The sequence below is a fragment of the Pseudorca crassidens genome, chromosome 4, assembly GCF_039906515.1.
Source record: "Pseudorca crassidens isolate mPseCra1 chromosome 4, mPseCra1.hap1, whole genome shotgun sequence".
In the NCBI taxonomy this organism is placed as follows: Eukaryota; Metazoa; Chordata; class Mammalia; order Artiodactyla; family Delphinidae; genus Pseudorca; species Pseudorca crassidens.
In genome coordinates, this window is record NC_090299.1 from 37,217,161 (window position 1) to 37,505,518 (window position 288,358).

The following is a 288,358-nucleotide window of genomic DNA, read 5'->3' on the forward strand; positions in this document are numbered from 1 at the left end:
GTCCAGAGGTGCGCCCACTCGTACCTGCTCATCAGAAGATCCATAAACAAACATTTTGAACCAGCTCAACAGTAAACAACACACCTGTAGATGACTACATCTCTTAATCCTTCCCCAAGGTCCCAAAGGAAAAAAGGAACAGGCACCCCGAAAATCTTGTTTTCATTTCAGGATTTTAATTCATAATTCAGAGCTCTACCTAACAGCCTAAAAGCTACCTCTCATTGATTTCTACGCCGTGGTGAGATCTGATTAGGGCAACAACGTAGATCTTTACACACATTCAATGTCTAGAAAAACAAAGTCACAAGGAAAAGCAATTTAATAGTGTCTGGGTCAGGGCAGTAACCCCACCCTCATCCTCAACCAGGTAAGCCTCTGTCCTTCCCACCTGCCCACTCTAACCTGCATGACCTCAGCAGGGGCACGTCCGGGGGAGGGGATGCCAGCAACGAGGCAGCCATTTAAAATGTCCATAGTATAACTGAGTCACTTTGCTGTACACCAGAAAGGAACACAACATTGTAAATCAACTCTACTTCAATGAAAAAAAATAATAAAATGTCCATATCAGCTCATAATGATAGCTGTGGAAAGATGTACACAGTGTTATGAAGTGAAGAAGCAGCTTATAAAATGGTATGTACAGTGCACATCATTCTTAAAAAATGTAAATGCAGGGAGTTCCCTGGTGGCCTAGTGGTTAGGATTCCGGGCTTTCACTGCCATGACCTGTGCTCAATTCCTGGTCAGAGAACTGAGATCCCTCAAGCCGAGTGGCGAGTGGTGCAGCCAAACAAATAAATAAATAAAATAAAATGTAAATCAAACATATAAACAGAGAAAAAGGGTGTGTGTGTATCTGTCCATAAACACACAAGTAAGAATGGAGAAGAGTTGACACAATGTTAATAATGGTTCAGTAGGAAGATATTAAGGGTCCTTTTTGCCACGTTTTGCTGCGTTATACTTTTACTTATTGTCTGAATTGTTTTCAATGAATATGCATGTATTTTATAATTAGAAAAAGATAACAAAACTCTTTACACTCAGGGAGGGCCAGGAAGCCTGCAAACTGCAGTGAATTGTGTGCGACCTCTCCTGCAGGACGGGCACCAGAAACCCCCCAGGTCACAGGGTCTCACCCAGCAGTGCCCCAGTGGAAGAAAGGCTTCGTTGAGTCAGCAGCCCAGAAGGATTGGATTTCAGCTCCCCTGTCAGCTCCCCCTGCAGCCATCCCACGTAAGCCGGCCTTTCTTATCTAAAATGCAAATGAATTCCTCAGAGTTAATCTGAACCTCCTGGCCCAGTAAGCAACAGGGAAATGAAAAAGTAAGAGGGCCTACCAAAGCCCAATGGGGCCTGAGCATTTACAGCTAAGGGGACAGGTCCATCAGAGGGGATTTGAGTGTTCCAGAAAGAGGAGCAGTGCCAGGCAATAAGCCTTGAGAGGCAGAAAGACCCAGTGGCTGCTTATTCAAGACAGACTGTGTTAGTTTCCTGTGGCTGCCAAAACAAATTACCATAAACCACGTGGATTAAAACAACAGACATTTATTATCTCAGAGTTCAGATGGCCAGAAGTACAAAATCAAGGTGTCTCAGAGCCATGCTCCCTTCAAAGGCTCAAGGGGAAATCCTTCCCTGCCTCTTCCAACTTCTGGTGGCTCCTGGCATTCCAGTGGCTGCATCGCTCCAGCCTGTCTCTGGATTCACATGGCCTTCTTCTTTCTGCATATCTGTGCATCTTCTTCTCACAAGGACTGTTGCTGGATTTAGACCCACCCTAACCCAGTATGATCTTAATTTAGTTACCTCTGCCAAGATCCTATTTCCAAATAAGGCCACATCCTTAGGTCTGGGAGGACATGAATTTTTAGGGTACACTATTCAAATCAGTACAGAGACAGACCAGCTCCTGGGACCAGGTCTACCCCCAGCCTACCCCGAGGTTGTCTGTCCCAAATCCCACATCCTAACAGTATCTGGTGACTGACACAACTGCCCCTTGGAGCAACTGGTCATCCATCCAACAGTCAACAGCTATTTACTCAGCAACAGAAGAAGGACCCAGACACATTAGGGTTAGACATTTGCATGCACATTTGCTCGCTGTGATGGTTGATTTTGCGTGTCAACTTGACTGGGTCACAGGTGCCCAGTTAAACGTTATTTCTGGATGTATCGGGTCAGGGGGGTGGTGTTTCTGGATGAGCTTAAACTCAAATGTAGACCGAGTAAAGCACATTCCCTCCCCAATGTGGGTGGGCCTCGTCCGATCAGTTGAAGGTCTAACTAGACTAAAAAGCTGAGTAACAAAAATTTCTCTCTGTCTGTCTTCAGCCTGGGACATCAGTTTTCTCTTGCCTTCAGACTTGAACTGGAACCAATGGCTCTCCTGCTTCTCAGACCTTCAGACTTGGACTGGAATGACACCATCAGCTCTTTTGGGTCTGGACTTAGCCTCTATAATCATGTGAGCCAATTCCTTATAACCAATCAATCATATTGGTTTTATTCCTCTGGAGAACCCAGACTAATACACTCCAACATGAGGCAGATAGCCATAGACCATCGTCAAGGAACAACAGTGTAAGCAGGATTTAAAATAGGAGAGAAGGGGAAAAAAATAAAAACCTATGAAACTCTGAGGATGGGCAGTCTTGTTTATACACTTTTAGCATAAACTAATAGGCTGGTTTCTAACCAGGAAGTCAGTCCTGGCAACCTGGGTCTAAGCAGACAGACTAGGGGTACACAGAAAACCGGTTCAGCTGTTTTGTGGATCCTCCAGAAAACCTTGGCAACTGGGCTGTGAAGCACAGGAGACAGACTGTCCTGCGTGAGGTTCCTGCTCCTTCCTTCCCCTTCCCATGGGCCGAGTCACCTTATGCATGTGTCCCAGCCTCACTCTACAACAGGCCATGAGCTCAGATACCGGGACAAGCAACACAGCACAGCCCCGGCCTCACTGCGCTTTAATTTTCTCATGTCTTAATGACTCTCACCTTTACCACTTAAAGAATTGAGTCTTGTCCCAAGTTAGCAATAAGGAGTGAAGGAGACTCAGCCCTCATTCCTGACATTCTCCTTCCACACTTTCTTTGATGCAAAACAGCCTGGCCCCCGGCACCAGCCTGAGCTGGCTTTGAACCCCAGTCTTAGGAGGGTTCCCTAGATGCAGCCTCAGGTGGGCTCTAGCACACAAAGGTCACCAGCTCATCCCAGCTAGACATCCCCGGTTTTAGCACTGAAAGTCCTGTGTCCCCAGGAAATCTGTCAGACAGGAAAGCTGTCAGTCCAGGCTTATGACAGAGGGAGGGGAGGGACTCAGGATCAGATTGCGGGGGGAGGAGAGTGAGAAGTTAAAGGCAATACAACCCCGACCCCCAAGGGCTGCTTCTGGAGCTGGGCTGGCCCTTCAGCATGGACACCCTGATCAGTCAGAGGCAGGCTGCCCTCAGAAGGGCTGTCACCATAGGCGAGGTGGCCCCCTTCTCTGGAGGGGCTGACAGCGGGCTAACAGCAGCTGGGGCCACAGGCCTCTGCTGAGTTGGAGGAGGGTCTGGATGGCACATTCCATCCTGCTTTCAGATCCTGCTGTGGATCTCGGGCAGGTTACCCCACCGCTCTGAGCCCAGTCTCCTCAAACAACACCGTTTTTCCTACCTGAAAAGGGTGTGGGGAGGAGAAATCTAAAAAATATAAGGAAAGTGACTAGAACATAATAGGACCTCGCCAATGGGGTCGTTTCCCTCACTTCCACCTGGCTTTAGGACCTGAAATGAAGGTGATAATGAACATGGTCGTACTAGTTTATCATAGTAATGATAATAATAGCAATAGCCAGTCTTTATGGGGCCCTTACCTTGCATGCTTGGTATTATTCTAAGCACTTTGCATATATGAGCTCATTTGATCTTCAAAACGACCCTGGGAAGCAGGTACTATTATTATCCCCATTTCATAGATAAGGAAACTGAGGCTCAGAGGCACTCAGTAAGTCGTTGATGTTTGCAAGAGTAAGAGGGAAAGGGATGGTATTTATGTTGTGTATTCCTTTTTCTTTCAAATGACGGAACTTAGGCTAAAGCACCTTTGACTTAGAAGAATAAAAGTTAGGCAGCATCCAGGATATATAAGGAATTCTTACAACTCAATAACAAAAAGACACACAACCCAATTTAAAAATAAGCAAATGACTTGAGTAGATATTTCTCCAAAGAAGATATAGAAATGGCCAAGAAGCACATGAAATATGTCATCAGGGAAATGCAAATCAAAACCACAGTGAGAGTTGGTGGGAATGTAAATTGGTGCAGCCATTATGGAAAACAGTATGGAGGTTCCCAAAAAAACTAAAAATAGAGTTGCCATATGATCCAGCAATCCCACTCCTGGGCATATATCCAGCCAAAACTATAATTCTAGAAGATACGTGCACCCCAATGTTCATAGCACCACTATTCAGAATAGCCAAGACATGGAAACAACCTAAATGTCCATCGGCAGAGGAACAGATAAAGAAGATGTGGAGGGCTTCCCTGGTGGCGCAATGGTTGAGAGTCCACCTGCCGATGCAGGGGACACGGGTTCATGCCCCGGTCCGGGAAGATCCCACATGCCGTGGAGCGGCTGGGCCCGTGAGCCATGGCCGCTGAGCCTGCGCGTCCGGAGCCTGTGGTCCGCAACGGGAGAGGCCACAACAGTGAGAAGCCCACGTACTGCAAAAAAAAAAAAAAAAAAGAAAAAGAAGATGTGGTACACATATATAATGGAATATTACTCAGCCATAAAAAAGAATGAAATAATGCCATTTGCAGCAACATGGATGGACCTACAGATTATCATATTAAGTGAAGTAAGTCAGACAGAGAAAGACAAATATCATATGATATCACTTATATGTGGAATCTAAAATATGACACAAATTAACTTATCTACAAAACCAAAACAGACTCACAGACATAGAGAACAGATTTATGGTTGCCAAGGGGGCGGGTGGCAGAGGGATGGATTGGAAGTTTGGGATTCGCAGATGTAAACTATTATATATAGAATAGAAAACAATGTCCCACTGTATAGCACAGGGAAATATATTCAATATCCTGTGATAAACCATAATGAAAAAGAGTGTGCATATATATGCATAACTGAATCACTTTGTTGTAGAAATTAACAGTAGAAATTAACACATTGTAAATCAACAATACTTCAGTAAAATTAAAAAAAAATGAAGTGTACAATCCAATGGTTTTTAGTATTTTCACCACAATCAATTTTAGAACATTCCTATCCTCCCTACAAAGAAACCCAATACCTTTTGCCTGTTACCCCTAATTCCCCACCTTTCCCAACCCAAGGCAACCACTAATCTACTTTCTGTATCTATAGATTTCCCATAGATAGAATCATACAATAGGTGGCCCTTTGTGATTGGCTTCTTTCGCTCAGCATGTTCTCACGGTTCATCCGTGTTGTAGCATAAATCAGTGCTTCACTCACTTTTATAGCTGAATAATATTGCATTGTATGGATGGACCACATTTTGTTTATCCTTTCATCAGCCATGGATGTTTGGGTTGTTTCCACTTTTTGCTATTATGAAAAATGCTGCTATGAGCATTCGTGTGTAAGTTTTTGTGTAGACATCTTTTTTCCACCCTTTTGGGTAGATAGGAGTGGCATTGTTGGGTCCTGTGATAATTCTATGTTTCACTTTTTGAGGAGCTTTTGGACTGTTTTCCAAAGTGGCCGCACCATTTTGCATTGCCAGCAGCCGTGTGGGAGGGTTCCAACTTCTCTACATCCTCACCAACCCTTGTCATTATCTGTCTTTTTTTTTTTTTTTTTTTTTTTTTTGCGGTACGTGGGCCTTTCACCGTTGTGGCCTCCCCCGTTGCGGACCACAGGCTCTGGACGCGCAGGCTCAGCGGCCATGGCTCACGGGCCCAGCCTCTCCGCGGCATGTGGGATCTTCCCGGACCGGGGCACAGGACCCGTGTCCCCTGCATCGGCAGGCGGACTCTCAACCACTGCGCCACCAGGGAAGCCCGAAGCAATTACTTTTATTCTCCCTCTTTTACAACAAATACTAAGACTGAGAGAGTGAACAGGTGTGTCCATGATCACTCATCTTAAGCACGCAGGTCAATTGCTACAGCTGTCTGCCTCCCAGTTACCAGCTGTAAAATGGGTGTAATAAAGAACACTAGACACTCAGTGTGATGTGAAAATGGGATAAAATAATATGCGCAAGTGCCTGGTGTTCCCTCACTCACTCATGCATTATGCATCCAACAAGCATTTCTTGAGCACCTGCTATGAGGCAGGTGGTGTATTGGGAACTGTGTAAACTAGAAATGTATTCCTCAAAGTGTGGTCTGCGGACCAGCATTATCAGCAGCACAGGACACTTGTTAGAAACACAGCATCCTCCCTCCTGAATCAGAGCCTGCATTTTGCCAAGGTCTCAAGGTAATTCATCTGCTCACTTAAGTTTGAAAAGCACTTCATGACAGCAGTGGGTCTCAACCCAGGCTGCTGCCCATCCAAATCATTTGTACAATTTTTATTTTTTATTTTTTTAATTTAATTTTTATTTTATATTGGAGTATAGTGGATTTACAATGTTAGTCTCGGGTGTACAGCAAGGTGATTCAGTTATACATATACATATATCCATTATTTTTCAGATTCTTTTCCCATATAAGTTATTACAGAATATTGAGTAGAGTTCCATGTGCTGTACAGTAGGTCCTTGTTCATTATCTGTTTTAAACATATTGAAAGTAGTGTGTATATGTTAATCCCAACGTCCTAATTTATCCCTCCCCCCACCTTTCCCCTTTGGTAACCATAAGTTTGCGCAACTTTTAAAACTAGAAATGCCAGTCTCTCTTCCCCTCACACTCCGCTCTCCGATTCTGATTCAGCTGATCCAAACTTCTTCTCCTGGTGCAGGGATCTAGTTGTGTGTCAGAGTCGGGAACCTGTGCTGGAGACTAGGTCATGCATGGCTCCTCCTCAGACCTTTCTGTACGTGAGCAACCTGGCTTTGTACCTGGAAAAGTGGGGGTCAGGAGACTGGTGAAATAATCTGAGCAAGAGTGATGGGGTCTGGACGGAAAAGAAACAACAGACCCCAGAAATGTCTAGGAGACGACCCCGGCAAAACCTCACCAAGGGGCAGTGATGACAGTGATGGTGACCGGGTGACTGTGGAGGAGCTGGTGATACCATTCCAGGAAGGGGGCAGTGGTCACGAAGATAAAGAATATGGCATATGGACAAGCAGAGTTGGAGCAGCCTTTGGAATAGCCAAGGGGTGATGTGTTGCAGGTAACAGGATAGGCAGGTCTGATGCTCAGCAAAGAGTTGAGGGATAGAGACACGAACTTGGCGTGTGAGGACAAGACCTTTCAGACCATGCAATGATAGCCTTTTTTTTTTTAGGATGTTGGGATGCCGCATTAGGCTATGTTCTGCAGATGGACCTGTAAGGGTGTACTCTTACCCTTGTGTGGGCCACAGCTCATCTGGTTTCCTGGAGAAGCAGTACATTTCTCAAACAAAACCTTGGACCTGGGCAGGAATGCCTGAAGAAGGGAGATAAGAAGACATCCTTTCTCTCTGGTCTAGAGTCTGGGAGATTAAAGGGTGCCCTGGAGAGCTACCTGCTCACATGTAGTCACATTAAATATATATATATATGAACCAGGAACCTGCACCTGCTTAGAGACCCCAGGGAAATTCTCACTCAGGACTGAAGGGAAAAGGGTTTCTTTGAAGCATCATTTGTGGTGAAGGGGTTGGAAGTGATCTGGGTGTCCCCATCATCAGGAGGATGGATAAATGAAATGGGGCAGAAACCCACCTCTGAGGACATAAGTTCTAAGTGAACCAAATGACTTACAGAACAAATTCTTCAATCTAATAACATCCATGGAGATTAAAAATCCATGACCAGATAAAACTCTACCTATTTTCCAAGTATGCATAAAAATACAAGGATACCCATTGTTACAGACTAAATGTTTATGCGCTCCCCAAATTCATATGTTGAATTCCTAACTCCCAATGTGATGGTATTTGGAGGTGGGTCCTTTGGGAAGTAACTAGGTTTAGATGAGGTCCTGAGGGTGAGTTCGCATGATGGGATTAGCATCCTTACAAGATGAGGGAGAGAAACCAGCCTCTCTCACTCTCCACCATGTACGGACACAGTGAAAAGGTAGCCATTTTTAAGCCAGGAAGAAGGCCCTCACCAAGGACTAAAACTTGGTCTTGGACTTCCCAACCTCCAGAACTGTAAGAAAGAAATGTCTATTGTTTAAGCCACTAGTCCATGGCATTTTGTGATAGCAGCCCAACCAGACTAAGACATTCATCAAACATTTTAAAGTGATTGCCTGTGGTGGTCATGAGGAAGGGGTGTAGAGGAGAGAGTGCAAGTGTGAGATGGAGATAAAAAGAGAATAAATAAATAAAGCAAAAAAGCAGCCTCCCGTAGAACAATGATGAAAGTATACCATGAATTGTGGAGTAGGATTCATTAAATTCTCCACTTTTGATGTCTAAAGATAAAACTGGAAGAGGGGTGGCCCTGCATGCTCTTGCCCAATTGGTCCTTGATCTGTGACAATGGCTGAAGCCAAAAAGTGAAGGCACCTAAAACCCTCTCTTCATAGGGATCCTCATGGCATGGGACAGTCCCACAGATCCTGGAGAGCAAGTTGGTTCTTGTGGTAGCCAGCTTCCAAGATGGTCCCCAGTGATCCATGCCTCCTGGCATTCATGTGCCTGTGTACTCATCCCCCATACTGAATCAGGGCTGGCCCTTTGTGACCAATAGAATATTACGGAATTGGACGTGTGTGACTTCTGAGGTTAGATAAGAGGCATTACAGTTCCTGCAATGACCACTTGCTCTAGGGAAAGCCAGCCACCATGCCATGAAGACACTCAGGCAGCCCTATGGAGAGGCCCACTGGCAGAGAAGCCGAGGTTCCCCAACCAATAGACAGAAAGAGCTCACCAGCCATGTGAGTGATCCACTTTGGAAGTGGAATCTCCAGCCCCAGCCAAGCCTTCAGATGATGCAGCCCCAGCGGATATGTGAGTGCAACCACAGGAGAGCTCTCAAGTGAGACTGTCCATGAGATGTCTTTCTCTCTTCCCACCCAATGGAAACCAGGAATATAATAAATGATGGTGTCACGTCACTACATCTTGAGTTGATTTGTTACTTAGCATTAGATAACTCACACAGCTCTGTTGGTTCAGACCTTGTAAGCCAAGCTGTTTAACTTCTTTGGTCTTGCTCTGCTTATTCCCCTTGAGTTTTTCCTTTGTATGTAGCCACATATTAAGAAAGCTTCTCTTGTCAACTGTGCTTTAGGAAAGCCAAGGGGAAGGGATTGTTCACTCTTATGTCAGAGATTTGCAGGAAAGCAGGCCCTTCCTGACATGCCCAGAGGAAGGGTGAGCAAGAATTGCAAAGAAAAGAAAACTCAGACAGGGACCAGGTGGCTAGATACCCCTTCCCATCAGAAAATTCTCCTCTCGACAAAAGACTTGTATGCAGAAAACTACAAGACACTGATGAAAGAAATTAAAGATGATACAAACAGATGGAGAGATATACCATGTTCTTGGATTGGAAGAATCAACATTGTGAAATTGACTATACTACCTGAAGCAATCTACAGATTCAATGCAATCCCCATCAAACTACCAATGGCATTTTTCACAGAACTAGAACAAAAAATTCCACAATTTGTATGGAAACACAAAAGACCCCCAATAGCCAAAGCAATCTCAAGAAAGAAAAACGGACCTGGAGGAATCAGGCTCCCTGACTTCAGAGTATACTACAAAGCTACAGTAGTCGAGACAGTATGGTACTGACACAAAAACAGAAATATATATAAATAGAACAGGATAGAAAGCCCAGAGATAAACCCACACACATATTGTCACCTTATCTTTGATAAAGGAGGCAAGAATATACAATGGAGAAAAGACAGCCTCTTCAATAAGTGGTGCTGGGAAAACTGGACAGCTACACGTAAAAGAATGAAATTAGAACACACCCTAACACCATACACAAAAATAAACTCAAAATGGATTAAAGACTTAAATGTAAGGCCACATACTATAAAACTCTTAGAGGAAAACATAGGCACAACATTCTATGTGACATAAATCACAGCAAGATCCTTTTTGACCCATCTCTTAGAGAAATGGAAATAAAAACAAAAATAAACAAATGGGACCTAATGAAACTTAAAAGCTTTTGCACAGCAAAGGAAACCATAAACAAGATGAAAAGACAACCCTCAGAAAGGGAGAAAATATTTTCAAACAAAGCAAATGACAAAGGATGAATCTCCAAAATATACAAACAGCTCATGCAGTTCAATATCAAAAAACAAACAACCCAATCCCAAAATGGGCAGAAGACCTAAACAGACATTTCTCCAAAGAAGATATATAGATTGCCAACAACCACATGAAAGAATGCTCAACATCACTAATCATTAAAGAAATGCAAATCAAAACTACAATGAGGTATCACCTCACACCGGTCACAATGGGCATCATCAAAAAATCTACAAACAGTAAATGCTGGAGAGGGTGTGGAGAAAAGGGAACCCTCTTGCACTATTGGTGGGAATGTAAATTAATACAGCCACTGTAGAGAACAGAATGGAGGTTCTTTAAAAAACTAAAAATAGAACTACCATATGACCCAGCAATCCCACTACTGGGCATATACTCTGAGAAAACCATCATTCAAAAAGAGTCAGGTACCACAATGTTCATTGCTGCACTCTTTACAATAGCCAGGACATGGAAGCAACCTAAGTGTCCATCGACAGATGAATGGATAAAGAAGATATGGCACATAGATATAATGCAATATTACTCAGCCATAAAAAGAAACAAAATTGAGTTACTTGTAGTGAGGTGGATGGACCTAGAGTCTGTCATACAGAGTGAAATAAATCAGAAAGATAAAAACAAATACCATATGCTAACACATATATATGGAATCTAAAAAAAAAAAAATGATTCTGAAGAACCTAGGGGCAGGACAGGAATAAAGACGCAGACGTAGAGAATGGACTTGAGGACGTGGGGAGGGGGAAGGAGAAGCTGGGATGAAGTGAGAGAGTGGCATTGACATATATACACTACCAAATGTAAAATAGATAGCTAGTGGGAAGCAGCTGCATAGCACAGGGAGATCAGCTCTGTGCTTTGTGACCACCTAGAGGGGTGGGATAGGGAGGGTGGGAGGGAGATGCAAGCGGGAAGAGATATGGGGATATATGTATACGTATAGCTGATTCACTTTGTTATACAGCAGAAACTAACACAACATTATAAAGCCATTATACTCCAATAAAGACTTTTTTTTTAAAAAAAAAAAGAGGGCTTCCCTGGTGGCGCAGTGGTTGAGAGTCCGCCTGCAGATGCAGGAGACGCGGGTTCGTGCCCCTGTCCAGGAAGATCCCACATGCCGCGGAGAGGCTGGGCCCGTGAGCCATGGCCGCTGAGCCTGCGCGTCCGGAGCCTGTGCTCCGCAATGGGAGAGGCCACAACAGGGAGAGGCCCGCGTACCGCAAAAAAAAAAAAAAAAAAAAAGAGAATTCTCCTCTCAGGGCTAATCTGGGAGACTCTGGGTTTTACTTTATTAAGTCAGGTAGCATTGCCTTTCTGGTAACTCTAGGCTTAAAGTAACCATTTAAAACACAGGGCTGGATGAACTAACTCTGGGAAGGGAATGTTTCCAGTGAGTAGAAGCAGAGACCTGAACCCTGGGGAAAAGCAACATTCAAGGAATTACCTTTGGAAGAGGAGGCAGGGAAGGGAACAGGAGAGGATGAGAGGTAGGGTCAGAGCTAGGGCTCCAGAGGGTCTTGGAAGCAAAGGGAAAAGATCTTTAAAAAGGGACATTTCTGTAACAAACAGACAAACAAGAGGAATGGATCTTATATGCTTAAAAAAGAAAGGAAAAAGGCTCGAGATGATGACAGCTCTGCAGTAGTCCGGAAGGAAGGTTAGAGTCTTCAAGGATCCAATAAATGTGATCCTTGCCAGTCACGCTTCTCAGAGTTCCTCCTCTGGGCCCAAATGACCCGGACAGTCACCACGACCCATCATCACACAAGCGTCTACTACCTCTCAAGAAGGTGACGTCATTTCCCCATGTCTGTTTCTTGTCTTCAGACAAGGCACAACTCTAGAAATTGCTGAATGCACAGTTTTAGCAGAAAGATGGGCTCTGTCTTCAGCCCCTATTTTCCCAGATGCTGTTCTCTTTTGTTTCTGTGCACCCTGTCTCTGTGTGAACACTGAGATCTCATTGAGCATCCCCAAAAGAGGGATTGCACTCGACGTGCTGAACCGTCCCTGGAGGAATACACAATCATCTTCAGTGAGCAGAGGACAATAAGGAGGTGTCCTGTTACATAATTGAGGAGACAATGTCTTTTAGACTCAGTCTGGTTCACTTTTCACACTAAATTAATCTTAATAAGCATCTGCTTTGAGTAAAGGAAGTTTTGTGATAATTCAACCGTGACCTCTGTAAAAGTCCAAATGATTTCACTTTAGTCTCCCAGCCCCGAGTATCCTATTGAAATGGTCGTCTTTATTTCATGATCATCAGCATGTTAACATGAGCTGATTAATCCCATCAACCTAACTACACAGATCGGACGCAGCCCAGGGCTATGACATCATTAGCTTTGGGATGCGAGCACGGAGAATGGCAGACGGGGCCAGTCAGCTGGTCCCACAGGTCATTTGATCCAGGCTCCTTGTTTCTAAGAATTAAAAGCAGATTCTCCCTCCAGCTTGTTCTCTGGCTCCAAGATCCAGGTAAAATTGTCCCTACAAGGGCATCACTGGGACATATGTAACAGGGGTCCACTGAGCCTTCATTCTCCCATGGGACCATTTGCGACCAAGCAACTGAACACTCAGCCAGGACTTAGGACCCAGCACCCCGTGGGTCTCAGTGGCCAGCATGATCTCTGCCAGCCTCTCTTTATCCTCCTCCATCATTTCTGAGCACGCCTTCCTCATGACTGCATCACATACTTTCTCCAAAGCAGGAGCCCCTAACAACCTGGACATTCGTGTCCCTGCCATCTGGCGGCCATTGCTCCCAGCTTCTGCATTGTAATGACCTTTCAGGAAGTTTCTCTTCCCACCATATATAGGCTGGGTGAGAATGTCTGTCAAGGAGTTCTGCCTCCTCTCAGCTTGAAGCGTGATTCTGGGACGAGCAGCGTCAGCATCACCTGGGAATTTGTAACAAATGCACATTCTCAGGGCCCTCCCCAAACCTGCTGAGTCAGAAAGTCTGGGACTGGGGCCCAGCAAGCTGTAAGCCCCTGCAGTGGCTCCATCGTATGCCGTTGCCAGAGGTAGGCACGTGAGCCAAATTACTCTGTTGGCCATAAGTCCATAGTTTACATTTGGGTCCCTCTCCGTGTTGCACGTTCTATGGGTTTTGACAAGTGTATAATGACACGTATCCACCATTACAGTATCATATAGAAGAGTTTCTCTGCCCTAAAATCCTCTGTGCTCCACCTATTCGTCCCTCCACGTGCTCTGATTTAAGCCACTTGTTTGCGATAATGTTTGTGATAATTTGTTACAGCAGCTACTTTCTCCCTCCCCCGGACTTTGGTCTGGAACAGAGTGAGGTACCTCAGAAGACGGCTGGGGCCAGTTGCCCAACATTGGCTTGGCCTCACCTTCTGTCGCTCACATGCCCTGCACCCTCACAGGTGCCCTGATTCCTGTCCTTCCAGAGCCTGCCTTGGCCTTTTTGTGGATTCCAAGAGCTATGATGATCGATCATCCTAGAGGTGGCCTTTCAGCTTAAGTGAACCAGAGTTGGTGCTTGTTGCTTATAACCATAGGGCCTTGTCTCCAAAGCGCAGATTTGAACGACAGTAGAAGTAGTGCCCATAGCTTACACTGAATTCAGTGCTTAGAATGTTAAGAAAAATCTATTTCTGTTTCTAGGATAGAGTTTAAAACAACACTGCCATGAAGCTAACAACTTTCCATGGAAGGGAGCAGATCTCTAAATGGTGGTTCAAGTTGCTGAGCAAGTTTCCTGAGACTACTGGGTCGGGCTGAGAACACACCAAGCACCATCAGAGCTTCATTTACTCACTCCTCATGGCAACCCTCTAGAGTGGACACAATTATGGTTCCCTTTACAGAGAGGAAACAGGTACAGAGAGGTTGGCTGACTTGCCCAAGGTCACACAGCCCTGCTTACTCAAAGAATGCAAAGAGCACCATGCAGTCTAAAGCGCTGGTATTGTTTCCCAGCTTTGTCACTCACAGCTGAGTGCCTTTCTGTATCTGCTTCCTTTCCTATTAAATGGGGGTCACAATACTCACATGACAAGTGGGCGCAGAGATGATGTGCTGGAATGAGAAGAGGGGCCTCCCAACAAATGGTAATCTTTCCACATGAACAAACCAGTGCAGATGAGAAAACCACAGCCCAGAGAGGACAAGTGACATGCCAAATGCCAGCCAGTCAGTGGGTAGCAAGATCAGAAAAGGCATTCTTAGCCGGATCTGGAAGGTTCCGGAAGCTTTTTCAGCAACTTTCACCAGCAGTAAGAAATCTGCTCCTTTCCACAGAAAGTTCTTAGCTCCGTGGCGGTATTGTTTTCAACTCTATCCTGGAAACTGAAATCGTTTTTTCTTAACATTTTAAGGAACATTTCACTTTCATTTACTATTTTAAATGATAACTTGGATATGAAGACATGACCTAGTTTGGCCTGCTTTTCAATTGGGATTTGGGGCTGAAACACTTTACTGTTAGATATACAGACCCAGTCCAACTCTTTCAAGATTTCTGCACACACACAGACACACACACAGATGCACACACCAGTATCACAAAATGAAGTCAGGGTTGGAGGTAGGAAAATCAGGAAGCCAAGCAAACCAGGCCTCCCCCGTGTGACCTGTCTTGAGGCCTCAGCCCACTACCTACCCAGCCCTTTCAGAGCCCGTGCACACACATGGCTTAGATTTCTCTTCCTTGGCCTGGCATAGAGATTTAAACACAAATATCCTGTGAGAGGAAAGAGTCGGTGCCAACTCCCTGACTCACAGATTTGCTCCCTTTTCTCTGATTTTAGCAAGGACTGCAGGAGTGGAAGAGGCCTACCCCAGGTAGGCACTGAGTTTGGAGGCAGGACACCTGGGTGCTAGCCCATCCTCTGCTACTAACTCACTGTGTGGTTGTGGGTCAACCATCTACTCTCTCTGGGCTAGTTTTGACATTAGGAAAGGGAAAAATGATATCTTGTACCAAGAAGAGATCCCACTTAGAACCCCTAGGTTCACTCAGTTCCATAAAATACTCGCTGAGCAGCTATTATGTGAGGCACAGAAGCCATAAATATGAGAAGACGCATCCTTCTGATGAGAAGAAGCTCATCACTGGGGATCAGGGAGGTACCAGGTGATGTCCCATCTTCAGCCTCAGTTCTACCATTAACCGTAATTTGGATAGCCCTGATCTTACAGACTGAAGTATCCGCCCCCCGCAAATTCATATGTTGAAGTCCTAACACCCAGAACCTCAGAATGTGACTGTATGTGGTGATAGGGTCTTTAAGGAGATAATTAAGGTTAAATGAGGTTCTAAGGGTGAGGCCCTAATCTGATAGAAATCATGTCCTTATAAGAAGAGATACCAAAGAGTTTGCTCTCTCTCTCCAAGCCCTTAGAGGGCCACATGAGGACACAGTGAGAAGGCAGCCATCTGCAAGCTGGGAAGAGAGGCCTCACCAGAAACCAACCTTAATGGCACTTTGATCTTGGATTTCCAGCTTCCAGAACTTTGAGAAAATATATTTCTGTCCCGTAAGCCACCCAGTCCACAGTATTTTGTTATGGTAGCCGGAGCGGACTAATACACCTCTTCTCAGGCTGCCTCGGTCCTCCAATTAGGTTACTGGATCTTTGCCTTTTTTATCCCCGGGACCCTTTAGGAACCTGGTGAAAGCACAAATGCTGGAAAACACCATTTCAGAGGTCTCTCCTGCCCACTAAAGAACATCCACGAGAGGACCCTGAACCCCAGCTGGTCTCTGTAGTTCGTGCCAGTCTCAAGCTTCCCCACCTGGTCTTCTGCACTGATATAGGACAGAGAGACTGCCCCTTCTTCACTCTCAAATGTGGACCCCTTTCAGTGCAATTAGAACAACTGCATGTCTTGAATAAGCAAAGAACACTGGGGTTTCTCCCTCACTGTCCAGACAAACCACTAACCTTTTTCTCATTAGGGAAGAGAACCCACACTGAGTTAGCAACTTTCTTTATGCAAATCCTATACAAAACTTAATTCAAATTTCCTCTGCTTCTGGCTATACACAGTAGCTACACAAAAGTATTCGGAGTAAACTTCTCACTGAGAACAACTATAAAGGCTGAATTTTTTTTAAAGAAAGAGTTGTTTGGGGTTTCCCTGGTGGTGCAGTGGTTGAGAGTCCGCCTGCCAATGCAGGGGACACGGGTTCGTGCCCTGGTCTGGGAAGATCCCACATGCCGCGGAGCGGCTGGGCCCGTGAGCCATGGCCGCTGAGCCTGCGCGTCTGGAGCCTGTGCTCTGCAACAGGAGAGGCCACAACAGTGAGAGGCCCGTGTACCGCAAAAAAAAAAAAAACACACACACACACACACACAAGAAAGAGTTGTTTGAAGTCATCCAAAAATATCCCAGTCAGGTCAGACTAGAGGGATTAAGACCCCACAAAAACACACTGAAATAAGTGTTACATCCTCTGCTGATTAGCTCTTGGGGTATTTTTCACAATGTGGGTCATAGAGGCCGAATCAAAAGCAGCGATCCAGAACATAAGGCAGCATCTTACTGAGATTAGAAGGATAAAGAAAAAATTAGATACCAGGGGTAACAAGCACCTGGTGGAGGGGACAAGATACCAGAGGATGGAGAGCCATGAAGAAGTGAGTGCTATAATCTGCACTCTATTTCTCTACAAGAAATGTACCAAATCCTAAACTATGCAGTCACAGGAAGAGAGACACAGAGAACCCAACTAGAAAGTATCTGCTAGGAGGCTAAGCACAGAATTTGGCAGTCTCGTGGGCTTGGGGAAACAAAATATGGAGTTCAGGGTAAATCAAGAGTACATGTTCCTAATAAACACCTCAGGCTTTCAGTTGAAACCCTAAAGGGCTACACTCTAAGAATATGATGAATGGGACATAGGCCAGACGTGACTGAATGAGGATGACGTAGCCATACTTTATCCATCAATAAGAAGAAAATTAAACCTGTTCTGGAAGAATATGATATCATCCAAAAGCTCTACAATTTTTCATACACAATTTCCAGCATGCAATAAAAAATTACCAGGTGGGATAGAAACAGGGTTGAATACCAACAGTAAAGAGAAAAATAGAGTGAAAACAGATTACAGAGGAACCAGATATTGGAGTTCTCAGATATAAACTTTAAAACAAGTATGCTTAATATGCCTAAGAAAATAGAAGAAATGATGGAGAAAATCACCGGAAACTGGCATCTATTAAAAAAGAATCAAAGCCTGCTAGTTTGCCCTACAAATTTTGGACTTGCCAACCCTCACAATCACGTGAGTTAATTCCTTTAAAAAATCTCTCTAAATAAATCTGATATCCATAGATATATATCTATATAGAGAGAATGTATATATATAATATACATATCTTATTGGTTCTGTTTCTCTGTAGAACCCTAGTGCAGGCAAGATCAATCATTGAAGAGAAAATGGCTCAGCATTTTTCCAAGTTTTATTAGAGATATCAACCCACAGATTCAAGAAACTTGACAAATGCCAAGCAGGATAAACACAAAGAAAAGAGATTAAGAGAGCCCGGAAAAAAAGACTGGCTTCAGTTTTTATGGTGATTAGAGGACAGAGCTGGGATTTGGCTTCCCACGCAAGGTTCAGACTTGTGGGGTTCAAATTTCCCACTGGCACAAAGGGAAGTTGCACCCAGGCTTTCTGAACTTGCCCAGATGTGGGACAAAGGGGGAAGAGGGAGAGGTGGGCTTGAAGGCTGTCACCGTCCAACATCAAATGAAAGAGTCAGGCTTTCTGACAGCAAATCATAGTCAAACTACTGAAAACTAACAGCAAAGAGAATAATCTTTAAAAGATACTTTATCTTAAAAAGAGCAATAAGACTGACAATAGACTTCTCAACAGAAATGATGGAAGACAGCCAATGGAATGGCATCTTTTGAGCAGCCGAGTAGAATTCCACACCCAGTGAAAATATCACTTTTTAAATGGAGGTAAAGTATAGATATTTTAGACAAATAAAAACTTAGAAAGTTCACTGTCAGAAAAGCAGCACTAAAAGAATATATTAAAGGAAAATAATCTGAAATAGAAGCACAAATAAGGTAGAAAGAAATGAGGAGCAATGGGGATGGTAAATATATTGGTAAATATAAGTAAATACTGACTACTTAAAGCAAAAATAACAATGTATTTGGGGAATTAATATATATGTAGAACTAAATACATGACAGTATAGCACAAAAGGCAGAAAGGATGAATAAGCTGAAAGTATTGTCAGGCCCTTGCCTTATGGAGGAAATACAAATACAAAAGTATTATCTAGGAAATGGTAACATCCAAAAGTAGATGCAATAGGTCAAGGGTGGGTGTTTTATTCTCTAGGGTAACCAGTACAGGAATAATAACAGGATGTATAACTGACAAGTTAGCAGAGCAGAGAAAACGGAATAAATTTAAAAATTTTTATATTAATGCAAAATTTGTCAGATATATAAAAAAGCACAACTCAATTGTATTGTGACTATAAGAAAAAGGTACCTTAAATATAGGAGTCTGAAAAGTTAAAATTAGAAGGATAGAAAAGCTGATTACGTTAAGAGTATAGTTATTGCTATTAACCATAGTAACATATAGACATAGAGATAGCTACATGTCTTTAACAACATATAGTTAAAAAGACAATATATTCTTTAAAGCAAGATTCATTACTAGAGATATTTCATAATATTAAAGAGCCAATTTAGCAAAACAATATAAAAATTTTATAGCTGTACACAGCTAATAACATAGCCTCAAGATAATAAAACATAAACTGAAAAAAAAGAGAAATAATCAAATCCATACTCATAGTGGAAAATATAACATACCTCTTTCAGTTACTGAAAGAAAAAACAGGCAAAAATTCAGTAGATATAAAAGACCTGAACAACATAATTAATGAACTTGAGCCAACAAAAATATATAGAGCACTGTAGCCAACAACTTCCGGGTACATACTCTTTTTTTTTTTTTTTTTTTGCGGTACGCGGGCCTCTCACCGCTGCGGTCTCTCCCGTTGCAGAGTACAGGCTCCGGATGCGCAAGCCCAGCGGCCATGGCCCACGGGCCCAGCCGCTCCGCGGCATGTGGGATCCTCCCGGACTCGGGGCACGAACCCGCATCCCCTGCATCGGCAGGCGGACTTTCAACCACTGCGCCACCAGGGAAGCCCACGGGAAGCCCACCGGGTACATATTCTTTTCAAGAGCACAAGGAATGATTACAGAAATAAACCATGTGCTGTGCAGTAAAGCAAGTCTCAACAAATTTGAAAGGACTATCATTGTACAGATATATTCTTTGACCATGACGAAATAAGCTAGAAATCAATAACAACATAACTAAGAAATCAGCTAAATGTTTAGAAATTAAGATATAGCTTTCTAAAACTATGCTTGGTTACTAATCATTGCTCCTGGGAGATCATTTGGGGCCTCCTTTGGTTCCCTCTTGTGATACCAGAACTGTTAATAGATAAACTGAGACATATTAAACATTTTAAGAGGTTATTTGAGCAAAAATCGATTTGAATCAGGTAGCACCAAACCAGGAGTGTTTAGGAATGCTCCTGGTATCAGGTGTTATGTTTAAGTCTTTAATCCACTTCGAGTTAATTTTTGTGAGTTGTGTAAGATAGGACCTAATTTAAAAAAAAAAAAAAGATATAGCTTTCTAAATAATTCATGGGACAAAAAAAGGAAATTTAAAAATATTTTTAGCCGAATGATAATTTAGAAACAACATATTAAAAACTTGTAGGATGCAATGAACTGCAATGAACACAGAGTTTATAGGAAAATATAAACTTAAATATAAATATTAAAAAGAAAAAAAAATCACTTATGTAAACCAGGAGTTAGCAAACTACAGTCCATCAGCCAAATCTAACCCACCATCTGGTTTTATAAATAAAGTTTTATTGGCACAGCGCCACTGCAATTTGTTACTATATTAATCATGGCTGCTTTTTACTATAACACAAGAATTGAATAATTGTAACAGAGATTGTAGAGCCTGTAAAGCCTAAAAGATTTACTATCTGGTAAATATTTCATTGACCTCTGATCTAAGTTTTCAGTCTCAAAACCTGGAAAAGGAACAGAAAACTAAACCCAAAGAAAGTAAAAGAAAACAATAAAGATAGGAGTAGAAACCAGTGAAATAAAAAATAAACTTGCAGAAGAAATAAACAAAGTCCAAAGGCAATTTTTTTAAGATTAATAATACTGATAGGGACTTTTCTGGTGGCACAGTGGTTAAGAATCCGCCTGCCAATGCAGGGGACATGGGTTCGATCCCTGGTCCGGAAAGATCGCACATGCCGTGGAGCAACTAAGCCCGTGCACCACAACTACTGAGCCTGCGCTCTACAGCCCGCGAGCCACAACTACTGAAGCCTGCGTGCCTAGAGCCTGTGCTCCGCAACAAGAGAAGCCACTGCAATGAGAAGCCCGCGCACCTCAACGAAGAGTAGCCCCTGTTCGATGCCACTAGAGAAAGTCTGCGGGCAGCAGCAAAGACCCAACACGGCCAAGAATAAATTAATTAATTTAAAAAATAATAATAATAATACTGATAAACTTCTGACAGGATTGTTGTGGAAACTGACAAGTTCTAAAACTCATATGGAACTGCAATCAACCGATAACAGTGAAGATAATCTTGAAAAGTAAGTACAAAATTGGGTGATTTACACTACCAGGTAGCAAGTCTTTTTGTTACTGTAATTAAAACATTTTGGTAATTATGTGACAATAAAGAAGTAAACAGAACAGAGTCCAGAAATCGACCCACATATATCGGGGCCAATATAATGCTGCTGGCAAAAATAAAAAAAGTCTTTCAATAATGGTATTGATGAACTGAAAAGCCATAGGAAAAAAAAATGAACTTTGACCCCTACCTCACATCATATGCAAAATTTCATTCCAGATGGATCATAGACCAAAACAGGAAAACCAAAACAATAAAGCTTTTAGAACATAGAAAGAAAAGGATTTTTATGAACTCGGGATATGTAGTAATTTATCAATAGTACACAGAAAACACTAACCATACAGGAAGAGATTGATAAATTAAACTTCATCAAAAACTTCTATTAATCAAAAGACACCATTATAAGAGTACAAGGCTAACCACAGAATGGGAAAACATATTTTTTACATATACCCACAAAATATTCATCTTCAAAATATATAAAGAACTCTTATAAATCATTTAGGAAAAGACAGATAGCTCCATTTCTTTTAAATTGGAATTGAATAGGCATTTAAGAAGTCATCCAAATGGCCAGTATATAAATGCTGCGGAGGGTGAGGAGAAAAAGGAACCCTCCTACGCTGTTGGTGGGAATGTAAATTGGTACAACCACTATGGAGAACAGTATGGAGCTTCCTTTAAAAACTACAAATAGAGCTACCATATGACCCAGCAATCCCACTCCTGGGCATATATATGAAGCAAACCATAATTTGAAAAGATACATGCACCCCAGTGTTCACTGCAGCACTATTTACAATAGCCAGGACAGGGAGGCAACCTGAATGTCCACTTCCAACCTGTGTGTCCTTAGACTATCTAGCCTCTCTGTACCTCAGTTTCCTCATCTGTAAAACAGGGATCATACTAGTACCTAAGTCTAAGGTTGTTTTGAGGACTCATAAGTTGATTCATGCAAATTTTTTACAGTAGTGCCAAATACGTAGTAAAATATCACTAATTGTTTCTTTTTATTTTTTGGTTGGTGTTATTATCTTTGCATTCAACCTGGAGGGTCACAAAAGTTGGGGTAAAAAGCAAAGACCTTACACTCTCAGGCATTCATCCCAGAAAAATGAAAATTTGTGTTCACACCAACATCTCTACACAAACGTTCATTGCAGCTTTATTCACAATAGACAGGAACTGGAAACTCAAACGTCCTTCAGCAGGTGAATGGTTCCATACCACGGAACACCACTCAGCAGGGCGGCGGAATGAACCATTAGTCCATGAAACAACTTGGGTGGGTCTCAAGGGAATGATGCTGGGTGAAAAAAGTCAACCCTAAAATCATATAAATGTATGCTTCCATTTATAAAACATTCTTGAAATCACAAAATTATAGATCTGGAGAACAGATTTAGTGGTTGCAGGGTTAGGGATTCAGGGTTAGGGAAGAGAAGTAGGTATGGTTATACATGGGCACCATGAAGGGTCCTTGTGGTGATGGGGTTGTTCTGTGTCTTGACTGTAGTGGTAAATGCATGGACCTACAAACACGCTAAAATTGCACAGAACTAAATATATATGTGTGTGTGTATAGACACACACACATAAGGACATGTAAAACTGAGGAAATCTAAGTTTGGTGGATTCCATCAATATCAATATCTTGATTGATATCATAGGATAGCTTTGCAAGACGTTTTCACAAGGGAAGACCGCACAGAGGTTGCACTAGCTCTCTCAGTATGATTTCTTACAACTGAATGTGAATCTACAGTGATCTTTGATGTCAGTCAGCCATGGTTTGATGTCCTGACTCCATCACTGACCAGCTGGTGACTTTGGGCCGGTAAACTCCCTAAATCCTCAGTTTCCTCGTCCACTAAATGGAGACAGTCATAGTTCCTACTCCCCAGGGTTATGGTAAGGATGGAGTCACTGAGCATAGTGTCAACAAATGCCACTTTAAGGAAAATTACCATTGTTACAAATAAGAAGAGGGACATTAAGGAGGTGAAGTGATTTGCCCCAGGTTGCCCTGAAATGAGCCAAGATTCCAATCCCTGAGGCTGGGTTCTACTTGCTCAGAGGGGAGAGAGGATCAAAAGTGGGAAATCTGGGGGTGGATGCACTGATTTTCTCCCCCTGACATTGTGTATGAGTATGTTGGGGGAGGGGAGAATTAGGAACCGGGAAGAGGAGCATTAGGAGACAAAGGAAGACGGGGTCAGAGAGCAGACACCAAAAAAATGCTAAGAAAATCAAAGGGCCGAAGGGAAACAATAGTTTAGGGGGCTATTGTGCTCTTGCCCAGATCCTCTGGCTAGGTCTGAATAGAGTCCCCAGCCATGTCCTCCTCTCCCACCAGGGTGCATGCAGAGGTCATCTGGGTTCAAGGATGTGACAGCTGCTCTGGACAGCGAAATGCACTGCACAAATGTTTGTTGTTGTTGATGATGATGATGATGATAATGACAATGATGATTTTTGTAACTGTTGGTTGAAAGGACCCTTGGCATCATTTCACATTTTTTACTGCCCTCGCTGGCCCAAATCCGGGCAGCTGTTCGTCAGTCTCCACGTGCCTGATGCCAAGGCTCAAAGTCAGAGCCAGAAGTGGCATCATCACCAGTGAGTTTGTTAGAAAAGCCCCACCCAGACCACCGGAATCAGACTGCATTTTAACAACATCCTCAGATGATGTGCTTGAGCAGCACGGCTCTAGTCCAGCCTACTGGTTTATTGCCAAGGAAACAAAGGTGTAGAGAGAGTGAGGGACTGCTCTGAATCCCAAAGCATGTTTGCACCAGAGCCAGAGTCAGTGCCAGAACCCGGGCTCCGGGGCTCCCAGACAGCTGCCTTTACCCAGAAGCCTCTGGTTAAGATGGTTAGAGGAAGGCTTCCTTGGTGGTGCAGTGGTTGGGAACCCGCCTGCCAGTGCAGGGGACAAGGGTTCGAGCCCTGGTCAGGGAAGATCCCACATGCCACAGAGCAACCTAGCCTGTGCGCCATAGCTGCTGAGCCTGCGCTCTACAGTCTGCGAGCCACGGCTGCTGGGCCCGCGTGCCACAGCTACTGAGGCCCACACACCTAGAGCCAATGCTCCACAACGGAAGAGGCCACTGCAGTGAGAAGCCCACGCACCGCAGCGAAGAGTAGCCCCCGCTTGCCACAACTAGAGAAGGCCCGCGCACAGCATCGAAGACCCAATGCAACCCAAAGTGAATAATACATAAATTAATTAATAATAATAATAAAAAAGATGGTTAGAGGAGGAATGGGGCTGAGCTTCCTAAGTGAGGAAAGTTCTCTGTCTTTTCTCCTGAAAGCTGTCCTGGTAGGAAAGCAATGCCCCTCAGTGAGCTCACTCAGCTTGTGCTTTGGGTGCAGGTAACAAAGTCCACCAGTTTGCAAACATATAAAATCCTCCTCTTCCAGGGAAGGTTGTGCAGAAACATCACGGGAGCTGGATTGTTTCCGAGGTAGACCACTTCCTCTCTTTGTACCTTGGTTTCCTCATCTGGAAAAGGTGCTCTTCCCTGACAACCATGATTAAGCACCTGAACGCATCAGGCCTGGTGCCGGGCCCTCGGTAAAGATGCACGTGTGCTTACAGCCTGGTGGTCACAAACACAGGAAGGTCATTCGGTATCTGCTAAGGATACAAAGAAAAGTGGGAGGCAGCGGGGAGACTGCACCCAGAAAAAATGCAGAGAATCACAAGCCACTACTGTTGGAAACATTTATTTGACCCCACTTGCCAAAGCCAACCTTGGCATCTTCCCTTCCCATAATGCTCATTTGGGTGAAACCAAACTGTCTCCTCCATGAACCATATCAGTTGAAGAATGGTAGCACTGAAAGAAGCATCATATTAGAAATCTCCTGGTCCATCTTCATTTCCCAGAAGGGGAAACTGAGACCCAGCGAGGGGCAGAGGCATCCCTGGGGACACCGAGCATTAGTGGCAGCACCAGGACTCTCCGCTCCTTTTCTGGAACACTTTCTATCTCACATCCTGCCCCCCACTTCCATGATAAAGTCACAATTCAATCAATATTGACAAGCGTCCTCCCTCTATCGGCGGTAGGAGGGTTGTTGACACTTGGTTACAGTTAGTTCCTGCCCTGAGTAAACTCATTGCTTAGCAGTTGGTTAATCCTGGCTACTTATTAGTCGTAACACTGGAAGGATGGGAAGCGTCCCCCAGAGTGCGGAGGCGGGACTGGCATAGGCGGGACCTTTCTGGGGGTGGGGGGGAACCTTGGGAAGAGCCTGCAACTCACAAGCTGTGAGGAGGGCTTTCCAACAAAAATGTGGGAGACCTGGGTAAGTAATTTTTGGCTCCACCACGATAAAAGCAAGCTGCAAAGGCAAAACTAATAAATGTCTAATTAAAGATCTACAGAAGGTAGCACCGTGTCAACATCATTAAAGTTGCTAAATTAATTATTCCTAAAAGTTTCATTACATGTGAAAACGATTTCGATTTTCTCACTTTGCAAGAACTTCCCAGTTCGCCCAGTCAATCCTAAGAAATTGCAGCCATTATAAATTAGGGCCTTGTAACCAAGTAAAGCAAAATTAAAATCATGAAAAAATCCTTTCAAAAATTTTATCATAAAGTTCTATGTAATGTGTGGGATGTTGCTCTTTTTAAGAGTTCGCTATGATGAGAGCTGGGACCTCCAAAACAGAGGTACCTAAGGGCCTGCAAGTTACCATAACTTGGTATGCTAACTAGCTCAGGGCTGGTGGCTGACTAGCCTGGCAGAAATCCTTGGGCAAGTCACTTACCAACTCTGAGCTTCGGTTTTTCCCCTTCTGAAATATCCAGGGGAGTCACTAATCCCAACTGCGGGAGCCTGCTGTAAGAATCCATGCCAGGCAGTAGAGGGGAGTGGAGACCACCTGGGTAGTACTTCCCTCACTTGTCTGCGAAGCAAAATTTAATGGGCGCCAAAACCTGGGTATCCACGATAACATTTTAATGCAATATATTTTTTTAAAACAAAATTAATGCACACACCAAAAAAGGCAGATGAGCAAAATACCAAATATGAAGATACGATCTGTCGGGGACTCAGGCCAGCCAGTCTGGCAGCACCATTTCCAGTTCCGCAGACTGGTGGTGCAGTTCCTTCGTGCCTCGTTTCCTTTATCTGTAGAACGGAGCTAAGCACCCTCCCAGCTCGAGGAGTTTGGGGGAGGAGGAAACGGGTTAATAAACGCTAAAGGATTTAGAGGAGTGCCTGGCAGGTAGGCGCTTTAAGTCTTTACTATTACGGTGCAAAGAAAGCACTGCACTCAGTGGGAATTTCACACGCCGTAAGAGAAACCGAAGGTCACACCGTCACCAAAATTTGGTTCGGGCCAGGTCTGGGTAGAGGCGAGTCCTGGCTGCGGTTGGACCGGCTGGCGCTGCAGCTCCCGCGCCCGGGAGGCGCTTGGGGGAACTCGGGGACGGCGAACGGGCGCCGGGGAGCCGGGCGGGGGCGCGCGGGGCAGGCGCGGCCACCCGCTGGCCCCTGCCGCGTGCTCGTCTCCACCTTTGTCCCGCTCCGCGCCGCGAGGCAGCCGAGCGCCCTTTGTCCGCCCAGCTGCGTCTCGCGGCGGCGCTGACACTTGATCCCGCGGCCCAGCAAGCCCTTCATTAGGCCCGGCCGCACTTCAAAGTGTGCGCAACAGTCCAGCTCCGAAGGCGATCCCCGCGGGGCCGTGCCCGTCGAGCTACAGGGCCAGACTGTCCGACAGGGCGCGGTGGCCATCCCTGCCCCGCCGCGCCCGGGACACCGAGGGGGTGCCGGTGTTGGGGCTCGCAGTGAACATCAGCTCCTTCGGTGGGAGGTGGGAGGACGCCTTACCCCAAGGGGGCCAATAATGACACGCTTTTTGTCCATTTCAGAGTCAAGTAGAGTGCGTAATTATCTTCAAGATTTTCTTTTTGTAAATAAAACAGCCCCTCCACACACACACACACCTTTTGCCCATTTCTGAGACCAAAGGAATCTTTGTGGCTGCCCAGAAATCCTTGAGGCTGCCCAGAAGAATTACGCGCTGGGAGTAAATTAGCGCACTGGGCCTCGCTGGATGGGCAGGGATAAGCACAGTTTCAGGACAGCTGGTGTGTGTGTGTGTTTGTGCGTGTTGGGGGCCTGGGGAGGTGATCACTCTCAAACGGAGACGTGGTGGAGACGGGGAGACCAAGCCAGCACTCACACACTTCACCTACTTCAGTCTTTTCCCACCCACTGACCACCTCCCAGCTCCTTGGTCTTTTCCATCAACCCACGTGCTGTTCCTTGTCCTTGGAAGGCTCTTCTCTCCATTTTCTACTTAATGAACCCCCCACCCCACCCCCGAGGCCCTGCTCAACTCATCCTCATGAGAAGTCTCTTCCCCTGCCTTCAGAGTTTTCCTGGTTTAGCACAGGAGCTCTGGAACAAGAGAGTGGCTGCTTGGAATCCTGACTGGACCACATATCTCCCCCTGTGAGAGAGGCAGGAGGGAGGATAAGTATTGGGTAGGTGAATCCTGGACCAGGTTTCCCAGATGCTGACCTTGAGGTGAGAATTAGTGGTCAAGGGATTTATTAAGGAAGTGCTCCTAGGAAAAAGCAGTAGGGGAGTGGGGGAAGCAGAACAGGGCAGGGAAAGAAAGGATGCCAGGTTAGGCAAAGTCCCAGTCTTACTTAATCTTGCAGGGAGCTCTTGAGGATTAATTCCACCTCCATAAACTCCCTGACATCGGTTTTGGTGATGAGTTTTTGAATCTGACACCAAAAGCAACAAAAGCAAAAGTAAACAATTGGGACTACATCAAACTAAAAAGCATTTGCACAACAAAAAGCTGAATGGGAGAAATGTTTGCAAGTCATACCTGATAATGGATTAATATCCAAAATATACAAAGAACTCATACAACTCAATAGCAAAAAATCAAACAATCCAATTAAAAAATGGGTAGATGTTCTGAATAGACACTTTTCCAAAGAAGACAGACAGATGGCCAACAGGTACCTGAAAAGATGCTCCACATCACTAATCATTAGGGACATGCAAATCAAAACCACAATAAGATGTCACCTCACACCTGTCAGAATGGTTATTATCAAAAAGACAAGCAGTAACAAGTGTTGGTGAGGCTGCGAGAAAAGGGAGCCCTCATGCATTATTGGTGGAGATGTAAATTGGTGCAGCCACTGTGGAAAACAGCAGGGAGATTTCTGAAAATATTAAAAATAGGATTATTATACAATCCAGCAATTCCATTCCTGGGCATTTATCTGAAGAAAATGAAAACACTAATTCGAAAAGATATATGCACTCCCATGTTCATTGCAGCACAATTCACAATAGCCAAGACAACCTAAATGTCCATTAATGAATGGATGGATAAAGAAGATATAGTACATACATAACAATGGAACATTATTCAGCCATAAAAACAATGAAATATGGCATTTATGACAACATGGATGGACCTCCAGAGCATTATGCTAAGCGAAATAAGTCAGACAGAGACAGACAAATACTCTATGGTCTCACTTATATGTGAAATCTAAAATAAGTAAATAAATGAAGCTCGTAAAAAATTAGTTAAATAAATAAACAAATTACACCTCTCAATTGATTCTGCCTGCAAAGTAAGGAACATGGACTCTCCTACCTGTCAGTCTTTGGCTACTGGGGATGGGGGGAGGCAGGGCTCGGAGAGACACACTTACAGGAACTGTTCGTTGGCCATCGCTGCCAGTGCAGAAGACACTTCTAGCATCCCAGGGTAGTTCCTTGAAGAAGGCTGCAGGTGTCAGTCTTTAAGAGCAGAGCACACAGAAGCTTGGGGGATGGGCAGGCAGAGCCAGTAAAGGGCATCTGTGTTGTCTGGGGGCTCAAGGTGTAGGGGGTCTCTGGGAAGAGCGCTGACAGCATTGGCTACAGTAGCTCACAGAGGGGTGCCACGTCCTGGCCCAGAAGACACTCTATTGTTCTTCTCACTTATGTGCCTGCCGCACCCAGTAAACAACCAGCTCCTTTGGGCCACAACAAACCTAGATGAGGTATGTTCTATAAAATGTCTGGCCTGTAATCTTCAAAACAGTAAAGGTCATGAAGATCAAGGGAAGACTGAAAGAGACGAAAAGGGGCTTGACATCTAAAGGTAAGGTGTGACTCTAAATGGGAGCCTTTTGCCATAAAGGACATTATTGGGACAAAGGGTGAAACTTGAGTGTGGTCTGAGGACTAGATGCAGAAATGCATGATATGAACTTCATGAATCTGGTGGTTGGTCTCTGGAAATACACACTGAAGTATTCAGGGGTGACCAGGGATCATACTGACAACTTTCAGATGGCTGAGGAAAAAAAATTCTTTGTACTATACTTTCAACTTTTCTGTAAACTTGAGAATTCTTTTGTGTGCATGTATATATACATGTGTGAGTGTGAGTATGTGTGTGTGTAATATATCAGGTCATGTCACTTCACTGCTCAGACCATTTATTGCTTCCATATCACCTTTGGAATAAACAAAGTTCTGACCCTGGTCTGTTTGTCCTACACATCCTTTACCATGTCCTCATGCCTCACTGTGTTTCAGCCACACTGGCTTCCTGGATGTTTCTACAGTGTGCCAAGGACTCTCCTGCCTCTGGGCCTTTGCACTAGCTGTTCCCTTTGCTTGGAGTGTGGCTCTCCAGATTTCCATACAGCCCTCTCCTCGCTGTATCCAAGGTCTCTGCTCACAGGTGCCCCATCCGAGAGACCTATGAAAATAGCTCCTCATTCAGGTCAGTCACCTGTATCCCTTTACCTGGTTATCTTTTCTCACAGTACTTTTCACTCCTTGACATTTTAACATGGGTTTCCCTGTCTATGGCTCATTTCCTCACTAGCACATAAGCTCCCTGTGGGCGGGGACTCTTTTGTTTTTCCTTCTACCCCCAAGGCCTAGAAAAGTCCTGGCACAATGTGGTTGGTCAGTGTGGAGTGCTCTGTAAGTCCCTAGCACGGTGTGTGGCCACAGTTAGTACTCGGGAAGATAAACAAAAAATACAACACTGACCAAGTTATGAAGTCGTTCGCTCAAGTCTTGGAACTGGAGATGTCAAGAGGTGAAAGATCAGGAAGAAAGAACACAGGCTCTGCCTGAAGCCTGGAGAGGTAAGCCCCTGAGGACAGAGGCTGGATTCCAAATCGTTTCCTCTTTGCTCTGGGTACAGGTCGCTTTAGTGCTTTGTATCTGGGATTTCTGTCCGCCTATGGGGACTGGGCCATGCCCACGGGGGTGGGACTTCTCTCTCCCGCTTGGGCTCAGCCTTTGCTTCAAATGCCTTCCTGGAGACAGGTTTCTCATTTGGCCAAGGTGGCCAGTTCCACTTGAGTATGATCCAGTCCACAGGCCGTTTGCTCAAGGCTGAGAAACAGTCTTGAAATGCCACATTTCCAGATTTGCTTTTGCTCGTTTATAAATGTATACTGTAAGCAAGTTTCTGTCCCTGACAATCCAATCCCTCCTTTGGCACTGAATTACCTTCAGAGCACTAACATCAACATGGAGAGGATGCCCTTTCCCCAGCCCCAGAGCAACTGGAAATACTGGATATCCTTTTAGCCATTAAGGATGGATAGGATGGGAAGTTTATAAAATAAGTACCTATCACACTTTTGATAATCTCTGCACCTTGCTAGGAAATAGAATGCTATTTTGCCAGGTCCTGCCAAGTTACCACTCATTCATTCAATAAATATTCATTGAGCTCTTCCTCTGTGGCAGGCAGAACTCTAGATACTTGAGACATACATCAGTGGACACATCAGACAATGATCCTGACAAAGACACCTTTGTACAGGTGTGATACACCTGATACACACATTTCTTCTCGCTTTACCTGGTGAATTTCTACTTACCCTTCAAGATTCTGTTCAGACCAAATCCACCTCCTCTGGAAAGGTTTCTCAGTGTGCCCTCGGAAAGTTAATTACTGCTTTCTCTATACCATCACAATACTTTGTTCAGACCTCTCTTATAGCACTTTATTATCTCTTTTTTTTTCTAATTAGGTATTATTGGGGGGGGTAGTTTTGGGTTTACAGAAAAATTGAGCATAAAGTACAGAGAGTTCCCGTATACTCCCTCCATCATCCCTGCCCCCACTGATTTTCCCCATTAGTACATTTTGCATTAGTGTGGTACATTTTTTATAATTGATTACTATGTGAGGAAAATAACTCCCCTTCCTATTTAAACTGCTATTAGGAGGATTTTGGGTATTGTGTTCTGTATTAGCTTTCCAAAGTAATACAATACCTACAAACACTTACTACAAGCCTGGCACTGTGCTAAGCCTTTTATAGCCATCATGCCATTTAATCTTTGTACTAACCCTATGAGAAAGTGGCATTATTACCACATAAGAATTTTTTCCAGAGCTGGATCTGCTAAGGCTCTGCTTCTCCAATTCTACCCAGACTCCTGAGAAGCAGACCCCAGTCAATCTGCACTTACCCCAGCACAGTAAGTTGGAGTTTTACTTATCCAGGTGTGGTCTTGGCAAGAAATTGCTTTGAGAAACAGAGATTTGAGCCAAAGTCTGCCACCTCCATCCAATAACAACAGAGAAATTTGTGAGTTGAGGCTGGAAAAAGATATGAGAATCTTAGGGTTCTGGGGTCACCACAGTGTTTCTGAACTCAATGCAGTTTACTGGTGGACAATGGGGATGAACAGAATGCAACGCGGAGGATTCTCTGAACATTTCTGGATCCTGGGGGTAGCCAGCCTCCTTTTCTAGAAGCTCCAACAGAGGAGAGGGTTGAGTGGTACCCTGAAAGTTCCCCATCACAGTTAGCCGAACGATACAATTTAAAACAAACCTCCACTTGCTCCTGATAGTACCGTCTGCTTTTTCACCAATAAGGTTTGCATTTGGGTTAACAAGCAAACACCCTGGGTGGTGAAGAAGAGTGTAAACTATCAACTATTTACTCCTTAGTATGAATTACTTTGCTTCCATTTTCTCTGTAATACCTAGTTTCATTAGGGGATGTTTCATTAGGGGAAGTTTCATTAGGGGATGTTGAATAAATGTGGCAGAATGAAACATTTGCCTATGAATGAACCGCATTCACAAAGGAGTGTTCAGAAACTCACAGGTGGTCTCAGAGCTGAACCCTAGTGTGTATATGCACACACACGCACACACTCTAACAGGAGATGCAGAGCTTCTGAGGTCTTCTTGGGTAACAGGAGCAAGATTCGAAAGTTCAAGAAGCTACAACAAGGGTACTAATGTAATAAGACTAAGTGTAACAAGGGCAGGTGTCCAGAATTGCCCCACACAGCGGGGAGATGGGGAAGGCAAGGCTTAATTGCCTAGAGGACAAACAGGAGGATGGGGATGGGGGATGGGGGAGGGAGAGCAAGCAGGGGAGGGCTGGTAGCCAGCAGCTCCTGTGAGTCAGCAGTAGGAGCTGTCTGCCAAAACATTAATGAGCTTCTGAGCCGCTCTAATACAAGCACAGTTTTCAGAACGGGAGACAACAGAGGCATGAGAGTCAGACCACACCTGAAGTCTAGGGCTCAATTCTGGGAAGAAACACGGGCAAATGGTGACCGAAGGAAAAGCCACATGACAGGAGAGGGAACGGGGAAAGCAGGGCAGAAGATGTGGCCTCAAAAAAAAAGCAGGAACGGGGCTTCCCTGGTGGCGCAGTGGTTAAGAATCCGCCTGCCAATGCAGGGGACACGGGTTCGAGCCCTGGTCTGGGAAGATCCCACATGCGGCGGAGCAACTAAGCCCGTGTGCCACAGCTACTGAGCTACTGAGCCTGCGCTCTAGAGCCCGCGAGCCACAGCTACTGAGCCCACGTGCCACAACTACTGAAGCCCGCGGGCCTAGAGCCCGTGCTCTGCAACAAGAAAAGCCACCGCAATGAGAAGACTGCGCACCGCAGCAACTAGAGAAAAACCCGCACACAGCAACGAAGACCTAACACAGCCAAAAATAAAAATTAAATTAAAAAAAAAAGCAGGAAGGATGGGGGCGGCTGGAGAGCAGGGATTGTGTCTGATTCACTTTGATGTTCCCAGTACCTGTTGCCGAGCCAGGCAAATACGTTTGCGGCTCCGTAAATATTTGCTGAATGAACAAATTGGAGAAAAACAGAAAGAGCTTTCCGGTAGAGTTCCCCATCCATGAGAGTATTTTGATGCAGAATAGATGGCCCCTTGCTGGAGTTTTCCGGGAGAGATCCAAGCATCCAATGAAGGCTTGGGAATAGATGCTAAGATCGACGTCCTGAGAATCTTATTCTCTAAGTCTAGGTAGTAAAGCCCTCACCATCTCCACCTCTCAGACTTTATTTCTCTTTCATCAGTGATTCCCCAAGAGAAGGGAAGAGTGGCCAGTGTAAGGGCTGTTCGCTCCCGGAAGGTGTACTCCCCTCTCCCAACAGCCAAGAAGAAACACCACACCACCCCCCTGCCCCCTCTCCCCGTGCACCACTTCATTAAGAGCATTCATTGTGCTGTGTTTTTCCTGTCTCTGCCTGGTGTATGTGTAACAGCCTCTCTTCCCTGAAGCCTGGCTTCATTTGTTTCATACCATTTTGCCCCGAACACTTACACAGTATTGATTGAACAGTACCTGTTAAACATTTGTCCAAGGAATGAGTGAATGAATCCTGCACTCTTTAGACTTTGTTAGGAATGTGTTTTCTACGCTGGCCTGTCTTTCATACAATATTCTTAAGTAAAGTTTGTGTATATTATTCCACTGGAGGAAAAAGGAAGGCAGACAGGGGTAGGGGGTAGGGAGACATTCTGGAGAAGTAAAAACAACCCTCTGTGGGTTTCAGAAATGTCTGGAATATTATGCCTGAAGCTGAAACATCAGGTTGTATTTACTTTTGCTGTTCTATAAACAGTTGTAAGTTTCCTAAAAAACAAACAACAAATAGAAAAACCTCTTGTTACTTTTTTGTAAAGAAATCACATGAGCATGTGTCTCTCAGATTCTGGGTCTTGGTAATCTTACTTGATTTGTTCTCCAAGGTTTAGAAAAATTATGTATTGATCTTATGCCTTGTGTAAGGGTTTTTAATGAGCAAAAGGCAAAAAAGTGCTTGAAGAAATTTCAATGAGAGCAGGGCTATCCATCCCCTATCATAGTTCCTGCAGCTAAAGCAGTGCCTGACCCATAGTAGGTGCTCAGTAAATACTCAGAGGAGTAAAATAGTTGTTTCCTCAATGACAGGTGTCACATAAGGAGCACATTATTAACAGTACTAGTTAATCTACCAACATCTCAATGGTTAAGTATGATTCTGATGTCCAAAAACAAAGAAATAAGATGAAAGAACTAGTCAATGGTGGTAACTGAATGAGTTAGGATTCAAAACCTGCCGTGCCTGACTCCAAAGCCACCGATCTCTCGTGTCACACGCTACTCAGGGGACAGTGGCCTTTGGTCCGAGCAAAGCTCATCTTGGGCTTTACCTGCTACCTGCCCAACCCCTTCTTCCCCTAGTTGTTCTTGGGTCCAAATCTCTGGCTACCTTTTTCAAATGCTTTTGAAAACAAGGTAGGATATAAGTATTAAGTGGGTGGATGGTTAGAGAGTGAGCTAACTGATGGATAGTGAGTGAAATTGATGGGTCGATAGTTAGTTGCACACATAGGCTCCTTCTCTGTCTGTACCTACAGTATCAGCCTGGCAATTTCAGTCTGGCAACACATCCTAACAAAACAAATTGGTCTCTATAACTCTTCCCTGCCAGTTCTGTATCAGCTGCCTGCCCCACCCGGGATGGTAAACCCCGAAGTCTTGAAAAGTGGAGCACACTTCTGCACTACAGTTTTTGCCAGACCTCATTAATTCAGGAAGATGATACTTCAGTCAGTGGAAAGACTGAATGTGTGCAAAAACTCCTTAATTGCGGGTTTTCTTTTGCTGTCTGCTCCCTTAATAAAGTTGGAAACTATTTCATGTAAATTCTATTCTTTGAATGGGGCCCTCATGCTTTCCAGCTCCATGAGCTGGAGCAGAGATGGAGCAGAGCAGGATAGAGAAGAACAACCCGCCTGGTGAAAACGCTCCTTCCCAAGGAGATGGCTATTGTCACTACATCTACTTTTTAACTGTAAATCAAATTCCTCTTAGGGATGCTGTATGTGAATGTGAACTTTGGGGATGCCGATGTGAAAGGGAGCCAGAAGTTTGATGTGCAGGCAACAGAGTAGCGGTGCAGCAGAACGCTTGGCACCCGTAGTAACTCCAAGGGCAGGAAATATACACTAAGCCTGGAGATGCCTGGGGTGGGATTGGGTGGCTTAATGAGAAGGATGCATGGGTGAGAGTCAGTGAAATGGACAAAAGAGAGGATGTTGGTCCAGCCAGCAAGGCAGAGCTGGAAGGGTGGCCCAGTGGAGAGATCTGGCCAGGCCAGGAGCCCAGGGGTATAGATGGCCCCTAAATCTGTTTGAGTCCACCTCTGGTCTCAAAGCCAGAGTTCCTGCAGCTACTCTGCACTTCTGCCTGTCTGGCCCACAAGCACTTCTGGCATGACTGATCTCTCCATGGGAGGCATTTCAGACTTTGGAGCTGGGCTGCTTGGGCTCCACTTCTGCTCTTTACTTACTAGCTGTGTGACTTTAGGCAAGTGTCTTAACCATTCTGTACCTTGGTTTTTCACATCTACAAAATGGGAATGATAAGATGACCTCCCTCATAGGATTGTGTGACTTATTGCCCATAAAACACTTAAAATAGTGCTTGTAAGTAAGTAAGCTAGTAAGTAGTATGTAAGGATTTACCATCATCAGCGCCATCATCCTTCTCCTTTATCTCTGTTAATGGCAATGAGTCACCCAAGCCAGAAATTTCCATTCATCTACTTGTGGGGAATGGATGTCCATCTTCATGCCCATCCTGCATTTCCTGGAACCTACACTCCCCAAGGCTAAGACAAATAAAGGGACTACAACTCAAGGTGGAGGAGGAGGAAGACACGACCTAGAGAAAGAGGTGGCAGAGCTCACACTGGAAGCATGAATGAAACATCTGACCATTGTTTACACCATCCCGCCAGTGGGGCAGAGGAGACCTCCCTTAAGTCCTTGCATGAGCCCCACTAGCAAAGATGAATGACAGCCCAAGAAAAGGGAGGAGCCAAGGGGACCTCCAGGGCTTCAATAGACCAAGGAGTCAGGGAGGGAAGGACAGAAAGAAGGTCTGAGGGGAAGTCTCTCTGCAGACCCAGGAGGGTGGCCATCGGGCTGCCATAGAAATGAGAGCTAAGGTCTGGCTGGCTACGGGGGCTGGGCCGACCATGGGTAAAGCAGCTGCCTCTGCCTTTCCTCCCTTTGTCGGCCATGTGTGGGTAAGAACCTGAAGTAGAGGACGATGAGAATATTTTTCTAGTCTGTTCAGTTATGGAAACCATGACTCCTCCTTCGACAACAGGGGAGGGAGGGCCAGCCTGGGCTCCTTCGTAACCAACAGAGTCCTGTGGGTCTGACAGGAGGCATCCAACACGTGAAAGTCCTTTGGTTACAATTAGGGACTTTGTAAATTAAATTAGTGGATTATTATAATGAATTCGACATTTCCAACAAAACACTTTGGGGGAGTGTTAACTACTGAATGATTGAATGATACAGGTTCTTTCTTAAAAACCTCTTCCAGATTATAGCCACTCGACTTTAAATCACTTAAAACACAAACCTAACCCACCAAGCCTACTTTTGGGGGGAAATAACTCAAAATTATTCCAACACTGAAGCTCACAGTGAGACTTTTATGTTCAAATTTTAACTTAGAGCTGTAATTTGCCTGCCTTTTTGATGAACTATTATTAAAACCGGTGGCTGGCTTAAAGTCTTCCTAAATTAGTAGTGAGAAACTTGGCTTTCATGAGAGGGTTGGGGAGAACTCCAGCAGTGTGGTCAATTCCTGGTTATTGATAACTTTTGGAATCCTGCTGGGCTGGCCTGCCTTATGCCTACAAGGCAAAGAAAGGTGAAGACAAGTGATAATGGAGACCTAAAAATACATCAACAGGAATAAATGTGTTGTGAGGAAATTCCAAACTTTATTAAACGTACTTTTGTTGAAAGAAGCCCTACAGAGAATTTCTTAATAAATTTCAGAGAGGGGAGGTGTTTGGTCACTGGAGTAGCCTACATAAGCAATCGTGGTATTTGTGGAATGTCGAACGGCAGATTGCTGGAGGTTAGTAGCACAATTGTTTCTTACAACAGGCCAAGGTCTAGGACAGTGGTTTGGGGTTGGCTGAGACTCGTGTTCTCCTGTTAAAGGATTCCGTGAGTGACATGGGATTCCTCGGTTTGGAAAGAGCTTGAGAGTGTAGCCATCCCTACGTGTAGCCAATGCTCCCACACGTAAAGGTCCGTGGCCTGAAGAGCCATTGTCCTGATATTAAACACCTTTTGGTAAATCATTCCCAAGTTCAATGACACCCACATCCAGGAAATACTTCTTGATGTTTAGCCTCAATCCCTCCTGCTTCACTGTAAGCTCGTTTCCTCTCATTCTGTCCAAAACAGAAATAGGGAACAGCTGGTCTCCATCCACTGGTTCATACACTCGAGGACCTTTATTTCATCCATCCCCTAAGTCTTCTCTTTTCCAGAATAAATACTCCAACTCCCAGAAACATTCTCTGAGACTGACCCAAACCACGGTGTCCAATTACTTTCTAAGTTCTTCCTTTAACCCCTACTCTGATCCAAGGTAACGTCTCAGCCTTTATTCACCCTTGCACAGCACACATTAGTTGGGTGATGCAGAGACCAGAAAGTGAACCAAGTCTCCTTCCGATACTTGAAGAAGACTCTCCACCACCTTCAGATGCCCCGACACCACCAGCCATGAAGTTTAATCCTCAACGACCTATTGCCACAATGGCTGTACTTCCATTCTTAGCTCTGTGCCAGATGCTGCCTTATACACTTTATATAGATCAGCTCATCTCACGCTTCCAAAGTCCTGTTGGATAGATATTTTTTATGTTTAATTCACACTGGGATTTGAACGTGAGACTGTCAGACTCAGAGCCCAGGCTGTTGCCACAATAACAGGCTAAGACCTCATTCCAGCTTTGTACAGTCCCATCAAGACTGGGATGACTGAAATGGCCAGGAAGGACCACCAGAACATACTCTCTACAGTTCTATTCCTGTAGTTGTGTCCCCTTTCTCATTCATGCTGATCTTTTCCTATCCCTGGAGAGTGGGCTAGTGATACATAAAGCTTCTTAAAAATTTCACTCTTCAGAGATGTCATTTAAAAAAAACCAAACTCTGTTATTGTGCTTAACTGTCTATATATACACTTATCTGCCCCATTAGTTTTTTACCTTTTCCAAGGTGGGGATTTCACCTTTGTTTTTATCTTTTCAGCACCTAGCACAGTGCCACTTATTGAGTAGACACTGAAAATGTGTTTGGAATCTACCTGCCTGGATGGATGGATGGATGGATGGATGGATATAACACACACGAATCCACACTTACTAGTCAGCCCAATTCTCTAATCAAAAGTTCTTATATGATACATATAAACATAGAAACACATGGGTCCCTTTGTATAAATGCCTCTCCCCCACTCCCGTCTCCACCTCCACTCCCACCAAAAAGCTGGTCTGGGGGGGCACTGAACAGTTTAGGGATAAAGAATAAAATCTCATTTTTTTCCCACTAACTCAGTGTGTGATCTTGGACAAGTCACTTGTTTTCTCACCTGAAATACGAGGGGAATGGCCTGGATGATATTTGAGGACCTTTCCCATCTTAAATTTCCATAATTCTATGACTGTCTATGTACCTTAATCAGACTTATCTAAATAATCACAAAAAACACCACTTCATGCTGGAGAAACACAGTCATAAGAAACTAAGCAAAACCAAATACCCTTCAATATCCTGTTGTGAACTATAAAACGTCCCCTAAAATCACACTTTCCCCTTGAAACAGGATGTAAGAAAATATTTTCCCATTAAATCCTTTTAAAGTGCGAGGGAAAGCATTTATTCTGTGATTTGCTGTCCAACTCAATAAAAAGTGGAGGATTCGGCCACGTTCATCACAGAAGATACTGTCAGAAAAGCAAAGGTGGTGGAAATTCAGGTTGGAAACCAAGATGCCATGCCAACAAAGTGAAGCACGAGTTTTCTGGAGGAAGCTTCCAAGTGTGTACTGAGCAGTTTATATCTACCATTACATTGGGGAAACCACTAAATGAGTTTTAATGAAGTGATTTACCAAACGTCTGGGGTGGACGGAGTGAGTGCTGGGAGGAAGTGGCACTAACCTTGCAAAGCTGTGGGGTGAGGGGAGAGAGAGGACTTGAACTCTGGTAACTGTTGATTGCATTGTTGCAAGTTGAGTCCTCTGAAATGGGTTCAACAAAGTAGGATACTTTCCTTAAGAGAGGTGGAAGGGGCTAGAAGATTTCAGAGGAAATCTTGGTACTTTGGATATCTGAAAGCCTCCTGCTAGATTAAATCCTTTAAGGGATTTAAATCCTCTGTTTTTTTAAGATTTAAATTTAAATTTAAATCCTCCATTTCCTTATTTCTCTAGACCCTTGGAATGTTTCAAGGAGCAGGGCTGGAAACATTGTTTGAGAAATGGGAAAAGAATAGATGGATCTCTCTGTTCATCCAGGAAGACAAGGCAAGAGGTGTCTGCCCAGCTCATAATCAGTCCTCCTTTCTGTTGGAGCTACCCCGCTGGGGTAGGCAGAATAATAGCCCCCCAAAGATGTCCAAGCCTTAATCCCTGGAAAGTGTGAATATGTAACTTGGCAAGGGGGAACTGAGGTTGCAGCTGAAATTAATCCTCCAGGGATTATCCCAGACTTCCCGGGTGAGCCCAGTATAATCACAAGGGTCCTTACATGTGGAAGAGGGAGGAGCAGAGTTGATTTCAGAGTGATAGGTTGTAAGAAGATTGTTATTTGTAGGCAGAATGTTGTACAGCTGGTCTCAAAAGCCTATTTATCGTGTGTAACTGAAATGATATACCTTTTAATTAGCAACTCCCCATTTCCCCCTCCCCCAGCCCCTGGCAACCACTATTCTTCTCTCTCCTTCTATGAGTTTGACTATTTTAGATACTTCATATAAGTGGAATCATGCAGTACTTATCCTTCTGTGAATGGCCTCGTTCACTTAGCATAATGTCCTCATGTTTAATCTGTGTTGTTGTATATTGCAGGATTTCCTTCAAAAAAAAAGAAGGCTGAATAATATTCCACTTTATGTGCTTTTTTTTTTTGATCTGTTCATCCATCAATGGACATTTAGGATGTTTCTATGTCTGAACTCTTGTGAATACTGCTATTATGAACATGGAAGTGTAACTATCTCTTTGAGATCCCAATTTTGATTCTTTTGGATAAATACCAGGAAGCAGAATTGTTGGATTATGTGGTAGTTCTATCTCTAATTTTGTGAGGAAACTCCATATTGTTTTCCATAGTGACTGCGCCATTCTGCATGCCGACCAATAGTGTACAAGGGTTTCAATTTCTCCATCACCCTGATTTCTTTAGCTAGGTTCCTCCTTAGGAACAAGTTTATTCTTTGAGCTTCCCATCCCTAGAGTCATGGTCCTTTTTAGAACCCCTGAGAAAAAAAATTGTTTTATGAATTTCTTTAGGTCCACTTTCTAAAGTGAAAACACATGCTCTCCAAGTCCTCTCCTCTTGCATTGTGAATTCTACCATGGCATGGCCGGCCTTCCAGGGTTTCTGTCACTCTAACGCTCCTAGCCAGGTCTTTTCTATTGGTTAGATCTAGGTGTAATCTAGTAGTTCCTTCCTCTCTATCCTTTACCTACTCAGAGATAACACTGTAATGTTGGTAATTGGTGAATGTACCCAATAGTCTGTTTTGGCAGATTTCTGGTTACGTGGTGTATCAGTCAGGATAAGATAATTATGCTGCAGTAACAAACAACCCCAAATCTCCATGGACAAGTAGAGCGAAGGTTTACTTCTCACTGCCAGCACACGTCCTTAGTTGGCTGTGCTCCATGTCATCTTTACTCAGGGAACCCAGGTTGATGACCCAATGGAACATTACAGGTTGCCAGGGCAGAAGGAGAAGAGAGCACAGTGAACCACATGTTAGCTCTTAAATTTGCTGCCCAGAACCAAAACGTCACTTTTCACGGTTAAAAGGAATCACCTGGTCAAGTAGCTGTCAATAGGTCAAGGAACTATAATCCTCCCCTAGGAGAAGCCGTGAATATGAGTGAACAATGAAACAGACCACCAAGGAGGGTCTCCAGTTACTATATTATTGTGGCAAGTCCATGATTTCATGAACCCAGAAAACTGGTCTCCCCATGCTGCCTGCAGGAATTCACACTTCCAGGCATTGGGCACCCTCCTCCATACAGCAAATACCAGCTTACACCAACTTTCCCCAGGTAGTAGGGCTAGAAAACCAACATCTCTAAAGGAGGGATGATGACAAAACCTCGGTGGCTGACAACTACATGTCTATTTCTAACTGACAGCACAGTTCTGTCATGGCTTGGGTACCCGGTTGGGCAATATAGCCTCTTTTTGGCGGAGGCTGCATTTAATGACTTCCATGAGACTCCCCAAATGATTCTAAGCTGCCTACATCTATCCTGATTGTAAGGAGGGCGCTGTTATAGGGAACTCTATTCCGTAATTCCAATATGCCCTACTGTTTTTCAAGAGTAGAGAGCCTAGCCTAATGAATGAAACATTGTTACTAATGAAATGTAGTTTATGTACCACTTCAAACTTGGAAGTTTGTAATACACTCCCACCATGCTTCTGTTCTTCCTTTTTATCCACATCCCCTCTCAGCTTTATGGGGTTTCCCGTTAGTCCATGGTCAACTGAAGTGACCTTGCTCTTTGAGGTTAGAAGAGTAAAATAAAATAATACAAATGCAACAGCTCATATCCCATGGTCTGTGGGACATCCAAGGGCCTCCTCAAGATCTTTGTAACTTTTCTAGGAGTTTTAGGTGTTTGTGGTCACTTGTGGTTTTAGAGCCTGATGTTTTGAGCTCACGTGGGTCTCATCTCCATAATCTTCTTTGCTCTTTGTAGAGGCAGACAGAAGATTTAGACCTTTCTCCCAAACTTTTTACCCAAAAAACCCAACCGCACCAAACACACTACTCACTGAAGCTTTGGTGTAGCTCAGCCCCCTCCCACTCAAAAACCCTACCCAGTGAGCTACTGTCTCCTTTCCTGGCCCCTTCCCTGGGTTCTGGTTCCTCCCTCTTACCCTTAATTCAGTCCCATTCATTTTATTATGCAGGGTGATTTAGCTCTCCTTCTACTCTGCCCCAGACTTATCTTCGCATAAGCCAAAGACTCATTAATGTCTCGGTAAGACAAAGGGCCACTTATGCAAGGCAGAATCATTGGCAGAGGTTTAGTAATTTCTGTCTTATTCTCTCTCCCTTACTCTGTTGGTGGAAGAAAGCGGTATGAAAATTTATTTTCCTCATAAGGAAAGGCTGAAGTGGCTACAGTGTGGGTTTTAAATACCATTTTCCTTCTTCCTTCCAGGTACCTATGTAGTTTCTTAACATCTATTTCTGATAAACATATTTAACACAGCGGGCGTCAAACTTTTGGTGTCAGAACTCCTTTACACTCTTAAAAATTACTGAGGGCCCTAAAATAACTTTCGTTTATATGGGTTTTAGCTATGGATATTTACTGTATTAGAAATTTAAACAAAAATTTGAAATATTCATTCAGTTAAAAGTAAAGATAAACCCATTACATATTAACATAAGTGGTATATTTTTGTGAAAAAAAAAAAAGCATTTCCAAAACAACTTAGTGAGAATGGCACTGTTTTACATTCGTGCAAATCTTTTTAAAGTTTGACCTAATAGAAGACAGCTGTTTTGCATTCAGTGTTTTGCAATATCACAAGTCACCCAGCCTCTGGGAAACCCAATTGTGCACAACTTATGAGAGAATAAGTGTGAAAAGATAAATAACATCTTGCTATGAAAATCATTTTTTATTTTGCCTACCACTCTTTGACAACCACATTTTAATACATATTCTAATTGTGCATCCTCTTTAGAAAAAAAGAAAACAAATGATGAAATCAAAGATCTTGAATTAGATCTGAACCTCGAACCAAAATGTAGAAAGAATTCACTGGCTAACTTTCAGTCGACTTAAATAACTATGACTTAAGATGGTATATTTAAAAACCATACATGAGGAAGAACGGAAACCAGTGAAACTCTTCCGTCCTTGTCTCGATCTGATAAATTCCTAGTCATTCTTCAAATCTGCCTTCTCTACAGTGTGATGCCTTCTCTATAGAGCTTTCCCCACCATAATTAATAACAAGAATGTTAACAATAATGTTATTATTAACAACGGTAACTAACTTTCATTGGTCTCTAGGAGCCAAGCAACGCCAAAACACTTCGCACGTGTTATCTCGCTGAGGAAGGTGCTGGCTTCATTTTACAGATCAGGTGGGTGACGGTTGGAAAAGAAAGGCCTCTGGCCTCTAGCTCTCTGCCGTGCACACCTGCTCTGCCCTAGCACTTACTGCACCCAGGTGGTCACCGCCCACGTGCTTCGGTCCCGCACAAGGTGGGTTCATGAGGTCTGGGTCAGGTTGGGTCGCTTCCTGTCCCCTCGCAACCCGCGCAACAGGGAGCCAAGAGAATGGAGCCAGCCTTCCGGCTTCCTGATCCCCTCGGTCCCGGGGCCTACACGCCCTAAGCGAGCTCGCGAGGGCTCGGGACTCCGGGACCTCCCCGCGCGGCTAAGTCAGCCAAATTTTGCCGGGAGGAGAAACGGGCGCGGGTGTGAGCGTCGCTGGGTCCGGGTCGCCGAGGGGATGGGCACGCGCGCCGGGGGAGACCGGAACCTTTCTCCTCTCGCCGCCGTAGCCCCGGGCGGGCCGGAACCTTTCTTCTCGTGTCGCCGTTGGTGAGCGGAGGCGTGCGGAAACGGAACGGTCCTCCAGCTGCCCAGCTCGCGCCGCGGTCGCCGGCTGCTGACGTGGGCGGCCCTGGTGGGGGCCGTGGGTGTGGGTCGCCATGGCGGTGGACATCACACTGCTGTTCCGGGCCAGCGTCAAGACCGTGAAGACGCGCAACAAAGCGCTGGGAGTGGCGGTGGGCGGCGGGGTCGAGGGCAGCCGCGACGAGCTGTTCCGCCGGAGCCCCCGGCCTAAGGGCGACTTCTCCAGCCGGGCGCGCGAAGTGGTGAGCTGGTTGCTATGGAAACGGCGGGCTGGAGAGGGGGGGCGGATCCGCGGCAGGGACCCCAGACCCCAAACCGGACTCTGTCCCGTAAGCAGTGGGTGAGGGAAGCGCCTGGAGAAGGTGGTGTCAAGGGCGGTCAGGAGAGTTGGTCCCAGAGAGTCGACGGCTGTCTTTGGAAAGGAACAGCCTTAGGTCGAGGAATGGGAACGCATGTTGGGGAGATCGGAACTATGTCTGCAACGTACATGGGCTGCTTTGTGAGGTAATGAGCTTGCCGTCACTACAGACCTGAACGCAGGCGAAGCTTCCCCCACTGTCCTTTGCTTTCCTGTCGCAGCACTGACTACAGTCACAGTGTATTTATCTCTTCTGTTTACTTGTCTCAGCCCCCTCCCCTCCCCTGCCCCGCACTGAGATCCAAGATCGCATTCGGCCGACCTGGCCCTTCTCCTTGCCTCCTGCAATAGGTTAGGGTTCGTGCCAGAGACCGGTCTGTCTTGAGACTGGTTTAGGATAATCTTTCACAAACACTTTCTATTACAGCCATCTAAACTACTTTCTGTTCCCTAAACACAGCAGGCTTTCGTTCGGGAGAGCTGGGACCTACTCCTTCAAGGCAGTAACAGTGTTGGCTTCACTTCAGAATCCCCGAAGCCTGACTCAGAGCATTGCTTAGTAAATGTTTGTTGGATCAATGAATGAACAAATGGTTGTCTCCTTCCCCACTACACAGGAAACTCTGTAAGGGGAGAGATAAAGTTTGCCAGGTTCACTTTTGGATCCTTGGCAGCAAGGGTGGATCTAGTTTTTGTGGAGCTTGAAGCTTATACAGTTCTGTCTGTCCTCTTTAAGAAATAAAAATACAAAGTCACAAAAAAAAAAAGGTTCAGAGCTTTGGGGGGGTGCAGAGGAGGGGCCCTGACGCTCAAACTTCATGGTAAACCCACTTCTGTTTGATACACAGTGCAGTGCCTGGTACTTTGTAGACACTCAGATATTTTTTAATATATGTATGCATGAATTAGTGAGTGGCAGTTTGCAGAGGATATTCAAGCCTGGGAAGGGAAATTGGTCCAGATGAATATATTCAGTCCATCAATAAGCATACACTAAGCGCCTACCTTCTGAGCATTGTGTTAGAATAACGCAATTTAAAAGGAATGGTGGGGGAGACAGACATATTACCAAAAGAAGTGCCACAACACCTTGAAGACGTTGTGTAGAACACAAAGGAGAGTGTTCAATTGTGCGTCAGGGCCAAGAACGGCTTTACAGAGGCGATGATGCCTGAAACAAATCTTGAAAGAACAGTAGTTGGTTCCAGTGCGCATAGGGTGGAGAAGGGCATCTCAGGCTAAGAGAAGAGTATGCACAAAGGTGTGGAGATGGGTAACTTTATGCTCAGTTTATTTATACTCAATGCGTGTCTACCCGTTAAATTACAAACAAATTAGTAATGGCATTTCAGATTTGGGGGCGGGGAGGAACTTTTCGTAGCTGAACAACTCCTAACAGTGATAACTATGCCACTTTGCATTGGGAGCTTGATTAGTTAACTCATTTGGGCTGTGGGATGAATGGGGACCTTGGGAGTAGAAACTGGGTCTTGGATTTAGAAGACTTAGATTCCAATCTGGGTTCTGCTACTTAGATGTGGGTGACTTGGGTAAGTCCTGTTACCCAAGTCTCATTTCCCTTTTCTATAAAATGGGCATGATAATACCCTCCTTGACTGGTAAGCTGATTATTAGGATCTTATGAGACTTTGTATATATCGTAAAGAGCCATAATGATTATTATTGTTCCCCTTCACTCCTACGCTAACTCTGTGTAGGCCATTTAGATGTATTTTCATCAGTGGCACAAAACTTTATTCCCTACACCACTTTGCTTTCTTGTACTTTCATTCTTCACTTGCAAAGGGGAACCAAGGAAGTTCATGAGGGAATCTGAAAATTCTGTGTAGGTACTAATAGCATCGATAGTGGAGGCAGTGACACTCCTCTGTCAAGGTGAAGCTATCAGCGATGGCATATGTGTGGCAAACATGCAGTTATTCCTCTTTCTCCTTCCCTGGGACCATGGAAGCCAGTGTTAATGTCCCAGTACATCTGTGTTGCTCAGAATCCTTTGGAACTTTGTGCCCCAGGCAACCATTACCTATTGTTGGACCTGACATTCAAGTTGAAATTTGCTGATATCCTACATAACATATAGTAAAAATAGAGTCTGTATGCCTGAAGCAGAACCATGGACTTTTTTCTTTTAGTACTTAAAAGGATCTTAAGTTCATGTTGTTCAGTCTTTTCATTTTATAGGTGGGAAAACTAACACTCAGGTAAGTGAAATGTCTTGCCCAGAGTCATAATAGATGAGGTCACAGGACAGAGCCAGAGGAAGAAGGCAGGTCCTTTGACTCCAGTTTAATGTTGCTTATTTCCCACCCTGCCCCATACATATACTTCCACTATAATTTTAAACCAAAAATTCTTCAGCTGAGTTTCTTCTTCCTGAGTTAATACTATATTCATAATTGCATACTGAATAAGATTTGGAGCATAAAGACCTTGCATAAAGACCAAAGCATAAAGACCAAAGAATTTGAACGCCTTTTACTTACTGCATGAACTTGGGCAAGTTACTTAACCGCAGTTTCCTCACTCCTAAAATAGAGTGAATAATAGCAACCTTATAAGGTGGTTATGCAGATGAAATGAGGAAAGGTGTGCAGGTACTTGCATGAGTGTGAATTCTTTTGATTGCTAGTAAGGGTAACCTAGTTTAAACTAACCTGAGCAAAATAGGAATGTGTTGGCTGGTAAAACTGGGAAACACAGGAAGGAGCTTCTTTCTCCAGATCTTATCCATAAAACCCCAGGAAAGGACTCTAGTTGGTTCTGCTTGGGTCCTGAGCCCTTGTTATGGCCTCAGACGGATAAGGTTCTTCACATGGCCAGGTCAGATGCCCACTCCAATAGGTGGGTTGGGTGCTGTGATTGCTGCCCCACCAGAACCTTGGAAAAGGGAGTGCTGTGTCTGACACTAGGGAGTAAGGGATGCTGGGCAGGCAAAACTGACAAAAATGTTCCTTCTATTCCCTAGCACAGTGCCTGACCTGTCTTCACTTTACCTGCCTGGTGGTCTTCAACTCTGTGAGGAATAAAAAACTAGAATTGTGGGAGCTTGTATGTCAGGCTTTGGTGTGGGAATGTGTCTGGAGGTGCCTCATAGGGGCAGCTCTTTCATTTTCTTACTAATTTATAAAGGTTACAGAGTCCAGGAGAAGCAGTTCACAGTAAACCAAGACCCCTCTGAGTAGCCAAACTGAGTATGCAGGGGCAACAGGAGCCAGTGAACAGAACATCAGGGAACCTGTGTTCTAGACCAAGTTGAGCCATGAAGTGGACAGACCACCTAATCTTTCTGCACCTCAGTGTCCACATTGGTAAAGCCGACAGCTTAGACCATAACTGTAGCAAGTTCTTGTAAAACAAAGATGTCTCATTTATAAGATAAACAGCGACTCTGTGTTGTTGGGAATTCTATTTTCAGATTAGGCATGCAGATGAATTTTTCTTTGTTTATTATACATTGCTTTTGTGAAAGCTAAGTGCCATTTACTTTTATCTTTTTTATGAGTTAATTATCTTTAGTTCCTGGCTTAAATTCAGACTTCTTACAGCAACCCAACCCCAAAGTCCCTGCTACCTTCCTCGAGCTCCCCTCCTCTCACCTTCCTCTTACTCTACTCCAGCTGCCCTAGCCTCCTTGCTTTCCTCACATGTACCAGGCACATTTCTACCTCAGGACCTTTGCGCTTGTTGTTACCTCGACCTGGAACACTTTTCTCTCAGATTCCATGTGGTTTGATCTTTAGGCCTCTGCTCATTCGTTGTTTCAGTGAGCCCTTCCTCCACTGCCCTGTATAAAGTAGCATCCTTTTTCTGTTCTTTACTCCGCTTTATTCCTGTCATTATCTAACATATCATGTATCCATTGACTTGTTGTTTATCCACTAGACTATATGCTTCATGAAAACAAAGACTCTTTAGGTTCTATAATAGTGCAGGATAGGTTCTCAGTAAATGTTTCTTGAATTAAAGAATGAGTGTTATCTACTGTGTCACTTTGCTTTTAATTTTGGAGCTGGTTGATCTCTGTCCAAGCCTCCTTCCAGTTCTAGAAATGTGTGATCCTAACATGATTCCTTAATATTATACAGTATATATGTACACTTAATCCAGTATCTGGAATAAACCTTGAATAAATAGTAGCTTTTATTTTATTAGTAAGATTTAGTTCCTACATCAAAGAGTTTATAGTCAAGTGGAGAAGCAGACCCATAAATAATACAACGACTCAGGTAGAAGTGACAACCGTAATGCTCAGCATTGATCCCCCAGGTCCTCCTCGATTTTCTTCTCAGTTGTAGTGTTGAACTTGTGTGCCAGTGTTTGGAGCCAAAGGTTAAGCTGGGACCACCTGGATTATTATCCATAGTAGCTGGAAATAGACTTTATCCAAGGATTGAGTATAATTCTACTTAAACTGGGTTTCAGTTGAGGGAGCATTGTTCAAAGAAGCAGTATCAGACAACAGGTGCCAAGGGTCAGTGAGAAGCTGGAGACAGGCCCACACAAGACAGGAATAGATCAGGAAACAGTGTAGGTTTAGGATGTAGGATTCAAACAGAACGTGGGTCTGTTGAATCATGTAGATTTAAAAAAAAATTAATGGAGAGTTCTTTTTGCAAATGAAATAAGGAGCAGCTTTTGCTAAGGCTGGGATGAGGGGGCTGGGAAGAGAGAGGTTCATTAGCCAGCTTGCCCCTCTACCGCCATTCCCCCTTCTCCTTGAGGAGCCCCTTTGGAACCAGCCATAGGGCTGAGAGAGACACAGTTTCTCGCTCCATTAATGTTCTCCAAGTCTTCTCTTAACTTCATGGTGCTGTATTTTTATGGATCATAATAACTGAGTGTGTACTGTAAGCAGAACTCAGTGCTAGTGACTTTCCATGGTATAAAGAGTGAGCCCTTTGTATGAACTGCACTCTGAAATTTTCCAGGATTTATGAAGACTATAGCTTTTGAAATTATATTTATTCAATACTAATTGATTTATTCCATCTCCTGTAAGCATTGGACTCTTGATAGGTGTCAGTCATTGTGAGGACACAAAAAACTATGAGACATACGTCTCGGCTCTTTGAAAATAGAAATAAAGGATAACTAAAGCTCCTTGAGGGAGAATTGGTAGAAAATCAAACTGGACCTTGAAGGATGAGAACCATTCTACCAGACAAAGGAAGGGAGTTAAATCGCATTCCTGGCAGAGGGAGGAGTGTTAGCAAAGGCACCGGTGTACAACAGCAGGGTGATGGGGGGAGCAGAGGCAAGGCTGGAGTGATTGGAGCCCTTTTCTGGAGGAGGCCTGGGTGAGGGGCAGAGAGGCAGGAGATGCGGCTGTGCTGGATTAGGTTAGAGCAGGGGTCAGCCAACTTTGGCCCATAGGCCAAATCCAGCTGCTGCTGATTTTTGTAAATGAGGTTTCAGTGGAATGAGACCACGGTCATTTGTTTCCATGTAGGCTATGGATGCTTTTGTGCTATAGTGGTAGAGTTGTAGCTGGCAAAGGCTGGCAGAGTCTGAAGTATTTCCTGTTTGGCTCTTTAGAGGAAAAGTTGACCAGACCTTGGGTGAGAGCATTGTCAGCAGTGCTGAGGAGTTTGGACTTTATGCTCTAAGCTATGTGAGCAGAGGCCTGAAAAGTTCATATTTGTCTTTTAAAATAAGCAGCAATATTGCAGATGGGTTTGGAGTGTAACACGACTGACATAGAGGAGCTAATTGGAAGGTTATTGCAGTAATCCAGGTGAGAGCTGATGAGCTAGTGACAGAGGAGTGAATGGATGAAGTAGATATTTAGGAGGTGGATTTTAAAAAAATGTAGCCATTGGTGGGGGTAGAAAGAGGGAGAGGTAGAATAATTCCCAGCTTTCTAGTTGGCAAGTTTCATGGTGGTAGATATCACAACAACATTTTTTTCAAAGTTTGAGTAGGATGCCAATTAATCATGCCTTCCCTTTCTCAGTTCTAAACAGTGGAGCATAGATTCACGGGGCCCAACAGACATTAGAGTTTTATTAAGACAACAAGTGGTGGGTAACTCCCCAGTGGCAGTGCTTCTTGGTGAATCTGGATTGGAGAGCATAGCTGGAACCCAGTGGGTTCCTCTAGGTTTGTCGTATTTAGATCTTGGAGATGGTTGAGTCTTTAAAATAGACACATAGTTCATATACCCAGCCAACCACCTCACAAAGCCAGCGAACACTGGGCTGGGCCTTATTATGGTGAGAGCTACAAGGCAAGTCAACCGCACCAGACTGCAGATGGGGATACTGAGTAGGGCCATTTAGATACCAGGTTCTTATATAGACTTTTATTCTCAGTTGTGCATTCTTTATTCTTGAAAGAAAGTCATCTGGGTGGTAATGATTGTATCACATACTGTAGAAGCATGGTTCTCAGGGATAGTCAATTGACTTTCTCCTTCATTCCAAGAAAAGTCTGGAATGGGTCAAAGAGTTCCCTCTTTTCTCAGTTTCTAGTTGGCAGGTAGCCAATAGTTCAGTGTATCACCTACTAAGGATAGGGCTGCCAAAACAGGTCCTCTCAGGATGACATTTTTAATGAACTCTTCCTGTCCATGGTCTGATACTATCTTGCAGGCTTGAGAACCAGGTTTGTCAACATACCAAGGATAGAACCATCTATCAGGGCAGATATCAACTGAGCTCACACCAACTTGTGTACAAGTTAGAATACCAGATTATTTTCTTTGAGTGCCATAACTAATACTCAGGAGGATCTAAATTTTGGAAAGTCAGTTATTTTTGAGCTTCTGCTATAGGTCAGTAACTCTGTTGAGGGCTTTACATACCTGATCTCAATTAATTTTTCTCTATTTGGGGGATAGAAATATAATATTATCAAGTGATTTTACAATATTGATCATATTATGAATAATATGATTCTAGAATTTATACAAACTTGATGTTTGAGGTTTCTTGTTGTGTGAAAAATCTATATGGGCTCCCCCTGGTGGGCAAAGTATCAGTGACGTTTACAATGGTTAATTATGGCTTGTGTTACGAAAAACTTGTGCTTAAAACATATTAAGTTTAAAATTGACTTAAAAAGAGGCCCCTTCCGAACCCTCTAAGAGAAAGTGAATAAACCAGAGAAGTGAAAAGTATGGTGGGTTGAATGAACTCATATATCATATAGCTCACATATGAAAAGTTTGCAGCACAGTTGTAATTTTAAGCTCGGTAGTACTTTTTTCTTCCTGACTTTCAGGTTCTCAAAGTCTGTAAATACTAGAATTTGCCTTCTACTTGTTACAGTCTAACATAATGCCTAATTGTCAAAACTTTCTTATGGAGCTCAGAAGCTATATTTAACCAAGAGAAGTGAGTCTTTTCATTTCACAATATTGTATACATTCCTGTTCACTTTTTGGACAGATGATAAGAAAACCATAGTAAAATCAACATTTGTCTTTTATAGTCTAAGTAGAAATGACAGACTGCAGCATATCTTGACTGGGAGAAATTGAGAAAGGAATTAAAAAGCATAAGTTTTGAATTATAAATACTTTTGGACTATGCCAGTAATTAACTGTATGATCTTGGAGAACTCACCTAACCTCTATTTTTGTTTTTCGTTTGCTTTTTGTTTTTTTCATTTTTCTTGTTTAATGAGGAGCTTTGACTAGATAATCGTTTAAGGACCTTTTCAACAGGGTGTTTCCATGATTCAGTACTCTTTTTTCTGAAAGTCTCAGACTATATTTTAAAATGCTTTTTGCAGTAGTAACTGCCCCAGCGCCTTATGATACTTCCCCCGAGTTCCTATGTACTCAGAATTTTTCACCTAGATAAAAAAAAATGATTTTGTTTTTCAAAGTTGTTGTTTGATATGTTTCCACAAGTATATTTGATTTAATAGTGATTATGTACTCTTATAATGGGCTGTTATCAGTGGGGCATGTTTTTGAAGTTGGCTAGTTATAAAATCTGATTATAAAAACAGTAAGTGCTCATTAAACAGAATAAAAAAGTGAAGTTCACATATAGTACTACTTGCCAGAAATAGCCACTGTTTTAATTTTTGTATATATTTTTTCAGACATTTTTCCTATTAAACAAAAACAATTTTTCTACAGTGCTGTTTTCTAGCCCCTCTTTTTTTTTTTTGTCTTGTCTTGGTTTTTTCACTTAATAACATATTGTGAACATTTTTCTATGTCAATACGTATTGTTCTTGTCATCAATTTATTTGGCTGCATAACCATTAAAAATAATATTACAGAATAAAAATCTCTTACCTAAAAAAAAAAAAATATTACATAACTTATTCACCTGAACCTCTATTGAAAGATATTTAGGCTGCTTTCAGTTTATCACTATTTTAAACAAACAGTACATTTTTTACCAAATTTGTTTCAGATTTATAATCTCTTAAGATAAAAGGCAAAATGTATATAAATTCACGTTACTTGTTTTCTGTTGAATCTTTTCTCAAATATAAAAAATTGGATGCCCTAATTTGATAAAAAGAAAATTATTCCTAACTTTGGGGAAAGTGTTAAATGTATGAGAACTTATTTCAGTGCTGGAGGAGAATAGAAAGGGGTAGGTGATAACTGGGAGCAGGCTAGTCAGGAAAACTTTTACGTGGGAGCAGAGCCTTGAAGAGCAAGTAAAATTGGGTAGGTGGCGAGCCTGAGCAGAATGTATTTCAGTGACGGTAAGGAAACTGGCTGACTAGGCCAGTGGGTTCTTCTTTGTCAGTGGCGTGAAACAAACTTGGGGAGGTACTTTATGGTCTGCAGATTATAGAAGGCCTCCTGAGCTTTTGTACAAAACAAGTGTACAAAAATCAGTGGCCATCCAAATCTAATTAATGACCACTTAAAATCTAAAGAAATCATTTACAGTAGTAACAAAAAGCATTTCTAGAAATAACCTTAATAAGAAATGTAAATGCCCCATTTGAAGAAAACTTCCCAGTTTTGTAGAGAGTTATAGAAAACTTGAATAAATAGAAACACATATTGTGTATGTGGAAGGGAAGAAGTGTTAGAAAGACATCAGTTATTCCTAAATTAATTTGTAGATTTAGTGCAGCTTTATTCCAAATTCCAGCAGAAAGTAGTTCTGAAATTTATCTAGAAAAGAAGATGAGTGAAAATAGCTAATTAATTTTTGAAGAAAAGTGGAAGGGTGTGTGTTGGGGTGGGTGTACTAGCCTTACCAAATATTAAAACATTTTGAACCCAAAAAATAATATATGTGTATATGGATCAATCAGTGAAGCCTGTTAGGCCAGGTGTGTATGTGTGTGTAACTCTTGTTTAGGGAGGTATTGTAAATCAGTCAGAAAAAGAAGGTTTATTCAGTGATTTGGGGATAATTGGTTAGCACTTTGGAAAGAAAGGCTTTTTTTTTTTTTTTAGGTCCTTGTCTTTTACTGTACATACATTAAAGTAAATTTTTACATGGACTAAAGATTTAATTGTAAAAGCAAAACTGAAGAAAATGAAAATGTATATGAAATATTGACCTATCTTCTAGAAGTGGGAGGTCTTTCTGAGTTTAAAAATTAGCAGCAGTAATCTTAATAATGGTGTTGATTTTGATGATAGCAGCTATCACAAGTACTTTACATAGAGACACTATAGCATTATTCCCAAGTACAAGAAATTATTAGGTAAATATGGCATAGTGAAGAGTTTGTCATGACATGAGAAGAATTGCTCATATTAAAAAATACTACCAAAACCAGTTACAATTAAAACTATATATACAAAATCAAAAAACTGTAGGCATGGACATAGTGATTAGAAGGAAACTGGCTGACTAGGCCAGTGGGTTCTGGCCTACATTTTAGTGTATGTAAAATGCTAACAATGGCTATATCTGGCTGATGAGACTATGGGTGATTTATTTTTCTGCTTCTATCTTCCTGAATTTCTCTAATGAACACATATTACTCTTGAAATGAGAAGCAAAACAGAATAAGTAAAACTCTAGGCAGATGAGTTTTTATTTGCTGTGGGAGGAATGGAAAAGAATATCTTTTGATTGGAAAAATGTCATGAATAAGCAGTATCTAATTATATATTAAATGTACAATGGAGGGGGCCCCTCTTTAAAGGAAGTCTGTGGTAAATCTTTTGTAAAGGGAGTAATTTTCCTGTAACTCAGCTGGATTTTCAATTCAGACTTTCTTAACCTGTACAGGAAAATCATCCACAAGTGTTTCATTGATGTCTTAGCTTTCTGGTTGTCATTCTAAAAAATAATAAATGGTAATAATAGCTACCACTCGTAGAGCACCTACTCTACCTGGCACTCTGCTAAAAGCTTTGTAATTTGGTTGACTATCCTTGCAAGTTAGGTTCCTTTACTCATAAAGAAGCCAAGGTGTCCTGCCCAAGATGATGTAACATTGATGAGCTTGTGCCGTATTCCTGGGATCGCCTGCCACCTCTCCAGGTTCTGTGGATGCAGGGGTATGTGCATGCGGAGTGCTGTCCTGGGACTTTGGAGCTGGACTTCACTTTGTGTGGCACAGGTCAGATCTCTGGTGATTTTCTCCTTGGCATGTTGTCATATCATCTACTGTCTTTAGGAGCATATTTTGCTACATAAATCACAGGTATTTGAAAATGCCTGACTAGCTTTTGGGGAAATACAGCTGCCTCCAAATCAAACTCTTTTTTTAGTCAACAATTACTAGTAACTGTGTATTTTTTAGAGGTAGTGTTGAGGTATGTTTTTGGGAAAATGGAAAAAGGGTTGTAGTTTTAGTTAGTAAAATCATTGAGAAGGAAGGAGACCCAATTTATACATTATATCCATCTGAAAAAGTATAATTCCCTTTTCTGTCATTGGGACACTAGTTTGTTATTTATTTGTTCATTCAACAGTCAGTCCCATGAAGAACTCGAGCTGAGATGATTTTTCAGAATTGCTCAGGTGAGGCAAGGGGCCAGGCCTTTAAAAACATTGGTCAGTCATCAGAAGAGGGCTTCACCAGGGAAAGGCCTTTGAGTTGGGTGACATAGCTTCCTTCTGCTGAGGACAGGGCCTGAGAGAGACTCAGCTGTGAGCCATCAGCAGGCAATTCTTCTGGATGTTGGGGGAATGAGGGCCTTCATCCTGAAGGCACAGCTCTGCCATACTACCCTTTAGGGTTGTTGTGAGGACTGAATGAGGTATTTCATGTAAAGCTGCCAGCATTGTATCTGGTACATTAGAGATACTCATTAAATGGCGACTGCTTTATTTCAGCTTATATTTTTTGAGTATCTGCCCATAAGTATAAGGAAGGCACTTAGATTGCTCTTTGGGCTGGAAAGATGAATGAGACTTTCATTTTGGTCATTAATATGCTAACAGTCTAGAAGAAGGCATTCATTCATTCAACAAATATTTATTGAGCATCTGCTATACGCTATGTACTATTTTTGACCCTGGGGATAGAGCAAAGGTAAGACAGACCAAAATCTCTGCTTTCATGGAGAGTATATTCTAATGGGAAACTTATAGTAAACAAGTAAACGGATTCAAAAATACTTGTGTCAGGTAGTGATAAGTAAACTCATAAGGCATACTCATAATTATAGAAGTTTTCACAAGAGGAACTTTGATCATTTAGATAGCAGAGAGATTACTTCAGGGTAAGGTTGAGGGGAGGCTTCATGGAAGAGGTGACATTTAGGTGGGCCTCCCAGATTTTCCACATGTGGAATGGAGAGAGGAGATGCAGGACTGAACACATGACGAAGGCTCTAGGAGTGGGAAAGCACAGGATGGTAAAATCTGAGGAAAGCTGAGTTTAACTGGAAGGAGTGTGAAAAGTAGGTAATGGGGTGTGCCAGGTATTACCCCTCGGCCCCTACAGATCTGCTCTCTATCCTTTCCACTCTGCTCCTGCGTCAGCAGGCCGATCTTTATGGAGTGCGTGACTGGCTTGTTCTCTGGCTTCTGATTGGGTGCAGCCAGTTCGAGGCTCCAGCAGGAGACTGGAGGGCTGGAAGAGGCAGGAGTTGGTTGGGGAACTGGGTAAAGGCTTTGCATCCACAATCTATTACTTAGATTACGTGTCTTCCCACCAGCCCTAGAATTTTTTACCTGTGTATGTCAGGCATCCCATGGGTTAGGATGGCTTTAGCCAGTAGGCTGGTACCAGCCATCAATAGACAGGATTGTACTGTAGCCCCACTCAGTGGTGACCCTGAAAGATAGTGACAAAGGGAATTCCTCCCCGTGGATAGAACTTTGGACATTTCATCTTTGCCTTTTTATTTAAGGTGGCTTTTAAAGGCGATATGTTTCTCTCTGTCTCTCTCTCAACTTTACAATGGGGTAATGTCAAGAATTTTAGGCTCAAACAGATTTTCTCTTAGTGATGTGGCAGTTCATACTTTTCTTCCAAATATGACCTGAAGGATTAGAGGTGGTAAATGGTCTTGTGGCACTTTGACTATAAATCTGAACTGGAATGGAATCTGTAACCCATTATCAGATTCTGAATCAGGCTGCCTTGTCTTTCTCCTGTTTTTGTTTCAGTGAAAATGTGTGTTTTTATTCTGTCAGTGGATGGTTTACACACCTAATATACCTAATATTAAAAGGGAGTTATATAATGAATACTTGATGTGAAAGGGACTAGTTAAATACTTCAACTCCAAAGGATTCCATTAAAGTAATAAGGAAATTACAGTTAATTTTAAATGGTAGAAAGATTTTTTTAATGTTATTGCTATTAAGCATGTATCACACACACTCAAGCCATTTTCTGCAAATGAATTTCCAAAGCACAATTCATCTTTTTACAGGTGGAGAGGAAATATTCTTGCAAAATATAGTTTGATGTTGTCTTCTTAACTGCAGAGAGAAGCATACTTTTCCAAAGAATAGAATGTGATGGTTGATTGGAAACTTTTGGAGTTATGGGCTTTTAGCTCTACCTCTTGAAATAAGAAAATATATATAAATGGGTCCCCAGATGAAGGCGTGGTGGGGTACTTTATAGCCCTAATTGACTCCAGACATAGAGGCCGTGATTTGCAAGCAAGCAGTGACAAGAGGAAGTTAAATCAAAATTAAATTAAGGGAAGGAAGAAAAAAAAGAGAGATATTAAGGAAAGGTGATGAATCTTCTGAAGGCGTCTAAATACTTATCTGTAGGTAAGTGAGAAATCTGTGAATATATCTCAGTTATGTCAAAGGATGAAATCTGGAAACATTTCAGTCCTAAAAACGACCTTGTCTCTTTTATAAAGTCTTTTTTGTATTCATTGCTTGGTACAGTTCAGTCAGTACACGCATATTTGCTTCTATACTTTTCCATGACTCAACTGGCAGTAAAATCAGCATCTCCCATGATACACATCAGGTGATATTTTGGGAGAATTGGTTTTTCTGTTTATATTTTGACTATTTGATTTTGTTCAGCTCATGTAAATACAATTCTGGGAGTCAGAATTGATTCCGGCCACTCAGCCACGCTGACCGCCATTTCTGCACTTGTCTCAGTTTCCCTTTTGCTGGCCTCCCCTGTCCAGTGAGTTCTCAGGCCCAAGAGGACAGGGACTGTGTCCCACTCCCCATCACAGCACAGATGAAGTGCAGCATTCAGCACGTATTTGTGAAGTTAATCTGTGCCTTGTGCTTCCTCTCTTTCTCATCCGGCCCACTGCTACCGTGTGTGCTCATCCCTCACCATCTTGAGCCTGAGTTGATTAAACAGCACTGAGCACTCCCCGCCCTGCCCCCCGCTCAGAGCCAAGCCACTGTGCCGAAAATGCGGCTTTCCTTATGTTCCTGTGCTCAGAAATGTTCAGTACTGCCCATTCCTCACACAGTGAATTCTGTTATTTGGCTGGTCTTCAAAGGTCTTTATAAAGGTAGCCCTACCCACTTTTCCAGTGTTGCATCCCACACTTCCCTGGATCATCCTACCAGCTTTAACCAAGCTGCTCTTTTCACAAACTCCTCTGCTTTCTTGTCTCCTTGTTTGGCTCTTGCTATTTCTCTTGCCTGGACAGCTCGCTCCCCTTCACTTACTCAAATTCTATCCATCCTTAAAGGGTAGAAGTTTAATCTCTTCTGAATTCAAAGCACTTGCTGTCTGTATTACTCATTAAGCCAGCAACTATGTGTGGCTTATGACAGCCTTTGCGTTATTGTTTGGTGGTGTTATTATTCTTACTTTTTGAAGATCTGATTGGCTTTATTCAGTGATTTATGAATCAAGCAGTATCCCATCTAGCAAAGAGATAGGCACTCACATGTTGTTATTTAATGATTGCATTGTTGCTTAGCTTTCCAAGTGCTGTTATCTTCCAAACTATATTATATATCTTTGAGCATGGGAGATGGAAAAGGAAAGGGCGCGAGTGATTTGATGTTTTTTACATATTTCCCTCACTGGCTTTGGTAGCTAGTGCTGCAGCCGTTAACACAGGACAGTCACCACGTCTTACTCATGTTTCCCTTCCCAGTGCCCAGCCCCGCGCCTGGTCCATAGTGGCGATTCAGTACATGGTATGTGACTAAATAAATAGAAGGCGTTCTCAAATATTTGTTTACTAGTTTGACCCAAAGCTAAAAGAATCAACATGGGTGATTTTCCAACTTCTAAAAGCCATAAAAATCCAGTTTCTCATTTAGCTTTTTTTCACCATTAACAGTTCTCCCTCGAGCACTTCTTCCTTTTGCCTGCCTTCAGCTTCATGCTGAAATATAAATCAATTTCCTCTAATTCTTTTCCCTGTGAAATTGGAGAACAGCTGTTTAGTCACCTCCTTATAAATAACCCTTCAACAAGTTAAATTGCCTCTAGGATTTGCTTTCTCCAGATTAAATTATCCCAAAGCCCTTTCTTTTTCTCATAAAGGCCTTTTCAGAAAGAAGTGTTAGTTGTTTTTTTAATTTCTTTTTCTAGCTCTTTATAAAACTTTATTCTTTTCATAAATGTACCATAGAATACCCCTATAAAGGCCTGATTAATGCTGTCTGGAAAGGAAGGCATCTTGAATCTCCTCATTTGTGTTTTGGAGTATCCTGTTAACCTTTTTTACCTGTTGCCTGTCGGATTTAACTTGTGGTCTACTCTCACCCTCTCCTTGTTTTGTTTCCTTTTTCTGTGCATTTCTTCAAATGAGTAGCTTGATTTTCTTCCCACAAAACACTAACTTGCTGTATCAGGAGTCTTACAATTACAAGTTACAGAGACCCAATGTGAATTAGCTTAAATGATTAAGGGAATTTATTGATTTATGTCACTGAAAAGTCTAGTAATAGGACTTAACCTCCAGCACGGCTGGACCCAGGGGACAAAACACTGTCACCAAAAGCCTTTTTTCTCACTCCCTGTGATCTGCCTTCGTGGTATTAGCATCTCCCTTAAGGTACCTCCAAGGTCTGCTTCATGGTAGCTGTAGAGCTGCAGCACGTGCAGACCTTACTTGCCATACTACCCCATCCAGAGGAAGAGAGAGGTGCTTTCCTCAGAGTACCCACCAGCATCTTGGAACTGAGGCAGATGCCTCTCCTTAAACCCAACTCCAGAGGTCTGCTTAGGACCCAGCTCTTCAAATAGAACAGTGTCACACATGGCTGAGAATAGGGAAGGAATGATTTCCAAAGGAAATTTGGGGAGCTGTTCCCAGGAGGAGGGCAATGGATGTGAGTGGCCAACAATAGATGTATGTTACACTCAAAATTGTGCTTCTTCATTCTGCCTTAGACAGATTATTGATATTGCTTTGCACTGAGGGTATCTCTGCGAATGAATTCTTCACTCAGTCACTCACTCAGTCACTCACTCTCTCATTCTTCATTGAACACTCTGGATAGAGTATGCCAGGCACGCAACTAGGTATTGGGTATACAAACGTGAGTGAGGCAATATCCCTGACCAGGAGAAACTCATAGTCTAGTGAAAAGACAGACTAATAGGCAGATAGTTAAAGCATGTTGTAATAAGTGCTGTTATCAAAGTATATATGGACACAGAGGTAGAAGTGAAGAACTCAGTGGGAGGGGCTTGAAGCAGGGAGGGCTTCACAGGAGAGCTAAGCCTTGACGAGTAGAAGGGATTTCCCTAGATTGGGGAAGGAAGGGCATTATCCTCAAAGCCATGGTGAACCATAAAACGTTTTCAGCAGGGGACTGGCAGGATCAGGTATGGATTTTAGAAAGATCATTCTGCTGGCCATTGGTAAACCTAGTGGAGGTGAGAAGGACTGGCGGTGAGGAGGAGGATCCATCGACTGTTTCAGTAAATGACATCTGAGTGAAGACCCCGTGCACTGAGCCAGGGGCCATAGAGACAGAGGGCAGATTTAAGATATATTGACAGGATTTGGGACTTGTTAGATGTAGGAGATGAAAATCAATTGTTCTAGATGAATTCAAGGTTTCAGTTGTGGGTGACTAGATGAGTCTGGTTCAGTTCAAGATGAGTTCATCTTTGTGGTTATTTGAGGTGCCTGTTGAACACCCACCCAAGGGATTCATGTTTATCAGGCCGTGGTAGATACAGAAGTGGACCTCAGGAAAGGTTTCTGAGCCAGAGACATAGACAGGGAGACATCGGAGTATAGGTTGAAGCCTTGAGGAAGGAGTGAGGTTACCCAAGGGGAATTTCAAATGAGAAGAAAAGAGGGCCTGGGAATGGGGAATGGCAACATTTGAGAGGCTGGTAGAGGAGAAGGAGAAGGAGGCTGTGGAGGAGTTAGGCAGGCATCTGGGTCCCTCCAGATAATAGACCTCTTCTCATCTTGATAAAGGCAGTGTCACCTGGGAGGTTGGTGGCATGGTGGTTAATTAAGAGCATGGACTCTGGGCTTTACTACCTACTGGTGTGTGACTTGTGGGCAAATTACTTAACTTCATTTCCTGATCTATAGGATGGGAATTAGGTAGTACCTAATTTTGGAGGATTAAATGAGCAAAGCGCTTTGAAAGTGCTTGGCACATAGGAAATGTTATAAAGTGTTTGATAAATAAACATGGAAACCAATAAATGCATGTGCCCTGCATTTGTGCATCTGTCCGTCTCTCTGAGCTTACGTATCCACTGGCCAGTTAATCTGAAATCCAAAATTAGTTTGTTTGGACTTAAATAATTTATTCTTCTGAAAACTCTAGTGATTCCAGTGTAACAGTTTAAGTGTCTGACTTCCTGAAGATTTTCTGGATTATTTATTGGATTATTTTTTCTACTGGCTATTAATTTTACCTCTGACTTTGATGTACTTTTCTTTGTTTCTTCCATACTTCATATATTTTAAAATTGTTCTTAATAACCTCACAGCGTACAGCTTTCTCTTCTCTTTTTTTTTTTTTTTTTAAGATTTTCTTCCTCGGAATCATTCTTAAAGTTCTGGAATGCTCTGTCAGTTGCTCCCCCGCATTTTGGTCAGTTTCTGGCATGTTACTTTTAATCAGGCTACTTTTTTCATCCATCTGTAGGAATTGGCAATATTTTCAATTCCTCTCCATTATGGTCAGGAATATGAACTTGCTGTCTTTTCTTCTTCCTTTTGCATTTTCCCAAGTATGTGTCTTGAACCACTGATTAGATCTACGTGCCCACAATAACATAAGCAGGCACAAAGCTTAAATCTGATTTAAAGGAGTGTTGTACAGTTTGTTCCTCCATTAAAGTCTAGATTAAAATAGAACAGTATTCAGGGTGTGAGTTTGTCATGGAATCTCTAACACTCGTTGAATCAGACATCGTGTGTGTTCGTTTTTAAATAACTGGGTGGGTCACTTTTTTATTTATTATGAACACAAACACTGATGCTAACAACTGACATGTGAAAGGAAAACAGGGAATAGTGATGAAAACCATTTAATGATTAGTGAGGAAACAAATATTGTTTAATGAAAATAAAAACCATGTCTAAAGGGCCTAATGCTGACTTTTGGAAATATAACCATGTTGCGGTCTGTTGTGTACCCTCTGTCCTGTACAGTAGATATTGTTTAAAATTGCTTGGGAACTGGAGCTTGCAATTGTGAGCCTGGAATGTCCTGCAGATAATTAAGTTGTGGTCAGGCTTTGGAAAAATAAAAAGTTCTCGAACTATGATTTTATAAACATGCTACAATAACATTTCTTTATATTTAACAGTTTCTTATAGAAAGCTGATACTCTCATGAGGCATTGATTAAAGGTAAAACATCAAGAAAGAAAAAATATTAAATTAAAACTTCACTTAGGATGTTGACAGTTGGCTTGTAATATTAAACAGATGTGTATGTTTCTCGGGATATTCTTCTTTCTGAACTGAATTGCTAAGTTGTATTTTTTTAAATGACAACTACAAATTTTTGATCAGTTAATAATTTTAAATGCCCTTTCTACAATCTTCTGTATTCTAACTTCATCTGTAGTTTGAGCCCTCTCAATGATATAATGATTGGTGAAACCTTTGCTGCCTCTTCTAAAGTCTTTCATTTTCTTTCTTTCTTCACTCCCCCCCCCACCCCCGGTCTTAAAGCTTAACTGGGCTCTTCTGATTTCATGATGCATTCTTGGAGATTGATTCCTTGAAATAATTTTAGGATCACTGAGTGGAATTCTACCCTTTTAGATTTATGTCTGTAGTTTACTTCTATATAAGTTTCACGTTGGCATCTCAGTGCACAAGTTGACCTACATTGTGGTATTGTGTTTGTGTGGTCAATTGTAAAAGCTTCGTGATACGTGTGTAGAGCCAGCCATGCAGATCGGCCCATACCCCCGTGCTGTGGGCCCAAAGAAACGTCAGTGAGGGACCTCAAGGAAAGAGATTCAGTAAACTCTTCTTTTTGCTCACAGGGTTTGCCATATTAGGCAAATAACAGAGTCCAGTAAGGGCAGTGGAAGGGGTGGATTGGGCGGGTGGGTAGCCTTTGGTAAATGGAGGAGGAGTCAGGTCAGATTTTGTAGGATGAGGGGAAGATATTTTGCATCTGCAAAGATTCTTCGTATCTATTCGCAAGACTAGATAAATTGTTCATTGCGTTTATGCTGATGAAATTTTTTAGTTCTGAAGATCATTTTAATTGTAAGTCTGACATGTGGACATCTTAAGTTTTCTGAGAGATATATTTTATGAGGCAGGAGTCTCTGATCAACCTGGAAGAACAGTTTAGTTGGTTTGGGTAGATTTATTTATCTTGGAACTATGTATTGTTTGCACAGTCTTCTTTTTGGAATCAGTGTTTTTTTCTCTGCAGATTCTATTTGGGAAGCTCTGATTTGGGGCCTAGTATTTGGAAGGCATTTCCAATAAACACAAACAAAGACCCGCTAGACTGTCTGAACAAATACAATGACATACTTTAGCATACAAAGCTTTATTTAACCTCAAGAGTAATGAATTTAGTTTTAATAGCAAACTATTTAAACATTACTATTTGTTCTTTATATCTAATATTGTAAATCGTTTTTAAATGTCCTCTTTCTTAAAGTTTGATTTAGAAGCCAAAAATTTTCTTCTTATAAAAAAGTGCATTTTTATATGAAAGGATTTGACAAGTATGCATTTCAGGTGTTCAGCTTTTGTTCTCCAGCTCGCTGTTTTAGAATTATTCTATTACGTTTTGTGTGTGGGAGGAAGGAGAGCAAATTTCTGTGTTCGATGTCTTAGCAGATTTAATTGAATCATTGCCATATTCTCCTAGAAGTTTGCAATGCTAATTAACAGTACTTTTTCGGAAGGAGTTGGGAACTTGAGCTATGTGCAAAAATACTATATAAGTTTAGCATAATTTGTTACTCTAGAAAGAGCCATCCATTTTAGCGTAAGAATCTGAAAAGCAGTAGAACATGTCTGTTAAGGTTTCTATCAGTTAGCTTGTTTCAGAGCTTTGTATTATTTCATTCCAATTCTCTTCCAATATTTTGCTGTGAAGGAGTGTTGTAAATATTTTAAATAGTTCTCTCTGACCAGAATTAATAATACCAGATATAAGTAGAAAATGCTGTTTCATTTTACCATTCTTACTGCATCATAAGCTAACTCTCTGTAAATGATATTCTTGTATAGATATTTTGGCCTGGCTCACTGATCCTAATTTCAGTATTATGCCTGACTTAGCAATACGCTGCTGTGATCAGCAACAGTAAATTGTATTAGGCAGGCTTTATTTTCTGTGGCAGTGTGGTATTGTAGTTTCTCCCACCCCTGAGGTAGAAAACCATGGTCTTAGTATTGTTTTTCAGTTTTAATGTTTAATAACTCTGTCTTGGGGAAAGGGAAAGTGGGAAGTTTTTCAAAGTAGATGATGATTAAAGAGTTACACCATTTGAATTACTTTCATCTTTTAAAAATTTCATTTGATCATCATTTTTTCTCTGTACAGTGTTTGGATCTTCTCAGCTATTTCACAGATAATGAATTTGGTTCTGTTCGGGAGAAGGGAGTACATTGCCAGTGTTTGCAACGTTCATTCTCTTAACCGCGAAGTTACTGATTTGGGAATGGAAGACACTCGTTGGTCCCTAGTGGTCTGAAATGGAAAATGCATCTCCGGAAAATTTCATTTGAACTTTCCATAAAGTTTAACATTTGATTAGAAACAAAAATGTTAATAATTTTAGGTAGGTTGATTGGCTTATTTATAGTGTTCTTTGAGCTACAGTTGTAGTTACTTATTTTCTTAATCTCTTATTGAAAGTAGATGAACTACATATAAAAACTTGGGAACTAGATTAGCACCTGTATTTCAAGCCACTTAGGAAATGGAGGAAAACTCTGTAAATGCTTGTGTAAGTGCTAAGTAGACTGAGAAAAATCTGTCAGAAGTTTTCTCTTTGTCATTTCTTTGTTAGCTTTATCATGCTTAATTTTCATGAAAATAATGTGTTTGTTACTGTGGTCGCACCGTGATTTAGCTTTGGCTTGTGTATGATATTTTATTGTCCCTGTCCTGGAAAATTATAGCAGTTTTTATGAGGAGTGGTTTGTGGGTTCACACAACCCACTTGGAGTGCCATTTACCATAATTCTCTTCTAAAAGGACCATAAAACATCATGTAAATTGTTTAAAAAGGGAAAGGCCTTCTTTGAGAAAGGCTAAGAAGAAATCTTTCCAGGCTTTCTTTTGTTTCTTATAGTTTCATGATTTTAAGCTCTATTTAAAGTATTAATGTTAAAGAAATAAAGTGCACATGTATGTGAGTAAAGATTGTTGTGAGCCAGAGCTGGGCTAAAACCGGGTATTGATGCAGAATAATATGTATCAAATTCATTATAATATTTTAAAATGTGTTTCCTGTGACTTTGGAAATGAAATTAAGGAAGAAAGGAAGAGAGAGAGGGAGGAAGGAAGGACGGAAGGAGGGAAGGAAGGATGGAATTAATTCATAGCATGTATATCTTTTTAAGAAAACCCTTGTGTTCTCTTAACTAGTTGTTGTGTGTCTGTAGTCGACATTAAGGCACAATTTTTGGTAACCAGTCTTGTGAAACGCATATTTAATTTCACAAACAGATTTACCTAGAGAAACTTCCCCCCTTGGCCGTTTTACCATTTCGGTTGGCTTGTGGCACTCAGTTTATGTACACCCTTACGAAGAAAGCATAGAATAGCACAGTAACAAGGCCAAAGTTCTGTCATGGTTTTCTGTACAAATGCTTTATTCCGATATTATCTTGGTTTTGTGCATGAGCTCGATGGAGAGCAAGGACGGAAATTGTTAATAATTTTCTACAGCATTTACGTGGTACTCTGAGCTTCTAGTCACTTAATACAGATATATCTTATGTTTAGGAAATTTTAATAAGAAAATCCATACATATGCAAAATATAAAATAGAGGCCCCTGTTCGTTTTGCATAAAGATATAACAAATATATAATAGATTTAATTTAAAAAACCACTTCCTTAGTACATGTGAGGCTATTATAGTTGGAACAACATTTATGGGAACACTTACAAATGAAATGATGATAGCTCTGTTCATGTAAATAGTGATATAAACATTTGTCTCTGCAAAATTTTCTATTCAAATTAGTGTGTTTTAAAAAACCCAAGATTATCTGTGTGGTTTAGAAACTCCTTGGTTTTGTGACAATAGGAGGTTACAAGTAGATTATATTTATGCATCTTGAAGAGAGTGTCAGTAAAATTGCTAAATTTTCTTGAACATGGCTGTAAATCTTTGTCTATAAATACTTCCTATTTGCATGTGTAATTTCATGAAGAATATCAACTTAGGTTTTATTAGGTGACTGTAAATTCTCCTTTTCCATGTGTGTTGAAACACACACATGCACACAAAACCAACTTCCTAAAACATATCAAAACTTTTTAGAATTATTTCTTACTCTACACTCTTTTTTTTTTTTCTCCTGTTGAGGTGTTTCTATACTATCAGGATCACAGAGTAGCCAACCGAAGTGAACTTGGGGAATAGAAAATGAAGGAGATTTTAAAAATAAACAGACGAGTCTAATGTGACGTTGTGAAAGGTGGGAACGAGGTGAAGGCTGTCCTGCTGGGCCTGGAGCCTCTGTGCCGCTGGTACAGAACCGCCCTTGGCCTGAACCAGCTCTTCTCGGGGCTCGTTTGGTGGAGTTGGGAGCCCCTTTGACCAAGTCTTTAGCCTGAGAATCTACTTTCTGTGGTTAAGTGTACTAAGCAGAGAAGACTTTTTGTGGTATTTTAACTGAAGCTATTGGTTATGCCACAAATTCTATAATTAAAAATTTTGTGTCTAGCTCTATTGACTAAATTGTTTTAACATGAGATGTTTGGAAATAGGATAGGCAGGACACTGAAGGGACCAAATACCAAATTCTCCAAGTTAGATATTATTTTCCACCATGAATTTATAATACACTGCTATATAATGACATCATTATTATTGTAAGTGATATAGAATGCTATGTTTAGGGGTTTTCTTTTTTTAGATTAGGAAATAATTTTTCATTTTTTGTGTTTACACAGATAACGTATTTCCTAGTCATTTACAGTTATTAAATAAAAATGCATAAGGTGAGTCAAGTGTGTGTTATCTTGTTTTATAAATTACTCAGTTGGAAGGAATCTAAACTTACTTTGCTTACAGCTTTTGTCCCAAATGTTGATGTTTCCTTGTTTCTGTTTTTCACTTGAGTCAGAAAATATTTTTCGTGGACTTTAGATGACAGTAAGTCATTTGTTATTAAATAGCTATATTTTTTCTCTTATGTGAAAATCCTCATCAATATGACCAATTCCTGTCGGAGAAGGGGCACAATTTTTCAATTTTTCCCCCCAAAACTGCAACTTCAGAAAATATGTAAGAGATGTAGCAATTAACCTACATGCACATTTATAATACTAGAAAATGGGCAGCTAGTTACATTCAAAGACAGGATCTGATAGACCCAAATTGCTTAAAACATCACAGTTATTGAAGATCTACCCCAGGGAATTTGAGAAACCATTTAACAGATGAAAGTACATTTTGAAAAGTCTGACCTTACAGGCAATCATAAAATGAATCAAAACAGTGCTTTTTTCCCCCCTGAAATGTACAGAGCCCATCTGTGTCTAATCCAGTAATTATAGACTGTGTTCAATTACCTTTTCAAACTTGGAGCAGACTGGAGACTAGGCAGTGAACAAACATAGGGTTTTGTCTAGACCTCAATTGACCACAGTCTAAAACTTGAATTTATATCTAATTTTATTTTTTGTTTGGTTTGATGGTTCTTAAAGGATTCATTTTTGCTACTTGGTGTTTTCCCTTCTTAGATTTGAGATATTGCCTTTTCTCATCACAAAAGCTTTTGTGTCATTGATAGCTTATGCTATAATCAGATGTGTGTTTTCTGAATACTTTTGTCTGCAAATCAATAATTTGCACTGGAGAAAAGACTGCATGGGGTGGGGGAGGGGATTATACCTGTGAGTAGTATTTTTTTAAAGTAGCCTTTAAAATGTTGCTGCTGACTATAACTCTTTTTTATGTGCTAGGAAAAAATAATTTATTTGCCCTTAAACTTAGAAAACTATAGTTAAGGTAATTTTCAGTTGCTTTGTACACTTAATAAGATGTTTTTAAAAATACATGTAAACTGCTAAAACAAATCTGTCTCTTTTATCAAATATATTTTACAGTTGTTTTTCTCTTTGCACATTTTTTATTGCATTTGCTCATCAGGCTGGTATCCATTATAAGATACAGTGTATAGTGTTCAAAATCCACTTCAAACCATTTCTCTTCAAGTCAGTTTATGATTTGATGAATCTTTGTGTGAGAATTAACCACTGCTCTGACGGTTCAAAATATTTAAATTTTATCCAGGAATCTTGGAACTTCAGGTTTTTCTTAAAATACAAGACAAACAAAAGGTGACTACGGTTTGTTTTTTGTTTTTTTTGTGGTACACGGGCCTCTCACTGCTGTGGCCTCTTCCGTTAAGGAGCACAGGCTCCGGACGCTCAGGCCCAGCGGGCATGGCTCATGGGCCCAGCTGCTCCGCGGCACGTGGGATCTTCCTGGTCCAGGGCACGAACCCGTGTCGCCTGCATCGGCAGGCGGATTCTCAACCACTGCGCCACCAGGGAAGCCCCGATGACTACAGTTTTTAGAATGCTTATGCAATAACCAAAGCTCTTTTTTCCCCATTATTTAGTATTCATGTCATTCACATTCTAATTAGCATTGGAAACCAATGTTTTGAGGTATTTATTGGATGTCATCATTGCATATTGAACCATGAATTTTTCTAGAAACTTTATGACCATTCCCAGAATGGTGTTTTGGGTTTTTTGTTGTTGTTTGTTTTGTTTTAAGTTCATTTAGGTCTCACCATTCTAGGGAAGTTTTAAAGTTTCTGTCATAGGGGAGGGTATTTGGTTGCATGAATGAACTTTCTGAGAGTTATATGGGGAAAATGAAACCTAAAGAGAGTTACAAGTACCTTATGCTTAATATATCCGTGAGACATTTGCTCAGTTAGACTAGAATAGTATGATATCTTTACCTCTTTCCTGTCCCCATGCTTCTTAGGATCTTCACAGAGAAAGTGAAATATTAGTCTAAGTAGGAACTTGAGAGACCCTTTGGATCCTGTCTCATTCCCTCCCTTATCTAATCCATTTAAAATGTTCTTATTTCTATCTCCACCCAGTTTTTCCTAGGCCAGCGCGCCCCCCTAGTTCCTACTTCATTATGCGATGTTTGGGCCACTGAAGCTACCTCCTTCATGGCACTTAGCCTGGTTTGGATTTTTATATTTGTTTATTAACCTGTTTAATGCCACTCCCACTGGACTGTAAGCTCTTTCAGATCAAAGGCTGGATGTGTGCTATGTTCTGTTGTATTCCACCATTAAACACAATGTTGCTTGTGGCAGGCATTCGCTCCTTGTTGGCTGAATGATGGATGAATGCACTGTCTGCCTTACTTTCATCCCATTCTCCCTGGCTTAGTCACCATATCCATATTCTTTCTCAGATCATCCAAGCCCCTCTTAACCCAATGCTAGTCTTTCTCTCCTTTTCTTTTTGTGCCATTTCCTCATATAGATCTTATTTCTCTCACCAAATGACTCTGGCCATGCTGGTACCCTGCCCTGAATACCCCCCACCATTTTCCTTTCAGCCAGCCAATTTCTCTCCTCTTTACAAAGTGATACACTCCTCAGAAACACTGTTGCTCTAAGCTACATCTCCTCTTGTATACTTGTACTTACCCGATATTTGCACTTAATTGAACATAACCTTGGAAAAGTTGTTTCTATGGTTGAGGACGTTGCTTTATGATCTGTTGATATAGAGCAGTTAGTCTTTCAGGCTGTGTTGTTATAGGGCTCACATGAGGTCTAAGTGTGTGAATAATAGCTAGTATTTCTTTAAAGCGTTCCAGTCTGCCAGTCGTTTTCGCTCAATTCTCACAATCCTTTTAGGAAGGCCTCCCTGTTTTAGAGATAAGAGACAGTGAGCTTCAGAGAACCCAAGTTGACTTGACTGAGTCATGAACCCCAAAGCAGCAGGACAAGAATTCAGATCAGGGTTTTGGCACTCTAAACTCTTATGTTCTTTCTGGCACATCAAGATTGTTTGAAAATATAAGTTTTATCTTTATAGACATTCTGGACACATAGAAAACTATTGGTTTGTTCATTGATTAAAACGATGCAGCCCATAGTTTTGTTATATCACTTATTGGACTCACCGCAGCTGTTGGCTGTTTGTCTTCCCCATTTTTGCTTTTTAAAGGCACTGGCCACATCCTGTTTGATTTTCAGTCCACAGTGTGTGGTCATAGTAGAAATGCAATTGTTGAATGAATATAGTGAATCAAATGAAAGTATAAAAAAATGCAATCAAAGATAAATCCTTAACTGACATAGATAATATCTAAAACATTGGGCTGATATAAAGGCAGTACGGTCCGGTGGTTAAGACCAGAGAGGCTGGAATCCAGTCTACCCAGGTTTTAAGCCCCAGCTGTGGCACTTTCTAGCTGTGCGACCAAGCAAGTTACTTTACCTCTGTGTGAATCAGTTTTCTCATCTGTGAAATGGGGATTATAATCGTACCTGTCTCATAGGGTTGTCTCTGTGTGTGTGTGTGTGTGTGTGTGTGTGTGTGTGTGTGTGTGTGCGTGTAAAAACTTAGAATAGCATCTGGCTCATAATAATGCTCAGTAAATATTAGCTTTTATTAAATAGACCACATAGGGCCACTGGGCCATAAAGATAGGCATTCATAAACAAATATACTTGATTGTGTGTATCAGTAAAAATAATGGAAAATATTAAGGAGTTGCTGGAGTAATTTGGGTGGCTCACGCTGTGTGAGGGCAGCATGAGAACGCCAAGTGGAGGAGGGAACACTGAGCATTGAGTGTGGGAGAAGAACGTTCACTCTGCAAAACACATGCAACATTTCCTGCGTACTCTGCCATATATGATGTATGTATATTCCACAGATCAAGTTCAGAGGAGAAAGGTGCTACGGGGTGCTCCTTTAGTCAGGAGCTAAGGATAATTCCTGAGACGTGCCCTCAGAGAGTAGAGGATACAGATCGGAATATCCTGGATCCCAAGGAAGAGAGAATTTTGATTAAATAAATAATTGGTTAAGTATCATGCAACAGAGGAAAACCAGGAGGTTTGACCATGTTAATTGGTTATCATGTAGAGAATAATTTCATTGAAGAGTTAGTTAAGAGAAGGCAGGTTGGAAGGGCTTAAGATTAAATATATGAATGTCTTGAAAAATCGGGACAAAGTGGACCATCCATTCAGGGTTTTTAGTATTGAAAGACAGGAGTGAAAGATCTTTAAAAGGTAGTAGAAATCACATCTAAATAACATTGAAGCTCTCTCTTTCTGCCATAACCAAATAGCTGAAAGAACTTTATTTCTCACTCTAAATTTTTTTAAATGACAACAATGATAGAATGAATTTCATTCATGAGATCTGTTTTCCATTCACGCTGCACTGTCTGTTGCTGTGCTTGACAAATTGATTGCTTTACTTACGATAATATTTATGCAACTGCTTTCCCCATCTGCAGTGAAAAGATTGAGAAACATTTCTTTGATTTGTGTATCTACAAGTCTTCCTGATTTATAGAGAAGTCTTGCAGCAATGACCACTCAGTAAACAGTTTTTGAGCACTTTCAGGGTGCTGCTTGATGCAGAGACATCATAACGTACAAGTCCTGGCCTCGTGTATTTTGAAGGCTGAGGGTTGATCATCATGTCTCCTTTAGGCTGGATTCTCTCCCTCAGTGGAAGCTGGAATCGTACAGTCCTTCCTCCAGTAGTGCCTCATGCATGGGTTCCTTCCAGATCCTCAATGTCTTTATCACAGCCCTGCCCTCAGGTTGAAATAAAAAGAAATTATGGCATTTATAAAAGCAATGATTGAACATCAGTCTTTTATAAGAAAAGATAGAAGTTTATGGTTGTCTAATCGCAGCCAACTAGCACGTTATTACTGCATTAGCACAGAGACACCGCAGACCTCTGGCTTTGCAGTGAGGATGTGAGTGCTGGGGTACTTTTTCCTCATTAGAGGATTAAGAATCTCATTGGTTATTCCTTTTTGTTGGGTGTCTGTTTAAAATGTAGAAATGTGATTTTTACTAAGCTTGGAATTTTAGAGATTTCCAAGGTGTCATATTTAAGTAATCTACTGATGAACTTTGAAAATATTAGCATTACTGTGTGTTGCTGGTGAATGTAGCCCCTAAAACTGACACTAACACAGTAAGATTCAAGAACAGAGGAGAGAGGCCCCAACCTCCGTGACGCTGACGGAGATGACTCTGCAGGTTGAAACCCCCTGCACTTTCCTCTACTGCTTCAAGCCTTTTTCTCTGTCCTTCCCTTGATTATGACTGGCTCCTGGCTCTGCAAAGGGGTGCTTCTTCTGGGATAAGTTGCAGTCAAGTGTTTGAGCCGACTTCTGTGGGATAACAGATGAATGGAAATCCTGAGAGCTCTGGTGTGCCTAAAGCTGAGATTTGGGAGCTAGGCTCTTTCTGATCTTACTCTCAAGGTGCAGGTGCTTCTAAATTAACATGGAATATAATTTCTGGGATTTGCTAATGGGAGAACCAGGGAAAGATTTCCTGTCTCCTGTCTCCTCTTAGTATTTGGGAAAATTTTTAAAAATTTTAAACTTAGACTGCTTCCTTCCTTAAAATTTGAATTGAATGCACTCATGCCCATTTGATGTGTGTATTATCATATTCCTGGATTTTATTCTCGAACCCAGTTGGAAAGTTTCAAGGCAAACATTTGGTTTTCTGTTAGCCCACAAATTGGGCAATGGTTGTTCAATTATGGTCTTCCGCTGACTTAGGCAGAGTCACATGTTAAAAGTATATTTTGCTAGTAGCCCACAAAGCATACCAACTGTCAGTCCTTTGTCATGTCTGCCTGTGGACAGTAATATTACAGTAATAGTAATATTCCAAAATTTCATCTGTGGATTACTTAAATGTATCATCCAGAAATTCACTTTAAAATACATCAGAGACAAAACAGCCAAGCATAGATGTTATGTACTCTGCCTGCCCACTTACCTAAAAATTATAATGGTCTCTCAGTGGACTCAGATGCTGCCCGGAATACCTAACTCACAGACGTGCCTCAAATGTAGAAAATCAAGTTCAATATTATGAAGAAATATTATTTTCCTGACTATTTGCTCTGTGTTATGCTTATTATTCCATATTAAATGGTTGTGGTGGATGCCTATTATATTTTTTGTCCCAAACCACCCTTCTGTCAACAGTAAGCACCTTCCTCCTTTTGGGAACTGATACCGTCTCTGACTTCAAACTGGTATTTTCAGCAGAAGCTGCTGTGTTTCCATGTAACATCCTCCAGGTCACACACAAAGGGTAGGTATCAGACTCAAATCAGGACAATAAGAATCCTTCCCTAAGATTTCTTAAAAATTGCAATTTGAGAAAAGAGTGATTCTTTGTCCAGTGGCCTGGATTTTAACAAATAAAAGGAGCTGTTGGTGGCCATGTTCCCATTGCTGAGCTGCAGTGAGAGAATTAAAGCTGAAAATCAGAGAAGAAAAGGGATTAGAAATCAAGGGAGCTCTATAATTTAAAAATTAATTTATTTTTAATTCAAGTATAGTTTACTTATACTATTAGTTTCAGGTATACAACACAGTGATTTGATATCGTTAGAGATTTCGCACCATACAAAGTTATTATAATATTATTGACTATATTCCCTGTGTTGTACATTATATCCCCGTGACTTCTTTATTTTATAACCAGTAGTTTGTACCTCTTAATTCCCTTCACCTATTTCACCCCTCCCGCCACCTTCCTGCCCTCTGGCAGCCACTAGTTTGTTCTCTGTATCTGTGAGTTTGTTTCTGTTTTGTTATATTTGTTCATTTGTTTTTTAGATTCCACATGTAAGTGAAAACATACAGTATTTGTTTTTCTCTGTTTGACTTAATTTCACTTAGCATGAGATACCCTTTAGGTCCATCTATATTGTCGCAGATGGCAAGATTTCTTTCTCTTTTACAGCTGAGTAGCATTCCGTTGTGTGTGAGTGTGTGTGTGTGTGTGTGTGTGTATCACATCTTTATCCATTCATCTGTCAATGGGCACTTAGGTTGCTTCCATGTCTTAGCTATTATAAATAATGCTGCAGTGAACATTGGGGTGCATGTATCTTTTGTTTTTGCATATATATTTTTGATTTAGTGTTTTTGGTTTTTTGGATAAATACCCAGAAATGAAATTGCTGGATCGTATGGTAGTTCTATTTTTAATTTTTTGAGGAACCTCCATACTGTTTTCCACAGTGGCTGCACCAGTTTACATCCCTACCAGTAGTGCACGAGGGCTCCCTTTTCTCCGCATCCTTACAGACACTTGTTATTTCCTATCTTTTTGATGATAGTCATTCTGACAGGTATGAGGTGACATCTGATTGGGGTTTTGATTTGCATTTCCCTGATGGTGAGCATCATTCCATCCACAAACAGAAGAATACCCATTCTTTTCAAGTGCATGTGAAACACTCCCCAGGATAGATCACATGTTAGGCCACAAAAAACAGGTCTTAACAAATTTAAGAAGAATGAAATCATATCAAGCATGTTTCTGACCACAACGATATAAAACTAGAAATCAATTACAGGAAGAAAATTGGAATAAACACAAATACATGGAGACTAAACAACATGCTACTAAAAAACCAATGAGTCAATGAAGAAATCAAAGAGGAAATCAGAGAACAGCTTGAGACAAATGAAAATAGAAACACAGCTTTCCAAAATCTATAGGATGCAGCAAAAGCAGTTCTAAGAGGGAAGTTTATAGCGATACAGACCTACTTCAAGAAACAAAGGGCTTCCCTGGTGGCGCAGTGGTTGAGAATCTGCCTGCCAGTGTAGGGGACACGGGTTCGAGCCCTGGTCTGGGAAGATCCCACATGCCGCGGAGCAACTGAGCCCGTGAGCCACAGTTACTGAGCCTGCGCGTCTGGAGCCTGTGCTTTGCAATGAGAGAGGCCGTGATAGTGAGAGACCCACGCACCGCGATGAAGAGTGGCCCTCGCTTGCCACAACTAGAGAAAGCCCTCGCACAGAAACGAAGACCCAACACAGCCATAAATAAATAAATAAAAATTTTAAAAAAAGAAACAAGAAAAATCTCAAATGAACAACCTAACTTTACACTTAAAGGAACTAGAAAAAGAACAGAACAAGCCCCGAGTCAGCAGAAGGAAGGAAATAATAAAGATCAGAGAGGCAGTAAAGGAAATAGAGACGAAAACAAACAATAGAAAAGATGGATGAAACTATGAGCTGGTTTTCTGAAAACATAAACAAAATTGATAAACCTTTAGGCAGACTCACAGAGGAGTTTTAAATACCCACTTCCAATTGTTTCAGAGGTCCAGCTGGATCTTTGCCCTTCCCATGTTTTGGCATTAAACCAGTGGCTCTCAACTGGTGGCAGTTTTGCCTCCAGGGGATTTTGGCAATGTCTGGAGACCTTTTTGCTTGTCACTGCTAGGGGCCTGCCCTGGCATCTAGTACGTAGGGGCCAGGGATGCTGCTAAGCCATCCTGCAATGTACAGGACAGCTCCCATTCCCAGAATAATGCCCCTACAACAAAGAGTTATCTGGCTCAAAATTTCAATAGGGCTTAGTGTGATAAACCCTGAATTTTAACCCCTTTTTCAAACTTGTTGGGGATACCTTAGTATCCCCTTTTTTGGAATGCTAGCTAGAAGCAGTTGCTGTTCAAGAGAACCTTAACTAATCTAGGGGTGCACATGAGCTAATTGTGAGTGTTGTTTGCTTATTGGTACACATTTTAGTTCCATATTTAAGATTTTTCAGCACAAAGCTGACCTAATGAACAGATATCCCATCACTCAGGTTTAGAGGGACTATTGAATTCACCTACCACACCTACACACATTGTTCAAATGGACCTTTGGAGCCTTTCTTGGGTACCTAAGCAACATATATTCTGAACTTGAGAACTTTTGAAGCAAAATCTGTTCATAAATTGCTACTAGGATTGCATCAAAATTATGCTGTCCTCCCTAAGATTTCTTTTGAGATTTACATTCAGCTCCTATATAAGGGATGAAATATATCCATTTTTAGGAATAACTATGTGGAATAATAACACACTGTCTTACAGTGGTCTTGATCAAGCATGGCTACCACAAGGAACTGCCAGCATCTGTGTTAACATGGGCTGGGCAAGCAAAATTCCTCTTTGAAACTATCAGAAAGCAAGGTACCTCTGATTCATCTTCAGACTCATATACATGAATTTCTCAATGAAAAATTGATGAAAAGAATGTTAGTGATGACTTAACAACGAGAATTTGAGGTGTTGAGCACGGTCCTGCAGTTAATCTCCTAGATTAAGAATCAGATTTAATGTTTCTTACATTTTTCACTAAATCTTTTTTTTTTTTGTAACTTTCTTTGACTAATGTTTTTTAAAAACTGTGATGGGGAATTCTCTCTCAGTTTCTTTCCCCCTGGCCTCCCCCATTGCTCTGGTTAAAACTACAGATGAACTGCAGAGCATTTTGTGAGGCTAAATTTCTCTCGCTCCTTTGTTTTGTCTTTCTCTCTGTCTCTCTCTTTTCCACTCTCCCTGCCCTGGTTGACACATAGGCACTCATTAAGTGTTTGTTCAAAGAACAATGAATGGTTGTCTCATCTAACCGCACAGCTCTATTTGAATTCCATTAACTCCTAAATTTTTATTTCCAGCTCCAACTTCTCTTTCAAACTCTACGTTGGATTACCTACCTGACATCTGTGCTCAGAGGTCTAGTAGACCTTTGCTGTCCTTGCTTTTCATCACATATGCTAGGTCTACTCCTGTCTTAGGGCCTTTGTACTTGTTCCCTGGACTTGTAATGCTTTCCCCCAGATATCTGTCTGGATGACTCTTACCTCCGCTCCTTTAAGCATGTCCTTACGTGTCATCTTCTCAATAAGGCCATCCTGACCACTCTATTTAAAATTATAATTCATCTCTTCCTCCACATTCTACCTAGATTTCCCTTTCCTTACTCTACTTTTTCTTTTTTTTCCCCCATAACATTTATCACCATCAAATATACTTTATTAACAGACTTACTACTGTTTATTATTATATGTTTTTAACATATTTATTATATTTATTGTTTATCTGTCTAGAATCTGGCTAGATTGTAAGCAGAGCCAGGATCATTCAAATTGGGATCTTTTGACTCCCAAGTTTAATTCAGTTTTTGTTACAAACCAGCTTCTTCTTCTTGACTTCAGAATGGCCCTGGTATTTTGGGATCTACTACTTCTGGTCTCCTGAAGTGTCGGGCTCAGTCTTTGCTTCAAAATAACAAATTTCATATATACAACCTACATAATTAAAGTGATGTTTCTTTCTGTTTCTGACTGCAACACCAAAACTTCTTGGATTTTCACCAAATTCAGAGCTTATGTTTGGGATGACGTAAGTAAAATATAGGCTCCGTAGCATAAATGAGAGATGAGAAAGGGCAGTCAAAAGAGGCAGGTTTCTTCTGGAGCAGCTTCAGCAGGGAATGGAGAGGCCCAAGTGACAGGCTCTTAAGACACCATGAGCACACAAAAAACAAAAGCAAAACAACAGTGGTTTGGGATACGAGCCCCAAGTTAAAAGTCCTAAAAGCAGGTGTTTTTCACCTGGGCATTTCTATAATGCATCTTACGCTCTAGAAGGAGTATCAGCCATGATACATTTATTTGATGATAATTCATAATTCTCCTAAGCAGTCGTGGGAGGCCAGCTAGTATTTAAATTAAAAGACACCCTATATTTGGACTTTTACATCTGTGTTAGGATGGCCAAAGTCATTTGTTCTGTGGTCAGCTCACTGGCACAGTAGCTGCTAGACGATAAGCACACAGTAGATACGGAATGCTTACTTTCCAGGCTGGAGCATAAGGTGCTAGGAGAGTCAGTGTATATCTTTCTAGTTGGCTTCTTTTTTTTCTTAATTTTAATTAAAAATTAACATACAATAAGATTGACCTTTCTGCTGTACAGTTCAATGAATTGTAATACATATGTGTATATATATACATATATGCCAACATATATGTATATATATATATACATATATATATTCTCTTTTGGTGTAACCATTTTATAGTCAGGATGCAGAACAGTTACATCACCTACAAAATCTCCCTCATGTTATCCTTTTGTAGCCACCCCCCACCCCCCTCCCCCTACACAACTAGTTCTTCCTTGCTATAGTTTTGTTTTTTTGAGAATTTTATGTAAATGGAATCATGTTGTATGTAACCCTTTGAAACTGACTTCTTTTAGTGAATATAATGCCCTTGAGATTCATTTAAGATGTGTGTTTATTAATAGTTCCTTCCTTCTTTGTTGCTGAGTAGTAGTTTATTATATGCAGGTACCATGGTTATCTGTCACTTGTTGAAGGACATTTGGGTTATTTCCAGTTTTTGACACTTATGAAAAGAGCTGCTACAAATATTTGTGTACAGGTTTTTGTGTGAGCATAAAGTTTCATTTCTCTAGGGCAGATAGCCAGGAGTGGGATTGCTAGGTCGTATGATAACTATATGTTTAATGTTATTAAAAAAAACTGCCTGTGCACAAATGTTCTTAGCAGCATTATTCGTAATGATCAAGAAGTGAAAATAGGGCTTCCCTGGTGGTGCAGTGGTTGAGAGTCCACCTGCCGATGCAGGGGACACGGGTTCGTGCCCCGGTCCGGGAGGATCCCACATGCCGCGGAGCGGCTGGGCCCGTGAGCCATGGCCGCTGAGCCTGCACGTCCGGAGCCTGTGCTCCGCAACGGGAGAGGCCACAACAGTGAGAGGCCCACGTACAGAAAAAAAAAAAAAAAAAGTGAAAATAATCCAAATGTCCATCAACTTGAGGAATGGGTAAATAAAATATGCTATATCTGTACAGTGGATATTATTTGGCAATAAAAAGTAATGAAGTACTGATACTTATTACAACATGGATAAGCCTTGAGAACATGCTAAATGAAAGAAGCCAGTCACAGAGGGCCACATATTGTATGATTCTATTTGTATGAAATGTCCAGAAGAGAGAAATCGGTAGAGACAGAAAGTACGTTGGTTGCCTAGGGCTGGGAGGGTTGGGGAGATACAGGAAGTGACTGTCAATGAATATGGGATCTTTGGGGTGATGAAAATATTCGAAAATTGATTGACGTGATGGTTGCACAACTTGTGAATATACTAGATACCACTGAATAGCACACTCTGAGTGAATTGTATGCTATATGAATTATATCTCAATAAGGCTGTTTAAAAAAACAGCAACGGCTAACTTGTTTTTCACAGTGGCTGTACATTTTGTATTCTCGCCAGCAATACGTGAGAGGTCTAGGTGCTCCACATCCTCACCAGCACTTGGTATTGTCAGTATTTTTTATTTTAGCTGTTTTAGCTAATGGGTGTGTGTGTAGTGATATTTCATTATTAATTTGAATTTCCCTAATGGCTAATGATGTAGAACAGCTTTCACGTGTCTGTTTGCCTTCTTTAGTGAGGAGTCTGTACAAGTCTTTAGCCCATTTTAAAACTGAGTTGTTTGTTTTCTTAGCGTGAAGTTTGAGAGTTCTTGACATGTTCTGAATACAAGTCCTTTGTCAGATGTGTGATTTGCAAGTATTTTCTCTTAGTCTCCCAGTTAGTTTGTCTTTTCACTCTCTTAAACACTTCTTGATGGGTTACAGGTTCTCAGGGTTTCATTGTTTGATTACTTCTGTACCCTCAGTGCCTAATATAGTACCTGGCATAAAACAGATAATCAGTTAATATTTGATGGATGAATGAATGAGTTCCCTCTTCTTACTGATTAGCAGCAGGTTTTTGTTTTTGTTTTTGTTTTCTGAGAGATAATATAGTAAAAGTAAACCTAATTAGGTCACTTCCCTGATTAAAATATTTCCTTCCAGTTACCTCTTTAGGAAAAAAAAATCTCTAATATAGATTGTAAAGCCTGGAATGATACAGCTTGGTTCCTTGAACATTTCATGCTGTCCTCTGCCTCATAGTCTTTATACATGCTGTCCCCTCTGTCTGAAACACTTTTCCTCCCACTCTCTTTGCCAGGCTAATTTATTTATTTCTTAGTTCAAGCATCACCTTCGCTCATTCATTCTAGACTCTGGGAATATAAGAATGAATAAGACAGATACAATCCTTATCCTCTTGAGGCTTACCTTTCATGGCAGAAACCCTCTCTGCCCCTCACCCCAGAGTAGGTTGGGTGCCTCTATTTTATGCTTTTATAGTATCCCTATGTTTTTACTTCACAGAACTTTGTGTAATTATTTACAGTTATGTATGTTCAGTGTTTTTCACCCTACCAGCCCATAAACCAGTGACTTTTAAATATTTTTGTTTATTTGTCCTTTAAAAGAATTTTGAAAAAAACTAAGTAACCTCATACATATATTTCAAGCTGACATCTATAATTTTTCATTTTAAGTTTAAATAGTTGCAAAGGATATCATTTCCAGCATACTATAAAACTTGACATTTTAAAGTTAAACTTTTGATCATTCTTTTAAATGTATCCCATGGAATCTAAATACTATATTTGATACCATCATTTGTTGAAAAAAAAACAAAACCCTTAAAACATCTTTTTTATAGTCATAAATTTTACAGTCTTCCTTTTTCTCCGTAAACTCCATTTCACTTCCCCCACATAATATTATCCTATCCCTCATTATTGTTGAAAATCTTTTATTGCTCATTCTCTTATACTTCTTTGCAACAAAAATAGGTATGCAAGTAGAAATTTAATTTTTAAGGTATTTCCAGTGATGAACAAAAGGCTGTAATTGTTCTCTGTTGAATTATTCTGTGTTGAGTTACCTTTGCAACTATTACCAATATACATGGATTAAAACAAAAAATATGTTATTTGAGGTGAAAAGTCTCTTAAGGCAACAGATTTTTTTAACTAGATCGTATGCAAGTGGATGAATGTTACTTTTTTCTAGACTATGACAGTGTTCAATATCAACTACATTCTTAATTTGCATTTCTTATGACGTAAGAGCCAAGAAACCTTGGAAACCTTGTTTGCATACATAAGCGGACAAAAGTGGAAGGAGTTTTGTTATAGCGCTGGCACTCCACTCTGTTCTTTGAACTTCCTCTGAGTTACGTGCCCAAACTGTCATCAAAACTTTTTAAAGTGATCTGTCAGCTGACAACTCAGATCCTCCATTAATTGTGTTGAGTGGAAAAAATTGTAACCCCCCCCCCCGCCACCAGACTTGTGAAAGGGTTTGTTGTCCAGTCATTAGAGTCATTCCCAGAATTTATAATTGTCCCTTTGTTAGAGGTTTTTATGTCCAGGACAGTGCACCATAGGAAGATTCAGGTATGGTGGAGCTCTGACTTTCTTTAAGAAGTGGGAGAGGGGTGCTTGTGAAGGGTTTGTGAGAAAGTAGAACCAGCAGGATGTGGGTCACAGCAGATTCACAGGCAGATCTGCTTCAGAAAAGAGTTATACATAGATGTTGAGGCTCTAGAAATAGACTTCCTTAAAACTATGTGTGCCAGATACGCCACAGCAGTCCCTCCTGTGCTTCCAGGGATACCCATCCCTCCGTTGTGTGGACTACTGCTTCAGGACACATGAGGGCAAAGAGCTATGATTTTTTTTTTTTTTCCAACCACAATTTCCTCAACTCAGGGCATCTAGTAAGAACTCAATAAATATTTTTTCACTGATGCAGGAAAAAATTTTTCATGTAAAATTTGACTCTAAATCTATTAACTCTTTCAGTTTTCTTTGAAAAGATATAAAAGGGAAAATGTTTTTATTCCAGAGTAGTGTTGTATGCTATGAAGTTCATTTTTAATTTTCAAGAATAAAATGTTCTTTTACAAGTAAATTTTTTAACTCAGTAGCTTATAATAATGCCACTTTCCCTAAATCCTTTTTCTTTGTTTTCCCAATTACAGTGTTTAAGGTAACTTTTACTGTTTTTCAAGTAATAAGGTTCTGCTTAAATTCGCCACTGAAATAATGTTTTTTTGGTACTTTTTATCCTAATGTAATTTTCAAAGATTTAAAAAAATGTTGTCATTTGTTTTCTTTTTACCTGCAAGTGGTTTTGAGGTATCTGGTAGGTACTTTTAGGCATATTACACCTATAGGGTAATAAAGGTCTGTGTGCGTGCATCACGTAAATAGGTTATATTGCTGCTAAGAAATAAGAACTGTAGATTGGCAGCTTCATCTTTCTGTTAATGTGCAGATTCTTAATGCTTAATATCCTGGAGGTTTCTGTTTTTCTGCAGAAAATCTAATACAGATTTTCTGTTGCCTCTTAAAATGCTGCACTTCTCCAGGAAACCTTATCTTCAATATAGCATCTGGTTTTCTGTGAAGTCAAAATTCTGAATCAGAATTTCCAGCTGTTGCATCTAGTTTTATGGAGCCTGAATTGAAAATCAAAAACTAGGTTATGTACTTAAATACCAGAAGTGAATATAATCTTTCTTTTTATAAAACAGGATGGCAATTGTATTTAAGTATTTCCAATTTGCAGAGTTATTGTTCATGATTTGCTCCAAGAGAAACAAGATTGAATAACAGCTGAACAGCTTTAAGTGAATAGGTTAAGTTTTATTCTCCTGTCAGTGTCCTGTGAACCTACACATGTGGTGTCTGCACAAGGACAGATAAGAATTGTAAAATGTTAGTACTCACAAGCGCCTTACAGACCATTTAGTCTGACTCTCCTCATTTTCTAGATGAGGAAACTGAAGCCTTATTTTGCCCTGTATATAGAAAATGATCACTAACTTGAGGCAGAAGAAATCGGGTTTAATGGTATTAAGATAATTGTGTTGTTTACTGTTCTAAAAAGCAGTCATTCTGAACAGGCAAACAAAGGGAGGGGAGCCTTGGCAGTACTGCTCATGGACTGCTGCTGTGTGCCTGGGACTGGGATGCCGTATGAGGCAAATAGTTCCTTTCCTGTGTGGGAAACCATTTGGCAATATATGTCAAGATTTAAACATGTTTGTAACTTTTTAGCTTGTAATTCCTCTTTTAAGACTTTGTCTTAAGGAATTACAAAATCAGATAAAGGTTTAGTATACAAAAATACTCTGGTATGGTTTAGCACAAAGATGTTCATTACAGCATAATTTATCCTGTGGAAAATCAGAAGAAACAACTTAGTTATCCAGCGGTAGGAAAATAGTCAAATTATGGTAAATTTAAACAGTGAAATGTTATATAGCCATCAAAGTAGTTTTCTAGAAGATTTTTTAATTATGTGAGAAAGTGCTCATTATGGTGTCAATTAAAATAAGTAGAATATAAAATTGTACATATAATATGGTTCCAATTATATAAAGGATATATATACGTAAAATGGAAAATACATCAAAGTGATAAAAGAGTTTATTTCTAGGTGATCTTATGGGTTGGTTTTATTTTCTTTATATTGTGCTTATTTCACAAATTCTCCCTGATTAGCAGAAAATAAGGTTATTAAAAAAGAAATTTAAAATGTAGTTGAAGAGGCAAAATTTTTTCTAATACCAAGTGATGGAAAACCCACTTTAAAATCCCACTGAGGACAGGCTTATTGATACACAGTCTCTGATGCTTGTGCTCTGTTAAGTCTCACACAGCTGCCCTACCTTCACCCCCATGGCTGGGATCCTAACGGTGGGAGTAGTGACCCATCTGGACTGTGGGCAGTGGGGTGAAATACACGAGTAACTGCTGTATTAATCAACAGTGATTTTATTTGGCAAAAAATAAATTTGAAAAGCCATTTCCCCCTGTTGAATGAACATTCCTTTATTCTTTCATTTAGCATACGTTTTTAGTGCCTACTAGTTAATTCTTCTGACTTGAAGGTAACATTCTGCTACTAGTGATTCTTTGCCCAGTGATTGTTGAAATTTTCATAAATCTGCTTGCCAGAGTATTCTGGTATACAGGTAACTCGACACAGTTCCTGTTCTCACCTGGTTCAGGTTTAATAATTAAATTGGGTTAGCAATTAAATAATGAATGTTTGTGTAGAAACCAGTCAGTGTAATATCTGTGAACCTGAAAAGACAACTTTATAATCAGTGCAGGGCTTGGTGGGATCCATGTGGCTGTGGCTTTGCAGTGCAACATGGTCGAGCAGCTGGGCAAATTAAATGCTGTTTTTCTAAAAGGTAAGCTTTCCAGAGCATGATATGGTTTTCTTGCTTTCAAAATTCTTTGAAAAATCTGTGAATATTTTGAATATTCCAGTTTATAATTTATAATTCCACTTTATAATTCCACTTTATAATTTAAAATTAATAACTTCTTACTACTGTAATTTCATACGTTTTATACTAACCCCCTAGGAAAAAAAAAGTATTTACTTACTTCAAATTTCTTATATTGATTTCAGTTGGTCTCATTCCACATTACAATTACGGCTTTCCAGTCCACAAGGTATGGCTTAGAGTTGTGTTTCAAATTTGAAATGGGTTGTGCATTAATAAAGCTACTGTTTTTAGTTTAATAAGAAAAGATCTTCGAAGAAAGTTTGTTAGGCACTGGGATAAATTTTGTAAATGTTTGTTATATGTAAGTTCATGATAGCCTCAAATTGCTATCCCTCTGCTAAGAAGTGGCACCTTTTTTCTTCATTTGCCTGTGCGGCCTAGTTGTCCATTTTGTCTCATAGGCTATAGCCAAGGAATTCTAGAGCTGGAAAATGCTGCCTAGGTGAGCTTTCTGTCTTCTTGCAAAAATAACCTGAAGCCCTATGACGAGTATCTTATTCTTAAAGGCCTTCAGAGAAGGCCACAGTCTTTCCAGTGCTTAGCATTTCTCATTGACCACATCTTTTTCTCTTTTTTCTTTTTTATCTGATATGAAACCTAGATCTTTTTCTTAAAATTTAAGATGTTTTGCTATTTGCCTAATACTTTGGAGTACTAAGTTATACCCTTATGGATATAAACTAATTGTTCTTATTATCCGTCCTAAATGTCCTGCTTATGTATTACCTGATTGTTTTGTCCTAACAATAGTGTTATGTACCAGTGAACTGGTATCACAAAACTGTTTTTCTTAGAAAGATTGTGAAGTCTTTGATGTTGAATTGGGCCAGTGATTTAAATAGTCCAAACACACGTTCTTAGGTTTATTTAGCAATTCAGTAGATGTTTATGGGATACCGGGACTATGTGCCAGTCATTGTATTGAGGATTGAAGATACCAAAAAAAAAAAAAAAAGGATGAGATTAAGTGTTTCAAAGTACAGCAAGTCTAGTAGGGAGACCTTTCTGATATATTGGCAGTAATATTATAGTTATTTGGGGTTTATTATTATTAATGGGTTTATTATCCAGTATTATTTTGCAGAGAAGTAGAAAAGTGACTTCAAATCTGTTTTCTTTTTGCCCACCCCCCCACCTCCCCGCTGCTCCTGGGAGTGTTTCCCTCCAGAGAAAAATTGTTCTAAAAAGAAAAATAAAACTTCCAAATTTAGGGAAGACATATATAAACGAGTTATAATTTATGTGGTGAAAACAATATGCAATGAGGTTCTATGGAACAAGAATTCCCCTTTTATAGAAAAGAGTGATAAAGTTTGATTTTCCCAGTTAGTATTGTTACAAAAGTTTTATGTGACTAATTTTAATGAGTATAAAAATACAACATCTGTTCATTTACAGTAACTAGTAATCATACCTTTCTTTGACATATACCATATACCCTCAGATGTAAATACCCAGGAGTACATTATCTCTGACCATAGCATATTGTCTCCTTATATTCTTAGAAGATAAAGTTAATCTTCGTTTAACTCATCAGGTGCAATGCACATTTTGTTCTAGGCCTAGCAGATGTATCTCAGGAGGATATGGCAGGGTGACTCTGAGGACCAGTGAACACATTTTTAATTTACAGATCTTATAAATTCTAGTGCAATAGGCAGTATAGACATTAGGTAAGAGCAGAGATTCTGGAGCCACATTAACTGGGTTTTAATCTAGTTATGCTCTGCATTAGCTGAGTGACAGTGGGCACAGTATATAACCTTTCTGTGCCTCAATTTCCTCATATGTAAAATAGGGATAATAGTACTATTCACCTCATAGGTTAAGGAGAATTAAGTGAGTTAGTGTCTGTAAGACAGAATAAAACTGTGCCCGGTGCAGAGTGTTATATGGGTGCTAGTGAGTGTGTGAATAGACGTTTTGTTATCTGTTGATGTTTTTGGTATTAATCACAGAATAACAAGGTGCCATTTGTAGTTCTGGGGCCTGCTCGGGGATTGATGCTGAACAAGTTGGGTGGTGATATAGCTTTTTCTAGTTTTCCTTAGTTCCCCCCTGCCGCCACCCCCCAGTTTTTCTGCAACTCATGGTTCATCATAAACATCTTAGAAATTGGAAGTCTGTGATCTTTATTGGCATATTGTGCAGTAATCCTGGGAATTCAGCCTGAGCCCCTGAGAACTAAATCAGAGGTCATGCTCTCCTAAAGCCATACCAGACAGGCCTTCTGGTACAGATACTGGGGGGCGGGGGTTGGAGGAGTCTTGTGGTCTTCACGGCTCCCTTTGCGCTGTGGAGCCTGAGGGGGCGTCTGGGCGATGGTACACTTGCATGTCTGTGATCGTCCGCTCCCATCGCCAACCTAGGTCCTGGATCTGGGATGGCAGACGCAACCACAGTCCTCAGAAACCAACACAGTCCTTCACTGGTTCAAATGCTGTTTTTATGGAATTCATTTCTGTGTAGAACATTAAGAAGCCAATTCTTCCACTGGCTATTAAGTCCTCTCAGATACAGGCTAATTTGCCTTGGCAGTATGAAGGAATCTTCTCCCTGCCTCCCACAAAAGGCATGTAAGTCACTGCTTCCCACACCCTTCATCTACCTCTTTCAAACAGCTGTTCTTTGCACACCCTAAGTGCTAAGACTTACAGAATTTGAGTCTCCTGCATGACACAGTGGTTTAATGTGGCTGGTGGTAGGTTTTTTTCCTTTTCTTTCTTTTAACTCCAAACTTGTGGTACTATAGTTATTTAACATGGAAAGGGTTTTAGGTAAAATGTCAGTCTTTCTACCCACAGTTGTGTAGGCAGCATCAGTCTGGTGAGGCTTTTAATGACACTCCAAAGCTGCTGCTTTTAAACAGCACAGGTAACCCAGGCCTCAGCTCCTCCCCCCATTACTGTGGCTTGGGCCAGCTGGGTGGGTGGGGTGGGAGTGTGGGTGGTGGATCAGAGAGAGGAGAGCCTGCAAAGTAGGGACAGCAGTGAGGCATCTCCACGGTTAAGGCTGACGGGTGAGCAGAAGGGGGTGGATTCAGGAGCCATTTCAGACAGAGTCTGTAGGGCTCGCTGATGGATTGGCCAGAGTAGTTCAATGGGAGGCAGTGATCAGCTGTGAGGGCTCTGCCTAAGAGGACACTGACGTTCTCGTAATCTCATAACTGACTCAGAGCATAGTAGCTGACACAGGACCTGCGGCCACGGTCCTGTGACGGGGGGTTATCAGGACGTGAGAGGCCTCACAGCTCTCGGATGCTGTTTCATTTTGCTGCCCAGGCCTCTCCTTTCCCCCTTAGCTCACCACTGGGGTTGCTATTTAAGAAATCAGAGTTTGGGACTTCCCTGGCGGCGCAGTGGTTAAGAATGCACCTGCCAGTGCAGGGGACACGGGTTCAAGCCCTGGTCTGGGAAGATCCCACGCGCCGTGAAGCAACTAAGCCCGTGCGCCACAAATACTGAGCCCGCAAGCCACAACTACTGAAACCCGCACACCTAGAGATCATGCTCGGCAACAAGAGAAGACACCACAGTGAGAAGCCTGTGCACCGCAATGAAAAGTAGCCCCCGCTCACTGCAACTAGAGGAAGCCTGCGCGCAGCAACAAAGACCCAACGCAGCCAAAAATAAATTAATTAATTAATTAAAAAAAAAACCCAAACTCATCATTAGATGTTTAAAAAGGAAATCAGAGTTTATCTCACTTAATGGTGGTGTTGGGCAGTGCTCTGACTCGGTTTCTTCATCTTGATATTGAAGATCTTATATTATTTGCTTTACCTTTCTCTTGGGAATGTAAAGAATAAATGAAAAAAAAGAGAGAAATCTTGGTTTTGAAAGTGTATATGACAAAGAGATCTTGATGAAGGTACACTTACTTAATGAAATATAATTCAACTGTAGGATAAAAATATCACATGATCTGATAATCATAGATGTTCTCATTTACCATCCCAATATTTCAGACGTGGACAGTTTTTAGAGCCCGTAGTGTGTAGTTGACAGGCCCACTGTACTATGTCATTTTATTTTAACTCTCATATCCATTTTAACTCGTTCCATCTCCTTATACTAGGATACTGTGAGATCCTCCTTTTTTAAAAAATTTTGTTGCAGTTAACTCAACAGATTATTTTACCTGAAAATGAATGTTATTATGTGTTTTTTTTTTCCTGTTTAAAAATTCAGACATGGGGTTGGGGAGCTGGACCTGGACCTGGACTAACATAAGGCTACCATTTATTTTTTGTATTTAAATGTACAATTTTAATATGAAAGAAAAGAGAAAGAAAGAAAGTCGTCTTCTTCTGTCAGCACCATCTGTAAAAGAACACTTAACACCGTTGGCTTACAGAAATTCCTTCACTGGGCATTCAAGGCCTTCCAGTCTTTGCATAGTACTTGTTGTATGCCAGGTATTTTTCTGAGCAGAAAATAACCCATTTCACCCTCATATATGTGTGGTATGTCCCCATTTTTACAAAAGAAGAAACTGAGGCAAAGATAGGTTAAGTAATCTGGGCACACCCCCACAGCTAGTGACTGTCAGAGCCTGTGTTGGATCCAGGCAGTCTGAGTGCAGAGTCCGCTTTACTGTCCCCCACCCTGCCCCCATCAGTGGTTCTCAGCCTGCTTGTCCATTAGACCCATCTGGAGAGCTTGCCAAGAGTGCCAAGGGATAAAGAGAGACGTTTTACCTGGCCCTACTTGAAACCAATCAAATCTTCCTTCTTCTCACTTTTCAAGGTCACTGTCTCCCTGTTTTTCTAGTCCACCAGACCCTTTTCTTCCCCTGATTTCATGACATATGTAGGGTTTTTAATGGCCTTTTGCAATTAATGGCATACAGCTTTATGGGTTGGCTCTCTAACGCAGGGCCCTTGGGGACAGGGACATCCTTCCTCCCTGTGTGTAGCCTTCCCTGTGCCCAGCACAGCATTGTACGCATACACAGCACTTGATTGTTAATCCCTCTGTGGACGCCTCAGTGTACTGTTGTCGCTTTGAATCAGGGGAGATCCCATGATGTATGGAAAGAGCATGGATAGTTAATTGGGCAGATCTAATTTGACCAACTCTAGCATATCTGAGCCTCAGTTTTCTTAGCTGTAAAATTGTAAAGGTGATAATATTAGAGGATTAATAGGAAGATTAAATGAGATATGTAAAAATATGGGCTATGCTCTGTCCTGTAGTAGGTAATCAAAAATAAACGCTGAATTCTTTCTTTGTAAAGTAAGCACAGTTTTGAATATGAAAAATCGCTGGAAAATGTGCTGTTCAGCTTTCAGGCAAATGCAAGAAGTCATGGAATTTTTGGAGCTCAAATAGACCTTCAGGATCAGCGAATGCAGTCCCTTCATTTTGCAAGCGAGGAAACTGAAGCATAAAGAAGCGACTTGACCAAGGGCACGCTGTGAGCCCAGATGCAGTCTGTGTGTGGATTACTCTTTCTGTACTGGTGTACAGTTAGGTGGTTAATAAATGCTTTCTTACTACTGTGATTATTATTACCTTCTGCTTCGTAGCGTTTGCACTGTCACCTCAGTGTACTCTTATATGCATTATGGAACTCTCAAAGCAACTTTGCAGGCCTCCAGTGTCTGACCCCAGTGTAAAGCTTTGCCTGTTGGATACAGTCCTAAAGGAGCCACCATCGGATACGGAGTTAAGGAGGTACAAGGAAAGAGTATATATTTACCTTGATTTTTTTGCACAAGAGGGAGTAGAGTTAAAAATATACAATGAGGTTGAAAGCCCATGAAGCTCTTTCCAGTTCCTGTGTTTTCTGTGAGAATGGGGCTCTTTTATCTTTCATAAGTTCTTGCATGTATAAGGTTAAAAGCAGACGGGAAATGAAGTTATTCCAACTATGCTTCTAATAGAACGTTGATATTTTGTTTTTACTAAACATCATATTGTAGAAGCTTCAAAATAGCATCATGCGTTGAGATTGTTTAAACCATTATAAGCGTCATTTTCTATTGATGCTTTAGAATAGATTTTTTAGATTTCTATTAAGGTTGGTTATTATAATTTGAAATAAAAGTGAAAAACAATTCATAGACACATAATATGTATTATTTATTTGGGGGCCTAATTGCTAGGGAAGTGTGCAGCCAGTAGTGAAGATAGGAAGATAGTAAGATGCGTCATTTTCTGATCTCTGAACCCAAATTCTTGACTCCTGTCATCTCCCCTCCACCCCCTGCAGAAACCCTTTTTTTTTTCATAGTGGGATAGTTTTTGGAACAACCAAGGTGAACACACTCTGGTGTCAAATCATTTACAGTTCCTCATCATTTTCTGACCCATTTTGCAGCTTACTACATATGCTAAGATGTCTTGATTCTCTTAAATGCTTGGGAAGGTTTTCCTTTGCAGGACTGTGAAATTAGCCATGAACAGTGGGGGGAGGAAAATGCCTGTGTCTTTTCCAAAAAGTGGGTTTGCTTACAGAAGATGATGATAAATGTTTAGCATTCTTAGCAGCGCCTAAAGTCATGCGGAGAAATACCTATTTCAGGCCTCTCCAAGGACTTTGTCTAAAAGCAGAAACATTTGTAGTTTGGACTTTACTTGGGGTTTACAATACACTGTATGAGCACGTTACAAATATTTAACATTTATTTTTTGACATGATCATTGGTATCTTTGTTTCCTGATTCTACACTAAGCTCTTAACCTTTTTTTGTTTTTATCTTCTTTTTCAGAAAAGTCTAAATGGGTGGGTTTTTAAAAATATAATGGAAACAATGTGGCTTAACTTCTAAAATTATTCATTATGCAGAGAAAAACCTGAAGCTATAAAATTTAAATCTCATGAAAGTTAATCAAATTTGGTAGTGCACAGATTTCATCAAAACCTGAATTTCATAAGCCTTGAAAACTTTGATGTTTTAAAAATGTTTGAGGAGTTTGTCTTTACCATTCCTCAAATACACACATTCTTTCAGACCACTCGGGAAGAAAGTGCACAGAAGAGTGTTGCCAACTCCCTGAGGCATCCCCAACTGGTTTCTAAAGCTGAAAGAAACTTCTTAGTCATATGGTGATAAGCAGAATTCAGAACATGTCTCTATTTTATTTTAGCACGTGTGAAATAGAAAGTGATAGTGATCACAAGAATGCAATTTGAGTTATGACATATTGATGGAGCTTCATACTAAGGCACTGTAAATGATATTTTTGGTTTCCTTATGAAAACAAAGTGAGTTCTGCTCTGAGTGATTCTCCTAATTGTTATTGTTAAGTTCTTTGCTCTGCTCTCTCTTTTTCTGCTCACGCTTACATAATCTACAAATACTGTTTGGATCCTGTGTGTTTCACTTTCTTTTCTTAACGAAAAGTTTTCAGTGGGTGTAGTCCCTGAGCAAATCTTTTTCTTTCCAACAAAGTATTTAGCTTTCTATGCACACAAATTCACGAGTCAGTTAAAAGTGTTTGATTAATTTATCACAAAGAGTGCCACCTTGAGTAAAAACAATTCTACTGTGTGGAAAGTTCTTTCTTTTTAAAAGAGGGTCCTTATTTCTAAGAGCAGAGCTCTGATTTTAATTAAAGAGCATTTTATGCAATTTTTTTCTAAAGCTTAAGATTAATTTCTATGGTTACTAGGGGTATAAATCTCTAGATTGCTTTAAAACAGAGATTTTTGTTCAGGAGAGAGTTGACAGCTCCCTTTAAGAGAAGCAATTACTTAATTTTACTTTCCTAAGTTTAAACACATAAAAATATTTGTAATGATACCCCAAAGGCATCATAAAAATGTAAAATAATTATACTCTAAAATATCTAAAATTACAGGAAATAGATCTCATTTTAAAAAAAGAACTGGGATTCATGGCTGGGGAACTGGGGTGTGACATACTTCAAAATCAGAATCTCTTGTCTGGAGCCTTTTTTTTAATGGTAAAAAAAAAAAATCTTTTCTATTGCCAATCATACAGACTTTAAAATATGTTCATTCTATTAGGAAATATTTCTTTATAGTTTCATTACCTTTAACATGTACCACTTTACGAATGTCTTAGATCCCCCTTGAGAGACAAACTGCTGTCTCTAGAATTAAATGGCATCAGTTGGCTGGTGGATTAACTGTATCGCAGTTACCCTTTAGGCTCTTTTTAATGATTATTTTTAAACCTACATAGCCCAGTTTTCTAAGCAGCTTTGAACAAGGGCAGCATAAATAGTTTCCAGTGTTTTACTTACCCAAAGTATACTTCCTTTTTCAGTAGATAATGTTAACTGGTAAATTGTTCCCAGGTTAAAGGTTTGTCATATTTTAATAAATATAGTGCAAGATCTATAGTAGGGACGCTTAAAGAAAACCCCCCACCTTTCCAAGTAAATGAATTAATACTTATCTTCTTTCCCACGTTGGTATTGTAGTATCAGTTCTTTTGCTGTTTTCAGTTACTAAAATTTTAAGTGGGTCTTATATAGTAAAATGTCGTCGTTTTATTAGGAAAAGTGAAATTAGATAGTTTTGAAAGAAAGGGTGTTTCTTACGTAATATGAATGCTGTTGGGACTAGATATGCTTTTAGTTTAAAACGTGCCTGATTCAGGAATGCTTTGCCTTAAATGAGTTTATATTTTGAGAGCAAAATGGGGGGAAAGAAAACTACTTTCCCTCCCTTTTTTTTTAAGAGACAAAAAAATTAAGTTGAATGCAGATATTGAAAGTGCTGTGAGCTGAATGTTTGAGCAACAAATGTAAACACTGATTATTGCAAATGTACATTTGGACCAATTTACTTTTATCTTTCAAGCGAAACATTTCCCACGGTTTTTGTGGGCTTTTATTTAAGTTGGGAAAGCTTTGGAAGTTTGTGTGAAAGTATAAATAAGTTTGGGAAAATCATGATTAGAGTTTGATAATAAACATGCAAAAGCAAATTGGGAAACTATTAAAGTCAGATGTAATATTTAATAATGTTTTCTCTAAAAACTCATTTTCAGGGAGAAGAATGGTGGTTTATGTGGCTCTGGAATAAAGACTTTGGCTGTAATTGAAAATAAGGGCTAAATATGAATTCTTCAACATGTATGAAATTTTGCTTGTTTTTTTTTTTTTTTAAGAACCTTAATGATTGTTTGGGAGTTCCCATAATGTCCCCCTCCAATTATGGGCACAAAAACTACATATGGATTTCCATTTAAAAAACAAAATACATACTTAGTTGCCAGGAAAATTTAAACTACTTTTTAGGAAAGAAGCTTTTTAATGTATATATTTTTAATGTATATATTTTAATGTATAGGGAGATTCCTAATTTTGCAGGGCGGAAAAAAATTTTAATTCATTTAATTATTGAGATATATCATAATATAGAGTATAAATAAAAATAAAATTTAAAAACCTTAGTAGTCTGAAATTTGTTATAAACCTCATTGTCATTACATCAACCTCACAATTGCAAATTGGCATTTTATTTTTAGTTTAAACAAATTCTTGGGGAAATTTGTCCATTTTTTACTGTAATACCGGAAGTGTAAAATGATACTACATTTAGGTACTTTTGAAATAGTAGTCATGCCAACATTTGATCAGATACAGAATTTTTGAAAGCTTTCTTGAACATTTATAAAGTTTTACTTTCCTTTCTTTGACACACTACTGTATATGTCCCTGAAAAGTGTATGTGTTTGGGATGGGGGGGCGGTTAGTGTTACATTTTGATGACATTTTTTTGTTTGTTTGTTTTTTGTTTTTTGTGGTACGCGGGCCTCTCACTGTTGTGGCCTTTCCCGTTGCGGAGCACAGGCTCCGGACGCGCAGGCTCGGCGGCCATGGCTCACGGGCCACTCCGCGGCATGTGGGATCCTCCCGGACCGGGGCACAAACCCATGTCCCCTGCATCGGTAGGCGGACTCTCAACCACTGCGCCACCAGGGAAGACCCTTGATGACAGTTTTATTGCTTACAAATTGATATGTGATTTTAACTGAAACTTGTTGCTGGGATAAGAATGGAAAATTTTATATGCATGATGTTTCAGATGCTTTACCTAATGATCTGAAAAACTGTTAAAAGGAATTTAAATTATATACACTGGTTTTACTTTTAAAGCTTTCAACTGAGTTCTCAATATAAAATTCAAATATAGGACTTAAAGTATTTAGGTGTCTAAATATAAAACAGTAAATCTTAAAAGTAGGCTGAAAAGATATAATTTGATTCTCAAAATCAAGATCTCTATATATACAGCTCAGGATCTAACCATTATTTTTCTAGCTATTATTATACACAGATTGAAAAATATATTAGGAACTAATTATTTTCTGCTATTTTGAACACTTAAGTAAGAATCAGTTTTTATCAGTTTAGTCCCCATTTTATAAAAACTAGCAGTTAGCAATTTGCTATAGTCTCTTTAAATCCTAGAAACTCCTAACTTTTATTTTCATTTTTTCAAGCAAAGAGATTGTTAGAATGTTCTGTAACTTACTCCTTGAAGTAGTATTTTTGCCTTATTTTCACTTTCAGTTTTATGCCTTATTTACTCCAAAGAAGACCACAATGAGGGAACGCAATCTTTATTTTTTAGAGGACAGGGAATGATGAAACAAGGCCCGGATTTTGCTTGGAATTTGAACATTTGTATTATTGTTTGAGGCTGGCATGCTCTGCATTTTATTCCCACTCACTCAGTTGAAAGATGACTTCGGAGGCAAGGCTGTGTATCTTGTTACCAAGCCCTCTTTCTCAGAGCTTCATGATAAAACGCACATTGGTTCCTTTGCTTTTGTTTTCACTAATAAAGAAAAAATATATGTTTTAATAGAGCAAAGCACTTACACTTTGGGGGTTCGAATGTTATCTAAGCGTTTTCTGTTGAATGTAAATTATTGGCATCTATCAAGCAGTATGGAAGTTGAATGTATGTTTTCCCTTTGTACCACCCTCAGTTGATTTCGCTCTTCTCTTTGCTGATGTGAAGCAGAAACTGGACAAGGTAACAGTTTTGATGATGAGATTAGAGGTAGCCAGGCTGACTGTCTCCTGGCTTTTAGAGAACCTTATAAGCTCAGGGCCACCCCTTCCCCTTGTTTAGATATTACTTGCTCTTTTGAGTTTCAGATTACAGGAGCAATTGATCTGCATGACCTATCTTAAGAACTTTAACTTTGCAGTGGAAACTTAAACCAAATGTATATCCTCAAGAGACAAATCATCTTAAAACCAGGCTGTTGTCATTTTGATATACTGTACTGTTCTCTGAGGAACAGTGTGGTAGAGGGCAGCACCTAGTGGATGGGACGTGCACTTGCTGCTCTTGGGTACAAGGTTTAGAGAGCCAGTCTATATTGATGTGACTCTTGCCCTTCCTTGGCTTGCAAAAAGGTGAGGTTTTATGTTGTTCCCAGCTCATAATTTCTACCCAGGGCTAGGATCCCAGGAGAATGAGATTGGGAGAAGTTGTGACATGTCAGTTTTATTTGTGGTTTTCCCACTTGCGTAGGTGTGTGTGTTGGTCCTTGCCATCTTCACAAACATTTTCTCCTCATAGTTGATATTATAATTAAAACAAAAAGATCGTTTTTAAAATAATTTTAACACTCCTTTTTTAAAATTTTATTTATTTATGTATTTATTTTTTTGGCTCTGTTGGGTCTTTGTTGCTGAGTGCAGGCTTTCTCTAGTTGCGGCGAGCCGGGGCTACTCTTCATTGTGGTGTGCAGGCTTCTCATTGCGGTGGCTTCTCTTGTTGCAGAGCACGAGCCCCTAGAGCGTGTGGGCTTCAGTAGTTATGGCACACGGGCTCTAGGGTGTGCGGGTTCAGTAGCTGTGGCTCACGGGCTCTACAGCGCAGGCTCAGTAGTTGTGGCGCACGGGCTTAGTCGCTCCGCGGCACGTGGGATCTCCCCAGACCAAGGATCAAACCTGTGTCCCCTGCATTGGCAGGCAGATTCTTAACCATTGTGCCACCAGAGAAGTCCCCCAAAAGGTCATTTTTTAAAATGTCAATAGGGCAACATTCAGTCTTTGGGGATTTTATGTTTTTGAGTGTATGTGTTTAACCTTAGTAATAAGACACTACCTTTGGATAGAACTGCTTGTTGCCACAGCCTTTATACTCTGTTGCTAATCTGTTCTCTTTTTGAGAAGAGGAGTTGCTGCTGATTTATCAACTGGATCATAAATTGTTGGCTGCCCGTTAACAGAGAGTTGTGTGCCTTTGGAGTAAACTAACAAATTTGCAAAAACAGTGTGAGAAAATTCCATATTAAAAAAAACTTTTAATGCATCACAACCACCAGTTTTAGGTTTAGCTATTCCTTAATGTTTATTTTAGAATGAGAGATTCTTAATAAAATATATCACTCTTTCAACAGACACTTATTGAGTTAGGAACCTTGCCAGATTTGGGAATCTGAAACGAACATGACATAGTTCTTTCTTGGACGTGCCATTTTTTTTTTAAGTCTTTTAATTCTTTACCACAAAAGGAGTGAACACATTCCTGAGAAGTGGAATGTACTACAGTGGGGTATAAATGTGTTTATTTGCATGGTGTTTTCTGCTACAACTGGAAGAATTTAGAAGACATTTAGCAAGTACTTTTGGAGGAACTGATAAATAAAATTGATGGCTTTCTCTTAATAAGTTTGGTGTGTGGGAAGTTGTAGAAGCCTGCATGATAACTCTTCCTCAGTTGGGTTCTTCAGCTCGAGTTTTATGCTGAAAGAGCCCAAGCTTGGAGATGCAGCGTGAAGAATTTAAGAGCACAGGCTCTGGAATCTGTTTTGAGTGTGGACCTTGGCTTTTCAACTTGCTAGCTGTGTGACCTTGGGCAAGTTACTTAACAGCTCTGCGCTTCAGTTTCCATTTTCTCATTTGTTATGAGAATTAAATGAGATCATCTATGCAGTGGCATATTCAACACTAAACATTGATGATGATGATGATGGTGACGACGCTCGGTTAGTGCTTCTCTTCCATCTTCCCTTTTCTCCATGCTATAAGGCAGGAGTGTGAGTAGTTGTGACAGTGTGCTCAGTCTTTCCCCCACACCTGCAGGCTTCGCACCCCTGCCGCCTCCACCTCTCCCTGGTTACTGTTACCGCTGTGCAGATAGACTGTGCCGATGGACGGCCAGCAGCTGCTTCCAGGTGCTGAGCTGGAAGTGCTTCCTTAGGCACATGAGGTTTACAAAAAAGTTGTGCTCTCCTGTGTTTGTCTATTTGTTTGCTTGTTTGTTGAATTGTGTTTTGTGATCAGAGGGTCTTAACATGAACTCCAGTGAGCCAAGAGCCTCTGAAGCTCAGTATGGTGGACAGGAAGTTTTTTGTATCTTTGGGAATATTCATTTTCTTAAAGGAATAGATCAGACACGTAGCTTTGGTTAGTGTCTCAAAGGATCTGTGCCCCCTAAAAGGGTCAAGAACTATACGTTTGAAGTTCACAGTTCTTTCTGGAAAGCCACTCATGAAATTAAAGATACCATAACCCCCCCTAGAAAATGAAACTCAAATTTGACTTTTACACTATTTGTTTCGTAAGATATGCAGACATAATTTTAAGGGTAGAGTTGAGAAGTTAATTTAATTTGAGAAACTCAAATATAAATGGAACATTTTTCCTCTTACCCCCTCTTGTCAAAGTTCTGAAGAATCATAAGAACAAGGAAAAGTCAGGAATACAGGCTCTGGAGTAGACCCCCTGATTTCAAATCCAGCTCTGTCACGTGCTAGTGGGACCTTGAGCCAGTAAGTTAGCCTCTCCCACTGTAAAGGGGGAATAATAACGGTACCTATCTCATAGGATCGTACCAAGGGTGAAATGGAGTCATCTGGACAAAGCCCTTGTGGCTCTTCTTGGTGTGTAGTAAGTACTCTGTGTTTGCCGTTATCATTTTGTTGCACATTTTTGTTTACCCAACAACATTTGTAATATGTACAAATTTGTTGCCTATTACAAATGGTCTTTGTCTGTTTTACCTCTACTTTATTGTTGTGTGAACGTTTACAAATATTTCTAGTTTCTTTCTTCTGACCAGACTTTCCAAGGTTCTATAGCTGAGTTGCCTAAGTTAGAAAAACCTTAATAAAGGAGTATCCCAAGTACTTGGATCCTTAAAATCACGCTTGAAACTTTGGAGAGCATAAAAGGAGTGAAAAGAAACCAGTAGGGTTTGGTCAGAAGGAACGTTCTAATGGATTGAACGCCAAAAATTATCATGGAGTTTCTGAGGCGAAAGGACCTCTGCGGCCTGCAGGTGAGGAGTCCAGGCCCAGAGCAGAGAGTCTGAGGCCCTAGGGCCGGCTTGGGTCCCGGTGTGCCCGGGGGGCAGGGGGGGCCTCTCCCTGCCTGGAGCTGGCCGCCCACCATACCTCCTGCTTGAAGCGCGGTGTGAGAGCAGGGTGGATGCGGCGGGCTGGCGGTGGAGTGCCAGTGTGAGCGGTGGACCTCAAGAGAGGGGGCGCTAAATGCAGAGACTGCCTGGGAGGAGAGCACCTGTGCTGAGAGAAAGGAAGTCCTTGTGAGCCGAGAGAAGATGCGGAGGAGGGGGGACGGGGTAGGGGGAGCCAGCTGCACCCGCGAGACGCACCTCACAGACACTGAGCCAGCAGGGGTCGGCTGCTCCGCGTGCTTCGCCAGGGCCCCTTGTCCAGTCCGCATGTGCGGCCCTGGGTGAGTGTGGGATGGAGCTTGGGCGCTGCTGTGCCTTCCTCGGTTGTTTGCCTAAGACCTCTTCAGTAAGAGTACCTTGCCTCGCTGCCTGTGAGTCTAGCATGTAAGAATAAGCATTTTTGCTCTCACTGTGGCTCTTAAAACTCTAACCAGCCACTCCTTCTGATGCACAACTGAAGAAATGGCAACCGTTACAGCTCTGGGGGAGTGAGCTGTCTTGGACGTACCTAGGAGCGTAAGTCAGAATCCGGAGCAACCTGTGTAAGCGCCGGCTGGGTCCTGTGCCGTATTTCACCTCGTGCCTGGAAGTTAGCCTGATGGTGAGGGGCGGCTCTGCTGTGGAAGCAGCTCGAGGACAGCAGGCAGCAGAGCTGTCATCCAGCCAGCTCTTTTCAGGAGCTGGTCGTGCCCACGTGAGTTGTTCCCAAGCTGCTTTCAAGAAGGGCTTTTCCAGGTGCCCTGCCGCTGTGGCGTTGAGCCTGCATCAGGGCGCCTCTGCCCCTCCTACCTCTGCTCTTTGCTCCTGACCTTGGTACCCGTGGGGGCCACCTGTTGCCGCTGAGGCAGTTAAAGTTGGACTCCGCAGCCAGACCCTCTGGGGCCAATTGTGATAAGTCGCGGACTCGCTGTGGGGCCTTGGGCAGTGTGTTAACCTCTCTGGGCTTCAGCTTCCTTCTGTTCCATGGGGATAGTAACAGTGCCTATCTCATAGGGTTGTCATGAGAGTTAAATAAGTTAAATATACATAAAGCTCCTAGAATAGTGCCTGGCCTGGAGTAAGCAGTCAATCAATGTTAGCTACTAGTGTTAACCACCACCTGTCCTCCACTTGTGCTGTATTTGTGCCAAATCCAGTTTATTTCCTTCCCCTGACTCCATAGCTCTCTGTTCCCCTCAGTGCTACGACTTTGTGAATGACCTTCTAGGTCACAGCTCTTTCACGTGACCTGGGTCCCTCCACCTCCCTTTCCATCCGCTGCCCCAGGGCAGCCCCCACCCCCATCCAGGCAGACCTGGCCTCGTGGGTAAGGCCCAGACAGCAACGAGGAGGTGGCGGAGGGAACCTTAATATGCTTGAGCACCTGCTTTGTACCAGACACGGTACCGACATTTTCACTGACAGCTTGTAGTCACCTTCAGTTACTGTCTCCAGTTTATAGGTCAGAGTGTTAAAGCTCAAAGAAGTTAAATATCAGTAAGTTGCAGAAGGCACTATCACTAGTCAGTGGCGGAGCTGGGATCTGAACCCAGGTCTGTGTGACTCTGGAGTTCATGCTTTGCATTACCCAGAGTGGACAGAGAGCAGGATGCGTGCGCACTCTGCACACACACTCTACACACAGCCTCCGGACCAGACAGGATTTGGATTGGGTCTGAAAAGCGATGTGAAGCCATGTCAGCCCTGGGTTGGAACTCCCTGTCTGTCCTCCCTCCTCCCTTCCTCTCTTCTGCCTTATTATCTCCCTCCTTAATGTGTTTGCCCCATACTGGGTCTTAATCTGTTTGTCAAGAGAACAAATGAAAGGAAGGTGGGTTTTTTTTGCACACAGAAAAGAAAGTAATGATGATTAACTAGCATACATTTGCAAAGCACGAGCCCTGTCCCCCCAGCCTCATTGTGCACTTTTGGATCAGGTTGTAGGTGAGGAGAAGATCTGATTTCAGAGTGCGGTTAGCAGATCTCACCGTGATATTTTTGTGGAGGAAACATTTTTTTTAGTGGACTGAATATTTGGATTTCAAGTGTGTCTGTGGTTCGTTGATCTGACTGTCCACCGGGAGGGGTCTATAACTCCATGCTTCTTTTTCAGCCCTGTTTTCATTCCAGTTTTTAAAATGATAATTTTTACTTAGAGATGTCTTTAGTGGCAGAATGATCAGAATGGCAAATGACAAGGAGCCAGGGGGAAATATGGATATAGTGAAGACATAGTTCTTCATGGAAAACGTGATTTTAGTTGATGGAAAAAATTATTTTAGTCGATGTTAAGTCAGCTTGACTCTAACTTGACAGTGAACATCCTCTTAGGCGGCATTAATAGAAGCACAGAGGCTGGAACAGGGAGGTAATGGTCCTGCCTCCTCTCCACCTCCTGTTGACGCCGAGTATTGAGTCCATTCTCGGAACCACATTTGACTTTTGAGGCCAATAAATTCCTGCATTCAGAGACTAATAAGTAAGACCAGCAGCCACAAGTGTATTTCACGTAAAGAATTCCTTAAGGGATTGAGAACATTTAGCTTACAGAAGAGAGAAGACTTGCGTGGGGGGCACACAATAGCTGAACTCGATTCAGAGTGAGAAAGAACTGTGAGCTGTGATGGAGCGGATGGCCCGGAAGAAGCAGGGGCTCCCTGCATGCAAGCAGAGCAGGGTGTTACTTCCTGGAGTTATACTCTATGTCAGCTAGCAAATTGCAGATTCAGATAGGCCAGGAGTGGACCGAGCTTTGGAAGTGGAGGGTATGTGCCAGCAATGCCAAACCCATGCAGTTTGGGGAGCCAGTAGAATGGGAATTAAAATGTTTAATGAGATTAAAGTGTGAACCTGAAGACAATGAGATGTAAAGAGAAAGCTGGGGCAGAGAGATTGAGGAGGAAGAGGTTGAGAACATGATATGCTTTTACTTTTTCTTGAGGTTAAGAGTCCTAGACCTGTTTTAAAATGGAATTGCATTGAGCTTCATGGGTCATTAAGCCCTACGGTGCTACTCAGCTTTTGAAAATTGTCATGAGTTCGTTCATTATGTCATTAGCACTAAGAATCTAAGATTTTACTTTTTTAATTTCTTAAAAGGAGATAGGGGCTTAGTATTAGAAAATAATACCTTTCAGGTTGCTTGAAGGTTAGTTGCTAATATCAGAAATTAGACCACTAAATTCATCTCAACTCCTGTTAATTGTCCTTGTCCCTTCCGTGTGACCCTCCCTATCGTCTGCTCCTCAGGATCTATGAAGCTGGCGTAGAAGGCTGGAACTAGAAGAATCACTCTCTCTCCTCTTTCAAGTACACATTTCTCTCTCTCTCTCTCTCTCTCTCTCTCTCTCTCTCTCCCCCCCCCTCCCTCCCTCCCTCTCCCCCCTCCCCGCCCCTCTATTAGAAAACATACGCTGAATTCTGGAAACTACAAACCAGTAAGGTTGGCACTGGTTCTCAGCAAAATTCCAGAACAGGTTATTTAACCACTGATGACAGTTTCCTTAGATCAAGAATATTTGTGTCTTCTTTTCTAGTGAGGTTTCCAGACTGATGGGGTAGAGCACTTTATATATTCAACTAACATTTATGTTATATATATGAACACATATATATGCATGTATATATGTAATGTGTATAACATATATACATGCAGCGAACATTTATAACATTCAGCTAACAGACACTTACAGCATGCCTCCCAAAGGCATCATACAGAGAAAGTGGGAAGTGAACCCAGAATGCCATATTTTAAAACCTCCTAGGGCCCAGCACATTTGAGTGCTTGGTGGGTGAGAAATAAGATGTTCCAGGCAAAACAGCAGTGCCAAAGGGCAGAGGTGGAGGGAGGAGGCTGGATCAGGGAAGGGCTCTGAGGGTCTGGGCTCTGGGGTGGGTGTGGGAAAGCAGGCAGAGAAGCTGGTTTGTGGGTGCCCATTCCTTTGGCAGATTTTCAGCCAGTGGTGTGGACAGGCCTGGCTGACCAGTTTACTTTGTGGGGTGAAAAAGAGGGAAGAGTCAAAATGTCCTGAGATTTTCTAACTTGGGGAATCGAGAGAGAGAGAGAGAGAGAGAGAGAGAGAGAGAGAGAGGGGCTCTTTCTCTTTGTGGGGACAAGGAGGGGCTGAGAGTAAGTCAGGAGGATCGAGCGTGAGTGGTTGGATGACTAAGGCTTTGGGACATGTAGCTTTTGAGGCACCAGTGGGACACACAGTAGATGGTTGAATACGCTCCTGGAACACAGGAGGGAGGCAGGGGCTGGGTGGGCATTTTCTGTAGATGGTAAATTAAGCTATGGGTGGAAGGGGTGGGTTTAGCAAGAATGTGTCAGTGCTGAGCTTCATTAAGTTTCTGAGGTGTGCAAAGGCGGAAGAGGCAAGGAAAGAAGGTGAAGCAAAGTTGTCAGAGGTTTAGGAAGAGAACCTGGGGAGAGTGGGGTCCTGGAAGCCGAGGGAGTATGGTGCTTCAGGAGGGGCTTGTGCAAGGACTGGGAGAGTGGCTGCCACCCCTCCAGGGCCCTGTACGCGCTGAAGGGTGGCCTCGTGCAGTAGAAATTAGGGCGGAAGTGATAGGAGGAGGCTCAGACTCCTTGCTTATTACTTGCTTATTACTAAACAATTGCTGAAAGGAAAGAAGTGAAGAAGAACAGTTCATACATGTAATCCCTTAACACACTCACTGCTGTGACCCCAGCACCGAAGGAATGTCTGTGGCCATGCCAGGCTCTTTTGTGGGTGACCAGTCACTGGGAGCTTCTCTAGCACGGGACTCAGACAACCCTCACTGTGACTTCAGCAGAGTCGTCGCGCTCCAGAGCTGTGACGGTTCTGAACTTTTAGCTATAATTGGTATTGATGCATTTTTCAATTATGACTGAAGGGAGGTGGATTTGGAATTTAGTTAGTGGGCCTCCAGATTAGACTTGGGAACATGATCCTTGTGAAAAGTCGTTTTAGCTTATCAGTAGTTGGCAAACATTTGTACAACAGTGGTTGTTCTGACTGTCCTTTGGCTGCCTACTAAACTGGACAGCAAGCTGTGTCCACTGATTGAATGAAAAAAATAACGATTTTGTGTTACAGGGAACTTTTTACAATAAGCCAGAGGGCCTTACCGGAGTCTCTTTAATCTTTAACAATGGCTGTCTCTTGCGGAGGCAAATTATGCAAATCAGTACTTAGTGTTTCATAATCAATCAGGTCTTTGTTGGAAGTGTTATGAGCGCCAGAACAGAATTCCTGTGGCGGGGGAGAGTAGTTAGGGGAGTTGCAAGTCAGGCCACTGCTGTGATCTGCAGAGGACACTGGTGGCTGCTTTGAACCCCCCTGCAGTGAAAATGCAGTCGTGCTTTGAGAAGAATCCCTCAGTTTTGTAGCAGGGTTTTTGTTTTACAGTTTATCTTGCTTTGGGTAATTTACAAAACACCCACGAAGGAGCAGCTAGCAGGTCTGTGCTGTGGATGACACACATAAACAAAGCTGGGCCCGCTGCCTGGGACGGCAGATGGCAGCCATGCTCCAGAGCTGCCTTTGTGTTGAACCTGCCAGGAGTGCAGTGTTTTAAAACCTTGGACTCATCCAAGTGCACGTGTCTGTTTCAAAACAGTGTCATTTCAGCTTCAGCCTGCACAGCACAATTAACCTTTAATAATCCTGTGATTCTAGATCAAAAATACAGAACCAGAGAAAATTTTAAAGCCTTTGGGAAAAAACTGATATTTTTGAGAGTTCCTGTTACTACTCCTGCTATAATACATGTGTTGCCATCTAGTGGATAATGTAAAGTATATAGCAGACTTACTGTGTTTGGAGTTTATTTTACCCTGCTAGTAATTCTTGAAGCGGATAGAAAGTCAGTTCAGTTCGGAGCATTAAATCATTTTTGGAGAGCCGCTTTGGGCTAGGCATATGCCTGAGCAGATTATGTCCGATAGACATGAAAACATTTCAAAACAAGATGGTGACATCCCTGAAAAAGAGATGCTTGAGAGGGGTCCTTAACCTGGCCTGGAAATGGCAGAGAAGACTTCCGGGAGGTGTATCCCCTGAGCAGAGTAGGAGTAAGTCAGGAGACCGGGATTGGGAGATGGGGGAGGGCTCTGAACCCGGAGAAGTCAGCAGGGCCAGGAACACTAGGGGGTCCCAGGCTCAAGGAATTGGATTTGACCCTGCGGGGCCTGGGGAGTCAGTCAGTATACACTCTTAGTTAGGCAAGATTTACCATTTTGTTTAAAAACATTTTTTTGTCTGGTTGCAAAGATTACACATACGAAGTGTAGAAAAATTTTAAGGTACGAAAAGGTATTAGGAAAAAGCAAAGTCTTCAAATCTTAACCACCCAGACAGCCATCAGTGTTTTGATGAGCAGTCTTTTAGATTCCTCTCTCTCTCTGTGGGTTCAGCTTCAGGTCTGTATTTCATATAGTTTACCTAAGTACATGCTGTGCGCAACCTTGGTTTTCCCTCCATTCAGCAACATGCTTGTGGGCAGCCATCCATGGGGTTGAGTCCCTGGGGCTGAGTCCATGTCAAGCAGTGCACATATTGGGATGTCTTTGTTTGGTCTCTCCTAGTAAAAGCTTTATGTGTAACAACAGGTGATGTGAGAATCTGTTTTTCCCTGTCAAATGCATCTACTATAGGGACAACTGCTACTGTTTTTTATAATCAGTCTGCTTATACGGTAGGTGTGTTTTGTGGGGAAGTTCAGTGTCTTGATGATTTTTGAAATTAGCCTTATTAGAATACAGTCACTTAAAAGTGAACTTGATTTATCTTCAGAGAAAGAAAAGGATGAGTCACATGAATGCCTGTCATTTTAGAATGGAGTTTAAACAACTGTTTAGTTGAGTATCAGCTTTGTGGAGAAGCCAGATCCTGGCTGACCCTGGAGTGTGGCTCTTGGCTTTGCGCTGACCCATAGCTGTTGACATTGCATTTGACCTGAACAAGGCATCTCAGCATTGGGTACTTTTGATCTTAAAACGTTCTGTGTGCACTGTGGTGAGAGCAGCCCTCAGAGACCCACTGCACTCGGATGGGATGATAGGTTTGTCTTCGTGGGCAGACTTGCAGAGGCTGAAAGCACACAGGTACTTGGTTTGGGAGTCACAGTCCCCTGTTTATTTTGAACCATTTATATGAAATGTGTTACTTCAGTGTCTTCTTATCTGTAAAGTGGGATTATAGTGGAACCTATCCCACAGGGTTATTAGGAGAAGTAAATGAGCTAATTGATGCACAGTGTTTAGACTGATGCCGGCCACACAGCATGTGCTCGATAAAAGTTAGCTATTAACTCGTGCTATTTCTATTTTTAAAGAATCATTTTTACTGCCCTCCCGTTGTAGTGAAGCTCAGGGAGATTAAGCAACTTGCTCAAAATTTCAGTTGGCAAAGGTTAAGAGTTTAGGGAGTTTATTAAAAACACCTCTTTTTCCCCAGCACAATTTTGGAACTACCTGAAAGAAATACAGGAGTCAGAACGTGAAAAAGCCAAACGGAGAACCTGGCTTTAGATTTGTGGCCAAATATGGGTGGAGCGCTGGCCAGAACAGACCCTCTCTGCCTGTTGCCGAGTGTGCTCACTGCTGTCTCCAAACCCTACACCAGTAAGTCCTCTTCCCTCAGACGCGTGAGTGAAGCATTGGGAGACAGAAGAGGAAGTTTGTCCAGCTGGGGTCCCTCCACACGAAGCCTGAAGGGGTGGGGGGGAATCAAGGTCCCTTTCAGAGTAAGTGGTGGAGATTGAGCAGAGATTAGAACCAAGAAGCTCAACCAACTCCCTGGATTCCGTACCTGTTTCTCTCGTCTGCCCTGCTCCACCCAAACCCCTCAGTCTTTTGCCCGGAGTCTGCTCCTCTGCTCATACCCCGCCCCGCACTAGGCGAGGAGGTAGAGGAACTCAGACACGGGGAAGAGACCCAGTCCTGGAAGTTGCCTTCATTACTTGTTTAAACTGTGTTTTGAGGCAGTTTGATGATTGATACTCAGGGTGAACGGGTCGCCATTGCACCGCCAGTCTTTCTGACCATACTGGTTCCTTGCTCACAGCTGTGGGCCTTCCTCCCAGCATCCCTATGGTACTTGCGAATTCCAAGCCTCCCGTGTCACAAACACAAGGAATAACAGCCGAGCTTGGAGGAGGAGACTTCAGTGGTAAAAACAGGCACTTTGGATATGGGCACGTTCCTACTTTGAGTGACTTATAAAACGAGCGCTCTACGTGGAAACATTCAAAAAACCTTTCTTGCAGATCTTTCTGTATCCACTGTAGTTGAAAACATTTTAAAAATCAATATATACAAATGCTGTCACATGAAACCCAGTTTATATTTCTGTGAAGAAAAGCCTCAAACTTAAATAAGCTAAATAGTAATAGTTTATTAGTCTTTTGACCATATAATGTGGAATAAATAACTTAGCCTTTGAGTCATACAGACCCGTGATCCATGCCACTTCTTCCCCTTATTATCCTGTGGCCGACCTCACGTGGGCCTCAGTTTCCATGTTTATCAAACGGGAATGGGGGTAACGTCTAACTCAACTGATTGTTATAGGGGAGCCGATGACGGCACATAGTGAGCAGTTCACACGCTTCCTGGCACACACATGCCTGGTGTGTCACTCCTGGGTAACATCAGGTGTGTAGTGCACTGCTGAATCCAGACACAAGACAAAACAGCTTGCTGTTGCTCACTGGATGCTTTTCTCGGTTCCCAGTCATCCCTCTTTGTGATTACTGTACTGGGAAACTGCACTTGCCACCTGCCAAGAATCTGTGCTTAAATCTGGGCATTAAGAACTCAAGCCTGATAGAATGCTGGGTTCCATTCAGGCTTCACCCCATGTGTTCCTGAGCAAATTACTTACCCTGTCTCTGACTTAGTTTCCTCATCTGTAAAATAGGTGTGATGATGTTACCCATCTTGTGTAGCTGGGAGAATTTGATGAGCTAATGTGTGGGGAGATCTTGGAACAGAGCCTGGCACGTAGTAAACTCAATGAAGGTTTTGTTGGTGGTGGTTTTTTTTAAATGGCATTGATCCACTTAAATGGAACTTTAAGCAAGGCTTGCAAGTACTTAGAAATAAAATAGCTAGAGATTTTGCGTGGGGTTGAGGTGTTGGTTCAAATGTGGGTTATTACTAGTTTGGCAGCAGAAAATCTGTACTTCAGAATCACCAAACATGTTAAAAGAGAGTGCAAAATGGGAGATTTTTAAAAAAAATCATGTTTTGTTAAGAAAACATGTCAAGTATGTACTAAAGTAGGCCGAGAGTGTAAGGAGCCCGCCTGTGCGCACGCGCCCACCTTCAGCTGTCAGCGCAGGACTGACCCTCTTTCCTGTGTTCCTCCCCACCTCCATATTATTTTGAAGCAAATCTCAGGTATCATGTCATAAGAAATTGGGATCACATCTGTTGTACTTTAAGGGAAACTTCTTGTAAGCATGTTTTCTGAGATGCCTGCGGGGCCTTCTTGTTCCTGGCACTTATCCCCTTGCACCATTCTACCCTGGTGGACTGAAATTAGCTAAAGCTGGGGGGTGCTGCTGGGTCTAGCCTACGTAGTAGATTCCTTTGGGCCCATTCAAACTTTTCATTGAAAACTATGACTCCTTTTTTTTAAAAAAAAAAAAAAACTGTTTTGGATAAGGCTTTAAACAGGTATGCTATGACTGAGTGTTTGTGTCACCCCAAAATTCATATGTTGAAGCCCTACTACCCAATGGGATGGTATTTAGTGGTGAGGCCTTTGGGACCTAATTAGGTCATGAGGGTGGAGCCCTCCTGAATGGGATCGGTACCCTTAGAGGAAGAGACACAAGACCACCATGTGAGGATTCAGCAAGAAGGCAACTCTCTACAAATCAGGAAGAGGGCCCTCACCAGGCACCAGATATGCTGGCACCTTGACCAGGACTTTCCAGCCTCCAGAACTGTGAGAAATAAGTGTTTGTTGTTAAAGTCACCCAGCCTGTGATATTTTGTTATAGCACCCCAAACTGAGACAAAGTGTATTAGTTTCTTATTGCTGCTGTAACAAATTACCACAAGTTTAGTGGCTTAAAACAAGAAAAACTTACTATCTTCTAGTTCTGTAGGTCAGAAGTCTAAAATGGGACTCCCTAGACTGAAATCAGGGTGCTGGCAGAGCTCTGTTCTTTTCTGGAGATGCTAGGGGAGAATCCATTACTTTGCCTTTTCAAGCTTCCAGACGTTGCCTTCATCCTCTGGCTCCCTTCCTCCATCTTGAAAGCCAGCAATGTTGGATTGAGCTGTTCTCCCGTTGCATCGCTTTGACTCTCTCTTCTGCCTCCCTCTTCTCCATTTAAGGACGCTGTGATTACGTAGGGGCCTACCTACCTGGATACTCCAGTATTAATCCAGGGTATTCTCCCTATTTTAAGGTCAACTGATGAGCACCGTAATTCCATCTGTCACGATAATTCCCCTTTGTCATGTAACATAATATAGTCACAGGTTCCAGGGGTTAGGACTTGGACATCTTTGGGTGGAGGTAATGGCATTACCCTGACTACCACAGTAGGTATAATCCTTTGGGGATTATTCAGTACCCACTATCTATTCAACATTTAGTAAAAGTTTCTGAGGCTCTGCTTTGCACCAGGAACTGTGCCTGACAGGTTCTGGGGAAAGAGAGAGGACCCTTTAACCTCTAGGAGCTTGCACTCTGGTGAAGAGAAACCAGTCGGTAATGAGTCATTGTGGTCTGTGGGGAGCGCGGCAGGACTGAGGCCGCTCAGGACTTTTGGAGCTGAATTGTGAAGGGCCTTGAGTGCTGCATTTGGGGTTTGGACTCAATCCCATTGGTTAGGCCCAGAGATGACAATTAGCTGCCCTTTGGCAAGTCGGCCGGCAGAGATGCTTCCTTTGGCTGCAGTGGGTTTTAAAACCAGAATTCATCCCTGCCCAATGCACTGCACCCTCCATTCCTCTTGCTTTACTGCTTACCTGGCCCCTTGCAGGCAGGGGTTGGGGAAGGGAATGGAAACCACTGAAATGTATTAAACTTAACTTGATTAAATCTTGTATGTGGTACAGTAAATACCTTATTTGCACATCTCTTAAATTTTTTTCCCAACAATCTTAAAAGTCAGATTTTAAAATGCAGCGTCAGTGGAAAATAGGAGTAAGAGTGTGAGGAAGGCAGCTGTGGCTTAGTGGTGGAAGACGGGACAAATTTGAACTCAGAGTCCCAGGCTTACCTCTGAGCCCCACCAGGCACTAACCATGTGACTGGGAACGAGTCACTTAGCTTCTGCAAGATTCACTTTCCCAACCTGGTTAATGAGCGTGGTGACGTCAGTGCCCACAATGGGCTGCTGGGAAAGAACAAGGTCGTGTGTGGGGAAGTTCCTCACGGAGCCAGGGATGCTGGACAGACTCTGGCTGTCTCAGTTGTTGTTTGTAATCTGATAAATAAATGAATATTGTGGCCATAGTTCAGTTTTTCTTCGATTCATGCTCTTATAGATGCCTAAGGGTGCTTTTCTGAACCATATTTGCTTTTAGTCTAGACTCTGTGAGAAATTTAACTGAACCCTTACTGACCTATCTCCAGACAAATGCTGAATGTTTCTTTAGTGGTAAATACTATTTTTGCATTTAAACATTTACTCATTCCACAAATACTGACTGACACCTTCTGGGCTTCATGTTGTGCTTAGAGCCATGCGGGAAGCTGTGCAGCCTCTCCTTGCGTGGTTCCTAACCCCCAAGAAAGAGGCGTGCATGCAAAAGTGAAGCCAGGGGACGTGGCTGTGTGTAGCTGAGTGCCCAGTGGGTGGGATGCAGAAGTGCTTTTAAGTTCAGAGCAAAGTGAAAATTAGCCTGAGTTGGCCTTGACAGAAAAACTTTCATGAAAAAGATGAAAGTTCAGCACATCCTTCAAGGATGGGGCTCCGTATGTTTGGAATAAGTACAAAGGACATTAGGAGGAAACTAGTGTGAGCTGTGGTCAAAGGACAGAGCAGGCCACCAACTTAGTTAATCATTCTCTCCTTCTGGAAACACTTTTGTCCATGTTGACCATGATCCTAGGTTTCTTCCTACCTCTTTTTATTTTATTTGTTTCTTAATCCCTCATTCCACACACATTACCTGACACATGCTTTAGTACTAGAAATGAGCCGTCACAAATTCCGTCCTCTGTACTTTTGTGTCTGTTTTGTTCATCCGTGGAAGTAGGGAAAATGGAGACTTGCTGTGTAGGGATAAATCGTTGCTCCTGCACCTTTTCTTTAATTCTGCTGCTCTGCATGGGCCCTATTTATACACTTGATAGCTCCAGCCTTAGAATCCATCCCCTAGAACACTTGGAAGAAGGAATATTTTTCTATAAAATTTTGGATATAAGACATATAAGGAAGGGAATTGGCCTTTATTGAGCACATGCTCTGTAGTTACTAGACATGTACTATCTCATTGAATCTCGAAGTTCCTTAGAGATCATCTCTTCGTTATGTCACAGATCACAACAATTACAGGAAGAAGGAACCATCGGTAAGAGACCAAGACCCAGGAATGTGGGTGACTTTCCCAAAGCCACCCAACAAGTCAGTGATTATACAGGAGTCTAAAACCAGAGATATCCAGTTTGTAGCTTCAAAATCTTTTTACTACCTGCATTCCATTCTCTACTAATTTAAAATTTGTTGCATATGAGCGTAACATATTTATCCATATAAATCGTTTGCTTTCTTTTCATTATAGATTTCACACATTGGCAAACTGAGAGATTTTCTTCTCGAACACAGGAAAGATTATATTAATGCTTATAGGTAAGTGTCTATTTCTTACCGTGATTTTAGTGACTGTTCTTTTCCATACCTATATTCCTTTTGAGCTTTTTGTCCTCACTTTTTACTAACTTAGGGTTGTAATGGGGAAGGTCAGTTTGGCAGTGGAAGAATATCTGCAGAGCAAAAAGGGGCTCCCCCCAGCCAAGGTAAGCTCAGCCATACCCCATGTCCTCAAAGTCACCATATCCTCACAGCAATGTCCCCTATTCTGATGTTCCCATGTGTCTGTAGCTCTTTGTGTGCCATATATGTTGTGAAACATGCGGAGAGAAATGGGGCAGTTTCTCATTGAATGCATATTGCTGAGCAAATGAAGAGATAATGCAGGTCATGTAAAAATGCCATTTGGAAAGACAAGAGCTCTTGCCTCTAGTGAAGAAACTTTTGGTTAGGTTGATTTTTAAAAAGAAAAAGCATTTTGATCAAGCCTTCCAAAGTGGCTTCTGGAATAGACTCCAGCTCTCAGTAGACACAGGAACACCGCCGTGCAGATATCATGCCTCCTGCTCTTCCCTGACCTACATTTGCACCTGGCTTTAGTGTGGCATTTCTACCATAGGAGTCAGCTTCAAGTGTATTACCTAAATTAATGGAAAAGTTGGATTAGACATACGAAGTGACATCATTAGAAGCATCTTTTTAGGAGTTCATCATTATAAAGCAAGGGATTTTGCCCTTCAGAAGCCTTCCTATCACAGTTAGAAAATACAGAAAAAATCTGATTTTTAAAAAAACTTTGTCAATATATGCAAAAATGAAAATGTTTCATATAAATTCTTTAACAGAGAAAATAATTATGCCCCAGGTGAATTTTAAATAATCTCTACCAGTTTGTCTACTTCATACTTTTAACTGTATTTCATTTGCATAATTTTGGAATATACTAAATTATTCTAATGCTTAGTACCAAGAAAACCTTATTTTAAAGTTCTCAGTTAAAATAGTTGGTCACCACTAGATGGCAGTGTAAATTTTATTTCTAAAGGTGTATGTACATCAGATGCTAATTTTATAGTACATAAAAATGGAAGCGACAGTCATTTTGGAAAGCTTAATAAAACTGGTATAAGCCTGTCAGTTCCAGCTCCTTTCTTTAGTACTTTACAACTTAGGTTAAATAAGTGGTTGTAGAGATCTCTCATGGAAATCCATTATTAACTCCCCTTTTCCTTGAAAAGGCATCCAGCCAGGTGAATGCTTTAAAGGTTGGTTTAGTTCAGGCCACCCTGTCCCCTTATTAACCGTGCAAACCTGAGAAAGTCACTTAATCTGTAAAATGCAGTGTCTTCCTCTAAACCAGGGGTCAGCAAACCACAGCCTATAGGCCAAGTCCAGTCCGCTACCTATTTTTGTACAGCCTGTGAGCTGAGAATAGTCCTTATGTTTTTAAATTGCTGGAGGGAAAATAATAACAATAGGGACTTCCCTGGTGCCTCTGGTTAAGACTCCTCCCTCCCAATGCAGGGAGCCCGGGGTCCATCCCTGTTCGGGGAACTAGATCCCACATGCATGCCGCAACTAAGACCTGGTGCAACCAAAATAAAGAAAGAAAGAAATATTAAAAAAAAAAAAAAGAAGATGAAATTAAGGGAAGATGCTGGGCCAGTGCCCCACCTCCTCTTCCCTGGTTAATCAAATACACTGTCCCTCCTAACAGTATACTTGTAATACATAAGAAATAAAACCAGGTTTTAAAAATAATAATAATAATTATAATAATATTTTACCACATAAGAAAATTATATGAAATTAAATTTTTGGTGTCTGTAAATAAAGCTTATTGGAACAGCGCCACACCCATTCATTTGAATGTTATCGCTGGCAGCTTTTACACTATGACAGCAGAGCTGAGTGGCTGTGACAGGCTGTGTGGCCCTCAAAGTCTAATATGTCTACTATGTGGCCCTTTCCAGAAAAGGTTTAAGGAGCCCTGCTGTAAATAATGAGAGTGATGATCACTTGCCACTTGTCAGGAGATTCAAATAAGACAGTACAATTGAAATGCAGTGCAAAAGGAAAAAGCAATGAGGGGACTTCCCTGGTGGCGCAGTGGTTAAGAATCTGCCTGCCAGTGCAGGGGACACGGGTTCGAGCCCCGGTCCGGGAAGATCCCACATGCCGCAGAGCAACTAAGCCCGTGCGCCACAACTACTGAGCCTGCGCGCCACAACTACTGAAGCCCGCGTGCCTAGAGCCCGTGCTCTGCAGCAAGAGAAGCAACCGCAGTGAGCAGCATGCGTACCGCAACGAAGAGTAGCCGCCGCTCGCCGCAACCAGAGAAAGCCCGAGCGCAGCAACGAAGACCCAATGCAGCCAAAAATGAATTAAATAAATAAAATTTTTTTAAAAAGCAGTGGATTTAAAAAAAGATTATAAGGCTGCTGTTCTGTAACTTTGCAGTAGTTTTATACTTTTGATTATAATGGTGGGATTAAGGCATTTCTCCTCGAACAGCACAGCTCAGCTCCACACAGTGTGTCAGTGTTTCCAGAGCAGGTGTGGACTTAACTCCGAGTCCTCATGCCCCTGCTCAGGACAGTGGGCAGCTGGCCTCGGCCTCCCCCTTTCCCGGCTACCATGGCAGCACACTCTGGGGTGGAGGACCAGGCTCCCTGGAGCCCATCTCACCCTGCCACTTACTGGTTGTGTGGCTGCAGCGTCAGCAGAACTAGAGCTCCTGAGGCTTTCTTAGTCTTGACCAGTCATTACCCCATTATAGAAACTAAGTCTTTAATTCCTTTTCCCAATTGCAGTTCATGGCCAGCCAGTGCAGTCTGAGTTTCACTCCTACCCCTGTTTTGGTCCCTTTGAAAGATCAGGGACTTGGAGGGTCAATCACACCTAGGTTCTAGTCCCAGTTCTGCCATGTATTAATCACGTAAGTGTATACAGCTCACTTCACATCTTTGTGCTTGCTTTTTTTGTTTGTTTTTAAATAAAGTGTGGATAATGTTCTTGTGAGGATTAAAAGAGATGTGTGAGAGTTCCTGGCACATAGAAGTCCCTTGGTGAATGGTACCTGAATTGGAATCCCATTTGACCTGTGATGAGGTTGCAGCAGTGGTCAGTTGATAAAGCAAGCACCTCTAATTTCCTGCCAGAAGGGGGAGGGAGGGAGAGAAAGAGAGAGAGAGGATGCCAGAGTCAAGTCGACCTGACAGAGATGGACGTGTTCTCAGCGTGATCACTAGTGAAACCTAGGGTGGCGGCAGAGGTTAGGTCTGCAGGAGGGTGACCTTGCTGAAGGCTCCTGAATTAGACGCACTCAGCCATTAGTGCCACTGAACGGTCACAGCCCCGGAGCACAGAGAGCACAGAGGCCCCTGATAGCATATGAGAGAGAGGGCAGGCAGATCCCAGAGGAGAGGACAGAGAGGAGCTGTGGCTCCATGTGTGTTCACGCCCATGCCCAGGTCCTTCTGCCAGGCTGCCAATCAGAGAAGTCCCTGCCCCCAAGGGAGGGGCAGGAGGGAGGATGCTGAGGTTAGGTGTCACGCTAGAGGAGTGGATTCATGTAGAAACAGGAGGACTAGGGAATAAGCATTCCCCTCCATGCCCTACATTCTCTCCAGATGGAGAAAGGCCATCCTTATCTTCTCCCATCAAGCTCTCCCTCCCAAAGGTGGTAGACTGTTTAAAGCCTTTCTTTTTTTACTGCTCTGCCTCCCAATGCAATGTGCTGGCCTTGGCTTGTTACTGAGAAGATTTTGGATGGAGTGTGATCATGGAATGGAGAGAAATATTACCTTCAGACCCATAAAGCTATGTTAGCTTGGCATAATTAGGAAGCTGTAATCTTTTCCACAATGTAGAGCTCAGACTTTATTGACCCATTTAATTTTTTTTAAATAATGACATTTTACTAGAACAGCATGCAACCTAGGTAGCCTCTGGCTGGATCTCTTGAATGATTTTAATTAAAACTGATTCCTCCACTTCTGGTAGATGTACCTTTTCCTCAATATCCTGGCAACGAAACAATACCACCTGGGGGAGAAACTTGGTTTTTGTTGTTGTTACTAATAGAATAACCATACTGTCAATTTCCAGTTTAAAAGGTTAATATATAATGTCTCCTAAAGGAACATCACCTTTTAATTGAGTAATCAGTTTTATCAAATTAACCTTTAGACCTTTTCAATTTCACTGAGCTGAGTTTCCATTAAGTCAAAATAGAGTAGGAGGATGTTAATCTAATGTTTTTGGAATTAGTCCTTTATAGGTCTGCTCCGTCCACAAGGTACATAGCCACTTGGAAGTGGGTACCTGTCTTATTTATTTGTTCCTGACCCCGTTAGCCTCCGTTTCCGGAGAGGTGGTTTCTATTAGGGGCGGCACAGGACTCGCCACCCCTCTGCTCACTGCTCTCACTCCGCCCGCCTTGACCTGACCGGGGAGTTGGGAGGAGGGTGGAGCGTGCTTGCCCAGCCCCTTCCCCTGTCTCTTGGGTCTTCTGCCTCAGGTAGAGTACATTCTGTCTGGGGTTACCATGTTAAGCCGAACTAGTTAAGAAAACAGAATATTGGGGAGGGTTGGGATAGGGAAATAGGTCTCTGTTGCTTTTCAGGTTCTGCTGAGGGGAGGACCATCCATTCCCCAGGAACCTGTGGGCTTCCTTCTCTCCTTCCAACGACCCCCTGCCCCCGAAAATGTGGACCCTGGGGTTGGGGCGTGGGAAGGTGCCACAATGAGGGAGGAGAGGAGCCTGGCCTCCTGGTTGGCCCTGGGGAGAGCCTCAGGCTTACTCCTCCCTCTTCTCTTGGGGTCCTGTCATCAGGATGGACACATTCCCTGCCCCTCTGTGCCTCCACTTTTCCAGGGAAGGCTCTGGAAGGGGGGGTGCCCGCAGGTCTCAGGGTGGGAGTGAAATAAATCCGGGAGGGACCTATTAAGGAGCACAGTTGTGTAGCTGTGCGTCAGGCCTCTTCAGGTCGGCCTCATGCATTAAGTGAGGTCATTCAGAAAGTATTTGGCTCTTGAGATATTGATTTATCAGCCTACTAAATCCTAGGTATTGCTCGTGATGATGGGATGCAGTAATGAACAGACAGACAAATGTCCCTGCCTTTATGCAACTTATATTTTGGAGAGGACGATAGAAAAGAAACAAAATAAATGAGTAAAACATAATAGTGTTAGAGCAGGATAAATGCTTTTAGGGGGAGGGGAGAAGGGAAAATAGAAAACGTCAGGGAGGGTACAAGTTTATAAACGTAGCTTAGGGAAGGACTTTTTAAGATGGGGGGGACATTGAGTAAACACCTAAAAGAAGTAAGCAGTCAGTTGTTTATATAGATATCATCCAGGGAAAGGACATTCCAGAAGGAGAAGATGGCAGCAAGTGTAAGGTCCTAATGCAGGAGGATGTCTGGAGGGTTCACGGAACAGCAGGGAGGCCAGGGTGGCTAGAGCAGGAGGGACTGGGGAGTGTGGGGGGTGGTAGTTGAAGATGAGCTCAGAGGGGGCAGCAGCCAGATCTCGTGAGCCGTCTTAACGGCTCATGTAGCTCTTGTGAGGACCTCGGCTTTTACTCTTAGGGGGGAAGCACTAGAAGGTCCGTACAGAGGGTTGATAGGATCTGAGTAACTTTCTAACAGATCAGTAAGGCTAGTGTGTTAGAATAATCTGTGGAGGGACACGACAAGCAGCAGACCAGCTGGGAGGCTACGGTTACGTTACAGTCCAGGCGAGAGATGCCGATGGCATGGCCCAGAGGGGTTAGCAGTGGATGTGATAACGAGGTCACATTCTGGAATTATTTTGAAGGTACAGCCAACGAGATTTGTTAATGGATTAGCTGTGAGCTGGGAGAGAAAAAGAGGTGCAAGGATGACTCCAGGTTTGGGGCCTGAGCAGCTAGAAGGAATGGAATTGCCATCAACCCAGATGGGGGAGCATGTTTGAAGAGAGCGGGCAGGAGCTCAGTTTGGGGCATATTTGCAACACAGGTTAAACATCTGAATAGAGACGTTGAGCCGGCAGTTAGATATACGTGTCTCAGGTTCAAGGAGAGGTTCAAGCTGAGGACATAAATTTGGACTTGTCATTGTAGAACTGGTATATACGCCGACCAAAAAAAAGCCACGAGCCTAGCTGAACTCACCAAGGGAGCAACGTAGACAGTGGAGAGGTTGAGGGACTGAGGGTAAAAGGTATCAACAAAAAGCCTGAAAACGAGCAGCAGCCGGGGAGATAGGAGGGAAACGGGAGAGTGTGTTGTCGGGGAAGACAGAGGAGAAAGCAAATCAGGGGAAGGGGAGCCATTAGCTCCATCCAATCTGTGGAAAGTAACTGAGGGGAGGGATGACCCAGGGGTGACCCTGGGGAGTGAGGAGCACAGTGGGGGGATGAGGGCAAAAGGCCCTTTGGATGGGGTCGAGAGAGAATAGTCAGGAAGATGGAGACAGGGTTGTAAGCGTCTCAGAGGAGTTTTACTGAAAAAAGCGGGGAAATTGGACAGTAACTGGTAGGAGACATGGATTTGAGAGGTTTCCTTTTGTTTTTTAAGTTGGGAGAAATAACAGCATGTTTGTATGTGGCTAGGAAAGATCCAGTAGACGGGGAAAATTGATTTTATTAGGAACTAACACGTGTAGTGTTCACTGTGTGCCAGACACTGCCTGAGCACCGTGTCTGCGCAGTAATTCTTTTACGGTTGATGGTGCACGAGAGAGAAACTGGGGCCAACCTGGTGCCCAGGTGGAGGGGCAGAGCTAGGAGATGGACACCTCATCCTTAGTAGCTGGGGAGAAGGCACAGTGTGCCGGCCCATGGGAAGCGAGGTGGGGAGAGCTTGGAGGAGCTCTCAGAAACCAGGAAGCACAGTTATTACTGATGCTGCAGATGGGGACGGAGGTGTTGGAGGTTTGAGCTGTGAGGAGAAGATACGAAACAGGCACCTGGGAGAGTGGGAAAGCAGACACAGTGAGAACATACCGCATAATTGCCAGGCACCATTAGGGGGCCATGTGTGGTTAGTAATCATATAAAGCCAATATTTTGATCTCTGTCTGATTCCCACTTGATCCTAAACTCAGCTGCTGGTGAGCTAGTAACTCTCCGTTCTCCGTACAGCGCCGGTCTCCGGACTCTTAACTCCAAATGGCCCTTCTCTCATTGCTTCCCACTCCTGGCATTCTTCCAGGAGCCAGACTCTTCCTATAGCCCTCAGAAGTTTAGGATGGAAAGAGTCAGATCAATTAAACAAAATCCAGGCAACCAAATATTTTTTGAGTCCGTCATGTGAAAGCAGTCTGTTATTAGTTTGTGGACTGCACCAGTGTTCTGTTCTCTTGATCAGGCTGCGGTGAGCGTCAGTAACCTCAGTCCTGTGTCAGCTTTGTGGCCACTGTGCTGTATGTCACAGTGACTTTTCCCTTTCTCCTTCATAAATTATAGAACTTCAGAACTTTACTTTGTCTAGATTTTATCACAAAGTGTTTAGAAGACCATTTGCCCTGGCTTCGCTTTTGAAAACAAAGTATCAGTCGTAGACCATCTGGTCTCAAGAGCATTACTTCTGTCCTTTTGAGTTGCATTATAGGGACAAGTGTTGTTAGCAGCTTCTTTCTTTCATACTTCCAGTTCTTTCTCCTCTTCCTTCTGTGCTCTTTGTTTCTACTGCTGTCTCTTGCTCACCCAGGCCCCAGATCTCAGGGTCTGCTGATGCTTTGCCTCCAACATCTACTCTGTTCCTGACGATTTTTACATCTCAGATCCATCACCCCTTTTCAGTCTTGCCACCCACGCTCTACCATGGCTCCTGTCTTCAGTTCGACAGAAATTTACTAGCCCCTACCTGTGCCAGGGATATAAAGATGAATAAGGCAGGATTCTCTGCCTGATTTCCATAACCCATCACCTGATTTTCCCCCTCTCTTCCAGCTAAATGTGGAATTGCCACATTTATCTTCATCAAGCTCTGCCTTTCCACTGGCTACAGAATAAAACTCCTCAAGTCATACTGGAGGCCCAGCAAGAACTCATTGCTTCTACCTAGCCTGTGCTCCAGCCAAACTGAACCACTGACTGTTCTCCAGACAGGCTCCCTCTCTCCCGATTCCGTTCTATTGCTCAGAGTGTCTGCTCTTGTCTCCCACGGCTACATCCTGCCTTTCAAGATTTAGTTCGTAGATCACCTTCCTTCTGATTAGCTAATAGGGAATAAGCGTCCCCTCTTCTGAACTCTTCTACCTTTTATGACTCAAGAAGTGCTTTGAGCAGTGGTTAAGAGTATGGAGGCAGGATGCCTTGGTTCAAATCCCAACTCTGCTAATTCCTAGCTGTGTGACCTTGTCAAGTTACTTAACCTCTCTGTGCCTCAGTTGCTTCATGCGTAAAATGGGAATTATAATAGTACCCACCTCATAGAATTTTGATAATTAAGTGGGTAAATATATGTGAAGTGCTTAGAACAGTGAATTAGTGTTAATGCATGGACAGTGTTATATGGCTGTTAACCTTTGTTTATGATGTATAGTTGTGTACATAAGCCTGTGGACATTACCTGTTGTGATGAAGCTTATTGAGAGCAGGGTCTATGTTTTGTTCATGTAGCCCAGACATTAACAGTTTCATTTCATAACGTATATTGGGCATATACCATGGGCAAGGTACTACACTTGCTCATAATTAATATTTATAGCAAAAATGAGATCGTGATCTTTAACTTTTGTCCAAACCTTTTCAGTAACCTTTGGAACAGAGTCTAAAATAACTTACGTTATCCTCTCTCCTTCTCTGTCTTCAGGAAGTATCTAATTGCATATTAAATTAATAGGCAGAATGTCCGTGGTATTTTGTAATTTTGAACTCGCCCTTTCTTAACATAGTAACCAACCAGATAATTTTTAAAAGCCTATTCCTTTAAATTTCTGAACCAGTGAATAAACTTACTTCTCTGGTTTTTTCCTTGTTTCTCCCTGAAATAAGTTGACTAATCCAAACCTATACCTAACGTAATCTCCTTAAACTGAATCTAAAATTTAGATAAATTGAAGTCTGTAATAAAATTATTCCTCTGCACATCATAAAGGAAATAAAATCAAAGTTTGAAAAAGTTAGGTGTGCATGTCCCGTGAGAATATATCTTTTGGAATTATTGGCCAGATGGTTAACCTTTTCCAAATAGTAGTCATTTTGTTATGGTGATTCTTAATTTGGGGCTATGTCACTGCCAAGCCAAGCGTTCGTTACTTTTGATGAGTGTTTCAAACACCGATTATATAGCTAGTGCTGTTCTTACAACATCACAGCAGAATCAGAGTTTGAACCCTCTCTCAAGTTGCTCCATCTCCTCATCTGTCACGTCCTGAACTTTCCGTGCCGTCTTTGGCCCTGCATCTTACCATCTTTCCTTCCACACCTGTTCTTTCTTCTGTGCTCTGTGTCCTAGGCGTCTCCTCGTTTACCTCCACACCCAGTCAGCCCAGTCTTGTAGACCCGGTCTGTGAGATCTCTCTCAGATCTGTTATGCTTCCTCTCCCCCACTGACATGGCGTTGCCCAGGCTCTGTTCATCTCTTCCTGGATGCTCAGTGCCCTCTTAACTGGGGTCTGATTTCATCCACCTCCAGGCCAGCGACCACAGAAGACCCCATGCAAAATGCAGATTCCTCTGTTTAAAATCCTCCAATGACTAAGCCAGCCGGCAGTCCCCACCTTCTGTACCGCAGGGACTCCTTTCCGGTTGATAGTGGCATATTTGTATTTTGTATGATTGTTGTATTTGGGGGAACCTGTTGATACTGAAGAAACAGCTAATGCAGATTTGGTAACTTTAAATAAATGTGTACTTATCATAATCTCGTCTGCATTCCTTTGGAAAATTGTGTAGACGTATGCTAGGCACATTCAGCGTGGAGACACTGACCAGGTGCATGTGATGTGCTGCCCCTTGAAATAAATTAGGGGGTCCCAGAGGTCCATAGCTAGGATGCTTGGTTTACAGGGACCACCTGGTATACTTCTGTTTTCCCTTTCATTCTCAGATGTGTCCTGTTGTAGATCATACGTTATGTGGTCATTCCAACCATGACCCACAGGCTGGGGATTTGGAGCAGGCCTTCTCCCGCTGTCTCCTGTGTGGAGACTCTTCCTCTCCACCTGCCCAGCACCTCCCCTGCATGAACTTACCACTCCCCGCATGGGTCCCACAGTCCACTTCCAGACCAGTGCCATCCACCGCAGTTCCTGTGCCCCCCGTGTCTGTGCCAGTCTCCCCTGTGGTGTGGTACCCTCTGTGGGAATCAGAAATGAGCCTTACTTAATTAACTTTGAACCTCCAGCCCTGCCACAGTGACATATGGGGGGCTAGTATACAAGTGAGTGAATGAATGAATTGCAAGGATTAAAAAGTAAATAAAATACATGTTAGGCACCGAGAATAGTGTCTGGCACATCCTAAGTGCTCAGCTAATGTTAGCACACTTACTGTGTGGGGGACAGCATTTTTAGGTATTGGGGAAACAGAAGTAAACAAGACAAAGTCCCTGCTTTCGTGAAGCTTGCATTCTCCTGGGAGGAGATGGATGTTACTATTTCAGAGTGCTGTAGAGGAAAACAAGCCAGGTAAGGAACGTATAGTCGGAGAGGAGTAGTGTGATTTGGGGAGCTGCAGCCCTCACATCACAAAGCAGAGTGTGGGAGGGCGGCTTTGGAGCTGAGAGACAGTGACTTAATAACCAGCACAGACTATTTACAACAGCTGAGACATGGAAGCAACCTAAATGCCCGTCAACAGATGAATGGATAAAGAAGATATGGTGTGTGTGTGTGTGTGTGTGTGTGTGTGTGTGTGTATATATATATATATATATATATATATATATATATATATACACACAATGGAATGTTACTCAACCATAAATTAGAATGAAATAATGCCATTTGCAACCACATGGATGGACCTAGAGGTTATCATACGAAGTGTAGTAGGTCAGACAGAGAAAGACAAATACCATATGATGTCACTTATATGTGGAATCTAAAAAATTGTTACAAATAAACTTATTTACTAAACAGAAACAGACTTAGAAAACAAAGGGGTTACCAAAGGGGAAAGGGGTAGGGAGGGATAAATTAGGAGTTTGGGGATTAGCAGATACATACTGCTATATATAAAATAAACAACAGGGCTTCCCTGGTGGCTCAGTGGTTGAGGGTCTGCCTGCCGATGCAGGGGACATGGGTTCGTGCGCCGGTCCAGGAAGATCCCACATGCCACAGAGCGGCTGGGCCTGTGAGCCATGGCCGCTGAGCCTGCGCGTCCGGAGCCTGTGCTCCGCAACGGGAGAGGCCACAGCGGTGAGAGGCCCGCGTACCGCAAAAAAAAATTAAATAAATAAATAATAAACAACAAGGACCTACTGTACAACACAGGGAGCTATATTCAACATCTTGCAGTAATCGATGATGGAAAAGAATCTGTATAACTGAAGAATCTGTATAACTGCATCACTTTGATGTACACTTCAAACTAACACATTATAAATCAACTGTACTTCAATTTAAAACAAAAGAATTAGGGAGACTAAAGAAAATAAAAACTAAAAATAACCAACACAGGCAGTGACCACCACTGAGGGCAAGTGCTGGGTGTGGCACAGGGGGTGGTCGGTGGGGCTGGTTCTGGTCAGGCCGTGTGCGCAGAGATGCGAGGGCAGAGAGAGGGCAGGCATCTGCTGGGAGAGAGCCCAGGCTGCCGAAGGTTGTGTGTCTGATTGGGGGATAGCAAGGAGGCCAGTGTGACTGGAGCAAAGTGAATGGGAACGAGAGGCAGGAAGTATGGTCACAGGTGGAGGTTGGGAATATCAGGACTTTGTATTTTATTCTCAGTGAGGATGGGAACGGGGGCTAGTGCGGCTGGTGGGTGGAAGTGGAATGATTATCTAAGGTCCCTTTTAACTTGACATTTTGTGATTCTGAATTTCAGCTGTAGTGTCCAGGGTGTCTCATCACTGTTCATAATAATGCTGCAGCACCCACCCATGTCTTACAGAAATGAGCACAGAGATATAGCTACAACAGCTTCAGGGTGCGGCATTACTGAAAGTAGGCACCCTTACTTGTTCAGTAACTTTAGAGTTTTAACTGATTATCAGGGGAAGTGAAATGGTTCTAAAACTCTTTCATGGTGAGTTTTGAAGACCACTTGTCAACATGGGAGAAATGCCAGCCTGAAACAGCTCTTCACAAATGGTGTCCCCACAGCGCTCTCCGTGCAGCCCCAGGGGTTCCTCTGGGGGACTCCAACTCTGTCAGTGTGCTTTGTGACAGCCGTCAGTAGCTGCCCCGCTGTTCTCAAAGTCAAAGCCCACACTCGTAACAAGGCCTGTGTGCTCCGGCCCTGATTCCACTCCAGGCCCGCCACACTCTCGCTGGCGTGGCCTGCTCCAGTTTGGTCTTCAGGAAGCTTTTCCTGACGGCCTTCGTAAGTGTTGGTTCTACTGTCTAGAGCGTTCTCCCACCTCTTAGCCTGGCCAGTTCCTCCTCATTCTTCAAGTCGCAGCTTAAACGTCACGGCAGCAGGGAACTTTGTTCTTCCTTTCACACCCCGTGACTCCACGTGTGGTCATTTGCTGCTGCCCTTTAATTTTGTCCCTCTCTCTCTCTTTGTTAGCCATGTCATGTCTGAATATGGGAGAATGACGGACACAGAACGAGACCAGATAGACCAGGATGCTCAGACATTCATGAGGACCTGCTCAGAAGCGATCCAGCAGCTGAGAACACAAGGTGCCGTGCCCCACAAGATGCAGCCAGCCAGCTGTGACTCAATTCAGTACTTACATCATGCACGTGGCACAGCCGCGTAAAGCTCTCTTTTGTGTTCTTATTTCGATTTAGGTTTCAGAACTTTAAAATTCTTTTTTCCTGATTAGTGTTTTAACCTAAGCTGTTAACAATAATGAAAAGGCCATGAATTCGGGTGAAACAGATGGGAAGAGGGAGGTGGAAAGGACCTCTCCACACAGAACCAAAAATTTACCAAGGGACCAGGGTCAGAGAAGATGAATCGTGTGTGGAGGTGTGTGCGTGTGTGCCTGTGTTCTGGGTGGCACTGAGAGGGGCAGCAGTTGATGGCATGTGGACAAGGATACAAGGTCTCTGAACTCTCTACTTAGAGTATTAAAGTAAACTGCAGTATCAGACTCTCATCGTTAAGAGGAAGACTCTGGAGCCTTGGCTGCTTACGTACCCACCCCAGCCCCACCATGTTCTGGCCATATGGCCTTTGGCAAGTCACTTAGTCGCCCTGGGTCTCAGTTTCTTCATCTATAAAATGGAGATATTTCTCAGCGTATATCTCTTAGGTATATTGCTTAGGGTTTTTATGAGAATTCTCATGGCATCCTTAGAACAATAGCTAGCATTAGGGTTACTATTATCATCTCACTTTCACTGATGTTTAGATCTTACTGAGAGGCTGAGGTGGCTTCCTTGATTCTTTTTTAATTTGCTTAGGCAGATACAGATTCCATTAACACAGCATAGAGTTCAACTGGCCAGATGCTGTTGTGCTTGACACAGACTTTGTTTGGGAAGCTTCCATGGACAGCCTGGAGAGTCTGTTGAAAGCTATAGACATTCCTGCCAGAAAAAAATATACATATGCACAAAATTTTGTGTCTAATTTCATGGATCAGCTAAATTCCTCATGTGAATCTCAGATGACGCGGCCCTATGGTAGAAAGAGATCATGCCCCCTGCCCTTAAGGACGTTCATTGAGATAACCTAGAAAATATACATGAACATTAATAAACTGAGGAATTAAGTGACCTTGGCCTCCTTATTGACTCTGAGCCTTAGTTTCTTCATGTGTAAAACAGGCCTAATTAGAATTGCCTTTTGCATTGTTTGGGTCAATAGCAGTGATTTACGTGAAGTACTAACAGGGTGCCTGCACATGGTAGGTACTCAGTCTCTCATAAACCGGAGCTGTCTTAGCAAAGTAACTGGCACAGACTCTAAGAAGAAGTGATGGTTCACAGAAGAAAGGCATCCTTGTGGCTCAGAGAATCAAGGTTTCCTGCTGAAGGAAGGTTTGACTCGGTGTCTAAAGGAAATGTGAATGGCTGAGGGAAGAGGATGGAGCATTCCAGGCTGAAAAACAGGCAGGCACAGGGGGCATGTGTGCTCTGAGTTTGATTTAAACATGTTACTTGAAGGTCAGCTTGAACGTTGGGTGCTGTTAATACGAACAGGGTCAGCACTCAAGAAGAGGGCTGTGTCAGATGCCATCCCTATGTGCTGTAATAACCCATAAATTATTTGACTAGTTTTTCTGCAGGTTGAATCTTTTACTCTCACAAAGCCTAATAAATCTTACTCTTTTAAAAATGTAATGTCACTTGACACAAGACTTGTTTTATAGCTGTATTTTTAAGAATACTTCTAATAAAGAAACTGTTGTGAGGAAGCTGAAGATGAATTGTTCTTCTGTATAATTGAATACAGAGCCCTGAATATTGTCCTTTTCTGTTACAGCCCACAAGGAGATACATTCCCAGCAAGTGAAGGAGCACAGGAGTGCTGTTTTGGATTTCATTGAAGATTACTTAAAAAGTATTTCATTTTATCTTAAAGGGCAAATGTGGCATTTCACAATAGATGGGATGCAACATTTAGCTTTGCTAGCTGAAGACTGTCCTGTCTCATTGTATTTAATGATACCTTTGCCCGAGAAGCAGTTTTAAGTGGTCTCTGCTATTTTCCCCTGAACAGGAGTATGTAAACTTTACTCAGAACAAAGAGCCATCCGAGTTAAGCGAGTGGTGGACAAGAAAAGATTGTAAGTATTGTCTCCATTGGTGTTCTTTAATTAATAATAGCAAATAAAGTTTGTAGAGCACTATGCTTTAGAGTCAGACTGGGTTGCTATATAAACATGAAAAACAAGCTAACTTAATCAGGATATGTCATAATTAGTGAGATCTGTAGCAAGTTCAGGGTGGGACTGGTACCATTGAGTAGCAAAGCCTAGGACCTAAGAGCTCCAGCTTGCAGGCAGGCAGCCTGTGTTTAAATCGTGGCTTTGCTGTGTGACCGTGGGAAGATTGCTTAACTTCTCTGTGCCTTAGTTTCCTCACTTGTAAAATGGAAAGGTTTATAACACCTACCTTGTTGGGTTGTTGTGAGAATAAAATGAGTTGATGTAGGTAAAACACTTGCCGTTGAGTGGTTAATATACGTTAACTTATACTATTATCTGCTCTGAAGCATTTACCATGTGTCAGGCACTATGTTTATTTCATTTAGTCCTCACAGCCACTCTATTAAAAAGTATTAGTACCCCATATTGTAGAGGAAGTTGAGGCTCAGGGAATTTGGGTTACTTGCACAGTGTCACATTGCTGAACTCAGATTTGAACGTCAGGTTAACCAGGGCAGATTTCTCAAACAATGGGCTTTGTGTTGGATGCTGAAAGAAAATAATCTGGGTAAGGGATTAGAGAGGAAGAAAGCAGGCCAGGCTCAGGCAGGAGGGCAGGCAGAGTATTTGCCCAAAGCAAGTCCTGGAGGAGAAGTTAGGGCCTTGATGGTGTGTGATTTGTCATCGCGAGGTGGTGCGTGGTCACTGGGTCTCACACCCACCAGAGCGAGAGATGCCAATTCTGCTTCCTTATCTCAGGCGGACCTTGACACTTGAGACTTAACAGGTACCTTGAGTAAAGTAAGAAGAGGCTTTGGCAGCTGCCTCCTCAGTTCCTGGTTCTCAGCAGAGGTTTGGACAAATTAAGATCAGATGGGAATTGTTCTCATTTAGGCAGTGAAGTTCATTCTCGTCTCCTGTCAGATAGCTGCCCTGTGCCAATTACTTTGAGCAGAGGACCTTGAGGGAAATAACTGTGTGACCCTTCACAATGTAGTCCAGCCCTCCCTTCTAGTTCTTTCCTCACCTTACCCCAGAAGGCATCTGCCTAAAACATACGTATACTTTTATCACTCCCTTGCTCCAGTGTCTTTACAAAGCTAAACTTCACAGCATGACATTCCAGGCCCGTAATGATTTGTTTCTTAGTTGGTCTCCATGGATTTATGCTCTGACTATACCTGACTACTTTGTGTTCTAAAGAGGCCTTGTTCTTTGAAATTTTTATGCCTTAATCCTTGCTGAGGTCTCTGCCCAGAATGCCCTTCACATATATATTTATATTCCCTGCCCCTGTCCCCTATATTCACGTGGCAAGCCAATTCCTATTTATACTTCCAGCCCCAGTTAAGATGTTGCTTGCTCTTTAAGGCCTTTCGCAGTTCCCATGGGCCCTATTAGTAGCTCCTTCCGATGTAGGTTCCCTGCGCGTTGTCATGGTCAGGTGTGACACTTCCACTCTTAGAAAGCTGCTAGTACGCCCCCTTAGCCCAGTGTGCGGCATGATGCCTGTCCCAGTCTAGGGAAGCCACTCAGTGAGGACTGTGGAATGAATGAATGAATGAATGAATGGCAAGTTTCCTGAAGATAATTTGGCTGTTAAGTAGAGTTGTTTTCACTGTCAAGTTGGATTGGTGGGTTCTTTGTTTTTGTATTATTTTGTTTTCATTGGTGATGGTTATGTTAAAAATCATTCTTATAAAATAGATTTGCGAAACCCAAGTTCTCATGTTTTATGGCATTGTTGCTACTCTCATGTTTGTTTTTTTCTTGGTGAAAGAAGAGCATATTTGTTAGTAAAGGGGCAGTCTGATTGTTTTGTATTTTAAACTTTTCACAGTGTAAGAGAAAAGTTATTCTCTGATGGTGTTTATTTTCATAGAAGGGTAATATCGCACTAATCTCTCACACCAAAGGGCTCTTATTCCAGACGGGGTGAAAATGTTTTGCCCGTGAAGGCAGACGTAGTCTCAGCCGAGCTTTCTGGGGTTTTCCCTCCATGCTGCTCCATTTCTTAGAAGGATGCACCATTGTCAAATGTAGCTCTCTTCACCCATCCCTAGGCACTGTGCTACCTGAGTTGACAGTTGCACCTGCTGTTAGTTGCCTTAAGCTGAGCATGCAGATGGTGATAACTCTTGCTGGGGTCTCACCTCTGTTCTTCCTCCTGCTATGAGACTGAGAGTCCTTTGAAGACAGGGACCATTGTGTCTTTTCTCTCTGTGGTCCCAGTGCCTTAATCAGACCCTAGCACAAGATAGGTGCTCAGTTAAGGGTTCTTGAGTGAAGTAAGGAATGGGGCACAGGCACTCATTACAGGATCCTCAGGTCTATGTATTGAGAGCTTATAAAATGGAAAGGTTGTGGGCAGTATAGACACAGCATTGGCACAGGTGACCTTGTCATCCCCAAAGGGTTTGACGTACACCCATATCCTCCTGATCACCTGAAAGCACTAATATTTTGGTTAAGATTTAAGTTGAAATAGCCAACAGATGCCCTCCTGGGTATGTGCTCTAATTTAAAACATCAGAAACGTTTCCCCTTTCCAGAAAGCAATCAGGTTGAATATCAATCGCCTTTCTTTTTCCTGGGAAGAGGTTTGAGGTGGCGATCTGGAAATTAAAACTAACCTCTGATATTGTTTTTCACGAGTTCAGAGCATTTTCTCTGTTTAGGTGTAATAAACTATACAAAAATCCAGGAACACATCCAAACTTAAAATAGTAGGGCTTCTCTTCAAATTGCTATTTCTTTCTTATTCAGTGGTGAGTCGGCTGATCCTGAATCTGCCCATGGCTAACCTCACTTTAAAGTTTGCTGGGTTTGGGTGCATCATTTGAACACATCACTTTTCGCTAGTACAGTGATATTCTTAGAGTAGGAACTCCTGGCTATTTTTTCTGCTTCAAGGGAGACTTGAGATTGATAAAACATATTGCCTGAAAGATGATGTTTCTTCTAACATTGCACAGGTTATGAAACAACAGATAGGAAGTCTAGACAAGTTTACAGCACCTTCTGAATTTATCATTGTAGCTTGAAGTTAACTATCAGAATATTGTCACATCCTACTATTAATTCTAAAGGATAATGTGAGAATTTCCTATGATATTCTGAGGAAATCCTGGCAACCTAAATAAAATAAGTGTTACTCTGTAAGCAGGTTCCATGGTCAAACAAGTTTGAGAAACGCTTAGTGTATAGAGTTCCCTGAGTCTTTACACTGACCCTGTGCCTTGATTCCATCTTTCTAAGTGAAAGCCCTGCTCACTGTGGAGCCCTTTACTCTTGAAACACCTGGCAAACACACTTTAGAAATAGTGCCCGATCCCATGGCCAGGTGTAAGACCTTGAGTTATTTATTATTTACTCCCTTAGGTTGGTTACAAAAGATAAAAATTTTGCTGCATTCCATTTTTCCTTCTTTAAAGAAAAACTGGTATACTTACAACACATGCTCTCACCATACTTATTTGGTACTTAAAGAACGTACTCACAGTATTATCTATGATTTGGTCCTCTCATTCCAACTAGATTGGAAGCTTGGTGAAGGCAGAATTTTGTCTTTTACCTCTTCATATCCACAGCCCCTAACCCGGTATCCTACACGTCGTAACAGCTCAATAAATTTTGCCAGTGTTGGGGATGATAATGATGATAGAGATGAAGAAAACAAGAAGTGATACGATGTGATACTAAGTCCATAGCAAGGATTTTGTGGGGTTTTTTTTTTAATTTTGGCTTTTTTTGTATTTGACGTACAAAATTTTAAAATATTTAAAGAGTACACTGTAGTGATTTGATATATGTATGCATTATGAAAGGATTCCTGCCCATCGAGTTAATTAAAACATTCATAACCTCATATATTTATCTTTTTTTTACCTATTTATTTTTTGAATTTTTGTATTTTATTTTATTTATTTTTTATATAGCAGTTTCTTTTTCCTTTTTTTTTTTGCTGAGAACATTTAAGTTCTTTTCTCTTAGCAAATTTCAGTTATACAATACAGTGTTATAAGCTATAGTCATCATGTTGTACATCAGATCCTTAGACCTTGTTCATCTTATAATTGAAAGTTTGTACCCTTTTACCAACCTCTCCATATTGCCCCCACCTGTGATTTTGTCTTAGTCACCACCTAGAACAGGGGATCAGCAAACTATGGCCTGCAAGCCAAATCTAGCCTGTTTCTGTACAGCCCTCAAGGAGAACATGGTTTTTATATTTTTAGATGTTTGTAAAACAAGAAGCAAAAGAAAAAAAGAAGAATATGGGGTTAGAGACCATATATGTTCTTTCACAAAGCCTACAGTATTTCTCATCTGGCCCTTTACAGGAAAAGCATGCTGACCCCTGGCTTAGACCAAAGTCTCTGAGGTGAAGGACCACATTGTTGCTGTTTGTTCTTTGCAGTCCATCATGGACTGATGTGTCAAGTTCCACTGCGCAGGTCAAGTTCGTAGCTTATGCTGCTGGTGAGCCACCACAGTAGTTTGATAACACCTGAAGTGGTCTATACCCTGTTCAGAGACAGGAGTCCCCTGATTAAATGGCAGTATCAAATTGCTATAAATGTTTCTAAATGCTTATTCTTCATTTTTGTACTTATTCATAGCAGACCGGTAACAAACAGTTCATAGTCTCATTCTGGTCTGCGGACCATACTTTGAGTAGCACTGGGCTGAAAATCACCCAGTATGGAGTAGATGCCCAGTAAATATCTGTAAGTGTGAAGATGGCTTAAGGTAGTTTGAGATATTCCTGCTCTGTGGGAGTACAGGGTACCTGTGCCAGAGTGGATACCTTAGACTGAAAGCCATCTTTGAAATGAGAGTGCTATAATATTAGGTATCAAAAATATCTCCTTTCTACCAGAGTCTTTGTTGGGGGCATAAAAGAAGTATAAGAGCTATGCCTGACTCTAGAATATTAATCATTTTTCTCAAATATTTGTACAGGGCTTTATTTAAGGTTTGCAAAGAACTTCTTCCACATATTTTCTTGTTTTGAAACTGGAAAATCTGTTTCTCTCCCTCTCTTCTATCTCTTCCTGTTCTTAAATTTTAAATAAAATCCCAAAGTCTTTCAAATAAGGGACCTGGAAACAGATGTTGGCCAGGTGGAAACTGTTTGGATTGCTGTTATGAAATGCTCAGCTTTCAGTTAGAGAAATCAGTTTAAGTAAATCATGGAGCATAAACTGATCTTTCTGATGACTTTTTAAAAATTGCTTTTCTCAAATTGCCTTCAACTAGTTAATCTGTAATTTCCCTGAGGATCTCAGTAGACATTCTGTGTATAATTAGATCTGTTTTTATCACTTAAAAAAAAAAAAAGCACTCAACTTCATCTGTGTCTGCTGCATTGCAGTCCTTTATTCATTTTAAATTAAAAACTGGAACATTAGCATACCCTGGACACAAAGGGCAACAGACATTAATGGAACCCTTTATTTAAAAGTCAGTTAAGCCCCTCTCCTTCCTGAACAATTCAGTCCTGCAGCCATGGAGTGGGGCAGCGTAAGACGCGTGTCTGCAGCTTCGGGGAGCTGTCGTTTCCCAGGGCAGGTCAGAGTGTGAGCAAGCTGAGGAGGGGTGGCTCAGCATGGGCAGTGAGAGCCTGAGCAAGGACAGAGGCGTGTCCACATGGGGGAGGAGTGGCAGTGGAGGTGGCAAGTTGGTGATATACAAGGGGGACTGATCAAATAGTAAGTATATACGGATAATGGGAGCCAGGTTTCACACTCAGGGGAGTGAAAGGGAAATTGGATTGGAATGAAAAGTACTGGTGTGAACTCATGGTTTTCATTTTACATAAGTAGATATAGAAATGAAATATGGTTGTAAATGTGTATGCGTGTCTAGGTCTGCAAACACATACACATTTTTCCTGGTTCTGTCCACTGAGAGGGCCTGGACGCACCGATATCCCAGTAGCAATAAGAATACTTAGCACTCAGATCTTGGCTTCTTAATAGCAATTTCAGCTTCCAGGAACCAGCGCTCCTTGGAGAAATGGCTGATTCTGGGGCTGGGTCAGGGAAGGTATAAAATGAGCCTGGAACATTTTGTTGTGCCAGAAAGCAAGGAACGAACGGCTCAGAGAGTGATGGGGACATGCAAAAAGGACATAAGCCAGTTTGAAGGGGCTTCTGCTGACCACATTAGAGACAATTGGACCGTCAAAATACATGGTAGCAGATTATAACCCATTGAATAAAGTAGGGCATCATGAGCCCATCTAGAGAGGAATAAATAAATGAGTAAATTGAAAGTTTGAAATTGATAATTGCATAGTATCTAAGCAGTCCCTCCCCCCAGACTTATTAATTACAAAGAGGAAAGAGTAACTTTACGGTTACAGCCACTACCTTAATCAAGTGATCAAAGTGAAATCATGTACAGCCTGATAGGATGAAATGAGAAGTATGGAAATAGAATATCACTTCTATCATATCATATTGTTTTTATACCAGAGATGCATAACCTGAATCCAACCACGAGGAAAGGTCAGACAAACTCAGATTGAGGGACGTCTTACAGAATAACTGGCGTGTATCAAGGATTTGAAACTCAAGGAAAGGCTAAGATCTGTTTAATCCAAAGGAGACTAAAGAGAAACGACAACTAGATGCAGTCAGTGTGTGACTCTGAACTGAATTTTTTTCTTATAAAGGATATTATTGAGATCTGGTCAAATTAGAATGGGGTCTAGGGAGAGGATGGGAGAAATGTATCAATGTGAATTTCCTGATACAGATGGTTGTATTCTGACTGTATCAAAGAATGTTCTTGTTTTTAGGAAGTACTAAAATATTCAGAGTTGAAGGGGCATCAGGTTGGCAACTTACTCTCCAATGGTTCAGGAAAAAGCATTCTTCGAACTGCAGACTTCTCTGCATGTGATTATTTCACAATAAAATAAAACCCTGCAAGATCCCATTTCACACATGTTAGAATGGCTAAAATAAAAGTGATAAATGTTAGGGAGGATATGCAGCAACTGGAACTCTCATTTATGGCTGGTTAATAATTGGAACTCTGATTTATGGCTACTTACTTCTAATAAAGTAACTCTTTATTAGAACCAGCCAGGGACTTCCCTGGTGGTGCAGTGGTAAGACTCCACGCTCCCAATGCAGGGGGCCCGGGTTCGATCCCTAGTCAGGGAACTAGATCCCACATGCCACAACTAAGGAGCTGGTGAGCCACAACTAAGGAGCCCACCTGCCGCAACTAAGACCCGGCGCAACCAAATAAATAAATAATAAGAAATTTAAGAAAAAGAAAAGAAAAGTGTGTATTAACAACCAATTTATTAAAAAAAAAAAAAAAGAACCAGCCAAATATTTCTCCAAAGTTAAATGACCACCCAATGACCCAGCAATTCCACACCTAGGTTCTTTATGCCTAGAACGTCCTTTCTGCTTTTCTGTGCCTGGCAAAACTTTACTCCTCTTTCAAGAGTTTGCCTAAGTGACACTTCCCCTGAGAAGCCCCCAGTTATTTCCACTCTCTGAATTAGTAGCAGTAAGAATTTATAAAGTACTTACCTTTTCCATAGTACTTTTTTTTTTTGGTCTGCTGTGTTATTTAGTCTTTGCAATGACTTTGAGTGTTAATATTGGAAGGATACCAGAAGCCAGGTTTCTCATTATCAAAGAAGTGAAACGAAAAAAGGTAGAAGGAACCTTGTTTTATTGGTTGGAACAGAAGATACTGGAAGCTGCTCTACAGATATGGAAACTGAGGCCCAGTGCTTACAAGGTGAGCCAGGGCAGCACCTACTGCGTGCCAACCTCTGTGCTAGGTCGGTTGTCACAGGTGATCTCATTCAATGTTTACAAGAACCTTTTTAGAAAAGCGCTATTTAATTCATTTTGCAGATAAAGAAAATTCAGCAAAGAGGATTTAAAAAACAAAACAAAACAAAATACCTGTCACATTGCAGATAAGTGGCAGACTAGAGGCTACTCTGCAGATAAGCTGCAGACTAGGATCCAAGCCCACTTTTGTCTCCAAACATATTTCTAAACATATTTGTCTGTCTCAGGCAGTCAATCAGCCAGTGGTTTAAGGACCCAGTCTCCAACCGCCATGGATGTGTGGAATTACTGGAGTAACCTGTCAGCCAAGACAGTCTAGGAGGACATCAGACCAGTCCTACTGAGGAACATGGCTGAGGTCAAGGCTGTGCACACTCAAGCAGTTTGTGGCTGCCCCCCGCCCCGAGACCTCTCCCCTGCTGATCTACCAAGACTCCTCAAATCCTTCCCCCTCCACAGCACCAACCCAGAAGATGAGCACTAGTTGGCCCCTAATTGGAAGACCCTGCTGAGTCCCTTGCAAAGATTACAGCAGTGTTCTCCCTTCTCTGATTTTTTTGATTTTTTTTTTTTTTTTTTTTTTTTAGATTTTTGGCCACACCACGCAGCATGTGGGATCTTAGTTCCCAAACCAGGGATCGAACCCGTGCCCCTTGCAGTGGACGTGTGGGGTCTTAACCACTGGACCACCAGGGAAGTCCCTGAATTTTTTGAATTACTAATGGATTTTGTCAGCTGTTTTCTTCTGTTCCTCCATTGGTCTGCATCTTGTCAGAATAAAAAATGTGTATTTCTTTAGGATTTCACAAGACTATCCCACCCCTCTGCCTTTTCTTATTACCCAGTGATAGTAGCGGCAGTAGTAAGAGTGGTAGTAATAGCTCATTTTTTTAGCTCTTGCTCTAGACTGTGGTCTAGAGCACCTTTTCCTCTGCTTATTGACTACTCGTATATTTGCTTCTTTGAGATGTCTGTTCAAGTCTTTAACCCATTTCTTTACCAGATTGTTTGTCTTTTTATTGTTGACTTGTAATGGAGTTATTTTTGTATAGCCTGCATACAAGTTCCTTGTTCGATATGTGCTACAAATATGTTTCCCTGTTCTGTGGCTTGTCTGTTCATTTTCTTAAAGGTGTCCTTTGATGAGCAGAAACTCTTAATTTTGAGGAAGTCCAATTTATCTGTTTTTATATTGTCTACCGAGTTAGTCTTTCATGTTTTCTTCTGGGATCTTTGTGAGTCTAGGTTTTATGTTTAGGCCCATCATCTATCTCAGATTAATTTTTTGATATAGTGAGATGAGGTTGAGGTTCATTTTATTCCATATAAATATCCACTTATTCCAGCAATATTTCAGCTTTCTTTTCCTCATTGAGTTGACCTGGCACCTTTGTCAAAAATCAATTGACCATACATATATATCTGTTTCTGGACTCTTTATTCAGTGTTATTAATCAGAATTTTTTATTCTGGTACCTCACTATCTTGATTACTGTGGCTTTGTAGTAAATCTTGAAGTCAGCTGATGTTAGTCCTCCAAATTTCTGCTTTTTCAATATTATTTTTGCTATTCTAGATCCTTTGTATATTTCCATAGAAAGTTTAGAATCAGCTTGTCAGCTTCTTCAGAAAACCTGCTGGGATTTTTATAGGGATCATATCGAACCTATATATAAATTTAGGGAGAATGGATGTCTTAATGCCTATCTACAAGCATGGTATATCTTTTCATTGATTTCTATCTTTATATTTAAATTTCTTTTTCTTAGCAATATTTTGTCATTTTCAGCGTAGTAGAGGTGTTACTCATCTTTTGTTAAATTCCTAGATTTTTTGAAGCTCTTGTAAGTGGTATTGTTTTATTAATTTTCCTTTTCAATTTCTCATTGCTAGTATATAGAAAATACAATTAATATTTGTATCTGCAAAATAACTTTCTGTCCTGCAACCTTAATTAATTCACATATTAGTTCTAGCAGCCTTTTTGTAAATTCTGTGTAATTTTCTGCATAAACAATGATGCCATATATAAATAACGTAATCTTTATACCTTTTATTTCTTTTTCTTGCTTTATTGCACTGCCTAGGATGTGGGCCTCCAGTACCATGTTGAATAGAAGTGGTTAGAATGGACATCCTTGCCTTGTTCCTAATTATGGGGCAAGGATTTATTGCTTCACATTAAGTGTGATGTTAGCTATAGGTATTCTGTAGCTCTTCATCAGGTTAGGAAATTCCCTTCTTTGTCAGGGGTTCCCAAGACTGCCCTCAGGTTTAATGATTTGCTAGAAGGACTCACAGAACCCAGAAAATCTGTTATACTCATGGTATAGTATTACAGTGAAAAGAAACAGATTAGGATCAGCAAAGGTAAAAGGCACGTAAGGCAAAGTCCAGGAGCCACCAGATGCAAGCTTCTTGTTGTCCTCCCAATGGAATAGCGCGGACAGTGCTTAATTCTCCCAGCAATGAGAATGTGTGATGTGGGACAACATGTACACAGTATTTGTCAACCAGGGAAGCCCACAGGATTTCATTGGGGATCAGTCATGTATGCATGGAGCACCCAAGCTGCTGGCTTTAGTTAATCAGTCTCTAGTCCCTCCAGAGGTCGAACTCATACAGCTTGGTCCAAGACCCCAACATTAATCACATTGTTAGTGTAAACTGTCTGGTGTGGTCCAAGGCCCCAGGCGTACAAGAACAGCCTTTATCAGGCAGGATGTTCTCAGAGCTTGGTGGTTATCTCCCAGGAACTGGTCCAGGGCCAGTTTCTTTGAAATGTGTAGAGTTGGAACACCCAAACCTGCTGCATCAACCCTTTCCTGCACACTCTCTAGTACTAGTTCGGTGAAACATTTTATTATGAAGGTATCTTGAATTTTTCAAATGCTTTTTCTGCATCTAATGAGATGATCATGTGCTTTTCTTTTCTGTTAATGTGTATTACACTGATCGATTTTAAGATGTTAAACCAACTCTGCCTTCCTGGGATAAACCCCACTTGGCCATGATGCATTGCTGTTTTTATACATTGTTAAATTCAGTTTGCTTATATTTTGTTAAGGATGTTTGCATTTATGTTCATGAAGGTATTTGTCTAATTTTCCTTTCTTGTCATATCTTTGTTAGATTTCCATATCAGGGTAATGCTGGCCTCATAAAATGATTTGTAATTGTTCTCTCTCCTCTCTTGTTGCCCAGGTATACTACATCCCTACCTTCTTTCTCATCTTAGGGAAAAACATTTAGCCTTTCACCATAAGGTATGATGTTAACTGTAGATTTTTTGTAGATGTCTTCTATCAGATTAAGGAAGTTCCCTCCTATACGCACTTCTCTTCACCTTGCTTGATTTGCTCCACAGCAGTATAGAGAGTTATTCTTCATTCCTTACAGCTCCATAGTACTCCAGAGTTTATTAAGCCAGTTCCAGGTTGATGGACATATGGTTAGTTTTCAGGATTTTGCTGTATTAAAATTGAATTACAAAATTGCTACAATGAATAGCCTTGCACCTACTTTTTCATATTATTGCTGTATCTTTGGGATAGAGTCATAGAAGTCATTTCTGGGTTAGAAAGTAAATATAATTTTGCTAGATATTACCAAATTTCCCTCCATAGGTGTTAACACCATTTGGCATTTTTTTATGCAATTCAAAATAAATTGCAAACATCAGTACACTTATCCTTAAATACTTCAGCATGTATATCATTAACTAGAGTTCAATATTTATTTACAGTTTTTCGGACTATTCTTGCATGTTTCCAAATGAATTTTATAATTGACTTGTCTGACTTCAAGATGGCGGGGGGGGAACCTGGTGATATTTTTATTGGGATCACATTATATTTTTAAATTAGGGAGAACTAACAGCTTTATGGTATTTCTTTTTTCAATCCAAGAACATGATATATCTTTTCATTTGTTACAGTATTTTTTTTTATCTTTCAAGAACATCTGTGAGTTTTGGGCTTTTCTTGCTAAGTTTATGCTGCAATTTTTGTTGTTATTGTTAGTTTTTTAATCTTTTTTGTTTTGGCTATTGCAAATGGAGTCTTCTCTTTCATTGTATCTTCCAACTCTAAACCAGGTACTTTTTGATGAACATCTAAGTCATTTTTTTGTTATTATAAGCAGTGCTGAATATCCTTGAAACTATATCTTTGTGCATATCTATGATACTTAGAATAGCAGATGTATTTTTCAAAGATGGCTGCACCCAAACATATCCCATGCCCCATGGTCTTACTAAAATGTGATTTTGTTACTGCTTCATTGAGTGTGAGATATGAGGTCTGTATTCCCTCTCCTTGAACCTGAGTGGACCATTGCAACTGCCTGGGCAGTGGAATATGACAGAAATGACAGTTTGTTATAAACTGAGGCTGAGGCTGTTATAAAAGGCCTCGAAGCTTTTACCGTAGTCTCTGAGACTGCTTTCTTTGGGGGAAGCCAGCTGCCATGCCAGGTAACACATTGACATGGCCCCACGAGGAAGAGATGAGGCTCCTCCCAGCACCAACACGGAGCTGTGTGAATGAGCTTCCCTGGAAGTGAACCCCCCAGCCCCAGTCAAGCCTTCAGATGGTGGGGCCCCATTGCCCTATAACGGTACCCTCATGAGTCAGAACCGCCCAGCCAAGCTGCTCCCAAATTCCTGACCCCAGAAACATGGATAGATGGTAAATAATTAATATTGTTTCAAGGCACTAAATTTTAGAGTGGTCTGTTACTCAGCCATAGTAACTGGAACACTTAACATGATTGATATTATAATTACTTTTGAAATTTCTATTGTTAATGTTGTAGAGGAGCATTTCCAAAACAGCCTTTCTTAGAACACTAGTCTGTTGTGTTTTGGGTTCCCTAAGGTCACATCCCAGCCCAGTTACTAACTGTGTGACCTGGGCAAGGTTCTTAACTTCCCTATACCTCAGTTTCCTCCTCTGTAAAAAGGCCATTAATACTAGTAACTACTTTATAGGGATGTATGACATTAAATAAATTTATGCATATACAGTGCTTAGAAAAGTGCCCAATACCTGATAAGCCCTCGGTAAACGTTAGCTGGCATTAATTATATCATCCTTATATGCATTTACATTGTCCTTTTTATTTTTAGTCCTTCTGCCTAGTAACGTGGAAATTATCTTAGATCTTTTTAGCAATCTGCCTAGAATTTTCATAGTGCTGTATGAATTCCAATACAAGGCCCGTTGTTTCATAACCGGGTTGTTTTTCCTCGTATTAGCCATTTATTGACAATTGTAAAGTATCCGTTCGTTCAACCTATATTTATTAAACACTAAATGGCACACACTCATCTAGAACCTAGGGCCACACAGCAACTACGACTTATGAAGTCAGGTACCCTGCTCTCAGAGCGTGCACTGCAGTGGAGTGAGACGGCCAGTAAAGAAATGAACGAGCAGGATGGTTCCAGACTGCAGTGACTGCTGGGGAGAAGACAGACAGGGGCACAGAGTAACAGGAGGAGGCCTGTTTTAGGTAGGAGAGTCAGGAGGCCTCTGTGAGCGTGTGAGGTTGCACCTGGCCCTGAGGGTGGAAGAGAATACACTGTGGGAGGAGCCCAGGGCCAGTGCCAAGTGCTGAGGCTTAGGGACCTGAGTCAAGGCCTTGCCCCCCAGTGGATATGTAAAGACTTGTGCTTTTATGGTTCAGTTATTTTCAGATATTACTTATATGTCATATTTGTTATATAACACGTGCGTGTGTGTAGTCAGCAACACTTTTGCATTGGTGTAAGACAACCAGCTTCTTGGGTTTGTTGAACTTAGAGCAGTCGGCCTTCGCTGCCCACGTGTAGAGTGTGGGTTCAGGAGGTTGGGCTGTTCTGGTGTCCTTTCCTTTGGTGCGTCCTGATGGCACTCGTCCTGCTGCGTGCTATGGCTGGGGGTGTGCGGTCTGCCATGTATTAAGTGCCCCACTAGAGCTGTGTGGGGATGGCCGCTGGGCCCAGGGCAGCGGCTCTGCTCTCCCCCAGAGGGCACAGAGCAAGCGTGAGGGCCACGTGTGACTCCTCTCTGCTTTTAGGCGGAATCCTGTGTAAGTAAATGATATGACTGCTAATTTTTTATCTTTAGATCTAAGCTGGAACCAGAACCAAATACAAAGACAAGACAATCCATGTCTTCTGAGAAAGTTTCACAGAATCCTTCAAAAGACTCTGAAGAAAGACCTGTCACTGAAGAATTTCCAGGTATGAATTAAAATCAGAATCTTGCCTTGCGCCTCTTCCTTGTGACACGTTGGCCAAAATACAAAGCAGAAAAAGAAGGAACACAGCCCCAGACATCTTGTGGTGTTAGTATTTGCATAAAGCAAAGGAAACACGGAAGTGTCAGTCTTTTTTGGTCACAGTTGGATCTTAATGCCGCCGCAGGGGCGGGGTGGGAGGATCCCCCAGTCACCTGGCAGCCGCCAAGGTCCAGAGAAAGGGCCTGAGTTGCTGCGCACCAGTGGGGTGGGGACTGGAGACTTAGAACCTGGAAGAATCATGGGGATCTCTGCCTGTCAGTCTCAGGAACGGTGGGGCGCTGCCTCCCCTGCACCCACGCAGTGCACTGTCAGCACTGACCTTGCCTGGACCTGACCATCCTGCCTTGGGGCGGAGCCTGTGGTGTCAGCCGCCTTTGTCAGCCAATTGAGCCAATAGGACAAAATGCAAGTCTGGGTTTATAAACTTCCTGTCTTCATGTTTGCTAGCCGGCCCATAACTTAGAACAGCTCCTAACACATGGTAGATGCTGGATAAATACAGTGTCTCTGTAAAGTCTGGAAATATAGGGGAATGTATATATAATGCTGTCGGGGACATCTTCAATCCATGTGTCTGGCCAGGGTGGCCACCCTGTGTAGGGGATGCATGCTTAGTTTGCTGTACCTCAGAGGCACATGAGATTTTGCTTTGTGTGAATCCCAGGATGCTGAGGCCCGAGAGTCTCCCTCGCCTCCTCTTCTATACTCTCACAATGGCTGTCATTTACTGCATGCCTCCCAGGTACTAGGCGCTGTCCTGAATCTTCACAGACATCACCACCATCCTTGTAGCAGCCCTCTGGGATGGATTTTATGACCTTTTTCTTGTCCAAGTTAAAAGTTCATAAATGGTGGACCTGGCATTTCCATGTGCATCTGTGCTGCCCTTCCATCTAATTTATTCCCTGCATATTGCAAGCGAGGGAATTCAGAATGCATTTGGGGCTTTGTGAGCCTGAAAGATGCCAGAGGCCTTTCTGTAGCTGAAAACAGCTTCTGTGGGAAGGGCAAGGAGACTGGCGTTCAGTGACCACCCCCTTCATTGTGCTGGGCACCCACTGGGGGTGTCAACAAATCAAGTCTCACTGAGTCTTTTGAGGTGTTATTGTCATCATTTTATGTGTGAGGAAACAGAGCTTTGAAGAAATTATATAACCTATCAAAAGTCAAATAACAAGATAAGAGCGTCACTGGGATTCCAGGTGTGGGTCACTCTATGTCGAGCCTGAGCCCATCCTCTCTGGAGGCTGCCTTGTCCCATAGGCCAGAGGCCTCGCACACACCCTCCTATGCCCATCTCCGCTTGTTCCTAATGAGGGAAAACCCCAGCATCAGTCACAAAGTGATGGGGCCCTGCTTTTCGTAAACAGTACATAGGGGTATCATATCTAAATTTACTCCTGCCAGACATAGCTGCTCGACCCTTTATCCATCCATTCATTCATTCAGGAGCTATTGTCAGGGCTGCTGAGAGTGGGGAGAAGCCAGTCCAGAGTCTTGGGGCCCAGGTGAGGGTAAATCTCACGTAGAGAGAGTCTGCCCTTGCTGGGTCCCTCGCTCACACTGAGAATTGTTATGCCAGGCACTGCGCTAGGTGTTGGGGATACGGGAGCGAGTAGAAAATAGGCACATGTGCTTGCAGTCCAGAGGGGAACAGATGGTAATGGAATATTACACAACTGGGTACACAGTCAGTCTGTGCTATAAGAGAGGGGGTCCTGGTAATAGAGATATGGCCCACTGGAGAGGTCGGAGTCCTTGAGGTTTCAGTAAGACCCAAGGGCAGTGAGGAGTGAGCCATGTGGCTCTCTGTGGGAAGAGAGTCAAGGCAAAGGAAGCAGAAGTGCCTGGTGTGCTAATGAGCAGCCGGGAGGCTGCAGAGTAAGGGAAGAGCAGAGGGACAGGAAGCAAGCAAGTACCAGGGCACCAAGGTCATGGGGCCTTCCGGGCCACGGGAGAGCTGTTTACTCTGAGTGAGGTGGGAGGCCACCAGGATGCTTGCACAGAGGACTGTCACACAGAGGACTACATTTGAGCAGGGTCCCTCTGGCTGCTCTGTTGAAATAGATTGTTTAGGGGATGAAGAAGCAAAATAGGGACAGTTAGGAGGCTGCTAACGTCTCCTAGGAACAAGGTGGTGGTGCCCCTCACCAAGCATGGTAGCAGGGACGTGGAGAAGCGGTGGAATTCTGGATATATTTTGAAAGTTGAGCCACAGAATGTGCTCCCTGGACGTGGGGCATGAGGAGGAGATGGGGCAAGAAGGCTGCAGTGGTTGTTGGCAGTGGGAAGAAGGTGGCTGCCCTTCACTGAGTTGTGGAAGGCTGAGGGGGGGCAGGCTGGGGGCTGCAGATCAGCTCAGTGTGGAGTATGTTAATTTAGGGATGTCTGGCACAGAGGTTGAGCAGGAAGTTGGGTTTATGAGTCTAGAGGTCAGGGGACAGGTCTTTAGATCACGTCAATCCCATGAGACAGGCTGGGATCCCTGAGGAATGAGGGTCAGTAGAAAGAGGATGACGCACTAAGCCTCCCGATCTGGTCTTCCCTGTTCTGTCTTTCTCCCCGGCACTTGTCACTACCGTTCTATATGTTTGACTCATTTATATCCTTTATGCTCTGGCTCCCCTACTAAAACTTAAGTTCCACAAGGACAGGAATTTCTGTATGTGCTTTGTTCATTGCTGTAACACTGGCACCCAGAACAATACCTGGCACATAGGAGGTGCTCATTAAATCTTTGTTGAAGAAAATGAATGAATGAAGACTCTATTTGGAGCACTGATTGCTTTTAGTTGCTGTGGAAATATTTCCTGAAGCAAAAGGAACTTAATGCCTCTCGGTGGTAGAAAACAAATGGTCAATGAGAGAATGCTGTTCCTCACGGTTTATATTTTTATCTTAAAGTCAGTATTTGGATGCTTTATAATCACGAAGTTATCTCCTGACTAAGCCAGCCCACCAAAATGTTGAGAGAACCCTCCAGTTTAGCTTCTGATCAACGTGTAGGAGCAGAATGGTGTGAAGGGTGTCTCTCTGGAGGCCGTCAAGGTCCCAGCTGCAGCATTTAGTGGCACTTCCGAGAACCATTTCCCCCATTTTGTAAATACATCTCAGGACTCCTCCCGCCCCATCTTGGTCCTCTCTTGCTTTTTCCCCTGTATCCTGGCCCCTGCTGCCGCTGCTGGCTCCACTTCACTGTCCCCACAGCTCCACCCGGCAGCTCTTTCCTCCGTGGTCATTTGGTGATGCTTATTTCTGAGCCATCTCTTCCTTGGTTATGTGGAGTCCCAAAGGGTAATAAAATCTTAACTAGTGCTCTTTAAAAATGTGCACACTTTATGTACAAATTCCTGCATATATAACAGGCTTTTTCTACCTCATTTTGTTTGTTTTTCCCAAAAGAAAGCTATTACCATTGCTGTACCCCACCTTTATCTATTTTCTGTTCATGGAGATGGGCCATCCCTTCCTCTGAGTGAGAGGGAAGGGAAAGCACAGTGGTTGCAGTGTGATGTCATGGAAGGGTCGTGAACCTTGGTTTCACAGTCTGGCCTCTGTCCTGCACCATGACCTTGGACAAGTTATTTGAACTCTGAGCCTCAACTTTCTTATAGTATCATGTGGCTGTGGTTTGTTGTGAGCATTTCAGGAGCTAGTGTAAAGGGCCAGGCAGTGTCTGGCATGTGCAGTAGGGCTCCACAAAGAGCACATTTTGCGTTAGTTCGTAGAGCAGCTATGACGAGATCCATTGCTAGACACTAAGGATTGGGCAGGATTCTTTTTCAAATGAGTACTGGAAGTCAATTAGTAGGCTGGCCAAGATAGCAAAGGCAATTAGGAAGGCAAAGGAAATGAAAGTCTAGATTAGGAAGGAAGTTTTTTCTATTTACAAACTGCCTGGTATTGTGTATGGAAAATTTTAAGGAATCCACCAATAAAAGAAGTAGTAAATGAGTTCAGCAAGGTTGCAGGATACAAAACCATTATACAGAGATTTCATTTCTGTATACTTTCAATGAACAATCCAAAAATGGAATTTAAAAGGAACAATTCCTTTATGATAGCATCAAAAAGAATAAATTCAACAAAAATGTAAAACATACTTTGAAGGCTGCAAATCATTGTTGAAAGAAATTAAAAATGATCCAAATAAATTGAAAAATATCCCAAGATCATGAATCAGAAGAATTAGTGTTGTTAAGATGGCAGTACACCCCAAAATGATCTACAGTTTCAATGCATTCCTCTTCAGAATCCCAGCTGATTTCTTTGTGAAAATTGACAAATTGATTCTAAAATCCATGAGGAAGTGCAGGGAACTCAGGATAACCAAAACAGTCTTGGTAAAGAAAAAAGTAGGAGGACTCACACTTCCCAATTTCGAAACCTACTACAAAGCAACAGTAATCAAGACAGTGTGGTACTGGCACAAGGACGGACATATGGATCAATGGGACAGAATTGAGAATCCAGAATTAAAACCGTGTGGCTCTGGTCAACTGAGTTCCAACTGGGGGACCAAGATCATTCAAGGGGGCAAGAACGGTCTCTTCAACAAATGGCGCTGGGAAAATTGGATATCCACATGCAAAAGAACAAAGTTTGACACTTAACTCACACCATTTATAAAAAAGTAACTCAAATAGACCAAAGACCTACACAGAGCTAAAACCCTAAAACTCTTATAAGAGAGCATAGGGCTGGGGCTTCCCTGGTGGCGCAGTGGTTGAGAATCTGCCGGCCAATGCAGGGGACACGGGTTCGAGCCCTGGTCTGGGAAGATCCCACATGCTGCGGAGCAACTGGGCCCGTGAGCCACAATTACTGAGCCTGCGCGCCTGGAGCCTGTGCTCCGCAACGAGAGGCCGCGATAGTGAGAGGCCCGCGCACCGCGATGAAGAGTGGCCCCCGCTTGCCACAACTAGAGAAAGCCCACGCACAGAAACGAAGACCCAACACAGCCATAAATTAATTAATTAATTTAAAAAAAAAAAGCATAGGGCTAAATCTTCCTGACCTCAGATTTGACAAAAGATTAACAAGGATATGACACCAAAACACAAGCAACAAAAGGAAAAATTAGATAAACTGGGCTTCACCAAAATTAAAAGCTTTTGTGCTTTAAAGGTTAAAAAGAAAAGAAAGTGAAAAAAGCCCACAGAATGGGAGAAAATATTTGAAAATCATATATCTGATAAGGGGTCTATATCTAGAACATGGAAAGAACTTTTACAAGTCAATAAGAAAATGATAACCCAATGGCAAAGGGTCTGAATAGAAATCTCTCCGAGGAAGAAATACAAATAGCCAAAAAGCACACGAAAAGATGCACAACATCATTAGTAATCAGGGAAATGCAAATCAAAAGCACAATGAGATTCCACTTCACACCTACCAGGATGGCTAGAATGAAAAAGGCTGACGATAAGTGCGTTTGCAGGATGTGGAGAAATCAGAACTCTCCTGCAGGTATAAGTTCTCCAGGCAGCGGGACCAGCCAGTGAAAAGATCAAGGAGGGAGAAATGAGCTGGCATATTTCCACATGCGTGCACACACATGTACACGCACACACACTCACACTCACAAGAGGGAGGCACCAGTGAGAATGGCACAAGGAGGGGGGAGAGACGGAGGCAGAGGCCTGATCACACAGGGCCCTACAGGCCGTGGGAAAGGTTCAGCTCTGGGTCTGTGTGTAGTGAGGAGCCCTGGAGGTTGTTAAGCTGAGCATGACAAGGCCCGGGTCACATTTAAAACCTCCCTGACTACCGTGTGGAGCTGGAGTGGAGTGAGAAAAAGAGGAACCAAGTGGCCTTGTTGGGAATCTATTGCAGGAGGCCACACGCCGGCGGGATGAGGTGTCACCTGAGGGACGTGGTGGTGGAGATGGCCGCGGAGACAAGGGCTCAACCTCTGCTCACACTTGGGAACTGAAGGTTAGCCAGTAGGTAGGACGCGAGAGGTGAGGGAAAGAGAGCCATCAAGGGCAACTTCTAGGTTTGGGCTGGACTGACCAAGATGACGAAGGTGCGAGGGTCTGCAGTGAGGCCGGGAGGAGTGGGAGGGAGCAGAATCATATTCTGTGTGAGGTCTGAGATGCCTATTGGATTTTCAGGTGGAAATAATGAGTCCGTTGGAGTGAGCCTAGAGATCAGGGAAGAAATCAGGGCTGGAGGTCTTTGGGAGTCATAGGACATAGGCAGTTCAGAGCCGCGGGCCTGGATGCATCACCTAAGGGGAATGTGTGGGGAGGGGAGAAGCCTGCACAGACCTCCGTGGTGCTGCCAGTTTTCCAGGGCCTTTGCCATTTCATCTCCATCCCCACCTCGATGCTGGCAGGTAAATCTCGTCCCCCACACCCAGCTGGTTCCTCTTAGAGGTCGTATATCTGCCCTTTTCTCTGTGCCATTGGAAGACAGCTTTTTCCTGTCCATGGGCATTTTGCTAAGGTTATCTACAGTTAGCAGAAGGATTTTTAAAATCTGGGCTATGTGGTGTCTTTTTGCTTATCTTTTCAGGTTTTTCATTTTGCTTTTGAAACATGAGATGTAACTTAGAAAAAATACTTTAGTGTAGGACTAGGCGGTACACTTCTAGGCAGAGGGTGGTTTCTTGCTTGTCATACTCCTGTTTCTTAAAAAAGGCACTAGTCTTGTTATTTTTGATTTAGGCAGCACAATAAAGCACCTCTGTGGTCACAGCTGACCTTCTGTGCATGTCTGGGTTTAGTTTTTTTTCCTTCCATATTCTGACTCAGCCAGGATGAGATCTTTGTGGACCCATTTATAATTTGTTTCCTGACATTGGTTTCCACTAAGATGGGTACGGTTATTTGTGAATACTTCTTGCCCTTCTTCTCCAGTCAGTCACGGGTCCTGCCCTCAGTTGACAGGGAAGCTCAGATCCAGCCCCTGAGAAAGTGAGTAGTGCCAAAAAAGAGGGCACAGGTGGGAAAGACGTAGTCCACTCAGAGGTCCAGGGAACTTCAGGAGGAGGTGGTCCGGAGAAATGAGTCTGAACCTGAAAAAGGGGAAGCTTAGAATGTTCTAGGCAGAGGAAACAGCATGAGTAAATACTCAGAGGCCGGAAAGCGTGGGAGAGGTATGGAATGTAGTCAGTAAAGAAACCACTTCTGGGTCAGCAAAACTCACAGAAAGGGGAGGAGGAGTGGGCCTTAAGGTGGGAAAGGTGGATGGGGCCAGACCATACGGAGAGCCTTGAGTACTGGACCAAGGAGTCTGGACTTGAGTGCCTTGGCATCGTGGTGCAGGGAGGTCTGGGCAAAGCACTCGCATGGGGTGTGCCGTGCTTCAGGCTGATTCTTACAGCTGCAGGTCAGGGTGGCTCCAGGTGGCTGCAAAGGCTCTTAACAAACTTTCCATTCCAGCTCAGAGCTGATTTATGCTTCGTTCTGATGTGAATATGTTTTTGTGTTTCTAAATTTGATGTTCTTATCCTTAAAACACATAAAGGTAAAAGCTTGAGATGGATACAATAATGAGGTCAGGTAGGAGATAGAGGGCTCTAGGGGTGGGGGTGGGATGAGTGAAAAGTACAGATGTTCCACCTGAAGAATGTGGTCTCAGAAAAACACCTCTTCGGCTTCTAAAGATGTTTCCAACCTTTTATAAATATCATTTATATAAAAATTATGTATTATATTTATAGGTCCTATATTATATCTAAGTTATACATGTGTCTTTTATAAATATGATGACAGTTCTGGCAAAAACAGCCAATTTTTAAAAACTTGCACAGGGTCGCAGATGACTTGGAGTTTTTTTGTGATGACATATCCAGAATAATAACCATACCTTGTACATAGGTCTGCCTAATCTTCTTTCTCTAAATTGGTGCTATCATTATGTTCTTTTCCCTTATCAGTCTCAAAGCAAAAACTCTGGACTTTTGCCCATCTCATGGGGCTGAGAGCAGCTATGGGAAATTTACTGAGATTGGGGAAGAAAAGAAAAAGAAGCAGTATTTGCCTTTAAGTACTTGGCAACCCACTGACAAGCCCAGAGGCACTGCTGAGACACCCGACACAAAGTCACTTATACAAAAAAAAGACCCTATTACAGCCTCCGCCCAGGAGTGACGCTCCGCCTCCCCCCTCCCGCCCCCACCTTGCTCCCAGCCCACCCCTGGATGAGCCGCATAGGCCTCTCTATCAGGGTCCCCGGGTGGGGCAGCCCCTTCTGGGAGCTGTGCTGTTGTTCTGCTCTGTCAGAGATCTGGCCCATGTTTATGTGATCCCGGTCAAAGTGTTCTCTAGATTAAAAGTAAAATTACCACCAGTCAGCAGTCCATGCCCAGGTTCCCGTCCTGGAGTACATCAAAATGGACCAAAGCATGGACTGGCACACATGCCATTGTACTAGCAGAAAACCCAAAGTAACCAAAGGTTTATCAGTGGAGTTACAGTTACACAGAAAATTCCTTACAGTGGAATGTTATGCGGCAATTAAAAGAACAAGGTAGGGCTTCCCTGGTGGCGCAGTGGTTGAGAGTCCGCCTGCCGATATAGGAGACACGGGTTCGTGCCCTGGTCCGGGAGGATCCCACATGCCGTGGAGCGGCTGGGCCCATGAGCCATGGCCGCTGAGCCTGCGCATTCGGAGCCTGTGCTCCGCAGCAGGAGAGGCCACAACAGTGAGAGGCCCGCATACCGCAAAAAAAAAAAAAAAAAAAAAGAAAGAACAAGGTAGATATATGTGAAATGACATTGGGTAATCACCCAGATGCATTGTTAAGTTATAAAAAGCAAGTTTTAGAACAATGTGTTACCACTGATATCTTTGTGAAAAGCACACTGCCACACACACAGAGAACTATAAATTATCTCTAGGCTGCGGAGGAGGCAGGGAATTGCATATCTGTGTGTGTGTGTGTGTGTGTGAGTGTGCTGGATAGAGCCTGCGAGACTCCATCAAAGCATTGACAAACAGTGGTTACTTCTGGGAGGGGAATGGGATTGGCGTGGTATGTCATTTCCTCTATTTTTTATATATGTATATATATATATATTTTTAATGAAATTACCCATACATTTTGCAGTCTTTAAAAAGTAGAGGGAGGGGTATAAGCATACGAGTATGTGATTTGAAGTCAAGTCCACTTGAAAACTGGTCCTGAAGAACGTCCATTTGGTTTGCGACCATTACTGAGATCAGGGCAATACTGAAACTGTGCATGGGTCCCATCTACACACACACACACACACACACACACACACACACACACACACACACACACACACACACACACACACACACACACACACACACACACACACACACACACACACACACACACACACACACACACACACACACACACACACACACCCCTTTACATTGTAAAGAGTCATGCTGCAGTGCTTGAATATTAACCAACAGATAGTCGAATGTGGACAAAGCTCTATGATTTCCTTCCATCTCATGTTTTTAAATATGCCTGCATCCTAAGACAACCTATATCTAAAGTGAATATTTTGCCTTCTGCCTACTTTCAATTTCTTTTTTTTTTTTAACAGAAAAGATTCCGGCCGAAGCACAACCTGAATTGGGAACCTGGGGAGATGGGAAAGGTGAAGATGAATTATCCCCAGAAGAAATACAAATGGTAATGCTATTCTCTGCCTAATCATGTATTTTTAACTAGTTTTAGTAAGAATATTTCATTGAGTAGGAGGTCATCCTAAATGCCCTTGCCCTCGTTTTTATACTGAGTTTTAAAAATTATAAATAAATATTTTAGATCAATTTTCCACTTGATTTCCAGATTCTTAGTATGCTTTTCTTATGTTTTAAATTTGCAGTAGCTTAAAGAAGAAATTGCCTTGGAATAATTTTATTAATATTAGATGTCTTTTCAGTGGCAGTAAAATAGTCTTCTATTCTAAATGGGTCTTTTATAATCGCTGCTATGGTGCTTTTTAATTGTTTGAATTACTGGTGCATGGTAATGTGAAGAAAGCATAAGTAATGGCTGAAGAATGAAAAGAGTAACACCTTAACTGCGAATATCACCTCCTTTTATTTACCTGTCCCCTAGCTGCCAATTGTAGTTTATTATCTCTGGGTGAGTTTCAAAAGAAAAGGGACAGATTTGGCCAGAGCCCCTACCTGTTCGTTTACAGCCGGGTCTATGCACAGCTGTCTGGACATCGGTGTGACAGAGCCACATGGAGTACGTGTACCTGGGGTTGGGAACAGATGTGTCCTAGAGCTGCCCTGGTGGGATGCGGGCCTTGCCCAAAGAGCTGAGAAGCCGGTTCCCACATAGTCCCCCTCCAGTGGCTGTGCCTGGCAAATGACATCTTAATTTGCAGCTGTTTACGGTGGACAGAGCTCTTTAGTGCTTGTTTTATCCGTGATAGTCTCAGTAATCACACTAAGAGGTGTTGGGGCATTACTGTCTTCTTGTAACTTTGGCAAAAAGCCGTCGGCTCTCTTGTCCAAGGGCCCCTCATTAGTAAGTGGTTGAGCCTATCTGCAGTCAGCGGTCTCCTGATGTCTCCTGAAGAAGATGAGAGGTAGAGCTTCGAGCCATGGCTGTCGAGTGAGAGAGGCACCCATCTCCTCCCAGACCTCACACAGAGGCATTCGTGTCACCAGGCTCTTCACTCGTCTTCCTGTCCTACAGGCTCAGATGTTATGTCCTCAGAGAGTCCTTCCGCGACCACCTGGCCTGAAGTGGCCCCAGCCACTATGTCTGTGTGCCCACATCCTGCTCTCATCCCTCCACTAGAATACAAGTGCCCCGAGGGTGGAAATCTGTCTGCCTTCACTGCTGTGTTCCCAGAGCCTAGAGCAGGGGTGGGAACTGTTTGTTGAATGGATGAGTGACTTTGATGAATATAATATAAAAACTCTAGGTTGTTTTAAATGGTAAAGCAGGATCATCAGTAAGAACTACTAGAATATTCTATCTAAGTTATTATTATTATTTATATTTATGAACACCTTCTATGCACCAGGCCTTGTTTGTTTAATCTCGTAACAGTCTAGTGAAGTAGGAATTATCTCTCTTGTATAGTTGACGAAAATGGGGCACAAAACTTCCAAAGCCCGTGCAAGGTCACAGAGCCAAGCATCTGAGCCATGCTCCACGCCCCGAGCCCTGGCTCCAAACCCTGAGCTTTTTTCCTGCATCACAGCTCATGTGAGTGCCCGCTGGGATCTGGTGGTCTAGGTGAGTGTAGCCTGCACAGGAGCACTGGCAGACTGACCTGGGCGGCCTGACAGAGGCCTCACCAGCCCCAGCAAGGGGGCCAGGTCTGCTCTCTTGAGCGTTGGCTGCCGAGAGCATAAAGCTGGCTCAGAATCCTCTTGCTCTCGAGGCTTCCTGTTTCTTCCCCACGCCTGATTGTGGGATTGAAACACCGGTGGCCCCTCACGGTGGGCTAATGACTGAGTGAGCTGACCCAAGAGGGTGCCAGGCATACAGAAGGCACTCATAATTGAGTTCCCTCGGCCTTTCCCCTTCAGAGTGGCAGGTGTGCACAGAGGCAGGGCAGCCCTGGGCTGCACAGGGTTGGGGGGGCCTGGGCAGTGCTCACGTGTGTGGGGAAGGGCTGTGGTGCGTGTGCTGCCCTCAACGGCAGGATCAAAGGGCCACGCGGGGTGGCAGCTGCCGCTCCGTGGAGTCTTCATACATATTTTATACTCAGGACTGTTTCACAAACATTCATTCACCCAGATGAGCAGTTTCCCCTTTAAGATCATCACCTTAGAAGCGTGACACTGATTCCAGTGATGACACCATTAGCCATGACTTTCCTGGGACTTGCTATGGGGGTGCTCCCTCAGAGGCTGTGGGACTTTCTTTAGAACAAGAAGCAGAGCTGTCTGTGCCCCTGATAGATAAAAATAATTCTGAGCTAAGGAAGTAACTCAAACACCTTAAAGTGGTCTGCCAGGCCCCTGCTTCCTTCCACACCTCTGACTTGGAGTACGTGCTCAGTGCCCCCCAGACCAGCAGGCACGTGAGCCGGAGGCCTCGCAGTGTAGACTGCGGCAGTGTAGACTCCAGGCAGCAGCTGTGGCTGCCCAGTCAAGTAGAGAGAGGCTGAAGACGATGGCCAGGGAGTGGAAGTGAGAGCGGAGATGAGAGCTGCCGCGGGAAGTGGACTGGACCTGGTGATCCACTGGAGGGCAGCAGGGCGTGTGAAGAGAGTGAGGCAGGAGAAAGAGCCTGGAGCTTTGTGACCCGGGGAAGCAGGATGCCGGCAGTCAGGAAATGAGGACCTGGTCACGGACAGGTGTGAGTCCGTGGGAGGCGTTTGGTGGGCGCTGGGTTCCCGGGCTTGGGGCTTGGGCTGGAGACGTGACTGTGGGATACACCTGAGGGCTGGTGTTTGAAACAGTGCATACAGGGGAGAGAAAGGCACCGCACATCACCCCGGGACACAACGCTGGAGGGCAGGCCCAGGCGGACAATTTGATCACGCTCCCTGATAGCTAAATGATGGCCAGAGTTTCTTAAAAGCTCATAGTTTTCCTTCAGCTTACACAAAATAACTTTATTATTGAAAATGATGTCACGTTCCCCCGTATCATGTAACATGACCACCTATCTTTGCTAGAGATAAAAATATGTATAGTACTGTCCCTTCATTAAGAAAGAATACATTTGTATTTAGGCAGAACTTAGCTTCCATTTAGGGCTTTTTAAAAAATACACTGCACGGCTTCATAAAGGAAGTAGCTGGAAGAATGGCCGTCAGTCGTTTGCCAGAGGACTTGCCTTCCCCGCAGGCAGTGGTGAGCAGCAGCAGCTTGTTAACCTGCACAGACGCGTGCTTAGAAGCTGCAAGGTGCACGGGGGCTGGACCAGTGGAAGGCTGGCAGCAAGGATATCTGTGATCAGCTGATGCTTGGCCCCAGTGAGAGATGGCCCCAGTCAAGGGCTTTGGGACTTGACAGAGTTGGTTTTTAACCCTCTCTTTGTATCACTTACTGCCTGTGTAATTTGGGGGCAAGAAAATAAGCCTCACTGAACTTCAGCTTGGTAAGTTGACAGGATTGTCAGGAATACAGTCATGTATGTATGAGTGCCCAGGAAAGTGCAGGGCATGTAGCAGCTGCTCAGAGAATGTTCCCTCACAAACAGTGAGAGATCGTTGCTGGCCCCGTGTGGTCCTGGGTTCCCTGCACATGTTCTGAGTGTGATGTATGTAGCTGTTGCATATGAGAAACACATGTTCATATCATAAGGCTTGTCTTTCCGTAATGATGGTTGGTGCACCATGCTTTGTCCAAGCAGTGACCAAATGAATGAAGCATTGTCCAGAAACATGCCAGGGATCATTCCCAATAATGCTAGTTATTTCGGCGTCATGATATCAGTGACCTAAGCAATCAGAACCAGCAGGACCTCCCTAATTTTTATCACGTAATTGCAGGAGGATGGGGCAGAAGGCTGTACTGTTCAGTACTTTTATGACAGGCTGTTTAATGTTCAGTTCACTTCTTTCTTAATTGGGGCTCATAGCTGAGTACCATATCTTACAGTCTGACTGACCCGAACCTTATTTAAAAGGCTCAACCCTGAAAATGAAGAGAAAGAAATGCATACTATTGGTTTGAAATTGGAAAGTGTTACAGCAAATTGTGGTCATAAGTCATAATGACTGTTCCTCAGGGTAAAATAATGAATTGAGCCCTATAACAGCAGTTTAATTCATTATTTCACCCATAGGAGCTGTTGTTACTCGTTCCAGAATGGCTGCGGAGCATTGTATGATTCGCACAATACGCACAATACGCACAATTCGCACAATACATCACTCATGATGCAGGGATATTAATGCCTTTGAGTTAATATAAGCAGATGTTTTGTGGTCAGGCTGAGTGGAACCAAATTGTTTTCTGATGTTACCCAGAGAAAATGCCTCCTTTCTAAGCCCACATTCATTTTACTTGCCTCCAGTGAAACCACTGCACTTAGTGATGTATTTCTTGGAATAATTTTTAAAGACATGAATGTGACTTCTGTTCTTCAGATCACATGAAAAGTGTCCCTAGCCCCTGTCCCCGGAGGTGGGCCCTTGGAAGCACCAGGGGGCTGGCTGGCAGGGCTTGTGGTCTGTGGCCAAGCTTGGCTTACACATTGAGAACAGGAGAATTGTCGATGGAATTTGAGCACCACACAGGTGAATGCTGGGGCACAGACCCTGGGGAGGTTCACAGGGGCACAGGTGGGGGTCACGGTGAGGGTCCCAGAGCCACAAGTGTGAAGGTGTTTGACACAGATAAAGCACAACTAGAAGAGCCCAGAGTGGGCCTGGGCGGTGGTCTTCTGAGCCAAGGGGGCAGACTGCCGTCTAGGCCAAGCCCCCTGTGGGTTCACAGTGTCGCTTCAGTGAACTGCTCGTAGGTCTTTGCAATGCAGATCCTTCTCCTGGTCTCATCTGACGCTCAAAGGCCTTGGTAGGAATGATTTTCTTTTTAAAACTACAGTAAAGAGGATTAGATTAAAAAAGGATTTCTGTGACAATGTATTCACAATGTGGATCTGTATACTTTAAACCAGATTATAAACCCTTTTGGGGGGCCCTACTTGAAAGTCTGACTTACTTCCGAATGGAATAAAGCAGTTAAATGATACTGCCTGACATGCATGTAACCGTCTCAGCCCAGTACCGTATGAGCGCTTGAGCATTTATTAATTTATGCTGCCCCATGTGGTAGGGACTGTTGCTGGGCCCCCAAGTCCTAGACTCTTAACCATGATGCCTACCACTGCTGTTGGGGGTCTGCACTGAGGGAAAGCACCGTGTGTTGCTGTGAGGCCTAAACAGTGTAGATAGAGTACAGTGGCGCAGAAGGACAGGCTGGCTGCCGTCATGCTTGCCGGGCCCTGCCTGCCCACCTCCTCCATCATCCGGGCCTCTCGTCTCCCTTTTCCGGGACTCATGGAGATGGAGGACATGGCAGGTGTGTCGTCCCAGGGCCTGTAGGTCCCCTGCCCTTGGTGCTGATCGTGGAGCTGAGGCTGCATTCAGCACTGCACCTTGTGAAGCCCCTGCCTGTGCGGGCTGCCAGTGAGCCCCAGGGAGCTCTGTGTGCCTGTGCTTCTCAGGCCTGAGAGGGTAGGAGACCAGTAGTGGCCCTCTAGAATTTGAAACAAGGGAGGGGGAAGGGGCCGTCAAAGCATTTAATGACTCATTTTGCATATCCAGGATCTACTCCTGAAGAGATTAAATAACAGTAATTAACGTTTATGGAGGTGAAGTTGGTAAGCAGCTTCCACGGATTAGCACATATCTTCCTCCTAAGGACCCTACTGAGTACTACAATTATCCCCAGTTTAGTGATGGAGGCAGAGACACAGACAGGTTAAGTTACCTGCCCAAGGGCATACAGCTTAGAAGGTAAAGGGGCTGTCCCTCCTCACCCTTAGGATCAGGCGGGAAAGGATAAGAATAACCAACCACATCTGTTCACAAAGAGAAACTGACAGGCCACACAGAAGGCCAGTGACTGGGGCAGGGTCACCCAGGAAGTTCCCGTGAGGCCACAGGAACTGGGCCATCAAAGCCCCTGGCATAGCCCCTACCTCGCCCCGCAGCCTGGCATTTGGTGGCTCCCTGCCTTACTCGGCGGATGAGAGGTGAGGTGTACAGGTTTGCTGCCCAGACAGTCTCGGAAACCTCCCTGCAGCCTGTGCGAGTGAATGCGGTCAGCATCCTGGCCGCCGCCTAACCTACCAGAGCGTGGCCAGATCTCGTTAAATGGCTCCCTGTGGGAAACAGGTTTTGTTGGGTTTTTAAATGCAGTTTCATTGTTACTCCCAACCCCTGAATGGAGGCTGCTCTCCATAGATGTGGTGCAGCAAACCTCTCTCCTCAGCCCTTACCACTGCTTGATCCCTTGAGGCATTTGTTTCTCTCACTTCCTCCCGGAATGGGGAGTTTCTCAGGTGGCATCAAGAACCCATGGGTTGGAAGGAAGTCAGAGCCAGAATCTGATCCCACTCCTGACCCTGCTAACAGGAGCCCTTCAGAAGTAGCAATTACCAACCAAAAGAAAAAAAGTAACAATTACCAAGAGGCTTAAAAGAAAGCCAGGTGCCCTTAAATTGGGGAGGAAACAAACAGAAAGCTTTGTTCCCAAGGACCATTTCCAGTAATAAACCACCTCAAACCCCTAGTTAATTTTGTTTAGGAACAGTTTAAAAGCATGAAAGGGCTGTAGATTTAAAAGGGTGGGGCCATATTATTGTTAGAAAAATTCAGAGAAAACGCCCCCTGCCACCCCACCCCCAAAACCTGAGTAAAGTACCTGAGAGAATTAGTCAGATTAGCGCCCACATGCCGAAGTAATTGTATTTTTTCATATATATCAGACTCTTAAGTAACTGTTGACAGTTAACAGAGCTGATTCTTTCAGACTCAAAAGTGATGCTTTTATTCCCTTAAATAGCTTTTTTGACACATAATTAGAAGGGCCGTGGCAGTGCCCTGGCAGCGGCCAGCAAGGCAGCCTGCTGGTTGCCCCAGCCCAGCAGGAGGCTCCCCACCGCTCAGGCCTCCTGGAGCCTCGCCAACCCCGGCCTCTGAGGTGGCCTGGGGTGGAGTAGAGGCCTCTGTGCTTTGATGAGCAGCTGGTGCTGGGAACCCACGCCCTGTCGTGTTTCGGGCCCTGTGCTGGGCTCGGGGTCCAGAGGAGAAAGACCACCCCACCCAGGAGGGGAGCCAGACCCCAAACAAGCGTGGGAGTGCAGTGATGGAGGCGAGAGCAGAGAAGCTTTAAAGAGAGGGGGATGGTGGAACGTGACGAAACCTGCCCTGCTGCGTCTGATGACTAAGAAGGTGCCTATGCTGGGTTTCTAGGGACCCGTTGGAGTTCCCCAGCCAGAGGATGAATCCACCTTAGGCTGAGGGCTAGCCTGTGCAGAGATGAGGCAGGGGATGGCAGGAGATGCTCTCGGAGAGGCCTGGGGCGTGGCCGGCTCGTGCACCTGGCGTCAGACCTGATCTGCAGGGTGCAGGGGCAGGGCCGGCATGTGACTGACGGGATGGAGGGCAGACTGAAGACTATGAGAGATGAGGGCAGAACTTAGATAGCAGGGAAGGAACGAATACGGCAAGTGTGCCAAGTAAAACTGGCAGAGTAGGAAGGGAGGTTGCCAGCCGAGAGCCTCGCAGAGGGGCTGGAGGGAGAGGAAAAGGACTTGACGTTGAGGAGGCCCCGCTAGAGGAAGCCTCCCTGAGTGACGGGGCGCGGGACTGAGCAAGGCGGAGAGGTAAGGGGTGCGGAGGGGCCGGCGGCTGTAACAAGGTTGCTGCGCGGGCAGGTGCGGAGATGAGAGCACAGCCCCCCTCCCTGGTGGACCAAGCCCCTGCGTGTGGACAGCGGCCTTTTCCAATGTGTGTGGGTCCAATACGTTTCCCACCTGAGCGGCTCTTAGTCGTGCAGACAGTTTGAGATACGCACAACTCAGTACAAGGCAGAAAATGGCTAATATTCTAAGGGATTTTGAGAAGATACCAGGCCACGGTTAGAAAAATGAGAAATAACCTTGAGCTCCAAGGCCCAGGACAGTATCATGGAGAAGGTGGCACGTGAGCTGGGAACACGTGGGACCCGTCGGGGAAGAGACGGAGGAGTGGACGCGTGAGGCCTGAGTCATCATCGTGGACGACAAGCTCCTCCTGGTCCCACACCATGGCGGCGCTTCAGATGCGCGCCGTCCTCGCGTTTGACCAGTATCGAGCTGGCAGGATGGCTGGGAGAGCAGCTGTCCACCCTGCAGTTAGCTCAGCTCTGGTGAGCTCCCCGGGTGCTGGGGTGGCATCGTTACCCAGACTGAGCCCCAAAGCCTGGTGCCATCCCAAGCACCGGGAGTGCAGCTTCTCCAGCTCCTGGGCCTGTGTCCCTGTTGTGGCGACTGGCCAAGGCCAGGCTCTGCGATCAGACTGAGTCCCAGTGCGGTCCTGCCACTACCCTGATTCAGCACGGCCGCGCAGCCTCACTGCTCCATTTAAAGAGGACGATGTCAGGAGGTCGTGAGGGCCCAGGGGAGAGCAGGGCGGCCAGCCTAACGGGGCTGACCCACAGGCCTCCGCGCTCCCAGTCAGAGTCGGCTTGCGTGCGTGCGGTTCAAATGAGTGAGATGGAAAGTCCAGCCACAGGCAGCCCCGCTGCACTGCGGGGTTTCATTTTCTCCCTACGGGTGGCTATCCTCACACGAACACTCAGGGTCTTCCAGCAATGCCGCCACGATCCATGCTGGAAAGAGGGGCTCCGCAGTGATTCTTAGAGGGCGGATCAAAGGTTTCCACACAGACACGCCTTGCTCGACACTTGCCTTTGGCTGTGGTGCTTTGAGACTCTAGTCAGTTTGTCCTCATCCTTAACGTGTTTGTTTCCTTACAGTTCGAACAAGAAAATCAGCGCCTGATTGGTGAAATGAACAGCCTGTTTGACGAAGTGAGGTATGTGTGTGGTTCCTTTGTGAGCCGATGGCCTAGTTTACAACTTTCCCCAAAACTAGGAACTTTATTAATTTACTCTGGTGCCCAGGCATCACATGTGGCCCTTGGGCCAAATGTCGCGCCCCTCCCGCCACTTAGGGGGTCAAGGAGACTGCCTGAATTCACTGACTCCCCTCGACCTGTGGGCCTGTGAGATAAACCCACGGGCTGCCACAAGGCTCCCAGGTGCTGCTGCCCCATCCAAGAGGATCGGCTCCTGATGGCAGATGACACCAAACATCATGACCACTGCCACATGGGGGCTAGTTACACTTAATTACTCCAAGATGAAAGGGAGACCTCGTGAGGGACGGCTGACAGAGGGAAGCCCTGCAGGTGGCTCCACTGGGGTCCGGCTGCTCCCTCACCAGAGCGATCAGCCACGCAGAAGGCCCGTGGCCGTGGCCCATACAGGTGTGGTTAGCAGCCCTCCGGTGAAGGCACTCAGGCCTCTTGCCCTGGGAATGCCGGGAGCATTCTGAAAGGATGCGCCGGAACTCTTGTTGCACCGTGGTCACTTCCCGAAAGAAGATGCATCCTGACGTTACACTTGCGCAGCCCTGGAGACTGAGTGCAGGTGTTTCCCTCTGATCGCTGCCCCCGGCTCTTCCCCGTCTCTGGCTTCACAAGCACGTCTCCCAGTCCTTCCTCAGAGACGGCGCTCTCCCCACCCTCACCCCTCCTTACTCTTCTCCCAAGTCTCCTCTCCTTCCCTCACCTGGTCTAGGGGGACTCAAGGCCCGAGCGACACAACTAGGGATCATCTCCCCATCGAACATTTCCGCTTCCTCCTGGGCTGGAGCTCAGCCGCTGCCTGTGCTAAAGCAGCTGTCAGCTCAGCCTCTAGACGTGCACCTCCCGGCCCGCCCCAGGGTCACCCTCGCCGCCCATGAAACGGGGAGAAGCCCGCACACTTAGTTGCTGATATCCCAGCGTGGGATGTTTTCAGCCAGAATCAGGTTTCCTTTCAAAGTTGGGTTGAGCGGTGAATGCACTCTTCCCCCTAACCTGCTGAGAGGTAACAAAGTTGGGTGACAACACATTCTGACGTTTTCTTTTGAATCCCCCCCATGTGTCACGGTGTTGCTAAGACAGGGCTCGGCATTAAAGGAGACTTTACTTTGTGTGACTGGGCGCAGCTGCGCGCCCCTGGCCCGGGCACTGGCGCAGGAGGCTGGGCCCCGGAGCCAGCTTATCCAGGGGGGCGGGGTGGGTTTCCAAACAGTCCAGTATGCCCCAGTAAGCTGAGGGATGTTAAAGGGGAGCCAGTTAGGAGAGTGAATCTTCCTCTGCCCGTGTTCTCCTTCCCTGAGCCTGACGCGGTGTCCCCTCCCTCTCTCATGCCTTCACTTAGAAGAGACAGCTTCTTTAGAAATGTGTGACGCTGCTGCTAAGATCACCAAGTACTAATAGTTAATGTGTAATCTGTTTTTTTTATGAAGGCAAATCGAAGGGAAAGTGGTTGAAATTTCCAGACTCCAAGAGATATTCACAGAGAAGGTTTTACAACAAGTAAGAAAAAATATAGTGGTTTTAAGATTTAGCTTAAAATGGGGATACACTAAGAACTCGGGACATTTCTTCTGAGGTCGTTGGGCCTCTGCAGCTGTGTGCCCAGAGCCTCCCCTTCCCCGGGAGCAGCCTCTGCAGTCCGGGGCAGCTCCCCACACGCCCCAGCCCTGTGCAGCGGAGCACGTGGGGGAGGGAGGCGGCTAGGTTTGGGTTCTGGATGTCCTCTGGGAAGCTGGGGAGCCTCTCTGAACTACAGGTTTTTCATCTGTAAAATAGAGTGGCCCTTGCATGGTTGTCGTGAGGCTCCGAGAATACCCCATGGAAAGCACCCAGCAAGGTGCATGAGTAGCAGCTTTTCAGCCAGCGGTGTGACAGGCTCAGACTTGGCCCTCTCAAAGGCCGGGGCCCCGCCACCTCAGGTGTCCCGTCCTCACAGGAAATGTGACTGTCCTCATACATGGATTTTCATGTCATTCCTACCTGCCTACAGTTCTGAAATTCTTCCAGCAGCCACTAACTGGCAAAATTTTCAGACACCTGATAAATTCTCCCTGTTGTTTTTAGTATCCACAGACTGGAAGAGTTTGAAAGACAAAATTATTTTTCTTCACTGTGTTATTAGACTGGGCTGCTTGGCTAAAGATACTCCACTCACAGGATGCCCCCTAAACCACACAGCCAGTCAGATCATTGCACGTTGGGTACACAAGGTGGTTCACAGGAGGTGCCCTTTTCACTAGCGTGTTGCAGGAACCATTCTAATATGTATCTGCTAAGCCTTCACTTGGAAGCCTGATGGCCATCAGTTCAGCCTCCGGACACAGAAAACAGCTCAGTCAGATGTCTCCCCCTCAGAGCACCCACTTGTCCTTAGAGGCAGCTCGGCGTGGCGGGAGGAGCTCAGAGCCCAGGTGGAGTCAGACAGACGGCCCCCACCCGGTTCCCTGTCACGTGTAATGTGACATGAGCTCTTTCCCCCTCAGCAAAGCGGGGCTGAGGTCACCTGCGTCACTCTCAGGGGTGGCGAATGGGATCCGGGCCCCCTCAGGCTCTCAGTCCTGGAACCAGGAGCCGTTGTTTGTGGGCACGGCTGTGGCAGACCTGGGTAATGCACTGTTCACTAGCGCAGCCAGAGCCATGGGCCAGGGGCCTTCACTACAGCAGGGCTGCTTACATGCAGCAAAGTACTCTGAGGTCCTGGGGCCCAAGTGCACTAAAAGCCCTTACTTTTCACGACCATTTCTTCTGCTCCTACACTCAGCCCAGCCACTGAGGAGCACTGATTGCCCTTCACATTTGATTCTCAGTTGGGGGCTGGTTCTCGGTTAGGAAGCAGCAGTCCCGGGGTTCTGGACATGTGCCCCAGGAGGTGGCAGAGAGCCACTCAGGGCCCCACCCTGTGTCACCCCCAGGGCTCTGGGCCTCGACCTGGGAGGGATTTGCAGAGCACAGGCTGAGCCCTGCCTGGCTCCCTCGGGGTTTCTAAGACCTGAGAAGAGCTGAGTCTGTCTGGGCTTCCTCATCTGGGCTTCCTCATCACCGGAAGGAAGAACCATCTTCCTTCCGGTGGTTCTTACCCATCCTCTCATGGGAACAGTGGCCGTGGTCAGCCAGCTCCCACTTGGAGATTCTCTAAAAAAAGCGAGATTTTGGAGCAAAGCAGTCCTTGGCCCTCAGGCCCTTAGACTATGTGGCATTCACTGCTGGGAATCGGATGGCTGAAGGTCGATTTCCTCTCTGCGGTACTGTATCAGTCAGGTTTCCCTAAAACCCACACTCGTCTGTATTCCCTCCCCACCGCCTAGAGGGAGAGACGGGCCTGCTCCTCAGACCTCAGTGTGGTTCGCAGCCGGTGCAGGGGTGCAATGGTGGGCGATTAGCCAGCCACTCCTGTGTAAGCCCAGGATCCCATGTTTAAGCTTTCCCAGTATTTGGAGTAAAACTTTTGCAAACATCCTGCATACCATTTTGATGTTTAAGTTTTAGCTTTTTTTGAGAGAGAGAGAAAATGGTGGTATACAAAGTGCCATTTTGATTTTTAAGTTTTAGCTTTTTTTTGAGAGAGAGAAAATGGTGATATACAAAGTGCCATTTTGATTTTTAAGTTTTAGCTTTTTTTTTTTTGAGAGAGAAAATGGTGGTATACAAAGTGCCATTTTGAAGCTAGCACGTATGTGTTAGAGCCACGTGTGCTTTGAAGCCCCTGGCACGTGGTGGCCACTCTGCGATTGAACTCTTCCTGTCCAGTGAGTGGAGGAAGGCGGCCAGCCGGGGTGGAGGGAGCACAGGCACCGGGTCCAGTCCCAGTCCTGCAGCTTGGGTGCTGTGTGACTTTGGGTTTCTCTATGCTTTAATTAAGTTTCCCTCTTGAAAATGAGAGTGTTGCCTACCTGTCGGGTGCTATGAGGACCCGTGGGTTCATGGTGTGTAAAGCCCCAGCATTTAGTGAGTGGCAGCTACTGTTACTATGGTGACATACGCTCGGCGAAGGAGGTGGCAGTTGTATTTATCTGCTGTTCTCTTCCCCGACAGGAAGCTGAGATTGACAGTATTCACCAATTAGTAGTAGGAGCAACTGAGAATATCAAGGAGGGCAATGAAGACATCAGAGAGGTGGGTACTCTCGGGGCACCGTGTCTGATTTGGAGGGGCGCTGAGTCCAGGCAGTAGTGTCCACCCTGTCTGGGCCACGTGCACAGGGCTGGTCTCAGGACTGAGCTGGATGGGCCCGTTCCACCCTGCCAAGCCCAGGACCCCACTCACTGCCCTGCAGAGGAGCCAGCTGGGGCGCAGGGGTCCCTCCCTGAGTCCGGGCTGGGCCCCACAGGAGAGGCTTGTGGGACCCCTCCAAGGACCCAGAGCCCTGGTCGCTGTTCACAGGGCCACCACAGTAGACTCTGTTGAGTGGACTTTATTTTCTGAGTGCAGTCCTCAGGTTTGGGTTGACGTGGGACCGTTCTTGGACCACCACTGCCATCGCACTACTAGGAAGCACACGTCAGGGTAGTGGACACACGCTCTCATCCTGTCTGTGTGGGTTTAACCCTGGGGTGGACATGAGCCATTTTTCCTGGGAGAATTGTGCATGATCTCCACGTGATGACTAACCAGAGAGGGAGATGCAGCCCATTTGTCTAACAGACTTTAAACCCACTTTTTGGTTTTGCTTAATAATTAAGGCGTCTGTGCAAGGTAAGCATAGGGTTGAGCAGTCCACACAGTCGGAGCCCCGCAGGGAGAGCATGTGCAGACACACGAGGCAGTTGAGAGCCTTTCCAGCCTAACCCCCCGTGCCCCGCCCCCCCAGGCCATCAAGAACAACGCTGGCTTCCGTGTGTGGGTGCTCTTCTTCCTGGTGATGTGCTCCTTCTCCCTGCTTTTCCTCGACTGGTACGACAGCTAGGCGGCCACACCCGGCAGACGGCGCGCTGGGCGCGCTGTCGTGGTCCCTGGCGTTGGAGCCATCGGTGGGGAGGGGGCACGGAGATATGTACTCACAAAAGGGACACCCGACTTGTGGTTTTAAGCCCATGTAGTAGCTGAAAAAGAAAACAACACAACTAAACGTGGTCTGCGTCACAAGCCTGCGGCCAGAGGGAAGGAACCGGGGGTGATTATTCCTGCACCTGATGGGGCCGCCCCGGGGAGCGGGGAGCCTCCTCCTCCGCAGGAGCCACGCGGGCCTCCTGCTCCACAGACGTCTCAGGCTTGGAGGAGGCGCCGGCCTTTCCCTCCCGGTGGCAGCAGGAAGAGCACTGGCCAGTAGCTTCTCACAGCACATGATGGGTTGTTTCCTGGGCTTCCTGTCTGCCTCAGCCAACTGATACACAGACTCATCGCGCGGTAGAGAAGATATCACCTTCGCCCTGGGAGTCTAGTGCGTACAACTACAGCCATTTAATGTGGTGGGTCCAAGGTTGGTTAGAAAGTCAGTGCGTGCCCACCTGCCTCCTGCCTGGGAAGAAGCGTGCGGACGGGGCCTGGCTCCCCTCAGAACTGCTGCCCCCAACACTCTCCTGATGGGTGGGCGGGGGTGGGGAAGGCCCAACTTGCGGCCACTGGGGCCCACGGAGCTTCGTCCAGAGGAGGACTTGGGCCTCTCCACCCCCCAGAGCCCCAGGAATCAGGAACGCCTGCTTGTACTCAGGCACAAGGCACCTGCGGCCACATCTGTGCAGAAAGCGCCCGGTGCGCATGGGCCCCCAGGGTGTGGGTTCGAGGGCTCTGCACAGACAGTCCGGGGAGCACCACGGGGATCCTGTGTTCTTTATTTGCACAGAGGGAAAATGTCAAAAGTTACATGTGAATGAGCTTACAGTCAATAAAATACATGTCTCCTAGAAAATACAAATAGGGCTGCCTTGACACTGCATTGACACGGGCTGGAATCTGCTGATAGACGCTGTCTCCACAGAAGTTCTGGCACGCGGTTATTGCTCTTGTGCGTTGGTACAGCTTCACAACGTCCATGACTCTACGCCCACCCACTGCTCCGAGGTCATGGTCGTTGTTTCCAAACACCCTTGGTAATAAAATATACTGTATGTTTTGGAAGCACATTTCAGGAAACAGTAATGGAGTTGGCCACGACCACCATGCTTGTTCGCAACAGATCTTGCACTATTTGTCATTTATTTTTGATCTAAAAAAAACAGTGAAACTTTTGACATGTCCACCAGAAACAACACATTTAAATAACATGGAAGAAAATGTCCATGAACGTCTTTTTTTCTGTTTAATCGTCTTACACACTTAGTTTATCTAACTAACTGGCAATTTTGTAAACATATACTTTAATGTCAAGATTCAGGTTGAAACATAATTGTCTTACAAAGATTGTGAATGAAAATGTCATAACTGGACTTGCAAGGTGCGACGCCAGCCCCCCTCCCAGCCTTTCCTGCCTGCTTCTTACATCAAAGGAGTTACATCTGTCCCACAAAATAAAAATTAAAGTAGCCTTGGCTTACCAGCAATTACACTTTCACTTTTCTCACCCAGCTAATTGTTTTAAAACTAAGTAGCTAATACAGCTGTCGGTGCAAACTTATTCATAATAGATGTGAACAAAAGGGCCGGTAGGTTTCATTCCTACTCAGCCCATCACAGAGCAGACAGACTAGCTACAGGGAGACGGGTTCTGCAGCCTGTGGCCCAGGGTCCCCTCTTCCCAGAGTCCCCACCTCACATGCTCTGACCCAGTCCACATGCACTGAGGGAAACACGGCTCCCCTGCCCAGCGGGCGCCCTCTGTACCGAGAGGCAGCCTTCTGCCTGCAGCAGTGACCCCTGCCCGAGCCGACCTGCCGCAGCGCCTGCGCACTCAGGAGTGAGCACGGGGCAGGCGAGGGCACAACTGCGACCTGATGGCATCTTTCCTTCCTTCCCTCTGACGCTCACTATGGTGCATCTTGACCACTGGCACTATTGCCATTGGCGGGAGGGGGGAAGAAACGTGCAGTACAGCTTGCTCTTAGCAAAGCAAGGGATCACTCTAGATATGGCTATGGTGTAAGGTCTGCAAACGGCAAGGTGGTTTTAAAAAAAAAAAAAATCCCACAAAATGCATCATTTATCTGAAGTCTGAACCCCTTGCATATCCAGTGTAAATTTATTTTTTGACAGCATCCAATAAATCCCAGTAAAGTTGCTAAATTAAGATTCTTTACCATGGCAAGTGGTGTCAGAGCTCTTTTAGCAGTGCTGATATGCCCTTGATTTTAGCCCATGGTCTGCAGCAAGCTGTATTCGCAGAGCAGCGTTAGCAAACAGAAGCAGTGGCACCATACATGAGTAGCCTCTAAATTACCAGTAATTCTATCTAATGAAATCTCCCTCAGAGTCCCTTCGTTACCTTCCAGCGACACTGTAAGGAACCTGCCCATCTCGCTAAGCAGATTTCTCAGCAGCCTCCGTCTCCTGCTCTGAGAGCTTCTCTTCGGACAGAACTGACATCCACGGCGACACCGAGCGGGTGATGCTCTGCTTGGCCAGGTTGTAGTGGTTGATGACGGTGTAAAATTTCTCCCGGGCGTTGGAGTCTTGCTCCGCATAGTAGCTCTCCAAGCCTTCTGGGATGCACTGGGTGTTCTGAAAGACAGGCCGCCCCCTGAGACGCGCGTACCAATGCAGGAGGGAGGCCCGTGAGTCTCCAGGTAGCACCCAGCCCGTGGTCACTGAGCACCTCCCTGGGCTCGGAGGAAACTCAGAGATGAGCTGCCTGCCTGACACTGATTGCATGGTAACGGGATGGACGTCTGTACAAGGCCGTGGCGACAGGACTTACACAGCACGCCTTCCTGCTTCTTTAAAGATCTTACACTCGTGGCCATTGATTTTAAATCTCCTAGAAGACAATGGAACTTTTGACATGTCCACCAGAAGCAACATATTCAAACAGTGAAGGAAGGGAGTCAGAAAGGCTCCTGGGAGCAGGGGGTGGGGGCACTTGACCCAAAGGAGCCGGTCCTCGGGGCAGGAGGACAGGGACACAGGCTGAAGAGAGGCCCGCGGCCGGAGCAGAGGGTGCAGAGCCGCAGGACACAAACGCTGGGGAGAAGGCAAGGGTTGGGGGGTCAGGACACACCACCTACAAGGGCCTGGTAGGGAGCTGTGTGACCTGGAGATCCAGAGAGCCCAGGAAGCCACGAGGACCCCATGAGGGCACGTGAGGGTGGGGGGCTCTCGGGGGGCAGCTGTCCGCTAAGGGAGAGGCACTTCCCTACAGCCCGTGGAACCCGGGGGTGGGGAGGTCAGTCCCTAGCTCTCGTCCGCTCACCGGGGGTCTAGGGCCCCCCAAAAGTCAGGCTGCCTTCCCTTGTCCATCCAGCAGCCGGGCTAAGCCGCCGCCCACCCCGTCTCCACATGTCGCTCGCCAGGCCCTGAGGAAGGGGTCGCGCGCTGCATTCTGCCTCCCCCCACCCTTCTCCCAGTGGCAGGCGGGCGCGTGAGGCCCAGCTCGCGACACGCTTCTCAGCCCTCCCGGCAGCCAGTAGAAGCCATGGGGCTAACTTCTGGCCAACGGGGTGTGCGGGGCTGTGACAGGAGCAGGTTCTGGGGGGCTCCTGCCCTCCACCGCTCCCTTCTCAGCGGCTTTGATCGCCTGGACTAACCTGCCTGGAGAGGGACAACACCCTGGGGGCCGGCAGCGCAACACGACAGAATCGGGGCTCTAGGAGGACCTCAGGGAGCCCCACTGCCTGCCAGCTGCGGCTTTAATGAGAGAGAGAGAGAGAAACCTTCCATCTGGCGGAAAGCACGTTACCTGTGTCTCTAAGCAACCAAAGCATTACAGGAACGCCAAGGCCTGTCACACAGTGAAGGGAGACTGCAGTAACAAGGGTCCTGGGCCTTGGCTACCTTCACAGGCACCAGGGAGACTTTTAAACCCCTGATTCCCAGGACCGCCCGCAGGGTCCGGCTAGCACCCCCGAGCAGCATCTCAGCCGAGGCCACCTCGCTGGCAAGAGCGCAGCCAGGATTCCACCAACTCCTGGGGCCCAGGACACCCCGCGGCTCGATGCGCCCCTCTGCCTCTGGGCTGAGCAGTCTCCCAGCATGGAGACCGTGACAGAGTCTCTGATGGTCACCAGGATGGCCGGTGGCGGCTGCTGCCCTGTGGACGTGGGCGCCAGCCTGGGATGCACGGGGGGACCTCCTCTGGGAGCCCCGTCCCTGCCCGAGCCGGGTCTCTTCAGCCTCCGGAAGCTAAAGGCAGGTTAGCTCCGTCTTCCTGTTAAGGGGCTGCTCCTTGGAGTCTCTGCAGACCCAAGGCCCGTCTCCACATCCCAGCCCTGCCACCACACCGGTTCCTTCTGACAGGTGGCCAAGTGCCTTCCGGGCACGATGTCTCCCTGTGAGCTGAGATCTGTTAGTCCCATTTCAGTCACAGCAAGTGAGACCCAGAGAGGGAAGGGACCACGGGGCAGTGTGGGGAACCGAGCTCCAACCCGGGCCTCTGCTCAGTGCACTCCAGACGTCGCCCCACCACCCCCAAAGCTGCCGAGGGTGACCGCTCAGCTCAAAGGCAGAACAGTGAGAAACAAGGCAGCGAGGTCCCCCGGGGCGCCGGAGCAGGACTGTACACCCTGGCAGCTCCAAGTTCAGCCAGCGTTCGTGAGGCCCCAGCCGGGCACACCCGGTCCCGCCTGGGCTCTCAGCATCCTCAGAGGTGGGTGTGGCGGAGCTCCGTCCGCAGAGCTCAGGAGGCTGGGCTGGAGCGGGGAGGTGCTGCCCGGGAGGAGCTGCTGAGGCCAGGACCAGGGGAACCCGGTGAACGCCACAGCCTTCGTCCAGCCCTCTTCGGGCACCAGGCGGGCAACGTCACCCAGTGGACCCGGAGGCCTCCCCACCGTGCGGGCCCATTTGCCTGGTATCGGGAGCAGCCACACAGGGCCGAACACATGATTTGTGGACGAGAGAAGGGACCATGTCTCAGTCTTAGAAAAGCTCCCGTTTGAGCCACCGCAGAGGCTGGGCCGAGTGTGAGCCAGGGCCTCCTGTTCCACCTGTAAGTGAGCGAGCTCCCTCTCCGTCCGGATGCCTCTTACAGGGTCACCAGCCCTGTGTCTGCGAAAAGGAGTGTCAGCCTGAGGTTAACAGGCTCTCCCACAGGTGGGCTGCCCATCGGGTGCAGAGCGGCTCACACCAGTTCTGGGCCAGGCCCTGGGGATCCCACAGGCCCTGCAGCCCCGTGCCCACCCCGTGGCCTCCAATCAGGATCCAGCTCTGCCGCTCACACTAGGAAGGGGCAGGTGTGGCCACTCGGCAGAGGGAGGGCAGCGCTACCTGGCGTGGTTACTGGCGGATGTGATGGCGTCATGGCTGGTCCAGCCCTGGCCCACCTGGCTGCTATTTCATCACTCATGGGTCTGGGAGGATGGCAGGTGGTGAGGGAAGGGATGTGGTTTGCGGGCAGGGGCCTTTAGACAGCTCTGGGATTTGCCAGAGGTTTATAAATAAGTTGAATTTGACAGCAGATCCATCCATCCGCCTCTGTTCCCTGAGCCAGGGCCTCTCAGAGATGCGTGGCTCACTGCCGCTGGTTTAGTGAAGATGGAAGGGAAAATAATGAACGCGTGCTTTCCCCGCAGCCCTGATACCACCCTGCCCCACGGAGAACTGGTCTCCTTACCAAGTCACTGACCCTGAAATACAGACTAGAAACGCCTGCCAGCTAGCTACTTCCAGGAGAGAAGTGACAAAGGGACGCAGTGTGTTTACGGCCCGGCGCCGCTGTACGCAGCGTTTCCGTGGGCTGAGGCCGGCAGGAGCAGGAGGTCGCGTTACAGGCCGAGGTCACGTTCTGCCTGAGCCTCAGTCCCCTCGACTATAGAAAGGAGCTGATGAGTCACCGCCCGGGCTGCTGTGAGGACTGCAGCCAGCGCAGCACAGCGGACAGCAAGGATTAAAAGCCCACAGGGGCACCGCTGAGGTCATGCATGCCCTTCTGTCATCGGCGTCCTGAGCCCGGCCACGCCTGGGCACTGGGGAGCCGGGCCACTCTGCAGGGGCAAACCGTCTGTTCAGCCCAGGGCCGGCCCTGCAGGTGAACTGGCCTCTGTCCAGCAGGCCGGCAGCCACCCTCCTCCCCCACCTGCACTGCCACCTCCCCTTCACTCTGTCCTTGCCACCAGCACAGGGTCTGGCAAGACATTCTGAGGCCACCAACACCTGCTGAGGCCACCAGCACCTGCTGGGCAGTGAGTGACTCTGCTCCAGGCTAGGGCAGGCCTCCAGATGGGATGGGGCATCCCTGCCCTCCAGGCACCCAGGACAGACGGTCCCGCTGCCACCCACACAGCGAGGCTGTAAGACAGGGGTGCTGGGGAGGCACTGCGGGGGGGCGTGCTAGCAGCAGGCAAGACCCCGGGGGAAGACAGCTTCCAGGGGTGTCCGGGAGCCACGCAGGAGTAGGATGGGGTGGGAGCTCCGGGGAAGCTGCGACCTGCCCCCTTTGGCTGGAGAGACCCCAGCAGAAACACATGTCAGCTGTGGGTGAGCTTCGGGAGGTCACAGAGCTTCTAACGTGAAACGATAACTGGACGGTGAGGGAACCCAGGAAAGTGTCCCAACAGCCCTGGCCCACGGTCCAGGAGGCCTAGCTATTAAACCTCACATGCGAGCTCCCCGAAAGCAAGTCAGTCTACGAGGAGCACCCAACTGTAAACACCATGTAGGGTCTGGGGCAGTTTCCTCCCATTGTGTTTAAGACCTTTCTGTAACACTCATCCAGTGCCTTCATGGTTTAAAAACAAAAAGCAGAAACCTAGGATCCTCCCCAGCCCACATCTGCCTTTTTAAATCCCCTCGTGACACTCCTCAGCTTGGGGCCCCCTGCAAGAGGCTGGCCCGCGCCCCTCTACGCATCCCAGAAGCTCGGGCGCCTGTGCCCATCAGCCCTTCCCTCGGGGCCCGGGGTCAGCAGGCCCGGCCCAGTCTGTCCTCAGCACAAGCCCAGCCCACAGCAGGTCCACACCAGCGCCCCCCGCTCATTTGGGTCCCAGCCTGGACGAGCACCGCGCTCCCCCAGGAAGGGGTGGCCACAGGCACGCGGTCCCCCACGTATTCCTTCTTGCCTAACTTGGCAGCATCCACGTCATCTGGACGTCGGTCTGCTGGCTTGCCGCTAGAACGTGAGCTCCGAGGGCAGGCCCCTGACACACCCTGTGCCCCGTGGCACGCCCAGCACCCCACCACGCACACAGAAGGTGGCAGTTAATAAACAGATGCCGAGTAAAGAAGGACGTGCAGGGTGTGACTTCGGGTACGACGTCTCTGTACTCAACTTCCTGTTGGTAAAAGGGGGTCTAATGGCATCTACCCCACAGGGTTTCTGGGAGCATCAGAGATCTTCGTTAAAAGCTCCTTGTAAACTGTCGGGTGGTGGCATGTGATGCACATGTACGAACACGCAGAAAGGAGGGAGGAAGGGGACACACACACGCTCACACCTTCCCTCCTCCAGCCTTAGCCCGAGGGCCGTGGGATACAGGGCAGCAGCTCCCCGGCCCTCCCAGTGACCTTCTCCAGGAAGGACACCACCCATTAGATGCCAGTGGAAAATGCCAAGTCCCCTGAGGCGGAACAGTCTCTCAGGGGCTGTAAATTCCCAAGGCTGGCTGTGCACCGGAACCACCTGCAGAGCCTTTTAAGCATGTACACACCTGCCGTCCAAAGCTGCTGTGAGTCGGAGGACTGGGCCTCATCTCCCTGGCTCCACCTGGACCAGGTTATCTAGCAGAACCTGGCCCTGCAGGACAGGGAAGGCAGTTTGGGCCCACTCCTGCCTCCGTCTCAGGCACAGAGAGAACGAGTCCGGAAGGAAGCCCTGCATCTTCCTCGTGAGGCTGTGGCCGCAAGTGTGGGAGCCGTCTGCCTGGACGAGGACTCCAGTCCCCAGGGAAGTGTCCTCTGCGCACCCGGCTTCCCTCAGGGCGCGGCTCCTGCGTCACCTTGGCTCCTCCTCCTTGACCTCAGGTCCTCCCCCCCCGCCCCGCCCCCGCCTCCCAGATTCACTCCTGCCCCACCCGCAGCACCCAGACCAGTCTAGACCCGCATCTCTTCCCTGGTCGCCTGCAGCAGCCTCCTGTCCCTCCCTTCCAATTGGCAGCCTCCCCAGCCAACTGAGTGGCCATCCCATCACCTCCCTCTCCTCCAGCGGCCTCTGGCCGGCACTCCAGTCTGGCCACAGCTGGCTCTTCCCCAACAAGGACTACGTACGGACCGGCCCAGCCAGCACCTGTGCGCTACTCCTCCCCTCGCCCACCTGGCTCAGCCCTGCCGTCCTCCAGCATCAGCTCATGTGCTGCCCTCCTCGAAGTCCCAGCCCTCTGGGTCAGCCTCCTTTAAACCATGTTGTCTCCTGAGCCTCCCAACAGATCATAACTCCTCCAGCCGCAGCCCGGGGTGTGCACGGGCTGGTGGAAGGGGCCGGGGGCTTCGCCCTGCCCAGACGCCCTTCCCCAGGTCCCTGCACGGCGCCCCCACGGGCCTCTTACGTGGTGGGCACAAAACGCACACTCGCTGAGCACAGAAGGGCTCAAGTGTCAGAAGCCTTGAAGCCGTGGAAGGAGGAGCCCATACAAGGGCCTGTGTCCCTCACATCTGCAGCTCCCAAACCGCAGCCGCCCAGTGGCAGCGGGCGACCGGGCTTGTTCTGCTCGTGCCCAGCAGCACGCAGGGCCAGGTTCTGCTTTCATTCCAGCAGCGCCAAATCCTGGGACTGATCATGTTCTCCTCTTCGCACTGGCTCTGGGAAGTTCAGAACCAAAAGGGGGCCCAGGTGCTGAGTGTATGGGACACGGGAGCAAGTCCACAGCCCGTGCGTTTCACTCCCGCTTCCTTCACCCCACCCCCTCACTTATTTTCTCCCCTTAATCCTGCGGCCCCATGTGTCTGCTTCTCGGCCACTTGGAGCCTTTGGGGAAGGAGGCATCATCACATCAGCAAAGCGAGCATGGAGCGTGGAGAGCCCAGCGGCATGGCGGGCAGACCAGGGTCTGCGGTCGGGGGGCTGGGGTCACCCGGCCCTGCTCCCAAACCCCTGAGTGGTGGTGCAAGTCTTCCTCTCCCGGGACCTCTGCTTCCTGGCATGTCCCCTCATCACTCACTGCCCCCCCCAGGGGATGTGCTAGGCCTGCAGACAGGAGCCTCCCTTTCACAGGCCCCGCCGTGACCCCGCTTCCCTGCCCCCAGGTCCCCACGAGGAGCTCCCGCCAGGCCCCAACACCGCCCCTGCCGCTCTAGCCCTGTTGTGAGTCACGCGGGGGGACAAGGCGCAAAGGCATCAGGGGCCCAGGGGGTGGGGGGGGCTTACCTTGAGGACGAAGCCGTCGGGGCAGGCACGGTCATACTTGTACACCTTGTAGACAACCAGGAAGACGACACAGGTGAGGAAGGCCAGGGCAAAGAGCACCAGCACGGACACCTGTGGGGGGGGCGGGGCCGTCAGCACGGCTGAGGGGGCGGCCACGCAGACACACCCACACACAGATGCACACAGACACACAGGCCCGTGGGCCACTGTACACGGGCACCGTCTCCGGAAGGAGGCACGGAACACAGAACCGGGAGGCCTCTGGTGATGAGCAGTCAGCAGAGTCACTTTACACTGGACAACTTTTTGTACCATTTTCATTTTTTCACCACAAGCTGCATGCATCACCTTCATTTTAAATTAGCCATTTCTAGTATTCCAAGCCTTGCATGAGAGCTCGGGGTACAGGTGACGATCAGGCCTCATGGACATCGGACACACCATCGAGCCGTGGGTGTGGGCTGCCCTTCTGACGCTGTGGGTCACCACAGTGACGCATCAGCCAATGGCTAATCAGCTGTTCCAGAGACACCCCTGAGCCCTGGACACCAGCCCTGCCCTTGACCTGGGGCCAGCTGGGCAGGACAGAAGACCCTCCCGGGCCCCCATCACCTCCACTCTGGACAGTTTCCTGCGTGTTCGGTTAGAGCCTGTCCTCCCCACCCTGGAGGGCGGTCCCCATTAGCATGGGGACTCAGCCTTCTGCACCGTGGCTGGACCACGGGACGTACTCAGTAATGTCGGCAGATGACGCATGACAGCCCGTGAGCAGAGTGGGCCAGCGATGGGAGACCTCCCCGCTGCAGGGCCTGGGGCACGGGGGACGAAATGATGCTGCATCTGGCCTTGAAGGTGCTCCCTGGCTGCTGGGAGCCGCTGGGCAGGGGCGAGAGCATGTCCTGGGCTGAAAGGGTTGCAGAGGCCCTGCGGGTCAGGTCGGGAGGTGTGACCAGGAACCGCAGCACCCAGGCCCCCAGCCCAGCCCCACTACTCCCTCTCCTCTCCCCACACGGCCACCCTGGCCACCGGCCACTGCTGCCCGGGCTACGAGTCCCCACCTCCAACCACCCAGCTCACGCTCACTGCAGCCTGGGCGACACCCGTCCCCTCTGTGCCCCCCACCCAGGGAAGCAAGCAAGGAGTCTCTGTGTCACCCCCAAGGAGGCCCTTCCTGCCCATCTCTGCAGTCCGCCCCCGTCAACATCTCTGTCCTCTACCCCCCGTTCTTCCCGTGACCCCTCACCTGGGCCGTCAGGGCTGTCACCCTCACTAGCCACTCCAGCCTGTCTGGACAACCCGCCTGCACGTGGAGCCTGCGTCTGACAAGGGGACACAGGGTGGCGCCGCGGCTGCCTCAAGGCCCAAAGCACCCCCAGGGAAGATGCCATCTGGGTTCTGGTGGCCGCTATGGCACGTGGGCAAGGACAAGACCACCCGGCCCGGGTGGGCAGCCCGGGGAGACCGCAGAGGAGCTGAGCATGGAGCTGGGTGACAAAGGAGGCTGAATCTGAGGAAGAGGAGGGGGCAGAGGCCCTGGGGACACGCGGCAGCCGAGGGAGCAGCAGAGTATGTGCGGGGCTTTCCGACAGGGGTGGCAACCCTGCCGGTGCCCGGCGCCCAGGAGGGGCAGCCAGATTCTGGGTAAGTCACCCCACTCCTCCAGGCCCAGGCTCCTGCCAGCCAACGGCAGTGAGAGGCCCCAGCTCCCGGGGCTGGTGGGAGGACGGCACCTAGGCACACGGGATGCTCTGGAAGGAAGCGTTTGCTGTTGTTGTGCAGCTGTCACCACAGCCATTCCCTTGCTCACTCGGGCCACACAGCTGGCAGATGCAGAGCTGGACTCTCGGCCCAGGCCGCACAGCCTCCCCCAGGCCCGCCGCCCTATCCCACCTGAGCCCCTCCCCACATTCACCTGACTACTGCTCACCCAAATCTGCCCTGCCTGGGACCCAGCTACCCACTGGCGGCCCCTGGGGGCAGCAAGGGCCACTTCAGCAGCTCCTTCCACAGTCTAGAATAGCAGGGTTGTCCATAGGGAGAGCTGTATTTAAAATAACTGAACTCCTTCGTAACCCTCTATATTCTATTTTGGGCATTTGAAAACATTATTCCAAGAAGAGGTCCATGGCGCACAACAGGTTAAGAAGCCCTGTTAGAATCTGTCCTCCTCAATAAAATATTAGCGAACTGAATTCAACTACACGTTAATAAATACATGCACCATGATCAAGTGGGATTCATTCCATGGTTGCAAGGAGGGTTCCAACCTCCACAAAATCTATGGGACATATCACAGTAACAAAATGAAGGATAAAAATCATATGACCGTCTCAACAGATGCAGAAAAAGCATGTGACAAAATTCAACGTGCATTTATGATAAAAACTCTCAACAAGTGGGTATAGAGGGAATGTACACAATAAAGGCCATATACGACAAGCCCACAGCTAACAGCATACTCAATGGTGAAAAGCTGAAAGCTTTTCCTCTAAGATCAGGAACAAGAAAGGGATGGCCACTCTTGCCAGTTTTATTTAACATAGTATGACAAATCCTAGCCAGGACAATTAGGCAAGAAAAAGAAAGAAAAGGCATCCAAATTAGAAAGGAAGAAGTAAAACTGTTACAATTTGCAAATGACAGAGTATCTATAGAAAACCCTAAAGACCACCAAATAACGGTTAGAACTAATCAACAGAGTTGCAGGATACAAAATCAACATACAAAAAAATCTACTGCATTTCTATACACTAATAAGTGAGCGATCAGAAGAGTAATTAAGAAAACAATCCCACTTACAATTGCATCCCAAAGAATAAAATATCTAGGAATAAATTTAACCAAGGAGGTAAAAGACCTGTATGAAAACTATTTATAAGTCAGTGATGGAAAAAAACTGAAGAAGACACAAAAAAATGGAAAGATATTCTGTGCTCGTGCACTGGAAGAATGAATATTGTTAAAATGTCCACACTACCACTACCCAAAGCAATCTACAGATTCAATGCAATCCCTATCAAAATTACATATTCATTTTTCACAGAAATAGAATAAACTATCTTCCAATTTGTGTCAACCATAAAACAGCCAAAGCAATCTTAAGAAGAAGAAAACCGGAGGCATCATGCTCCTTGATTTCAAACTATATCACAAAGGTATTCAAAACAGTGTGGTAGTGGTGTAAAAACAGACACATAGACTATGGAACAGAGAAGAGAGCCCATAAATCAACCCACATGTGTATGGTCAATTAGTTTATGACAAAGAGCCAAGAATATAAAACAGGGAAAGAACAGTCTCTTCAATAAATGGTGCTGGGAAAACTGGAGAGCCTCATGTAAAAGAATAAAACTCAACCACTAACACCACATCCAAATATTAACCCAAGATGGATTAAAGACTTGAACGTAGGACCTGAAACCAGAAAACGCCTAGAAGAAAACGCAGGTGATGAGCTCCTTGACATTGGTCTTGGTAAGGATTCGTTGTATTTGACCCCAAAAGCAAAAGCAACAAAAGCAAAAATAAACAAGCAGGACTACATCAAGCTGAAAAGCTTCTGCACAGCAAAGGAAATCATCAACAAAATTAAAAAGCAACCTACTGAATGGGAAGGAATATCTGTAAATCATATATCTGATAAGGGATTAATATAAAAATATATAAAGAACTCATAGAACTCTAGAGCAAAACCCAAAGAATCCAACTAAAAAATGGGCAGAGGAACTGCACAGGCATTTTCTTCCGGAGAAGACATACAGATGGCCAACAGGTACATGAAAAGGTGCTCAACATCACTAACCATCAGAGAACTGCAAATCAAAACCATAATGAGATATCACCTCACATCTATTAGAATGGCTATTTTCAAAAAGAAAAGAAATAGTAACGGTTGGAAAGGACGCAGAGAAAAGGAAACTCTCGTGCAATATTGGTGGGAATGTCAACTGGTGCAGCCACTACGGAAAACAATTCAGAGGTTCCTCAAAAAAACTAAAAATAGAACTACCGGGACTTCCCTGGTGGCACCGTGGTTAAGAATCCGCCTGCCAATGCAGGGGACACAGGTTCAAGCCCTGGTCCGGGAAGATCCCACATGCCACGGAGCAACTAAGCCCGTGCGCCACAACTACTGAGCTTGTGCTCTAGAGCCTGCAAGCCACAACTACTGAGCCCACGTGCCACAACAACTGAAGCCCATGCACCTAGAGCCTGTGCTCCGCAACAAGAGAAGCCACCACAATGAGAAGCCCGCGCACTGCAATGAAGACCCAACACAGCCAAAAATAAATTAAAAAATGAATTCACAAAAAAAAAAAGAACTACCATGTGATCCAACAATCCCACTTCTGGGTATTTATCTGAAGGAAATGAAAAAACTAACTTGAAAAGATGTCTGCACGCCCATGTTTACTGCAGCATTATTTACAATGGCCAAGATACAGAAGCAACCTAAGTTGCTTGGATAAAGATGTGGTATATATATTCAACGGACTATTATTCAGTCATAAAAAGAAGGAAATCTTGCCATTTGTAACAACATGGGTGGACCTCGAAGGCATTATACTAAGTGAGATAAGTCAGACCAAGTAAAACAAATACTGTTCAAGCTCACTTATAGGTGGAATCTTAAAAAAAATAAAAACTGAGCTCATAAATACAGAGATCAAATTGGTGGTACCAGAGGCAGGGGGGTGGGGGAAATGGGTGAAGGGGGTCAAAAGGCACACACTTCCAATTAAAGATAAATAAGTCCTGGGGATGTAGTATAAAGCATGGTGACTACAGTTTTAAAACTGTGCTGCGTATCTGAAAGTGGATAAGAAGGTAGCTCTTAAAAGGTCTCATCACAAGAAAAAATATTGTAACTGTGTGGTGACAGATGTTAACTAGACTTACAGTGTGATCATTTCTCAATACACACAAATACTGAATCATTCTGTTGCACAGCTGAAACTAAAATATTGCTATATGTCAACTACATTTCAATTTTTTAAAAAAGAGTATAGGGACTTCCCTGGTGGCGCAGCGGTTAAGAATCCGCCTGCCAATGCAGGGGACACGGGTTCGAGCCCTGGTCCAGGAAGATCCCACATGCCGCAGAGCAACTAAGCCCGTGCGCCACAACTACTGAGCCTGCGCTCTAGAGCCCACGAGCCACAGCTACTGAGCCCACGTGCCACAACTACTGAAGCCCACACGCTTAGAGCCCGTGCTCCGCAACAAGGGAAGCCACCACAATGAGAAGCCCGCGCACTGCAACGAAGAGTAGCCCCTGCTCGCCGCAACTAGAGAAAGCCAGCGTGCAGCAACAAAGACCCAACGCAGCCAAAAATAAATAAATAAAATAAATAATTTTTTAAAAAAATTTAATTTAATTAAAAAAAATTTAAAAGAGTATAATCTCAAGTCTTGGAGAGACGTGCATCCTTAAACCTATCCCTTGAATCAGAAGCCACGTGGGGTTTGGTTCACAGTACCCCATCTTTTAGGTATAAAAAGAACCCCCCCCTCTCTGCAGGACCGTGGGGAACCACCTCCTCAGGGCCGTCCTCCTGGAACCTGGCCTGGGCCTTCCATCCAGGATTCCTGGGCCCGATGGCCAAGGAGCTCACAGAACTGAGAAATGAGAACACGACAGTCCCCCAAGCAGCCGAGGGAGAAGGCAAAGGAATAGATCCCCGGAGAATCAGCAGGAGGCATGGGGCATGGCAAACCCCAGCCCCCAACGGCGGGCTGTCCCCCTCCCCCCTCCACGCCTCAGTGAACCCCGGGCCTCTCCCGGGCCCCAGAGTCTGCTCGGAGCTGGAAAGCACATTTCCCTACATGGCATGGTGTCCCCTGCAGTCACCACGGCCTGAGAGGCCTGAGAAGCGAGCCGCAGGCCTTTCCAGGAAGATCCCCAGCTGGCTCCGAACTGGATCCTGGCTCTGCCACCTGCCACCTGTGTGACGAGCAGGTCGCCTGCGCATCTTGTCTCTGAAGAAGGGACAAGGCCTCACACTCTTACACGTTTATCAAGAGAATGAAAAGCTATCAAGGGCTGGAGAGCATGTTGCCAGCCCCATGTGCTGCACCCCAGTCAAGGTTGAATTGTGCCCCAACCCCCCAAAAAAAAGTGGAAGCCCTAAGCCTGGCACCTGTGAATGTGACCTTATTTAGAAATAGGGTCCTTGCAGGGGTGATTCAATTAACTGAGGTCATTCGGGTGAGTCCTAATCCAGTATGACTGTGTCATGAAAAGGGGACATCTGGACACAGAGGCGCACACACACGGCCACGTGAAGATGGAGGATGGAGTGATGCACCTTCAAGCCACGGAAAGCCAGGGACTGCCGGCAACGCCCCGCCCCGCCCCAGGAGCCAGGAGGAGGCACGGAAGGGTTCTCCCCCGGAGGCTTCAGAGGGTGCCTGCTGGTACCTCAGTCTTGGACCTCTGGCCTCCAGAACCGGGAGACAATACATCTCTGCTGTTGGAGTCCCCCAGTCGATGTACTTTGTCCCGGCAGCCCTAGCAAACTAACACAGCCCCTAACACCAAGGCTGTTTTAGGCCCTGAGTGGTCAGCACTGGCTCACCTCCCCCGGAGGTTGCCCTTGTCCCTTCCCCAGTTGGCCAGGCTGGCGGCCTTCCCTCCTCCTCGCCAAAGCCCTGGCCAGGCCCACTGCCTCCCGGAGGGCTCTGGAACGTGCCAGCCTCTCTGGACACCGAGAGCGCATGTGTCCCCCATAACCCAGTATCTACCATTTCCTGAGTCAAGTGACATGAAACTCTGTCCCAGTTTGGAGAGTTTCATGAACCTCCCTCACCTCCCACCCCCATGAGACAATTAAGAATATTCCAGAACAGAATGTGAAATCACTTAGCCAGACATACCTGTTTCCTCCAGGCCCTGGGAGTACCCTCTGGCTTTCTCCACATGGGCACACCACGGCTGTAAGCACCCTGGAGAGCCCTGATCGCCCGAGGCTCCATCTTTCCGCCAATTCTGAAATACTCTGGCCAAGAGACAAGCCACCCATCCACTACCCGTTGTGTGTCAAGCGCCCTGGGTTCTAGGCCTGCTCGGCCAACACACACAGTGACTCTGGAAAGGGCATCTGGCCCCTGACCCTCAGTCCCCTCTCAGCTGTGAAGGCGGGGCACCCACATTTACAGTGGGGTGTCCAGGAGACCTGGGCAGAGCAGCCCCTCACTGAACAACATAAGCCCCACTCCCTCAGGGCTGTGGCCTCAGAGCAAGGAAGATGCCTGGAGACCATCAAATCCAGCACCTTCCTGTACACGCGACGGAGGCCCAGCCACTGAAAAGGCAGCACCTACAACGGGAACAATGGGACGCACAGGTGGCCGAAAAGCCCGCGGCGCACACAAGAGGAGGGGCAGCCATCACCTCAGTGACCCGACCTGAGCACAGAAAAGGCCCCAACGGCGCTGTGTACCAGAATCACAGGAGCCTCCAAGGATCCCGGTACGCGGACCCCAGACCGGGAGATCCCAGACCGGGAGACCCCAATACCCGGACCCCAGACCGGGAGAGTCCAGACCGGGAGACCCCGATACCCGGACCCCAGACCGGGACACCCCCATACCCGGACCCCAGACCGGGAGACCCCAATACCCAGACCCCAGACCGGGAGATCCCCATACCCGGACCCCAGACCGGAGACCCCGATACCCGGACCCCAGACCGGGAGATCCCCATACCCGGACCCCAGACCGGGAGACCCCCATACCCGGACCCCAGACCGGGAGACCCCGATACCCGGACCCCAGACCGGGAGACCCCAATACCCAGACCCCAGACCGGGAGATCCCAGACTGGGAGATCCCCATACCCGGACCCCAGACCGGAGACCCCGATACCCGGACCCCAGACTGGGAGATCCCAGACCGGGAGACCCCAATACCCAGACCCCAGACCGGGAGATCCCCATACCCGGACCCCAGACCGGGAGACCCCATACCCGGACCCCAGACTGGGAGACCCCAGACCGGGAGACCCCAATACCCAGAGCCCAGACCGGAGACCCCGATACCCGGACCCCAGACCGGGAGATCCCCATACCCGGACCCCAGACCGGGAGACACCAATACCCGGACCCCAGACCGGGAGATCCCGATACCTGGACCCAAGACCGGGAGACACCAATACCCGGACCCCAGACCGGGAGACCCCGATACCCGGACCCCAGACCGGGAGACCCTGATACCCGGACTCCAGACTGGGAGACCCCGATACCCAGACCCCAGACCAGGAGCAACACCCAGGCATCAGTATGTGAGCCCACCGCCTTGCTGAGAACCGTGGGGGTGAACAGTGGATCCCACTTTTGCGTCGAACTTCTGCAGCCAGGGGGCTCCTGAGCTCCCACCCAAGCTCTGCCCTGTTGCACCAAAACACCATACTGATGGCAGCTCCAGAAACTTCGTTGCCTCTGCACTACGTACGGTAGGCGGTTTAAATAAAGCTTGTACACTCCTACGACAGCACCTGCAAGGCCACGTTACTGACTGCATCTTACCAACGGGGCAACGGAGGCTCAGACATGTAGACGACTAGGCCAAGGGAAGCCGGCTGATACCCTACAGGTATCCAGGTCCCAATCCCTGGAACCTGCATATGCCACTTTACATGGTAAAAGGGACTCTGCAGATATGATCAAGTCAAGGGTCTTGAGATGGAAGATTATCCTGGATTATCCAGAGGGGCCCTCAGTGGAACCACAGGCGCCCTTATAAGAGGGAGGCAGAGGGCGAATCTGCCACAGAGGAGACGCCGATGGGAAGATAGAGCAGAGAGAGATTGGAGATGCTGTGCCGCAGGCTTTGCAGATGGAGGGAGGAGCTGCAAGCCAAGGAATGCAAGCAGCACACCTCCAGAGGCTGCAAGAGGAAGCACAGCCAGTGCGACTGAGTCAGGACCTCTGGCCTCCAGGACTGTCAGAGAATGAATGCGTGTGGTTTTACGCCACTCAGCTGCCGCAGGAAACTAATTCACCTCCTTGCAAGCCCACCTCCCCATAGACCGAGCCCCTGCAGGCAGGGCTGAAACCACACAATAGGCAGAGGGAGACGAGTGAATGAGTCAGTGGGTGGATGCAGCTGGCAGGTAGCCCATCCCCCAGTGAGGACTTACAGGGCAGCCCTTGGGTGCCAGGAGCCAACCCAGAGCATCTACACATCAAGTGGAACATAAATTCAGTTTACCGGGGTTTATTAAGGAAATGATCATGCGCAGGAAGGGGGCAGGACCCCGGGCAGCTCTGCCCTCCAGGGTCCCCCGGAGGCCGGGACCCGGGTGGACGGGCAGTACCCAAAGCTGCCGCTGTCCTCTCCGGGTGGGGCTGTGGGCCTGGGGGCCAGGGATGAAGGCCATGGAGGCCCTTGGTTGGCAGAAGGGTGTTTCCTTAGAGGCAGAGCCTTTGTTTCAGGGCCGACATCTCTATCAGGCACACAAAACCCAGTGCTGGGGCCCGCGATGCTTTTAGTGACCCCAGAAAATGGTTTTAACTTTTTCTTCAAAACCAGAAAAAAAAATAGTAATGAATCCAGCCTGGATTATATTCATCTTTAGTCCAAGACAGTCATAAGATGTTTTTTGTTTTTTTTTTTTAAGGAGGAAAGGGCCCACAAAGGCAAAAGTGTCTTGGGCCCCAAGGCCCTGCCTTCCTACATCAACGGAATCCCCAGTGGCTGGTGGAGGCTCCCGGCCACCATGGAGTGACCTTGGCCAGCAGGGTCAGCCCTGGTCTCTGCTGAGTGGTGTTAACTCACCACAGCACAGAGTGAGAACCGGGAGGGGAAGGTGGGAGCAGAGGCCAAACCCCCCCATGCGGGGAAGCGGTCCAGGAGGGGGTGTCTGGTCTTGAAGGACGGGGAGCGCTCCTGGGAAGCTCGGGCAAGTGTGTTGTAGTCAGAGGGAGAGAGAGGTTGTACCAAAGCCCCAGGCATCCAGGACACAGCGTGTTCAGCCAGTGCGGCTGGAGCATCACACGTCCTGCAGGAGAGCGGCACGGGTGGGTGACAAAGGACCCCATGTGCCACACCAAGAGGTGGGAGCCCAGATGGTTCCTGGGCGCTGCGGGATTCCAGAAGGTGGCTGCCCCTCTATTATGTCCCAAATTAGCATTTCTCATAGCGCTGGGAGGTATCGCCAGCTGCCTAAAGGACAGATGTTTGCCACCAATTTACGTGTGTGTTAGAGCAGATACTACATGGTCCCTAAATTGACACCACTTTTGTGCAGCTGTCAATAAAAGCTCTACAGCAGGACACAGTGGGGTGAAATTCCAGCTACTGTACAGGGATTTGTACTCATCACCCCGTGTCCTCCGGCGGGTGCCCCATGGTGACCCTCACTCCACTGCTGTGGGCAGTGGGCTTTAAGGAACAGTGTGTGGGAGCAGCGGGGGTCGAGGGAGAGCCTGGTGTAGGGTTTCCACCATGTTTGTGCCACTGACCTCCGGCAGCCACGTGAAGCCTGTAAATCCTTCTCAGAATCATGCTTAAAATGCATAAGACACAACACACAGGAAAAAAAACCCATCACACTGAAATACTATTATCAAAATATTGCGAAAATGTGCATTTGTGATATATTATGCATGTGCTTCCTTATTAACACACCAAGAAAAACAAGATCTTATAATACTGTGATTTCAAAGGAAAGATGGGACTAAGCACTTCCCAAGATCTTGGCAACACCTGCAGTGCGATACAAAGAACACTTGGGATTTGCATTGGTGACAGTCACGGGATTTACTTATACTACTGCAGTTGATCGCCTACAGTAAAAAGTGAAAGAATGTGTACACTGCAGACTATAACACGTTGCTGAAAGAAAGGAAAGAAGACCCAAATAAATGAAAAGCACCATGGATTGGAAGACTTAATAATGTTACGATGGGAATACTTCCCAGACTGATCCACAGATTCAGTGCAATCCCTATCAAAATCCCAACAGCCTTTGCTGTAGAAATGGAAATTGCAAGGTATAGTGAACACCAAAGCAATCTTGAAAATGAAGAATAAGCTAGAGGACTCACGCTTCCCAATTTCAAAGCTTACAGTTTCAAAACTTACAGCTACAGGGCTTCCCTGGTGGCGCAGTGGTTGGGAGTCCGCCTACCGATGCAGGGGACATGGGTTCGTGCCCCAGTCCGGGAGGGTCCCACATGCCGCGGAGCGGCTGGGCCCGTGAGCCATGGCCGCTGAGCCTGCGCGTCCGGAGCCTGTGCTCCGCGGCGGGAGGGGCCACAACAGTGAGAGGCCCGTGTACCGCCAAAAAAAAAAAAAACCTTACAGCTACAGTAATCAAAACAGTGTGGGACTGGCATAAGAACAGCCATATAAATCAATGAAATAGAAGGGAGAGTTCAGAAATAAAACCATGTGTTCATGGCCAACTGATTTTTTCGCTAAGTGCACCAAGACCATTCAATGGGGCAAGAACGGTCTCTTCAATAAATGGTGTTCGAACAACTAGATATCTGCACACCAAAGAATCAAGTCGGACCCTGACCTCACACCATGTACAAAAATTAACTCAAAATGGAATAAAGGCCTAAATATTAAAGCTAAAAGCCATAAAACTCTTAGAAGAAAACAGAGGTAAATCTCCATGACCTTGGAATTGGCAACGGTGTCTTAGATGTGACACCAAAAACACAAGCAACAAAAATAAACTGTACTTCACCCAAATTTTAAAATTTTGTGCATTAATGAACACTAGCAAGAAAGTGAAAAGACAACCCACAAAATGGTAGAAAATATCTGCAAATGATACATCTGATAAGGATCTAGTATCCAGAGCATATAAGGAACTCCTACAACTCAACAACAGGAAGACAAACAACCCAATTTAAAATGTGAAAGGACTTGAATAGACATCGCTCCAAAGAAGATAAACAAATGGCCAACACAGGAAAAGACGCTCAACATCATTAGCCGTTAAGAAATGCAAATCAGGGCTTCCCTGGTGGCGCAGTGGTTGAGAGTCCGCCTGCCGATGCAGGGGACAGGGGTTCGCGCCCCAGTCCGGGGGGATCCCACATGCTGCAGAGCAGCTGGGCCCGTGAGCCATGGCCGCTGAGCCTGCGCGTCCGGAGCCTGTGCTCCGCCACGGGAGAGGCCACAACAGTGAGAGGCCCGCATACCGCAAAAAAAAAAAAAAAGAAGAAATGCAAATCAAAGCCACAATGAGATACACACTTCACTAGAATGGCTATAATAAAAAAATAAACAAGTAACAAGTGTTGGTGAGGATATGGAAAAAGTGAAAACCTTGTACACTGCTGGTGGGAATATAAAATGGTGCAGCTGCTGTGGAAAACGGCAGTTCCTCAGTATGTTAAACATAAAACCACCACACGAACCAGCAATTCCATTCCCGGTTACATACCCGAGAGAACTCAAAACAGGTGGTCACAGAGAAACCTGTACATGAATGTTCCCTCCAGCACTATTCACACTTAACCGAAAGGTAGAAACAATGCAAATGTCCATCAATGGATGAATGGATACACAAAATGTAGTCTTACCCGTTCAATGGAACATTCCTCAGCCATAAACAGGAATAATGCAGTGATACATGCGGCAACCTGGATGAACCTTGAAAACATCATCCTAAGTGAAAGAAGCAGTCATACAGGACCGAATATTGTATGATTCCACTTACATGCAGTGTCCAGAATAGGGAAATCCACAGAGACAGAAAAGAGATTAGTGGTTGCTTAGGGCTAAGGGCAGGGGGAAATGGGGAGTGACTGCCAATGGGTATGGGGTCTCCTCTGGGGGTGATTGAAAATGTTCTGAAAATAGATAATGGTGATGGTTGGGCAACACCACGCATGTAGTAAATGGCACTGAACACTTTAAAATGGTAACTTTTATATTATGTATATTTTACTACCAAAAAAAAAAGGGCCAGAGGCAGGAGGCCGGCCTGTGGCAGGGGTCCGGAAGAGATGGTGAGCCCAAGCCAGAGCAGCCCTGCCCCAGAGGCAAGAGGGGTCAAGGGGTGTTTTCTGGAAAGAACAGCCAGGAATGGACAGCAAATAGGATATGGGCCTCGGGGTGAACTTTATTAGGAGTTTATAAGGATGGGACCATGTGCCCGAGATGCTTGGGACAGTCCTGGCTGACAGTTACTGCTCCGGCATCCCAAATGCACAGGGTCCACCATCACCCTCCAAAGTGTCCTGGTCTGGGCCATGAATTACACGGCCACTTGACTTACAAGGCCCTGGCCCTTATACCTGTTCTCCAAATATTCACCATGAGTCGGGAATTAGCAGTCACCCTGTTTCATAGACGAGGAGCTCGATGGGCACTTGAATTTGCTGTGTTCCCATCTGCTCTTTCTGGCCTGGGATCTCCTCTCCTGCCGGGGAGCCTCCCGGGGGTCACTGCCCAGCTGGGATGGGAACTAGGGCATCTGCAGCAGGGGAGAGTCACCCCGCAGGCCCCATGCAGCTGTGGGTATGGAAAGCAGAGCCTGGCGGGCTCGGTGTCAGATGGACGTGGGGCCGAATCCTACTGCTATCCCCAATTAGCTGGCTGACCTTGGGCCGGTTCCTCTCTGACCTTAATTCCCCACCTCCAAAATTAGGACAGTAAGATCAACCTTCAAGACTGTTACTAAGAGCCCAGGCAGGCAGCGTTGGGTCGATGGCGGCTGGGTCATCCTTACTCGGCTCTCTCTGCCCTCCCACCCTCAGGAGGGAGAGGGGGAAAAAAAAATGTGCTTTTCTGCTGAGTAATGCAGTTAAAAAAAAAAAAATCTTGGAAAAATAAGATGAATCCTGACATCTCCAAGCATTTACAGCACTAAGTATTTTCGGTAACCCACACAAAATGAACATACAGACACACCCCCAGATGACTCAACCCACTTAATTATTCCATTCCAGATGAAGCTCCCACTCTCTAGCTGGGCCAGGAAACCGCAAAACGGGGCAGCTGAACCCTGCATGACGCCCTGCTGAAGGTGACAGTGTTGAGATGCATTTCTAGGATCCCCAGTGCCACCTTGCAAAGACCACGCCCACTGCTGAGTGCCAAGGCAACGGTGCCGCCGTTCATAAATATTTAACAAATGCATCTTGAAACACACCAGGGGATTATTGGAGAGGGTGGAAAACAGATGGACACCTAGGAAGCTCAAGGTCATTAAGGATGTGAGAAAAGATACGAACCACCCACAGATTCATTTGTTGACAGAAGGCAAAGGGACCCCCATTGCAGCACATGGACACTATTCAAACAAACCTGGTCTCTCCTTCCAGGACATTCTCCCAGCCCTGCACCAACTGTGTAATGCCGACCTTGGAATCTCTGAAAGCCCCGAGGGCAACATGGAACCAGGGGAGGGGGTGCGTCTTGTTCGCCCAAACCCTGAACTCACAACGAGACGGTGTGTAGATGTCGGAGGCGTCAGCAGCCCTCCATCACGGCAGTCACAAGCATAAACCTTCCTTTAATCTGCCTAAGTATGGCCCCTCCATCCTCCGAGCGTGAAGAAGCAGCCTCAGCAGCACTGCGACACGCCGCTCTGCATGGGTGAGGGGGACTGTGCAATTAAAACACTGTTTAGGTTTAGTTAATTTGAGAAACATCTCGGGCCCGTGTTTATTCTCGGCATAGACACACCGCGAGGTAATTCAACAACTGCTTTCCTCGTTGACACTCACCTTTTCGGGAAGCCTAGACTCTGGGCCACCTCTGGGTGACTCATCCAGCAGTCCCTGTGTGGCAGAGCCTCAGAAAACCCTCTCCCCAGCCAGCAGTTACCTAGCAACCAGCCTAGCAACCTCGCAGCCAACAGATTAATCCCCGGGTGCTAATCATAAAGCAACATCCAAAAGGACATCTCATCTCGAGGATGCCATCCGCAGGTACACAAAGATGAGGGGCAGAGCAGGGGCACCTCGCTCCTGAACTACACACATCGCAGACAAAAGGGGGGCATGTTATTTACGTGTTGCTTCAACACTGAAAGGCACGATTTCATTTCTGCGATTCACACACGGAGCCGAAAAGAACGAGGAGACAGCTGGGCTGGGGAGCCACGTGGAAGCTGCCCTACCACCAGCAGGATGAGGAAGATGCTCTGTTCCAGCCACAGCTGTGACTGACCCTCAAGTGGGAGGCGGGGGCAGGGGTAGAGGTCCTCCTCTCCGTTGCCCACACACATCCCAGTTTTCCAGGAGACAGCCCCCAGCCCTCAGCCAGCTGACGTCTCCCACCAGGGAAGCACGCCTCGCTGTGTGCGTGCATTCAGAGATGGCAGAAACACAACTGGGCAGTAAAAGGCCGAGAGAACATTCCAGAAAGGCCAGCACTCTTAGCATTTCCAAAAGGCACCAGCCCTCCTGAGCCTGCCCAGTCCTGGTGCTGGAACGCAGCCCACCCATAAAGGGTCACGAACTCAGCAGGATCATCTGGAGAGCTTGTTACCATGCACGTCCCCAGGGGCCAGGGTCTCTCTGTTAAAATCGAACCTCCGGTGATTCCAACACAGGTGGCCCCAGACCACACCTGGAGGCCACCTCCCGCGCACAGACCCCACGGCCGGCACGCAGGCAGCCCGGTAAACCAGCTTCCTGTTCAGCAGGGCTCTGGAGCAAAGGCAGGAGGTGTGCAGGATGCGGGGCATTCAGCTGAGCGACTCAGGCCCACAGGCCTCTGGGTCAAGCTGGCCAGGTCGCCTCGCGCTGACTGTGGGACCCTGGGCAAGTCACCTGCTGAATGTGTGATCACCTGTAAAGGGCTCACACCCACTCATGGCCCAGAGAGGGCTCCCTCAGGAGCTGCCATCAAACTTACCCAACAAGCGAGGGTCTCTGGAAATCTCACCAAGTCCCCATCACTGGGGGCCAACAGCCCAGTCTGTCATCCCCTGACATATGGAGTTGTCACTGCACATGTGTCCAGCACCAGAGGGGAGGCATCAGGGAGCTCCTCTCTTGCCCGACACAGAGGGGCTGGAAAGTTCTGTCTGCACCCAGAGCCCCGCACCTGCACTCTGCCTGACGGTGGCTCAGGGGGCGCTATGCTCTGTCTCTCCCCCAGGTCACCGACTCAGGTCAGGGGGCCTTTGCTTACCAGGGCCACCCCACTGGACACTCATCCCACTCACAGGGACACCAGATGACAGGCCTCACACCCAGAGAGAAGCACGAGTCAGGGAAAGGGGTCTGGTCACCGTGACATAAAAGGAAAGGAAGGCAGAAAAATGATGCTTACACGGGAGAGGACTCGGGGTACGTGGGCCCCCCCATATCCGAAGGCTGCTGGGAAGGAGGGCGACTTGTGTTCGGATCGAGGCCACAGGGCAGCAGTCACTGGGAAGTGTTTTTTTTTTTTTTTTTAACATCTTTATTGGGGTATAATTGCTTTACAATGGTGTGTTAGTTTCTGCTGTATAACAAAGTGAATCAGTTATACATATACATATGTTCCCATATCTCTTCCCTCTTGCATCTCCCTCCCTCCCACCCTCCCTATCCCACCCCTCCAGGCGGTCACAAAGCACCGAGCTGATCTCCCTGTGCTATGGGGCTGCTTCCCACTAGCTATCTACCTTACGTTTGGTAGTGTATATATGTCCATGCCTCTCTCTCGCTTTGAATCAACAAAGGAAAAGGCTTCTTAGAAGCAGAACAATCCAGCAGCGCAATAGGTTGCCTGGGGCTGAAAGCATCCCATGCAAATGTGTCCTCCAGAAGCCACGTGGACCTCAGGTGTTACAGCCAAGAGCAGGCTGCTTGGGTTCAAGATCTCTGCCTTGGTTTTCCCTCAGTTGTAAAATGGAGATAATAATGGTGCCTGCCTCATGAGGTTTCTGAGTATAAAATGAGATCATAAGCGTAACGAGGTTGACCCAGAGTCTGGCTCATGGGAGCACTCCGCTACTGTTAGATGCTGTTACTGCCTCGTTACAAAGGGGGGTGGAAACACCAGGAGAATGAGGTTAATCCCAGGAGGCTTCACGGCAGAGGTGATATCTGAGCTGGCACTGGAAGGTGACGGAAGGGGAACGGGGTCTGGGACTTGGAAGTTGGGGCCCATAGGGAGGTGTGTATGGCAGGAGATGTGAGGAAGGGTGCTGGCCTCAGAGGTAGAGTCATGGGGAGTACCCCAGCAGCCCCCGGTGACCACCTGGGACTCAACAGCCTCATCTGCAAAAGAGGCAATGACGCCCCCTTCCGGGTGGCTGTGAACCACAGGGAGGCCACAGATCTAAACGTACAGACATGCCTGGTTTATGTGCAGAACTGGGGAAACGGCCACTGCACTGCAATAATCCCCTGAGCACCAGCTGCATATACCACCTTCTTAGACATTCTTGGACATCCCAGGAGGTGGGAGCAGAGAAGGCAGGTCTTCTGCCACCACAGCCTGATCCACTGGGGCAGGCACGGATCTTCTGGGTCCTCAGGTTCCGGGCAACTGGAGCCAGGGAACCACACAAAGGCCCAGCTGTGGCTGCCGAGAGCCCTGATGGCCCACGTGCATCACCCACGCCTTGAACAAGGGACATGGGGACCTGCATGAGGTGAGCGTTCATGAAAAGCACCAACAAAGGACCCCAGAGGTGGGGACGGAGCCTGGCATGCAAGCAACAGACGAAGGGATAGCAGTTCAAGCTGCTTTGTGGACACACAAAATGCCGGGGCCAGGAGAGGCAGAGTTCAAATCAGGAATGACAAACCCAGACACGCTCAGATATCCAGATGGCGTCTGCCATCGGGATGATGGCTATCGTGCCCTTAAAACTGAGGTCACCTCTGCCTCAGCCGGGGGTCGATCCCCGGGCGTGGACAGGGCAGGTCACGCACGTGGCAGCAGATGAGGCACACGCCACGCAGCTGGCCAGAGCGGGAGAGAGATACTGACCTTAGGTCAGTCCAACCTGACCCCGTGAACCTCACAACACGGATGAATTACCAAGCCAGGAGCCGCCGGAAGAGCATCTCAACCTATACACCCTCCTGAGGCCACCAACAGAAACCACAGATGCAGGCCTCTCTCTCTGCGCCTCAACTTCCCCATCTATAGAATGGGTTATACTAATAGTACCTGCTTCTCGGGGAGGGTTGCTGGGAGGAGGAGATGAGCTATCACAAGTAAACACCCCACAGACACAAAAGACAACGACTCTGACGGCACCCGCTGGCTTGGCCGGCCCCTGTATGGTTTTCCTCCAGGCCGGGGAGGCAGCACGGAGTGATGGGAAGGATTGAAAGTCACATTATGCCCTGGCATCCCCAGTCACCCCACAAGGCCACCTCACTCCTTGGGCTTCACTTTCATCCCTTAACCAGTTCACAGGTGCGTCATGGAGATCGAACAGGATGCAGTGTGCAAAGGGGCTTTGGAAACTGCAGGGCATGGAGGTGGGCAGGTGCCCATGCACCCAGCATAGAGACGCGGCTCACACATCCACGTGGGTGGCAAGCAGGGAGCCAGCCACGGCCACCCTTCGAGGCCTGGGTGACCTACTCATGTCGCCCACGTCACCCTTCCGAATCCAGGTGAGGGCCCCCATTTTGCCATCTGTTTCCCAAAGAACAAGTTTCCAGAAGATCAACATCCTAACTTGTTCCTCAACCAACACAGCTGCTTCCATCCTCAGAGGCCACTCAGACTCAGGGGAGAAGGCTCTGTCCCCAGGCCTGGCTGCAATCCCGCCCCTTTCAGCAGCTGTTCTTCCCTGAAGAACAGTCCAGAGAAAGGTTTCCCTCCCCAAAGTGAGCACTTCCAGCAACCCATGTACAGGGCCAGCCAGGCCCCACCCCTCCACATCCTGTCAGATGGAGTGTGAACACAAGGGCTCTGCAGTGGGCCACCTCTGACTCCCGGTCCTGCCACACAGAGCTATGACCACCCTGTGCCTCAACTTCCCCATCTGCAAAATGGGCTACATGGATAGTCCTGACCTCCTGGGGAGGGATGCTTAGCTGAGCCTGCATATGCCAAGGCTCAGATCGGGTCCTGGCACCAAGTAAGTGCGATGGGTTGCCCTTTTGTTATTGTCTGCCCTCCTCCCGGAACTGAAGGGATTTTAATGTTTGGTAAGTGATCTGTCGTATGTTTATAACCTTTGCCTAAAAGAAAGTTTAGGGATGGGTCTTCCCCGTTATTACAACTAAGTAATATTGATCATTTTGGAAGATAAAGGAAAGAAAGAAGAAATTTTAAAAACCACAAGGTCAATTTTGCACATCTGGGGTCAGCCCATATCTGTGTCTCGTCCTGTTCCCATCACTCCACAGGTCATCTCTGCAGCTCAGTGGACCCCTCCTGGGGGCAAAAGCAGCATCTCATCCGCTTCCAGGGCCACTCACCTTGAACCTCTCGGTAACACCCTCGGTGATGCTGACGGTGAACTCAGCTATCTTGGGAGGACGTGTTTTGCCTTTCTTGCGGTCAGGTTCATATTCAGTCTTAGTTTTCACCACCACCTTGTCCAGGAAACAGAAGCAAACAGTCAGTAGTACAGCCAGATACACTCGGACACATCTGTCCAAAGAGGACAGGTGGGGAAACCCTCGTTCAGAGTCACCATTTCACCAGGAAGTATTTCACAGAAAGAATGAGAACAGCCACCACTTATTAGAAATCTCCTCTGTGCCGAGACTTTCAGCACATTACCATTAATAATCCTGATAGCAGCCCCAGGAGGGAAAAATGATAACGGAGGGGCAGGGAAGTTAAGTACATTGGTCAAGGCCACGTAGCTAGTAGGTGGCAGGGCTGAGAGTAGTGAGCAGAGCTCCTGACTCCTAATTTGGTGCTCCCTTCACTGCCCAGAGCTTCACTGGCCCAGGTGGTGGGAAGGACGCGCTGATTTTTTCACTGGTCTTCACATGCCGCCACGGGTAAAACAAGAAGATTCAAGGGCACTATTGCCCTCCAGCACCAGGAAGGAGCAGGCAGCCAGCCTTCAAGCAAATCGACCTTGGGGAGTCTGTCGCTACCCCCCACCCTCCTCTCTCCCTTGTCTTGGCAACAGCCCTTAAAGGGTCTCCCTGCTCTGTCCCCCCTCCACTCTCCACTGTGAAGCGGGAGATGTTTTGCCAACCACGAAATCTGCTCTGCCTCTGCCCCAGGCAAACCCTTTCCCGACACCCAACGCCCAGCGTCAGCTGCACCCTAACCCACCCCTCGAGCCTCCACCCTCGGATGCTCACAGCCTCTCCGCACCATCACTGCCCCCATCACAGCCCGTTGCCAGGGCTGTTTCCTTCTCTGTCCCCATTGGACATGGAGGCGAGGGGTCCGGGAGCAGTGTCCGGGGGCTATGTGTGTCTAGTCCTCAAATGCCCACCCCCTAGAGCAGAAGCCAGGAAGTTGGACTGGAGAGAGACAGCCCCCCACCCTCTTCCTCACCCAAGTGACAACGCCCTTCACTGGGTGAACCACAGCGTGGGGACACACTGCCCTCCGTGGTGGTGGGACCCAGCGCAGAACAAGCACTCAGGACACTGTGGGCGCTCCCAGACTGAGCCGTGACACCAGATGCAGCCTCAGGAAGAAAGTGGCCCACGCCATGCGACACTGTAAAGTGCTCTAAGGGCCACACCCCTTTAAAGCACACTCTTGCCTCCCTCCTCCCTTCCGTTACATGCAGCTCTCCCTGCGCTCAGTGCGACAGCCTGCGTGCCCACCCTGGGGGCACCCATCTCTAGGGCAGCACCTGGGCCTCACCCTGCCATCCTCGAACCCCAACTGTACCTGAGTAGCTGTGGGACCCTGAGCACACCCTTGGCTACCTGGAACCTCAGTTTCCCGGCCTGTGACATGGGTGCAAGGCCTATCTGGTAGGGCTACTGTGAGGAGGAGGGAATCCACGGGACCCTGAGCCCAGTGGGGACCCGGTCAGGATCCCATCAGCCCGGATTCCATCTGCCTCTGCCACTAACAAGCTAGGTGACTTCGGGCAAGTTCCTTAAACTCTCTGTGTCTCCATTTCCACACCTGTAAAATGGGGTAACAGTGGTAGTTACCTCCTAACGCCAGTGTGTTAAAGTAACTGAAAGCCATAAAGCATGCGGACAAGTGCCTGGTGAGTAACAAGCATTCCAACGCGTCCGCTGAGACTGGCCCTGCGGCTGCTCCCAGCTCTGCGACTACCAGCACTGTTGCACCTCAGAACCTTGTGCTCAGCACACATTCTATTTACAACCTGAACTGTGTTACCAGCCCTCGGACACGCGTCCCCTGGGACAGGTGACATCACCTCCCTGAACCCTAGCTGGGAGCAACATGTTGCCGCTGTTCGGGTTAAGAGATGTGTCGTGAGAGTGCGGTCTGGCTCCAAGCAGGGCAGAGCAAGGGGCCCCGCCAGGGCTTCCGCATCCTGGAGGATGGCAGCCTTCAGCCAAGTGACCTTGCGCACGTCCTATAAACGCCTGGAGACTCGGTTTCCTCATCTGTGACCTCAGAAACCTGGCGCAACCATCACTCCCTGCTAGAATGCCCATGTCTGGAGCATCTCAGGGACGGGAGACTCATCACCTTCAGAGCTGCTTAGGTTACCCTTGATGGCCTGATTGTCTGGCCAAAATTTCATACCTGCCTGAAACCTCCTCCCTGGTATAAGCCAACTATGTGCCAGACGGTTCCGGAATGGAACAGACTGAGGACCAAAGAGGAGGCTGAGTGGAGGCGATCACCTGACAGAGGTGCTTCCTGGGGATGCCGTGTCCCTGGCACAGGCTGAGGCAGGAGGGGAAGGCGGGCACGGTGGCGCCAGGCTGGGCTAACTGGGCAAGTCTGACACCTAGACAGGGAAGGGGGAGGCGGAAGCCGAGTCCTCAGGCAGCCCTGCCCCTCCCACAAAGCTTCTTTTAGACCATTGATGCCTGACCCAGGTACACAGGTGTGACCAGCTGATCCTCTTTTCTTGAAATAAAACACCTGTTCCAGCATCGCTCTGGCCCCCGCCCCCCGCTCTCCTACCCAAACACAGACAACAGAGTTGGGGGAATCAAAACCACTTTGGGGAACTGAGTAAAGCTATCAAAAGGCCCACCGTGGGAATAACGAAAGGAAGGACCCATGGCAGGGATAGTCTCTCATCCCCACCCCTGCCCCACGGCCAGTAATCACCAACATGCCCCAAATAAACAACAAGCCCTGCGTCAGAACCTCCCTGCCAGGCATTAAATGAAACAATTAACGCCAGCACACCTGGGGGAACAGAGTGCGCTTCCTCGTGGCTGGGATGATTCTGAAAAGCTGCAAGGGGGTCAGAATGGATGTGTGTGGATAATTTTAGGTTGGAGTTTTACAATATAACTGTCTAGAGTTTTAAGCGTTTTTAATGTTAACTCTTGAAAAAATTGCTCTTAATGGACACAGACTACTTGATGGCAGGCGGTATTCAAGAAAGAGGGGATTCCTTAAATTCAACAAAAAGAAAAAACTCCCGCTTTAAGGAGAGAATGATGAATGGCTGTCCCCAGTTACCCTAATACTGAGGAGCACGAGTGCTTATTTGGAGATTTCACAAAAGGAACAAAGAGAGGAAGGAGGCGGTGTAGGAGCGCGCACCCTGCCGCATCTACCGCCGATGTGGGAGGGGTGGGCGCAGAGGGTAAGGAGGGGGATTCAGCCCCTAGGGAGGGCCCATCTGGCCAAGGAGAGGGGCCTCTCCACCCCAAAGGGGCAAATCGGGCTGAAACTGCATCATCCGGGAAGGCACAAGGGGCAGTCGCACCACTCCTGGGCTCACCCCAGAACCAGAGCTCCTGGTACCCCGGGGCTGAGACGAACGGGGCTGGGTTGTAGGTGGAGGGGCCAGGGGCCTCTCTCGGACAAGAGTCCCACGAAAATCAAGAACGGACCCTACCCCGTCCGCGTTCCATTGTCAGGAAGAAGCTGTCATCTAAGGCGGGGCGGGGGGGGGGGGGGGCCAGATCACCCGATCCAGAATCCCGCGCGGGTACGTGGTCCTCCGAGGGGCGTCCTCCACCCCGCCCGAGCCCGCCCCCAGTTCGCGTCCCCAGCGCACGCGGCGCGTTTCTTTTGTTGCGGCCGCCACCCGAGATTTGGGGGTGCGCACCCGGCGGTCCTGGGTACCGGGGGCCTCTCACCTTATCCGGGGGCGGGAACTGCAGTTGATTGACATCAAGGGGCGTCATCAGGGGGATGGTGTCGAAGCCATCCTCCAGCAGCGGCTGCTTGGTGCCCTTCTCCGCGAAATTGTTCCCCAACTTCACCATGGTTCCGGGAGACCCGAGGCTGCCGCCTGCGGAGCGAGGGCCGGGCGGGAGTCACCGCGAGCAAGACCCACCCGCTGTCCCGGGCGTCGGCGAGCTCTCCGGCCCCCGCCTCGTCTCCGAGGAGGGGTCGTGAGGACGCAGAGGTCGCGGCCCGAGGGCTGGGGGGTGGGTGCTGTGTATTTATGGACTCACCCGCTGGGCAAAAGCGCCAAGCTCAGGGACGCCGCCCCTGCCCGCGGGTCTAGACGCGTCCCCGGTCCTGGCGACGCCTCGCCGGTGACCTGCCCAGGGACCCCTGTCCCTCCCACCTGGGGAAATGCGCGGCCCTGTACCCGGCTCCCCGGCGGAAGGGTCCAACCCGGGCGCCCCGCGGCCCCGCCTGCCGGCCAGCACTCACCCCACGCCCGGCTCCGGCAGGTCTGGACTCCGACCGCACTCCGAGCCTCCGCGTCGCCCGCTCCCGCTCACAGCAATGGCAGAGGCGGCGCCGCGCGGGGCCGGGGCGGGGGCACCGCGCGATTGGGCTCCCTCCCCCCGCTCGCCACCTCCCTTCCTGCCGCTCCCGGGGGTTAACTGCGCGCTGTGAGTGCGTGCGTGTGGCGGCGGCGGCAGCCTTGACGCAGCGCGCGCGCGCCGGCCGCACAAAGAAGCGCGGGGCGGGCGCAGGGGGGCGCTCCCCGTGGACCCCGCGGTCGCCGGGACCTCGGCTGGTGGGGGGAGATAAGGGGGATGTGATCGCGCCCCGGATGGGAGGCTCGGAGGGCGCCACAGGGCTGGAAGCCGGGGATGGGGAGAAAGAGAGGTGCGGGCTGCGCAACCCCGAGGCGGCGGCTGGGGCGCAAGGCGATTCGAAGCGAGAGAGGGGCGGGGGATCCTAGGGATGGAGCGATCCCCCAAACTGGGGGAAAAGGTGCCCCCCTTACAGCCGAGCCGATCTGGGAGTCCTGAAGGATAGGGAAGGGTCCTGCGGAGGAGGCTTCCAGGAGGCTGTGGGCGGTGGCAGGGACGAGAGCGTGGTCTGGTTAGTGCGTGGCTGGCTTGTGGAGAGGCCGACAAAAAGAGGGCGTGTCCCTGGTGAAAGGAGGCTCGGATGGGAATGGAGGGGGGAGTTTTTTGGTGGTACAGGATGTGGAGGGAGCGCTCTCCAGAGCTGGGGACGGTGTCCGGATGTGGGGGGACGCCCAGGGTAGCGGGAGGGAAGGTATCCAGGGCAAAGAGAGCGCTTCGCGTGACGCGTTGTAGCGTTTCTCTGGTCTGGTCAGAAGGTAAAGCTGGGGTCCGCTCCCGGCAGCCGCAGCCTCAATCATCCAGGGCTCAGAGAAGGGGCGTCCTGGAACGAAGAAGGGGATTTCTAACCCGATCCTTTGGCCCTCTCTCCCCCCATCGGAGCCACTGTCGCAGCTTCCCAGATTAGGGCCCCATTTTATAGACTTCCAACCAGCCCTAGCCTAGGACTCCCCGGATGAGAAGGGGTTTCGGGGAAGAAGACTAGGTGCGGGAGGAAGGCTGCTGCTGGAAAAAGGGCACCTCCCAGGCCCCTGTGTCCTGCTGGGGCCCTGCTAGGACACAGAGTAGGTGTCCCCCAAAGTCTTACTTTGACACCCTTTGCCTGATTCTATTTTGCGTGGCTGATGGCCTGAGACCCAGCGTTTTCCATCTGCCGCCTGAGAACCATGAGAGAAGCACCCCGGCAGAACCTCCTCTCCATGTAGCTGGAGAACAGGAACACTATCCTTCACTGCCTGCTGAGCCTTGAGCCACCAGGTCAGTCTAGGAACCTGGCCATGGGCACCTTGATTTCAAAATCCCCGGGAGGGCACAAGCAGATGAGGTGCCTGGATTTCTCTTAACTGGGCCCAAGTCCTCAGCAGGGTCCACATGAGCCTTTGACCACAGGGCAGCCTGGCAGGACCCAGGCTCTTGGCGCACACTCACTACCCCTGGCCAGCCCAGGAAGGGCTGGTGTCCCAGACGCAGGCACCTTGGGGCCTGGCCTCAGCATCCTTCTGGCAAAGGCCCTTTGAACGCAGGACTGGTACAGCGATAAGGCATCTGTGTGTGGTCCAGGTTCTTACAGGGGACCAGAGGGGGCCTCCTCCCTGACGCTTCGTTACTTCCTGCAGCAGTTGAGGAAGAGCAGCTAGAATCTGCTCAGGTGCTGGTTTAGGTGCGTCCCTGGCCAGACTAAGAGCTTACAGATCGCAAGAAACCTTGTGGGCTGCATTCACCGAGGGAATAGCTTTGTCCCCATCTTCGGCCCCAACACGCACACACACAAACACTGCAGTCAGAATCCTACACGGGGAGCTGCAGGGTGGGCCTCCTGGGCCCTGTGTGGACCCCTCTCCCCCTCAAAGGCTCTGTCAGCTGAGGAGGACAGAGACAAGGATGGCCCATGGTTGTCCCAGAGACAGCAGGGGACAGTCGCCAGTTGCTTTTTCATGCTGTCCTGGGTTTTGACTGGTGCCGGTCACTGGGACTCTGCAGCTTCATTCTGTGTGGTATTTTTGTGGGTGCCCAGGCCGCACCAGACCCTGTGAAGGGCACACATGTGGACAATGCAATTCACAAGACACGCTGCGCCCATCAGCAGCTGATGGACAAGGGAAAAGAAATGGCAAGCCTTCCGAAGGAGCAGAGGGCCCACCAGTGGGAGTGACCTCGTCCACTGCCAGGGGGAGAAGGCAGGAGGCTGTGGGCAAAGTATGAAATCCTCCAGGGGGGCCCGAGGGAGAGCAGAGTGGGCGGAAGGTCTCCCAGGTGGGGATGCATGTGTAGGCAGATGTCAGTTTCCCAGGCCTGCTGTAACAAATTACCCCAAACTGGAAGGCTTAAAACCACAAATGTATCATCTCACAGCTCTGGAGGCCAGAGTCCGAGATCAAGGGATCAGCCGGCCACACTCCCTACAGAGACTGCAGGGGAGAATCCGTTCCTGCCTCTGCCAGCTTCCGGTGGCGCCAGGCTTTGCTAGGCTTGTGGCCGCATCCCTCCAGTCTCTGCCTCCGTGATCGCCCTGCCCCCTCCTCTCCTCTGTGTCTCCTATAAGGGCATTTGTCATTGGATTTTGGGGCCACTGGGATGACCCAGGATAATGTTCTCTCAAAATCTGTAATCACGGGGCTTCCCTGGTGGCACAGTGGTTAAGAATCCGCTTGCCAATGCAGGGGACACAGGTTCGAGCCCTGGTCTGGTAAGATCCCCCATGCCGCGGAGCAACTAAGCCCATGCGCCACAACTACTGAGCCTGCGCTCTAGAGCCCACGAGCCACAACTACTGAGCCCTTGTGCCACAACTACTGAAGCCCGCGTGCATAGAACCCGTGCTCCGCAACAAGAGAAGCCACCGCAATGAGAAGCCTGCGCACCACAATGAAGAGTAGCCCCCAGCTCACCACAACTAGAGAAAGCCTGCGTGCAGCAACGAAGACCCAACGCAGCCAAAAATAAATAAATATATATATACATTAAAGAAATAAAAAATGTTTAAGAAAAAAATCTGTAATCACATCATTTGCCCTATAAGACAATATTCACAGATTCCGAGGGCTAGATCTGGACATCTCTGGGGGGACCACCACTGAGCTCACCACAAGCGTCAAACCTGCAAGGGTGCAGTGATTTGGGGAACTCAGGGTTGTAGATGGTTCTGGGAGAGGCAGGGTAGGGTCTTGGCTAGAGATGAGGTTGAAGAGGCCACAGTCACAGAACTGGGGACCAGTGAAGCTGTGTTGTGGGACAAACTGATTTAAGGTATTTTTACAGTGTCCACAGAGTGAAATCTGTGTGAAATACACTATGCTCTTCCCTCAGACCCCAGTTTCATCCTAGCACCAGCAACCTGTAACTCCTAGAGATTCACAGGATTTTTGACATGGATTTGGTTTTTCTAGATGTCTCTTTAAAGGACATTTCTAGGGTTATGATCCCTTTCTAGGGACAGATCCATCACTGTGCAGATGAGTGCAGTAACCACTGCCCCGTCCACCTTCCACCGGGCAGGGCAGCGAACTGCTGCTCCCCAACACTCAAGACCCTGTCATTTCCACTTCCTAGCCTCTCGGCGACCTTCTTTGTCCCACTGGTCAGAGCCCAGGCTGCCACGGCAGGAGGCAGTGTGACACAGTCTGATTTCCAGTCCTCTCTCCCGCTTCTAGCTGTGTGACTTTGGACAAGTTGCTTAACTTCTCTGTGCCTCAGTTCCCCCACTTATAAAATGGAAGGAATAATAATAATACCTCCATCACAGTGTTGTGAGACTCAAATGAGCTATTATGATACTAAAAACAAAACACAGTGCCTGCTTTGCCTCTTATGATGGCTTCGACCTCTAATTAGGTACCCTGCAGTGTCTTCTTGGTAGTGATGTTGAGGCCAGGAGGAGGTGGTAGAGGCAGGTCACGAGTGTAGGGTTAGTGCTCAGAGTGACTAAGGAGATCCTCCCCAGGTCCTGAGGAGCTTCTTTGTAGCTCAGGGAAGTAAATTCCTAGTCCCAGGCCACACAGTGCCGGGCAGAGGCGGGCCAGCCTCTGGGCTCACCCGGCAGGCTTCCCCATAACCAGCCTGATCCCCAGCACAGGAGCAAATTCTGGCAAAATAAATATTTTTCCTTTCTCCATCCCCCGTGCCTAGAACAGGGCCTGGTGCACAGCGAGTACACAGGAACCGTACGTTAAATGGAGTAGGCATCCACTCATCTTACGTTCACAGTAGATTCAGACATTGAAATGTCAGGTTTGTAAAGCCAAGTTCAAGTGTGTAGTGAGAAAATTCACGGTCTAATTCAAGCTGAAGGCAAGGTGGCCCATAGCATCACTGAGGCATTCTTCCTAGGTTTAACCCTGCTGCAAATGCTCATTTCTGGAAAATGCCAAACCTTATTTTAAAATGTATGATGTGTAGACAAAATCATAAATACAGTGATTTTTATGATTTTAGTGTTCCATTTACCTTTGTAGTCCCTAACCCTCTGCGCACATTAGGGACTCAGTAAATGGTTAAGAAATGAATGAGCAATACTTTTATCCCTTTCTTTGTATTTGCAGAAACTAAATAAACAGGATTATGGGGCTCCAAGTCATTTGGTGAGCTCTTACATTTTTAAACAGAACTGTATGTGTATTGGGGGTTTTAGGAGTCTTGTGGGGGGGGAGCTGGGGGGTGGGTTGTTTGTTGCTGCCTGTGGAGTCTTAATGAACCAGTCAGCAGTTCCTAATTTTCCCCAAATGTTTCTAAGATCAACCTCGCTTTGGCTGTGAGGCCCTTGACCTTGGCTGGGTTGTGGGGGTCAGGGGTTGTGAGCAAGAAAGACACAGGGCTCTGGGGAGTGGCTCTCTCGGGACCTCAGTTTTCTCATCTACAAAATGACGGGAGTGATCACAAAGGTCTCCTTTTCTGAGCTCCAAGATTTGGGATATAAGAAAAGATGATTTTTAAAGTCCTTCCCATTGGAGTCCCACTTTTGGATTTGCGGTCAGAGCATTACCATTCTGGGCGATTGGTGCACGTAAAGTCAGCAGAAGTTGAATTTTTTGGTTGGCTAATCGTCTCCAAGATGCTGGAGCTCCAAATTCCTATGGTTTGCACAACGCAGGCTGCTTTCAAACGTTCAAACCTGTCCAGCCCTAAAATCAAGGACGGTAGAGTAGAAAAATATTCAGAACGTCACTGTCCGGCGGAAGGAACCTAAAAGAATATTTCTTGACCCCAAGGTTTTCCATGTCAGCAGGGAGGGAGGGGGAGGGAGGAGTGACACCACCTCCCTCTACCCGACAGAAGAGGCTGAGGGGGGGAGCAGCATGTGCTGTGCGGTTCCAAGGAGAACATCCAATAGTTTCCCTTTACTTGGCAGGGCCGGGGGTGGGGGGGGCGGGGGGGGCGGGGGGGGCAGTGGGGAGGAGGGTTCAAGTTCAGAAGATACATCTCCACCGTCCTGCCTGGGGAGGAAATGCAGATCAAATGACCACGCATCTTGGGATCAAGGGTTTTCCAGAGGTTGAATAATCCTCTAGTTCCACACCCTCGTTTTACATTTTACATCCAGGGAGGCAGTACGGTGTAGAACCTGTCCCTGGGGCTTTCGGCGGGTCAGCCCCCAAGGGAGCCATGGCGGTGAACTCACAGACCAGGTGAGCTCCCACCCCTCGCACTTTGCCTCCCAGGCACCCCTACTGCGCTGGGGGCGCCAACGGTGCCGTGCTGGGCCCCCTGCAGACCCGCTCCCGCCTCCCCACTCTCTGTCTGGGCCTGCAGAGACCATGGCTTACTTCAGTGCCCTCTGGCCAATAGGGTCCTGCGTCCCAGCCCCCTCAGGCTGGCCCTGAAGAAGGTGGGCCACATCCCTGAAGTATCCCTTGAAGAAGGTCACTCAGGAGGAGCCCAGGCCCCTCTGCCTTCCTCCCTGCTGACCCAAGAATAGTTACAGCTCACCCAGTGCTCACTCCGGCTACAGGGCCACATCTTCTGGGCCCCTGGTCACATCCCTCCTCAAACGATCCCATTTTAGTGGGCCACCTGCTACCTCTTGGCACCTTTTTTTTTTTTTTTTTTTTTTGCGGTACGGGGGCCTCTCACTGTTGTGGCCTCTCCCGTTGCAGAGCACAGGCTCCGGATGCGCAGGCTCAGCGGCCATGGCTCACGGGCCCAGCCGCTCTGCGGCATGTGGGATCTTCCCAGACCGGGGCACGAACCCGTGTCCCCTGCATCGGCAGGCGGACTCTCAACCACTGCGCCACCAGGGAAGCCCTCCTCTTGGCATCTTGACCGATACAAATGCCGAGGGAGAGCATTTTTTGCTCCTGCCTGGACACTCTCTGGAGCCTCCAGGAAGACCCCTACCCCCTGCCCTGCCCCCCCTCCTGGGTGATGAACTAAATGAGGAGGAGAATGAAATACTTTCTCTGCCATTTTCTTTTTTCTTTCTCTTTTTAGCTTCACAAAAATTCCGAAGTGGTAGGGGGCAGGCATTGTTATACCCATTTTACAGATAAAGGAACCATAATAATAGGTAGAAAGACTGTACCAACAATAGCTAATGGGCAGTGAATGCTGATAAGGGCTCTCTAGGCACTGACTATCAATCCCCTCTAACCACTGTGTGGTCCTATTAATCCATCTCTCAGAGGACACCGCTGAGCCTGAGATGAGATATGCCCCTTAAGACAATGCTCAGAAGGCATGTAGGTAGAAGAACGTCAGGACATCTCGAGAACCTAGTGAAAGTGTAGATTCCCGATCAACACTGCAGCTCCCTCCCTCTGCTCCAAGCCCCGGCCAGATGCTCTTGCCCTCTGATGGGAGAACCCAGCTGCCTCTGCTTCCCCCTCCCTCCCTTCCTCCAAGTTCCACTTAGGACCAGAAACGGGGCAGGGGGAATACCCTAAATCTGAATACCCTAAACTCTGGTCCTGAGTTTATGCCACCCGTTGGAGTCATACTAGCAACGTGGCCTTAGGCAAAGCACCAACCCACCTGGGCCTCAGTTTCCCCTTACATAAAATGAGGGGGTTGGGCTAGAACCATAACTTAATTCCCCTCCAGCTTCAAAGCCACACCCACCCCATTTGGTTCACTCTCCCATGACAAGAATGGCCCAGGATGGGGCTTCCCTGGTGGCGCAGTGGTTAAGAATCCGCCTGCCAATGCAGGGGACACGGGTTCGAACCCTGGTCCAGGAAGATCCCACCTGCCGCGGAGCAACTAAGCCCGTGCGCCACAACTACTGAGCCTGCGTGCTACAACTACTGAAGCCCGCGAGCCTAGAGCCCATGCTCCGCAACAAAAGAAGCCACCGCAGTGAGAAGCCCGCACACCGCAACGACACCCGCTCGCTGCAACCAGAGAAAGCCTGCACACAGCAACGAAGACCGAATGCAGCCAAAAAAAAAGAATGGCCCAGTATGAATCAGAACCCAAATTACGGAGAGCATGTTGAGGTCTAGCAAGGTACTGCACACGACCTGGGGAATAAATTACCAGGGCCATCTAATTCCATCCAGCTTTTACCCTGCTCAGTTCAGAAGCATTTTCATATCACCCAGCACCAGCTAAGAACCAGGTTTCCAGCCTGTAACAATAACTCGTGTTAAATTATTTAGCTGGTAAATGATTATAAAAGCCCTTTGCCAAAGTAAAGAACCAGAGAAAGGCCAAATCCTAATAACAGTAATAGCACCGTATGGTGGAATTAATTATTGAATTTTTAAAAAGCCCACAGATGGATGAGTGCAATACATTCCACGCTCTGTGGAGCCAGGGTCCCTGGGAGAGTGTCTAAGATTCACAGCATCCCAGGAGTGTGCTGGAGACTACACAGCACAAGGCTCAACTGCATTGCAGACAGCTCAGCTATGACCTAAAGGGGCTGTTCTATCCGGAATGTATCCTTTCCTGAGGCTGGGGCTGGGATTTGGTTAGTTGCAGCCCAGCGAAATTAGCACATGGCTGATCCACAGGCCCTGAGCTGAGCTAGGACTCCTGGCCGTGGCATGATTTTTTTTCTTACATCCATAATTTATAACCTTTTCTCTGTCGGGCAGGCTCCCCTATGTCTCTGGTCCAGCAGGGGAATGGGGGTGGGTTTTCCCGAAGATTGAAATTTTCCTCATTTTGGACCACAGTTATTCTAACGTGGTGCAAGGTATGTTGCCCTGTCTTCCAAAACAAAGGATGTTGAAAAGAATCTTACCCTTTCTTGAAGAATGGGGTCAGCTTTCTGCAGGAGCTGAACAGGAAGCACATTGCCAGGGACCCTCCCACACTGAGTGTCCCCAGGCTCCAGGGGCTTCGTTAGTGCTTATTCATTGACGTCTCTGTGGTCTCCATCCCCTCAGGGGGCTGCCGGTAACCATCCTCACCAGTCACCCCATTACCTCTTTCCAACTTGCTGTGAGCAAAATATCCAAATCACCAAATTTATTAGACTAAATCAGAAAAAGGAGAAAGGGGGCTGCCGTGGGTTGAACGGTGTTCCCTAAAAATTCATGTCCACCGGGAACCTCAGAATGTGACCTTTCTTGGAAATGGGGTCTTTGCAGATATAATTGGTTGAGGCTTGGGACGAAATCACCCTGGATATAGGATGGGCCCTAAATCCAATGACCAGTGTCCTTACAAGAAGAGGAGGGGACACAGAGCGACATACAGAAGAAAAGGCCAGATAATGACAGAGGCCACGGCGCAGAGAGATGTAGCTTCAAGCTACAACGCTGAGGATTGCCACTAGCCCCTGGAAACTAGGAGAGAGGCATGCAGCAGATCCTCCCCTGGCGCCTTCAGAGGGAGCACGCCCTGCTGACACCTTGATTTTGAACTTCTGGCCTCCAGAACCGGGAGAGAGTGCATTTCTCTTGTTTTAAGCCCACCCCCCAGTTTTTGGTCATTTGTTACAACAGCCCTGGGAAACTAACACAGAAACTCTTCAGCCCAAATAACTTCCTTAATGTTTTTACATTTTTTAAATCTTAAACCAGTGCATATTTTGACATCATATGCGTTTCTTTAAATAGCCCTTTAGTGTTTTCAGAGCATTTCACAAGCATGAATTTCCACGATTAAAGCTTGGTAGAGCGGAGGGTACCTGCTCCACGCTGCCATCTTAGCTGGGTGGTCATCACAGGAGCCTGCTAACTTCTGTCCAGAGCCCCGTCCACGACGTGGTGCTTCCTCCCCTCGAGAGGAGAGCCCACACTCTGGGGTCTAGAATCACGAACCTGCATTTCAGTGCTGGGATGCAACTTGGAGTTAGTCCAGGGCTGTGATTCTCAAGGTGGGGCTCCCAGACCAGCGGCAGCAGTCTTGCCTGGGAACTGGTTAGACGTGCACATTCTCAGGCTCCACACCGACCTGCTGGATCAGAGACTCTGGTTTAACAAGCCCTGCAGGTGATTCCCATGCACACACAGGTTTCAGAATCATTGCTTCCAGGTTTGCAAACTGGAATTCTGCAGGCTGGGCTAGGCTAGATACACAGATAGGTTTTGCCCGTTTGCACTTTAAAATAAATTGCTTGCATTGGAAATATTGAAAAACCAGGAGATTGCACAAAACGTCCAGATTTCCTGCCTTCTTTTGAAAAATTGGGGGATCTAAGAATAGAGATATTCCTATGTGGCAAAAATCAGCTGCATAGGGATAATGGCTGCCCATCCCCCCCCCCCCCCCCCCGCCCATGCCCCCACCCGCCTTACACCTGTGCTACCTTGCCTGTTTGGCCCCTGTAGGCACTTGAGTTTGAGACGCTAATCTAATCCAATACCTCATTTTACAGTTGGGGAAACTGAGGGACAGACAAGGGGGTGAGCACTTTCCAACATGTTTGCCGGGTGACGGGCAGCTCAGAAGCCTTTGCAGGTACTTGGGCAAACGCAGAGGTGCATCATGGGGCACCTGGGAAAATGCGATCCTGAGGCAGTCTGCCCTGAAATTAGAAACCCTCAGTGGTACCATGGGCCACGCAGAAGGTGAAGGAGGAATGGGCACGAGGTCATGGAGAAGGAGAGGAGGGAGAGACACAGAGATGGTTGGGGGATGGCTATAACAACAACAAGAGACAATAATTAGTGTCTACAAGGATGTGAAGAAATTGGAACCCTCCTACACTGTTGATGGGAATGTAAAAGGATCCAGCTACCGTGGAAAACAGCATGGCGGTTCCTCCGAAAGTCAAACGTAGAATGAACGTAGGGTCCAGCAATTCCACTCCTAGGAATGCACCCAACACATGTTCACACAAAAATGAGTACACAAATGTTCATTCCAACATGAATCATAAAAGCCGAAGAGTGGGCTCAACTGATGAAAGGCTAAACAAAATGAGGTCTCTCCATACAATGAACAATTACTCATTAAAAGGAATGACGCGCTGGGAATTCCTTGGCGGTCCAGTGTTTAGGACTTCAGGCTTTCACTGCTGAGGGCCAGGGTTCAACCCCTGGTCAGGGAACTAAGATCCCACAAGCCAGGTGGCATGGCCAAAAAAAAAAAAAGAGGAATAAAATACTGATGCGTGCTACAGCATGGATGAACTTTGAATACATTATGCGGAGTGAAAGAAATGGGTCACGAAAGACCGCATATTGTATGATTGGTATGGAATGTGCAGAATAGGCAAATTCACACAGATAGAAAATAGATTAGTGGTTGCTGGGGGATGGGGGAGTGGGGGAGAGGAAACGGAAGGTGACTGCTAACAGAATAGGGTTTCTTTTTTGCCATGGTAAGAATATTCCAGAATTAGAGAGTGGTAATAGTTGCACCACTCTGTGGATGTTCTGAAAACCAGTGAGTTGTATGCTTTAAAATGGTGAGCTTTATGGTACGTGAATTATATCACAAAAAGCGGGGGTGGTGAGATCGGGTCACAAAGTGGTTGGTGCATTGGCAGTTCGGGTGGGGACAGAATGATTCTGAGGCATAACGATCTTAACTGCTAACTCTTTTATAGCATTTACACGACAGGCACTGTATCAAGACTTTACATACATCGACTTATTTAAATACCATACTTGCAGTGAACGTATGTGTAGGTACTGTGGTTAGAGGCCTTTTGCAGATGGGGAACCGAGACCTGTTCAAGGCGTGGCAGGGCTGAGACTCAAGCCCAAGGAGTCACCCACTCTACCATTGTGTCAGCGGGCTCGTGACACTGTGGCTGTGTGTGCGTGGGTATTGTGTGTGCAGGAGCCCATCTGTGTATATGTGTGTGTGCATCTGTGTGTGAATTGTGCATGTGCGTGTGCATGGGTGTTCATGTGTGCGTATGCGTGTGTGTTTGTGCATGTGTATGTCTGTGTGCATGTGTGTTTTTTGTGTGTGTCTTGCACACCCATGAGAAGAGACTGAGGGCCTGTTAGGGAGCTTCTCTGTCTCCTGGTTGGGTAGTTCCCAAGGGTGGGATGGAGCTGGGTTGAGAGAAGAAAAGCTCCCGAGCAAGTCAGGCTGTGCCTAAGGGCAAGATGGACTGAGAAAGACACTGGGATTTGGGACCAGAAGCAGCCCTGCCTTTGCAGGTCCCTCCCAATGAACTTCAAGACCTGCCCGCCCGATGTGCAGATCCTCTCAGACCTCACCCCCTCCCTAGGTTGAAACTCACCTCCTCAGTTCCCCTCAGCAACACAACAAAGCACCACAGATATGGGGACGTAGGTATATGTATAGCTGATTCACTTTGTTATAAAGCACACCACTGTAAAGCAATTATACTCCAATAAAGATGTTAAAAAGCAAAACAGGGGCTTCCCTTGTGGCGCAGTGCTTGAGAGTCCGCCTGCCGATGCAGGGGACACGGGTTCGTGCCCCGATTCAGGAAGATCCCACATGCCTCGGAGCGGCTGGGTCCGTGAGCCATGGCTGCTGAGCCTGCGCGTCCAGAGCCTGTGCTCCGCAGCGGGAGAGGCCACAGCAGTGAGAGGCCCGCGTACCGGAAAAAAAAAAAACATCAACAAAGCACCACGGCCTGGGGGGCTTAAACCACAGATACTATGTTCTCATCCTGGAAGCTGAAGTCGGGATCAAGTTGTGGGTGCAGATGATTTCTCCTGAGGCCGCTCTCCTTGGCTTGTGGACGCCCACCTTCTCCCTGTGTCTTCACAGGGTCGTCCCTCTGTGTGTCTGTGTCCTAATCTCCCCTCCTTATAAGGACCCCGGTCAGATTGGATCAGGGCCCACCCTGGTTATCCGTTTTACCTTAATCACTTCCTTAAAGGCTTCTTCTCCAAATGCAGGCAGTTCTGAGGTGCTGGGGGTTAGGACTCCAGCATACGAAATGCGGGGGACAGACTTCAGCTCACAGTGAAGCTCAACTTCATTACTCATCATAGAGTACTGTTTCAGAAAATAGCTTGGGCTTCGAAGCCAGATGCGCTGGGGCTCAAACCTAGATTTGGTCACTTTCCAGCTGTAAGTCATTTCCCCTCTCGGAGCCCCTGTTCCCTCCCCTGAAGCATGAGGGGCATCGCGACAGTCTAATACGATGCCCTCAGGTTTCTGCAGCTAACAGTGCCCGGCACATAGCGTGCGCTCAGTAAATAACACTCCCTACCATGGCAGCCACCCCGGCTTCTGGTCGCTGAGGCTGCTGTGGGCCAGGCCTGGGTGGGGGCTCTGCAGATGTCCATCTGATCCTCCCCGGGCCATGAGAGGAGGGAGGCACCTGTAAGGAAACCGAGGCTCGTCGAGCTGAAATACCTGCTCGGGGTCGCATGGCTGGGGCAGGGAGCTCGGGGTGGGTTTGCGTCTCCTGTGAGCCCTGAGAGCTCGGGGGCTCATCCGTTTGGAACCCCCATGCCTGGCATGGGCCCCTTGTGGAATACATTCTCCATCAATGGAGCTTCGATCACATCGAAGTGACTTGAAACAGGCAAGAGACAGGGTGTGGGAGATGGAGGGCCACGACGCTGATTTTGTTCTCTGGGTCCTCTTGAAGATTGCTTTGAAACCTCTAACAAGGCCCCTGGAATGGGAAATGAAAACATTTTTCCCAGCAGAAGATGCATCCATCCATGTGAAAGGGGAGGCGAGGCTGTGAACAGCTCAGGCTATGCTGCTCCCCGCTTTAATCTGTGAGGAAGGAGATGATATGTATAAATGATACAGCTAATTGTGTTTTTCTACAAGATTAATTTTACTGTCCCATTATCTGCTCCTTCTGAATCCATTCAGGGGTGGATTATGTCTTAGCTTTCAACACTGGAGCTTTCATTAATAATTAGGTCACCTTTTAGCCAGGAGCCCTGGATGGCCCAGGCCAGGGAGACTTCGACTGGAACGGAACCCCTTAACATGGTACAGTGTTCTCACTGCTAATGTCAGGATGCCCCGGGGCCTGGGAACAGCGTGCTTCCTCCAACATCTGATGCCGGGAGCAGGGGACCGGCACTGGTTTGGGGTTTACTAGATCGCAGACACTGTACCTGGGGCACTTTTCTTGTGAAACCTCACAACAGCCTGGGAGGTCAGCGCTATTCCCCATGATACAGAGGAGGGGCTGAAGGTCACCCCCGCAGGCCGGTAGAGCCTGGTCAGCTAACATAGATTCCAACCAAGTACAGCTTGCCTCAAAACTAGCGCCACCCCCACCCTGCCAGATGGGTACCTCTCCCTCCAGAGTTTAGAGAGAGGATGTATGTAGTTTCACTCTCCTGAGATCTAAAAGCTAAACCAACTGGAAACGTTTCTAACAAGATGCCTCGAACACATTGACACTGGTTGTTTCTCCTTTTTTTTTTTGGTTGGTAAAAGATGGGGCAAGTAGTGGGAGGGCTGGAGGTTAAGATACATTACCGTTGACTAAGCACCAGCTATGTGCCAGACAAGCTCTATTCTTATCCTTGGCCTTCATCATAATCCTAAAAGGTAAATCATATTTTCTTCTATTTTCCAGATAAAGTAACACAGGTGCTGGGGCCAGACACTGAATGATCAGCTTATTAATTGGGACCCAAACAATACATGTTGAACATGCAGGATGTTTATGATTTTTCACAGTGATAAGTAACACTGTAATGAACATCTTTGAGCACATACAAATCTCTGTGAACTACTGTGATAATAACTATTGGTATAGGAACTCCTGTATCCATGCTTTTAATGTGCTGTGTAATGGAGAGGCTGGAAAGCAAAATGCTTGGTTTTCCACACTCCCTTGAAGCTAGAGATGCCATGAGGCTCAGTCCCGACCAATGAGGGCTATACGCAGTCTTCCAGGAGTGTCTGTGGGAAAACTTTTGTTTTTCTGCTGAAGAGGGACACACGTGTTAGCAGTACTCTTCATCCTTCTTCCTGCCTTAAATGTAAAAATGATGTCTGGAGGCACAGCAGCCTTTGTCTGTCCATGAGGCTCCAAGTCTGAGGATGGAAAGCAACCCTCAAAGTGTGGTCATCTTTGTAATGGCTACACTGTGCCAGCAACCAAGCACTCCTTGTCCAAGAAAAGCAAAGCCTAATTTGCTGAAGCTCTGTTAGGGCAGGATTTCTGTTCCTTGAAGCGAGTAGATTCCTGACTCACAGGGTCAGTCAGGTTCAGCATAACAGATGTGGACCATTCCCAACACCCTTTCTCCCCTTCTTCTGTTGTAAAAAAAGTTCCCTCCAGGCACATGTCTGTTCAGAGTAAAAACACCATTGTCTTACCTCCCTTGCAGTGAGGTATGGCCCCGTATGTAAGTTCTGGCAAGAGAAAAAAAGGTAGAAGTGTTGTGTGGCAGCTCCTAGTAACCTTCCGTAAGGGAGAGTCGCTGCCTGCTCCTTGCCTCTGTTGCCTTTGTTCCCTCCTCCCTCCTGCTGCCTGTTATGTGGAAATCACCGTCCTGGAATGTAGGATAAGAGTCCCGGCCAGGTTGATGTAGCTGAGAACTGGAAGGAACTGGGATCCCGAGGACCTCACGCTGAGCCTGCCCCCAGCCCTGGGCCACTTGCCTCCAGACTCTGTACCCAGCTCTTTTCTTTGAGTCACTGTTAAGTGGGATTTTCTGTCACAGTCAAACCTAATTCCAGCTGTATTAGTTTCCTGCAGTTGCTGTAACAAGTTACCATGAACTCATTGGCTTAAAACAACACAAACTTACTCTCTTACGGTTTTGGAAATCAGAAGTCTGAAATCAACTTCACCGGGTTAGTGGAGCTGGTTCTTTCTGGAGGCTCTAGAGGAGAATTTGTTTAGTCGCCTATACTCGTCAGGGACCTGCTGATCTAGGAGCAGAGAGAAAAGAGAGCTGCCCAGACCACGTGATGGGCCTTAAAGTTCCTCCTCAGGAGGGGCACATGTCACTCTAGTCACATTTCATCGGCAAAGCAAATCCTATGATGGGGAAGTGGAGTTCCCTCCAGAACTGTGAGAAAATACACTTCTGTCGTCTAAGGCCCCGACTCTGTGGTACTTTGTTAGGGCAGCCAATATTGGGAAACCAATATCCTAGACTTTGAAAGAGTATTGGTAGTTATAGTTTGGTAGAAATAATGTAAGCTTTTATGTTTCTAAGAGTTGGATAACTGCAGTTATACAGAAAATAGGATTTTGATTGGAAAGTCTAGGATCTCCCATCCCACACCCTGGGGGGTATTTGGGAAGTGTAACGGGGATCAGTCAGGCCTGAACTCAATTCCAGCTGGACCACTCACTTGCCTTCTGATGGGCGACAGGTTGCTTAACCTCTCTGAGCGTTAGTTTTTCCATCTGTAAAATGGGACTAATGTTCCCAGTGATGGATTGTTGTGAAGGCTGGCTCAGCATTCAGCAGGCTTAGAGAAAGTGTGATTAATCAGACCTCTCAGTATTCATGATGCACACCTCTGACCCAATCACTGTACAGAGCCCTCATTCATTTGTTCATTCATTTAACAAACCTACCATATGATCCAGCAATCTCACGCCTGGGCATATATCCAGAGAAAACTCTAATTTGAAAAGATACATGCACCCCAATGTTCATGGTAGCACTATTCACAATAGCCAACATAAGGAAGTAACCTAAATGTCCACCGACAGATGAATGGATAAAGATGTGGAATGCACACACACACACACACACACACACACACAATGAAATATTACTCAGCCATAAAAAAGAATGAAATAATGCCATTTGCAGCAACATGGATGGACCTAGAGATTATCATACTAAGTGAAATAAGTCTGACAGAGAAAGACAAATATCATATGATACCGCTTATATGTGGAAGCTAAAAAAGTGATACAAATGAACTTATTTACAAAACAGAAATAGATTCACAGACATAAAGAACAAACTTATGGTTACCAAAGGGGAAAGGGGTAGAGAAGAATAAATTACGAGTTTGGGCTTAGCAGATACACACTACTATATATAAAAGAGAAAAACAACAAGGACCTACTACTGTATAGCACAGGGAACTATAGTCAATATCCTGTAATAACCTTTAATGGAAAAGAATCTGAAAAAGAGTATGTATATATCTATGTATATTTCAATAAAAATTAAAAACAAACGAAACTTCGACATCAACCAAAACCTAACTGAGGGTGTCCTGCTACGAGCCAGTCACACATGTGGTGTCAGGTGTCAGCAGATGTAGCCTTTGCTCCCCACGTGCTGTCACAGAAATCCAGCTTCCCTCTCCAGGGGCTGGCTAGTTTTTCCCACAGAGGAATGTGGAAAGATCTCAGGCTTCCAAGCTGGAGCCCCTGCTCAGCTGCCTCCCGCCCGACCGCGGGCCTGAGAGCTCTGCTCCCTCCCCCACGCATCAGAGGCCTCACTGTTGTTTGATCTGTCTTCACGGGCTTGCCGCCCAGTGGGAATGAAGTGATATCTCACTCAGCACTTTGCAGACTCGAAAAGCACTGTGTCCGCTGGAGGGAGGATTATTTTTTCTGGACATTAATCGTGTGTCTTAGCCCTTATTGAGCACTGATCGTGGGTCAGGCCCTGTCCCTGGTGCTTCACTTGGATTTTTCACTTGGATTTTTACCACATCTTATGAGGCAATGACTATGAGTGTTTCCAATTTACAGATGAGGATACTGAGGTCCACAGAGGTTCCCTGCAGCCCCGTGCCAGCCCTCAATGACTTCAAGGAACGGGTGCTTCAAGCCAAGGGGTTAGTAGTTGATAATGGCTCAATCCAGGGTCAGGGGGACTGACAGGACCAGAGAGGGGACATGCCCTGAACTACAGCCACAACCTTGGGGGTGGGAAGGAGGGTTTGGAGTCTACACTAAGGAAGCAGTTTTTCAGGCTATAAGGTTAAAAAAAAGAGCACTCACCCGGATGCATTCCAAGCCAGTGAGCAAGCATGGGTGACCAGTCTATGAGTTCCCAAACTGTCAAGAAGACAGACATCTACAGTAATTCATCCGGAGGTTAGGGAAAGCGAGGGATGCCATGTGGCTTACCCAGATCAATTCGGGGGAAGACACCTGCCAATCTCTTGGAAATGCTTAACAAGCCCAGAGATATTTATTGCTCACGAAGCATTGTTTCAATGCTCATGGCTGACTCTGAGCATAGGCCATAGCTTCTAGCTGGGATCCAGTGTTCGCTAATAAAACAGCATCTACCAGAACCAACCTAACCTAATGACACCGGGGCTGCCACTGGAGCCTGGCTGGCTTCCCAGGGTGGCCCTAGTGACCTGGAGGATCCCACTAAGCTCTCTGGGACTCCTGCATCTGCAGCAAACACCACCTAATTGACTTCTACTCACAAAGATGAAAAGCCATGGTCCGATCGACTAACAAGTACCACGGTGGTGCAAGGACGATGAGTGGGCCAGAGGAAATACAACACAGAATCTACTGGGCAATTATGCCAACTGCTGTGTTGAGCTGTTCAATGTACATTATTATCTCACGATGACATCACGAAGGAGATGTCATTATCCTCATTTTATACCAAAGAAAATTTTGGTTCAGAAAGCTTAGATGACTTGCCGACGGTCACGCTGTCAACAAGAGGTAAAGCTGGTATCTGAGCTGAGGTGTTCTCTTCCCCAGCCCTGCCCTGGATGCCGTAGAAGATCTCGGAGGGGCCTTGTGGCTCTAACATTCTACCGAACAATTGGGCCAATGAGTCAAAGGTGGATTTTGTGAGAATTTCAGAAGCCGTGTGTATTAGTGTCCTGTAGCTGCTGTAACAAATTACTTCAGACAGTACGGCTTAAAACAAATGAAATTTATTCTCTCACAGCTCTGGAGGCTGGAAGTCTGGAAGCAAGGTGGCAGCTCCCTAAAATGGTTCTAGGGGAGAATCCCTCCTTACCTCCTATTATATGGCAGATTGTGATTGCATTTGGAAATAGAGGTCATTTAAATTGAAAGAAGTAGTTAGGGTTAAATGAGGTCACCGGAGTGGGCCCTACTTCAGTATGACTGGTGTCCTTATAAAAGAGATTCAGACACACGCAGAAGGACAACCATGTGAGGGTACAGGGAGAAGATGGTCATCTACAAGCCAAGGGGAGAGGCCTCAGAAGAAACCTAGCCTGCTGACACGTTGATCTTGGACTTCCAACCTCCAGAGCTGTGGGAAAATAAATGTCTGTTGTGGAAGCCACCCAGTCTGTGGCACCTTGTTATGGTGGCTCTAGGAGACTAACACAATCAGTTAGATGCACTCGCATGAGTCTTGGGCTTGGAATGGAATCAGGTGGAGAGGGAGGTGGCAGCACAAAAGCCTTCATTCTGCAAGGCAGTGTGTGCCTGGAGCCAAGAGCAGGACAGGCTCTTCCATCACCATCTTCCTGACTGTGGCTCACAGCGGTTTTCTTGATGACCCAGTTCAGTGCGATTGCCCTGGAAGTCACTCCTTCTCCTTCAGCTGTTCCACCGACTGTGTATGCGTCTGATTCCCCAATGAAATCGCTCTCTGCCTAAAGCAGCAGGAGGATTTTTGTCCCTCACCTGAGTACTCACTGATATACGGCTCCTCCCCCAATCTTCTCTACCAAGGCAGATGCACAGCGATACCTAGGAATCATCACTGATTCCGCTCCTTTCACCAGTCCCAATCCAGTCCGTCAGCAAACCTTGTCACTCCTACCTCCAAACACAGCCCTAGTCTGACCGCATCTCCCCGCCTCCCTGGCTACCCCCCAGCCTCACCATCACCGCCTCTGCCTGGTGACCAACCTGCTCCAACTCTTAGACCCTGTAGTCCATTCTCCAAACAGTAGCCAGAGGGTTCTTTTTCTTTTCTGTGATATAAAGCACACTATTTATTTCTTTTAAAATTTATATACAAGGACTTCCCTGGCGGTCCAGTGGTGAAGACTCTGTGCTTCCACTGCAGGGGGCAACGGTTCAATCCCTGGTCAGGGAACTAAGATCCCGCATGCCATAAAATAAATAAATAAATTAACTAATTAATTAATTAATATTTATACAGAGAAAACTTTGCTTTGTAAAGGGGTACAGTTCTATGAGCTGTGTAATCACCATTACTCAGAGCACAGAGAATAGTTCCATCATCCCCCCAAATTCCGTCTATTTGTCCCTTTGTAGTGAAATCCTCCCATCTCTAACCCCTGGGCAACTACTCTCTGGTCTCCATCCCCACAGCTTTGCCTTTTCCAGAAGGTCATATAAATGGAATCACAGAGTGTCTTCATCAGCTTGGGCTGCCATAGCAAGAGTACCATAGACCGAGGGGATTAAACAACAAAATTGTATTTTCTCATAGTTCTGGAAGCTAGATTTCAAGATCAAGTTTCCAGCTGTGTGACCTTGTGGAAGTTACTGAAACTCTCTGTGCCCCAGCTTCCTCAACTACAAAATGGACCTGACGAGAGTTTCTCCCTTGTGGAGATGTTTCGAGTGTTAAGTTAGAATCGTCGCGTGGCAGGGAGGTAGTAAGAGCCCAGTCGATGTCAGCTCTAAGTGTTCACTGTACTGACCCATGAGAAGGTGCACTTCCTCTGCCCCTGACGTGTCTCTGTTCCAGGCACTCTCAGCATCCCCGACTGCTCTCACCTGACCTGTTCCTTTCTGCAAGGTCGAGTGCAGGTCCCACCTGGACACATGCTTGTTTGTGATGTGACCCTCCCATGGTGAGGCCAGAACTGGCCTGGGATTCCAATGCTGCAAGCGAGGGGTACAGATGCGCTGCACTGGGAGAGGGCAGCTAAGGAAGTGCCCCGGGGTGTCACTCTGAGGTCTCCAGACAGAGGAACCCTGTGCAGGGACAGGGAGAGCATTCCACAAGAAGCAGGTCCTTGGCACATCTGAGCAGGGATTGGCGGAGCAGGTGAGAAGGTGAGGAGTTGATGCTGCTGACGGAGGGGAGCAGAGGCCAAACCGGAGGGGCCCTTAATGCCAGCTGAGCCAGCTGAACAATGGCCCCCAGGGGCATCCGGGTCCTAATCCCTGGAACCTCTGCATGTCGCTTTATATGGCAAAGGGACTTTGCAAATTTGATTACATTGTCCATCTTGAGATGGGGAGATTATCCTCAATTATACAGGCGGACCCTAAGTGCAATCACAGGTGTCCTTTGAAGAGGGAGATTTGACACATAAGAAGGCCATGTAACAAGGAAGTAGGATGCTACGTTGCTGGCTTTGAAGACGGAGGAAGGGACCACCAGCCAAAAAAAATGCAAGGAATACCAGCTCTGAAAGCTGGAAAAGGCAAGGAAACCTCTAGATGGGATGTGGCCCTGCTGACGCCTTGATTTTGGCCCAGTGAGACTGATTTTGGGCTTCTGACCTCCAGAATTGTAAGAAAATTAATTTTTATTATTTTAAGCCACGCAGTTTGGGGTATTTTGTTTTAGCGGCCACAGGAATCTCCTACACGGGCTAAAGAGATTTTAGCTTTCTTCCCCAGGGTCGCATACGCCAGTGAAGAGTGACACATTCAAGTGTCTTGGGGAAATCATGCCATTACAGGATGGAGGAGATTCCCCTTTGGTGGCTGGGCAGGCATGGAGGGTTCTGTATTCAGTAGGTGCTTACATCACCCCTGCACCCCCTTCCCAGGGAAGCTCCCTCAGTCCCCTACCAGCACCTACCAAAGCCAACTTTTCCTTCCCTGACCCATTCCTTGAGGTGTTCCCCCAGCCCCCAGCATCCCCATTTTCTGCCACACAAGCTCCTACGCATCCCTCAGAGCCCAGTATGAATGCCACTCCACCCCAAGCTATCAGTCCCATTTGAGGAGTCATCTCTCCCGGCCCTAGGACTGTGTCTCCATATTTGCTGCACACTTACTGCGGGCCAGATGCTAGTCTAAGTGCTTTGCGTAGATCACTGGGTTGACTCAAATGAAACTGCCAATATCCAATTACTTCTGACTTGCAAAAACGTCAATTTAACACGATTCAACCTAAATACTTTGGGTAATCCTTTACAAACTGTATAAATTAGGTGCTACTTGCAAGTGCGGAAGCTGAAACTTAGAAGATGAATTCCTGCAAAGTCATGAAGCTCACGTGTTCGTTTCCTAAGGCTGCCGGAACATATACAGCAAACTGGGTGGTTTCACACAGCAGAATTTATTCTCTCTGGAGAATAAATTCTGGAGGCCAGAAGTCCGAAATCAGGGTGTTGGCAGGCTGGGCTCCCTCCGAAGGCCTTAGGAGAGAGCGCTTCCTGCCTCTTCCAGCTTGTGGGGCGTCAGCAGCCCTCGGCTTGTGGCTTCATCACTCCGATCTCTGCTTCATCCTCACATGGCTTTTATTTCTGTCTCAAATCCCCCTCCTATAAGGACACTTGTGGGATTTAGGCTCCACCTGGGTAATCTGGGACTATCTCATCTGGAGAGCCTTAACCTAATCACACCTACAAAGGCCCTTTGGCCAAATAAGGTGGCATTCAGAGGTTCCAGGGATTAGGACATGTTTTCGGGGCCGCCATTCAGCCCACGACGTGCTCACAAGTGGTGTCACCGGGCGCGGGATGCCTGTACCTGCGCTCCCAGCCACGACACTGGTGCTGGGGTAGAACCCGCTCTGGCACCAGTCCCCCACCGGCTCCAGCTGTGCCCACGGAACACCCGCCAGCCCCTCTGTGCGGCTTGGCTGTGGTCCTAGACCCAGACCCGCATCATCTGACAGCCACCCGTCACTCTGCTGAGTGTCTCTCCCCCGGCTCCCTCCACGGGGCCCCAGGCACTTTGGAGGTTTTTCTTACTCTTGTCATTTTTCAAAAACAAACCAAAAGATAACCATTTACTGCTTCTTGTTGAAGAATTCTGAACACCACGCGTGGGAGGATCCACGTTGACAGGTGAGTGAGTCTCTCGGTGGCACATACTTGAGGCAAGCAGCTCCCGGGCACAGCTGGGTGAGTGGGACACGAAGGGGAGGCCACTCAGTCCTGACGTGGGGACCTCCCTTGTGAGTCAGAGTGCACGGCTCCCACGAAATCAGCCTCGATCTGAGGCAGAGGTGGCCAGCTCAGCGAGAGAGACAGAGGTTCGAGGCGGCAAACCAGAGAAAGGACCAGCGCTGTTTCCTTCCCCACCTCACTGAATTCCCTCGGTGCTCCTCTGCAGAAAGTATTATGTATTATCCCCACTTCAAGGAAGAAGAAAGTTGTCCAGAGAAGGTAAGCAACTTGGTCAAGGTCACACAGCGGCAAGCAGTGAAAGTGGTTTTTGAACCCATATCCCTTTGACTCTTTTCTCTATGTTGTGGGGAACGGAAGAGGAGTGGACAGAGGTCTGGAAAAACTGGCATGGAGAAGGTGACAACTGTACAGAGCTAGATGATTCAGACTGCTTGGGGCATGTGGGCTGGGGTGCAGCCCGTATTAGGAGTTTACCTCGAAGCTGTCCAACATCCACACTCTTGGAGGAGGATCCTGGGAATTCTGCACGGTGGGCTGGCCCGGCTGAGGCTGGGGTCTCTCATTAGCTTCAAGTCCTGCGGTCCCCATCCTCCACCCTGTGTGGTACCCACGGTGTTAAGGCCTTGCGGACAGTAAAGGATGCCTTAACCATAAAATCGGCATCCGGGCTCCAGTTGCAAAACAAAGGTCCTCCGTTATGGGTAACCGAGGTCTTTCCCCCCTTGCAGACGGAAAGGCAGAGCCGGGTAGACAATTCCAAACCCTGGACGAGAAAGCATCAGGAAGGAAGGGTGTGGGTGAGGTAGGTTCAGCAGGCAGCACAGAGGGTGGCCTCCTGCTAGTTTATTTGACACCACTCTGATGGCTCTTCCTTCAGCAAGGCGCTGTCCTGTGTGCTTTACAAAACTTAGCTCGTTTGATCCTGTGAGGAGGGACCGTTATCAACCCATTTTACTGAGAAGAAACTGAGGCAGGCACACAGAAGATTATAAGTGGCCACACAGGGACCCAGGCAGCCTGGCCTCAGGGTCCCTGCTCTAAACTTTTGCTAAACTGCCTCCTCATTTTGTGACTTTTTTTCCCGGAGGCAGAGAAAGGTGGCATTACAAAATGGTCTATCTGTGCAATGGAATAGTGTTTGGCCTTAAAAAAGAAGGAAAATCGGGACTTCCCTGGTGGTGCAGTGGTTAAGAATCTGCCTGCCAGTGCAGGGCACACAGGTTCGAGCCCTGGTCCGGGAAGATCCCACATGCCACAGAGCAACTAAGCCCGTGCACCACAGCTACTGAGTCTGCGCTCTAGAGCCCGCGAGCCACTACTGAAGCCCACAAGCCACAACTACTGAAGCTTGTACGCCTAGAGCCTGTGCTCCGCAACAAGAGAAGCCACTGCAATGAGGAGCCTGCGCACCGCAACGAAGAGTAGCCCCTGTTCGATGCCACTAGAGAAAGTCTGCGCGCAGCAGCAAAGACCCAACATGGCCAAAAATAAATAAATTTATTAAAAAAAAAAAAAAAGAAGGAAAATCGGACGCAAGCTACAACATTGATGAACCTTAAAGATGTTTTGTGAAATAAAATAAGCCAGTCACAAAGGACAGATCCTGTATGATTCCATTTATATGAGGTTCCTGGAGGAGACAAGTTCACAGAGACAGAAAAGCAGAATGGTGGTCCCAGGGGCTGGGGGAGGGGGCGTGGAGAGTCAGTGTTTAATGGGGACTGAGTTTCAGTTTGGGAAGCTGAAAAAATTCTGGAGATGGATGGCAGTGATGACTGTACAATGTGGATGTACTTCACGCCACTTAAAATGGCAAATTCGACGTTGTATATATTTTATCTCAATTTGAAAAACCAGTGGAGTAAAAGTGACTACTCTCCCCATTTTACAGATGAGCAAGTGGACGCCCAGAAGGGAAGGGGCAGAGTCAGAGCACAGCGCCCTGCAGAGCACACCCACCCTGCGGGTCTGAGGAGGAGCCTGGGGAAGGAGGGGGAGTGGGGGGAGGGACAGAGTCAAAAGGCACAGAGAGCAGGAGGCAGAGGTCCTGCTTCCCAGCAACTCACAGTGCAGTCTCGCCAACTGAGTCGCCGGGAGCTCAGGGGAGATCGGAATGTGTGGGAGGGAGGGGCCAAAGGAACGTGGCTCTTGTGGAAAGAACCCAGCTACACCCAGGGAACATGTTTAGGATTCGCCCAAAGGCAGGGAGGGATATTTATGTATTTGCCCTTCATGTCATCGGATTGTCTTTTCTGATTCACAAAGCTCGGGGAGGGAGGGCTGGTGGGGGAAGAATGGAGAAGACCTTCACAATAGCTCAAGTATTAAAGAAGGCCATTGGGGGCAGGCGTTTATCGCCCCCCCATTTCACCCCTCCCGCCCCACCTCCCGTCCTTTAATAAGATGGCAGGGGCTGGGTGGCCAGTTTTCTTTATTGTAAAGAAGGAGCCCAGGGGCACCCGGCATCATGTTCCTGGGGAGGCCCCAAGGATGTCCCCAAACAGCCACAGCCCAGGGCATCAGTTAGGTCAAGAGAAAGGAAAGCCGAGCCCCCGCAGAGCACTGGGGCCCAGGGAGTGCTCAGAGGGTGAGGATGGGAGGGGCTGGCCAGGACCTCTGAGGCCCTGGGGAGGATACATCCAGGTCACAGAGTCCAGCTCCCCCAGCCCTGGGGCCCCTCCACGACCAGGGCTGGCCCACGTCTCCAGCCTGCTGCCTGGTGTCGCTCCCAGCATCCTCCACTGCAGGCTGGCTGGACACGCCCCCCTCGCCCCCCACCCACTCCAGGGCTGACCGTCCCAGGTCCCTCACGATGCTGTGCTCTTGACAGGCTGGTCCCTCGGCTGTTCCGGAAAAACCACCCAAGTGGGCTCAAGTGTTTCCTTTTCTGGCAACCCCACCCCAGGCCTACGCGGGAAGACTTATACCCCAACTATTCACCCCTTCATTGGAGTGGGGACCCTTTATGAGGAGGGGCCCACATCCTTCATCTCTGGAATTTGTCAGGCCTGGTCCGTGGCAGCTGTACAACCAACATCGACTGGATTAAGATGAAACCCACTGAATAGAAGTGAAACTAATTAAAACAGGTCATAAATACACTCCTAGGTTGTATGTAATTAGTGAAAGTTGACTCCCCCTCCCCAAACTTCCACGTCCCAACTAACCCCCAGAACTTGGGAATGTGACTTTATTTGGGAAAAGGGTCTTTGCAGATGGAATTATCTGGGTGGGCCCTAAATCCAATGACAGTGTCCTTATAAGAGACACTCAGAGGAGAGACAGAGGCGAAGCCATGCGGATGGCGGCAGAGACTGGAGCCACAAGCCAAGAAGCACCTGCGCCTTTGGAGGGAGCTTGGCCCTGCTGACACCTTGACTTTGGACTCCTGGTCTCTGAAACTGTGAGAGTACAAATTCTGGTTGTTTTAAGCCACCCGCTTTGTGGTACTTTGTTATGGCAGCCCCAGGAAAACTAATACAAGTGTGGTAGAAAGAACACGAGATATCTGGATTCAGAAAACACCTGCTCTGCCTCTTGATGTCTTGGCCAGATTCCTTAAGCACTGTAAGTCTTAGTTTCCCTGTGTATTAAATGAGGGTCCTAATTCCTATTTCTGACAGTCATTCCAATGAGTAAATTCATGGAACTTCTTGATCAGCCATGACATGTAATCACTATTCAACAAAGGTTCAATGGGTTTTTTTTTTTTAATTTATTTATTTTTGGCCGCGTTGGGTCTTCATTGCGGTGCGCAGGCTTCTCATTGCGGTGGCTTCTCCTGTTGCGGAGCCCGGGCTGTAAGCCTGCGGGCCTCAGTAGTTGTGGCTCGCGGGTTCTAGAGTGCAGGCTCACTAACTGTGGTGCACAGGATTAGTTGCCCCACGGCATGTGGGATCTTCCCAGACCAGGGCTCGAACCCGTGTCCCCTGCATTGGCAGGCAGATTCTTAACCACTACACCACCAGGGAAGCCCGTTCAATGGGTTTTTATTGTGGATTGGCTCCAATACTGGGCTCTGAAGATTCTAGGTGAAGAAGTGACCTTGCCTTTCAGGAATTCACAGCCTGGAGAAGGAGGCAGAATGCCAAAGAAATCATTACAGTGTAAGAGCAGGTGAGAGCTGGGATGGGGATGGGGGGCATAAGAGATTGTGGGGGCAGAGGAGGGAAACTCCAACTCACTTGGGGACAGTCAGAGAAAAGATCAGAGAGGAGGTGGCAACTGATTTGGGTTTTGAAGGATGTGTAGGAGTTCACTAGGAGGAAATGAAAAAGAAGTGGATTTGGGGTAGAGGGAAGAGCATGAGCAAAGGCACAGAGGAATGGAAGAGCATGGCTTATGGTTGGAGGCAAGAAGGGTGAGGCTGGGGAGACAGGTGAGCTGACTGGGAAGCACCTGGTCTTCCAACTTGGGCCTGGATTTATCCTGTCATCAGTGGGGAGCTATTGAAGGGTCTGTGGCACGGGAGTGAGATGACCAGGTTTGTGTTTTGGAAAAATCACTCTGCCTGCGGGGTGGAGGATGGAGGGAAGTGATGGGGCAGACCAGGAGACCAGTGGGGAAGGGAGGTGGGGGCCGGTGTGGCCATGGTACCTGCCCGAAAACGCTTCAAAACCTCACATCCATCTATGCACTCCTCGTCTTGGGGGATAATTTTTAGGCTGTGACCTCCCATCCCCTACCCCAGGTCTCACCTCTGTCCCAGAGACAATCCCCTTGCCAACTTGGGTTTTTTTTTCTCTTCCAGGGAGATGTAGTCTCCCTGAAGAGGTTCATTATCACAAGCACATCAAATCCTTTCTTTCTGCACAATTTTGTACACATTTGCGGTCCTGTTGGATATACAATTGTGTATCCTCTTTCACTTAGCATTGCATTCTTCCAAGTTAGTACAAACTCTGTAAACATTTTTCTATCAAGCTGATATGTCATTGTTTACTCAATCAATCCCCTATGGTTAGACATTTAAGCTATCTCCAATTTATTTTTTACCATGATTTTTTTTAAATGTTGTAATAACATCTTTGAACAAAATATTTGACCACTTCTCTGATTATTTCCTTAGGAGGGATGTTTAGAAGTTGAATCACTGAATGGAATGGCATGCGTCTTTTGGCAGCTCTCGGGAAACGCTATCACATTACTTTCCAAAAGGGGCCTTAAGCATTGTATGAAAGTGACTGTTTCAAAATCATTGCCAGCATTGACGATTACCATTAAAAAACAAAACCAAAAATCTTTCACTCATTTGAAGGACAAGAAATGATATCCTGTGTCTGTTTGTATTTGTTTGACCACCGGAGGGATGAACACATTTTCAGTCTTGTTAACTAGCGACATGTCCTCCTGTGGGTGACATTCCACCCCCACCCCACCCCCGTTGCCTGTTTATACTCTTTGCTTCTGACCTCTTATAAACACAGCAGCAGCCTGGCAGCTCCCAACCACAGGGGCAAAAGGCCTGGAGGGGAAATTCTAGAAAGGACAATGAACCAAACCAGAGCAGAAGTCCCTGTTTTGTTAGGATGGAATTGCACAGCTGGCCCCATATGTGACAGAGCTCTGGGCACTGTGGGGACTGCCAGTGGCTCCCCCAGCCTCTCCTGTCTTCTTGTTCTGTGCTACAGCCTGGGGTTGAGAGCAGATGGTGGGCTTGTACTGGACTGAGTAGCATCCCCCAAAATTCCCATCTACCCGGATCCTCAGAATGTGACCTTATTTGGAACTAGGGTCTTTGCGATGTCATTAGTTAGGATGAGATGATGCTGAGTAGGATGGGCCCTAATCCCATATCTTATGAAAGGAGAAGAGACATAGACTCAGACACAGAGGAGAAGCCATGTGATGATGGAGGTGGGATTAGAGTGACACGGCCACAGCCAAGGAGCCACCGGAAGCTGGAAGAGACTCTGCGACACCTTGACCTCAGACTTCTGACCTCCAGGACTGTAAGAGAATACAGCTCTGTTGTTTCAAGCCAGCCAGTGGTGGTAATTTGTTCCAGCAGCTGCAGGAAAGTAACACAGGGCTTATGGTGGGACAGGGACAGCTGGCAGGGTGACAGGAGGGCCGTGGGCCAGCCAGGTCACTGAGCGGCACCAGCTCTGTGCTCTGCTCCGAGGCTGCGCCCAGGTGGATGGCTGGAGAGGTCCCAGCGTGGACGTCAGGGAGCTGGGCTCAGCCCTGCCACTCGGCGGTGACTAACTCTGGGCTGCTGACGGAGCCACTCCACTGCTCAGTTTCCTCTTCTATAAACTGAGGACACTCACAAGTCCACCGCAGGACTATTGTAAGGATTAGAGGCGATGATGAACTAAACAACACTGGCCTGACACACGCAGTTGCCCAGAAAATGTTATCCCTTTTCCTCCTTTGCTGCTGTAAGCCTTGGTCTTGGCATCAGACCGCCTGGGTTCAGACTCCAGTTCTCCACATCCTCAGCTCTGTGACTTGGCAAGTCCCTAACTTCCTACGCCTCAGTTTCCTCATCTGTAAAAGGGGGCTATTACTAGATCAAACGAGAGGTTGCATGCAAAGCCCTTAGCATGTTCCCGGGCTCCCAGGAAGGGCTCCGCAGAAAGCAGCTGTCATTCATGCATCGGAAGGGCTATATGGTGAAGCACTATAGTCTGGTAACTCCTCTCTCCTCTGTGCTGGTCCAAGATCCAGCGGTATGGGCACCATCGGGGAGCTGGTTAGTAAGGCAGACTCTGGCCCTCCCCGAGCTGCTGCTGAACCAGAATCTCATTTAACCAGCCCCTCTCCCCAGCCCCAGGGATCTGCCTGCACAGCAAAGTTTGAGACGCTTAACTGAAACGCAGTGTTTCCCAAACTTGCACCCCAGAAATGGGCTGTGACTGCACGTTCCCAGACCCTCATCCTGGACCAGGGGATTCTGACTCTTGCGGGGGCAGACCTGGGGAACATCTTGCAACTAACCTTTCCTGGTGATGGGGGGCCCCCACCTGAGCAGGACAGCCTGACTCGGGAAGGGGAGGCAGGCGTTTGCTGAGCCCACTGGTCCTGGGGTTGCTGGGCCCAGCGGCCTGGGGTGAGGCCTACGATGATCGAATGAGGGGACAGATGGCAAAATGCACTGCACACAATCGGAGTAAGGAGTGTTCAGAAGACAACTGTTAGGGCTTCCCTGGTGGCGCAGTCATTGAGACTCCGCCTGCCGATGCAGGGGACACGGGTTCGTGCCCCGGTGCGGGAAGATCCCACATGCCGCGGAGCGGGTGGGCCCGTGAGCCATGGCCGCTGAGCCTGCGCGTCCAGAGCCTGTGCTCCGCAACGGGAGAGGCCACAACAGTGAGAGGCCCGCGTACCGCAAAAAAAAAAAAAAAAAAAAAGATAACTGTTAGGTGAATGAATGAATGAATGAACAGGTAGCACCAGCACACTGGAAGAGAAAGGAAACCACTCAGGAGTTTTGCAAGAGTGTTCCGGGGCCCCGGGGCAAGGCTGCATTTTGTCCTCCTGCCTGCATTTCATACCTGAATTTTAGTTCACAGGTACTTGAGGACCCAACACACACACGGACTCAGTAGCGGGGACACCTGGCATCTCATTCAAGCACCTTCCTCCCCGCACGGCCCTCTCCAGGGCGGGTCATGGGCCACCCCGTTGTATGGCCTTCGTAGCATTTACCGTTCTCTGAAAATACCTTGCTAGCTGCTTGCCTACTTGCCTCCTTCCACTACAACGTAACCTCCAGGAGGTCCACGTCCTGGTCACCAGGCTGGGTCTGCAGTGTCTGGCCACTTCAAATCTCTCTTTGGTTCTGCCGTCACGTCGCCTCCTTCTTTTGTGTCAAATCTCCCTCCGCCTCCTTCTTATAAAGACCCTCGTGATGATGCTTAGGGCCCAGCCAGATAATACAGGATAACCTCCCCATCTCAAGATCCATGACTTTAATCACACCTGCAAAGTCCCTTCTGCTGTATAACGTGGCATTTACAGGGTCTGGGGGGTGAGGACCTGGACATCTTGGGGGCATGGCTGAGCTGGCCCCAGGGCCTCGCAGAAAGCGTCTGTGCAGGGGGGCCTTCTGGAAGCCAGGGCCCGACAGGGTGTTGTCAGCCGCTATCGGCTCCAGTGACTCGGGCAGCGGGGATGGGCAGGCTCCAAAGAAGGCACACAAGTGGGCACAGAATGACTGCAGGCCTGTGTCCGCCATGGCCAAGGTCATTTCACAGCTGAGAGTGAGCTCCAGCTCCACCGGCTACAGGAGACTGTCCTGCCTTCTCCGCAGCAGCCCCGACACACGTGCTGGGGGCGCCGGACACAGCTCCCAGGATGCAGAAGCATGCAAGTGGGGAGAGGAACGGCGGGAGAGCCGGGGGTGGGCACGGCTCCACACCCGAGAATTTGTAAATTAGATGTCAGATTGAAGCCTTGAGAGCCGACGGGACTGGCGCTCTAACAGCTGGATAACGGCACATAGCGCATCCTCCATGAGTGACTGGGGAAACTGCGGGATCTGCCAGGATCTCTTCTGGGGACCAGGCTGAAAGGGGCAGACACGAGAAAGCAAACACTCTTCCACTTCCATTGCCCTTCGCGGAGCCTCTTGTTCAATAAACTAGTTTCGCTGTCATCCTCCCTCCTGGGAGGGCTCAGGTGGCCTCGCTTTAAGAAAACCTGGTAGGACAACACCAAGCCCCATACAGGAGTGAGAAACCCTGAGGAATCTTCCTTTCCAGCCTGGGCTTCCACTACAAGCAAGCTGTGCTTTGAAAATCTGCTCTAATGAACGACAGCAGCAAGGGGACTGATCCTCACAACGTTTATCACAATGAGTCTTGTACACAGAAGTGTCTACCTGCGCCACCGGCAATGAACGTGCTGCTCAGACAGCTGTACCTTGGGCGAATGGGCCCGTTTCTAGAAGGCTCTTGGTATTTTGACCTAGAAGCTTGGGCCTCTGCTGAAGGTCTTTCTAGACCCCAACCAACCTTTTCACACTGCCTGTGTGCAAGATGTCGGGGAAGCAGAGACTAATTTCCTCTGCCTGCCACATTCTGGAGCCCACGTGTCCCGGCACATTCATATCCATCACCATGAACAGGGATGAACAGGTGCCATGCACGGAGCCAAGGGCAGCTGTAACAGTGGACGGTCTCAGCCCCTGCTCTAGTGGGTGAGACAGGCACAAACCCAGGGAGCACGGTCCCTGATGGAGGGAAGGGCGCCAGGAATGATAACAGCACAGTTGCATACCTGGATCAGGTGAGCTTGTGAAGGACCATCCCACACCCGCTTTGTACCAGCCCCATGAGGTAGGTGTATCACGTACGAACGAGGAAACTGAAGCTGGGATGAACTTGCCTCTGACCACGAGAAAGGATGGACGTGACTGGGATATGGGCTTGAGTGGACAAGTGGTCACACCCATAACTGCTATACTGTGCGGTCTCATAGGCAACTGTCCTCTGGGTAGGGATGGGGAAGGTTTATTGCAGGAGCTGAATTGTGGGGTAGGAGCTGAGGGGAAGCAGAGAGGAGGGGAGAAGGCACGGATGCCTGGGCAGGAGGCGGTGGTGATGGTGTTGCCATGTGAGAGTATGGGTGGCCCATGAGCAGTTGAGAACTGCTGGGATTGTCTGCGTGGAGGGAGCTGGGTGTGGGGAGCCAGGTGGAGCCTGGCATAGGTGTAGTGGAGTCTGAGTGACGAGCTTCTGCTTCCTGTTCAGTCACTTGCTACCATCTTGGACCTTGGGGGTGATGTGGGAACACCCTGTGTACATGCTGAGCCTCCTCTGATCCCCAATCCATCACCTCGACCAGCTGAGAGCCAGGGCCCTGTTCCGAGACCTGAGCATTGTCTCGGCCACTACCACTGTCTCTGGCTGGCCCCAGGCCACCACCTCCATCCCTCAAGCCCTGAAAATCGCCAGGCTGGTGAGGGGAGCTGGTCCCTGATGGGTGCAGCTGGATTGGAGCCCAGCTTCCCTTGATCTTGTTTGTACAGGTGGGAGGTCTGTTTGGAAAGCTTGGGTTCCAGCAGTGTCTCCTCTGGGGGATTCACAGGAAACACAAGGAGGCCACTGGAGGGCTCCAGTCAACGGCAAGCAGAGGGGGCCTCTGGCTGCGACTGGCAGAGATTGGGACTTGGTCTTTGTATTCAGGGAGACTGAGCCCCAGAGCCTCATGGCAACCAAGGCTGGAAAATCAGGGTGGGAAAGAGAAAAAGGGTTCTAGATGAGTTTGGAGCAGGGCCGGACATTCGCTCCTCTGGCTTTGTAAGCAGTCAATTCCTTGTCTTTTCTGCTTGAGAGGTTTCTGTTTTCCTGACGGAACTGCCTAGGGTCTCGCGTATAATATATAATGAACAATGGTTTTGCCTTCCTGTCTCTTGAAACTGCTTTGTTGCTGTGATCCTCAAGGTGTCCCGTCTCCTGTGCATCCGTCACACCCACTTCAGATCCCGCCTTCTCTGGGGAGCCTCCCTCTGACCACCGCAGCCCATAGTGCTTGCTCCCTTCTGCCAACTCATTCATTCGTTCATTCATTCACTCATTCGTTCATGAGTGTCTACTGAGGGTCTGCTCTGTGCCAGAAAAGACAGGTCCTCCCCAGCACTAATCACTTCCATCCTACTCAAATCGACGATGCTGACTTTTACCTGCCCCTGGAAAACAGCGAAGACTTAGAAACCCCCTCACCCTTTTGTGCTCTTCAAAGACGGCTCACTGCAAAGCACCAACCTTCCCCAGGTGACTTGGTTGCAACTCACAGATCCACCCCCCACCCCCAACATTTATTTACCTGTGACAAGGTCAGACCCTCCAAATTACCATCCTTTGCTCATGAAAGATTAGCTGAGGAATTCCCTGGTGGTCTAGTGGTTAGGACTCTGCACTTCCACTGCAGGGGGCACGGGTTTGATCCCCGGTCGGGGAACTAAGATCCCGCATGCCGCGTGGCATGGCCAAAAAAATAAAAAATAATTAGCTGAACTGTTTGTCCCCACTGACCAAGCTGGACAGGTCCATGTTTGGTCATCCGACTTCACCAAACCTTAGTGAAGCTTCTGCCCTCCCCCAAGGCTCCTGAGGTCTGGCTGCCCTTGGCCTGGGCCAGCATACTACAGCCCTTAGCGGCCTCCCAAGGACGCTCGGCTGACGGCAGGAAAGACGTCCTCCGATGTACTGCCCATCACTCCACCTCCACCCCGTCCACCGGGCTCTTCATTGGCACGTTGGCACCTCCCTGTGGAGGAAGGGCCCTTCCCCTGCCTGGCCCTGGGAGGCTTGCTCAGCTCGTGATCCCAGCCTCTACCCTAATGTGATTGTCCCTCCCCACTCTTGCAAAGATCCTGTCTGGAAAAGTCTCTCCTTACCTAAGTCCAGATTGGTTTGTTTGTTTTTTATATGTGCTTGTCTCCTTTTTTTTCAGTTGTAGTAAAAACACATAACGTAAAATTTACCACCTTCACCCTTTTTAAGTGTACGGTTCAGTTGTGTTCATCGTTATGCTACCTCAACCACCATCCATCTCCGGAACTTTTTCATCTTGCAAAACTGAAACGCTGTCCTCATTAAACCACTTCCCATCCTTCCCTCCCTCAGTCCCTGGTGACCACCATTCTCCTTTCTGTCTCTATGAACTCGTCTCCTGTAAGTACCCATATTAGTGGAAGTCTACAGTATTTGTCCTTTCATGCTGGCTTATTTCACTGAGCATAATGTCCTCAAACGTCCATCCATGTTGTAGCACGTACCAGGATTTCCTTCCTTTTCAGGGCTGAATAATATTCCATTGAATAGACAGAGTTAGACCACATTTTGTTGATTCGTTCTTCTGTTGATGGACACTTGGGTTGTTTCCACCTCTTAACCCTTGTGAATAATGCTGCTATGAACGTGGATGTGCAACTATTTTGTCTACTTTCAATTCTTTTGGATATATACCCACAAGTGGGTTTGCTGGGTCTATTTTTAATTTTTTTAAAATTAATTTTAAAAATTTAATTTAAAACATTTTAATTTTTAAATTTAAATTAAAAAAATGTGAGGAGCCCCTGTGTTGTTTTCTATAGTGGTTGCCCCATTTTACATTCCCACCCACACTGCACAAGGGTTTCAATTTTTTCACATCCTTACCAACATTTGTTATTTTCTTTTTTTTTTTTTTTTGATAGTAGCTGTCCTAATGGATATAAGGTCAGATTTGTTTTCTACTTGACAAAATCAAGCAACTTACTATGCTCCAGGTGCCAGGGGATGCACTTGGGTGGCTGGAGGATGAGAAGATGAACACTGCACTGGGTGTCACTGCAAAGGTCTGTGCCCTGCAGAGGCCTCAGCAGGTGAGTGATGGGGTCAGGGGCTGTGAGGCGCCCCTACACGTCCACTCCAAGGAGGGCACGAACTAGCGAGAGATGGACACTCGGACCAACCCAAAGACCCTCCAGACTGTGAGAATGAAAGCATAAAGGCTAAAGAAGCATGGTCTGGAGGCCCATGACACAGGTGATGGAATTCTAGACCATTCACTCTGAAGGGGCTTTGGGGATCATTTCATCCTTCCTCTTTGGTGCAGCTGGTCTGGTTGGCCCTGTTTGCCTGGAGCACAGTGTTGGGGGAACCCTGAAGTCGGTGTGAGCTCGGTGAGAAAATGCTGGGATCTGCCCACCAGTGCAGGTGCAGGCAGGCAAGCAGCTACAAACATGCTGGCACGGCCCCTGGCACACACCTGGGAACAGGGCTCCTCCCCGCTGGCACCTGGCTGGCCCGGCCCTGTGGTTTGGCCCGAGCCCACAGCCCTCGGATTCCCATACCAGCTCCTCCTCTGCAATGAAAACCATCACCAGCCCCTGCAAGACGACTGTAAGATCTTCAAACCACAGAGCTGGAGGGAAACTCAGATTTTAGTCTGCCATTTCCCAAAGTGATGATTTCATAGAAATCAGTGGCTAAAAAATTAAAAATAAGAAAAATTAAAAATAAAAATGCCAGGTAACATTTATTTTTGAGCACTGCCTGGGTGTCAGGCACTGTGCTGGGCACCCTGGACCCAGCACTTCTCTTGAGGTGGCCAGCTTAGCCCATAAGAAATGCTGAGATTCCAATAACAGATTCCCTCTTTCCTTTCGCCGCCAGGAATCTCATGGCTGAAGGCGATTCTCACCTGCGTAAATTGGCAGGACTGTATGCATACTGAGAGTTTGCTAGGGCTACCATCACAAAGGAGCACCACCAAGGAGCTTAACAGACATTTGCTACCTCAAAAGTCTGGAGGCTAGAGTCAAAGTCAAGGTGATGGCAGGACTATGGCCCATCTGAAGGTGCTAAGGAAGAATCTGGTCCAGATCTCTCTCCTAGTTTCTTGGTCGTGGCAGCAGAACTGTAATCATCACATGGCATTCTTCCTGTGTGTCTGTGTCCAAATTTCTCCTTTTATAAGGATACCAGTCATGTTGGATTAGGGCCCACCCTACTCCAGGATGATCTAATTTAACTTGACTGATTGTATCTGAATGACCCCATTTCCAAATAGGATCATGTTCTGAGATCCTGGGGGTTAGGACTTCAGCATGAGAATTTTGGCAGGATGTGGCTGTCTTCTTGCTATGTCCTTACATGGCCTTTCCATGGACAGAGAAATCTCTGGTGTCTCTTCTCATGAAGATACTAATCCTATTGGATCAGGGCCCCTCCCTGGTGACCTTACTTAACCTTAATCATCTCATTAGAGGCCCCATCCCCCAATACAGCCATACTGGGGGCCAGGGCTTCACCGTATGAATTGGGGAGGGGGACAGGAACATTCAGTCCATAACACCCCTGAACAGGGTACATTGTATGTTATATACACACCCCCGTTTCACCTTACCCCTGCCTCTGTGTCCTCTTTCTCTCAGTCTCCTTGTATACTTTAGAAATATAAAAGTTTATTTATATTTCTATAATCTTCTTGGAGCAAAGCAAGTCTTAATAAAGAACAAAATAATGGAACCATGCAGGGGCCGGGTGGCAGGAAATGCGGTGACACTCCCAGCAGTAACCCCAAGGGTTACTGGAGTCCCCAGGGGGCCTCGTGGAGCCTCCTTGGGGTCAAGGCTGGCGGGCAATAGAGGGATGAGGGGCCGTGCACACAAGCCTCTGGCCCCATCCTCTGTGAATCGGTTTCTTCTGCTCTGTGGGTTGGGCTTTCACCTGCCATGTGACAGATGAAAGATCCTATGGCCAGGACTGCTTGGGAAACCCTGAGGCCAAACCAGCCCCAACAGGTCAGCTGGCAGGAAGCAGACTCTATTCTCAAAGCCGATGGCCCATTCTCTCTTTTTTCCTACAGCTGAAGGGTCAGGCTGTCTACAGCCAAGGGCCCTGATAAAATCACTTGGTAATTGGAGAATCTCAGGGACCAAAAGTAAAATGACCAAGTTCCTTTAGCAGTCAGACTTGTCTGTCACTGGCCTTGCTGCTGTGGTCTCTCAGAATCATAGGCAGATTCATGAACTGGGTAACTCAGCACACTTCTGGTGGCAGCCCCTGGGGGCACAGGCACAGCTGCCTCCACCAGGTCACCCAGCAGGATTCCTGGCCATCCCTCCATGCCATGGACTCCAGACCCCCGTCCTGTTTCTTGCGCTACGTTACGGGCTGAATTATGATCTGCCCCCCACCAAATTCATATGTTGAAGTCCTAACTTCTAGGACCTCAGAATGTGACTGTATTTGGATAGAGTCTTTAAAGAGGTCATTAAGGTAAAATGAGGTCGTATGGGTGGGCCCTGATCCAATAGGACGGGTGTCCTTAGGAGAAGAGATTAGGAGACAGACACACACAGGGGGCGACCTTGTGATGACACAGGGAAAAGACGGCGGTCTACAAGCCAAGGAGACAGGCCTCAGAAGGAACCAACCCTACCAAGACCTTGATCTCAGCCTTCCAGCCTCCAGAACTGGAAGAAAATTAATTTCTGTTGTTTCAGCTGCCCAGTCTGCGGTACTTTGTTTTGGCAGCCCAGGCAAACTAATATGCTCTATGTCTGGAAATCTACCAAATACAGGCATAAATTAAACAACAAACAGGAGAAAATTTGGTCTATTCTGGATCAACCTTCACTTTCAGAAGTCTGTTAGAAATAATTTTCAAAAAAAAAAAAAAGAGGAAAAAATCATGCCTCTCACATAGATATAAAAATGAATATGTGTTGTAGATTTTATTTAACATGTTAATCAGGGAGGGAACTGGGCAGATGTTCTAGCTGGTTCGACAGAGACTCCAAAGAACCGACACATTTTCAGGTCAGGAATATTGAAATGATATGAAATGGAGGCAGGGCTGTTTTTTTACATCAGGGGAGAAGCCAGCTGAACCTCTGCTGGACAGGACAGGGTCTGCCTGTCCGTAGACAAGAATTATTTTGCATTGCTATTGGCCCCAGGCTGAATCACGTTTATGCTTTTGCATTATGTATGTTTAAAGGGTACTGCTTGGAAAATTATTGTTTGTTTCTCTTTTGCTTCTGAGAACTTCCTCCACGATGATCAAAAACATCTATCTGCCTTGGGTGGAGGTGGGGTCAGGAAGATCACAGAGGAAGCAGAGAGAAAGCTCCAGGTACTACTCGGAGGTTGGCATGCAGAACAAATACTGCAGCAAGACAACAGATTGGAGAGCCAGGGTTCTGTGAGAGAGACAGGGTTTTCACAATTCCTTTCTCTCCTCTGTCAGCACATCATGGGCCAGGCCCAGCTGGTTTAGAGGGTTCTCAGGAGATGGTGAGACCCGCTCTGGGGCGCAGGACACAGGATACTTTTGTCCTGAAGCCAGAGGGAGGAGAGCAGACCCATCCTGATTCAGGCATCCTGTGGGTGAACTCACTGAGGTCACCCCTTAGGAGCCTGGGAAGCCCCGGTCCCCACTTCCTGATCATCTCTGGGGTCCCTTCTTATAAGGACGTGGTTCTATGGGATCGGGTCCCAGCCTCACGGCCTCACTTTTTGGGGAGGGAGACACAATTCAGTCCTTAACAACCACTATCTAGTTCTAGAATCTTTTCATCAACGCAAGTGGGAACCCCAAACTCATGAGCCGTCACTTCCCATCCCCCCCTCCCCCAGCCCCTGGCACCTGCTCATCTGCTTTCTTTCTCTATGGACTTGCCTATTCTGGGCATTTCATATAAATGGAATCATGCATCACATGTGAACTTCTATGTCTGGCTTCCTTTACTTAGCATCGGGTTTTCACGGGTCACTGTGAGTTGGAGCTATTTTTAAAGCCCATTCGTACAGAGGAGACATGAGAACCCAGAGAACCGTGGCAAGTTCACACAGCTGTTTTGTGGCGTCTGCTCTTAGAGCCACTTGAACCCAGGAGCCTGGGACGTTGTTGGCACTCAGCAAGGTTGAAAAATAAATGAGCAAGTGACTTCCCTTCCTAGTGACACATCCCTCCAACTAGGGAGGAGAATGTTATGTTGCCAACAGGCTTCTATGTGGGGTGGGGGGCTCAGGTGAGCGCAAGCGGCCCCAGCAGCCTCTGGGGCCAGCCTTGGCATTTGAGGTCCTCCAGTCATGGTCTCTGCTATTGTGAGGGGCTATACTGCCATCTGGTGGCTAGGAGAAAACACAACATGAAACAGCTGGAGTGGCCTGTAGATTTCCTTGGAACTTCAAGGAAAAGAGGGCTTTTCTTGTGGAGCACCTGGCATCTGCCCTTCACAAACAGCTTCAGACTGCAGGGGTCGTGATGGGATGTGAGACGAGGAATCAGAGCAGTAAGGTCAACACATTCTTTGACAAAAAGAGATATTTATGACAATTTGCTTTGTGAAAAAGCAAAAAGATATGTGTATGGTACGAGCTGATTTAAAAAAAGGCGAAGTGCCTAAATTTATTTGTATCTGATTGCAGAGGAAACAAGCCAAGATGTAAACAGTGTTCTAACTCCTTGGCTGTTGAAGGGGCTTAATGAGAAGATGCATGAGAAGTACGGAGGCTGGGGTTTCCCAGGCTGGGGTGTCCCAGCAGGCGTCAAGCTGGCGTCAGGACTAGAATCACATTTGTCATTAACATCATCTCTGGGTGATGGAAATATTTTTCCTTGTTACTTGTTGTATTGTCTGATTTTTCTCTTTTGATCATGTTACTTAGAAAAAAGAAATTAAAAAGAAGAGGGTGTGATAAGCTCCCGCAGAGGCGAGGTCACGTTTCATGAATATCACAGCAGCAGGTTGTTCTCTGAAAACGCATCACCCACCCGGGCAGGCAAGCCGGGCTGGATCTGATCCTGGCTTTGGGGCCACCAATTCACCCAGGACCTTGGGACCCAAACTCCTGGGTGGGCGGAACTGGGCAAGTTCCATGACCTCCCGGGGGTCACTTTCCTCATCTGTAGATGGGGACGATCACAGGATCTACCTTGCAGGGGGTCATGGAGCTTAAACGAGTTGACACTGGTAAAGTGTTTCCATCGTGCCTAGCACAAGACAGACACGATGCTGCTATTATGACTGCGTAAGTCACCTCCCAACTCAGGGCATCTATCCGATGAGGGACTCAGACTAGAGCAGAGTTTCTTCAACTACTGTCCTTACACCACCTGCCTGAGAATCATCTGGGAAACTTGCTAAAGAGCAGCTCCTAGGCCTTGGCCCTGACCTACAGATCAAAATTTCCAAAGATCTGCATTGTTAACAAGGCTTCCATTCGACCTCATAGAAAGTGGAGACCCATGGAAACAGGAGATAATTCCTAAGGTCTCTTCCAGCTCAGACATTCTAAGATGCTGGGGTTCTTCTGGAGACCTGCCCAATCTCTTGGCCTCTGTACCCCACTTCCGTAATGAAAGGCAGTTCTTGGCCCAGGAAGGTTCCATAGGAACCTAGTCACGGGCTGTCCTTAGAGAATGTTCACAGAACAATAAAACTGAGAAAACCTCATTCCACTGTCTGGATACTGAAGTCCAGAGAGAGGACGGCATTTGTCACACAGTTGGTGATGGAGCTGAGAACACAATCCAGGTCTCCTGACCCTGGGGTCAATGTGGGTGTGCACGCATACACATGTACACACACACACACACACACACACACTCTCTCTCTCTCTCTCTCTCTTATTCTTGCTGAGGATGGTCCATGCTATGTGCACAACACAAAGTCAAGGCCTGGCCTACTGCAAGATAACCTTCCATCCAAGAACACATTAGCACACTTCCAAGCCTTTTCACTAATCCTAAGTTTTTCCTTACTTAGGTTAAGTCTTTGGGGCAGAGTAATAAGGGGAGAAAAGGAAAGAGGCAGGAAATATGAATTTTAAGGCTTTGGTTTTAATTTTTTCCTATACTTTTATTGTACAAGAACCAATTATTGTCCTTGTCAAGCAGGTTTATTTAAGGTTACCCCAGCCTAGGCAATCTTATTTTTGTGCCCTGGGCAAAACCCAGGTGTATGGGAGGCGCTGCATAAATGTTACTGATGGGAGTGGGTAACTCTTCGGGTTTTTAGTCTGAGCCACCGGAAGAATGGGGTTGCCATTTAGTGAGGTGGGCAAGAGAAGGGGAGAGGATGACGAGCTTAGTTTCGAAAATTTTCGGAGATGTCTATTGGACATTCAGAGAAAGATGACGGGTAGGCAGCTGGGTACAGGATTCTGGAGTTTTGGGGAGAGGCCCAGGACACACACAAGTTTGGGAGAGATGAGCAAATGGATTAGGGTCATTAGACACGCGGAGAAGGTCTAGTGAGACGAAGGACAGGAATGGTCCAGGCCTGTGCTCTGGGGCACTCCAACTTTTAAATGTGGGCCAGTGAGGAGGGGAACAGGAGCCCGAGACTGAGCAGTCAGTGAGGGAAGGGGAAACCTAGAGCGACTGGTCCTCCAGGAAGTCTTGGTTCTTGTCTCATGGAGGAAGGATCAATTCGCTGCTGAGCTGTCAGTACTGCCCAACCGTCAACTGAGATGGGGATTGAGAACTGATCACTGAGTGAGCAATGGAGACCTGGACAGAAAGGGTTCCAATGGAGTAGTGAGGACAAAGGTCAACTGACTGAACAGGGTGCCAGAGAGGAAAGGAAATTAGAGGACCAATCCAGGCGGGCCCATATTGTGACTAAAAGGAATTCCAATATCATTCCTTTGACAATTATTTACTGAGCATCTATTAAACGCCAGGCACTGTCCGGGCGCTGGTGATAGAGCAGAGAACAAGAGACAAACATCTCAGGTGCTTACTTCCTGGTGGGGCAACAAGAGAAACCTATAGTAGGTTAGAAAGTGGAAAGTCCTAATGAGAAAAACAAGGCTGGGTGCCGGGGTATAGAGAGGTGGGGTGGGGGGGAGGCAGCAGTTAGGTGAGGGTACAATCTACAGGCACAGCGATTTGGTAGGTGTGGGGGGGAGGTTGAGGAGGCCTTCCTATTTGCTTCTAAGTCCCCAGAGAAACAGGAAGCAAGCTCATGGGCAGGAGGATGGAGAACACTGCGAAGGCTGAGAAGGAGGTGTCCAGGATGGCACAGGGCCTCGATCAGTGAGGAAGGAGGCCACACGGACCCTGGGCTCACCAGGAATTTGTGGTAGAAACCAGAGGATGGCTGCTTCTCACCAGCCTGGCTCAGCTCCCCACGTGCAGGAGGAGAGGGCAAGGCTTTACCAGGGAAGCTTGATAAAGAGGCCGGCAGGTGGATCACAGCATGTTGGCCCATGGGGTGCAGCCTGGGAAAGAGGTAGACAGGGACATGAGGGGTGAGGGGCAGTGAGAAGATGAGCTGACCAATGGGCTCCAGGTCCTGGTGGGGATGCAGGGCTGCTGGGGCTGGAGTACTAGAGGGAGGAGCTGGAAAGAGATGGCGGGGATGAGAAAGGGGACAAGCGGGAAGGCAGAGGGCGATGACCATCCATGTGCGACTGCCAGGCATCAAGTTCTGAGCCAGGTGCGGCCCCAAGGAGACCGTGGGTCTCAGCTTTACCAGCCGCATGTCCTCGTGCAGGCTGCAGCCCCCCGCGACCTCAGGCTCTTCCATCTTCAGGGCAGCCTTGCAGGACTGCAGCGCCCTTAACGGTTGGGAACGTCAGGAGCTGAACCTGAATCTGACTTCAGAGCTGACGTCCTATTCTGCAACCACGGGTTTTCCATGAAAATCCTCACCTACCCGTGCCTCTCTCGTTTGTCATATTTTATTTCCGGGCCAGAGCTGATGACGACGGCACCCTCAAGCATCCTAGTGCTTTGTGCAAGCAGTTCTACAGGCCAGTGACTTCCGCGGCCCACACAGGTAACCGCACTTTCAGTGCACTTGCTCTCACTTTGACCTTCCCGCGACAGCGCTACAGGCGCGACTCACGGTCCCACAGAGGCCGGCAGGTCTGCTGGGAGGCTGAGAGACTGGACGTGCTTAGAAGCTCTGTCAGCAACCAGACCCTGGGCAGGTATTTTCAAGTGGACGAGGAGATCATTTGAGCCTTGTAAGAATGCTGAAAGTTATTCATCTCATGCTGCAGAAAAGCAAACCCAGAGAAGGTTCTAGGAGGTTGAGGAGCTTGCCCATGACCTGACCAGGAAGTGGCAGCCAGGACTCAGGCTCCGTTCTGAGGGCTCCCAAAGCCCACTGTCCAAGATGGCACAAGAACTGAACCTGGCACTTATCCCTGCAGGGTGAGCCCTCGTTGATGTCTCTTTTCATACCACTATGGTCTTTGGGTTAATAAAAATATTTGTGGAAACACAATATTATACAGAAAGGCAACTTTTATTTATTCAAATTAAATTATAGTATGAGTTTCCTATACAAATAAAATCTTTTTGTAAATAAAAATACAAAATGCTACAAATTTCAGTCATGTAAAAATGCAAAAATAATATCTGTATTATTATACCCATATATTTTCCCTTTACCACGACCAAAATGTACAGTAGTTACACGCAGTTCACACCACGTCTGGGAGACGGTCTCTCAAGCCTTCTGGGGCACAAGGCTTGTTCAGTCCCTCGTCCACTTCCACGATGTGCCAGGAGGCCTTTCTTCCCACACGCTGAGCTCAAGGCACTTCCGACGACCACCCCCTGTCAGGAGGGACAGAGTCTAGCCTCTCGGGCTAAAGCCGCCTCTGATGCTGAGCTGCTGACAGAGGACCTCACTGGTCCAGCTCGCTTTCATTCTGCAGCGTCTTCATCGCCAGCCCCCAGAGGGTCATGCTGGAGAAGAACTGTCCCTCCGAGTTCCTGTACGCAGGGGCGGACGCGCGGCTGCCCAGGGGGTCGGCGCAGTGATGGTCCAGGGCAGCCAGGGACGAGCGGATCGCGGCCATACCGTCGGCTTGCAGCGGCTCCGTGCCAGCCGAGGCCTCCACGCCCGAGTAGCTGTAGGCCTGGTGCTGCGCCTGCGGCACATGAGGCTTGGCGAGCTTGAGGGGACCCAAGCTGAGCTTCTCCTGCTCACTTGCTCCGTGAGACTGAACCAGGGACCGGAACTTACAGTGGCCGTCAAATTCTGCCACTGAGTCTTCTTCCACTGGGTGGACGGGGATTTTAACAGACACGGGCATCAAAGTCAAGGACACGTCCTGAGAAAAAGAATCCGAGCTCTGAGATTTCTCCAGGTCCGAGGTCTCGATGGCCTGCGTGAGCTCCTCCAGAGCGTCCTGCCCCTGGTCATCAGCCCTGCAGTGCATCTTCTTGTGCCGCCGGAGCACGGCAGAGCGGGTGAAGCACTTGTTGCAGATGTCACACGTGTACGGCTTCTCCCCTGTGTGAGTGCGGACATGCCTGCGGAGGTCGCCGGATCCTCCGAAACATTTTCCTGGAAGAAGAAAAAGGGATCTTTTCAGAGGAGAACATTCTGGAAGGAGTCCCCTCCACCCCTGCTAAACCCCAAAGGACTCTGCTTCCATGTGAACTCAGCTGAGCCCTGCTGTCACCTGCTCGCTCTGATTCCAGACTCTTCCACTCTTCTCCGGCTGTAGCCCCTCCAACCTGCAGCCTTGGTCTGGGCGTCTCGTGCGAGGGCTCTGGAGCCCCGTCTCCCTGCACAGGAGTACTCGCTGGGTGGGCCTGGGCGCCTGCCCCAAACGCCCACACTGGGAAACCGCATCAGTTTTGTTCAGATTTTCACAAATCTAACACAGCCAATCTATAGTTTAGAAGTATCTTTTCTGAAGGTACTTATGTATTCAGCTTTTAACATAATTTTACGCATCCTTCTCCAGGTCCTATTTCCTTTCTCTGGGTATAAGCTAGAGGTAGGGGATCTAGTCCCGTCATGAGAGTAGGTTAGAAGATCGGAAGAGAAAAACCAATAAATATCCTTATAGAAGTCATAACACATTTACCAAGGTCTGAAACAAACTACACAATTTACATGGACACATATTTTAGAACTTTTCACTTATTCTTATGTCATTATATTTGAATTCTCAGCTATCCAGCCCTGGTCAAGCAACAGTGGGCTATCTGGGCTGCTTCCAGCTGTTTGCTACTATACCTGAGGTTCGACTAACATCTTTCTTTTCATTGTTTCCTTAAGATAAATTCTCAGTAGTGGAATTAGTAGGCAAAAGGTGTTAACTATTTTCAGGGTCCTTAACGTGTATAAACTTCAGCCACAGTAGAGTTCCCAGCGAGGCAGGGGATATGGGAGGGGTCTCCCCTCTGCCCTCAAGTCAAGACAGGGCAGCCAGGCTCGATGTGTGTCCATCAGGAGGTCACGGTGGGGCAGCGCTTGCCTCCAGGTGTGGGCCTGCAATCCCCCAGAGCACGGAATGTGAGTATGTCCCCAGATGGGAAATGAGCCAGCCTGGAGCCTAAGAGGACTGCCTAGAGAGGCGTCGGGGTGCCAACAGAGAAAGTCTCCTCGGAGGAAACTGCTTTTACAAAACCAAGCGCTAAAGGAAGTCCCGCTGAAAGAAAATGCACCTTTCCATCTCGGAAAAGTACAGCTGAGTGCTGGGGAAGGAGGACAGAGTGGAAGGGAAGGCTGTCTTTAGAAGAAGCATGAAATGCTGGAGAGACAGGGACAGGGACAGGGACGGGGGAAGGAGGGAAGGAAGGGGCAGAGAGAGGACCAAGCTTTAAACTCAGCAAAGCTCAGAATGGGAAGCCACCTTAAAACGGAAACTGTCTTTTGAATCCAAGAAAATGAAAACATACATCCACACATAAACATGTACATGAATGCTCAGAGCAGATTTGCTAAGTGAAATGAAGTCAGTTACAAAAGATCACGTATTACATGTTTCCATTTATATGAAATGTCTGCAACAGGCAAATCTATAGGGACCGAGAGTAGATTAAGGGTTACCTCGGGTTGGCGGGAGGGGATGGGGAGTGACTGCTAATGGGTGTGGGGTTTCTTTTTTAGGGTGAGGAAAAGGTTCTAAGATTACATGGTGGTGAGGGTAGCACAACACTGAATACACCCAAACCGCTGAACCGTTCACTTTAAATGGCTAGATTTTATAGTACAGGATTTATCTCAATAAAGGTGTTATAAAGCTTTGAACCTGTCATGAAAGACCATTCCTGCTCCCTTCCTCCCTCCCCCTTTCCCTGAAAGCTGACCTTGTTAGGGTCAGAAACCATGGTCAGTGAGTGGCTGGAGGGGTGGAAACGAAGTGGGGGGAAGAGAGGGTCCTGCTGCACTGCTTTCTCTACAGGGTCTTAGCCAGCAGCAGGCCTGGCTGGGGAAGGAAGAGAAGAGTGAACCTGAAATCAAGTTCACAGTTGTAATAATAATTTAGAACTGACATTTTAAACTAGTGATTTGAGACTGCATTTGTGATTTAAAGTGATGCAATTTTACCCTTTAATAGTAATGGAGCTGCCGACATTGGTGTCCAGGAGATCTGTACACAGTGTAAGTGGGAGATACAAACAAAGCTGCCTCCCTTTGGTTACATCCCACGCGTCCTGCCCTAATTTAGATACCAACCACAACTAGAACAAGCCACTCCGAGGATGCCCCAATTCCAGGCTCCCCACAGCCTGACTCTGAGCATTTTTCCTATTTGTTCTCAACAGGTAATCGTAAAAATGGTTATTCACTCGTTTGCCCGCGACTCAATCCACATTGTCAGGGGCACACGTGTGCACATGTGCACAGCTGCACCACACATGCATACAGGCCCTCCCAGTTCTTCAGAGGTTCCAACACTCTGTTATCACAGGTACCAGGCGACCTAACTTGCAATCCTAGTTTCCTCATCTGTGCAGTGATGTGCCTGGAAACTGAGAGCTGCCAGCCTTCCATTTCCTTCCTGATGACTTTTCTGAAGCGTCAAATGCCATAGAAACGACCTTTACTTCATGATACACAATATGATCTCAAGAAGCCCTCCCTCTTGAGCCTACCGTGTGCCCCCGAGGCCCCAGCAGGCCACCATGCTCTAGCCCCTGCTGTTGCACCCCACGCTCTCCCCCGCTTTTCCAACTGCCAACCCTCCACGGGCCCAGACCAGGAGCACAGGGCACCTGGGACTCAGTATCAGTCATCTCTGTAACTGGAGCACCCAGGACAGTTCCTGATACCTTGAAGACACTCAGTAAATGTCTGCTACACAAATGCAGACGAATCAGAGGACCAAGGTGGTTAAGAAACAGCATCACTTCCATTTTACCCATGAAAACAGGGACGACTTATCTGAGACCCCTAACAGCCCAGGATGGAGTGGACACAGACCCCGGTGCCCTCCCCACAGGGATGACCAGGTGACCACAGGTCTGCGGTGGGCAGGAACTTACCACAGGCAGAGCAGCTGTAAGGCCGCTCACCCGTGTGCCGAACTCTATGCTTTACCAACTTCCTCTGCATGTTAAAAGACTTTCCACACTCATCACAGGTGAAGACTTTATCAGCCGTGTGTGTCTTTTTGTGCTCCTTCAAATTACTGAAGTTACTGAACCCTAGAGAGACCACAACAGGGGTTAAATTGAAGGGCTGAAAACATTTTAATCAGAAATTTTCAAGGAAGAAAAGGGAAACCCTCAGCTATACCTCGACCACAGATGTCACACAAGTGTGGTTTTTCTCCTGAGTGAATAATGATGTGACGCTGGACATCACCAGAGGCTGCAAACCTGTAATGCAATTTGGAAATTCAATTAACAGCCTTTCTACGTCACTGCAAATCTTTCTAATTGCAAGTCGCTGAGGGAGGAGATGAGCTGCTCCCTCTATTACTTCGGAATGTGATGAGGAGTGGCCTGATTTCATTTCAGAGGTTTAAAAAAAAACAAAAGTTTACTTTTTTTCTCTTTTTAAAGGAAAGTAGAAAATGATCCAAGTGTTTTGTTTCTACAACATTTTTTCTTACCTACTTTCACTAACCTTTCTTCTTCAGAGGTGATCACTAAGTTGGCTTGGGGAGTAACTCCAACCCAACCCCCAGTATGAAGCTCTATGCTCTTTCCTTCCCACCACACTCGATAGCAGGATAAGAGGTTGCATTTGGGGGAAGGTGTTGCATAAAGACATGATTTTAAATGCATGGAGCTCAGAAGGCTCACATTTAAAACATCCTGCAAAACAGGGACCCCAAGCGAAGCAGCAGGGGGCTTATGCTAAGAGGCGCCTCAAACAGGCAGTACATGTGACCTGGGCACTAAACCTGGGTGTTCAGGCAGCTATGGCAGAAAGGGAGACATGTCAGGCTAGGTAGCTTCCACTTCTTTGTTTTCTACCATCTGCAAAGGTAACTGTCTTCCTGGAACCGAATCAAGAGTGCTGTCCCATCCTAGCAGAGGACTGTGACTATAGCTGTCCTATGCCCATCCCACCCCGCCCCCAACTCCTGAGTACGAACTTATCAGGGGCCGAGAATCTGTATGTGCCCAACACAGCATTTAGCACACAGTAGGTGACTAATAAATGCTGAATGAATGACTGGTTAAACGAATGAAGAAAACACTGTGTGACTGGTATAGTCCTGGTTGTTGCCTGCTGTCCTAGAATGACCAACCAATAGACCATAGACTATGTGGACTCCCGACAAACACCCCCAGTGAGGGGCGGGGAGTCCACGCTGCAGGCCGGTGTGCCCAGAGGAGGGACCATCTCTCATACTGCTCTCCACCTCCAGAGGGAGACTGTCACCAAGTCAAGCCTCACTTTCCAAGTCCAAGGCCTCCCCAGCCCTCAGGCTTGCCACGCCTTCCTGTTGCTGAACTCTCGGCCCTTCACAGGTCTGGGTGCGCAGCTGGGGTGCCTCCTACCACCTCCTCTCCTGATTCCAGGCATTCAGGCTGCGAGTCTCATTACCCCTACCAGACAGTCACCTCCGTGGGGGCCAGTCATCTATTTTAACAGACATTTTTGGAATGAATGGAAATTTTAGCATAATTTTGTTTCATGTAAAATCCCATTTCCTAAGACTTGTGTCCTAGATTCTCTTTCCTTTAATTAACATTTCCATTTCTTTTTGCTATTCTCATGTGTGTCACAAGAAAAGCCAGAGGGTTTGGCTTTACTGTGTTCCTGAGTGACAGTGAGCCCCTACGTGGCTCAGAGATGCCAAGACTGCTCCTGACGTGCGAATGAACGAGCCCAGCACTGACCTCTTCCCGCAGATCTCGCAGATGTATGGTTTCTCCCCAGAATGCCGACGTAAGTGAGTCTGCAAATTACCCGCCTGTAAAAAAGGAAAAGAAAAAACATGCCAATAGTGAAAAAAAAATTTTAAGAGCACATGAATTCAAAAGGAAAACTGGCAGATTTAGCCAGGTTCCAGTCCAACTTCCAAATGAAGACTCCGGATGCACGACTCAGACAGACGCAGCCACATGCAAGGAGATCAAGGTGCGGCCTGGTTCTGAGTCAGGAGCAGCCCCGCCCAGCAGTGAGCTGAACAGGGGAGCCTCTCAGCTCTGCTCCACGCCAGCCCCTGGTCCGTCCACGGTGTCGCACCCCTCTAAAATGGGCCCGACACACTGTGGAGGCTGCTTTAGGGGTCGCTAAGCTTGTGTTGTAAACAGCGCTTGATGTATTTTATTTCATTTTTTTTTTTAAAACCTGGACCACCTATATGCAACATCATTTGGAAAAAAGGTAGCACTTGTACTTGGTTATTTCAGTATTCATTGTTTCTTCCTGAAAAACAGCTTTTGTTTATAAAGAAAGTAAGACATTTCCAAAAAGTATTTCTTCTTGGCGGTACAGTTGTTCTGCCTGACAGGTTGGTCATTTTCACCTTCGTGCAAAAAAGCAAATGAGGAGATTCACAGTAGTCCTTCAGCTGCAGGCCTTTTACGTTTCTAATCTCTGAAACTAGCAGGGCTTTACGAAGAATAACTGATTTAAATGGAGATCACAAAATAGATTTCCATGTACTAATCAACAGGAAATCAATATTAAATTGCCTAAAGTACAGTGAAATTAAACCTGCAAATGCCTCAGATATTACAAAAGCTACTGGCAAATGTTTCAAATTAGGATTTGGAAACACAATCTTCCATTGTTATAATATAATACTCTCAATCTGTCATTTCCCAACTTAATTTTTTTATAGTGTTCTCTTACAAAAAAACACTGAGCAGGATGACTATATCTAAGGGTAATAATGTTGCAGGCCTTATGCACAAAATTAGCCAAAAAAAGAGAATGAACAGTAATACCCAACTCACAAACTTGGCTATGTAAATTTACAAATTTGCTATGTATATTTTAAACGAAATGCAAAGATAGTTCATGGTTATAGGTTTGAAGGTGGTTCTGAACCCGTGGACAGGTATAAAGAATGTTGTCTGTAGATTTTGTGTTATATAACACAGAAGATTCTTTATGTCTATCAGACTCTGGGAAACACTAAGTTAGAGACTACATTTCAGAATATGATAAATATAGCTTAGGAAAAAACTTGTTTATTTTAGATAACCAAAGAGAAAGAATCTGGCAAAACACTGGGAAATACCCAGCTTTTAACTGAATGACTATTAATAACAGTAATAAAACAGCAAATGTCAACAGCAATAGATATTTGGTCTACTCAGGCCTTTACAAGTACAGTATAACTAAATTACTCTTAGAAATTGGTATTATTATCTCTGTTTTCTAGGTGTAAAACTGAGATTCAGATAAATAAATTAGTTGCTCTAGTTACATGGTAGGCCAGAAATTAATATTAGTTTGTCTGAGTTTAAACTCTTGTCTTACATGAGGGCGTGCAAGTTTCTGTGAATAAACTAGCTTGTGCTGAATTCAGTATGACAAGCAGTCACTTTGCCATACAGGAACCAGTTCACTGGAGTGGAGATAATGCACCACTGAGGGCTTTAAATCAGTCATTTCCAAATTTCAGAAAAGCTTTTCATTTAAATAACAATTTGAATAGCACCATCTGCTCAACAGTTAAATTAGATCCCTCTTGTTTCAAGTTATTTTGTAAACTATGTATTATGATTGAAATGCATTCTGATTTGATTCTTAGCAATGCTGCATCTTTCTTTTTTAAATAAAGCGTAACAATTACTTATTTTCAAAGTAAACAAGTAAACAATTACTTTGGTTTTCAAAGTAAACAATTACTTGTTTTCAAACTGAATGATCTTCCACTTAATATTATAGTACACAACAGTAAAATAAACTTTAAGATGTTTCCTTAGCTATTTAATACTGGACATGTCTAATGAAAGTAATTATCATTCCCCCAAATAAAGGAGCACAAATTAGTCTGATAAATGGTATAAAAGTAGATTAAATAATGGAAGCATTCAGGCAAAAACATCCAATAATGCATTCAGATAATTTATACCGAATTACATAGCACAGTGGGGCCCAGATTATTTGCCCTTTAGTCAAGAGTATTTATTTTTGGTAAACTTTGCTATGCTTTATTACACATCTTAGAAATCATCTATAGTTGGATCCATGAAAACTCCAGTAAGTGCTAATACTAGTAGCCCTCATTTATGAAGAGTTTACTATGAATGGAACACTTTGCTAAGCAGTTGCAAATAGTGTTTCAGTGAGTCGTCACAATGTCCTCATAAAGTATAATTCACACATTACAGGAAGTAAACAGAGGCTCTGGGAGGGAAGCAGCCTCAGCCCCCATAGCTGGATGGAATATTCTAATTCAGCTTCGTCTGTGGACTCAAAAGCTTGTGCTGCTGTTGGGCTGAAAAATATCTGCACAAAAGGAAGTTCCACCCTTTCTAAGTGGATACCATTTTAAATTAGGATGGAGTCGTCAGAATTTTGAAGTGAAAAACTCTGTTGTAGAAAAGAAGTTAACACCTGATTTGTTGAGCAGTTTAAAAAATAAACTCTTTCTAATAGGTACCTGAAACTCAGTATTTAAACATGATCAAACCAGGCAGAGATTCTCCGGCAGAGTACTCTTCTAGTGGCTGCTGATTGTTTATATAAAAAAATAGAGAACCGTAAAACTTCAGAGAAAGAGAACTCAGATCTTAAAAGTAATCTAGCTCAGAAGTTTTAAGACTTTGAAACAAAACAAAAAAAAATATGGAGATTAACACTGAGATATCACCTAAAGAACAAGGATCATTATATTGATAAAAGGATATTTAACACTGAAAATGTGGGAAATATCACCTCAGAGCTGAAAATTTAAAAATTTAAGAAAAGTTCATTAAAATATTCTTATTTTTTGCATTTTCACCATGGATGGGATGAAACTTTGCCACCCCTGGCATCGGGCCACATCACTGCCCTGGAATGTGTCTAAGCAGCCTCCTACGGGATGCTGTATCCCGTCAGTCATGCCCTGGACACGACACAGGAGCTGCTGGGAGGGCACCGAGCCTCTTAGAACCTGTCCTTCTGCAGCAGCTGCTCAGTGTTTCTATTCTGCCTCCTTGGAGAGACAAAGCAACTCCATTCCTCTCCCCAAAGACAGCTAAATACACTGTTTCCCTTTTCCTGTTTCTCATGTGACAGGCACTCCAGACCTGTCACTATCTTAGTTTTCTCCCCTGGATGCATCAAATGGCCCAGGTTCTCCTCCACACGGGAGACACGTGGCTCCAAATGGAGCCTCATTCATACTCTAAAGTACTGCGTGACTCTTACTTGCTGAGATCCAGGCCCGTACAGTGTCCAGAATTATATTAATACGTGCATAGTTTGTTGTCACAATCCAGGCTTATCACAGCGTTTTAAAGCTGAGGTCTCAAACTGCTTGCTGACTCATAATTAAGGTTGTGGCTGACCTTTTTTTTTTTTAAAAAAGGCTAACACTGCGAAATACTACACAGCATAAAAGATTAATTCTTATTGGTAGGTCTGTTTTCTAAATCTTCCAGAAAGGAAAATATTTCCAGTCCATTGTAACCACACGTATTCCAGTTCGTATGAGAAATGAAGGACAGGTTACTGAGTATTCGTGTGTAAACGCCACCACTGCTCTCTCCACCTGGAATGCCAGAGACTCTAGGCTGATCAATGACTCCGTCTTCAGTGCCCACCCCGCCCCCGCCAGCTTTCAGGTAGAAATGACTACTCCCCTCTTCATACCGTTGCCTATACAAGTGTCACGGCACTTGCAGCGTTTCATTGTGCTTTATCAGTTTATACAACTGTTTCTTCCTCTAACCGCAAAGCTCCTTGAAGCCTTTACTTGTCTTTGTGCCCTAGCACATGGCAGAGCTTATTCACAAAAATTTTGTTACTTCATTATGAAATAAAACAGTGATATACATCTGTAAACTATTATTATACATAACTTTACAGTCATAAAAATATGGTAAACATAGAGACACCAACACAGAAGAGGATTTCTGTAATGTTTATCTGACAGGGCTGCCCTTGGTGGGACTCGAGAGGGAAAGTGTACGACAAGGTCTGAAGCAGTGGACAGGGCTGCCATCCAAACCACTGTATTAAAAAGTACCAACACTCAAGCCCCAGCCCCAACCAACAGAGTCAGAATCTCTGAGGGTGAGCCCGGCATTAACGCCAGGAGAGAAGGCCGAAGGCAGATTCGATGCTTGAATGCCTGGGTACACTTTATTTGGTTAGCACTGAAGAGTCAAGGAAGGGTTCCAAGCAAGAAAAGGAGAGAACCTAAATTGTTATCACAACGTAAACGTATAAAGGACTTTCATGTCCATTTTTTCATTTAATTCTAATAGTCCCATGAGGTGGTATTATCCCTATTTTTAAGAATTAGAAAAATGAGGCCCAGAGTAGAGATTGCTAACTATTAACAGTCATTAATCCAGGTTTTACGCTTTCCCACTACACCAAAACTAGAAAGGTTAAAATGGTGGGATGTGGGGTGGAGAAAGTGCACCTTAGGAAGACTGGTCTACAAGAGCAGAGAGGACAGAGAGAGAAGGGAGGCAATGGCAACAGGAGAGGGACTAGTGACGTGTCCTGAGGACTCACCATGAGCCAGGTGAGATGCTAATCATCTTATGAACTCACTGACTCCTCACACACCATGGGGGTCAAGGGTCTCACACCCTTGCTCTATAGATGAGAAAGCTGAGTGCCAAATGGTTAGGTAGCTTGTCCAAGGTCAGAGCAGTAAACCAGAGGCTGGATCCAAATCCAGACTGTCTGGCTCTAGAGGCCAAGCTCTGACCCCCAGGTGAGGCTGGTAGGAAGAAGCACAGGCCTCAACGAGAGAGGCAGGTAGAGCAACGACCCCTCCACTCAGTTCAGCAGCAGCTCACTGAACACTTGGTGGGTGCACGGACCCTGCCTGGACTAGTAATACACAGGAACACGTTAGGATGAGGTGAATCACTGCTTGCAGCCAGTAGGAAGAGTGAGAAGTAATTAGATGGCAGGTCTGGGTGTGTGGGAGACTGATGAAGGGTAAACTGGAAGAGCCGGCTCCGTGGGGATGTGACAAAAGCAGGGGCCGCACTCCTGCTGTTGCCGTGCTCCGCGGGGCCACGCTGCCCCGCTCTCTCCACAATAGAGGGCTCGAGTCCTCCGTTGAGGCCCAGCCCCAAGATCCTTCCCCAGTAAGACAGCATTTGCACATGCTGTTACTCCAGGATTAGCATGCGTGTGTAAAAAACAGTTGTGGGGTGACTGCTTCCTCTGCAGGACTGTGCACTGGGACCCTGCGAGAAGCTTCTGGAATGCCAATGCCCGGCACGTGGCAAGGGAAGAGTTACCTTCCATTTCAGAAGGAAAAGCAGGATCCCACAGCCATTCTATCATGTTCAAAATTTTCTTTAGAACATTCAATCTCTAGGTTTCTCTACGTCTAGTGCCTAGATCAGTACAGAGCCCACAGGAGGACACAACACATGCCGGCTGAGTGAGAGAATACATGTGCAATGGTAGTGAAAGCAGGGAATGAAATGTGTTTGGTCTTTTCTCCAACATCCTAACACCTAGTGTCTCAGTAAGAATAAGGACATTTGTCTTGGATCCAGCCCAGCACAACGTGCAGCCCCCAAGTGGTGTTCAATATGGTTTATATCACTTGTGGAGGAAAAGAAATATACTAGAAATGGACCCATCCTTAATGGGGGAAAAAGGTATTGTGAGAGTTCACACACTTATAAAAAATGGTATTTTCCGCCCAATGAACTAGAAATTTCTTTTCTTGAAAATTATTTTTTTCTTGATTTAGTCTGAAGTCTTTTAAGTTACAGATATCATCAGAGGCTTCTCTCCCAAGTCCAAAAGTATGTCTTATCTGTAATAAAAATAAACACTGGGTTTCAGGTTTCCAATTATTAACAATAAATAAAAGAATTCCCACCTGAGAGAAATGTTTCCCACAAATGTTACATTCAAAAGGTTTCTCACCTAAAACAAAACAAAACAAAACAACAACTTGTAAAACCATGGGTAACATCTGCAGGATAGTTTTCTGTGTAAAATGTTTAAGCTGTCTCTTTTGTCCCACCTTCCAAACCACAGCATTACATACTTTATCAACAGACTATGAAAACGGGAGCCTCTGTCCTCATCCTCATCATCTCTCGCGCCCTTAGATGACAGGCAGAGATGATAAAAGTGAAATCTATATTTACTTTTCTCTAAAAAATTAAATTGTTCTCCAAATTTACACCTGTGTTGAAATCAAACGTATTTATCTGCATTCAAACCATATTTAGGCTTTGGACACATACTTTTCCTTCAGTTGAAAATCAAATGTGAGTTTTCTGGCTGAACAGCATGAACCTGGTCACCCGTCCTCAGCCTGACTCCTGCAATGACCACCGATTCCTAACAGAACCAGGGTGACTCATTCACACCACATGAGGTATGAACCTGGGACAGCCCAAAGCAGAGCGGGATCTCCTGAAAGTGTGATGGGAAAAATCCCCTCCCCACTGCCTTTCAGCCTTGGTTGCAACGTGCTGACAGGGGAAAAGAAGATTCCATGATGAGACATGTTCCCCTGCTGACTGCCTGGCCCCGACTTCAGCAACTCTGAATAATTACAGTTTGGTACAGAATAGATGGAAAGAATGGACTCTACTACAAAGAAACCACAGCAATTCTGAAGACAGTCTCTAGAAAATAATCTGTTTAAAAACATACTTCAGGTACTGCCTTTAACACCTCTAGAACCCTAATAAACAGACTGTTAAGACCAAGAACCTTCCATTTTTCCCACTCCCCTCAAATCAAGTGCGTTCATTAAGAGCCTTTTAAAAAAATAACACAAATGTTTCCCTTCCTACTGTATTGCTGGGGTGTGCCAGCTTTATGGGCTTCTGCTAAGGTACTTTTATTTTGATCTTTTCCTAAAAACTATTTAATGGCTTCCTCAAGGATAAGGGGGGAGCTTCTGACCCCAAGTACAGTTGACCCTTGGACAACAGGGTTTTAACTGCACAGGTCCACTCATACATGGATTTTTTTCAGTAGTAAATATTACAGTACTACATGATGGAAGTTGGCTGAGTCTGCAGATGTGGCGGAACCAGTACATGGAGGACCAACTATAAGTTAGACTAGGATTTTCAACTGCTCAGAGGGTCAGTGCCCCTCAGCCCTGCGTTGTTCGAGGGTCAACTGTAATTATAATCATATGGATGCTGTATTTTGGACTACATTTATGTCTGAAGTTAAGGGATAATAGATGTTACGTTAAAGTCCGCCCTATGAGATATGAGAGTCTGAGAAAAGAGATCACTAGTTCCTAAGACTCTCAAGTGACCAGGGTTAACAACCCTACTCCAGTGGTTCTCAAACTTTTTGTTCTCAGGACCTCTTTACGCTCTTAACAACTGAGGACCCTAAGAGCTTTTGTTCACATGGGCCATATTTGGCAGTATAGTCCATATTAGAAATCAAAACTGAGTGATTTTTGAAACACACGGCTAGACATTTTTCACTGGCCTCCAGAGTGAAGGCCTCATCACAGATCCTGCAGCCTTTAGCCGACTCCACTGTACACTTGTGGGAGAAGGAGAAGGAAAAGGCAAGGAGCATCCTACATTATGATACAAATAGTTTTGGCCTCAATGACCCCCTGAAAGGGTTCCCCAGATCATACTTTGAGAACTGCTGCCCTTCTCAATATATTTATGTCCCAGGAAGCAGCTGTGCCATATAACTGTATGACTACTATTAACCAAAGATGTTCTTGCAGAATAAACAATTCTTGTTTCCTTTAAAGCTAAATAGGTAAGTTTCTCAAATAAAAATTATAGTGATCATTAGGCTCCAGAAAATTACAGAATGACCTAAATTAAGTTTTTACAGGGCAAAACTGAGTCAATGATACTGTCTTCATATGGAGTAATAATAATGATAGCATCTTATATTCAAATACACCAAAATTTATAAAGGGCTTTCATAAATATTAATTCAGTCTCAACAGTGCAATGAGGTAGTAAACACCTAAGCAAACAGGGAATCAAAAGTGATAACAGGACATCACATCAATGGTCACAATTACACAAGTACCTTGAAAAGCAGTTACTTTAGAAGCATCCTATAACATATTCCTTCTCATGCCTCTAAGATAATTGCCATTAATTTGTAATGTGTACTAGAGTCATCATGCTTAAATGCAGGAAGGAAAGTAATATATATGTATTATATTACATAATGTACACATACTGTATAACACTTTCTTTTAAAGCTTTTGGAAAAAATAAACATTTTGGAAAGGGGAGGTATGAATTACATGAACTAAGGTATGAATTAAGGTAACAAAACTTTGAAAATTCAATGTTCAGATGGAAGGATTTTCACTTGAAAATATCAAATGGTTAAAGCTGATCCTTATTAAAAAGTTTGCCTCCTGCCTCCCAAATCACAATTTTTTAAACCTGATATTCAAATTACCTTCCAAAGCTTTCAGGATTACTCAAACTAAATTACTTCAGTCTGAATTAACCTACCTTAGGCTTTTAAAAAATAAACAATCTAATTCTAAAGAGAGAACTAAATATTGCTTATCTGTTTTAGAATTAATTTGAAAATCTGAGTGCATCAAAATAATCTGCCATACTGTAGAGATGGAAAGTTTCCCATATACAACCGCAATTAAAGTTAAAATGAAACGTGTACCATTCTTTTAAACTGGTTCTATGAAAGCATTTACAGAAATGAAGATTATTCTTTAAAAGGCATCACCAAAAGTATAAAATAAAAAATAGCTAACACTCTTTGATTTTTTGGGGTAAATATCAATGACGTCATCAAGCAATAGCAAAACTTCTTACAAAAACAGGAGCAGGCAGTGGTGTCTGATCGTCTGCATTATTTCCTTTCCTTCTGCCTGCGGGGACCGAATCAGTGTACCTGTATGAGACCGTTTGTGAAGCTCCAAATTGCTGGGATGTTTAAAAGGTTTTCCACACAATTCACACGCATACTGTCTCTGTGACTGAAGTGTCTGGGATTGGTCTTCCAGGGCCGCAGTGTCTTCGGGCCTCTCCATCTCATTCATGCAATTAAAATTCTCAGAACTGATGAGTTCTTCACTTTCTTTTTCTTCAGCACTTTGGCTGTTAACTTTCTCTACACTATGGTCACTGGCAGATTCTATCCTCTTGGTTAACCTGTCATCTGATTTGGGTTCAGATGTCTGCTCTGCAGATTTCTGTGACTTTAAGAAATTTAGCTTCTTAAGGTGAATGGCCTTCTTGAGCCTCATCTGTCTGGTAGGTTGTTGGCTTGTGTGGTCTGGCTCAGGGTCTGGGGTAGGTTCACTCAAAGGCTGGGCCAGGAAGTTGGAAGGCAAGTGCTCGGAGGACTCCAGGACACACTCGGCGTGACCAACAGCACAGGGCTGGTGTTCCGCGGCATGAAGGTCTGAGGATGTGCTGAAAGTGAAAGGCTGCTTGATTATTCTCTCATGACTGGGACAGGTGGCTTGTTTATAGTACTGCTTACTGTACAAGTTTCTGAGCTTGTAGTAATAGTTTGGCTGTTTGAAAGGCAGTTCTGTGCAGCTGCCATCTAACGTATCAGGGGCTTGTTTTGAGGTTTCAGCTGTGGAAGTATGAAGACCAACTGAGGGTGGGGCATGAGAATGTGATTCATCCACAACTCTACCCTGCTGAACACCTGCTGAGCACTCCTGCAGCAAATGAGGGGCGTAGTTTTCACTGATAACACAATTAGCGTCAGGAGTCAAAGCACTTTGCAGGGAGAATGTACTGTGACAAGGCAGGCCGGGTGGCTGGTCTACACCGGCTGACTTTAAGAATGTGTGACACAGATTCAGAACATTCTGAACTTGCAAACACTGTGCCGTGTCCAGCATGACTTGTATATTGTCCTGGTTAAGATCCAGATGCGATGTGTACATGAAGTCCAGGATCTGCCCGATGCCGCTTACATTTTTAATATCCAAGTGAAAAACGTCATTCTTCTGACCTGAAGAATTCTGAAAGAGGCTCCTGATAAAAGAAAGGATATCTGCTTACAGTTTTAACAGTTCATACATTCTGATAGCTTTTTTTATAAATAATATCCATGTTAATATTCAAAATTACCATCCTTCTATAAATGCCAAGATTTTAAAATTAAGTATGCTTTAATCCTTTAAAAGGTTTTGGCAAGCCATCCAATAAAGCAACTCGGACGCACTGAATTAGTGTGTTGAATATCCAAACTTCCAAGGAAATCTCAACATAAAATTTTGAAATATACTCATTGTTCTTTTTTTCAAAATGCAATTATCTAAATGTAATACTAATTGCAGAGTATAGAAAACTAAAGAACACACATTTTTCAATATTTTGTGTTTAGTCTGACAAAGTACATATCTCAGACCATAAAACACATACAAAAATATTTCCATATCTGTCTTAAAAACATCTGAAAATAAAAATAGCTATAATAAACCAACCCTAGATATACACTAATTTTTTAAAATTTCAATTTGTTAATTGTGGCAAAATACACATAATGTCAAACACTTGACTATGGTTCATACGATAAATTCAGTGGCATTAAGTACATTCACGTTGTTGTACAACCATCACTACTAACCATTTCCAGGACCTTTTCAACATCCCAAACAGAAACTCTATACCTGTGAAACAATAACTCCCATTATCCCCATCCCCTCAGCCCCTGGAAACCACCATTCTGCTTTCTGTCTCTAGGAATCTGACTACTCTAGGTACTTGACAGATACTCATTTTTTAAGCGGTAATTTATCTGGCTGTCAGATGTTTCTCAGCAACCCAATGGTCCATCAACCAGCAGTGAGAGAGCCCTATAAGTTAATGGGGGGAAAAGGCACCATAAAGCCCAGGCACTTTGTTCTGGGCACAAGTCAAGTTCACTGGTGAATGAATTTGTCGCATGTAAAACTACCATGTTGAGTCAGGTAAATTGTCTTGCAAGTTTGTTAAAGACTTTTTATCAAATGCAATCACCTGCATCCCCCAAACAGCCTTCAGTTCTGCTCTAATATGTACTTAAGGAAAGTACATATCAGAAGTAGAGTGGGGAAAACTCAAAATAGCCAATGTATCACAACATCTAAACCTAACTGTTCTATGAAAACAGAACAAGCAAAGACCAAGTAGGGGACCATTTTGCACACGGGCAAAAAGTGCTGCCTACCTCAGTGAGCCAATCCACTATAATACAACTTGTAGCGTATATGACAGCTGGGATTTAATTTGATGATTCAGGATTATCAAGGAATGAGTAAATCCTTTTCCATATGTTGTTTACTAGAGCAATAAAATAGTATGAATTTTAGGGGAAAAAAGGTACTGAAAAAGAAGCTTTAGTGCTTAAAGAGAGATAAATCTAGTTAATCAGAAAATGTATGTAGAATACATAATCTAATGTTAAAAATAAATGAAATACTATCGCTTGATATTATTATTTATAAGTAAATCTTTCACTGAGGCAAAAATGATTACAGGGGTAAGTAAACTGAGTTCAAACCTGTTTACTTAGAATAGTCAAATGAGAAACAAAAACTAAAATGTTTTAATTTAAAAAAAATAGCGTATAGAATGCTCTCTGATTTCTTATCAAAGAAATGTTCTTACCAGAAATTCTATTTCTCAATCTTTTTATTCTGAAAGGATAAGAAATGTATACAGAAGACGGACGTTAATTGGAACTATTAAAATCAAAGACAAAGTGCCAAAATAGTTTCAAGTGCCCCAAATATATTTTAGTTAAAAGGCTCTTTCCCTCTCAGGTTACTCTAAATATTCAATACAAAAGCAAAAAACCCACAATGTGCTACAAAAGATAAGGAGAGTGAAATCCAAGGAGAAAATAAAATTTAGTCAAAATAGTTCCATTCTAGAAGAGCTTTCTCTCCGTACAATTGGAAGAACAAAGTCTAAAATATGTACCTAAAGTACTGGCTGAAAGCTGCTAGAACATTCTTATGTGCTTTAAAGCAGACTCCTTTCACCACCAACATACAGTCACAAAGCAGGCCTTGAATACGCTGCTCGTGCAGCTGCTGGAGGAGATGGCAGCTGTGAGTAGCAACTGGGTCCATGCTCCACCATCCAGGAGACCTAGGACAAAGGACATGGATAAGTTGTGATTCCTGATGCCATCACCAGAAATCAAATGGCACCCAAACCCAGTGGCTGACCTGTGCTTCACTGTCATGATTCCCTGTCACAACAGTTTAAAAAAACGAGCAAAAAACATAGCTTCTGAAGCATCTAGACCAACGCTGTTCAACAGAACCATCAGCAATGATGGACATGTTCCTTATCTGCACTGCTCAATACAGCAGCCGTGAGCCACACAGGGCCGCTGAACACTGGGAATGTGGTGAGTACGACCGAGGAACTGAACATGTAATGTAATTTATACTTAAACAGTCACCATATTTGGCAGTGCAAATCCAGAATATGACCATGCTAATACTACATGCACGTCTCTCATTTCTACTTAGATTACTTCAATGAAAAAATATACATATATAAACACTTATGAGGTTGGAAAATGGCCAGCTGGATAAGATGAAATCAATACTTATTGAGCAGCTGTATATGGGGCACTGAAGTAGAAGTTGAGGAAAATTACGAGCCTATTTGGGGAGATAAGACACAAGCCAAAATAAATGAACACACACCATAAGACGGCAATAAGAGAGGTACCGCAAGGCAGCACCTCCATCCATTCGTCCCTCCAGCCTCTCTGACAAGGCGCTACTTTAGCAGAAACCTGAGGAAGGAACGGGAATGAGCCGGGGCTCCTGGAACAGAAACACTGGCAATCATGAAGTGTGAGCCGGAGCTGAGTGGGCAGCTGAAGCCAAGGGAGAGGGAGGACCTGACACCAGGGGGAAGGGAGAGGCAGGGAGGGGAAGGACAAGCAGAGGGCCAGACCACGTAGAGCCTTGCAGGGCCTTTTAAGAACCTTGACTTTGACTCTGAATGAGACGGAAGCCATTATATGGATACAGAAAATTTCATCACTCATCATCTACTTACTGACTCCTCTGTGCCAGGCTCAAGGGCTACAGCGGTAAGCAAAACACCCCAGGTCCCCACCCTCCTGAAGCTTACATTCTAGGGGAGGAAACACACACACAAGTACACGACAATGAAGACAAACAGTCTGAGCTAGATACTTCATGAGTGAAGACACGGGCTCTGATGATGAGGAGCTCAGTCTAGTAAGAGATGGTGTTTGGAAGAGGAACAGTGGGGAGAAATGGAGTCAGACTGAGGTGAGACTATGGAAGTTAAAATGGCAGTTTGGTGGTAAAAACTAAAAAGCCATTACCTGCTTTCTTTGCTTTCATTCTCAATACATAAGCATTACTGAAGAAGTCACTAAACCATGAAGGCAAAATCTTTTTAACATGGCCTCTACTTCTATTATTGTTATTATTGTTATTATTATTATTATTAGGCTTACTTCCTATTAATCCCAGGTGTGCCCTCCAAAATAAACTACCTGCAGCTCCCCAAACAAGCTGTGTTCCTGGCCAGTTTTGGACCCCTAGCCCACTACTCACTAGCTATACGACTGGGCAAATGACTTCTCTGTGTCCTACTGTCCTCATCCTATCTCAGTTATTGAGATAATTGTGAGAACCCATGTGAACATTTAATATAGCCCCTGGCAATGTATTAAGTATTCAACTCATGTTATCTAGAAGGAACACCTAGAGAGCCAGTTAAAATGCAGAGTCCTGGGGCCGAGGCATCTGCACTGTGCGCATCCAGGTGATTCTGAAGCAGGTGGACTGCAGACCTCTGCCTTGCTCTCTCCTCAAAAGTCTCTGGTTCTGACACTTCCTGCCCTGGGAATACTTTATTGACAAATGACTCTCCCACCTTCCAGATAACGCCCACGCTCTGAACACGGTTTGGCTGAGCTGTCACCTGCTCCTGAAGTCTTTCCGGCCACGTTTCCCCTTCCCCACCGTTCCTTCCTCAAGTCTGACTTTGGGGTCACATCTGTGCGATCTTACCGCATAAATACTTCAGTAAGATACCCTGTCATTATGTCCTATCACCTGTGTCTCCAACTCTGCCGTGAGTTCTGAAGGTACCATCTTATCCACCTTCACCTGGCACACAGCAGATACTCAACCACTAAAATGCACGCTAGCTGATCTCTGCTGCTGGTTAGTAACGTTTTCTATTTGTTTCTTTTCAACTCCGTCTACATTCCCCACAACAGTGCTTCTGAATCCTTTCCATTCTCTTCATTCTCACCACGTCTGTCTCCCTCTTCCATAAAAATGACTGTGACGCTGACTTCACTCAGGTTGATTCCATGAATGACTTACTATACCCTGAGTGCCTTTAAATTCCTTTTGTGATTCCAAATTTCCCGCTCACCCCCCTCAATCCCTTCACCTCAAAGGATGAAGCGCGCCTTCTCCTTCCAAAGCTGACTTCCCTTCTCCTCCCCTTCTAGGACTCTGCTTCGTCACCCCTTTCAGTGCTCCACTCTGTCCTCCACTGGTTCACCAGTCCCTGTAAACACGCCAAGATGGCCCCGTGTTGAAAAAAGCAAAACAAAACAAAACAGGACAACAAACCTTTCCCCCAGGTATATCTAGTCATCACAGGGCCCCCCTCTCACACGTTTGAAAGAGCAATCTACATACCCTACTTTACTTTCTCACCACTCCTTTTTTCACCTTACAACCTGCTGCCCTTCTCACTGTGCTGAAACAGACTCCCCACAGTGGCCTGCCCTCAGTCCCTTCCCCCCAAGCTTTCCCACAACAGGTGGTGGTGCAGCCTGCCCACCTCCACTGTGGAACTCCTCCTGCCCAGAAGGCTCCCGGTTCTCCATGTCCCTGATCTGTCCCATCTCCAGGCTGCACTTCTTCCCCTGTGAGCCCCCCACACATTAATGTCCCTTAAGATTCAGCACCTGGGCCCTCTTCTCTTTCCCATCACCATCACATCTATTCTTGGCTTTCACCTGCTCAGAGCAGACAATTCCTAAATTTGAAACTCCAGCTTCAGCCACCAGTTCCAAATGTCCAGCTTTCTGCTGAACATCTCCAACCGTATGACCCTTCAACTCAGAATCTCCACATCTCATCTCCCATCATCTCACCTCCTGGTTCCTAAACCCTGGATGGAGCCCATGCTCTTATGCCCATGAGAAAAAGGACATTAAAAACACAACATAGAACCTTCCTCCAAAGACTTAAATGTTAAAATACAGAAAATATTCTGAATCTATATTAGACATTCTCTAGCTATAGAGAAGTGACATGCAAAGTTATGAACCATTCCACAGTTTACTTTGACTATAAAAATTGTAACTATTCTATATTACTTAATATAGTTCTCTAATTGCTTCATGATGTCAATCCTGTGCCTCTCCAATAAGATTATAAAAAACTCCAGAAAACGAATTTGCATCTTGTATTTCTTATGTGTCCTATGAATAACAGCTATGAATAATAATGTATCATGTACCTAGTAACAATAACAACAAATATTTATCAAATGTTTCCTCTATGCCAGGCAGTATTTGAAGCTCTTTACACATATTAACTCATTTAATCCTCAGAATAACTGTAAAATAGATACTACATACTATTAGCCTCATTTTACAGACGAGAACAATGAGGCATTTGGTGGATAAAAGAGGTCCACAACTTCTCTGACCCTCTTCCCAAGGGGAGGTGGGATCTAGGTCTCCTTGAATCTGAACAGCCTCTACCTTAATCAACAGAACAGGTAAAAGGAAGGGTGTAAAGCTGTGCCCATTTCTGGGCCCAAGCCCTACAAGCCGACAGCTTCCACCTTCCACGTTTTGGACACAGGCTCTAGAAGGCCTGAGTCAATAGCAGGACTGTCAGACACACAGCTGGAGAGAGCACATGGGGCAGGAGAAGGGCTCAGCTGAGCCCAGCCTTCCAGCCATTCCTTCCCAGGTACCAGATGTGGGAGCAAAGCCACAATGAATGCTCCACACCAGCCCTTCCAGCTGATCACCACTCCCAGTCCACACATGTGGAGCTGAAGAACCACCCAGCACGGCCCTGACTGAATTCCTGACCCACAAAACCGTGAGATAAAATAAAACAGTTTTTAAGTCACCAAGTTTTGGGATAGTTTGTCACACAGCAATAGATAACCTGAACAGAGTTACAGAGGACAAACACAGCTAATAAGTAATAGGTAATCAATAAGGCACAGAATTGGGATTTAAACCCAGGGAATCTGACTCCAAAGTCCACATGCTTAACCACTTCTCCAAGTTACATGCAATAGCTCAAAGGCCTTCCTTGGAATAAGTCAGTAGCCTCTTCAGTCTACTACCTATACCTGACTATCCAGGTGATCCCAGAGATAAGCACCAAAGTAAAGCACAGCACAGCACACATGAGGATGAACACGTGCAACACAGGCGCTGTGTTGTGATACAAGAGGCACGGGGCTCTCTATTTTCAGCTAACTCACTTTGTCACAAGGTAAAAAAATCTTCTGTCTTGTTGATCAGCGTATCTCTGGTACCTAGAAGTGTGCCTTCGACACAGTAGGTGCTCAATACATGGTTTCAGGATGGATGGAGATTCTGGGCCTCAGTTTTTTCCTCTGTGAAAGTGGAGGGGTTCCCCCATTGGGTCAGATAATCTCTAAGGTATCCTCCTGTTCTAAACGCTACAAATTTATACCAAGATAGTATAGATTACTATCTTGCTGACACCTTGATCTTGGACTTCTAGTTCCCAGAACTGTGAGAAAATAAATGTCTACTGTTCAAGGTCCCCACCAGGCTGCGGTATTTTGTTATAGCAGCCCTCACATACACCCTCTGTTCCATTCCCAACCCTGCTCACCTCCAGAAAGAAAGCCTCCTTATCACCCACAGAGCCCCACTCTAGGCCTAATGCTTCTCACAATTCCCTGTTCAAACCCCGTTCAACCTTCATTCACTCATTGAAGCAACACACACTTAGTCTCCACCTCTGTGTGCGCGACCTGTCTTAAGGGCTGCGAAGAGCAGCCAAGCGATTAAGCCGTAGGCACTCTGAGTGCTTTACATTCACCAACTCCTGAAATCCTACAAGAACCCCACCACGTAGGAACCGTTATTACACCCGTTTTACAGACGCGGAACCGAGGCACGGAGAGGTCTTACGCCAGTGGGGCTGGGGGGGGGGGCTAGGAGCTCTGTAGTCTTAAGCACTATTATCAACTACAGCGTGATGCAGCGAGCCGGGGCGGGGAGGGACCCGCTTCTTCCCGCGGGCGGTGCCCGGGCGGCCGACAGCGACTAGCCGGAGGAGGCCGGGAGGGGACGCGGGTGGGGTTTCCATGCCGAGGGAGCTGCACGAAGGGGAAGGCCCCGCTCGAGGCCCCGGACCGGTCTTGGTCTCTGAGCCAGAGCACCGCGCGGCCACGGGTTAACACGACTGATCCGGCAGCTCCACTGACCCTCGCGGTGCCCGGGGATGCGAGAGCGGCAGTGGTTCCATGCTCTGCCCGACCCTCGGGAACCCAGCGTGGGTTCCGGGGTGCTCCCACCGCGCCGAACCCGCACGCCCTTAAGAGGCCGGCCTCCTGGCCCGGCGCCTACCTTCCCCTCGGAGGCCGATCCACGCCCCGCCGCCTTCTCTTCTCTTGCCGCCGCCGCCGCCCTCAGCGCCGCTAGCCGGGTTCCGCCGGCAGCCGAACCACCCAGACAACGCCCCCTCGTCCAGCACGATCCGCCTCCGGCTTCCGGTTGCGTCACTTCCGCCAGGAGGTGTGGCCGCGGCGCGCAAGCGCGCGGGAAGGCGCAGAAGCGAGTTTTGCCGGGGGAATCTCTGGAGGGAGGTGACGGCTCCGCTGGGCGGGCGGTGGCGATTCCACGTGCTCTCGCGGCCGGTTGAAACCTTTGGCGGGCGCTGGCTCAGAGGTGAGGGGCGGTGGCCCAGAGGTCCGACCTAGGAGGCTGGGGCTCAGAGAGTGGGGCGGGGGACGCGCTGTGGCCGATGCCTGCGTTTCCACCGTTAGTGAGTCTCTCCTTTGGCGTATACGCATGGAAGGAGGAAATGCATTCAGGTCCCATTCGTACTCTGGGGAAGTGGAAGGAGTTCCGGACTTGGGATGACCAATCCCTCCGGGTTTTAAAATGGAAAGGCCCCCGTGCCTTGAACCCACAGAGGGGTTTGCAGCCAGGATGGTTGGTCACCGCTGGACTGGGCTACAAGGCATGTTGGGGACGAGGCGCTTGCCTTCTTTGAGTCTTGGGGAGCTGGGTCCCAAAGGAGGAGGCCTTAGGGCATAGTGGTTGAGAGCCCGGGACTTAGGGCCAGAATAGCTGCGTGTGAATCCAGGTTTGCCACTAACTGTACGTGTGACCTGCTGCAGGTTACTGAACCACTTCGTGCCTGGTCTGTCAAAAGGCAATAATATAGAATCTAACTCAGAGAATTCTTGTAAGGATTACATGAGCCCAAACGTGTTAACCACCTATGATAGGGCTTGGCACATAGTAGATGCTCAATAAATGTCAGGATTTTCTGCAGCCCCTGCCTCTGAGGAGAGATTAGGGGCATGAAGTGGGGTGTGAGTGCGTACAAGGCTGCCTTTCCTGCAGAGGACCCATCTGGGACTTATTCAAAGAGCGGCCCCAGCCTTCCCCACCAGTGCCTAGCATAGTGCCTGACAGGTAGGCTTGCACAGATAGTTATTACACCAGTGTTTAAACCCGTGCTGGTGATGTAGTGTGTGGGGAGGGTGTGAGACTGGAACTGGGAGGCAGAGAGACATGGCTCAGCTTCTCCCAGCCTCAGCTGGCTCATCTGTCCAGTGGAGATGGGTGTACCTGCCAACTAGAGTTTTTGCAGAGCAAGGGAGAGGTCCTCCCTGAGTGCACATCCAGACCCTCATCACCCCACATTCAGAGGTTTAGGTGTGATGGTGGACAGTTTGTACTTGTCTGTCCTTCCCTTTCACCATACCCTTCGTTTCTTGGAATTCTCCCTCCTCCCCGCCACCCCCCAAGGGGCTCAGGGCTGGCCTAGATGACCAGATGCATTGTTTCACAGATGGGAGAATTTAAGTTTTGAGGGTTGAGTGCTCAAGGCCACAGCTCACTGGGGGCTGTTGACAGCTTGGCCCCTCAGGTGGGCTGTTTTGGTGTGTGATGGTGGCAATGGGGTTTAGGTCTGTGTGTGTATGCGAAGGAACGTTTTAAGAATAGTTGTTTTTTTTTTAATAAACAATACAAAAATGTGTAGGGAGGAAGGTAAAAAATCACCCCAAGTACAATCCCAGAACAAACCTGAGTTCATGTCATCAGGGAACAGGGCAGTAGCGTGGGCACCCATGGGGTGGGGAGCCATAGGAGACTAGAGAGAGTTTATGAAGATGGATGGATGGACTGAGGGTCACATTTAAAGAAGCATGTGTTTGGAGGGGACTGGGAGCCATGTCACTGACGTGCAGATTAATAGATCACAAGAAATTCTACCATTGGGTAAGGATCCATCACTGACATCTGGGATCTTGTTTAACTTTCCACACAGTGCTCTATGATAGATAATAGACCCATTTTACAGATAAACGGAATCTGCGAAGTTTAGGTACCTCGAGGTCATTTAGTTTTCACTTGGCAGATGCGGGCTCCAGCTCAGATCCTCTGGCCCTGACTCCAGGCCCAGGTCAACAGAACTCGGCCACCGTCTTGATAAGAGGAGACTGAGGTGCCAGGATTGCTTCACAAGTTCCCGGCCCCATACTGATGCTGTCTGTTGCCCATCAACTCAGCGCTACTGTCCAATACCCATCATACTCTGCTGTGACAAGGGTGGTCTCCTTGCCCAGTGTGGCCTGGCTTTAGGCTAAAGACTTAGATTTCCTTTAAATGGACGGTCATGACATATATGGCACCTGAACCCAGTAGACAGGTGTCCTAAAAGTCTTAATGCAGCATGTTTTTAGCTTTTCTAACCTCTGAGCTACAAATGTTACAAATTTACCAAAAACATCATTTGAAAGTTTAATTATTTAAATTTCTTCCACATTTATTTAGTCTTGTGAAGTTTGAATGAGTTGAGTCTTTTGTTTCAGGAAGTGCAGTGCTATCTTCAATTAGAGGAGCTGAATTTTCACAGGGTGTCTTCTTGTAAGTTTGTAGCGTTTGCACTTCTGAAATTGTCAGCCCTGCGCTCAGGCTTGCCAGGCAGGCTGTGCAGTTAGGGTGGTTTTGGGCTTGCTGTTTTGCAGCCCCTCCCTCCTCTCCCCACACAGGCACACAGGCAAGTGTTTACTGCATAAAAGAAAGGGGTAAGCTCCTTACAGACCTTACCTCCTTAGCAAGCAGGTGGCCACACTGCCCCCATTGCTCATCAACTCTAAAAATGCAGTGATGGCTCTAAAAATCCAGAGGCACTGTGAGACTGAGTTCTGGCTTACTGTGCAAGCTACCCATTCTACCTTTTAAAGAATCGCAACAGATTTCTAAATGTAAACATATGCCACGAAAAACCAAATGAAAACGTTTGGAGGGGTATTTTTCTGACGGACACGTGACCAAGTTCTAATCCTCGCCTGAACTGATGTTTACACTGTGTATGGTTAATCCCCAGAGGTAAAACCATGTTTTACACAGATATTCCGATCATCTTTTTGTCAACATCACTGGCTTTGAGTTGATAAATTTTGTCTCCAGCGGTCCTCTTCAGGCCTTTAATTCCTGACCTTCCACTGCAGCCTGCACCACCCAACTGGATCTCAAAGCTTGCCTAAGCCTCCTCCCCTCCCCTCTCCCCCTTGATTAAGATACAGAATAGACCTCAAAAATGAAGGTTGGGAAGCTCCAGTCCATAGCTTCAGTTTGAGGGGGTATTTTTTTCATTGTTGAATCTCCTTATGAAAGTACTTTTAAATTTTCCAGCAGGTAATTTGGCTCATCGCAGCTGCTTCTACCTTGTGTGTACAATGACAGTCCATTTCTGGGTGCTTAATTAATGGTTTACTGTCATTCTTAGACCAAAGTGCCGCTAGAGACTGTTTATTTGACAGTGTGGTGTGGGCTTTTGTTCTGGCCTTGTTCTCCTTGTGAGGCAGGGTGGCTTCTCTGTTGCCTGCCAGTAATCTATCATCCTTCTGCTGGGTACAGAATGCTGGCTTTGGGGGAATAGGTCATAGTCCAAGTGATGCCAGCCCCCCAGGACTTGTGACTGTTTCACATCTTTCCCATAACCAGGTGAGAAGATGGTCTTTGTTGGTGCGCATCCCAGAACAGTCAGGTTTGTTTTCCTCTGGATTCTCTGCTAGGCTGTAGCTGACCACATGTAACCCTGATGGTGAGCTGAGGAAGGGGTCCTGGGGTCAGGGACCCGCGTTTTGTGTGTAGCACATCAGGCAAACTGACATCCAGCAGTGCTCGGTGGGGCAAGAGACCCCCAAGAGAGACCAGCTGGGCCTCTGTAAACCCTGGAGTTGCAGCCAGGATGTACATTTCCATTCAGGGTTGAATGGATGGGAATAGCCCTGATCCTTGCTTAGGTATGTCCTCTCCAGCAGTGACTCAGAACGTGGGAGTGGAGGAGAGACAGTGATTTCATACATGAGAATTTTCCACGACCCAGGAGTCACTCATTTGTGCTGAAGGATTCTCGAATGAAGTCTTATCTGGAAACAAATTGTATCAGTTTACTTGATCCTTACCTTCACCATGAGGAAGAAAGTGCTGGGTTAAACAATTGTTCTCAATATTTTTGCTGTGAAACTTATTTATAATGTGAAACTTATTTATAATGTAAAATGACAACACTCTTAGAATCTAGTGATAAAAAATTATATAACCCTGGAAAGTTACTATGACTTCTGTCACACTTTTAGGTGAATTCATGTTTTGTTAAGCACAATAGCATCTCCGTGAACTGTTTAAATGGTAGTTATGTGTAGGTGTGGACCCACTTGATCATGGGGCAGTGCTCGGGACACTTGGGTTTGGGAGCACCCTCCCGTAATGCAGCACCCAGCATTGGGACACCTGAATATGGTCCCGTTTCTTTCTTATTGATCTGACAGGGAGCCACACCTACTCCTGTCCATTAAAACTGAGAGGCACATCCTCATTTTTAACATCTGGTGGGTACATAGTTATGCCTATAGGAGTGCTTTTTGTGCTTATAGAAATTATTTTTAGGCCTCTTCTCCACTTTCCAAACCTTCCTCGGTTCCCCTTTTGCTGTGTTCTTATTGTATTTGGGGACTTGAAATAATTTGTAGCGCATACCTAGAGGCATTAGAGAGAAAGAGAACGCATGTATGCACTTTAAGTTATTGGGAAAGGTAGGATATTTCATTTAACGCCCCCAAAACTCTTCATCTCTAGAGACAGCCTGTGAAGCTTAAATCCTGGTTCCGCTACTGTGTGACCTTGGGCAAATTACTTAATCTCTCTGAGTCCCAATACCTCGTGTAAATTGTGAACAGTAATAGTCCTTACCTCATAGGGTTGCTGTGAGGATTAAATAAGTTCATTAGCTTAAAGCTGTTAGAATAGAGCCCAGCACATGGTAAGCACTCAACGAAAGTTAGCCATATTATTATTGTTGATTATAATTTTACTTATGTGGTGGTAGAGGTTTATGTAGATTGCTAATCAGCTTTGATTCTGTTGTTGTTTTCATGTGAAAAGCTAGCTGTCTGAATCATATATTTGGAAAAGCAGTTTCAGACTACAATGATAATTATCTTTTTTCCTTTTTGATTTTTCTTTTAGGATAAGACTTAAAACCTGTCTTGGATAAAAAAATATTTAATCATTTAGCTAAAAATGGTATTTTTTACATGCAATGCATGTGGTGAATCAGTGAAGAAAATACAAGTAGAAAAGCATGTGGCTCTTTGCCGAAACTGTGAATGTCTTTCCTGCATTGACTGCGGTAAAGACTTCTGGTAAGTTCCACAGAATTCAGGTAGATCCATAGTAAAGGTCCAGACCAATTATGGAACCCCTGGTCCCACAAAGCAGTAAAAAAAAAAAAAAAAAAAAAAGAATAAGCAAGAGGCAAATTTGAGAAAAGAAATTAAGAAAAAAAATTAAAAGTGCCTTACAAGACCATTTGCCTTTTAAGGGTGATGTAAAGAGAAGACTCAGGGAAAGGGAATTATGGGTTCGGTCATAATCTGATCAGTCTGTGACACTTGCTGTTGTGTCCTTGGCACCGTTACCAGACCCAGGGAGGTGACCACGTGGAGTAGGGTTTCAGGGGTGTGGTGTGCTGATCACAGTGAAGAAATGGATTTATAGACCGGAAAATGAATTTATTAATTCACAGTGGAGGAGCTATCTGGGAGAAGAGGCTCGGCCCTCCCTAGAAAATCGGCGGTGATGGTGGCAGTGAAGCTCCTGGCCCCCCGTGTGTCAGGTGCTTCCACTGAGAGGGTCTCTGGAAAGGGGAGGACTGAGGGGAGGGGCAGGATGGATCTTGCTCGTCCACTGTTTCTTCGGGAGGGTCATTTGTAGTTGGCCAACCTCAGCCTCATACTGATTCCCTTCAGCTTCAGACGGTTCAGGTAAAAAGGTCATTTTTGGTGCATCCGTCCTAATGGCCTCTATGGCATTTGGGGGATACTTGCTGACAGTCCCTTTTAATTTCTTTCTAAAGCAGTGATATTTAAAAAAAGAAAAAAAAAGTTTGGAAACTGCTAAAGTCTTCGTTCATACCTAATCCTAGGAGGAGGGATATATAGAACAGGTGAAAATTGGGTGGTTTCTCCTTAGGGGACTTTGCCCTCAACCTTGCTCCCACGTTTCCCTGAGGACCCCATAGAGCTTTAGAAAGATCGTTTGAGACAGAATCAAGTTTCCTTTTTTTCCAAGACTCCTAGATCTTTTTTGTGACCTGATACCACCATTTTACACCACCTTTTAACTTAGTCTACAACTGATTTTTGATTGCCTACTATATTACCAGGAAGTCCTACAGGTTTTGTAATTTAAGATAAAGCCACCCTGTTGTAGAGAGTTCTTTCCTTTTTTATTTAGTATATATTCATATATGACTAAAAAAAAATGCTGCCTATCAATTTGATTTTAAGACATTTGTATATAAAAATGGGTGGAAAGTTTGGTGGTGGGTTTTGAACAGTTGGGAAGAAGGAAAATGTGATGTGACCAGGAGGTTACCAGTATAGTAAGTGAAAGAGGTGAGATGGCTGTACAGAGCACAGATGTGAATGTAAGTGTGGACGGCAGAAGGCTGGGGCAGCGTGCTAGCTTTAGACAGAGACTCCAATTTGAGAATCAATCTAACGGTGGAACTTTCTCACTTTAAGGGGTGACGACTATAAAAACCATGTGAAATGCATAAGCGAAAATCAGAAGTATGGTGGCAAAGGGTATGAAGGTAAAACCCACAAAGGTGATGTTAAACAGCAGGCATGGATTCAGGTAAGGTCTTCCTTTTCTTTTCTTTTTATTATTATTTTACTTGGACTGTATCTCTTTTTTTCTTAAAGACTTCAACTGTTTTGTTTTTTTTTAATTTGTTTTTATTTTTATTTATTTTTGGCTGCATTGGGTCTTTGTTGCTGCACGCGGGCTTCTTCTAGTTGCGGAGAGGGGGGGCTACTCTTCATTGCGGTGTGCAGGCTTCTCATTGCGGTGGCTTCTGTTGTTGCGGAGCACGGGCTCTAGGTGCGCGGGCTCAGTAGTTGTAGCGCATGGGCTTAGTTGCTCTGCGGCATGTGGGATCTTCCCGGACCAGGGCTCGAACCCGTGTCCTCTGCATTGGCAGGCGGATTCTTAACCACTGCGCCACCAGGGAAGCCCTGTAAGATCTAATTCATCAAAAAGCTTCATCTGACATCTTCTAGTTTCTTGGGACACCTAAGAAACCAAGAATAAATGTTATCATCCGTGCAGGCAAGACCCAGAAACATCACGTCTTCGGATAGAGCTCTTTATTTCTCTTTCAGTGCAACTGCAGTGTATTTTGTCTTTAATCTACACGTTTTGCAGATTTCTTGCAAAAATATTTCCAAATTCTCACTGACTTTCCCTTGGCTACGAAACCGAACGGAACCTTTCTAATCTGTATCTGCATCTAGTGAAGATGCATCTTTTATAACTCAAACTATGTTAAGCTGTGGTGTCTGTCATCAGAGTCGGGCAAAACAGAGACATTTTCATAAATGTGAGGAATTTTCTACTTCTAAAATAGAATGAAAGCATACATTATAAAAGTGGCAAAAGCAACGAAATCCCTAGTTTACTGAGGTATAGCTTCCAGTATGTTATTCACCATTTACAGAAGAGTAGCAGGAGGAAAGATTCAGAAAGGAAGGTAGGAGAATGAAAAGACATGTCATCTGTGTGGAAACTCTGTATTTTCCTGGAAATCAAATAAATAGTTACTCTCTTTGATGACAGAGTTTAAATGTGAATTTTCTGATATTGACTAGCTTACTGAGTTAGAAAACTCCTGGGAGGGAAAATCGGTTCACGAAGGACTAACAAAGTCTGCCAGTGCAGATTGAGACGCTAGTGAGACCCCTTGTCTTAACTGAGATATTTGGGCCGGCGGCCATCAGCCATACTTTGGGGCCCTATGTCTGCTCTCCCTGAGTACCGGATAACATTCCTAGGCCCCTGAGCTGGAGGTACCTGGTGTGTGAGTTCTGTGTCTGTTGACATCACATCTTGAATGAAATCCTCTAGAGCAGAGGTCAGCAAAGTACAGCCCACAGGTCAGATCCGGCCCACTGCCTCTTTGTAAAGTTTTATTGACACCCAGCCATACCCATTTGTTTACACGTTGTCTATGGTTGCTTTAGTGCTACAAGGACTGCACTGAGTAGTTAGGACAGAAACTAAATGGTCTGCAAAGCCTCAAATCTTTTCAGAAAAGGTTTGCCCACCCTTGTTCTAAACTGTCAGGCTTCAGCAGCCGTGCCACTGTATTAGAGATCCGAGGACTTTGTTCCGGATTCTGTCCTGGTGCACCGGTCCGCTCCCCATCCAAGTCCTCTCTAGCTCGCTAGCTGGCATCGTTAGCAGACACCTGAGACCGAATGTGGTCTGCTGGGAGAGTGCACGGGTCCTGCTGCGACCTGTCCAACAGACATGGATTTGGGTATTTATTCTGTTCCTTAAATCCTTAAATTCTCCATTTTTAAAGATTGAATTTTGGAATCCCATCAGTGTTAATGTTCACCAAGCATCCTTCCCAATGTCTCTGTGCTTACACACAGAGAGTGGATAGTGGGTCAGGGAGAAATACCCTATTTGGCATGGATCTCAGTGTTTTCCTCCAAACTCGGTCGCTGGTACGCTTCTCCTCTGGTTCAGCACGCGGCTCTGGCCTGTGCTGAGCTAGCCTGACTTCTTCCTTGTTCATGCTTTCTTGATTTGTTTTTCTGCCTGGGTGCCTTATCCTCTTTGTATCCTGTATCAGTTTTTTTCTGGTCTGTTTATATATAGCTGCAGTTCTTCCCTAATGCAGGGACCCTTTCCTGCACTATATTTGTTTAGCTGCATTATTTGTCTTTATTTGTTGGCTCATGAGTGACCATCTTTCTTATGGATTGCCATCTCCCTAACTTTAATAATTACCTTTTTCCTCTGCCTTCACTGTGATTGCCATAAGCCCTTTCTCTAGATCACTTATTTATTTTTCATCTCTTGTTCTTGCTATGTCATGTTTGTTTGTTCGATTTTAATATTGTTGTCTTGATCTTAAATTTAGTCCCTAGAATATCCACTTTTGTCTTATTCTTTTGATCACTTTTGGTTTGTTTATACTTTTTTCTTTCAGTTTTTAAAAATTGTGATAGATTATACATGACATATAGTTTACCATTTTAAAGTATATACAACTAAGTACATGCACAATGTTGTGCAACCATCACCACCATCTATCTACAGAGCTTTTTCATTTTTTGGTAGGGATTACATTGGAATCTGTAGCTCTCTTTGGGTAGTACTGACATCTTAATAATATTGTCTTCAATTCATGGACATGGGATATCTTTCCATTTATCTGTATCTTTAATTTCTCTCAGCAGTGTTTTGTAGTTTTCAGTATATGTCTTTCAGCCCCTTGGTTGGTTTAGTTTGTTCCTAAGCATTTTTTTCGTTTTGATGGTATTATAAGTGGAATTGTTTTCTTAATTTCTTTTTCGATTTGTTTACTGTTAGTATATATAAATGCAACTTGATTTCTGAGTGTTGATTTTGTATCCTGTGACTGCTGAACTTGTTAATTGGCCCTGAAGATTCTTTTTGTGGAATCTTTTGGGTTTGCACCGTGTAAGACTATGTTATCTGCGAACAGAGATTATTTTACTTCTTCCTTTCCAGTGTGGATGCTTTATATTTCTTGCCTAATTGCTCTGGACTTTCAGTACTATGTTGAATTTGTAAACATAGACATTAATACAAAATCTGTACGTGACGTGTGAACCCGCGAGTTTGACTTTTATGAAACTCATCTGTCAATTATTTATTGTTTTTGTTTTATCTTCATTTTTTGTAGAAAATTAATGAATTAATAAAAAGACCCAATGTCGGCCCCAAAGTGAGGGAACTTTTAGGGCAAATTAGTGGTTTTGACAACGTTCCCAGGAAAAGGGCGAAATTTCAGGTATGTGTTTGATATGACTTCCTTGAATGGAAGGGATATGGGCCTATTGGTGACAGCTTATGTATACCTGTCAAAATATGGGATAAGTGAGGTTTTTTCTTTTTTTTTTTCATACAGAATTGGATGAAGAACAGTTTAAAAGTTCATAATGAATCCATCCTGGAGCAGGTGTGGAATATCTTTTCTGAAGCTTCCAGCAATGTAAGTCAGATCTCACTCTAGACTTGCAGTGTGGCAAAAATGATTGGTAATAATGAAACGGGAATGTCTTATTTTTGGAGGTCAAGACAGCCTTCTTTTTCAGAGAGCCTCTCTGTGCCTTCATTAATGGGAAGGAATAAACAGTGCACTGCAGAGAAGATTTCCTTATTGTGCAGAGAAAGGTATTTAATCCCAATGTTTGATAATGGTACCAGCTAACATGAATTGATCCGCTTAGAAATCAGGCAGCGGGAAGTGTTAGAAAGAACAGGACCTTCGGGTTTCTGACAGAGCTGGTTTGGAACCCCTGCTGAGCTGTTTGCCAAGCGTTTGATCTTGAGCATGTTATTTAACCTCTCTGAGCCTGAGTTTCCTTATCTTAAATAAAAGTGGGTATTTATGCTCAGTACTTACTGGGTACCTGATGTGTGTCAGGCCCCAAACAAAAAATAGAAAATATCTCAGGTGTGATAGTGCCACCAAGAAAAATAAACAGGGTGAGGACAGAGAGGGTGACTAGGTGTTCTTTTAGGTGTGGGGTGAGGGGTCACGGAAGGCAAATGAGGGTATACAGGCATCCCAGCTCATGCCCAGCAGGTAGGGGGCACTCGGTAAGTGCTGGTCTCCTTCCTTCTGCTGGACGGAGAAGTCATGGGAGTAAATGAGTCAACCACCTTCAGTCAAAATGGTTTGATCAGAGAGGCCCCAGACGTGGAATACACATGCAGAGAGTCTTACTTTGATATCTTGTAGGCACATTCTTGGTTACGTTGTTAAACATTTTTCTCATTAATTCAGTTGCACTTAGCTCCTACTTGGAGCTTAAGTCCCATCTGGAGACATATTGTTAGTGTTTCAAAAAAAACAGTGGGGTCTGACTGGTCTTTTATTCTAGTCACCTTGTCAGCAATTGATTTGCTTTTTTATGTAGAGAGAATGGTTTTGGCCACAGATTGGGATAAAAATGAAACTTTCTCTTGGCAGTATATCTAGCGTGTGTCTCTAAACATACAAACTAGGCCTTTGAAACCTTACAACCAATCATTTAATTGGCAGTCATGTGGCACCTGCTTTTTAAAGGTTATTTACATTTTAACTAAGAATCAAAAGTTTAAAATTACTTAGTTTAACTCCAGAGTTCAAAAAAAAAGGGTTTTCCACTTTCCTTTTTAAAGCTGTGAACATACTAAGAATTAAATAAAATAACCAGCAAGCAGCTCGTGGTAAACTCTGAGCTCTGTAAAACGAGGCTTGTTATTGCATTGCCTTTGTGCAGTAAATGTCCCAGCATGTGCCTAGAGATTGTGGTGCAAAGAGTTCAGAGGCCCCGGAGGTGTTGGGCTGGAGACTTTATATTCTTCTCAGCTGCAACACTCTCTGTACCCTGGTGTGCATCGCACCTGGTCACTGTGGACGCAGCCATCCTCAGGCCCAAGTCCTGCCCTCCAGAGCTGTATTCTAGTGGGGGAGACAGACAGACAGCTGCGTATAAGGGTTGATGCTATGGTGTGAGGTGGTGATACGGGCCAGGAAGTAATGGGAGGCAGGAGACGGGGCAGAGAGTAAAGGAGGGTGCTCTGTCAGGAGAGAGTCAGTGAAGTCGTCCCTGAGGGGACCACGTTGGAGGAGAGCCTGGAATGACATAGGAAGTAGATGGGGAGTGAATTTGTTCACTCATTTATTGAGTAGCTGCTGGGTGGGTGAATGTGTGTCTCCCTCCCTCCTTCCTTTCCTCGCTCTCTCCCCTCCCTCTCTCCACCTTCTTCCAGCAGCTGGGGGATTGGTTTGGAAGTGGAGGCGAGGCAGCAGCTAGAGACTTAGCTGAACGGGTCAGTCTCAGGGCTGCGGCGCTCAGACCCTGGTGTGATCATACCCACTACACACTGTACCCTAGGAAGGAGCTTGTAGGACAGGGTGTCCCTCTTCCTCCTGAGATCCTTTCTGAACTCATCCCTGCCTCGCCCGCATGTACATGGACGACTTGACTTCTCTGAACTGCTGCTGAGAAAACTCCAACTATTTAGTTTAATCTTTAGTATTAATATCCTAAATGCTACTCTTTGAGCCCGGGGCTGGGCATTGAGGGTTGCCTGAGGCGGGAGCTCAGTAGAGTTCTTGTTTGTCAGTGAAAGCCAGTCCTTCATTTGGTCCAGGTTGGGGGCAGCATTCCCCCCTTGTGGCCTCGCCTCTCAAAGGAGGAGGACTGCGGTGACTTGTGCCAGTCACCTGGCCGTTAACTAACAGAGATGGAACGTGGGCCCTGGCCTCGGACTGTCCACCACACGGGCAGCAGCCCCGGAGCCGCCAGCACTGACCTTGGCCCTGTCCCTCCAGGTGCATCAGGGCTCCTTGAGCAGTTCAGTGAATTGCTCCACATCTTCTCTTGAGAAAGGGCAGGCCTAGAGACTGCAGCAGGCAATGGGGCTTGAAGTCATTTTTTAAAACAGTCTGTGTGCTGGTTTGAGTAAGGTGGTGCAGTAAATGGGAAGTTTATCTTATTCCAGCTCACGTTTCCATGGTTCCTTACTCTCCACTTTATACTCTGTCCAGGTGTCCCTGACTGTCCGCTAAGGGTAACCATCAATCTAAACACTGATGATGATAACAGCACCTCTGTCTAGTACTCAGTCGTTTACAAAACTCTTCCCGTACATCTGGCTGCTTTATTGAGCATCGCTTTTCTCCTTTTATTTGTACATGAACTGTATCAGGTAGATATCACTAGCTTTCTTTTCACAGATGAGGAAATAGGTTTGGAGCAGGTAAATAACTTGCCCTGAGTTACCTGGCTAGTAATGAACAGAGCTGGAACTTGAACCCAGGTCTGCAGATGCATAAATCTGGTGGTTTCTGCCACACCTACATGCTCATCTTCTACCAAAAAGGCAAATAGCGAGCCAGAATTAAAGGTCTGGCTTTTACATGGCATACGGATTCTTCACTTTTCCAGTGGAATGAAAATGTTAAGTGCAGAGAGGAATGTGGGCTGTGGGTAGTTTTTTCCATCTTTGTATATTTACTGCCACATGTTAACTGTTTTTGGGGGTGGTCACAGTTGTAAAATGGTAAGTAATAAAAATTTCCTTAGAAGAATTTATTCAGTAGATACATGAGATGATATGTGTCTGGAATGAGAATTTATGTGTTTCTTGGTTTCGCTTAATAATAAGGAACCAGTCAGTAAGGGGCAAGATCAGAAGCCGCTGGAGCAAGCGGCCAAACCATGTGCAGAGAACAACGCCAAGGTCGCGTCCTCCAAAGCAAATGACAGCGTGGAAGAGCCAGCAGAGACGAAGAAGAATAAGAGAGAAAGGAAGGAAGAACGGCAGAAGAAGAGAAAAAAGGAAAAGAAAGAACTAAAATTAGAAAACCACCAAGAGAATTCAAAGAGTCAGAAGCCTAAGAAGCGCAAAGCAGGACAGGAGGCCGAGCAGGAGGCTGCAGGGGAGGCCGTCTTCGAGGCCGCCAGCTCTGCAGGGAAGAAGAGCCAGAGGAGCAAGGCTGAGTGCACCCAGGACGGGGCGGTGGATAGAGGCGCAGAGCGGGAAGGGGAGACAAAAACCAGTCTAGGGAAAAGAAAGCAGAAGCATTCGGAAGGTTTGTGGCTAGCTTATGCTCCAGGGTTTGTTTTTTGTTTTGTTTTGTTTTTTGTTTTTTTTATAAATTTATTTATTTTTGTTTACCTTTGGCTGCATTGGGTCTTCGTTGCTGCGTGCCGGCTTTCTCTAGTTGCGGCGAGCGGGGGCTCCTCTTCGTTGTGGTGCACGAGCTTCTCATTGCGGTGGCTTCTCTTGTTGTGGAGCACGGGCTCTAGGTGCTCGGGCTTCAGCAGTTGTGGCTCACAGGCTCTAGAGCACAGCCTCAGTAGTTGTGGCGCACGGGCTTAGTTGCTCCACGGCATGTGGGATCTTCCTGGACCAGGGCTCGAACCCGTGTCCCCTGCTTTGGCAGGCGGATTCTTTCTTTTGTTGTTTTGTTTTTGTTTTTGTTTTGCGGTACGCGGGCCTCTCACTGTTGTGGCCTCTCCCGTTGCGGAGCACGGGCTCCGAACACGCAGGCTCAGCGGCCATGGTTCACGGGCCTAGACGCTCTGCGGCATCTGGGATCTTCCCAGACCGGGGCACGAACCCGTGTCGCCTGCATTGGCAGGCAGACTCTCAACCACTGTGCCACCAGGGAAGCCCCTGTTAAATACTTTTTAAGCTGTGAGTTTGGGATGTCTAAAATCTGTTAGACCTTGCATTTTGAACCACGTAAGGCAAAGAGCATAAGGTTTGGGATCAGGCCGTCCTGGGCTTAGTCTGGGCAGGTGCCATCACCTCGCAACTGCCCATTTTGTCATCTGCCTTGGAGGAGAAACCCCACGGGGCTGGGGTGCTTGGGGAATGAGCAGGGTGATGGATGTGAGGGGCCTGGCCATGTAGGCTTCTCATTAAATGGTAGCCGCTAGTATAAATGCGAAATATTTTTTCAAATCTTTCTAATTACTTAGTTGAAGCAGATTCTAAGAAGAAAAAGATTAAGCTCCTGGGACATTCTGAGGACGGAGAACCGGAAAACCATGAGGCTTCTGCAAAAGGTATGGCTGCCATCATTTGGAAGCTCTGCCCTCTTTAGGCTGGGGGAGGAGGAGGAGAGCTGGGCCCGTCCGATGGTCATGCCCTCCAGAGGCACGTGGAAGAACTTGAAGCAAAATCCGTTTTCTAGGGTGTGACTGCTAAGTAATGAGCGAGAGCTGTGTGAGTTGGTCGTACAGGGTCTGTCCAGCTTTGAGGATGGAATGTAAAGCTGTCTGGATTGGAAGCATGTGTTATCTTTGGAGCTTAAAATAAACCCTGGTTCTGAGGCCCTGTTCGCTCTCCCTGCTTTCTTGTCCCTGCCTCTCATCCTCTCCTAGAAGTACCCTGAGGTCCAGCCGGGCTTGGCTTTTCCTCCTCCCGTCTCTGGGTCTGTCCCTGCTGTCCCCGCGCTCAGAGCCCCATGGCCACCCCGTCCCTCAGCCAGAGTGCGCACTTGGCAGCTCCAAGGTTCCTCTTGAGCACTGCCCCCTCCGCAGAGCTGTTCCCACTGCTCAGGCCTAGAGCACTCCCTAGGGTCCTGCCAGTCAAGAACAGGCCCGAGGACTCGATGGGAATCAAGACTTTATTCACAGAACTTCAGTAACTGCTCGAGTTGGGTTAGATTTCTTAGCTTGTAACTTTGATTATGTGAAGCTTCTCTTTTTTTTTTAAGTTAAATTTTCAGTTTTGAGATAATTGTAGATTCACGTGCAGTTGTAAGAAATGATACAGACTTACGGACCCTTCTGTAGCCTTTACCCCATTTCCTCCGAGGCTGATCCCTCACACAACTGTAGGACAAAATGCCACTGGGCTGTTGACCTCGTACAGTCAAGAGACAAACATTCCCGTCCCCACTTATAGCCACACCCACTTTCCTCTCGCCCCACCCCCTCCTTTACCCCAGAGGTCAACACTGTCCGTTTACCTCCATTTACCTCTCCGTTTACCTCTCCATTTCTATAATTTTATAATTTCAGAATGTGACATAAATGGCATCATTTAGTCTGTAACCTTTTGAGATTGGCTCTTGTCACTCAGCGTTGTTCTCAGGAGGTTCATCCAGGTTGCTGCACATCTCAATAATCCATTCCTCTTCATTGTGAGCAGTGGCCTGGTGTGAATGTACCACAATTTGGTTATCCATTCATCTGTTCACAGACATCTAGGTTATTTCCAGTTCAGGGTTATTATGAATAAAGTGCATGTACAGGTTTTCCTGTGGACATGCGTCATGTTTTCTGGAACAAATGTTCAGGAGTGCAATGGCTGTCTAGTACGGTAGTTGCATGTTTAGTTTTTTAAGAAACTGCCCACTTTCTCAGAGTGGCTGTACCGTTTAATATTCCCTCCAGCAATGTGTGAGGGGTCCAGTCTCCCCACACCCTGGCCAACATTTGGTGTTACTGTTTGTTATTTTAGCCATTTCAATGGGTATGTAGTAACAGCTCACAGTGGTTTTAATTTGTATATCCCTAATGACGTTGAATATCTTTTCATGTACTTATTTCCCATTTGTCTATCTCTTCATTAAATTGTCTATTCTCGTTCTTTGCCCATTTTCTAATTAAATTGTTTGATTTTTTTTTAACTGTTGAGATTTGAGAGTTCTTTATATATTCTAAATACTAGTCCTTTGTGAGATATGTGGTTTGCAAGTTTTTGTTCAGTCTGTAGCTTGTCCTTTTATCCTCTTAACAGTATCTTTTTGTAGAGCAAAAGTTTTTGATTTTGATGAAGCCTCACTTGTCAGTTTTTCCTTTAAGAGATGATACTTTTGATGTCATCTAAGAACTCTTTTTGCCAGCCCTAAATCCCAAAGACTTTTTTTCTGTTTTTTTCCCGAAATGTCTTACAGTTTTAGATTTTTACACCCAAGTCCATGATCCATTTTGAGTTAATTTTTATGAGGTATGAGACTTGGTTCAAGGTTCATTTCTTTGCTCATCAACGTCCAGTTGGTCCACACCATTTGTTGAAAACACTGTCTTTTCCCTCAGTGAATTGCTTTTGCACCTTTGTCAAATATCTGTTGGGCATATTTGTGTAGTTCTGTTCTGGGTTCTGTCTCATTGGTTTGTGTATCCGTCCCTCCACCACACATTCTTGACTAGAGTAGTTATAGCCAAAGTTTTGAAATTGGGTAGGCTTATTCCTCTCGCTTTATTCTTTTTCAGAATTAGAAGATTTAGAATAATCTTGCCTATGTCTGCAAAGAATCTTGCTGTGATTTATATAGGAGTTGCATTATACCTGTATATTGATCTGGGGAGAATTGATCACTTTACTGTGTTGAGTCTTCTACGCCATGAACATAGCATGTCTTTCCGTGTATTTAAATCTTCGATTTCTTTCATTAGCATTATGTATCTTCAGCCTACATGTCTTCATCTCCCCAGAAGCAGAAGTTCCCGAGATGAGTCCTAACCTGCTGACAGTAATTATTTGTGGCTGTCCTCTGTCCTCTCTGGTTCAAGGTTCAGCTCCTTTCGCTCATCTTTGCCTTGCTTACTGTGCTTAGAAAGCCCCTTGATCTTAGTGGATCCTTAGTAAATCTTAAGTTCATTAGATACAAGCCCTATCTTTTTTATAGGAATTTATAGGATGGTGGTACTTAATGGTTCTTAGTTAACCTGCTCACTCTAAGAATGAGTTCTGTGGATGGTAGTCAGCGCTTCTCGGCCACTGTGATTGGACAGGTCAGGTGTCTGCAGCACGGTACTGTGGCATCCTGTCCGTTCTGGGCTTCTTCATTCCTGGGTAGCAGCAAATAGATGGTGCAGAAATGGTTTCTTAACCCTTTTGGTAGTACAACAAAATACAGTGTTTTACATATAATTCTCTATATCGTAGGTAAATTCAACTGGAAGGGAACTATTAAAGCTGTTCTGAAACAGGCCCCAGACAATGAAATAACAATCAAAAAGCTAAGGAAAAAGGTATGAAGTACGAACCAGGTATATATAAGCTGGGGAGAATCAGTTCTTTATTTTAAAATGTACAGTTTTGTTCTGTTTTTCTAAATCTGAAATACTGTCGTGTGTATGTGTGTGTCGCAGTGACTTTCAAGTTGCTCCTTTTAGCCCCTCAGGGCTTGTGGGGAAGGGATGGAGCCAGACCCCATCCACGCTTCCTCAGCCAGAGCAGTGCCTACATTAAATATGAAAATTACTGCTCTACGTATGTTGCTGTCTTTTGATTATTTCAGAACAATGGTTTTTTCTCATTGTAACTTTTTATCAGTGTCTGAAACATGCAGCCAAGTGCTCACACGTGTACAGCTACACGAATTGTCACGAGCAGGACACCCTTGTGTAACCAGTACCTGGGTTCTTTCATTTGTCACTGTCGGCCTTATTGTGGGTCAGAGAAAGAACATTGTAGGTCAATTTTCAGGACAAATACACCCATTTGACAGTTGTTTTCCTTTGTGAAGGTTTTAGCTCAGTATTATGCAGTGACAAATGAACATCACAAATCTGAAGAGGAACTCCTGGTCATCTTTAACAAGAAAATCAGCAAGAACCCCACCTTGAAGTTATTAAAGGACAAGGTCAAGCTTTTAAAATGAACATTTTTATATTTAAAAATTGAATCCATTCCGTTGATCTTCTCCTTTCACAACTGTTTGTAAAACATGTAATGACGATAACAACTCAAATTTTGCTTTCCAAAGCTGTATTTTTAAGTTAAGAAAAAAATATATTTTTGGTAGAACTTATATGAGAAAATAAAATATATTCTTGTCCCAAGTTCTAAATTTGTGGTAGTGAAAATATTTTTAAATGTGACAGGTCAAAAAATAACTTGGGGGCTGCCCTGGTGGCGCAGTGGTTGAGTGTCCACCTGCCGATGCAGGGGACGCGGGTTCGTGCCCCGGTCCGGGAGGATCCCACATGCCGCGGGGCGGCTGGGCCCGTGAGCCATGGCCGCTGGGCCTGCGCGTCCGGAGCCTGTGCTCCGCAGCGGGAGAGGCCACAACGGTGAGAGGCCCACGTACCGCAAAAAAACAAAACAAAACAAAAATAAATAACTTGGTCAGACTAGAAAGCAGTTGTTTTAACTACATCACTTCTACACATTTTCAATTAGAGGGTTTTGTGGGTTAGTTTTTTACGTGGTTTAATGTACATGTGAATTGTAGTATTTCATCCAGGAACAGTCGAAACAGTCTTTTGTGTGTCATAATCCTTGCGCAGCCAGAAGTTCTGCTCTTTAGAGGGGGTTTCTCTGTAACAGTTTGGCCCATCCACTCTGGCCCAGTCCATCTTTGGCCACAGATGGCAGATTTGTCGGTGACTAGATTTTGGGGTGTGGCCTGTGACCAGGTATAGGGAACCGGCTCGTTGGAAACTGAATCCATTATTCGGTGCTCCAGTTGGATTGACATGCTTTCAGAACTGGTCCTCTAAATCCTAGTTTATTGTGCAGGAGGAGAGCCAGGCCACTCTTTGATATTTGAGTAGGTTTTGCCCACAAGTCCCTTCACAGCTAGTGTGTGTGGTAAGAATCACCCCTTTAACCAGTGTTAACTATCATCACTAATACCTCTCACTACAGGTGAAAGCAAGAATGGGGCATGGAACAAGTGTTAAAAGGATTGGGGGGGCATTAATAGGAGCAGGGAGGCAACAGGGCAGATGGAGATACGCTGTGAGCCTCTGAGTCCCAGATGAGCCGGCTTTCCTCCTGCACTGTGTTCTGTTCTGATCTGGGGATGTGCTGCTGTGTCATGGCGGGATTCAGTGGCACTGTGTTAGGAGCAATGAGGACCCAGGCTTTAGAATCAGGCCTGGAGTCAGGCCCTGGCTTGGTCCCTTCATAGTTAACTGCTCTGAACCTCACTCTTTTCATCTGGACAGTGGAACAGTAAAGGTCCCTCTTGGGTTGTGAGTGAAGGGAGTAATTTGTGTAAAGCCACAACACCATACCTAAGCCCAGAGACACCCATTCAGTGGTTGCCATCGCTACTGTTAGCAGGAACGGTTTCTGAGCTACGGGAGGCTTTAGATGTTTTGGAAGCAAAGGGGGGAAAAAGTGGGAAAGTGAAGCTTGACCCAGAACACACAGAGGGACAAAGTAAAGCCCTGAGTCCAGTCCAGGACGTCCCCGTCCGAGCACTCCAGGGAGCAGAAGCGAGCACCGCCGTCCTCCGGGGATGGGGGTGGGGCTACAGCACTACTCCCTGGGGGCACTACAAGCACCACAGTCTTTCAGGATTTGTGTTGATTTTTATTTTTCCGTCAGTTTTACTGTCATGCGTTTAAGGCTGTTCCAGAATGCTAGCAGAACATTGGGCCGGAGGAGGTAACCCCTCAGCTCCCAGACGAAGCAAGGCCAGCAAATGGCGATTCTGATGGTCAGTGTCACGGGCAGGTCTCTTCGTTGGAAACTGCAGTTGGTGGCAGGAACGTCTCCCCATGCCTGGCTGCAAAGCACAATCTAAAGCTCCTTCCCAAGGTCTTGGCACAGAGACCACCCTTTGGTTTTGGCGATTGCCTGCCTGACTTGAACTCAAACACAGACGATATTGGAACTCTGGGGACTTCGGAACCAATCTAATGACATTTGTTTTGGGCTTTACAGCTTCATTTTGTCTAAGTTGAGTGTAAGATTGGATTCTACCGTGTTCCGCCTGTCCCTCTGCTGGTCTGATGGGTCTGGCACTTGGGTTTCCCCAAACCTGCCAGGTATGCATTTTGACACACTTAAAAAAAATTTTTTTTTGATACCTTCCTGTCTGGCATTCCTGGCATTTGTCAACTGTATGCACTGGCCATTTTCTGTGATGCTGTTTACAAATAGGATTTGGGAGAAGATGGGCTGTATTCTGCCCGCCAAAAGATTAAGACGTGTTGCCGGCTGGGGTCCTCCTTTATGTCAGACACACAAGGCATTTTGCAGTCTGATGAGGAAACTGAGGCTCAGAACAGTGAAAGGGAGGCCAAGCAGGAGTGAACCCAGGGCTGCCCTTTCTTCTGATTGGCTGTGACAGCCAGACTTGTGCTGATGCAGAAGTCTAAATATTCAGGCAGCTGAAGGCAGGGGGCATTTAGGTGGAGAGAGTTGAAAAATTGCAAAACCACTCAAGTTTCCCCAGGTTAATCTTGCTCCAGGCAGGTACGAGTGGTTTGTGACCTCGGTGTGAAGTAAGAAAAAAGAGGCTTTCAAAGACCCTGTTCCTAGTTCTCTGTTTAAACCCACCTCACAGGGTGGTTGTAAGAATAAACTAATAAAAGTCAAGGTTAATCGCATTGTAACAGGTCTGCAAATTTTTATGAATATCCTTAAAAAGTTATTGTATTATCCTTCTAAACACGTCATTTTTCTTTCAGAGTTAAACCTTGAGCTGATCAGGTCCTATTAAAGCAATTTACTTTGATAGTATTGGGTTGGCCAAAAAGTTCGTTCGGGTCTATCCTTAACATCTTGCAGAAAAACCTGAACAGACTTGTTGGCCAACCCAGTATCAAAGCAGCCTGAATTTCCTCTCTTTTCTGAAATAGATTTCTAGGACTTGGGGAGAAAAAGAAACAGAAGAAGCAATCTTTGGTGTAGATTGTTTTCTTTTAGATTGCAGTTGAATAAGGAAAGTTCTAAGAAATCAGTAGTTTTATTCAGTTCACCTCCATTGGTGAAAACATGTATAGTTCTTTATTCCACCACTGAAAACTGATCCTCCTAGGTGTTTTTTTGTGGACTCCCGCATAAAGTAGATAATCGTATATTGTTGACTTTTACCTGGATATAGAACCATGACACCGTAGCACTCTTAAGATTATAATTCCTTCCTTGTGGAAGGAAATTAGAGATCAGTTATGCTCAGATAGGAGAAAAGGCATTTTATATGTAATTACCAGTACTTTGTGGTTACTGGAACTCAGCATACGTTCAGCCTTTATCCCTTCTAATTAAGCTTTCAAGATGGCTAGAATAGGCCTAAGTTTCTTTTCTCCTTAGCCAAGGAGAGTGTATTGTATTTCTCATTTCCTAGGTACAGCAGTGTTAACTTTATGTTGATTCATGAATGACACATGAGCAGGAGGTGGGTTGTGTAGTTAATCCTCGTTCTCTCTCAAGTAAGCTGGATTTTGGCAGAAGAGTTGGTACACGTGAGAACCTCGCCCCTTTCAGGTTCGGAAGAGGAATCATTGATCATAAGCATGCAGTGGGATTTCACAATTAAGGAGATTCTGTTGGGAAGTTGTGTGCACTGATTTTTGCCTTTCCTCACAAACATATGTTTGGACCTGAATCCTCCAGTACCCTAAGAGCCTGCAGTTCTGCTCTAAGCCCTCTTGTTGTTAAAATTATGTTAAGTCACAGGGACTAATGAGATAATTCCAGAGTGCCTGCCCTGGGCCAGACTCTGCCCTGTCTTCAGGGAGAGGGAAACAGACAACCTCAAGGCAAGCACAGTAAGAAGTCCTGCGGATGAACCAGTTGTAAGGTACACCCAGAGGGGGAGGGAGTCATTCCGCTTAGGGTGGGGATGGAGGCCGTTAGGTTATTACTGGCCCTCTAGATTGAGTGACAGGTATTTACTAATTCCTTGTGGGCCCGGGTCATCTTTCTCTTACTCTTGCCACCTCACTGTAAGGAGGACCCTGTGAGGCCTTCCCGGAAGAGGTCCCCACCCACGTGCTCCGCCTGCCTTTTGTCTTAGAAAAACTTTAGTCAAAGAATAAATTTAATCAGAGAAGTGAGAAAATGCAGAAAGAAAGGAAAACAGGCAGGACAAAATACTCATACTTTAGCCATTAAACAAAGTCAAGAACCTTTAAACAAAGTCAAGTTCTTCCTCAAGGACTGTAGATAATATTCTGAGCCGTGTCCTTTGAGCTGTTTTGCAGATTAAAACCCTCACCAGGTGGAAGAAATTAACTGTGTGCTGCCCACAAGCCACGTAGACCCCAAACCCGTTGGAACCTGAAGGTTGATGATGCTGATTCCTGATTACTTCACCAACAACCGATCAGAAGAACGTCCATGAGCTGATCATGTCCTGCTCCTTGAACACTGTAAGACCCCTCACTACACGCTCCAGTGGGGAACACACAGTTTTGAGGGTGTTAGCCTGCTGTGGCCCCCTTTGCCTGGCAAAGCAATAAAGCTATTCTTTTCTACTTCACCCAAAACTGTGGCTGCGTTCCTATTTGTCCCTGGTGAACAGAGGCCGAATTTCGGCAACATCACCTCCTTTCACCCTGACTCTCATTCCCACCCACAAGGGAGACGGTGGGAGGCGGTAAACGCTAGACAGGGCTCCATGTGCCAGAATGAGACTTGACATTGACTCTGACTTCATCTTATTAGCCAAGGGCAGGTTATGTAGCCTCCCTGAACCTCAGGGGTTTTGTCTATTATACTGCCTTCGTAGGGTAGACAGAGTGAAATTAAAATATTGTACATGAGGTGTCCGGCACATAGTAAGTATCTGATAATATTTCGTCTTCCAGTGTGTGAAGTCTGCCCAGACTGCACTGTCTACCATGGATTATCTGAGGCACTGGCCCCAGGGAGAGGCCACATCCTCTAGATACCTTGCTTTTTTCCAGCACATGGCTTTCCAAGTGACTGGACTGTTAAAGCAAAAAGAACCACAGTGGCCAAACCGAGCAGTAAGGCAGCATGTTTTAATGTAGAAATCCACTTTAATTCTGAAGTAATTCTCTAGTTTTCAGTTATATATAATCATTTTTCAAGATACAGATACAGCCATAAGACTGTCACACAAACCTATATTTTTGATAAAAGCTTTCTGTTGAAGTCTATACATACAGAAACATAAAAACTTGCATGGACAGCTCAAAGCATTTCACAGAGTGCACACACTTAAATGCCGTTACTACCCAAATCAAAGAAATAGACTCTAGCCGAAGGGTAAGCATATCCTTACTTCTGTCAGCATGGATTGATTTAGCCAGGTTTTGAATTTTATGTAAATGGAATCAGGGCGTGTACCCTTCGGGTGTCTGGCTTCTTTCACTTAAGATTCCATGAGAGGACTTCCCTGGTGGCGCAGTGGTTAAGAATCCGCCTGCCAATGCAGGGGACACAGGTTTGAGCCCTGGCCCGGGAAGATCCCACCTGCCGCAGAGCCACTAAGCCCGTGCACCACAACTACTGAGCCTGTGCTCAAGAGCCCGCGAGCCACAGCTACTGAACCCGCGTGCGCCACAACTGCTGAAGCCCGCGCGCCTAGAGCCCATGCTGTGCACAAGACAAGCCAAGACAATGAGAAGCCCGTGCACCACAATGAAGAGCAGCCCCCGCTCGCCGCAACTAGAGGAAGCCCGTGCACAGCAAGGAAGACCCAACACGGCCAATAAATAAATAAATAAATTTATTTAAAAAAAAAAAGATTCCATGAGATTCATCCATGTTGCTTTGTAACAGGAGCTTATGCTGTCTTTATTGTTGTATAGTATTTCTCCATTCTACTGTCAATGAGATGTTCAGCTTTTCCTATGGGGCGGGG

At 45.9% G+C, this 288,358-nt stretch overlaps 5 protein-coding genes across 12 annotated transcripts; 3 read left to right on the forward strand and 2 right to left on the reverse strand.

Moving 5' to 3' along the window:
- Positions 1–44,118: 44,118 nt before the first annotated feature.
- Positions 44,119–165,297, forward strand: STX18 (syntaxin 18). Of its 2 annotated transcripts, none has more exons than XM_067735500.1 (11): positions 44,119–44,389; positions 111,872–111,939; positions 124,579–124,694; positions 126,448–126,525; positions 126,685–126,751; positions 140,775–140,890; positions 150,486–150,574; positions 159,337–159,395; positions 160,877–160,946; positions 163,479–163,559; positions 164,254–165,297. In XM_067735500.1, the coding sequence occupies exons 1-11, from the start codon at positions 44,222–44,224 to the stop codon at positions 164,347–164,349; spliced, it is 1,008 nt and encodes a 335-aa protein (XP_067591601.1). In that variant the 5' UTR covers positions 44,119–44,221; the 3' UTR covers positions 164,350–165,297. The 2 variants fall into 2 exon arrangements, with proteins under 2 accessions (XP_067591601.1, XP_067591602.1); XM_067735501.1 differs by lacking the exon at positions 44,119–44,389 and adding an exon at positions 112,034–112,106 and having other exon boundaries at positions 111,885–111,939.
- Positions 165,198–197,562, reverse strand: NSG1 (neuronal vesicle trafficking associated 1). Of its 3 annotated transcripts, XM_067735503.1 has the most exons (6): positions 197,395–197,557; positions 196,869–197,023; positions 193,116–193,232; positions 173,764–173,874; positions 166,801–167,036; positions 165,198–165,468 (listed from the first exon to the last, which is right to left on the reverse strand). In XM_067735503.1, the coding sequence occupies exons 2-5, from the start codon at positions 196,995–196,997 to the stop codon at positions 166,836–166,838; spliced, it is 558 nt and encodes a 185-aa protein (XP_067591604.1). In that variant the 5' UTR covers positions 196,998–197,023; positions 197,395–197,557; the 3' UTR covers positions 165,198–165,468; positions 166,801–166,835. The 3 variants fall into 3 exon arrangements, with proteins under 3 accessions (XP_067591604.1, XP_067591603.1, XP_067591605.1); XM_067735502.1 differs by lacking the exon at positions 165,198–165,468 and having other exon boundaries at positions 165,545–167,036; positions 197,395–197,555; XM_067735504.1 differs by lacking the exons at positions 165,198–165,468; positions 173,764–173,874 and having other exon boundaries at positions 165,545–167,036; positions 197,395–197,562.
- LOC137222988 (putative HTLV-1-related endogenous sequence) lies at positions 196,996–197,875 on the forward strand. Its single transcript, XM_067734618.1, has 2 exons — positions 196,996–197,126; positions 197,287–197,875. The coding sequence occupies exons 1-2, from the start codon at positions 196,996–196,998 to the stop codon at positions 197,873–197,875; spliced, it is 720 nt and encodes a 239-aa protein (XP_067590719.1).
- Positions 197,876–240,443: 42,568 nt separating this feature from the next.
- ZBTB49 (zinc finger and BTB domain containing 49) lies at positions 240,444–264,238 on the reverse strand. 5 transcript variants are annotated; one of them, XM_067735506.1, is made up of 10 exons: positions 264,106–264,237; positions 260,913–261,032; positions 258,432–258,602; positions 255,397–256,499; positions 252,392–252,438; positions 246,261–246,334; positions 244,702–244,784; positions 244,449–244,610; positions 241,631–241,789; positions 240,444–241,512 (listed from the first exon to the last, which is right to left on the reverse strand). In XM_067735506.1, exons 3-10 carry the CDS (start codon positions 258,581–258,583, stop codon positions 240,848–240,850), a joined length of 2,445 nt encoding a protein of 814 aa, XP_067591607.1. In that variant the 5' UTR covers positions 258,584–258,602; positions 260,913–261,032; positions 264,106–264,237; the 3' UTR covers positions 240,444–240,847. The 5 variants fall into 5 exon arrangements, with proteins under 5 accessions (XP_067591607.1, XP_067591606.1, XP_067591609.1 ...); XM_067735505.1 differs by lacking the exon at positions 260,913–261,032 and having other exon boundaries at positions 264,106–264,233; XM_067735508.1 differs by lacking the exons at positions 260,913–261,032; positions 264,106–264,237 and adding an exon at positions 258,117–258,145 and having other exon boundaries at positions 258,432–258,553.
- Positions 264,239–264,275: 37 nt separating this feature from the next.
- On the forward strand, positions 264,276–282,637 carry LYAR (Ly1 antibody reactive). Its single transcript, XM_067735510.1, has 9 exons — positions 264,276–264,426; positions 269,251–269,426; positions 270,810–270,924; positions 274,010–274,117; positions 274,235–274,318; positions 277,489–277,915; positions 278,811–278,897; positions 281,731–281,816; positions 282,314–282,637. The coding sequence occupies exons 2-9, from the start codon at positions 269,305–269,307 to the stop codon at positions 282,446–282,448; spliced, it is 1,164 nt and encodes a 387-aa protein (XP_067591611.1). The 5' UTR covers positions 264,276–264,426; positions 269,251–269,304; the 3' UTR covers positions 282,449–282,637.
- Positions 282,638–288,358: the final 5,721 nt, after the last annotated feature.

Coding starts and splice junctions, on each gene's coding strand:
- STX18 (XM_067735500.1), top strand. CDS start 44,222: ATGGCGGTGGACATCACACTGCTGTTCCGGGCCAGCGTCAAGACCGTG. Junction 126,752..140,774: donor GTGGTGGACAAGAAAAGATT/GTAAGTATTGTC, acceptor TTTTATCTTTAG/ATCTAAGCTGGAACCAGAAC. Junction 160,947..163,478: donor CAGAGAAGGTTTTACAACAA/GTAAGAAAAAAT, acceptor CTTCCCCGACAG/GAAGCTGAGATTGACAGTAT.
- LOC137222988 (XM_067734618.1), top strand. CDS start 196,996: ATGGTTCCGGGAGACCCGAGGCTGCCGCCTGCGGAGCGAGGGCCGGGC. Junction 197,127..197,286: donor CTCGTCTCCGAGGAGGGGTC/GTGAGGACGCAG, acceptor TGACCTGCCCAG/GGACCCCTGTCCCTCCCACC.
- NSG1 (XM_067735503.1), bottom strand. CDS start 196,997: ATGGTGAAGTTGGGGAACAATTTCGCGGAGAAGGGCACCAAGCAGCCG. Junction 173,875..193,115: donor GTGTTACCGAGAGGTTCAAG/GTGAGTGGCCCT, acceptor CCCCCCCCACAG/GTGTCCGTGCTGGTGCTCTT. Junction 167,037..173,763: donor CCGACGGCTTCGTCCTCAAG/GTAAGCCCCCCC, acceptor CCTGTCTTTCAG/AACACCCAGTGCATCCCAGA.
- ZBTB49 (XM_067735506.1), bottom strand. CDS start 258,583: ATGGACCCAGTTGCTACTCACAGCTGCCATCTCCTCCAGCAGCTGCAC. Junction 244,785..246,260: donor TGCGAGATCTGCGGGAAGAG/GTCAGTGCTGGG, acceptor ATTGCATTACAG/GTTTGCAGCCTCTGGTGATG. Junction 241,513..241,630: donor TCTGGAATCAGAGCGAGCAG/GTGACAGCAGGG, acceptor TTCTTCTTCCAG/GAAAATGTTTCGGAGGATCC.
- LYAR (XM_067735510.1), top strand. CDS start 269,305: ATGGTATTTTTTACATGCAATGCATGTGGTGAATCAGTGAAGAAAATA. Junction 274,319..277,488: donor TTTCTGAAGCTTCCAGCAAT/GTAAGTCAGATC, acceptor CTTAATAATAAG/GAACCAGTCAGTAAGGGGCA. Junction 278,898..281,730: donor CCATGAGGCTTCTGCAAAAG/GTATGGCTGCCA, acceptor TCTATATCGTAG/GTAAATTCAACTGGAAGGGA.